This window comes from Pomacea canaliculata, linkage group LG5 (genome assembly GCF_003073045.1).
Source record: "Pomacea canaliculata isolate SZHN2017 linkage group LG5, ASM307304v1, whole genome shotgun sequence".
In the NCBI taxonomy this organism is placed as follows: Eukaryota; Metazoa; Mollusca; class Gastropoda; order Architaenioglossa; family Ampullariidae; genus Pomacea; species Pomacea canaliculata.
The window spans coordinates 1,226,024-1,472,555 of record NC_037594.1 but is presented as its reverse complement, the minus strand read 5'-3'; the positions used below and the strand labels follow the sequence as shown (position 1 = coordinate 1,472,555).

The 246,532-nt window shown below is 39.1% G+C and overlaps 17 protein-coding genes across 38 annotated transcripts; 12 read left to right on the top strand and 5 right to left on the bottom strand.

The window, feature by feature from the left end:
* The first annotated feature begins 17,789 nt into the window (after nucleotides 1-17,789).
* LOC112564210 lies at nucleotides 17,790-25,657 on the top strand. Of its 2 annotated transcripts, none has more exons than XM_025238868.1 (9): nucleotides 17,790-17,902; nucleotides 18,993-19,956; nucleotides 20,204-20,653; nucleotides 21,032-21,114; nucleotides 21,912-21,986; nucleotides 22,506-22,731; nucleotides 23,001-23,237; nucleotides 23,889-24,122; nucleotides 24,711-25,657. In XM_025238868.1, exons 2-9 carry the CDS (start codon nucleotides 19,176-19,178, stop codon nucleotides 25,619-25,621), a joined length of 2,997 nt encoding a protein of 998 aa, XP_025094653.1. In that variant the 5' UTR covers nucleotides 17,790-17,902; nucleotides 18,993-19,175; the 3' UTR covers nucleotides 25,622-25,657. The 2 variants fall into 2 exon arrangements, with proteins under 2 accessions (XP_025094653.1, XP_025094655.1); XM_025238870.1 differs by having other exon boundaries at nucleotides 17,860-17,966.
* Nucleotides 25,658-25,692: 35 nt separating this feature from the next.
* On the top strand, nucleotides 25,693-35,076 carry LOC112564212. Its single transcript, XM_025238873.1, has 5 exons — nucleotides 25,693-26,238; nucleotides 28,103-28,202; nucleotides 29,816-30,018; nucleotides 31,250-32,417; nucleotides 32,864-35,076. The coding sequence occupies exons 1-5, from the start codon at nucleotides 25,729-25,731 to the stop codon at nucleotides 33,124-33,126; spliced, it is 2,244 nt and encodes a 747-aa protein (XP_025094658.1). The 5' UTR covers nucleotides 25,693-25,728; the 3' UTR covers nucleotides 33,127-35,076.
* Nucleotides 35,077-35,386: 310 nt separating this feature from the next.
* Nucleotides 35,387-39,173, bottom strand: LOC112564224 (poly [ADP-ribose] polymerase 14-like). 2 transcript variants are annotated; one of them, XR_003099178.1, is made up of 4 exons: nucleotides 38,957-39,173; nucleotides 37,887-38,508; nucleotides 37,107-37,284; nucleotides 35,387-36,441 (listed from the first exon to the last, which is right to left on the bottom strand). XR_003099178.1 is itself a non-coding variant. In XM_025238899.1 (2 exons), exons 1-2 carry the CDS (start codon nucleotides 37,225-37,227, stop codon nucleotides 36,182-36,184), a joined length of 381 nt encoding a protein of 126 aa, XP_025094684.1. In that variant the 5' UTR covers nucleotides 37,228-37,455; the 3' UTR covers nucleotides 35,387-36,181. The 2 variants fall into 2 exon arrangements, 1 of the variants encoding a protein (XP_025094684.1); XM_025238899.1 differs by lacking the exons at nucleotides 37,887-38,508; nucleotides 38,957-39,173 and having other exon boundaries at nucleotides 37,107-37,455.
* A 2,716-nt stretch (nucleotides 39,174-41,889) lies between these two features.
* On the top strand, nucleotides 41,890-59,478 carry LOC112564204. 2 transcript variants are annotated; one of them, XM_025238857.1, is made up of 17 exons: nucleotides 41,890-41,996; nucleotides 43,082-44,038; nucleotides 46,390-46,839; nucleotides 47,216-47,298; nucleotides 48,081-48,155; nucleotides 48,657-48,891; nucleotides 49,189-49,425; nucleotides 50,025-50,258; nucleotides 50,851-52,379; nucleotides 53,060-53,153; nucleotides 53,610-53,806; nucleotides 54,450-54,638; nucleotides 55,318-55,522; nucleotides 56,310-56,461; nucleotides 57,316-57,490; nucleotides 58,040-58,097; nucleotides 58,681-58,777. In XM_025238857.1, the coding sequence occupies exons 2-16, from the start codon at nucleotides 43,147-43,149 to the stop codon at nucleotides 58,048-58,050; spliced, it is 4,758 nt and encodes a 1,585-aa protein (XP_025094642.1). In that variant the 5' UTR covers nucleotides 41,890-41,996; nucleotides 43,082-43,146; the 3' UTR covers nucleotides 58,051-58,097; nucleotides 58,681-58,777. The 2 variants fall into 2 exon arrangements, with proteins under 2 accessions (XP_025094642.1, XP_025094641.1); XM_025238856.1 differs by lacking the exon at nucleotides 58,040-58,097 and having other exon boundaries at nucleotides 58,681-59,478.
* An 811-nt stretch (nucleotides 59,479-60,289) lies between these two features.
* On the top strand, nucleotides 60,290-70,984 carry LOC112564211. 2 transcript variants are annotated; one of them, XM_025238871.1, is made up of 10 exons: nucleotides 60,290-60,385; nucleotides 61,844-62,807; nucleotides 63,180-63,590; nucleotides 64,061-64,146; nucleotides 64,965-65,099; nucleotides 66,024-66,057; nucleotides 66,548-66,988; nucleotides 67,355-67,591; nucleotides 67,756-68,001; nucleotides 69,152-70,984. In XM_025238871.1, the coding sequence occupies exons 2-10, from the start codon at nucleotides 61,916-61,918 to the stop codon at nucleotides 69,256-69,258; spliced, it is 2,589 nt and encodes an 862-aa protein (XP_025094656.1). In that variant the 5' UTR covers nucleotides 60,290-60,385; nucleotides 61,844-61,915; the 3' UTR covers nucleotides 69,259-70,984. The 2 variants fall into 2 exon arrangements, with proteins under 2 accessions (XP_025094656.1, XP_025094657.1); XM_025238872.1 differs by lacking the exon at nucleotides 60,290-60,385 and adding an exon at nucleotides 60,851-60,981.
* A 940-nt stretch (nucleotides 70,985-71,924) lies between these two features.
* Nucleotides 71,925-78,994, top strand: LOC112564219. Of its 6 annotated transcripts, none has more exons than XM_025238885.1 (7): nucleotides 71,925-72,174; nucleotides 73,814-74,699; nucleotides 75,897-75,999; nucleotides 76,488-76,672; nucleotides 76,834-77,049; nucleotides 77,730-77,934; nucleotides 78,649-78,994. In XM_025238885.1, the coding sequence occupies exons 2-7, from the start codon at nucleotides 74,127-74,129 to the stop codon at nucleotides 78,708-78,710; spliced, it is 1,344 nt and encodes a 447-aa protein (XP_025094670.1). In that variant the 5' UTR covers nucleotides 71,925-72,174; nucleotides 73,814-74,126; the 3' UTR covers nucleotides 78,711-78,994. The 6 variants fall into 6 exon arrangements, with proteins under 6 accessions (XP_025094670.1, XP_025094671.1, XP_025094673.1 ...); XM_025238886.1 differs by having other exon boundaries at nucleotides 71,925-72,263; XM_025238888.1 differs by lacking the exon at nucleotides 71,925-72,174 and adding an exon at nucleotides 72,790-73,347 and having other exon boundaries at nucleotides 78,733-78,994.
* Nucleotides 78,995-79,659: 665 nt separating this feature from the next.
* LOC112564215 (poly [ADP-ribose] polymerase 15-like) lies at nucleotides 79,660-90,284 on the top strand. Its single transcript, XM_025238880.1, has 13 exons — nucleotides 79,660-79,947; nucleotides 80,473-80,561; nucleotides 81,972-82,045; nucleotides 82,534-82,764; nucleotides 83,258-83,479; nucleotides 83,720-83,762; nucleotides 84,700-84,767; nucleotides 85,006-85,236; nucleotides 85,842-86,063; nucleotides 86,512-86,602; nucleotides 87,050-87,174; nucleotides 87,396-87,573; nucleotides 87,814-90,284. Exons 2-13 carry the CDS (start codon nucleotides 80,510-80,512, stop codon nucleotides 88,059-88,061), a joined length of 1,785 nt encoding a protein of 594 aa, XP_025094665.1. The 5' UTR covers nucleotides 79,660-79,947; nucleotides 80,473-80,509; the 3' UTR covers nucleotides 88,062-90,284.
* Nucleotides 90,285-91,104: 820 nt separating this feature from the next.
* LOC112564214 lies at nucleotides 91,105-97,574 on the top strand. 2 transcript variants are annotated; one of them, XM_025238879.1, is made up of 6 exons: nucleotides 91,105-91,351; nucleotides 92,103-92,841; nucleotides 93,585-93,998; nucleotides 94,482-94,564; nucleotides 95,565-95,699; nucleotides 96,277-97,574. In XM_025238879.1, the coding sequence occupies exons 2-6, from the start codon at nucleotides 92,172-92,174 to the stop codon at nucleotides 96,817-96,819; spliced, it is 1,845 nt and encodes a 614-aa protein (XP_025094664.1). In that variant the 5' UTR covers nucleotides 91,105-91,351; nucleotides 92,103-92,171; the 3' UTR covers nucleotides 96,820-97,574. The 2 variants fall into 2 exon arrangements, with proteins under 2 accessions (XP_025094664.1, XP_025094663.1); XM_025238878.1 differs by having other exon boundaries at nucleotides 91,106-91,418.
* Nucleotides 97,575-98,301: 727 nt separating this feature from the next.
* Nucleotides 98,302-113,194, top strand: LOC112564203. Of its 3 annotated transcripts, XM_025238855.1 has the most exons (15): nucleotides 98,310-98,454; nucleotides 98,769-99,017; nucleotides 99,845-101,045; nucleotides 101,306-102,250; nucleotides 102,764-102,849; nucleotides 103,883-104,017; nucleotides 104,428-104,626; nucleotides 105,183-105,398; nucleotides 105,551-105,784; nucleotides 106,361-108,244; nucleotides 108,816-108,994; nucleotides 109,544-109,940; nucleotides 110,367-110,509; nucleotides 111,247-111,424; nucleotides 111,616-113,194. In XM_025238855.1, exons 3-15 carry the CDS (start codon nucleotides 100,163-100,165, stop codon nucleotides 111,858-111,860), a joined length of 5,724 nt encoding a protein of 1,907 aa, XP_025094640.1. In that variant the 5' UTR covers nucleotides 98,310-98,454; nucleotides 98,769-99,017; nucleotides 99,845-100,162; the 3' UTR covers nucleotides 111,861-113,194. The 3 variants fall into 3 exon arrangements, 2 of the variants coding, with proteins under 2 accessions (XP_025094639.1, XP_025094640.1); XM_025238854.1 differs by lacking the exon at nucleotides 98,769-99,017 and having other exon boundaries at nucleotides 98,302-98,454; XR_003099175.1 differs by lacking the exons at nucleotides 98,769-99,017; nucleotides 110,367-110,509 and having other exon boundaries at nucleotides 98,302-98,454; nucleotides 111,616-111,757.
* A 392-nt stretch (nucleotides 113,195-113,586) lies between these two features.
* Nucleotides 113,587-124,233, bottom strand: LOC112564205. 3 transcript variants are annotated; one of them, XM_025238858.1, is made up of 10 exons: nucleotides 124,085-124,233; nucleotides 123,610-123,679; nucleotides 120,251-122,812; nucleotides 118,878-119,312; nucleotides 118,016-118,101; nucleotides 117,675-117,797; nucleotides 116,601-117,438; nucleotides 115,401-116,156; nucleotides 115,155-115,241; nucleotides 113,587-115,003 (listed from the first exon to the last, which is right to left on the bottom strand). In XM_025238858.1, exons 3-10 carry the CDS (start codon nucleotides 122,433-122,435, stop codon nucleotides 114,924-114,926), a joined length of 4,590 nt encoding a protein of 1,529 aa, XP_025094643.1. In that variant the 5' UTR covers nucleotides 122,436-122,812; nucleotides 123,610-123,679; nucleotides 124,085-124,233; the 3' UTR covers nucleotides 113,587-114,923. The 3 variants fall into 3 exon arrangements, with proteins under 3 accessions (XP_025094643.1, XP_025094645.1, XP_025094644.1); XM_025238860.1 differs by having other exon boundaries at nucleotides 113,587-114,316; XM_025238859.1 differs by lacking the exon at nucleotides 123,610-123,679 and having other exon boundaries at nucleotides 124,085-124,222.
* A 451-nt stretch (nucleotides 124,234-124,684) lies between these two features.
* LOC112564209 (DNA polymerase nu-like) lies at nucleotides 124,685-136,680 on the top strand. Of its 4 annotated transcripts, none has more exons than XM_025238866.1 (20): nucleotides 124,685-125,509; nucleotides 125,760-125,906; nucleotides 126,105-126,997; nucleotides 127,195-127,494; nucleotides 127,977-128,065; nucleotides 128,463-128,572; nucleotides 129,019-129,110; nucleotides 129,487-129,732; nucleotides 130,099-130,182; nucleotides 130,445-130,600; nucleotides 130,691-130,874; nucleotides 131,400-131,477; nucleotides 131,704-131,818; nucleotides 132,103-132,185; nucleotides 132,552-132,623; nucleotides 132,782-132,841; nucleotides 133,207-133,317; nucleotides 133,936-134,014; nucleotides 134,372-134,439; nucleotides 134,923-136,680. In XM_025238866.1, exons 2-20 carry the CDS (start codon nucleotides 125,765-125,767, stop codon nucleotides 135,099-135,101), a joined length of 3,141 nt encoding a protein of 1,046 aa, XP_025094651.1. In that variant the 5' UTR covers nucleotides 124,685-125,509; nucleotides 125,760-125,764; the 3' UTR covers nucleotides 135,102-136,680. The 4 variants fall into 4 exon arrangements, with proteins under 4 accessions (XP_025094651.1, XP_025094649.1, XP_025094650.1 ...); XM_025238864.1 differs by having other exon boundaries at nucleotides 125,742-125,906; XM_025238865.1 differs by having other exon boundaries at nucleotides 124,686-125,509; nucleotides 125,745-125,906.
* A 6,415-nt stretch (nucleotides 136,681-143,095) lies between these two features.
* On the bottom strand, nucleotides 143,096-165,644 carry LOC112564201. Of its 2 annotated transcripts, XM_025238850.1 has the most exons (21): nucleotides 165,436-165,643; nucleotides 164,589-164,702; nucleotides 160,502-164,163; nucleotides 159,923-160,159; nucleotides 159,513-159,758; nucleotides 155,095-157,275; nucleotides 154,726-154,875; nucleotides 154,108-154,476; nucleotides 153,384-153,463; nucleotides 152,538-152,768; nucleotides 151,649-151,870; nucleotides 150,404-150,482; nucleotides 149,978-150,103; nucleotides 149,440-149,505; nucleotides 148,687-148,872; nucleotides 148,340-148,534; nucleotides 147,435-147,622; nucleotides 146,233-146,629; nucleotides 145,571-145,707; nucleotides 144,053-144,230; nucleotides 143,096-143,884 (listed from the first exon to the last, which is right to left on the bottom strand). In XM_025238850.1, the coding sequence occupies exons 3-21, from the start codon at nucleotides 164,073-164,075 to the stop codon at nucleotides 143,637-143,639; spliced, it is 9,090 nt and encodes a 3,029-aa protein (XP_025094635.1). In that variant the 5' UTR covers nucleotides 164,076-164,163; nucleotides 164,589-164,702; nucleotides 165,436-165,643; the 3' UTR covers nucleotides 143,096-143,636. The 2 variants fall into 2 exon arrangements, with proteins under 2 accessions (XP_025094635.1, XP_025094636.1); XM_025238851.1 differs by lacking the exon at nucleotides 164,589-164,702 and having other exon boundaries at nucleotides 165,436-165,644.
* Nucleotides 165,645-166,995: 1,351 nt separating this feature from the next.
* LOC112564202 (poly [ADP-ribose] polymerase 14-like) lies at nucleotides 166,996-205,610 on the top strand. The gene is made up of 27 exons (XM_025238853.1): nucleotides 166,996-167,468; nucleotides 170,804-170,931; nucleotides 172,562-173,009; nucleotides 173,387-173,596; nucleotides 173,842-174,099; nucleotides 175,572-175,820; nucleotides 177,106-177,354; nucleotides 177,840-178,136; nucleotides 178,378-178,620; nucleotides 179,091-179,324; nucleotides 180,105-181,642; nucleotides 182,011-182,215; nucleotides 184,905-185,372; nucleotides 187,161-187,258; nucleotides 187,769-187,996; nucleotides 189,810-190,028; nucleotides 190,614-190,731; nucleotides 191,928-192,074; nucleotides 193,190-193,255; nucleotides 194,626-194,805; nucleotides 195,514-195,717; nucleotides 196,541-196,737; nucleotides 197,224-197,433; nucleotides 198,096-198,300; nucleotides 202,852-203,006; nucleotides 203,605-203,779; nucleotides 203,898-205,610. The coding sequence occupies exons 1-27, from the start codon at nucleotides 167,300-167,302 to the stop codon at nucleotides 204,176-204,178; spliced, it is 7,179 nt and encodes a 2,392-aa protein (XP_025094638.1). The 5' UTR covers nucleotides 166,996-167,299; the 3' UTR covers nucleotides 204,179-205,610.
* A 696-nt stretch (nucleotides 205,611-206,306) lies between these two features.
* LOC112564221 (transmembrane emp24 domain-containing protein eca-like) lies at nucleotides 206,307-214,169 on the bottom strand. Of its 3 annotated transcripts, none has more exons than XM_025238894.1 (5): nucleotides 214,001-214,169; nucleotides 213,035-213,150; nucleotides 210,404-210,508; nucleotides 209,568-209,714; nucleotides 206,307-206,658 (listed from the first exon to the last, which is right to left on the bottom strand). In XM_025238894.1, the coding sequence occupies exons 1-5, from the start codon at nucleotides 214,131-214,133 to the stop codon at nucleotides 206,509-206,511; spliced, it is 651 nt and encodes a 216-aa protein (XP_025094679.1). In that variant the 5' UTR covers nucleotides 214,134-214,169; the 3' UTR covers nucleotides 206,307-206,508. The 3 variants fall into 3 exon arrangements, with proteins under 3 accessions (XP_025094679.1, XP_025094677.1, XP_025094678.1); XM_025238892.1 differs by lacking the exon at nucleotides 206,307-206,658 and adding an exon at nucleotides 207,533-208,778 and having other exon boundaries at nucleotides 214,001-214,167; XM_025238893.1 differs by lacking the exons at nucleotides 206,307-206,658; nucleotides 213,035-213,150 and adding exons at nucleotides 207,533-208,778; nucleotides 211,964-212,079 and having other exon boundaries at nucleotides 214,001-214,167.
* A 17-nt stretch (nucleotides 214,170-214,186) lies between these two features.
* Nucleotides 214,187-217,891, top strand: LOC112564222 (COMM domain-containing protein 3-like). Its single transcript, XM_025238895.1, has 8 exons — nucleotides 214,187-214,369; nucleotides 214,507-214,618; nucleotides 214,969-215,032; nucleotides 215,365-215,399; nucleotides 215,801-215,861; nucleotides 216,088-216,144; nucleotides 216,437-216,496; nucleotides 217,615-217,891. The coding sequence occupies exons 1-8, from the start codon at nucleotides 214,231-214,233 to the stop codon at nucleotides 217,672-217,674; spliced, it is 588 nt and encodes a 195-aa protein (XP_025094680.1). The 5' UTR covers nucleotides 214,187-214,230; the 3' UTR covers nucleotides 217,675-217,891.
* A 482-nt stretch (nucleotides 217,892-218,373) lies between these two features.
* Nucleotides 218,374-221,393, bottom strand: LOC112564223 (CDGSH iron-sulfur domain-containing protein 3, mitochondrial-like). Of its 2 annotated transcripts, none has more exons than XM_025238898.1 (3): nucleotides 221,268-221,393; nucleotides 220,067-220,264; nucleotides 218,374-218,824 (listed from the first exon to the last, which is right to left on the bottom strand). In XM_025238898.1, the coding sequence occupies exons 1-3, from the start codon at nucleotides 221,325-221,327 to the stop codon at nucleotides 218,633-218,635; spliced, it is 450 nt and encodes a 149-aa protein (XP_025094683.1). In that variant the 5' UTR covers nucleotides 221,328-221,393; the 3' UTR covers nucleotides 218,374-218,632. The 2 variants fall into 2 exon arrangements, with proteins under 2 accessions (XP_025094683.1, XP_025094682.1); XM_025238897.1 differs by having other exon boundaries at nucleotides 220,067-220,267; nucleotides 221,268-221,377.
* A 95-nt stretch (nucleotides 221,394-221,488) lies between these two features.
* LOC112564217 (sperm-associated antigen 6) lies at nucleotides 221,489-229,978 on the top strand. Its single transcript, XM_025238882.1, has 9 exons — nucleotides 221,489-221,621; nucleotides 222,226-222,488; nucleotides 222,797-222,980; nucleotides 224,734-224,939; nucleotides 225,477-225,650; nucleotides 226,104-226,256; nucleotides 226,588-226,779; nucleotides 227,172-227,434; nucleotides 228,580-229,978. Exons 1-9 carry the CDS (start codon nucleotides 221,600-221,602, stop codon nucleotides 228,644-228,646), a joined length of 1,524 nt encoding a protein of 507 aa, XP_025094667.1. The 5' UTR covers nucleotides 221,489-221,599; the 3' UTR covers nucleotides 228,647-229,978.
* Nucleotides 229,979-246,532: the final 16,554 nt, after the last annotated feature.

Genomic DNA, 246,532 nt, shown 5'->3' with positions numbered 1-246,532 from the left:
GATTGCAAGAGAATTTACAAATAATGATGAATGACAACAACGGCCCTGACGACCCAACAGTCCACAATAATAAACTTGACTAAACAGCAAAATACCAAAGGTCCAGCCTACGGACCATCCAAGTCTACTAAATTATTCAGTCTGAACCCTGCAAAGGACATCGTATTAAAAACACGAAATTCAGTCACTCTAGGAGATTTTTTTTACAGCAACACAACTTTGCATGACGGGAATCATCACGTGCCAAGTCATCTGAGACGGAATAGCGGTATCCGCCTGGTCTGCGCATGTGTGTAAAAGACAAAGTTTATTACCGCACTGTACACAGCTGTATAATAAAAATATTATTGCCAGACACACCTCATCAACGTCATCGCAGTACGCATGTTAATTGTCGTCCACAGCTTGATTTACTGAGCAGATACTAGACAGAGCGGTGATAAAGTTTGTATGGACACGCACGTGCAGAATATTCAAGGACGGTCGTTTCCATCCAGACATGAGGACACACCACACACTGGATGACACAGAGAACAGTCAGTGCCAGGCAGCCTGGGAATTGCAGAAGGGATGACACACCTCCGTGCAATACCTGTCTCACCTGACGGTTTGACCCTCTACGACCCCTCAGTGTGTCTCAGACAACCTCCTGTCTCTCTTTGCACTGCCCTGTCGTCTTTGACCTTTACACCAGCAATTTATTTGTTTGCTAAAAACATTTTATTAGAGGTGGTCAGCTAAGACTGCGCACGCGCATTGTTCGCCATGAGTAAAACCTCAAGGAACACAAGTCAGACCCATACGATGGTTTGGCTGAGTTTTTTTATTGTTTTGTAAGTGGCTCCACTGCTGGCTAGTCTCTGGAGAAGGCGACTTTAAAGTTCATGGTGTTGGCTGCTAGTCTGGGAGGTTTTTTATATTTAACAGCAACAGACGTTTGTACTGCGTGAATCACCGCGTGCCGCGATGTCTGGGACATGGAATGTGAAAATAAATTTTATTGCCGCTGTACACCATCTGCACAATAAAAATTTATTGATAGCAAATAGTTGTCGTTATGAAGTTTGTTCTTATGTGCATATGCAAACCATACTAAGACAGTCGTATCATCTCAAGACATCGGCAATGCGACACCTGCAGTGACTCAGAGGACAATCAGTGCCATGGAGACTGCGAGTGTAGACGTGGCAGGAGGACTAACACCAGGGTTGTCCATGGGACATATTTTTCTATCCCATCCCATCCCGTCCCATGGCAATTTATGCCTGTCCCATCCCGTCCCATCCCACGGGACGTTTCCCATGGGATTCCCATGGTATTAACAATCCTGTGGACAACACTGAAAACCACTTTTCGGCTTTTGTTCTATAATTCCTGCTACTTCACATACAATAGATGATTCAGAGGAAAGATTTAAATCATTGATGAATGAAATAACAGTAAATTTATTTTGCAAGATCAAGTATCGACTACCATGGGAAATACAAGTGTGTGCTGTCCCGTCCCATCCCATCCCATGGGACGTTTCCCATGGGATTCCCATGGGATTCCCATTCCTATGGACAACACTGACTAACACACTTTGACCTGTCTTACCTGTCTCTGACCCTTCAGTGTGGTTTCGAAAAACGTTTTTTTTTCTCCCTTAAGCACTTTTAAGCTTTCATATGGGATGCGTTTGTCAGGTAACAACATTAATGAAATGAAGACGGCTTACAACACTAATTGAAAGAAAAGTATTTTGTTGGATCTGTCGACCCTTGGTTTCCGGTGTCGTATTGCTCACTTGATCGAAAACTTTCCCTCCCTTCACTATTTTCAGGTTCTTACAATAAAAGTTTTATTGCTAGAAAAAGTCATCGCCATTCACATGTTCATTGTCGTCCACAGCTTGATTTATTGAGCAGATACTATACCGAGCGATTATCAACTTGGTCTCTATGCGCATGCGCAGAACATGAGAAGACAGACGGTTCATATCAGACATCATACAGTTTTATACAGTCAACCGTGACCAGAGGTGGATGACAGATAACGGATTCCTCTTCTCTTCCAAATTCTCCTATTAATTACTGCTGTCTGAAGGACCTGGGAAGCAACTGTAACGACTAAGCTGCGGATTTGAACTGCGCTTTGACTTTATAACAATGTAGTATTACTTCGTCTCATTAATTATAATTTTACTTGGTCTCATTAACCAAGCAGCTTACTCTGGGAGAAAAAGCTCAAGGCAGAGTCGTGTCTACCCCCTGCTAGCCCTGCTAGTACCTGTCGTTGGGGAGAGGGGAGGAAGTAAGAAAGAAAGAAGTGACAGCTAGGATTAAAGTCATAGTTTCTAAAATCATGATTGAGTGTAATCATTATCGTCACCATCATACAGCCAACTTTCACCGTCCTGGTGACAGGCGCTGACTATGGCGTCCCCCGGACCACCCTGGGTACTGGGTAAGATGAACGTGCGATTGATGACTTGTACGCTTTCAACATCACTTGGTATTTCGCCTGTGTTTGAGCCGAGTGAAGTGACTTTCTTTCAAGACATTCCAGTTTTGCTTGTAAAAACATTTTGTGATAAAATTTCGGAAAACTTATTCCATCATCATGTTTTATTTATCTCTCTACCTGTAGGCCATTATCTTGAGTCATAGTAGGAAAAGAATCTGTTCTTTGAACCAGATATCTATGGAATATGAAAACATATTGCCCTACGCATCTCAACAGACCTCATACAGACAAGTACCGATGTTATAATGTGAGGTGTATATCTTCCACCTAGAGATTTACCCTACTACGAGGGCACTAATATTTATAATGACATTGCCGTGCTTGAGTAAAGTTTATTCGATATTATTAAAACAAGCAAGTTGGGTGATGTTAGTGCTGAGTTAGTTGTAACAGGACAAGAGTATGACACACAAATACACACCACACATCGTTCGACGAGCCCCCGCAGATGACGATGAGGATGAAGATGAATGTTTCCACATGATGTACCATCACCAGTTTTTTGAAGACTGTTAATCAAGGAATGTGTTGATCCAACGGTAACACATCTTGGGTGACTAGTAGAGAGGATGACAGGAGGGACACTGATGTACCCTGTACTTTGTGTTGCAGTCAACAGCCTCAGGTGCAAGGAGTGTCTTTACACCGATTCCAAATGCGATTCCGTGGAGGTGCCAGAGGTTGAATGTGATTCCGTTGCCCTCTGTGGCACTGCAGTCATTTACCACAATTATGGTAAATAAACATTTGTTTTCCGTTTTATGTGTGCGTCCATTTGTGGGACTCTCTTGCCAACCGTTACAGTTGTGTTACTGCCCTTGTATTCTGTTTGCATTGTTTTCCTCACCACTTATGGGCGAGAACCTCCACTAAAGTCACTCTTATAGACAGGTGATTCTATATACTGTATATACGCTATATACATATACATGGGCTTACGTTTGTTGCATGAAATTGTTTATAGTTGAGTGATATAAAGATGGAATGATAAAGTGAGAACAAGAAAAATGTATAGGTAAACTGAGTCTGATTGACACGTATTTCAATGGATACATGTGTAAATAAGCAGATGATAAAGTAGCAGCATACATTAAAAACACTTGTATGTGTACCATCACATACCAGTCCTAAATCATTGCCCTGTGCCTGGCAGGTTGGATAAAGGTGAAGGCTCGTGGTTGTAGTGATGGAGGAGGATTTACTTGCATCTCTGATAACTCTGTTACGGAGAATCGCATTTCCTTGTGCGTCACGGACAGCTGCAACAACAGGAGCAACGACAGCTTCTCCCGGGACGACAAGACAGGCATCGCATGCACGGTTCAGGAAAGCTTCCCTTCTGAGGAACTCGAGGATGAACCCTCCAGCGAAACCCGATAGTAGAGCACTTCCAAGTTGATGTCCGTGTTGGGTTCGTCAATAAAATAAAAATATAAATGATCGTTGGCTCTGTTGTACACCTGAGTGTACAGTTCAGGCTTGCAAGTATCCAGTAATATCCTTGTATGAACTTTCATAAAAGCAAATGTAATTGTGGTATTTGTGTATTAGGTCAGAACTCCGTCTAAGCTTCCTTGAATACACACAGTATCTAATAACTTATACTGGAAAATAAAGACTAAAACTTCTTGACAGTGAGAAAACCAGAAAGCAAATATGAATTTCCTGAGGTTTGAATGTATTAGTCAAATAACAAGTAAAAATATCCAACAAAGTGTTAGAAATTACAATGTGTTAGAAATTACTCAAATATTACACATACAAATTCTATAAAAATTCATTTCATCCACGATGAGTTCACTAAAGTGTAAAGGTCAAGAAAGTTCAAACTGTTGACTGTTGAGATAAACGGTTTGAGGTAGTGGCCGTTAGAGGGTTAAGGCAAAATAAAAGACGACATCTACACTTGGCCTGAGTGATCTGTGTTCACCACAGAAAAAACACTTACTTCCCGACCTTTATATCTGAACTGTAACGAATCCCAATATCTACAGATGAACTCCAGTCTATGACTTTTCACCTTTCCCGTCGTCTTGCATGACTGACATCGTAACGGCTTCTCTACACACATCTACAATGGACTACTGATGATCTTTTCTGCGTTAGTCATGGAAGAAACAACATCTTTACCACCTGTAGATGTAACATCTTGGACCATATAAAAGATTGTGTGTGTGTGTGAGAGAGAGAGAGAGAGAGTGTGTGTATATAGTGATTAGTGAGTGATAGATAATGAATCAGTGACACAGCAAGATTATATGCAAATAATAAGGACAAGCAGCGTATGTATAATAATGTACGTATACAAACATCTCGATTTTCAGCATTTGAAAACAACTTTTAAATACTTTACACAAACATTTAAAAATCTTTGACTCCAGACGGCCGAAGAAAACGAGGCCACCCAAAGGAAACTTGGAGAAGAACAGTGGAAAGGGAGATGAAAGGAAAGGGCTGGACATGGGGTCACCTAGAGCGGGTTTCAGCCGATCGACATCGACATGGCGGACTCTGGTCGAGGCCTTATGTGCAACCTGATGCACGAAGAGGAAAAGATAGGTAGTCAGGTTTATTATTGTGGACTGTTGGGTCGTCAGGGCCGTTGTTGTCATTCATCATATCTGTTAATTCTCTTACCATCTGTTATTCTAAACGCAACACGCATCTTTCCAAAACAGCGAGTTCATCATCGTCGTCATCGTCTGATACTAAATAAAGAACCGAACAGGCGCGAGCGGACACGCTGACAAACAATTCCGATCGAACTGGTTGGCTCTGTTAACTTTAGACCTTTGGTAAGATGTGTTGTGTAACACTCTGGCGTATATATATCAATATTTCAGTGGCAGCAATATACTATTCTTGGGAATAAGAATTTGAGTAAAAAACATAAAAACATAGCTTAGTTAAAAAATATAAACAATAAAATAACGATCAGAGCAAAGATAATAAATTAGAGGAACATCGATAATAGCGGATGGTGAGTTTAAAAAAGAATGTAGAAAGACGGGAGAAAGAAACAAGGAAATAGACTAATGAACTAAAGGAGAAAGAAGAAGACAGATTAGACAGATGTGGTGAGACTACAATCACATTCATATCTACATTTGTTCGCACGACAAAGGAGTAGCGGCTACGAACTCAGATGTCAAACCTTTATTCAGTTTTCAGGACCACGCAAACAATTTCATGTGAAATATCACAATAAATGTACGACAAGCCGAAATATTTTAAAAGCCTTCAGGAATGTCTACTTGAAACGTTTCCGACGATGCAGAGCAGGAAATAATAGAAGACATTTTGAGTGGAATGAAATGGTTTATCTTGTGTGTAATTTGGCTGAAATTTCATTGAAGAGTACTTGTTGGCATGGTTCTGTATTAATACAAAAGAACTGGAGCCATAGCTTTTGTACCCATGAAGGTTTCTGACAAGTCAGTCCTCTTCTTATGGTACGTAGGAGATACTGTTACAGTTGTCAGTGAGGCAGAAGTACTGACAACTCTTCTCTCCATAAATTTCCATACAAAAGTCCATATTCTCTATACCTTTTCTGCAGTCTCGAAGTGCAGCCCCTTTTAGGCCTGACAGACAAAGGGCAATGATTTAGCAGAGGTATGTAGTGGCATTCATAAAAGTAATTTTATCTGCCCTTCTATCTATCTATGTACCTATTTACTTATGCATCTAATCCACTAACAGTTAATCTTTCATCTTTTAACATCTATAATTTTCTTTTTCTCTGTGTATCCTTCCATCTTTCTGTCTATCGAATTTGAACAATTTGATACAATAAGAGTATGTTCCACATCCCCTACATATCTAACTTCTTTCAGCTCATGTATATATAAGAGAGAGAGAGAGAGAAGGACACGTAGTCGCAGAAGAGAAACAAACTTGTGACTTTAGTGGAAGCTATTGCCCATAACTAATGGGAGGAAAACAATTCAAACAGAATACAAGGGCAGTAACTCAGCTGTAAGAGTTGACAACAAAGCCTCACAGATGGACGCACACATAAAACGTAAAACAAATGTTTATTTACCAGTCGTGCTGTTGTAAAATACTATAGTGCAGGGGTCTCAAACTCGCGGCCCGCGGGCCAACTGCGGCCCGCGAAACAAAAGTTTGCGGCCCCCACCTCAATATCAAAGTTTCATGTTAGTGCGGCCCGAGTTTGATACTGTTACTGTATATCATCTGTCACGGACCAGTCTGTGAGGGGCGGGAGGTTGTTGCCCCTGTCTTTTGTTTTCTTAGTGATTGTTGCCCTTGCCTTGCATTTAAGAGTGTGTTGGATACGTCGCGGTTTCGCGTCAGAACCCGACGTCATTTTGTGACGTAATTTTAGTCTGAGGCAAGTGAAAAAATATTTGGAAGAAAGCAGACGGTCAGTTTAAGTTTGCCATTGCACAACAGTGAGCCCGCAAAGACCTTTACGCACAGCTCCAAACATGTCTTTTTCAAAGCCTGCAGTTAAGAGAAAGGTTGGTGATGAGCACAGACAATTTCAGGAAAAGTGGGAAGAGCAATATTTCTTTGTTGAGCACAGAGGCAGCCCAACGTGTCTTATTTGCACAGAGAAAGTTGCAGTGCACAAAGAATACAATTTGAAACGTCATTACACAACTAGACATGCTGAGGAGTATGCAAAATACCAGGGAGATGAGAGAGTCAACCGGGTTGCTAATCTTAAAACATATCTACTGAGGCAACAAAATTTCTTTAAGAAATCAACCAAAGAGAATGACGCAGCAGTCGAAGCTAGCTACGTGGTTAGTGAGATGATTGCTAAAGCAGGAAAGCCATTCAAAGAAGGCGAATTTATAAAAATGTGCATATTACAGGCTGCATGTATTGTCTGTCCAGAAAAGAAAGGTCAGTTTAGCAACATCAGCCTTTCTGCCAACACCGTAGCAGAGCGCATTTCTGACCTGTCAAGTGACATTTATGATCAACTGTGTGAGAAAGCAAAATGTTTCAGTGTATACTCAGTCGCTCTTGATGAGACCACAGACATCACCGACACTGCCCAACTCGCAGTCTTTGTCCGCGGTGTTGATGACACTTTTGAAGTCATAGAGGAGTTGCTCTCAGTGATTCCAATGCATGGCCAGACCACCGCTCAGGAGATATTTCACCAGCTGTGTGATGCCATTGAGAATGCCGGTTTGCCTTGGAGGAGGTTTGTTGGAATAACAACTGATGGAGCGCCATCAATGACAGGGAGGAAAAATGGACTCGTGGCACTTGTTCAAAAAAAACTGGAAGAGGAAGGTGTGGAGGAGGCCATTGCTCTGCACTGCATTATTCATCAGCAGGCCCTTTGCAGCAAATGCCTGAAGTTTGACAATGTGATGTCTATCGTTGTGAAATGTATCAACCAAATCAGATCCAGGGCTTAAAGCACAGAAGGTTTCGTGCTTTTTTAGAGGAAATGGAGTCAGAATATGGGGATGTGCTCTACTTCACCGAGGTACGTTGGCTCAGCAGGGGAAACATATTGAAGAGATTTTTTGAGTTGAGAGCCGAAGTGAAAGCCTTCATGGAGGAAGATGGGGTTGCTGTTCCTGGGCTAAGTGATCCAAAATGGCTCATGGACTTAGCTTTTTTGGTTGATATGACACATGAGCTTAACGTACTGAACAAGAAGCTACAAGGTCAGGGGCAACTTGTCAGTGCTGCCTATGACAACGTGAGAGCATTCTCTACAAAACTTATGTTATGGAAAGCCCAGCTTTCTCAGACAAACCTTTGCCATTTCCCAGCATGCAAGGCACTCATGGATGCAGGCACACCGTTCAGCGGTGAAGAGTATGTGGATGTCATTTTGAAGCTACAGGAGGAATTCGATCACAGATTTGCAGACTTCAAGACGCACAGAACCACATTTCAAATTTTTGCGGACCCCTTCTCCTTTGATGTGCAAGATGCTCCTCCTGTGCTTCAAATGGAGCTCATTGACCTGCAGTGCAACTCTGAACTCAAAGCCAAGTTCAGGGAGGTGAGTGGAAAAGCAGACAAGCTCGGGCAATTTTTGAGAGAATTGCCCCCTAGCTTCCCTGAGCTTTCCCGAATGTTCAAGCGGACCATGTGTCTTTTTGGGAGCACATACTTGTGCGAAAAGCTCTTCTCTACCTTGAACTTCAATAAGTCCAAGTACAGATCCAGACTTACTGATGAGCATCTTCAAGCCGTACTGAGGGTCTCAACTGCTTCCTCTCTTAAGCCAAATGTGGCTCAGCTATGCGAGAGTAAGCGCTGCCAGACCTCTAGCAGCAAGAAGTAGGCAGAAGAAGCCATGTTCAAAACAGTTTATGTTCAATGTTCCATTCATGTTCAGAAAGTTAAATGTTAAAGAAATGCTAATACAGACATTTGAATCTGAATAATAATAATTACATTTCTCTGGTCAGCAACTATATTTTCTTCAGTCTTCTATATCTGCTGTATTATTATTATATTTTCATTTTCAATTTATTCATTTATTACTAATTGATTTATTTTTTCTTTGAATTTGTTAATTTATTTTTATTTTTTAACACAAAATTAAGATGAAAAAATAAGACATTTGATAACATTGGAATGTTTTTGTAAGAGCTTTTCTTGTGGAAAACCTGATGCGGCCCGGCCTCATCCAGACTCTGCCTCCAGTGGCCCCCGGGTAAATTGAGTTTGAGACCCCTGCTATAGTGCGACAGCTGACGTTTGAACCACAGTCCTCCTCTGGCACATCTCCGGAAAGGCATCCTTCATCCTCGCGACTACACTTCTTGCATACGATGCTGTTGACTGCAACACAAAGCACGGGTACATCAGTCTTCTTCCTGTCATCGTCTCTACTAGTCACCCAAGATGTTGGATCAACACATTCCTTGATTAACAGTTTTTGAAAACTGGTGATGGTACATCAAGTGGTTTAGAAGTATTGTGACCCTTCGCCCACAATCGACAACAGTGCATCACGTGACTACAGGGCAGCTTTCTCAATGACAGACGTCGATACTCAAGTCATCGTCAGGGAACATTTTCTGTTTTACTTGTTAATTAAAATGAAAAGTCAAAAGAAAGAAAAATTATCTAGAATACTAAATGTCGCTTCCTGTGTGTATCTGATGTCCCATCAGTTGGCACATTTGTAATAAGTTAAAAGTAAACAAAGAATACAGCACCTCACATCATAAACTGTTTTATATTTTCTAGAAAAAGTGAACTTGAACTTAAGCTTTGAATTGAGTATGCCTAGGCCCATGTCAAGGATGGCTGTGTGCAACAACAATAGCAAGCATCTTGATTATAAATTCAAAGTTAATAAATCACAACAACATCATCTTTATACAGCTGAGAATTGTTACTGTGACTGTGAGCCCACTTATCAAAGCAAGAGCGAGGGAGGGAGAGGATAAGTCACGTGTCTGTCAGCTGTGCCGAAGGTGAAGACATCAGTCAGTTATTTGAATTCGTTGTAAGTTTTGGCCACATCTGTTGTGTAACACTCTCTGGCATCAGCATACCAATATTTCAGTGACAACAATATACTATTCTTGTGAATAAGTATTTCCTAAAACCCACAAAACTTGTTCTATTGTATTCTTAGAAAAACCCTTTCCCCTGTACTTTGTGAATGTGATTAAGAAAGGTTTCCCCGAGTCACTGCGGCTAAGCTGTGTCTGACACATGATACAAAGGCAGTTTTCTTACTCAAAAGCGACGATACCAGATAACCGTCCTTTACTACACTCTGTTCAAATACACGAGAAAAGCCCGCAATATTTAAGTACTTTCAACAGCCGATCCTGACAGATCGATAGAAAAAAGAAATGAAGTTAGAGGATGAAAAAGAGAAAGGTTTGCGGGAGGGGTGGTGATGTTGAAAACCTACACGTGATCAATCGCACTTTTATTTTCATCATTTTTCTCCCAGCTTGCCAACTTCTACAGCCCGTTGCAGGACAACACAATGGTCTGACTCGTCATCTCGAGAACACAAAACATCAACGATAACAGTAGTGAGGGTGTTCATCGTCAAGATTTCTCGAAAACGAATTTCCTTCTGGAAAACGGTGGCCACCAGATTGGATAAAACAAAATATAAACTTTGCGAGAAACTTTCCTAGCATTCTTAGAAAAAAGTGTTAAGCTAATGATATAATGGAGAGAATTTCGCAATTAAAGAGCACATCGGGGCAGTTATTGTAGTAAAAGAAATATCATTGTGTCTTTTTCTGCGAAGGTCAGACATGTTGAGGCAACAGCCTTTGTCACGCATCAGATTTAGACCTCATTAATGTGAGAAATAAATGAGTAAAACAAAAGAAAGGAAAGAGTCTTATGAAGTAAAGCTACCTGTGACGACGTGAAGAAGAAACAAAAGTCCGCACAGACTAAAGGCGGCGGCGAGCAGGTGATGTGCTGATGCCATGTCTGTCTCGTACAGCGACAACTCGCCCTCCCTTGTCTGTCCTCGGGTGGAAGTGGTCAGTGCCGATGGTCAGGCCCGTGAGGATGTGTTGCAGGCAGTTAGTCGGTGATGTCCAATGTCCTTGCTGCTTGATTGGTAGGGAAAGTGCCTCCTGTAGGTGAGCTCGTAGTCCCTAGTGTGAGGAGGGAGATATTACGGGGAGGGGCTTGGTTGTCTTATTTGTGCAATGGAAAAGGACTTCCACTTAAAGGTATTGAACGAGGTGTGGGGCTTTGGATGGGAGGGAAAATGGAGGAGTGGGGTATAGAAGGGGGCGAGGAAGGGAAGAGGTTTGTGTAGGTGGGGGAAATGTTTGCTGCTGTGTACCGCGACAGGTGTTGTTTAATCTCGCATCTACTACAAGATGTCTCGCTGACTTTGCTTATTGTGAATTTTGTCCTCGCTTACAAGATGGTGCAAAAAAAGCCACGTCTGCGATCATGCTTTGATCAGGTGACTTTTACATTATGTAGCAAAATACAAAAAGATGATGATTAATGGATGATGATGATGATGATGATGATGATGATGATGATGATGATGATGATGATGATGATGATGATGATGATGATTAACGCTATTTAAGTCTTTAACATTAAAGCATCTGTCAATTCTTTCTCTTTGAAGGCGACCAAGATCGTGTTCTGTGGCTTTAAATCCCGCTGTGAATGTGAAGCATGTTTACTAGTTTACTACCGTGATTACTTTTTAATATGCTCCTCAGCCGCTCTTCATTTTCCTTTTGTTTCTAGTTTTTTTTTTTTTTTTAGGCCCTTTCACCCCTCCTGGGGCATAGGCCATCGACTACAGTCTTAACTGTTGTCGATGTTTCGGTAGCATGGATTTGTTTTACGGGGTGGGGGTGCTGGCCCCACGCCCAACCCTCCTCCTTTTTCAGCCGGGCTTGGGACCGTCCTTGGCGGAGGGCGGCCAGCCCTGTAAACAGATGCCACGTGCAGAGAAAGAACAGCATGCCCGAGACGAGAAATGAACTCAGGGCAGCCAACCTTCACTGTATTGGTGACAGGCGCTAACAGCGCTAACCGTTGCGCCACCGGGCCACTTTTGTTTCTAGTTTGCCACCTCAAAAATAAATGTCGGCATCCGTTAGTTCTCAACAACCATCCTTCATTTCCTTCTGATGGACACATGGCTTCTTCTTGTAGAGTTTTTAAATCTTCTCTTTCTTCTTCAGTAAGGTGTAGACTGTAGAGAGTACTTGAGGGACAGTGGGTTACTTTTGCAATTTTCACTTTCTTCTTGTTACCCAGTTTGACTGCTCTGATGACTGTCACTTATATCCGTTTTCTGAGTTTTCCGGAATACGTGTTCTGAACTGTAGCCTCAGAATAATAAGCCAGAGGCCTTAGAAAATTGTACTAACGGAAGTTGGACACTGAAAAGTCATGAAGTTGAGGAGGTCTACACTACAGAGGTCTGACGGAAATGAGGCCGAGGACTAACGAGTCATTTGACATAAGGAGGTTTGCAACACCGGAGACCAAGGGTCGACAGATCCAACAAAATAGTTGTTCAATTAGTGTTGTAAGCTGTCTTCAGATCATTAATGTTGTTACCTGACAAACGCATCCAGTATGAAAGCTTAAAAGTGCTTAAAGGTGGTTAAGGGAGGAAAGAAGATTTTTGAATCTTGACTGAAGGGTCAGAGACAGGTAAGACAGGTCAAAGTGTGTTAGTCCTTCTGCCACGTGTACACTTGAAGTCTGCATGGCACTGATTGTCCCCTGAGTCACTGCAGTTGTCGCATTGCCGATGTCTTGAGATGATACGACTGTCTTAGTATGGTTTGCACATGCACATAAGGACAAACATCATAACCATTCTTAGGACGACAACTACTATTTGCTATCAATGCATTTTATTGTGCAGATGGTGTACAATGGTAATAAAGTTTATTTTCGCATTCCATTCCTATCCGGTCATTTGGTCCCAGACATCGCGGCACGCGGTGATTCACGCAGTACAAATGTCTGTTGCTGTTAAATTAAAAAACCTCCCAGACTAACAGCCAACTCTGTGAACGTTAAGCTCGCCTTCTCTAGAGACTAGCCAGCCAGTGGAAACCACTTGCAAAAATATATATAAATATATATAAATCAGCCAAACCATCGTATGGGTTTTTATTTGTCTTCCTTGAATTGTTTCTCATGCCGCACAAATCCTTCAGAAGGTCTGTAGTCAGACAGACGGCATCATAGCGACTTGCTCCACATCAACATTTCAATGATTGCCACCATGGCTTTGAACCCAAATAAAGACAATGTCTTTGCATGACAAACTAGAGCTGCTTGATGATATTGAGCTGGACTATAAGAGATATTCCAAACGGCAGTAAAGAGTTAGGATAGCGAGACAAAATTTGTTATGAGGTTTTCTACCGAAGAGACTGGTGTCCATGCTATTAAAATGATTTGAAGTCGGACATAGTACATGGAGCGCTCATTAGTAAGACAAGCTAGATATGCTTGTTGCTTCTGACAGGAAAGAGCTGCAGCTGTCCACCAAGTTCACTAAGAAAGACCACAATCCATAAAACTCAGAAAGAACTTTCTGTAGACGTGTCGCCTATCTTAATGTTTGACATTAAGACGAATCTGAGGAAGCAGATATGTCCAAGGAGGACCTTAATGGAGAATGAGAAAGTCTTCTTGTTGAGTATCTGCTCAGGCAGCGTGTGATTAATGCAGTATACGAAGGGTTACTGGTTTGAGCTCTTTGGCACGAATAAGGCACAGGGCAGTACGATGATAATGAGAAACAGCAAGTTAGTTGGAGGGTGAGATTTTAGACAAGCATACGAAAGTACAAGTTTCAGGCGGCAAAAAGAAATCAGGGTTTCCACAGCACCTGCTTAATATTTTAGTTGTTCGAAAGACAGGTGCAGAGCCCATAATGATGATCAGTAATGTCAGGATATTTTAGAAATTATTCCAGAGCAGAGCCATAGATGGTTGAGCTGTACTGTGGCCTGGAGCGAATCAAGGTACAAAATAGAAGAGCTAAGACCTGACATGGCCGACTACTCAAAGAATGTCAAATGTTTTCTCACACGAGCTTTGTGGGAGTGTGATATAGTGAAGGAATGACTAAAGTAAACGATAATCTTTAACATATTTACTGTCTAAATCACTCTAAGTTCCATGCTGTTTACAGACATTGGTTAGAAATGTCTCCCGTTGTACAAAATGTTATGATCACTGACTTGGTGGGAAAGGAGATAAACACACCGCTACTAAAGCTCTGAGGACACGTTTTCGATGAAGAGAGGCAGACAACCCCGAAAGCGGAGGGCGTAAAGGTCAAACAGAATTCTGCTCTGTCAGTTTTGTCGCAAACCGTCTTAGCTGACCACCTCCAATAAAATGTTTTTAGCAGACAAATAAATTACTGGTGTAAAGGTCAAAGCCGACAGAGCAGTGCAAAGAGAGACAGGATGGTGTCTGAGACACACTGAGGGGTCGTAGAGGGTCAAACCGTCAGGTGAGACAGGTATTGCACGGAGGTGTGTCATCCATTCTGCAATTCCCAGTCTACCTGGCATTGACTGTTCTCTGAGTCATCCAGTGTGTGGTGTGTCCTCATGTCTGGATGGAAACGACCGAATTGAATATTCTGCACGTGCGTGTCCATACAAACTTTATCACCGCTCTGTCTAGTATCAGCTCAGTAAATCAAGCTGTGGACGACAATTAACATGCGTACTGCGATGATGTTGATGAGGTGTGTCTGGCAATAACATTTTTATTATACAGCTGGTGTACAGTGCGGTAATAAACTTTGTCTTTTACACACATGCGCAGACCAGGCGGATACCGCTATTCCGTCTCAGATAACTTGGCACGTGATGATTCCCGCCATGCAAAGTTATGTTGCTTTAAAAAAATCTCCTAGAGTGACTGAATTTCGTGTTTTTCCTACGATGTCCTTTGCAGGCTTCAGACGAAATAATTTTGTAGACTTGGATGGTCCGTAGGCTGGACCTTTCGTATTTTGCTTTGTTTAGTCAAGTTTATTATTGTGGACTGTTGGGTCGTCAGGGCCGTTGTTGTCTTTCATCATTCTCTGTTAATTCTCTTACCACCTTTTATTCTAAAAGAAACACACATCTTTCCAAAACAGCGAGTCCATCATCGTCGTCGTCGTCTGATATCAAATAAAGAACCGAACAGGCGTGAGCGGACACGCTGACAAACAATTCCCATCGAACTAGTTGGCTCTGTTAACTTAAACATTTTGGTAAGATATGTTGTGTAACACTCTGGCGTATCTATATCAATATTTCAGTGGCAACAATATACTATTCTTGGGAATAAGAATCTGAGTCATAAACATAAAATCTGTTTACATGCGTTCTTTTAAAAAAAAAACCTTTCCCCTGTACTTTATCTGAATAAAATAGATTTATTTATGTATCGATGCTGTTCAGTTCTATCTATAGCACAGTTAAAATTATAAACAATAAACTAGTCAAGGAATTTGACAACTACAACTTGGACATCCTGGGAGTCAGTGAGGTCAGATGGACCGGCACGGGAAAGAGGAGACTATCGTCAGGACATACCATCTTGTTCTCAGGAAGATCAGACGCTCAGCACTCTGAAGGAGTAGCTCTACTCCTCAACAAGAAAACTGAAAAGGCACTGCTGGAATGGAAGCCTTATGGACCCAGGCTTTTGAGAGCAAGATTCCATTCAAAGTACACCAAGCTGACAGTGCTAGCCTGCTATGCACCAACAGAAGACTCCGAGGCAGAAGACAAGGATGCTTTTTACGATCAGCTCCAGGCAGCCTCAGAGAGCGTTCCAGCCCACGACATGTTGCTCATCATCGGCGATCTCAATGCCAAGGTGGGAAGTGACAACACCTGCAGGGAGCATGTCATGGGCAAACATGGAATTGCAACCATCAATGACAACGGAGAGAGACTGGCAGACTTTTGTGAAGAAAACAACCTACTGATTGGAGGCACACTCTTCCCACACAAAGACATCCACAAGGCAACATGGACATCACCAGATGGGATCACAAAGAACCAGATAGACCATGTCATCATCAACCGAAAATGGATAGCTCACTTCAAGATGTTAGAGCCTACAGAGGAGCAGACATTGCCAGTGACCACACTCTTGTGATAGCCACAGTTTCTCTGAAGCTACGTCGATCACGAGGAAAACAGGCACGTCAGCAGAGAGTGGACTCCGGCAAACTGAAAAATCCAGTCATCGAAAGGGCCTTTGCTATGGAAGTAAAGAACAGGTTCCAGGCACTAGGAGACCAACAAGAGATGACCTTAGACGACTTCAATCGAATCTTACAGGAAACAGGAGAGAAAGTCTTGGGATTCCAACGGAAAAAGAAAGAACAGTGGATCAGAGAAGAGACATGGAAGAAGATAGAAGAGAGAAAGTCAGCCAAACAAAGAATCAACAGCACCAGATCTGAACGCCTGAAGGAACAACACAGACAAAGATATACAAAACTAAACAAAGAGATAAAGAGGATGACAAGAACCGACAAAAGAGACCACATAGAGAAACTGGCAGATGAAGCAGAAAAGGCAGCAAGTAAAAATGACCTAAAGACACTGTACAAGATAAACAAACAGCTAAACAACGGGTTTAAGAACAGTGATGTACCAGTGAAAGACGTGAACGGTAATGTCATCGAGGGAGAGGCAGAAAAACTACAGCGCTGGAGGGAACATTTTGAGTCGGTTCTGAACAGACCAGATCCCCCTCAGCTTGCAGACATCCAGCCAGCAGCTATAGACCTTGACATCTGCACAGACCCACCAAGCCTGGAAGAAGTGACAGCAATCAAGACAATGAAGAGCGGCAAAGCACCAGAGGCAGATGGAATAACAGCAGAGATGTTGAAAGCAGATGTGAATGTGACAGCTCCCATACTGACTGAAATCTTCAAGCAAGTTTGGGAATCAGGGCAGCTCCTTGCTGCGTGCAAGACAGGGCTCATCTTCACGTTACCAAAGAAAAGAGATCTTGGAGACTGCAATAATTGGAGGGGCATAACACTGCTCTCCCTCACCAGCAAGGTCTTTAGCAAGATTGTTTTGTAAAGACTGACGGCAACCTGAGGCATTACGGAGTCCCTGCAAAACTTGTTCAGGTCGTTGCAATGCTGTACAGTGATTTCAAATCCCAGGTTGTCTTTGACACGGAGCTCACAGACCCTTTCAATGTAAATACTGGGGTGAAGCAGGGCTGCATTCTGTCGCCGTTCCTCTTCATCCTGGCCATGGACTGGGTCATGAAGACTTCCACCGACAGTGAGAGGAGAGGGATCAGATGGACTATGACTATGAAAGCAACAGCAACGCTGGAAGACTTGGACTTTGCTGATGACATTGCCCTGCTGTTACACCGCCACCAAGACATGCAGGAAAAAAACAAAGGCCTTCTCGGAAACAGCTGGAAACCTTGGCTTGAAGGTTGAGCTAAGATGCAAACATAGAGGAGAATTCACTGCTGAAAAATCCCGTTATTCAAACTGAACACCCTTGTATCGTAGGCGGACTCTATGGAAAAGATTGTTCACATGATGGACAAAATGTGACAGGACACTTACTCCCAGAAATCTGAAAGTATGCAAACCAACTCATGTAGACAATTGCAAGGGAGACAACTCCTTTAGTGATATCTGTTGACCTCTTGCTTTATCTCCCTTTAGAGTGTATTTTATTTCATATAAATGTGACCAGAAGAGCTAAAGAAACATGTAAACTGCTGACAAACAGTGTCAGTCCTGTGATAATGCCTCAGTCTTCTTATCGCTTGTAACGGGGTGGGGTGGGAGAGTGGTGAGGGAGTAGTTTCTATTTTTAGACACTATACAACAGTAGGAAGTAGCGGGCCCCGCGAGACATGTTCGTGTCTTTACCTTGAGAACACGGCACAGGTAAGGCCCCGTGGGTCTCTTTTCATGTTGTTATCTGTTGATCAGCAAGTACAGGTTGCATCAGGTGTGTTGACATACATTTTATTGTCAAATCGAGTGTCTGGTGTCAGTCATGTAGCTTACACTTTGCCGTCAGAGAATGTAGACTGCTGTAGATACTGTACTGCTCCGCTATTTACTGTACTAAGTTATATACAACTACAATAATTCCATCATATCTGTCACTTTCCAGTTCTTACAAATATGTATATACGTTCCTGTTTCTGTCATTAAGGAAATATTGTGTCATACAACTAGTGAGGTGTATAACATAAACAAAGTAGTAACACCAGTTAGCAGAAAGTTCTACTTTCGATTTCGTTTTGTACCTACTGGGGACATCGAGCACATTCGCCCCAAACCTCACCAGCATGTTTGTGTTCCTTCGGGGAAAAGATTTCTGCTGCACATTTCCGTGAGAAAAATTAAAACAATCATTAGTGCATAAACGATGCTACAAACACCAAGTCACCAAAGAAAGAAGAAATATTAATAAACAAAGTCAGCTGACAGTACACAGACTACCACAATCCAGCAAAGCAAGCAGCAAGCAAAATTTCAAGGAAGAGGACTACTTACTCTGATGCATTGAAACAGCTCTCCGATTTAAAGTTTTATTAAATGCACCCCTCAGTTCTGTCTTACTTTATTGTTTATTTCTTTATTTATTTCCACAGAACACATTTGATAATTTTGTTATAAGTTAGTAAGTATACCACCATTTCAAAGGATCTCATTTGTACTAATTTCTGTACCTTTTGCTCGTAAATGAGCAGTGGATTGTCGTATCTTTTAAATGATATATTAATGTTTATCTCAGACAAGGCAGTCGTGAATCAGTTTTCAGTGAAAGAGGTACACTTGTGTATGTGGTGTATGTATCAGTATTTATTCACACGTCACATACCAAAGCACTAACCACCAATATTCCTGGGGAAAACATTAGATACATCCAGCTTTGATCTTTGAGGGAAAATGTGCGATGTTTTCAGAACTTTTCGTTAATTTAGTATAGCTATATATATATAATAACAGACTTTTATTAATGCAGTTGAGGTCTGTGTGCGGTCAAGTTTGTGCCATCTGTGAAGAACCTCTGTATGTTCCACAAACATCATGGCGTCCACCTGGCCACCAGTCAAATCAAACACTGCAGTTAACGTGTCCAAGCTCGTGGCAAAGCTCCTACATCATGACACAGTTCTGGCTGACTTACTTGGAGAACTAAGAACTGATGGACTGTCACTGCTTGATAGACAGGAGCAGTATAGCCAGTGGTAACATCCTAGTGATCCACGGAGACCCCAGGAAAGTGGCAGACGTCATCCACAAAGTGGTCGACGAAACAGATGTGAAAGCTGATGAAAATGACAAAGAGGTTTTGACCGTTTTGGACTCGTTCAAGGAAAGATTCCACTTTCAGTTTGAAACCGATTTTGAGCAAGACAATTCTACCTTCAAAACAGCTTTTCACAGAAAAATAAGCGATGAAGTTAAGCCTAGTATCTTATCGCTGACTAATAAAGATGGTCGACTACTGTTGTCAAGGCACCAACTGAGCTATCTTCACTGTCATTTGGATCATCTAAGAGAACAAGTTCGTACATCTTGGCCCGAAAGTGCTGTTATCATCAATGTGCAGAACGAAGCCAAAGGACAAGGAGGTTTGGTAGTTTCTTCCAAGCGACACGATTTCCAAGGTGTAATAAATTTCCTTCATCTTTTCATGGCAAACATCAAAACATCTTCAAATGAGCTGGATGCTTCACGGGCACTTTTTCTTAGCGGTGCCAAAGGTCAAAGAGATGTCACGCGATTGCAAAAGGAACATCAGTGTCAGATCTCTGTCATTTTACCTGGACATCAGGTGTTGGTGCGAGCTGAGTCTCCTGCAGGACATCGTCTCTTCCTGTGTGAAGGCAACATGGCCGCCACTGACTGCAACATGTTAGTTCTACCTTTCAGCGAGAATCAAAGAGGTTGGACAGCTACACAGAAACGTGTTCTTGACAGAGGTGAGACCCAGTAAAGTGTTACAATAACAGTAAGTGGTCAGATTGTAGTGCTGGGTTATATATTTATTTATATGTATGCGAGTGTGAGTATGGTTGTGCGTGCGTGAATCTTTGTTTTTGGGTTGGTATGATGGAAATATTTGGATCCATTATGAATGTTCCTTGCTAATAACCCAGAGAGCCCACTTGTCCTTTAACTTTGATGATATTTTTTAATATACATTGAACACATTTCTTGTATTTGAAGGTCTGCTGACAACCAAAACTGAGTTGTATACAAATTGGATTGGCTCTCCTCCCAAGAAGCGCACCTTGATACTCCGGTGTCTGACACCAGAAGCTGGAGAAACAGTGATGCTAGTTCATGTTTCTGACCCTACGGGTGGTCCCTCTTCAGGAGCTGAAGCATTGACTCAAGAACTTGCTCAGGAGTTATCTGAAGGACTGGCTGAAGCTCGAAGGATTTCAGAACCACGTGGTGAATTCATCGCTGTACCCGTTGCCTTGAGTACCCGGCAATCACTGAGTGATAATCTGGAATTCATTCTTCCTGTCATCCAAGATTACTTGGCCAAGGAAGTAATTTCTGCAACTGTTGTTCTTTACCTGGAGAAATTATCTGCGTCTGAAAAGCAGAAGCTCGTTGAAACCCTGGAGAAGAGGATAAATCAGAAGTGGAAAGTTCAGACAGACGGTGGTGAGACCTTATATGCAAAAATGTCTTACAGCAAGAAAATTGTCCTTTTATATAAGGGAGCAATTAATCTGAAAGATATATACAGCCTCTTATGAAATAGTCTAACCTGAAATTTATGGTAGATGACCATGACCTAGGATCTTCTGATGTTTCTCGCATTTATTCTTATCGACGTTTTTATTTTCGTAAAATTTCATCTTATTGTTTCAAAGGAATAATTAGGCTGATAGAGATTTAACCAACACACAATTTGGTGGGAAAAGGAGAACTGACAATGAACAATATCGTAAATATTTGTTAAGAATTTGTTTTTAGAAAGTTCATTGACATACACATTGTCTAGCTAAATAAATCTCATATATCTTTCATGTTTTGCAGTTGCTGTTTATGAAGATAATTTCTCATCGCAAAACCTCGTTGTTGCTGGGAAGATGCAAGATATAGAAACAACATTTAGTAAGGTTTGTGTCATTGAATGTTTAACACATGAGAAGTTAAACTGGAAAGAGCATGCAATAAGACAGAGTGTTTTGTTGGGTCACACGGCCTCTGAAGTCCAGCTTGAACCACTTCAATGTTCGAGAAGGATCCCTGGTGTCCTGTGAGGTGGCGACCGTGGTCACTACAAAGTCGTTGGTTTTGCGACTTCTGTTCGAGTGCACGTCCACAACACACATCATTACAGCAGAATGTGAATAACAAAGAACTTGTACAGTTTGTACTTGGTAGAAAACCTGATAATGCTACTTTGCTCAGTGCTGGTCGTCTGGCCATTGCTACTGTCTCTGGTGTTATTTTGATGTGGATGTCTGTCCTGCATCTCCTATCGTTGGAGAGGGTGACTCACATGTGCTTAAGACTGTTGAACTCGAGCTGTACTCCATCATGTTGATCTCGGCTTTGTCGCTTACTTCGGTTTCAACCATGACTGTGCTCTTGTCAGTGCTGGTGTCTATTCCATTTGCATCCAAACTGTTAGTTTGTTGGTAAGGTGTTCCAGTTCTCAGATGCTGCCTGCTATTGTCTGTAATGCGTAGAATCTGCCTACGATGGAAATGGTGAAAGGATAGTCGTGTGGATTTTATAGTATTTTCCAGAAAAATGTTTAACAGCACGGGGGACAGACGGAACTCTTGACTGATGGCCTCTGTTTTGTGATAAAAGTTCTCATTTAGTTGTCCAGGAATACTACTCTTATTGAGCTCTTGCACAACGCTTCAGTGACTGGAACGAGGCTCTTTAATGTTGAATGTTTCAGTTGCAAAGCCTGCATGTGCCCAGTGACATCCAGAAACGCGCAAGTTTACTGGACTCTATGAACAAACCAAGACAGGTAAGTACAGCTTTAGAGGCCATTCAGAATAAAGTCTTTTGAATTTTAAAATTCGTAAATTCATCATGTAACGAATCACGATTGTTCTGCACAAAAGTAATCGGAGCAAGCTCATTTCATGCGTTACAGGAAACTAGGCGAAAAATGTTCGCGTGGGTGAAATACAGCCCACTGTGTAAACATAAATAAGTAAAGAAGGGACGAAACATTTAGTTTATTCACAAATATTTCGTGATTAACTATGTCAGTCTAGCAAACAAAATGAAGACAACAGGGATGCAATAGTAACTGGGTATAGCTCAGTGTAAAATACTATTTCGCTCAGTCTAAGCAAATACTCCTCTGACCATGAACAGATTGAGGTCAATAACATAGACATCAGGATACATTTGCGTTATCAAGGCAACAGCCAATAGGAAAGCTGGCATCATGTGTTCTACCATTATGGTGACAATACAGTTGAATTAAATGTAAAACATTATCTTGTTGAGATGACAGTGTATTCACTTCAATTTGCAGGTCAGGAGATCACCCACGCAGGAAAGCGAAGCTGATGCTGAGGACAACAAAGACATTGGCAAAGAGGATGATGTGAGAACAGTGTGTGTGGATGGTCTCACTGCTGATGATGGCGAGTTGTGTCAGATGTACTTCCAGAACAACGAGCAAAGTGGTGGCGGACAGTTGGCTCAGAAAACTGTTGTATGGGACGATGATACTCAGTGTGGGTTTGAGCAAAGGAATGGTGAGAGTTAAATATTTTAAAATAAATGTTATTGTATTCAGGGATGCTGGTATAAGGCTCTCTTTAGTTGCTGTTGTTTATGTGAACTAGTCAAAAGCAATGGTCAGATTTTCTTGTTGATCTTATTACACAGCACAGTTACCTAACAAAAACTAACAGGAGTTAGTTATAGTTTATTACTATCCTTAAAGACAATTTTGAAAATGCAGATATACTTGCTTTGTTCCTCCGAACTATAATACTGTTATTTATTCTTTCTGTCTTTACAGTGGCAGCCCGGGTGGCAAGTCGTCAACACACAATCAACGGTCAGCCTGTGGACGTGAAGCTTGTGTATACACCTCAGGTATCATACCCGGATAAGCTGCTGTTCCACAACGTTTCTGAGAGCATATCACGTGACTATCTGACCTTGTACCTGGAGCGCATAACTGGACAGGAAGTAACGGACTTGATGTATGCTGATAAGGCTGGGGATGTCCTTGTGGTACTGGACGAGGAGCCAGGTACACAAATTTCCACATGTTGTCTTAAGAAACTCTGTCAATAAGTCAATCAAAATATTTTTGATATCCTAATTTTGCTAGTGGTCTTTACTGAAATAATAATCGGGCAACAGATTTTACAAAACAAAACCAACTACACAGGTAAATGGTATTTAACAACGATACATCGTAATATTAAAATGCTATATTATGATTACAATTGTGTTACAAGGTAATTAATACCCAGATAATCCATAAAACAAAATAGTCACTGGTGTTCCCGAACGTTAGTAAGTCATCGGCACCTACCTGTAAAATATTTTTACATACTGTAAATAATACATCCCTTTATAAAAGCATGTCTCCTTTTTAAGACAACGTGTAATTTATGTTTAGTATTTCTCATTATTGGTGACTGAAGATTATCTAACAGTAGCTTATACTGGTATTCAGTGTTAAAGTGTGCTATTGTCTGCCGAGAAAGTATTTTTACCACCAAGAAATTAAGACTGTGACATCATGTTGGAAATACCATCCCCCACACCCAAAAAAAGAAATGAACTCCCGCATAGAATTGCTTCATAGAAAAACTAATACACATCATTCAAATGGACAAGACTTCTAAAACACTCAGCAACGTCTGTAATTACAGGAGGTTTTGTCTATTGTTAGACTTTACCCAGGTGCAAGAAATGTGCCGACAAAAGAAGCTGGAGGGACAAGAGCTATGGGTATCGAGGGTACCCGTATCAAACTGCATTCTTCTGGAAAACCTGAGCGAGGCAACGAGCGAGGACACTGTGATGTATTACTTTAGTAACAAGCGGAGTGGAGGTGGTCCTGTGGAAAAAGTTGTCTTTAAACAGGAGCAAAGAAAATGTCTCGTTTTCTTTTATAACCACGAGGGTATGAAGATATTTTGCAATATGAATTATATATATATACTGGTGTAGTTCTTTTATTTTTTTAATTGTATTGTGTGTAGTCTTTCATGTGTGTAGCATTCCTAAGGCACATGTAGGAATGTTTGTCCACCAAAGGAAATTGATGATTATAACTTCACCAAAGTATAACTAGTTTCAATCGCGATGGGTTCAGAGGAAGACGATGAGGCCAATCCGGGTCTTCTCCCACATTTGGCCTCAGCAACTAGGTCTTCTTGGGTGAGGACTGCCTCAGGGTGAGCGATCGAGGACAAGGCAAAATATCGATGGCAAGATGTTTGAAGGTGGTTTTCAGGCTGTCTGTGTCGCTCACCTTTGCCATTCAACTATGTGTTTTCTTTATCTACAGCACATACAGCATAATATCTTGAAAATAGCAAATGGTCTTTGGCGACCAAATGTCTAGGGAGCGAAATAATGTTTGTATTTTTAATTAGAAGGGAGTTACTCTTCATTTTACTAAGTTCTTTTCCTCCATACTTGGGCGTTTAATGTGCCTTGATAGTTTTGCAGGATAAAAAAGTATAAACTATTTTTTTCTTCTTAACAGTGATCGAAAACATCCTAGGAAAAACCCATGCACTGGATGGAAGCCAGCTCCAAGTCAGGCTGTACATTGAATGTCTTGGACCATCTGGGGGTAGACGAGATGTCAGTCCTTTTACTCTGCCCAGTCGTGTAGAATTTAAAAATGTGGATAAATACAAGATGGTCTTTATTCGGCAGTCGGCTGCATTACAGCAAAGACTAGTCGAGCTACTGACGGATTTACATGCAAAGCTAATCTCAGCAGACAACCTTCTGTCTGTGGAATGTACCCTGACAACAGCAGTTCCCCATGCAAGTCAGCTGGCTGCTTCTTGGACCAAAGATGTTCAAGACGCCGTGAATTCAGTTATCGACATGGTTGTCGTTCTTCATCAAGAGGTGATGCAGGATGTGTGGACTGAGACCGAGAAAGCTGTGTCTGCCATCAAGCCCACGAGCCAGGACTCAGCACTCATACTCGTCTTAGCTGAAAATAGGAAGTTCATAGTGGTGGGCGTGAAGAACATGGCTGACGATCTGATAAAGCAAGTGAAACAAATCGTCACCCAGAAGGAGGAAGAAGCTGAGCGTAAAAAGCAGGAAGTCACAGAAACCAGGAAGCTCAAGCCATTCCAGCTTCATCTTCTGACAGATATGTCTTTTCAGAGCGAGGTGGCCAAGCGACACCCAGCACTTAAGGTCAAAATTTGCATAGAGAAAGGGGAGATAAGTTACCAGGGTTTGATCAGAGATGTGAAAGAAGCTCAGGTTGAGATGTACGAACTGCTGATGACTGTCAGGTCAGAAAAACTCACCATGTCCAACCTGCAGAAAACTATTTTGAGTGCAAAGGAAGCGCGAGACTACGTTGTCCACAAATTTCATGTTGACAAACTTGTGGCATTCTGGGATGTAGACAGACAGGGGAGGTGACTGTCTACAGCTGCTCTGACTCTGACCTTGCAAAAGCTATTCAAATAATTCAAAAGTCTGTTGTACAACATCAGAAAATACTTCAACCCGAGACAACTGAACTGCTAATGTCATCACAGTGGACCGAGTTTGTTTCTAAACTATCTGGTGACCATTCTGGTGTCTTGAAAATTTCTCATGTTAAAAATGACCACCAACTGCTTCTAGCAGGGATAGACAGCATAATGAGTGGAGTTATAGAGAAGACAGAGCGATTCCTGAAGGAGAACACCATCTACATGCTGAGCTGCCATTTTTTTCCGAGTCGTCATTTTTTTGTGGCCAATTATTGGTGGGCCAGGGTCGTCAGTATCAGCAATAATTTGAGAGCTTACAAGGTGGAAGTAAGCCTGGCTGAATCTGGGCATAAGTTTTATGTCCGTGGTACACAACCAGGACTAGATACTATGGTAAACAACCTCAAACAGCTGGGTTCAGGGGTCAAATGTCACATAGCGAGATTGGTTAACCAATCACAGGTTAAATTCCTGCTGTCTTCCAAATGTAAGAAGAAACTGGAGAAACTTGGCCGCAGCACCCAGTGTGTCTTTTCCTTGAAAGAGGAGCCTGTGGACTTGGTGAGCTACCATTCTGTGAAACTGTCTTATCAGTACCTTAATGTGCGAATGTCGTTTTGTGTTCTACTAATTTGCATCGTGTCTGAAGGATAAAACATAAAATATATTTAATATTTAATCAAGCCATAGTTCAAGGACTGAGTTTTTCAGAAATTAAACATGCTTAGACCGTATTTCAAATTTAGATGTACGCTACGGCTGACAACAGTAAGCACAATTTATTTTCTTTTGTGGCGACAGGGTTAGATGGCGTTTAGATGAGGGGAGGTAAATCACAGCAATGAGTTACGTGTTTAATAGTAAGTTAGGCTATGGAAGTGTTGAACTTACTTTGAGACGGTTGTTCTCGTTTTCAACTAATCACTGATGTTCTGTGAGCTCATAAAAATACAATACAGTACAACTTGATTGATCCCCAGGGGCAATTCAAAATAGTGCTCGTACAAGAAGCCACTCGGGTAACCTGCCGGTCCCTAGCCCGGATGAAGGAGGAGGGTTGGGCGTGGGGCTAGCAACCCCACCCTGTAAAAAAAATTAAACGCTACAGAAACCGCAAGCACCGCTCGTAAAAGCAATAGTATGTACATACACATGATATAAAAAATATAATTGTACATGCTGAAATGGTGTTTCTCACACATACACGTTCTCTCTTTCTCTCTCTCTCACACACACATTCCTAACAGCAGATACAGTGGGTGACCCAGGTCACCTCAGCCTAGTACAAGATGACGGCCAGTAGAGTTTATCAAGTGAATTGCACGTGGAATGAATGACTTGCGGTGACGATTGGTTCTGTAGACAGACATCGGGTACCTACAGCCAGACTAAAAGAGTGAAAACTCACATGTTAACACACGATGCGAAATAGTAAGAGTGAAAATTCACATGCCAACACATGACCAGAAATATAGAGGATGCGTGATGCCTTCCTGATTTGCTGATGACAAAAGGCTGCCAAGTCCCTCTGCATGGTTCTGGTGATCTTGGAACAGATGTTAACAAGGGAGATAAGACTGTTCTTGTTCCCTAGTGATAGGCTCTTGAACGAAGGGATGAAAGAAAAAGTAATGAGACCTTCAATGAAGGATTGATAGAACCGAGTGAGGAGGACAGAACTGACAGAGAAAGATGTGAGTTTCCGTAGGAGGTACAGACGTTGGCTCTTACGGAGGATCATGTCAGTGTTGATGTCACATTTAAGGTTGTTATAAGAATAGTACCTAGATATTTGGCGCTGAACTCGAGTTAGGAGGTAAGATATCATCTGGAAAGCTGGAAATGTCAAGGTGAAGTGTAGCCGAAAAGTGCGAGAAGGTACTCACGACTGTATCACATAATGGAGGCCCGCCATCTTGTTAGCCAGTTGCACCCGAGGTCCAGGGACATATACAAAAGCATCACAAACAAGCGCACACTGCATGAGGTTTACTTGTATATCATTGTAGAAGTGAACCCTTACAATACTATGAACTAAGCTGAGCAATTGATATAAAAAAAGAGTTGTAAGAAACTAAAATACTAGGGAACTGCGGCAAGTCGCCCTCGTGTTGAGCGTCCTTAGCCTTCACCTTCAACTATCGTTGTGATAGAGATGGGAGAACCAAAAGACTGAGGCTCTCCCATCACAAAGAAAACCAGTAGTTATCAACATTTAAAGCACAGGTGTTCATATGTATTCTTTACGATTTCTTGGATGGTTCACGGCATCTAGGAGCCGAATCATAAGTTTATCTTAATCTCGAGGACAGAAATGTTCTGTGTTCAAATAGGATCAAATATTAGGAAAAATGCGAACCGTCTGCAGCTCTTTAACCAAACGAGCAATCTGACTTAATTTGTTTGGACTTTGTGTTCTGTACAGGTGGTGTCGTTAGAAAGTTCTCAGAGAGCCACCAGTGAAGTGGATACAAAATCTGCTGCTTCAGGGAGCCAAACAGCTCTGAAACGGTCTTCAGTGCCAGGCAATGATGAAAATTTTATGATCTTGTGAAATCTGTCTTATTTCTAATTTCCTAATTTTCCTGTCTTATTTTCTAATTTTTAAATATCATGTTTTCCATGGTCTTATTTTCTTCAGAAAAAAGCCAGAGAAGTCTATCCTTTGGTATTATACAGTCCATGATAAATACAAAGATAGAATTGTTATCTAACTACAGTCATACGCAAGATATTCCCAGTCATGTCATGGACAACATTTGATGTTTGTTTCTTTAGTCATATTAAAAAAATCTTACCTCAGCATTGTATTTTCTAAACAAATGCAGCAAAAATATTTGTTCATAATTTTGCTCTAGCTTTATTTTTTACTGTTGTTGTATAGTTGTGTGAAAATGTGATACAGACCAGCTAACAGGTCTGATGAGACTTCCAACTCCTTCAATAATGTACTTTTTAGGTACTGTGCTAAACTGTTTACTTGCCAGTGGCTTTTTGGTTTTCCTTTCCAGGGGCCGTATTTATGATGCTAGAGTAAGTCTTTTTACCATGGCAAAACAGTAAACTCATGAAACAGAGTTTGTTTCCAAAGTTGTGAACGCGGACATATTACTCACCTCAGGGCAATTCGCCATCGTTTTATAACTAAGGTTTTAGGGTAAAACATCTTCATGGTCTGGACGCAGATTTACAATTTTAAACACGAGACGATTGTCTTAGAGTTCCCCATGTTTCCCTAAGACATACGCTCACTTCATACCTACCGCCACAGATATTGCCTTTCTTGTAGCCGTAAGTCTTCTCTGGCTACCACCATGACAGTTTCTTCATTTTTACAAGTCGCCTCTGCGATAGACTATTCATCGGTGTCAAACGATCATTGGCTTCAGCATTTTACTGTGAATTATGTTGATACTGTCTTCATGCTTTGATGTTTGTTTCTTTTGTTTCTTTTGTTTCTGATTGTTGGTCTATTCTGCTGAAGTCACATGACTTTCTGTACATCTGTCTCACTAATTTGGTTTATGAATGTCAGCCTGCAGAAGAACGAACTGGCATTCTTAGCTTCAGAGAGAGAAAGCATCACAGGAATTGTGTCTGTGTTTTGTTGTTTTATTGTTATTATTGTTGTTGTTTTTGGGTTTGTAGTGGGCGTAGAGTCTGGCTTTAGTTGGGATATCGTGCTGGAAAAGTTTACATCATTTTATTTACAACCGAGAATCTGTGCTTCTTGGAGATGTTTTGTGAGTTGGTCTTGTTTATGTGTTTTGATGTGCTCCTCTCTGTTGACATATATGATCGAACTATGTGTGTTATGGGCTTTTTGTGTCTGACTTACTTTGTGTATTTGCTCTTCTCTTGTAAACAGCATTAAACCTTCTCCTAAGTAAGGAAATGAGCTATATAGCTTGACTTTATCATTATAATTATGATTGCGAAATCCTTAATTACAGTAAAACTAATTATATTAGAAGTAATCAAAATTTTAAGTATCCATGTAAGCAAACAAAAATGAAGACGTATGTCCCCCAACTTCGTATTATTATGAACTATTTTGAGATCCAGGGTTAGCAGAGCACCATCTCTTAGCACAGATCATAATTGAGAATACTGTAATTAACTTTCTCTGCTCTTTTAGCTACAGTGGCTGGTGGGTCTGCTGGTGTCAGTCAAACAACGGTCTCCAGTTCTTCTGTGGCGGAAGTTACAAAACTCTTTGTGTATGGTGAATCCGATGAAAGCATAAGAACAGCTCTCAGACGTTTTGAGGATCTTGTGAAGGATAAGTTCACACGCAAAAAAATAGAAGATAAATGTATACAGAATATGACTGAAGATGAGGTAAATTGCAACTCTTATATTTTAGAATTTCGTGGGGAAAAAGAGGAAACCACTTGTCATATTCTCTGTTTTGAGAAATAGTACACTAACACAGATGATATGTAGAAACTAAAAAAAAGCAATAATTTATTTAAAAGGTATTAAAAAGTGAAAATATAATGAAGACCCAAACAAACAATTTCAGGATTACATATAGTTAAATGCATTCTAGTACCGGCAAAACACCTCCTCCTCAAACCACATACACCCACACATGGAAAAGGTATTGAGAAAGATAATTCAAACTCGAAAAAAATAATACCATATAAATATTTTGAAGATGAAGAATTATAAATTTGTAGATATTCTGCTTATATCTATCAATCTTATTTCAAAATGTTCTAAAGAAATTAAAAAAATAAACCTATTGTTTCCTTGACAAAAAAAAAAAAAAAGATTGGTTAATTCATTAAAAACATTATAATAATTGGAATCTACCGTTGAGAAGGATCTGACGCAAAATTTTCGTTGGAGTCCGAATGTTATATTTAGAGTAAAAAATTACATTCCCATGGATAAAAAAAAAAAAAAGTTGTGCTGCTGGGGGTGGGGGTGGGTGGAGGAACCTTAGAAATACGAGTTCTGTAATTGTAGGCTAGCTGTTTGTCTGTCATGGCTATGCGTTATGTCCACACATACAAATACGTTGTGATATACTTGCACATATGCCATCACATGTGCCACTGTTACATAGACATACTATATATATGTACTATAATCCTTAAGTTTCGATTGTTCAGCATAGCAAAACATCATAAACTGTTCATCACAGTAGAACATCAAAAAATGTTTCATCTAGCAGAATATCTATAACCACACAAAGCTCGCGGGTGAGGCGAAAGAAACTTAAAAACATCTTATTGCCGGGGGAGGGGGCCTTAAAACACAGTGGTGATGCCACCTACCCCCACTCTATACTCTGACCGTGACACAATTTTTATTAAATCCTTTGAGTTTTTTGAAGGACAGAATGAGATGTACAAACATTATGCTCTGTTAGTATAAATAAAATAAGAAGAATCAATTTTACTAATGACAAAAGTGCACGAAGTGACAGTTACCATCTATTAAAGGTGATAAATGAACTATAATTGTTAAACTTGTGTTTGTAAAGGAAATGTAAGGGTTTAGCTTCTACTGTAGAAGGTGTCAATACAGCACTAAGGCAGATTTTTTTCCATTCTTTTTTCAGGCACGCAGTCGTTGCACATTCACTATTCCCACTGCAGATTTGCATAGCTTGGAAAAAAGTGATTTGAATCCTGCAAAAAATCTTATCAAAACTGAAAACGATGGTCAGAAGTGTTCCGTCCCATTGGAAAACCAGATAGCTTCTTTTATTAAAGGTATTAAAGTGATTAGTTCAGTACCTGCTGGTTCAAGGGAAGGAGGCGTTCCTACAGTGCTAGAGAACAAAAACCCTATGGTGAAAAGGGATGTTCCAAAATCAAAAGAGAAACAACAGAGCCCTTTGCTGGAAAAGAATGTTTCTAAACTTAGAGAGAGCAAAGAGAACACTTTGATAGAGAGAGAAATAGATTCTCTGGAATATGAGGCTCTTAAATATCTCCTGGAGGATTCATTCACTTGCTGTGCCACGAAAACGAGTGGAAAAGGTGGGCGGGTCACAGTGTCTGTACCCATGACAGGAGACATTTGCGATAAGATAGATTCCTTATGGCAGGAAACTGTATCTCTTGATGAGAGTGACTTGTCAAAACTTGAAAATCCTATTAATACAAGGTCTGAGGGAGTGGAGGCTTTCGTGAAGGTCTTTCAGAAGGAAAGAAAAGTTGTCATATTCTCCTTTGGCTACAGTAATATGAACAAAGCCAAGCACTTGCTGCAAGTTAAGACCGGAAAAATCACACGTAGGAGCAGAGTAGCCAGAAAGTTTGGAGAGGGATCATCCTCTAGCAGTTCACAGCAGCCATCAACTCATACTCATTCAAAGCCTGTAGATCGTATAGAACTGAACACAGAGTCTGGCATCAAAGTATTTGCGTACAAGACGGACATCACAAAGCTGCCTGTAGATGCCATTGTGAATGCTGCAAACAATAATCTCCAGCATGGTAGTGGGGTAGCAGCTGCTATTGCCAAAGCAGCAGGTCCTAGCCTGGAAGAAGAAGGAGATGACTACATCAACAAATATGGCCCTTTAAAGGTTTCACAGGTCATACCAACAACGTCTGGAGCTTTGCCCTGTAGGGCAGTCCTTCATGCAGTGGGACCACGCTGGTGGGACTACGAAGACAAGATGCAGTGCCAGCAGGACTTGGAGCAAACTGTTTTTAACTGCCTAGAAACAGCACATAACATGAAATTTGGATCTCTTGCCGTCAGCTCTATTGGCTCAGGTGAGGATGGTGTGCTGTGTGTGCACATGTGCGTGCTCCTTGAACTGTATATTTAGTGGTTGTTGCTCTCTTCTTAGAGACTGATGTAGCACAGGAACTTTGCAATCATACACCTGATTCTGATGGTGATCAATTCTGTCATTTATGTGTGCATAAATTTTACTTCCAAATTAAAACACTTTACAGTGTATTAACAACTTTAAGAGACAAAATCTTTTTCTGCTTAAATCACTTGCCTTTCAGGCTTAAGGCTTTCATAAAAGTCTCTCATCTGTTCTTTTGCTCAAATTCTCAGAAGTATACAGTGTATGGACCATACAATTAGTGATTTGCTTTCTCTTTTAGCCAAATGGCTATTTAATATGAAGATTACTCAAAATGTTGCTAACACCGTTTTCGCTCAATGAAGCATTTTATTGTGCAGTTTGAATGTATTTCTGTTCCAGCTATATTTGGAGTGCCTAAGGATGTGTGTGCTGAGATGTACCTACAAGCAGTACAAAGATTTGATAGCCACTATGGAATTACATCTTGTCTGAGACAAATCCACTTTATTGATATAAGTGATGAGATGGTCTCCAAAATCCAGGATGTCTTCTCACAGAAATGGAAAAGTGCTAGATACAATGTGCAGTCGAAACAACACAGCAGAACACAAGCAGCTACTTCTGGAAACAGAGGACAACCGAATAAAAATGAGTACCCATAGTGAAGCACCTTTTTCAACAACAGACTGCAATAATATAACAGCAGACAAGATGACAACAGACTGAAAACAGTCAGGCATTTAGAAACAGCTGTAAACATGGCACAGCAGCTTGTGAAGAACAAGACAGTAAATGCAAGTCCTTGTGGATGAATAAAATTGTATTTATTGTATTGTAATGTAATACCCAGAGAAGCGCTTATCACATCAAGTGTACCAACCTGTCAAATATTGACTGAGTTGCATCTAATAGCGCTACTTAATCTCGCACCGATACACGCGCTTCTCTAAAATCCTCCTTAATAACAGCAATTCTACGAATTACAATATCTATGAAATTTACAGGGAAAAAACTCGTCTAGGCGAGACAGCACATTAAATTGAGGTCGCGGCGCATACAATGACGATCGACCTCTGCACTTTACAGTTTCAGGTAAGTGGGCACCGACACCATCTTCCTACACGACGATCGGAAGCCCACTGCCTTTCTCTCATCAAGGTGACAGTGATGTACTTGTACAATGTTGAAACACCATTTTTTATTTCTTTCATTCTGCATTGTAAAAGGTTTTTACATACTTTATTGGTGTTAAGATTTTTTTGTGATTCAGTCATCAATAAATGACTAGGGACAATGTAATTAGAACCCTTTTGCACACCCAGTCGATTGTGTACATGGACAGCCCTTTCTGAGTATAAACATTCCTACTAGGGAAATTTTCTACTTTTTTCCGTCTTCTTGTCCTTGTATACACAAGCTCTGTTTACCACCCCATCCTGCACCAGCTCCAGGATTTCCTCTATGTGGACTTCATCTTGGCTAACTATGGCAACAAGCAGCAAGGGATCGAGAAGAATATATCTTGTGTTAAAAGTTTACTCCATTACGATCCTGGCTTGTGCGGAGAGTAAATCTGTTTCAGACAACTGTGGTGGATTGTTCCGCGGTTTTATCCATCGACCCATTGCTCCTATTTGGTAAATAGCTGCTGAAGAAAGTTATGCAGTAAGATATATATATGCACATGAATCTTTCAGTTGTATCTAAGTCTGACATGTGAAACAAAACATATATTTTCGAGAATTTCCTCAATAAAAGCCCGTACAGATCCATTTTTTATTTGGGAAAATTTGCAAATGGACTTGAATCATTGTAATTTTAAACGTTGTATCACGTGGCCCAGACAAAAGAGCAAAAAGATATCTTGCACGAGTGTTGTTGTTGTTTGCTGCAGCGAAGAACGGCCGACATCAATGACGAACAAAACATTTTGGTGTTTGACAAGATGAACCGCGTCGTCTAAACTGAAAGAAACTGTAGATAGTGATAAACATTGCCGGCGATGCTAGTGTGCATGGAAGAGACGAGCGACCTCTAACGTGTCTTGCACAAACGTTGACAAGAAGAGTGGCTGATCTTTCCTCGAGATGTTATCTGCTTCATTCATTTAACATCAATAGGCAGTGTCTGAACACAAAAACCAACACTTTTTACAAGACCAAAAACTCTTTGTATTTTGAGGCCTTATCAAAGCACTGTCAGTGTCTGTTGTATACAGTTTATTTTTCTGACTTTCAGCTTGTGACTTCTGGTAACGACGATTGAAGCCAAGTAAAAGTCGAGTTAAAAATGGCGGTAATTCAAGTTAGTGATGCACAGACCTCGTTATAGGAGTTTGTACTGCATTGTTTTTCTCAGATGTACCAGACTTGTGCTCACAATTTACTCACGAAACAGTATAGGAGTCTTGCTTGACTATGTTTTATCCAGGGCTCTGATGCAAAGTAGACTTTGAGCATCTGTACCTTAGTGTCTCCACACCAACACAGTCTTTACACTTAATGCACATTTTTAATGCATGCTTCGTTTTGTTAACACCCACTTATGTACATGTTTGGCCAGCAAAAGTGCAATTTTCACTGTCCATTGTATAAATAAACTATAAACTATAATTATATGTCAGTCCTTGTGGGAGCCGGAATGTGCTGGAACATCTTAACACTCTTTTGTCATTAGAACATATGTTACTAGGAGTCTGAGCTCATGAATACTATTCTCGGTATATTTGCTGGTTCTATGATTGTTGTCGGTTATGTTGATCCCGAACAGAAGATGTAAAAGTTTCGACAGGCCCAAGTGTCCGGTTAATGGTCAAACTGTTATGTGTTTGAATGTTGGACATTGTGATTACTCAAGTTGTCTTCCCAAAGGTGCTTAACAGCAGATTTAAATAACATGTAAAATAATAAAACGTAGACAAAGTCTTTAGAGAAAAAACTTTAATCCACCAGCAAAGTAACAGTAACTGTTTGAAGAATTTCTAAGGCAGATATTTGACAAACTTCAGATCCAAGGGTTAGTTTAAACACACAACTTAGTATTTACTGTAAAATCAGTAATAACATGCTATATTTGATATTCTGCTCTATATACCTACCTGAAGTTCCAGGTTGTAAACTGTATTAGCATATAAATTACAGAGTACACTATAATTACAGAAATCATTGCACTACATGTTAGGCAGATTCAGAAAACAATGTTGCATCATACAAGTTCTTAATGTCCAGTTTTGATAATACAAAGTGTTTCTATACTAAAGCCAGTCACGGTTGTTTGGTCTGAAACATGCGAAAGATCTGTGTGCTCTTTGTGGTGCAGCAATTAAATGCAGAGACTACAGTCACATGATGTTCATATGTATGTTTTCGTCACAGGGAATGTGATTGTAAAGGACAGGCGTCGAACAAAACTAAAGAACCAAATATTTTGCACTTGAATGTTCATTGTCAACAGATTCATCGTGATATGCATCAAAATCACCATGTCCCTCAAGACTTCTTCAGTGGAAATTTCCGTCATCAAAATCACAACCATCATTATCTCCATAATCAGAATCGCCACTGTCAAAGCTCCCACTGTTAGAATTCCCAGAATGCCCACAATACACACAGAATTACCAGAATATCCACAATGCCCACAGTTCCCAGGATTACCACTGCTAAGGTTGGATGGCAGGCTGTAGGGCCCTGCTGCTGCCATTTGGACCATGTGATTAGTCTAAGATCTCGGGGTTTTCAGGGTCAGCAGGTATTGTGGGTAGGCCTGGGCGTCATGGAAGACGACCACCATGTCTGGTCCGGTCACTGAGTCGTACAACCTGTCCGAGCCTGGCTTCTTAGGTGGGACTCTCATCTGCGAGTTACCCGGGGTAGATTCCCCTACCAGCACCAGAGCCAGGAATATAGTACCGCTGTGTGTGTAACTGTTGCTGAAATCCGCGTTAGTCGCGAAGTACACTCCGTGTCCGAACTTCGTGCCTGCAGAGAGAAACCCGAGCGATTATTTCCAAAACTCATTCAACACACACACACACAAACCACACACACACTATCACACACAGACACACAAACCTAACACACACACGCACACAAACCTAACACACTCACTTCCACACCAAATGCTAGCAAAGAGGTCCATCACATTGTTAGCATTTAAAATGCATCACGTGACTTTGTCCTCTTCTGAATTTTCTTGAGCATGAGCTTTGGCTGAAATTTAGTTTCTCATTTGTTCATTTATTCTGGGAAGGATTTTTTAAATCGGTTTTAACGAGTGTCTTCTCAAGTTACTGTTAAATTTTATATACACATTGCCCTACTGATAGAAACGATTTTATCATTATCGGCTCATATGATAATATATTAGAAATTCATAAATACGCATTTCATCACACAAAGACAATGTTGCATCCTATAGACATCAACATACAAGAAATAAGCCTTTATTAGTGACGGTTTAGTTGGTTGTATCGGGCCATCAAAGTATTTAAGTTCTGTCCTTAATGTTTGTAGGTATTATTGATAATGTATTGAATTCAGAACACGACGCTTCTTATCACCTTGACCACTTGATATTAGCTGAAATATTGCATAAAATATAGAACAGCTGCAGTCTCCTAAATACAAGTTGAAATGTTGCTGACCGTTCTGTCCACAGTAGCCACGGTTGAAACCGTTAGTGATGATGCTGCTGATGTTTGCGGCGTTGGTGCCGTGCCACAGTTGCTGCTCGTTGGCTGTGTTGGATGAGTTGTTCATTTTCATATCTCTCTTCTTCGCTCTGTACTGCTGGTACAGGGTTGGGTTCTGCACGCGCTGAATCTGACAACAAAGTACCTCACTGTTGTTTTCCAGTTTTAAACAACCAGAACTGCTCAGCCGAGAATAATGTAGAAATCACTCTTGGTGACACTCCTTACTTCTGACATTAATTTGTGAGATTATGTGTAAGATTGATATTGTCACCTAAAAATTGGGCCAGGACAAGGTTAGTACCTTGGTTTAAAAAAAACCTATATATTTCATCTTTTTTGAGGGTATTTCATCCGCCCTGACCTCTACTGGATTGAATTGACTTACTAAACATATAAAAACTTAGCTGTGATGCTAAGCTAGCTACATTCTGTCCGCAGCTTTATATGGTCAGGCATCGCTTGGTGACAGAAATGTGTTTTGATGATGTACTTACACAAATACAGTTATTATCCTTATCAAATATTATGTATTGTATTTCAATACATAATTTTATGTGATATAACTTTATACAACTGGCAGCTTGATACCACAGGTACGTACCTGAGTAATGTATAGCGTTACCATGGCGATGACGTCCCTGGATTTTTTTCTCCAGTGCCATTATAATCTTATCAGATCATAAGATGTTGTCTGTAGTTATTTGTTTACAATAATTGTTTGTAACTTACACTCTTCAAGCCATTCCTCTAGTGAGACCCACAACTTGCTGATATTCGGTAGAGGAGGGATCCAAGTCGACCAACTTGACGTTGTCTCCGTTCATTGGCTCCCAGTGGCTTGGCTGGGAAAGAACTGTACACACACACACATACACACACACATGCATATACCCAATAGCACATAAGACCAGTCCCATGAACTTTCTGACACGGCAACTTTTATGGTATTGAAACAATGGTCCTATAAACACTTTCCTGAAAGCCACCTCTAACATGCTTACTAAACATATCTCAGTTCTTATTCACTGAGGTCGGTCGTCCTTTTCCTTTGTATGCACACTTCCTGAATGTGACATCCGTGAAGAAAAAAGTGAGCCAATTCAAACACGGTTAAATTTTGTGCTCATGCTTTTCTCAAACATTTAATTCCGTTTGTATGTGTTCTACGAAATTTCTTACAACCACAAAGGAAATGCCCGCATTTCTGCTTCAACAAACCTGTTGCATTGCCACTCGTAGCTTGTGGGGCTTGGGGGTTCGAACTTTGCTTCTGCTTCGAACTCTGGCGACCACTTCCTGTCCTTGTTAGTCCCTTGCTGTCATTAATACTGTCCTGTACCGCCGTGAACACCTGTCAGCAAAGGAATGACGTCTTTCTATTAGCTAATGCCTCGTCACGTGACCTCCTCTATTGTCTTAATGCTTTCAAAGTTAAAACTGATTACTGTTGAACTAATTCCACCTTATTATCAGTGTAGATGTTGACAATTTAGACACAAAACATGTTTGCCCTGATTTCTCGGGAAATAGAAAAACATTTTCTTAAGTTAGAGAAAAAATAAGCTCTCCTTTTTTGATAAGGAAAATACTTGGAAATCGTAAGCTTATCGCTTTATGTTTTGCTTCCAGAAATGTTAAAAAAATATTAGAGGATTGTTGGTCAGATCATAGATGATCTTCTCATTAACACCCGGAACAAGGGAAGACCGAAGGCACTGACAAAAGTTGATGAGATGGCGTACTAACCCCTCCTACAACCATCCCAACCTGTGTCCAGACAGCACCACACAGCGACTCACCTGCAGGCCGGCCGTGTCATTGGTGAAGACAATGATCTGAACTTCTTGCAGGCGATAACCACGGTGTCTGTCGACCCACGAGTATATGGAGTTCAGCAAAATCGTGGCCACTCGATCGAGTGGGTACCCCAGGAAACCTGCACCCAGGGTGGGGAACGCAATGCTTTTTGCTTCATGCTGTTTCGCCGTGTCCAGACATTCCTTTACAGCAGATTTTAGTGTCCCCTGTGGGACCCCGGGGTATGCTTGCCTAGCAAGCATTGTAAGAATAGGGTCCCTGCCATCCAGCCAGGCATGTCGTAAGAGGCGACTAAGGTGGACACCTCACCTAGAGGTAAAATAGGTTGTGGTAGGGCTAACAACCCCGCCATGTAAAAAAAAAGCATGTTACAGAAACTAAAACCAGAGAACTCGTCACAGATGGCGAAGGTAATGAAGCACACCAGGAGACTGGACTAATGACGGACGACAGCCAAACCCGAAAGGGAGCTGGCGCCCCGACAGTGGATTTACTGAAGCCGAGGCAGAAGTTGAGGGTGGGGTGCTGGAACGTCCAGACCTTGTACCAGACTGGCAGGATGCTCCAATTAGTCAAGGAGTTTGACAACTACAACTTGGACATCCTGGGAGTCAGTGGGGTCAGATGGACCGGCACGGGAAAGAGGAGACTAGCGTCAGGACATAGCATCTTGTTCTCAGGAAGATCAGACGCTCAGCACTCTGAAGGAGTAGCTCTACTCCTCAACAAGAAAACGGAAAAGGCACTGCTGGAATGGAAGCCTTATGGACCCAGGCTTTTGAGAGCAAGATTCCATTCTAAGTACACCAAGCTGACAGTGCTAGCTTGCTATGCACCAACAGAAGACTCCGAGGCAGAAGACAAGGATGCTTTTTACGATCAGCTCCAGGCAGCCTCAGAGAGCGTTCCAGCCCACGACATGTTGCTCATCATCGGCGATCTCAATGCCAAGGTGGGAAGTGACAACACCTGCAGGGAGCATGTCATGGGCAAGCATGGAATCGGAACCATCAATGACAACGGAGAGAGACTGGCAGACTTTTGTGAAGAAAACAACCTACTGATTGGTGGCACACTCTTCCAACACAAAGACATCCACAAGGCAACATGGACATCACCAGATGGGAGCACAAAGAACCAGATAGACCATGTCATCATCAACCGAAAATGGAGGAGCTCACTTCAAGATGTTAGAGCCTACAGAGGAGCAGACATTGCCAGTGACCACACTCTTGTGATAGCCACAGTTTCCCTGAAGCTGCGTCGATCACGAGGAAAACAGGCACGTCAGCAGAGAGTGGACTCCGGCAAACTGAAAAATCCAGTCATCGAAAGGGCCTTTGCTATGGAAGTAAAGAACAGGTTCCAGGCACTAGGAGACCAACAAGAGATGACCTTAGACGACTTCAATCGAATCTTACAGGAAACAGGAGAGAAAATCCTGGGATTCCAACGGAAAAAGAAAGAACAGTGGATCAAAGAAGAGACATGGAAGAAGATAGAAGAGAGAAAGTCAGCCAAACAAAGAATCAACAGCACCAGATCTGAACGCCTGAAGGAACAACTCAGACAAAGATATGCAAAACTAAACAAAGAGGTAAAGAGGATGACAAGAACCGACAAAAGAGACCATATAGAGAAACTGGCAGATGAAGCAGAAAAAGCAGCTAGCAAAAATGACCTGAAGACACTGTACAAGATAAACAAACAGCTAAACAACGGGTTTAAGAACAGTGATGTGCCAGTGAAAGACGTGAACGGTAATGTCGTCGAGGGAGAGACAGCAAAACTACAGCGCTGGAAGGAACATTTTGAGTCGGTTCTGAACAGACCAGATCCCCCTCAGCTTGCAGACATCCAGCCAGCAGCTATAGACCTTGACATCTGCACAGACCCACCAAGCCTGGAAGATGTGACAGCAGCAGTCAAGACAATGAAGAGCGGCAAAGCACCAGGGGCAGATGGAATAACAGCAGAGATGTTGAAAGCAGATATAAATGTGACAGCTCCCAAGCTGACTGAAATCTTCAGACAAGTTTGGGAATCAGGGCAGCTCCTTGCTGCGTGCAAGACAGGGCTCATCTTCACGTTACCAACGAAAGGAGATCTTGGAGACTGCAATAATTGGAGGGGCATAACACTTCTCTCCCTCACCAGCAAGGTCTTCAGCAAGATTGTTTTGTCAAGACTGACGCAAACCTAAGGCATTGCGGAGTCCCTGCAAAACTTGTTCAGGTCATTGCAATGCTGTTCAGCGATTTCAAATCCCAGGTTGTCTGTGACACGGAGCTCTCAGACCCCTTCAGCGTCAGTACCGGGGTGAAGCAGGGCTGCATTCTGTCACCGTTCCTCTTCATCCTGGCCATGGACTGGATCATGAAAACTTCCACCGACAGTGAGAGGAGAGGGATCAGATGGACCATGACTATGAAAGCAACAACAACGCTGCAAGACAGACTTTGCTGATGACATTGCCCTGCTGTCACACCGCCACCAAGACATGCAGGAAAAAACAAAGGCCTTCTCGGAAACAGCTGGAAACCTTGGCTTGAAGGTTGAGCTAAGATGCAAACATAGAGGAGAATTCACTGCTGACAAATCCCGTTATTCAAACTGAACACCCTTGTATCGTAGGCGGACTCTATAGAAAAGATTGTTCACATGATGGACAAAATGTGACAAGACACTTACTCCTAGAAATCTGAAAGTATGCAAACCGACTCAAGTAGACAATTGCAAGGGAGACAACTCCTTTAGTGATATCTGTTGACATCCTGCTTTATCTCCCTTTAGAGTGTATTTTATTTTATATAAATGTGACCAGAAGAGCTAAAGAAATATGTAAACTGCTGACAAACAGTGTCAGTCCTGTGATAATGCCTCAGTCTTCATATCGCTTGTAACGGGGTGGGGTGGGAGAGTGGTGAGGGAGTAGTTTCTATTTTTAGACACTATACAACAGTAGGAAGTAGCGGGCCCTGCGAGACATGTTCGTGTCTTTACCTTGAGAACACGGCACAGGTAAGGCTCCGTGCGTCTCTTTTCATGTTGTTGTCTGTTGATCAGCAAGTACAGGTTGCATCAGGTGTGTTGACATACATTTTATTGTCAAATCGAGTGTCTGGTGTCAGTCATGTAGCTCACACTTTGCCGTCAGAGAATGTAGACTGCTGTAGATACTGTACTGCTCCGCTATTTACTGTACTAAGTTATATACAACTACAATAATTCCATCATATCTGTCACTTTCCAGCTCTTACAAATATGTATATACGTTCCTGTTTCTGTCACTAAGGAAATATTGTCTCATACAACTAGTGAGGTGTATAACATAAACAAAGTAGTAACCCCAGTTAGCAGAAAATTCTACTTTCGATTTCGTTTTGTACCTACTGGGGACATCGAGCACATTCGCCCCAGACCTCACCAGCATTTTTGTGTTCCTTCAGAGAAATGATTTCTGCTGCACATTTCCGTGAGAAAAATTAAAACAATCATTAGTGCATAAACGATTCTACAAACACCAAGTCACCAAAGAAAGAAAAAAATATTTATAAACAAAGTAAGCTTACAGTACACAGACTACAACAATTCAGCAAAGCAAGCAGCAGGCAAAATTTCAAGGAAGAGGACTACTTACTCTGATGCATTGAAACAGCTCTCCGATTTAAAGTTTTATTAAATGCACCCCTCAGTTCTGTCTTACTTTATTGTTTATTTCTTTATTTATTTCCACAGAACACATTTGATAATTTTGTTATAAGTTAGTAAGTATACCACCATTGAAAGGATCTCATTTGTACTAATTTCTGTACCTTTTGCTCGTAAATGAGCAGTGGATTGTCGTATCTTTTAAATATATTAATGTTTATCTCAGACAAGGCAGTCGTGAATCAGTTTTCAGTGAAAGAGGTACTTGTGTATGTGGTGTATGTATCAGTATTTATTCACACGTCACATACCAAAGCACTAACCACCAATATTCCTGGGGAAAACATTAGATACATCCAGCTTTGATCTTTGAGGGAAAATGTGCGATGTTTTCAGAACTTTTCGTTAATTTAGTATAGCTATATATATATAATAACAGACTTTTATTAATGCAGTTGAGGTCTGTGTGCGGTCAAGTTTGTGCCATCTGTGAAGAACCTCTGTATGTTCCACAAACATCATGGCGTCCACCTGGCCACCAGTCAAATCAAACACTGGAGTTAACGTGTCCAAGCTCGTGGCAAAACTCCTACATCATGACACAGTTCTGCTTGACTTACTTGGAGAACTGATGGACTGTCACTGCTTGATAGACAGGAGCAGCATAGCCAGTGGTAACATCCTAGTGATCCACGGAGACCCCAGGAAAGTGGCAGACGTCATCCACAAAGTTGTCGACGAAACAGATGTGAAAGCTGATGAAAATGACAAAGAGGTTTTAACCGTTTTGGACTCGTTCAAGGAAAGATTCCGCGCTCAGTTTGAAACCAATTTTGAGCAAGACAATTCCACCTTCAAAACAGCTTTTCACAGAAAAATAAGCGATGAAGTGAAGCCTAGTATCTTATCGCTGACTAATAAAGATGGTAGACTACCGTTGTCAAGGCACCAACTGAGCTATCTTCACTGTCATTTGGATCATCTAAGAGAACAAGTTCGTACATCTTGGCCTGAAAGTGCTGTCATCATCAATGTGCAGAACGAAGCCAAAGGACAAGGAGGTTTGGTAGTTTCTTCCAAGCGACACGATTTCCAAGGTGTAATAAATTTCCTTCATCTTTTCATGGCAAACATCAAAACATCTTCAAAAGAGCTGGATGCTTCACGGGCACTTTTTCTTAGCGGTGTGAAAGGTCAAAGAGATGTCACGCGATTGCAAAAGGAACATCAGTGTCAGATCTCTGTCATTTTACCTGGACATCAGGTGTTGGTGCGAGCTGAGTCTCCTACAGGACATCGTCTCTTCCTGTGTGAAGGCAACATGGCCGCCACTGACTGCAACATTTTAGTTCTACCTTTCAGCGAGAATCAGAGGGGTTGGACAGCTACACAGAAACGTGTTCTTGACAGAGGTGAGACCCAGTAAAGTGTTACAATAACAGTAAGTGGTCATATTGTAGTGCTGGGTTATATATTTATTTATATGTATGCGAGTGTGAGTATGGTTGTGCGTGCGTGAATCTTTGTTTTTGGGTTGGTATGATGGAAATATTTGGATCCATTATGAATGTTCCTTGCTAATAACCCAGAGAGCCCACTTGTCCTTTAACTTTGATGATATTTTATAATATACATTGGGTTCCCAGTCACTTTATCCCCAGACACTTCATCCCCGACACTTCATCCCCGACACTTCATCCCCTAGACTTTTAATCCCCAGACACTTCATCCCCAGACACTTAATCCCTAAACTAAATCCTTAACTATAAAAATTATGAAGTCAGCGAAAAATTTAATTGAAATTCAAATTCAAATCATGCTATTAACTTCAACGTCATTTGAACATCTCAGTGGCGTAGGAAGATGTTCGGCGTTGGGGGGGGCAAACTCCCTGCTGACAGTGAACGGCGTTCGCACTCGCACATTACGTAAAAAAGATGGGGGGGGGGGTACTGCACGCACGCACGTACACAGTGGTAGCATCACAACACGCTGTTATTGTTAAAAGGCAAAGCAGAATTAAATAAGAAAAAACAAATTGAAGAATGACTCCCCGGCTAACGCATTCACAACGCATACTGGCCAGGGTAGCCATCGGGTGGAAAAACAAAGGTAAATATTAATTAAGCCTACTCACCCAACGGCTCGTGACACGCTTTGTTCTATCTCACAACAAACGCGGGGAAAATGGTTGCTGGAACCCTCTTCTAGACACCACGCCAGTTCCAGCGACAGTACACACAGCACGTGGCAATTTAAACCCCCGACTACTCCCAGAGACGGGCACAGGTCTCTCCACCAGCAAAAAATCTCATCTTCCGCCCCGCCGTCTTCCCAGTCCACATATACCTGTGTGGCAGGTTTCTATAGGCTTCGAGAAACCTCCAGAACCTTTCCCTACCCACAGGGCCCAGCGTCCGCGAGATAAAACACGTTACAAAGAGGCACAGCCCTATACCTGAACTTGGTGTCCACACACCCTGGGAAAATAGCCCCATCCACCTCAAAGAGAACCAAAGAGACCAGAGAGGAAGGGACGCAAGGCTACCGTATAATTAAGGGCCATAAACTGGCCAGACCACCGTGGCCAGGGGACGAAACTAGGGTGGGAATGGCCTCAGGGCCACCCCTTCCTCGCTCCGCTACCCGACGGTGCTGAGCCAGCGATGCGACACGTTCTATGGCCATCTACCAAAACACGGACACATATATACAAACCAAACAGTATAACACAGATAACTTATGTTGAGTACCAGCCACAGTCGTTGATGATAAAAGAGTGCCCTTGTGTAGTTTTAGAAATGTTACTTATGCACTTCCCCCTGAGTCGTAGATAGCAATAATACCAGTCTCTCTGTCTCTAAAGAAAACTACCAATATAGGGACTCAGAGTCTTTGCCTTACTTAGGTGAAGTCAAAGCCGTCAATTCGCACTAAACCGTTGGTGTCTAGTAAGATGGAAGTCCTCATGCTTCGCTAGCTTTTCACAAAGTGTAAGGGTTCCTGTCTGATTGGCAAGACTGGGGTATTGCCGTATTGGTATGCAACTAATTCGTTACTGGCTTTCTGTGTTCCCCATGACCAGTGCGGCCCCTATGGTTGTAAGCGATAGCAGATAATTTTAGGGCGACAGCGAGTGGGTGGGGGATGTTTGATGTTGGTCAAACGAAAACCGCCAAAGAAAAGGCGTCGCTTTATGGGGGAGGGGGGAGGGAGACCACACTCGATGTACCGATGTACTGTCCGGCTGCTTTCTTCGCTCAGGCTTCAACACAGCCTGCAATTAGCATGCAAACAATACCAACGGACTGTCCCCGATCTGATCGTCAGAGGTGTTAGAGCCTCCACTTGCCTCAGGGCCCGCTTTTGTGACAGTGATGACCGTCTCCTCTCTACGTTCCCCTACCTTTCTTCAGTTCTTTGCTCTTTGTGAGGAATTACGTCTCAAATATTGGGGGGGCAAAAGGATATTCCTGCCCCCCCTGTATTTTCCTTGGGGGGGCGGCTGCCCCCGATGCCCCCGCTGCCCCCCTGGTTCCTACGCCACTGCTGATCTACAACATTAGTTAAAGTTCATATAAGCTAGTAAATTTAATGTTCTTTAACAATATGATATGAAAATAGTTCTTGAGTGTTGGGGATGAAGTGTCGGGGATGAAGTGTCTGGGGATTAAAAGTCTCGGGGATGAAGTGTCGGGGATGAAGTGTCTGGGGATTAAGTGACCGGACACCTATACATTGAACACATTTCTTGTATTTGAAGGTCTGCTGACAACCAAAACTGAGTTGTATACAAATTGGATTGGCTCTCCTCCCAAGAAGCGCACTTTGATACTTCGGTGTCCGACACCAGAAGCTGGAGAAACAGTGATGCTAGTTCATGTTTCTGACCCTACGGGTGGTCCCTCTTCAGGAGCTGAAGCATTGACTCAAGAACTTGCTCAGGAGTTATCTAAAGGACTGGCTGAAGCTCGAAGGATTTCAGAACCACGTGGTGAATTCATCGCTGTACCCGTTGCCATGAGTACTCGGCAATCACTGAGTGATAATCTGGAATTCATTCTTCCTGTCATCCAAGATTACTTGGCCAAGGAAGTGATTTCTGCAACTGTTGTTCTTTACCTGGAGAAATTATCTGTGTCTGAAAAGCAGAAGCTCGTTGAAACCCTGGAGAAGAGGATAAATCAGAACTGGAAAGTTCAGACAGACGGTGGTGAGATCCTATGTGCAAAAATGATAACTTTTTCTTGCTGGAAGAAAATTGTCCTTTTATATAAGGGAGCTGTTAATCTGAAAGATATATACAGCCTCTTATGAAATAGTCTAACCTGAAATTTATGGTAGATAACATTGACCTAGGATCTTCTGATGTTTCTCACATTTATTCTTATCGACGTTTTTATTTTCGTAAAATTTCATCTTATTGTTTCAAAGGAATAATTAGGCTGATAGAGATTTAACCAAAACACAATTTGGTGGGAAAAGGAGAACTGACAATGAACAATATCGTAAATATTTGTTAAGAATTTGTTTTTAGAAAGTTCATTGACATACACATTGTCTAGCTAAATATCTTTCATGTTTTGCAGCTGCTGTTTATGAAGATAATTTCTCATCGCCAAACCTCGTTGTTGCTGGGAAGATGCAAGATATAGAAACAACATTTAGTAAGGTTTGTGTCATTGAATGCTTAACACATGAGAAGTTAAACGGGAAAGAGCATGCAATAAGATATAGTGATGTGCTGGGTCACACGGTCGTTGAAGTCCAGCTTGCACCACTTCAATGTTCGAGAAGGATCCCTGGTGTCCTGTGAGTGTGGCGACCGTGGTCCCTACAAAGTCGTTGGTTTTGCGACTTCTGTTCGAGTGCACGTCCACAACACACATCATTACAGCAGAATGTGAATAACAAAGAACTTGTACAGTTTGTACTTGGTAGAAAACCTGATAATGTTACTTAGCTCAGTGCTGATCGTCTGGCCATTGCTGCTGTCTCTGGTGTTATTTTGATGTGGATGTCTGTCCTGCATCTCCCATCGCTGGAGAGGGTGGCTCCCATGTGCTTGACTGTTGAACTCGAGTTGTATTCCATCATGTTGATCTCGGCTTTGTCGCTTACTTTGGTTTCAACCATGACTGTGTTCTTGTCAATGCTGGTGTCTATTCCATGTGCGTCCAAACTGTTAGTTTGTTGGTAAGGTGTTGCTGCCTTCTGTTGTCTGCAATGCGTAGGATCTGCCCACGATGGAAAAAGGATAGTCGTGGGGAGTTTCTCGAATAGTATTTTCCAGAAAAATGTTTGACCACACGGGGGAAAGACGGCACTCGTGACCTATGCCCTCTGTTCGGTGATAAAAGTTCTCATTTGGTTGTCCAGGAAGACTACTCTTCTGGAGCTCTTGCACAAAGCTTCGGTGAATTGAACGAGGCTCTTTAATGTTGAATGTTTCAGTTGCAAAGCCTGCATGTGCCCAGTGACATCCAGAAACGCGCATGTTTACTGGAATCTATGAACAAACCAAGACAGGTAAGTACAGTTTTAGAGGTCATTTAAAATAAAGTCTTTTAAATTTTAAATTTTGTAAATTCATCTTGTATCTAAATCACATATAATCGGAGCAAGCTCTTTTCATGCGTTACAGGAAAATTTGCGAAAAATGATTGTGTGTGTGAAATACAGCCCACTGTAGTTAAGTAAAGAAGGGACGAAACCTTTAGTTTATTCACCATTATTTTATAATCAACTGTGTCAATGAAGACAACAGGGATGCAATTAATTGCTAGTAACTGGATATAGTTCAGCGCAAAATACTATTTTTCCCAGTCTAGGCCAATACCTTCCTGACCATGATCAGATGGAGGTCAATAACATAGACGTCAGGATTGTACAGAAATACATTTGCGTTGTCAAGGCAACAGCCAATAGGAAAGCTGGCATCATGTGTTCTACCATTATGGTGACAATGCAGTTGAATTAAATGTAAAACTTATCCTGTTCACCTGACAGTGTATTCATTTCAATGTACAGGTCAGGAGATCACCCACGCAGGAAAGCGAAGCTGATGCTGAGGACAACAAAGACATTGACAAAGAGGATGATGTGAGAACAGTGTGTGTGGATGCTCTCACTGCTGATGATGGCGAGTTGTGTCAGATGTACTTCCAGAACAACGAGCAAAGTGGTGGCGGACAGTTGGCTCAGAAAACCGTTGTATGGGACGATGATACCCAGTGTTGGATGATCACTTTTGAGCAAAGGGCTGGTGAGAAATCAATATTTTAAAATAAATGTTATTGTATTCAGGGATGCTGGTATAAGGCTCTCTTTAGTTTCTGTTGTTTTAGGTGAACTAGTCAAAAGCAATCGTCAGATGTTCTTGTTGATCTTATTACACAGCACAGTTACCTAACAAAAACAAATAGTCAGTTATACTTTATTGCTATCCTTAAAGACAATTTTGAAAATGTTTCCATTATTCTCAACGAACATTCAATCGTCGATATACCTGCTTTGTTGCTCCGAACTATAATACTGTTATTTATTCTTTCTGTCTTTACAGTGGCAGCACGGGTGGCAAGTCGTCAACACACAATCAACGGTCAGCCAGTGGACGTGAAGCTTGTGTATACACCTCAGGTATCATACCCGGATAGACTGCTGTTCCACAACGTTTCTGAGAGCATATCACGTGACTATCTGACCTTGTACCTGGAGCGCATAACTGGACAGGAAGTAACGGACTTGATGTATGCTGATAAGGCTGGGGATGTCCTTGTGGTACTGGACGAGGAGCCAGGTATAACCCTACATGTTGTCTTAAGAAACTCTGTCAATAAGTCAAACAAAAATGTTTTTGATATTCTTATTTTGCAATTGGTCTTTACTGAAATAATAATCGGGTGACTGATTTTATAAAATATTAACATTAAAGTCCTAGCCACAATTTAGTAACGGCAATGAAATAATGAAAAGATACACTATATGTAAAGCACAAAGAAATGACCATACATAAGTGAATTAAGAGAAGGAAGAATGTCAGTATTATTCAAGAAAAAATATCATCATGTCCTTTTTAAGACAACGTGTAATTTATGTTTAGTATTTCTTATTATTGGTGACTGAAGATTATGTAACAGTAGCTTATACTGGTACTCAGTAGCAGTTGCACTTGTTAAAGTTTGCTATTGTCTGCCGAGAAAGTATTTTGTACCACCAAGAAATTAAGACTGCGACATCATGTTGGAAATACCATCCGCCCCCTACCCCAAACAAGAAATAAATAAACTCCCGCATAGAATTGCTTCATAGAAAAACTAATACACATCATTCAAATGGACAAGACTTCTAAAACACTCAGAAACGTCTGTAATTACAGGAGGTTTTGTCTATTGTTAGACTTTACCCAGGTGCAAGAAATGTGCCGACAAAAGAAGCTGGAGGGACAAGAGCTATGGGTATCGAGGGTACCCGTATCAAACTGCATTCTTCTTGAAAACCTGAGCGAGGCAACGAGCGAGGACACTGTGATGTATTACTTTAGTAACAAGCGGAGTGGAGGAGGTCCAGTGGAAAAAGTCGTCTTTCAATCTGAGCAAAGAAAATGTCTCGTTTTCTTTTATAACCACGAAGGTATGAAGATATTTTGCAATATGAATTATATATATATACTGGTGTAGTTCTTTTATTTTTTTTAATTGTATTGTGTGTAGTCTTTCATGTGTGTAGCATTCCTAAGGCACATGTAGGAATGTTTGTCCACCAAAGGAAAATGATGATTATAACTTCACCAAAAATATAAGTAGTTTCAATCGCGATGGGTTCAGATGTAGACGATGAGGCCACTCCGGGTCTTCTCCCACATTTGGCCTCAGCAACTAGGTCTTCTTGGGTGAGGACTGCCTCAGGATGAGTTATCGAGGGCAAATGCAAAATATCGATGGCAAGATGTTTGAAGGTGGTTTTAAGGCTGTCTGTGTCGCTCACCTTTGCCATTCAACTATGTGTTTTCTTTATCTACAGCACATACAGCATAATATCTTGAAAATAGCAAATGGTCTTTGGGGACCAAATGTCTAGGGAGCAAAATAATGTTTGTATTTTTAATTAGAAGGGAGTTACTCTTCATTTTATTAAGTTCTTTTCCTCCATACTTGGGCGTGTAATGTGCCTTGATAGTTTTGCAGGATAAAAAAGTATAAACTATTTTTCTGTTCCTTAACAGTGATCGAAAACATCCTAGGAAAAACCCATGCACTGGATGGAAGCCAGCTCCAAGTCAGGCTGTACATTGAATGTCTTGGACCATCAGGGGGTAGACGAGATGCCAGTCCTTTTACTCTGCCCAGTCGTGTAGAATTTAAAGATGTGGATAAATACAAGATGGTCTTTATTCGGCAGTCGGCTGCATTACAGCAAAGACTAGTCGAGCTACTGACGGCTTTACACGCAAAGTTGATCTCAGCAGACAACCTTTTGTCTGTGGAATGTACCCTGACAACAGCAGTTCCCCATGCAAGTCAGCTGGCTGCTTCTTGGACCAAAGATGTTCAAGACGCCGTGAAATCAGTTATCAGCATGGTCGTCGTTCTTCATCAAGAGGTGATGCAGGATGTGTGGACTGAGACCGAGAAAGCTGTGGCTGCCATCAAGCCCACGAGCCAGGACTCAGCACTCATACTCGTTTTAGCTGAAAATAGGAAGTTCATAGTGGTGGGCGTGAAGAACTTGGCTGACGATCTGATGAAGCAAGTGAAACAAATCGTCACCCAGAAGGAGGAAGAAGCTGAGCGTAAAAAGCAGGAAGTCACAGAAACTAGGAAGCTCAAGCCATTCCAGCTTCATCTTCTGACAGATATGTCATTTCAGAGCGAGGTGGCCAAGCGACACCCAGCACTTAAGGTCGAAATTTGCATAGAGAAAGGGGAGATAAGTTACCAGGGTTTGATCAGAGATGTGAAAGAAGCTCAGGTTGAGATGTACGAACTGCTGATGACTGTCAGGTCAAAAAAACTCACCATGTCCAACCTGCAGAAAACTATTTTGAGTGCAAAGGAAGGGCGAGACTACGTTGTCCACAAATTTCATGTTGACAAACTTGTGGCTGTCTGGGATGTAGACAGACAGGGAGAGGTAACTGTCTACAGCTGCTCTGACTCTGACCTTGCAAAAGCTATTCAAATAATGCAGAAGTCTGTTGTGCAGCATCAGAAAATCCTTGAACCCGAGACAACTGAGCTGCTAATGTCATCACAGTGGACCGAGTTTGTTTCTAAACTAGCTGGGGACCATTCTGGTGTCTTGAAAATTTCTCATGTTAAAAATGACCACCAACTGCTTCTAGCAGGCATAGACAGCATAATGAGTGGAGTGATAGACAAGACTGAGAAATTTCTGAAAGAGAACACCATCTACACGCTTAGCTGCCATTTTTTTCCGAGTCGTCAGTTTTTTGTGGCCAATTATTGGTGGGCCAGGGTCATCAGTATCAGCAATAATTTGAAAGCTTACAAGATCGAAGTAACTCTAGTTGAGTCTGGGCATCAGTTTCATATCCGTGGAACACAAGCAGGGTTAGAAACAATGACAAAGAACCTCGAGCAGCTGGGTTCAGAGGTCAAGTGCCACATACAGACACTGGTTGACCAGTACCAGGTTAAATTCCTGTTGTCCCCCAACTGTAAAAGAGACCTGGAAAAACTTGGCCGCAGCACCAGGTGTGTCTTTTCCTTGAAGGAGGAGCCTGTAGACCTGGTGAGCAACTATTTTGTGAAACTGTCTTATTTGTATCTTAATATGAGAATATCGTTTTGTATTTTACTAATATTTGTATCGTTTTTGAAGGAAGAAAATACAATTATAAGAAACATTCGAGCCAAAAACTTTTTCAAAGATGAAACATGTATGGACCAGATTTCAAATTCAGGTTTATTTAACGTTGAAAACAATAAGTATGAATTTCTTTGTGGTGAGAGAGTTAGGTTGAGTAGTTTAGATGAGAGGAGGTAAATCACAACAATGAGTTACATGTTCTAATGTTAAGTTAACCTATACGACGGTTGGTCTTTTGCTTCATGAAGTCGAAGCTGCTGTTCTCATTTTTTCTAAGTTTTAATGCTCTGGGAGATCATAAAAATATTCTACACTTATGATGAAGATGTGAAAACAGAAAGACTGAGACTTTTTGATCGCCTGGAAAACCCGCTTTGTGAAAATTTTCATCACACATGCGCATGGGCTTTCTTTACGATTTCTTCGGTTCATGGCATCTAAGAAACAAATCACATGTTCAACGCAACCCGAAGGACAAATATGTTCTTTGAGTTCACACATGACCAAAGATTAGGAAAATGTGAACAACCGTCCCTAATACTTTAAGCAGACAACTAAACGAACATTCCGACCAAACTTTGTCTGGACTCTGTTCTCTACAGGTGGTGCAGTCAGACAGTTCTCAGAGACTCACTAATGAAGTGACTTCAAAACCTTCAGTGAACCAAGCAACTCCAAAGCGGTCTTCAAACCAAGGTGAAAAGCAAGTGTGAAAATTTTATCATCACATTAAATTATAATTAACAATTTCCAAATAGTTTAGTCCCACCATCAGTTGCTAAAACTTACCTTGTAGTGGTGTGGGGGCTTGAGGATCCACAGAGCCATGTCGGCGGGAGCCTTGTGGTCCTGGCAGGTGAAACCAAGCCCAACAGGGGAGAGGCCAGACTAAAATGTTGTTCCCTGGCCCTCCAGGTTGGGGGTTTACTTTGGGCTAACAACCCACTCATGTAAAAATAAACTGTTACAGAAACCGCAACAGTATCACAGGGGCCTGGTGGAGGAGATTTTTGCGGCCCTTTGCTCGTGGAGGAGTAACAAGGAATAAACTAAACTTAATGTTCTATGTAGGATGAGCGGAATACCAGGTCTGACAAAAAAGATTATAATGGAAGATACTGTAATATGTTCTGTCTGCTTTGTTAACTACAGCTGCGGGTGTCTCTTTTGGTCAAAGTCGAGTAGAGCTCTCCAGCTCTTCTTTAGCAGAGGTTTCAAAACTCTTCGTGTATGGGGAATCTGATGAAAGCATAAGAAATGCCTTCAAACATTTTGATGATCTTGTGAAGGGAAACTCGACAAGCAAAAAGATCGTCGATGACGTGATACAAGATATGACTGAAGATGAGGTAAACTGCAACTCTTATCTTTTAAGAAACTGTTGAAAATAGAGAAAACTACTTGTCTAACTCTGTTTTGGCGAATAATATATGTACACACTAGAATAAATAAATAAAGTAAATTACTGAATCAGTTTAAAAGCAACACAAAGTGAAAAAACCCAAATAATATCAGGAATACACAAACTTGAACCACACGCGCGCGCGCGCACACACACACACACAATGTAGAGAGTAAGATTTACCAAACACAAAAACATAATACATGTACTGTAAAAATATTTTAATAGAAAGAGGTAGAAGTTTGAAAATATATTTATATGTTTGAACCCTGTTCCTAAATCTTCCAAAGAAATTTGAAAAAAATGTTTGCAAAAATAGTTCCATAGCGTTCTTTTAACAGAAAGAAGAATGGTTTATCATTCAAAATATGCATGATATATAAACTTGTATATATACCAGCACTTGAACGAATATTACATTTCTGCATGTGGATAATAAATTGTTTTGTTTATTGAGAACTACATAAGTATATATATATATAGAAAACGTTATAGTTATAATTAATGCAATGACCATCTATGTTGTTGTTGCTGATGACAAAGTCCAAGTGATAATGTAAATAATGTAAACTGCAATGTATAACTTACAGTTGCGAGGAATCAGGGCTATGGGGCAGTCGTGGAATGTGAAGGTGAAGGTTGAGCCTTTAGTGGGACAGGTCATCGTTGATGGAATGCATGCCGATGTGTTTGGTGCAAGCAATGAAATCATCAAGATCATTCGCGAGACTGCTCATTACAGACAGCAGGCCAACAAGGTTCAATGGTGTTTTCTGGAGGTAAAGAGATCTTAGCATTCATTTCAATGGAACTTTAATAAAAGTGAGAATTCCGGAAAGATGCACACTATCTAGCTGTCGTCAACAACGCTCAGCAACTCATCTTTTTTCTCCGGAAGCTAAAGTCTTTCTCTGTCTCCCATTGATCTCTTCAGCTCTTTGATTGATTGCACATAGAGGGCGTGCTGTCCTTCTCGTTTGCTACCATTCTCAGATCGAGCCATCCAGCCTGTTCCAAATATTTCAAGAGGGCGTTAAAGACTTTCCTATTGCGGAAATACCTCTTGCAGTAACTCCATTCTCACTTTAACCATCTGTTGTCCATGGTTAAGGAGAATGTATGTCACCATTATAAAACCAATAAAAAAAGAACAGGACGCTGGAAACAAGTTTGAATACTTTGGTTCAAAATAAAAAAAATGACACCCGCTTAGCCATTCGCGAACAGTTTTCATATAAACTTGTAGTCACAGTTTAATCTTTTCCTTTGTGATATGAGGGTTTCACCCTCAAGAAATGAATTCAGTGCTTAAAAATATAACTAAGCATGAACGTATTGATTCGACAGAACTACAAGTTTAAATGAATAGTCTGGTCACCGACTACAAGGACAATTATCCCGATCTTGTCATGCACCATTAGGCAAAAGCAATGCCTTTTATACATTTCTGTCCTCAAGGTGACACAAACTGGAACTGAGCAGAAAGAATACGGAATGTTTGAGAATCACATAATGGAATTTGCATACCAGCAAAATAAAAAGACAGCAACACTTGTGGATGCTTGTGGAGTAAAGTATATCGTCGACTTTGATTCTATGAAGGAGTATGTAGCATCTGATCCAGACGACGCAGTTGATGTGATTAGAAAAGAAAAAATTAAAGGTGAGAGAACAGCAGTTAAAATGTTTTTCATTTCATAAGTCCAAGATGATCTGAAACACAAAAGGAATTGCAGCTTGACGGTGCTATAAAATACAAAGAAAGCTCAAGGCACTCATAAGGGCATAACTTGGACATATTATTAATACAACACTGTTCGATTATACAGTGTAGTTGTAACTACTGACCTTAGAATTATGAACTTCAAGTGTTTTCGCTTGTAATTGGGTCATTATATTTATTTACTAAATGTGATCTCATTTTAAAGAAATAGTTTTGTCATTTCAGTAAAAGGTCTGTTAATGTCTGAACATGACTCCCAAACCTAATTTTTACCTTTTGATGCAGAATTAATTTTTGCGTGAATGATTATTGTCTTATATTTCTGTCTGTTAAGACACATTTGCATATTAGTTTGAGGATTTGTTTTATCTGTTTGAATCTGAAAATTTCAAATATATATTTAGATGTTCTTGTTAAATTATTTGTGCAAAGGGGATTGTCTACTATTCAGCACAAAATGTGTTATATAAATCTATCTTTTTATTTTCAGTATTAGTTGGTTTACTTTTACTATATACACTACTTATTTAAGGAAAGTATTTAGCATGAGAAATAAATAAGGCACTGTGAAGAGATTTACTATTTGATATTATACTTTTTCCTAAAAACGAAAGTCAGCACCTTTCCCTTTTGTCTTAGCAAAGTAAATAGTATAAACAAGACAAGTTGTGGTCGCCGTAACACATTAGCAACTATTATTTATTAGCAAAGTTACATTTATTTTCAGAATCTTCCCCAGCTGTCTTGCCAGAGAACTGGAAGATACGGCCAGACAAAGATGTTCTTAACCTAGTGAAGCTCGATCCTCAAAGTCCCGAGCACCAGCAAGTGGAGAAAAACTTTAGGTCCTCACAACTTTTAAAGGAAGCCATCATTTCGGTAAGAACTCTTGGTAGCTAAAGCAGGGTAGGGAAATTTACACAAGCTTTGTTAATAGCAACAGAAATGTATATTAAGTAAATAATAATAATCAGAAAGTAAATTTTGAGGGAAAAAGCAAGGAACATCCAATACGAGATAAACAGAAAACATACGAGTTCGGTACATGGTTTGTGTTAATGAGTTCATTTGTGCATGTCCAAGCGTGCTTGTGTGTGTATCATGTCTGTAGACATTTCGTAAATGCCATGAACTCCTTCATAAGGAGGAGATATGTGTGTACTACTACTACTAATTAATGATGTACTTTCGCTCCACAACCACAAACAGAAAATTGTGCATTAGAAACAATCTGTTACTGTATACTCTGTGTCTAGAAACTGATGAATCTTAACATACGTTTTACGGACTCCAAACAGTTTGAGTAGAGAATATTTTTCTCTCACAAGATTACGAAAAGCCCTCGAATGATGTTATAAATATCAAAATGGCCCTTGGAGGAAAAAACCTTTTCCACCCCTAATATAAAGCAACGATTAGTACATTTAAAAGAATTGGTCTCATTACTCAGTAAAGATGGTGTACAAGAAAGAAAATAGTGTTTTCACTTGTAATTAGGTTATTGTAGTTATTCTGTTTTGCAATTACGATGACACGCAGCTGTACTGCTCTAATTTATCTAAATTCTCATAATGGAATATGGTGGTAGTGGTGATTTTAAACTTTGTTTCCATCTCAGTGTAGTGACTAGCCCAATCAACTGCGTGATTGTATTCCACTTTCTTTGTGTTTATGAATATGTTTGCTTTATTTGCATCTTCAATTTGGTCACACACTAAAAGCATGATTTCCAGATTGAACGGATTGAGAACCCCACAATGTATCGACGGTATATGGCCAAGAAAGCTCAGCTGGATAAACAGAATTCTGGAATTTGCAATGAAAAAGGGCTGTGGCACTGCGCATCACGTGATGCTCTTTTAAAAATCAACCGCCATGGCTTCCACCGCAGCTACTGTAGCAAAAATGGTAAGAATTACTTTACCGATCATACTGGTTGGTGTTTGATTAATAGTATTTTATGTTCTGCTGGTTGTTGCCAGAACAAAAATATAATCTGTTTCATGAACAGTAAATCTACGATTTTTTAAGAGAAAGATTTTCTATAAAGATGTCCTTCACTTCATGTGTTTAACAACTTTCACAGCATCCTGGGTCTAGCAGAACAATGCAGTTTTTTAATATAGGTGTCAACAGTCGTTAATGGAGCAAGGAATACACTTAAGTTCACTCAAGCGTAACTGGAGACTTGTGTGTGTGTGTTGTAGTTACATGAAAGAAAAGACAAGAAACGAAGGGCAGGTCAAATGAGAGAGAGAGAGACTGTATGAGGAAAACAAAAGAGTGAGTGAGGTAGACAGAGAAATCAAACCGTAATTTCAGATTCCTAAATTCATTACGCAATAAGGTGGTTAAATTCTAGAATTTTATTGAGACCAAACTAAGAGTACAACAATTTTTGTAAAACATGACCTTGATAACCACTGTCCCTGTTCTCTTTGTTTGTTTATGTACTAGGCTGTTCCTAGTTTACATTGCGGTAAACCATCCCATGGGACACCTCTAACATTCCTAGGTGATGGCAGTTATAAAATTCAAAGCAGTCATAACACTTACCCTTGGATATCGTAGCACTCGGTCTTAAACTCATCCTAGTTTAGCCATATGATGTGACCGTTACTAAGTAAAATTTGAAGATGACCTTTTCGTTCTTTGTGAAGCATTGGACATATTGATGTCTTGTAAACATATATTTGACTTGGAAAACTATCTTGTACTGTGTGAACGTAGACACGGACTCATTAATAAAATAGTCTGTTATACACGAATAATGACTACACATTCTAATTTGTGACTTTATTGCTAGACATGGAACTGCAAGACGGGAAAATAGAAAGCGGAGAGGGACAATAACAGAAAGATCTAGTTAGTAAAAATGTCTACATGAAAAGAAAAATGACTAATGATAAAATGTATTACAATTATAATATAGATAACAGACAAAAATAACGTTTCAATACAGTATTTTGATTTTCATCGCAGTCTGTTAAATGGATTGCCTGTTGTTACACTGTGTAACACTGAAGCAAGATTTTGATAAAGGTGTGAGTTTCGTTTTGTCGAAAGATTGTCTTATAAGAATTTGTTTTCTTTTACAGACACGGCATGCAGTCAAGGTGTTTGCTTTGGAGTGAACTCCACCTATTGTGCAAATCCTTTTGATTTTCCTCCTGACCCCATCACAGGTCATCGCTACATCTACCAGTGCAGAGTTCTCGTGGGTTACTCAGTAATGGGAAAACACGACATGAGGTTTCTGCCAGCAAGACTACAACATATCCACTATGACTCATCAACTAACAAGCATTCAATTCCTCTTTACTATGTAATTTTTAATGACACCCAAGCCTACCCTGAATATCTAATTACTTTCAAATAAATATATGACAAGATCTGCAGTGCTTCTTCCTAGTGATGATTTCACACCGGGGGAAGGGATGAAAACTTAAAGACTCCGTCCGTCGGCCAAATATTAGCGTTTTATGTACAAAAATTCTTTCTCACACCTAAAAATGTGTTGTCAATGCTTTTATTATTGGTGAATGAGTGCAAGAGTATGTTGAGGGTTTGAAGGCTCTTTTGTATGATATTCTGTGTTTGCCATGTTCCTTTGTAGGAAAAAAAATCCAGTTTCACTGTTCAAAAATACAGCCCTGGAGCATACAAGCAAATTTATGGAGCATATCACTAGTGAGATCATTCGTCTAACATTGCGAGATGTCATCACTGTTTCTATATTAACCGTTTTATCTCAAGGACAAAATACACAATCGACAAAAATCCTTAAAGCAAGATTATGCTCACCACAAAATTAAATATTCCAGTTTTGTCTTGTAGAATTGTGAATGTCTTGCTCACAATATGCATTACAGTTTTTAAAAATAAATGAACAATTTGGGGAACATGTATTTCTTTTGTGAAATTGTGTACGTGCGTGTCTGCATGTGTGTGTGTGTGAGAGAGAGAGAGGGTGTAGAGAATGTTTGATAAATAATTTATAGTAAGTGATCGATAGTTAGTGAATCTGTGACCAACCAAGATGATGATATGTGTGTGTGTGTGTGAGAGAGAGAATAAGTTATAGTGAGTGATGGATAGTGAATCAGTGACCAAGCAAGATGGTATGCGAGTCATATAATATAATGACAAGCAACATGTGTTCAAACATCCCTTAAAATCCTGTTTTGCAGTCTTTAAAAGCAACGTTTAAATGAGTTACACAACCATGTTGAAAGTAAAAAAACGCAAACAAAAACCACAGATCTGTTGAGCTAAGATGTGAAAGTAGATGAGAAACCCAATTCATAGTTGACAAATCCAGTTATTTAAAATTATCACCGTTGCACTCGTGGTCGGACTGTATAAAAAGACTGTTTACATCATGGGACTAACAAAAACGGGACAAGAAACTTAAGGTTTTCTTTTTTAAATTCGGTACTGAAAGTGAACCACTTTTTCTGCAGAAATCTGGTTTGGAAGAGAACTCAAATAGGAAATTTCAGGGAGACAACTCCTATATTGACATTAACACACCACTCCAACACAAATTACCGCCCCTTCAAATTGGATTCTTTTATTTCAGCAAACACAAAATATAAGAATATCTGTGACAAGAGATCGAAAGAAAGCTTATTATTTTAACAATTCTTTGGTTCATTGGTATTTATGTAGTGTAGTGGTGGTGTGGAAACACTTTCTATTTTTAGACAGACTGACTGCGAGAAGCAAGCAGCGAACCTCTCGAGAAAGTCGCCACATCACGGACCTCTTCCTGCCTTTACCTGTACGTTTAGAACGCGACAGGTAAGATATCGAGAGTCTTTTTTCGTCACCTGCTCCCTGTTTATCATTCGGTACAGATTCTGTCGGGTGGGTTGGCAAGAATTTCATTTTCAAAGCGAGTTGCTGGTGTCAGCCATGTTGCTCACACTTTGCAGCAAGGAGAATGTAGACTGCTGTAGACACCTACTGCTCCGCTGTTGACCCTACATGCTCAGTATTATACAGCTACAATGAATCAAGAAAATCTGTCATTTTTCCAGCTCTCAAAAATGTATGTGTTCTTGTTTCTGCCGGAAAGAACACATTATCTTATAAAACTAGTGAGGTGTATAATATAAACACACAACTACAACACCTAGGTGTTCTCAGAGAAAGCTCTACTTTCGATTTCGTTTTCTTAGTTCTCCCTTTCTTGTAATGTTCAGCTCTAATGCGAAGCTTGCCGTTAGTGTACCCTAACTTTTTATTGTTCAATTTAATTGCTTTATGTTTATAGAAATATATACAATTGTAAAGACCTGGAATAAAATTTCTATTTTTAGAATTTGTGTTTTTTTTTTTATTTTGTTATAATGCCGTCCCTAGTTTGCCCTGTATGGAAGGGCAGTGGACTCACAGTAAGTTGTCGATGTTCAGTTCTACTTCTTTCTCTGTTTTTTTTTTAATAATTTAACTAAACAGCTTACAGGTGGAGAATCAGGGTATCAATTAAATCTCTGTTAAGGAAAATAGTTGTAGCTCTGAATGTAATAAGTGTAAAATTGTTTACCTATGTAAAATGATTAACAGCTTTAAAAATTAGGATATTCAGACCCCCCAGATTCTTGAAAAATCTGTATTGAGAACTGTTTGTTGTTTAGTACAAGTATTTCAGTTTGTTTATGTAGTGTGTAGTGTCTGAACCATTGCGCCTGCACGCACTAAGCGTTAATGGCAGGGGATGAGGATGTGTATGGAATTGGAGAGGGATGAAAAGGACAAGTAGGTACATGTATAGGTCTTTGTCTGAAGTCTGTGATGCTCTACACTGTCATACGTTTCAGTGAAGCCTCCTGTTGTCTGCTCAGTGCCTGATGGTCTTATTCTGTGGTAGTGTTTTGTTTTGTTTTTATTGGGGAGTGAGGGAGGGGCAGAACATTGCCTGCTATACAAACCCTCTGTTGTACGTTTCTTAAGCCCTAGATTTGTTCATCGGGTTTGATTCTGTTGGCATTATCAGTTTGTTAATTTTAGCTCTTTCTCTGGACTGGAGTTTGCTTACTTAATTTGACCCAAGGTTGAGTGACGGAAGCATCATATACATGTAGCAGTATAGCCAATAAATTTGATTTATAAAGATTTTAGATAATTAATTCTTTCAAACAGCTTTAATTGTCATTAAATCTTATTACCATTTTTCACACCGTTTGAGAATTTTCAGCAAATTAATAACGCCAAACCTATTGATTTACAAATATAATTTTTCTGAATAAATTACAGGTCCTAGAGGACGAGTTCACAGTCGCACTTGTCTAGTCAGTAAAAAGAAAGCCAGCTCCTCCTCCGAGCATCATGGCGTCAACGAACTCATTCAGCAACCAACAGAACGTTGTCAATGTGGAACGACCTGTTGCAAAACTGTTGCTGAACAGTTCAGTGATGGTTGATTTCTTTGGAGAACTCATAGACGCTTGTTTGTCCATCGACAGGAGCAGTATAGCGAGTGGTCGCATCCTAGTGACCCACGGAGACCCCAAGAAGGTGGTAGACGTTATCAACGAAGTGGTGGTCAAAATGGATGTTCTGGCCATGGAAAACGACGAAGAAGTTTTAAAAGTCTTGAACTCGCTGAAGACAAAATTTACTGGTCAGTTTGAAACCGACTTCGACCAAAACAGCTCGACTTTTAAATCTGTAGTTCACAGAAAGGTGAAGAATGAAATTGAACCTGAGATCATATCTCTGACAACCAAAACTGGTCGTTTTTTGGTGTCCAGGCAACACATGAGCTATCTGCAGTGTCATCTGGATCACATACAAGAAGAAGTGCATACCTCTTGGCCAGACAGTGCTGTGAGCATCACCCTGCAGAAGGAGGTCAGAGGTGAAGGAAGTATGTTAGTTTCTTCAAAAAGATTTGATTTTGAAAGCGTCAAAAAGTTTATAGAGAATTTTACAACAAACATTCAAAAATTTTCGAAAGATCTGGAACCTTCGCGCGCACTTCTTCTCAGCGGACCTAGAGGTCAGAAGGAGGTCAGGCAACTAGAACGAGAACACAACTGCCGGGTGTCTGTCCTTTTACCCGGACATCAGGTATTGGTGCGAGCTGAGCATCCTGGCGGACATGGACTGTTTCTGTGCGAGGGTAACATGGCCGCCACTGACTGTGATGTCCTGGTGCTTCCTTTCAATGAAACTTTCAGAAACTGGACGCCTACTCAGAAATTGATTCTTCAGCAAGGTGAGTTTTGGAGGTTTTGCTATACGAACGTGCCTATGCTTGAAAATGTAGGCGCGTGTAAAGCTGTTTATTTGAGCGGGTGGATGTGTATGTTGTGTGAGGATGTAAATACTACACAGGGAAAGAGTTTGTGCGGACTGACTGGAACACAAATCATTTTTATTGTCAATGCTGTATGTCTTATACAGTGTCCTATGATCATAGTTGCTATGTAACCGTTAAAAGATCTTTAATAGCTTGTATACGGTACTATTTTCTTTCCGCCATTCTTTTCTAACAAATAGGCGAATTTTTAGCCTCGCCCCTTATGATATTACAAGAAGTAAAATCTGACGGAAAAAACCTACAGATTCATATTTCTTTTCCCTCTAGGTCTTCTAACAACAAGAACTGACATGTATGCTAAATTTATCGGGTGCTCTCCCAAACCATGCACCCTGGCACTCAAGTGTCCGAGGCCGGATGATGGACGAACAGTGGTACTGATTCATGTTCCTTCATCGCCAGAAGCTGAGGAAATGGATAAGGGGCTGGCTGAAGCCTTAAGGTTGTCGTGTGCTCGCGGTGCATTCGTAGCTCTGCCTGTTGCCATGAGTACTTCACAGTCGCTTGAAGAGAATCTAAAGAGGATTGTTTGTGTTGTCCAAGAACACTTTAATGAAGAAGAAAAAGCGACGACCATCGTTCTCTACCTGGAGAAGTCGTCTGCTGGTGTCAGACAGAAGCTCATCGAAGGACTGGAGAAGATGATGACTACACGCTGGAAGACAGAGACAGACCTGGGTGAGAATCTGGCAATTGATCAAGGATTTTATAAATTATTAAAATAACATTTTAGATATTGAACTCTAATAGTCTTAAATGATCATTTCTCTTTCTTTCCTCATCAGATATAATAATCAATTATCACCAATAAAAATAATCGCCAATTATTATCAGATTCCTTGTTACTTCTAAACATTTTGCAAGAGTTTTCTTGAAAAAAAAATTGGTAAGCGATCGGGACAGGGAATTGGGTGACAACGATGACTTAGACATGAAAATTATTTTAAACTGCTGCATAGAGACTTTTAGGAAAGATTTCATTTAACGGAAAGGAGTTTAAAAGTATACATATTAATTGTCCAGTTTACTAACTTTAAAAAAACCAGTTAATTTTAAATATCAATGGTAACAAGATTAATCAAAATATGCGACCAGACAAAGGATCACTAATAAGAGAAAATCACTCTTAATATTTTCTGTTGTATCAGCTGCTGTTTACGAAGAAAACTGCACTTCATCACCAACGCTTGTTATTGTTGGCCAGACGAGAGATGTGGAGACAACACATTCTAAGGTTTGAAACATGTAATCTGTAACTATCTAAGGACAAAACGGGTAAAGTACTTTTTATAAGACATAATACATGCACTTAGTGCGCTTGTATTCACAAAGGATAAAAACTGAAGTACGATTTCTTAGATCGAGTTGTAAAAGAAAGAAATTTCGTTTAAAACTTTGCACTAAATATGAGATTTACACACCATTCTTTATATTTTTAACCATTCTTTAATATTGATTGTTGGATTATTACATCTTGTGCTTAGTAAAATGTTCACAAAAAGTTAAAGGCCAGATAGAAAATAACCCAGAAATCATCCGCGTCGCGTAGCTGTTTGTGTAACAAATGTTGCACTCAGCTCAACTCTCTGCTATGGTATTCATAATATCGTTTACTAGCTTCAGCCGAGAGATTTGAACGGGGTTGAACTTGCAAAGATATTTATCCAGTGGTTCTTAACCTTTTTTGAGGTACCGAACCCACAAGTGTCATATGCACGTTCACCGAACAATTCTTTAGTTTCATCTGCACATTCACCGAACAATTCTTTAGTTCCATCACGAATTGCGGGTGTGTCTTGTCCTCCGTGGCGGAGGCTCCGCCGAACCTCTGAGACCGACTCACCGAACCCCTAGGGTTCGATCGAACCCAGGTTAAGAACCACTGTATTTATCAATTGATACTTGACTTCATCAGTAAAATACTTATTTTTATAACCAGAAGGAAAGACAGAAGTAAAAAGATATCACGTTTCATGTTACAGCTAATGGTAAGATGTAGGGTATTGACTGCAGTGCCTGATGAGGATCATTCACCTGTAAAATTGTACTTAGTTGCAGACCATGCATGTACCCAGCGACCTCCAAGAACGCGTGTCGTTATTGGATACTGGAAAGGAATCTGGATCAGACCTGTGTACTGTCTCTAACTCCGTTAATTCAGATTCTGGAGCTGCGAACAAAGCAAAAGTATGATTGTACATATTTACCAAGATCTAGTGTATAAGAGCATGAGCCCCATGATTGTTTGCAGGCTGGGTTGTAAGCTTTCAATCTAAAGAAATATTTCGCGTGGAATTAGCGCTTAGAAGGTTTTAAATAACTGAATGCAACAGAACGTTTCCATTGTACGACATCACAACCTTCTATAATTCGTCACAAGTCATTATAGGGGAAATATTTTAATACGAAATAATATATATGCTAAAAAAATTTATAGTTGGTGATACTGAAGAGGGCAGTTGTTCTGAACCGTCAAATGCGCAAGTCCAGTGTCCTCTCTTCAAAGTCAGGCGCCAGCTTTTGGTGCAGATTCCCAGAAACAGAAAAAGCGATTTTGTACTTTTGTTGTTTATGTTATTATTTTTTATTCGTGTCTCATGGAAGCATTTTGTGAAATTAAAAATAGTCTTCATAGGTTTAATCCGTCCGGTGTGTGTGTAGGAGATAGAGGAGGGGTCAAGGTAGATTCGACCTTTTACCGACTAGACTAAGAACGAGTCGATTTGTCCACAACTCAGAACTGATTCGACCACTGGCCTCAGTTGATTAGACCACCGACATGGGTAGGTCGACCGATGATGATAAAGGGTATTACTGCAAAGTGCACTTATTTTGTTGCCAAATTAATGCATAAGTGATAATGATGTGGTTGAACCGGTCAAATCGATTGACCTACCTCTCTGTGTGTTATGCATCAAATACCATGCACGAGCATACTCTTATTTCTTACTTTTTGTAATCAAGTCATTCAAGATTAGCCTTAACTACTCCATAGTAAGTACCCTAGTTTTGTATACTATTAGAAAAAAAAATTAAGTTAACTAAGATTGGTTGTATAGTCTTCATGTGATGTACATACAGATTATTTATGCATGGTATCTGTATTTTCAGAACAACAGAAGTACAGGTTTATATGATAGAAAAGGTAAGTTGCATATGCTTTAGTATTAGGAACAGTTTCCTGGCTAATGGCGAATTTCTGTGAAAATTTTAGCTACAACAACGAAAAGGAACCTTTCGAGAACTTACAACCACACTCTGTCAAACAGCATTAACATTTATTTTCTTTAAATCTAATTGAAAGTTAAAGTGGCTTTGAAGATGACAAGGGAAATGATATCAGCTGTACTTTAACAGTAAGGAAAAAGTGGTGATGGAAACAGCAGAGCATGGTTGTATGTAGGATGATATGACAAAACACTTTTTGATCACCTTTATTTACGGGGTAAAATTTCAGTTTTAGTAGTATTTTTTAAAAATTCCTAATTTTAGTAATAAAGTTAGTTGAAGTTATAAATCCAGTTTTTTATTATTTCAAATTATTTGTTGGCAATAATAATGAAGGAAGGAAAATATAACTGTAAGAAAAAGTTCATAAATTTTTTTATTCATTAAGTCAATTTAATTTATTACAGATGACTTGCAAGAATATAGCCTGTCATCAAGTGTTTCTGCGCGAAAAGCACCAAAAGCTAGGAGGGCAAAGAAGCTTATGCCAGATAAAGTCCTCTGTGGACAGCCATCATTATCAAGCATTCCACCCTCACAGCCTTTAGGTGTAAAAACTCAGTCTTTGAGGCTACCAACAGTAAACAACCAAACCCTTCTTTCATCAAACATTGTCAGCAAGACAAGACTACCATGTCAGGAGGAGAAGGAGAGAGAAAATAAAGAAAAAGAAGATGGAGAAGCGGACAAAACAGTGTGTGTAACTGGTCTCACAGCTGGCGATGAAGAGGTTTGTCAGCTGTACTTTGAAAACACAAAACTAAGTGGTGGTGGAGACATAGCACAACAGGGCTGTGTGTGGGATGACATGGCAAACCAATTCCTGATCACCTTTGTCGATAGGCAGGGTCAGTATTTATTTATGGCAAATTGTGGTGATAGTGATGTTTAAATACTGTGTCAAGCTAATCCAAGTCGTGCTCAGTATTCATTAATATCTTTATAGTAATATTCTTGATCTTACTTAATATTTCAGACTATTGATCAAATCCAGCATCCGTTTACAATTAATGATTTCTTCATTTATTCTAATTGCTAATTATTTCATCTTTGTTTTCATTATATTACTAATTACTATTATTTTTTCAGTTTCATCTTTGTTCTCATTATCAGTAATTATACATGAAAAATTGTGCACTTTGAAAACTATGTGGAATTGTATTAAATGTTTAAAGTTTTTTTTTATTTTTGATTTTTTTGTGTGCTAATTTCAGCCGCTTATAGAGTTTTAGAAAGAAGCCACACCATAGCAAACAGACACCTGCGAGTGAAGCAGTATATTCCACCTCCTTGTTATAAGGACACCGTATTGGTCACTGGTATACCACGAGGAACATCGGCAGATTGTCTGCAGAATTTTCTGGAGAGTGTGGCTGATATGGCTCTGGATATTGTGCAGATGAATAATGCAGAGGGAAAAGCTATTGTTTCCTTAGCAGATGAAGAAGCTGGTGAGTGGTGAAAATTGTGTGTATGTGTGCATGCAGGTGAACCTAGATGCATGTCAGAGAGCATATCAAATTTCTGATACAGATATGTCAGCAGTATTGTTATAAATAAAACTGTTTTTCACATTTTTCTATTGATCAGTTTTACTTTGCAATCTGTGTTTCAGATCTCAAACATGTGAAACATCTGCAGCAAGCATGTCTGAAGAACCCCTTGTATGGTCATTCTGTGCTGAGTGTACAAAGAATTCCGCTGTGTCACACAGTACTTGTAGACAACCTCAACCCCAAGACTAAAGAGAGCGCTATTCTGTATTTCTTTAGCAACAAAAATAGAAACAGTGGTGGGCCTGTGACTCACATCAAAAGACTCAACAGTACAAGTGCTCTTGTTCACTTTGAGAATTACAAAGGTATGAAGATTTTGTATGTAAAAATAACATGATGGTATTGTAAGTATTATAAAGTAAAAAACAAACAAACAGTTGTTACAAATACTAGAGGCCATTGTACAACCTTGTGCTTCTGCCTTTGATTCTCAAAATTTCCAATGAGCAAACTATGTATATATTATAATACTTACATTTGTAAAAAGCATTTCCCTGTGGGCAAGCTCAATGAGCAGTACACAAAAGATTGCAAATAAACCAACAGTCAGCCATAAAGAAAAACAAACATTAGTAAATATGTAACCAAGTAACCTCCTACATGGCACTGCTTGCACACTCTTTGCGAGTCAGTCAGTCGACCCTTGACTGTCACCTGTCGTTGGGGAGATCACATGGATAGATGTGGCAATTTTTCTCGAATACCTGGATTTTCCTTTCTCTCCAGGCGAAGTCCACCTGTCACATCTGTTGAGAAGGATCGCCACTACCAGGGATTTGTACAGCTTGTACTTGGTAGTAAACCTTATCTGATGGCTGTGCGAGATCATATCCAGTCTAGCCATTGCCGGTGTTGCTGTCTCGATCCTGATGTGGATATCTGGCGTGGAGGTGCCGTCATTGGAGAGGATGGCTCCCAAGTACTTGAAGCTGCTGACCTCTTGGAGCCTGTACCCCGTTCATAGAGATTTCTGCTTTGTGACTTTCATTGACCATAGCTTCGCTCTTTTCAGGGCTAGTCTCCATTCCATATGCATTTGAACTGTCTATTAGTCTGTTGGTGAGGTCTTGCAGTTCTCTGCCTTCTAACAGGTCTATGTCGTCTGCAAAGCGTAGGCTGCATATGAGCCTTCCGCCAATTAAAATGGGAGTGTGGTGAAAGTGGTAGGTTTTGAGCTCGATGTCATTAAGAAGATATTAAACAGCACTGGTGATAGGCGACGTCCTGTCATGCATAAATAAGCTCATATTTGGTCATTCAGCAGTACTACTTTATGTGTTACATTGTTGTTTTCCTGTTCTATAGTGTCCAATCATCACCCTGTTCTGTTCCAAGTATCTTTAATGTCTTTCAGTTCATTCAACACTTTACCAAACGAGGTTAAAGACAGAGTAATTTATAGGCGGTTAGTGCAAGCGTTCACAGCTTCACTGTATAATGCTTTCAATGTTTCAGATGCTCAGGCAGTGGTGGACAAAGGATCACATATCTTGGATGAGTTTCCATTGAAGGTTTCATTGCACCTGGAGTGTTTCCAGCTTACAGCTGAAGTGACGGAGTAAAAAGCAGATTATTGTTGTAGTCTGTTGACTGGAGAAGGAGTTCCAGCTATTCACAAAGAACATGGCTACGAGAACCAGACTCAAGGGGATCAACATCACTTGGCTTCTGATGAAATTCCTCTGTATGACCATGGTGTTGGTTCTTGTGAGGTCACTCAGCAGGTTCAAGGGGTTAGCAGTTTTCATCGTGAGCCATCTCCCATGGAAAGACATAGTCAAGGAAGTAGTGAGTGGAAGAATGATCGTCATGCTTCATACAGACCGGACAGAAGGTGGGAACAGCATTGTGGATCTCACATCTCTCAGCCACATTGGCAACAACCAGATTGCTTTGAAGGACATACGGCCTTCAACTCACCTGGTCCTAGTGCCGTACATGAGAACTCTTCAGCATACAGACCTACCCCGTGTAAATTTGACAGATGGGTAAGAGTGGAAAATAACCGTAATCTCCACTGTCCACAGAGTCAAAAAACTGAATGTCCACATGTCATTAAAAATCTGGGGTCAGATGTTGTTGATAGATTTCGAGAGAATAAAGAAGCACTTCAACACCTTGTAACTGACCTACATCAAATTCATGGTAGATTTCAGTGGAAGCTACCAGAATGCATTGATGTTATTGCCACAACATCTGACATCCCTAAAGACTGGTATGAACAGGTGACCAAAAAATTAGACAAACATAAACATCTTATTGAGGGGAATCTTGGCAAGGGGAGGAACCCATTGCCTGATAAAAGAGAATCACAAAGGCTTAAGCGATTAGCAGAAGGTGAAGTAGATTGTAAGGAGATGCCGACAAGACAAATAAAAGAGCAACATTCAGATGCTGATCTGACACATACATCTGTTACTGAAAGATATAGACCTGATGTGCTGAACAGACTGGAGACAGAAAACATGGAGATCTTGAAAAAACAGCAATACATGTTCTTTGAAGAGCATTACCGAATGTGAAAGCATCCCCGATTAAGGTGATGTCTAAGCCACAGGTTTTAAGAATATTTAAGGAGAAATATTAAAGTGTTATACTTCTGGTGGATGAAGAGAAGAGCCTGGTGAAGGTAAGAGTAAACATCTCACAATATGATGCGATGAAGATGAAGGCACATGTAATGGAGTTTATGACAAACTTATCTGAGACATATCTCAGTCGTGGTTACATGGGAAACAGAGATGATAATGTGGAAGCAAATCTTTCCTGACAAAGAGCTGACATTGCAAATGGAAATAACAACACTAATTTCTGAGCCTGCATAATGTGATGATTTACTAATGGTTACTAAAGATTTCATAGCTATTACACAAAGAAAAGCATTCCCTGCCTAACATAAGTAGTCTCTCAGGTCAACAGCTGCTCACCGTGGCCCTTGACCCTTGGCCTGGGCGAGGATTCACTGTTTAACAACGGGATTGGAGTGGTGTGGACGAGAAGATGAAATCACGGACTTTCCGAGCAGTCCATATAAACTACATTCATAAACACCTTGGACATCTTGCTGAACAATAATCCCGGATTTTTCTTTTCAAAGAACAATCCTCAAAATGCGTATCTTAGTGCTCTAATGTGTTGCTTGTTATTTAATCTTGATGGATGAGCAGTAGAAGGATGGGATTTTTGTCTACAGTGAATAGCTTTTTGGAAGGAAGCGCTCTAAATATTATATTTTATGTAAAACTCCTTGAATCGTTGTTGATGGTCGAGTAAAGCGTGCTGTAAACATTATTGTTATTACTATTATTATAACAATATCTCTACAGGTCATCTCGGTGATGTCACCTGATACGAGGTGTAAGTGAACAAACAGGTACACAGACATGATTCTTCTGTTTCTCTGTCTTCCTGTTTACCTGGCGCGAGCTTACTCATAACCTTGTGGCTGTCGATTATTTAGTATGAAAAAGATGATTAAAAAATGAAGATGTGTCTCTTGGTAAACAGTTCTGTCTGTTGACATCCAGCCAAGAGAAAGAAAAACTTTAAAAAAAATAAAACGCACATTTGCGTCTGTCAGTTCCAATAAAAATATTAAGGTATGTGTATAGCGCCTTTCTTCAGCAACAGCAGGACTGCCAGTGCTTCACATCACTGAGTTCACTTCTAGAGTTCTCTTCCCTGTCAAAAGACAAGTTCAGTCCACTGCAAGGGGAAAAAATAACAGTCCTATAAAGAAGCCAAAAAAAAAAAAAAAACAACAACAACAAAACCGACGATGAAGTTGTGATGTAACACAACAGCACACACTGTGGCCATAGCCGGTTTCTCTTCGGACGAATACTGGGAGAAGATCAAGGCGGGTGGGGATGATTCTGTATGTAGGTAGGTACTACGTAGTACGAACACAGCCAGTAGATTTTGACAGAAAAGCACACTCGCACTGGATGGAAGATAGTTATATTTACGGGTAGACAGCTAAGTTATTTTTAGTAACAATTCAAAAACAATTTACCTCATCAAAATATTTGGAGAATCATCTCGATAATATCGAGATCACCATCCTTCAGTTATCGCAAAGCAACAGGCCAACAGTCTCCATATCATTTAGAACTGTCAATTAGCCTTATCACCCCGCCACACCTCTAACATCTATTGTAATAACAGCTGTCAACCCCAGCATGCACCTGTCATGGTAACACTAGATGGGGGGGGGGGTGGCTGTGTGATCTACTATAGTGGTTCTACTGCTTATAGGCACGTGAGTGGGAGGAGTTCTACAGAATGTACACACCTTGTGCAGAAGGTCTACAAGCAGGTATCTTGAATGTATCAAGGAGGAGGACTGACATTTATTAAATCATCCTGATGTATTGGACACCACCTGTCAACAACATTATCTACAGAATACCTTTGTAATACTCACACTGCAGTATTAGTAAACATTGTAGCAGCCAAGACAAACTTGAAGATCTCAGGTAACAAAACATTTGCTGTTGTGTGTTGTCAGGTACATTGAAGGTTTGACATTTTAGCCCAGAAGTCCCGAGGTCACACCATGTTAAAGGTATGTGGACTGTGTTTATAGAAATGTCGTGTATTCATTGCCCTAGACGGTGTAGCTCCTGACAAGTACCCCTAGCGACTGTTGTATTTTCTCCACTGACAGCATTCTGACTCACCTTGAACTCAATCGTTGTTTTCCTTTCAGACGCTAACCTGCTTTTCTACATTCGTTTCTCGGAGTTGTTTTTGTGTGAATACCCCTGTCATTAACAGCCTACTTTCGATTTCTTTTTTTATACTCTTTCATTGTTTTCTGTTTAATATTTTGATAATCAATGCTGTAAGCACACTAGGCGCAAAAGCACGGCCTTTAGAACCTGCCATGGAGGTGTTTGTGTGGAGGATACATAGTCTGACAACACGTGTGTAGTGTGTAGTGTGTAGTGTGTAGTGTGGTGTCGTCTGAGAGCTGCAGTCCACCACAGCACCCTCCCACCCCAAACTTTGACCTTCTACACCAGGTGGGAGCTGAGGGTGGGGTGGGGTGGGGAGTTGTGACGTAGTATTACCTGGCGGTTAGAGACAATAGCCTTTCGGCAAACAAGTTTAATATTACTCTATCCAGTCACCAGTCCCGAGACGAGTTCTGAACACAGGGCCTCTGTGCTGAGGTGACAAGCGGTGTTTCAATCACTACACTACCGGGTGTCCCCGGACAGCTGACACTGTTTACACTCACACAACATCCTTATCCTATTTATAGACTCCACACAGGTATTTTGTTGTTCAAGTCACTGACTGGTCGCTCGCGTGACTGAATGATGTAAATGAACATGTCATCTTTAGATGTTATTATAAATATCTGGCTGGTCGTACGTGTTCCTGGTACAGAAATCGAAAAGAAAACTAATGTTGGATTATAATTGTGTATTCGTGGAAAATAATTATTTTTGACATCACAACAGCAATATAATTAATAGTGAATGGCTTTTCCTAGAGCTAAACTTGCAGACAAAATTCCCCCACAGGAAAAATTAGAATACACTTTCTGCTCACCCAAACCTCAACTGTTCAAGAGGAGCTCCAGTCACTTGTTCATTGGGGTTCCCGTGAAGAGGCCATACTTGTAAGGACAGTTAATCAAAGTAAGGTAACCTCTAGACATTTGAGTGTTTCTTGGTTGATACTTGACAATATACTTGACACTGATGACTGTAATATGCAATGGTAGTATATTATGGAGAAGGCAATACTTCTCACATTTGTCAGCGTTAGGCAACAAAAATTATCTTACTGATATTCTTTCATTCACTATGTTGCAAGAAGAAGCCAAACGAAGTGTATTGCAGTTGGTACTTTACAAGCTTTTATTTAATCTTCAGTTTTGGAGAAAACACAATTTAATGTTTAAGAATTCTCAGGACTTTACACTTTAGCTTCCAAGTTGACTGCTTTAGATGCCTGCTACAATGGATATGGAATATCAGATCATAACTTTAGAGAACATTTTCTGTGTGATAATGTACAAGACATAAAATGCAGGAAATCACAGACACCACAAGAAACCTTCAGACATTCCATCCACGTGTTTTGATGACCATGTCTTTGCAGACCCAGGCAGCCAAGCGACACCCGGACTTGAAGCAGAGACAAGCGCAGCAAAATTGGAGACACATTACCATGGCTTAGTTAGAGATGTGAAAAGGCTTACATTAAGATGTACGAGCTTCTGACGACTGTCAGATAAAAAAACTCCTTACATTGTTCAGCCTAAAGACAACTTCTGGGAGTCGAAGAAACGCGGGACTACGTTGTCCAGAAATTGCAGGCTGACAGAATTGTGGCCGCATGTGAAGTAGACAGCCAGGGAAAGGCAACTATCAACATTTTAGATGAAAATTACCTTGTGAACACCTGTTACATCATGCAGAAATCTCTCGTGCAATATCAGCGACCTCTTCGATCAGAAGAAGCGGAACTGGTGACCTCATCAAAATGGACGAAGTTCGCTGGTCAAGTAACTAGTGATTATCCTGGTGTCTTGCAAATTGCTGTCTCTCAAAATGGCCAACAGTTGTTTATAGCTGGGACAGAGAACATAATGCGTGTGGTTATAGAAGTTGTCAGGTTTTTAACACAAAACACCATCTACATGTTGAGCTGCCACTTTTTTCCAAGTCGCCAGGCTTTTGTGGCCAATTATTTGCTGGACAAAGTGGTTTGTATCCTCAACCCATTGCAAGATGTCTACGAGGTTGAGGCGAGTCTGGATGAGTCTGGGCAGGAGTTTCATATCCGCGGAACACAAAGAGGATTGAATACAATGATAAAAAGGCTCGAACTGTTAGGTTCAAATGTCAAATGTCACAAAGAAACAATTACTGACCCAGTCAAGGTCCGATTCCTGTCCCTTCGCAACTGTGTGCGGGATCTTAAGAAGCTTGGTCGCAGCATCCACTGTGTCTTCTCCTTGCAAGAGGAGCCTGCCAGGTTGATGGTAAGATACAATTCTCGAGAACTTCCATTGTTTATACATTTCGACCTTATCTGAAAGTGCTAATGTGCTTTTCTGTGTTTATATTGAACACATATTGACACACTTATATTGTTTGTATTTGTGTGCATTATTTGTTGTCTTCTCTTCACTTCTACGTGCACTGATAGATATGGTCACTGTGGTCGGAAGTCAGCCCAACTTTATTCACCAATGAAAGATGATGATGATGATGATGATGATGATGATGATGATGATGATGATGATGATGATGATGATAATAATAATAATGCATATTTATAAAGCTCTTTCTTTATATTAGGCTAAATGATTTACAAAAACATAAATGGTGATTGTAGACGGAGACACAAAATGCACAGAGCACACATTCAGGCAAAAACAAAACATATCAGCGAACAGATGTATAAACATTTACAGCTATAGATACAAGGCAAAAAAGGAGAGATTCACGAGAAAAATCGTGCCACAACAACAAAGCCTCACGAATATAACAGCAATCATGGGAGACATGGCGAGAGGGTAGGGAGGTGAGTTTGCCATCGTGTGTTGAACGCTTGGGACACCTTTCGCCTCATGCTTGGCTGAAGAGACAAATAGTTGGAGTTGGAAGAACTCAAGATTTATTCATGTCCTGCGGGCAACGAGGAACATGGGTGTCCGTTATTTGACACATTTATATGACTAACAATATGGCAGCAGGAAAATGAGGGAAGCAGGACTGAGGGAATGTCTATCAGTTGCCTCACGTGAGATTACAATGGAGTACAGTGAGGAAAGTGGTCAGACAGTATGAGCAGCTGACGGAAAGTGAAGACAAGTAAATCAGTAAACAAATCACTGCAGGAAAGATGGCACAGAGAGGGTTTTAGAGACCGTTAGTCAACCATTAAGGAAATTGTGGATTTTAAGTCTAGATTTATTTACTGCATTAGAATGAAAATTGATAGTTTTTTGAGAATTTTGGAGTATTTTCGTTTTATTTACATCAAACGCTTTTGTTGGGGAAAGAAATCATCTATAAAGATACTAGCTACGTTTTCATTCAATTTGTGATATATATATATGGGGTCATAGACATTAATGTGAGAGAGTATAACAGTTACATGGCAGAAGACTCTTTTTCTAATGTACAATATGTACAGTATGTACACTCTGTCATTTTGTTGTTTACTCTAACAGCTGGAGCACATAGAAAATTCTTGGCAGGTCGTTGATGACCCGGCAATCAACCCTGTGGCTTCAGTGAGGCAAAACACAGAATACTTACCAAAGCGTCGCAATGGTGACAATGTTAACCCTTGTCTTCTATAAGTTTGAAATTCCCTTAACTCAGAATACAAAGATGAGTAAAAGCTGTGTGTGTGTGTGTGTGGAGGGGCGGGTGTTTCACCTAATTATCCTATTTTAATCCTGGCACTAGTCTTAACATTCCAAAGTCTTAGATTTTAAAAACTTAAGGAAAATAACAAAAATTAATTAGTTTCAGGCTGGATTAAAAATTGTCAGATAACATTAAACCACTGCGTGTTTTACTGAAAGAGGTTTGAGTGTGAGAATAAGAGAGAAAACATCAAAATCATACACTGAAGTCGATTTTAAATCATTCTTAACAATCAATGAAAGGTGTTTTCAATGACAATAAAATGTTAAAACGATTTAAAGAACTATTCATAGTTTATAGGTCATTTATATGTTAATTTAATGCTCTTGCCATTATACATCGTATATTTAAGATAATTTCATGTTTAGTCTGTTTTTCCCCTTGTACAGAAAGTTGTCGCAGTCGGCGAGATGTGTTCAACTTCCCAATGGCAAAGACGACACAACTGTTTGTGTACGATAAATCAGACACACACATACGACGAGCCCTCGGTCACTTTGATGATCTCGTGAGAGAAAAGTTCGCACACCAGCGGATTGTGCATTCTGTGATACAGAACATGACTGAAGACGAGGTGATGAGATGATAAACATGTCCTGATCGAACAAAATTGCATAAACACATTTTAACAAATAAATACAAACGCATATTCCCGTGCATAATGAAGGAATATAAATATTTTAAATATTGGACATGTTTAAAATGATGGAAACTGTTGTTTCATGTATTTTTCAGCTGCAGAGTGTCAGGGATGTTGGAGAGACCTACACTGTGGCGGTGCAGGTTGTTGATGAAAGCATCATCGTCGATGGTCTGCCTGCTGACGTGGTGAAGGCATGTGAACAGATTAACAGAATCATCCACGAGGCTGCTCGTTACAGAAAGCTGAGAAAACAAGAGACTCTATGCGGATATATTTCATACTGCACTGTTCAGTGGTGCTACCTTGAGGTAGGGACAAGGGTGTACAAAAACTATACAAAAAGAAAACAAATCTGATCGACAATGTACAATAAAATATTCTTCTGTCTGTAGCTGGAAGGACCAGTCTTGAGATATGAGACTTTACTTTAAGCTGGGTTCCAAAATGTGAAATGTCAACACGACTCCACAGTTAGCCAGTTATAAATGATCTTAGGGAAAACTTGTCGCAAATATTCAGACTAACAAACACCAATTTCAAGTCTGCCATGGCATTATCATTTCACAAGACCTAAGTAGAGCGAAGTGCATCATGCGTATATAGTTGTCATCAAAACTTGTATTGCATCCATTTTGTTTTATATTTTGCTGTTGTTGAAGAAATAAAAGGCGGCAAATAAACATGGTAATAACTTGCATAAAAAATAGACAATTGTCTATTTACCTTAAAATGTCAGATTAAATGCCTGTATAATGCAGACGACGCCACATCTCAAGTTATTTATTATTGTTGTTGTTGGTTTTGTTATCAGGTCTTTAAAAACCAATCAGCTATTTAAGATTCATCAACAATATGTGATTTCAAATAGGAATTGAAACTGTGACCCAATTATCGAAAATATTGACTATTTTAACGACAGTCATCAATCATTTTACGCGATGCGAAATAAAGGTCGGAGATGTTTTAAAAAAGTATTTCTTGTCTTCAGAAGACACGAAGAGGAACCGAAGAGGTGAAATACAGCAAGTACGACAATCTGATCATAGAACTTGCGTACAAGGAGAAGGAAAGGACAGCGATGATCACCGATGCTTATGGCGTGCAATACATCATCGACTTTGTTTCCATGAAGGAGTACCCAGCATCTGATCCACAAGACACAGCTGATGTCATCAGGAGAAACAAGATGAACGGTAGGTGAATACTTGGCCCAGGTGTATTTTCCCTTGGTTGACAATAACAATGATAAGGGCAACGACAAACAGAATAGTCTTTGTTTGAACAGGCTCATGGCCATGACTGAGGTGAAAGGTTAAATGATGATAAAATTCAGGAATAGACACAAACATAAAGGTACAAAACAATAAATAAAAAAGGTATGTACATCAATGTCCATCAACCAATAGCTATTCAATACAAGGAGTAAATACGATTAGAAACATGGAGTTAACTAAACTAGTTCAATGAACAGACAACACATTAATAAGTAATAAACATTGAACTAATGCGACAAAGAAAGAATCAAAAGATAGAAGACTTCTAGTTACAGTATGTTCTTTTGAGTTTTCTTTAAACGGTAAGCATCTTAATAGACCCTGCATATTTGTATTATACTAAAACACGTGTACCACGTGTACAATATAGTTAAAATATTCTCAAAGATGCGTGTTGTTTCGTGCAATTGTGCAAATAATAATAACAACAACAACAACAACAACAACAACAACAACCACCACCGTTTAGGTTTTGGAATAATTGAGCATCAGCAAACCTGTTCTTAATGCATTCACAAACTGGCTGGAAAAAACTGCTTCTAAACGGTATCGTTATTTTAAGTGAAGCTCATTATCTAGATACATATCTGTGTTAATTACTTTTGCATTTCAGATTACTGCTCTGTCTCTTAGTGCAAAGTTCTCCTGGTCACCTTAAAAATCGTGGACGTCTGAGGTTTCTGCCAGCAAGTTAAAGACCTTTTTTCTCACCAACAGACAAACTGAAATCCTTCTCTTCATTTGATCTTCAGCGACAGCAAGGCCTGCCCTGACGAAGAATCTCTGAAGACCTTCTCATAATACATTTGAAAAAAGCTTACTTACTTCTACCTATTGGTGACTCAACACTAGAGGAAGAAGTAGAAGCCAGAGAAAAACAGCCTGTCCACTGAATACAATTTTTTTCTAAAATATATGTTACTGAATTTATATTCACATCTATATGTGATAATGCAATAAATGAATTTGTGAAATAAAACTTGATTTGTGTTGTATATGTCACACTAACCATATCTATTATATAAACTAATATGTCACTTGTACACTCTGATAATGGGGTGCACTTGACATCACCTGACCACATGGCCATGTAGCTTTGCTTGGACTCGACTGTCAACAGAAGGGAAGTGAAGAGTGCGCATGTCATAAAAGACCTCCAGAGCTTGTTTATAAAACATGGGAAACGTGGTTCGCACTCTTTTGAGAGGGCGTAGGTGACGTCAAGGGACATTACTGTACTCAGGGTTATCTTGATACTCTATCTCGGGGATGTTTCTCTCTTATCTGTGAGTGAACACACAGGTACACAGACCGTTGATCTTTCTGTCTCTCCGCCTGCTTGTCTACCTGTCACAAACTCACACATAACCTTGCAACTGTCGATTATCTAGCCAAGGAATAGTACGAGTGAAATAAAAATTTACTAAAAGAAAATTAGCTAGTCAAAACAAATGAAGGAAGTCTGGTGTTTGTGGACTGGTACTTCAATAATACCTTTAAGAAACTGAAAGCTTTTAGTGCAAATCACTCTCGACTCAAATACAAAATACTCATACCCAGCTATTCTTATTCAACCTACAGAAATCTCTGCCCTGCGAGTTTGTTACTGACAAACAACGACTACAAGAGTGTGTTTAGGGACGGGATGAGGGAAGAAGGGACACTCGTACATGAGTTGTATCGAGATAACCCACTTGCTTTATCTGGTTACGACTATCTCAAGGACTGTCTCCTGGACTGTAATTGCACCACACATCCTGTGACAGGTACACACATAGCTGTGCTGCTGTGTAGGAGATACCAGGTTTACGAGAACAGCGATAACTGTATGTTTCCAGGTCACTTTACCCACCTGATGTGTATCTCAGCAATTATACAACAACAGCGACGATGACAAAGCCAGCAGCAACAACTGTCTTTACCATCTATTAGGTAACATTATATAAGTGTAATATGGTTGAAATAATATAGAGAAAGATTTTTATTTGTAAATATCTGAATAATGTCGGTTTAAGTGGCAGAGGGTGGTCTTGTCGACTAACCAACGTCAGTGGAGAAAGAAAACTAGGAAAATGTCTTTACTCTTTAGAATTGTTTTACTTCAGGAAAAGTGCAGACTAGTTTTCCAAGATGTTTAAACTTATCTGCATATTTTTTAAATGCCCTTAAAGGAAAGTAGTAAGTGGAGGACTTTGTTGACACTACTAACCTATCTTTGTTGGTCCTCCATGGTATGATTTCGCGCACCATTTTTATTCCTTTATTCATTGCCGCACTGTTGTTTACTCCCATTTGTAAAACATAATTATGCAAATGGGTTTTCCACGAGGTTAAAGCATAATAATGCTGTAGACAATGTTTGTATGCTTTGCTATTATTCAAAAGTATCTGCTAAATATTTTTAAACTATTCATTGTATTCAATAATTTCAAAAAAAGCTTTTAATTCCATTGACAGGAAGTCCGTTGGAAGTTCGAAGAAAAAAACGAAGTGAATGGATTTACTCCGACAGTTCTTTGAATCCTTAACCAAAGACAGGGAACAAAGTAGGTGCTGTAGTCTGTTGCACTGTCATATGCAAACCAAACACTCAACAAATATAGTTTTTACTGTATAAAATATACAGCACCTGCCCATCATGTCAATTTTAAAATTTAAAAAGAATGTGTGTCATTGTGAATTATTCTTATTAATTCGAATACGAAACAAGGTAGGTGAAGTTTTAGGTTACATTTTGAAGGCCTTAGGCTTTAAACAGTATTCACAGACCTGAGGAACGCTGTCGATGGGGACAGGATCCTGTCCAGACAAGGATACCCACCCAAATAATGCCCTCGTCCATCATGATCAGTGAAACAAAAATGTGACCTCTCTCTCTCTCTCTAATATGCACGTCACACTTCCAAGCACGCACAAGTCTTTGGTATTCACAACAAAATATTGTGAACACACTTTGATCAGCCGATTATTATTATTTTCTGTTATGCCTGTCAATTTCAACTCGTCATCGAATAAGGCTGATGAAGGTAGCTCATGGGAATGCGATCAAAATAAACTTACCGACTGATGTCGCATTCGGTTCTACTTTAATACTCTCTTCGTTAATTCCAAAATAAATATAATCCATATTTGGTCTTTATGCAGACTAGTTAATGAAAGTCGCCACACTCTATTTCTATTTCATGAAACCTGTAGCTAGTGTTCAGAGGCCAGCAATCAAAGCTGTCCTACTAAAACCGAAATTAGACCCACGTGACTTCACCTCTCTAGGCGTCCTTCCTCTAAAAAACAGACTTAAATTTAACAAATGCATTTTCATGTATAAAGTACTGACAGGCAAACTATCGCCAAGACTCTAGCTCCTATTTTCCTCCAACAACTCTAGAACCTTCCCAAAACTTAATATCCCCTTTCCTAGACTAGACCTCTTCAAATCAAGTCTGAAATTCTCAGGAAGCATGCAATGGAACTGCCTCCCTCTCCATCTCAAACAATTGAACTCCCTGAACTGCTTTAGACGCCACCTATCCAAATACTTACAAGACATATAGATGAGGCCTCTAGAGACTCCTCCCAACTCCAGGTGACCTTGTAAATATATATTCTTAATCATCACCTTGTACATATCCACCCATCTTTATGATTACGAATTTTTTTTCTTATATAATGCTTAATTACTTTATTATGTAGCTATTTTCCTTCCCTGTAAAGGGCGAGGGCTAAATGGAAAAAAGCGCCCTGCTGCTTATTTTACCCCTCGTAAATAAAGAATTGTCATTGTCATTGTCATTGTCATTGTCATTGTCATTGTCATTGTCATTGTCATTGTCATGTCATTGTCATTGTCATTGCCATGTAAAGATTCATGTATTGTTTAACACTCAGAGTGTCTGGAGGTATTGCATTTAATAGTGCTTGTAATGACTAAGTAATGCTTTAGTTCTTTCATTTTGTAGAAGCTGCAACATCATGTACAGAAACCCCTAGCCCTAAAATCACCATTATTTCCGGAAACATCGCTTTGGCGAAGGTGAGAAATAAGCGATTAGGATTTATTTTATTATATATTTATTTTAAGCTTTAAAACATCTTCATAACGGAAATGGGTGTAATCTGTATGTAATTTTATTGTTGGCACCCCTTATGAACTAAAGCTACAGCTAATAGGAGTTCACATAGTCACAGCTGTGTCTCAATGTAAGGCAACAGATTTGGGGGTGATTGTGGGCACGAGAAATTATGGACAATTGAAGTCTTGTATTCCATGAGTTATTAACATTCTGAGTTTGAGAAATGTCAATTTATATTAAAAACAATTCGTTCGGGTATATACTAATGTATCTCTATACAAATGATAATATAAGTTAATTGTCCCGTGTATCACTTTCCAGACTACATGTCAGACTGACTTAAACGGTTTTTATATATTAATATGATGATGTATGATTATTCCAGGCTAATGTAGTAAAACTGTGAGTGTACATTGTAAGCTTTTCAAGCTGACTATTCTTGTTGCAGGCAGATGTTATCGTGAGCACTACTCACCCCTGCCTAGACCTTCAAAAGGGTGTGATGTCACGGAGTGTGCTGGAGCATGCAGGTGACTCGATTCAGCAAGAACTACAGGTGTACCTCCAGGCTAACGGTCGTCCTCAGCTGGGGCAGGTGGTGCACACATCAGGCGGTAAACTGCTTTGTCGGTATATCTACTACCTCAGTCTTCCCAGGTGGACAGATGACGAGGGTGAGGTAAGAACCTATATCTAAATTTGCAACAATTTATTGTGCTTTCCAAACTGTGCTGAGAAACATAGTGTGCATATGTTACATTACTTTGAAAGTGTCTTCGGTCTGGAAGTCCCGCTAGTTGTCTCCGATTTTAGGAAACCGTTCAGTGCGTTATAAAATATATTTAACTATGAGTGTCCTTGATCTTCATCTTACTTGAATACCTATACTATATGACACTAGCAAGAAAGAATAAAGGAAGAAGGAACGCAGTGAGCAGGTTGTGGAATTAATCTTCACAGTTGCACCTAAGTTGGGGTTGGGATGATTTCTTATGATTTTAGTAACTAGTGACTTCGAGCTGGACAGAACAAAATCTTATTGGGCCAAGCGAGAAAATTATACAAGTATGGGTTCAGCAAAGGAACCACTTGATGCCTCATTAAAGACAAATATTTCCCTTCCTGCAGAACCTGCTTTGTTCACAATTCTTGCACAGGTTTATTGTCAACAGGTCTTAGCGTGCGGTGTTGAGAAGTGTCTTGACCTGGCGACCACTCACAAAGCCACCAGCATAGCCTTTCCCACCCTTGGTGTTGGTTTTCTGGGATACCCACGGGATAAATCAGCCTCCATTTTATTTAAAACCATTAACTCCTGGTACCTCAGCAACAGAGACACCTGTGTGCAGGACGTGCAGCTTATTGTATTTCTGACTGACAGTGAATCCCTGAAGGTGAGTCAGTGCAATGATGTTATATTCAGACTGTAAAGGCGAAATTGTAACAGTAAGACTTTGTGTTTCATTTTTGATAGAAAGAACCAGGGTTTAAGTATTTTCAATACTGATGTCTCCTCTCCTAAATGTGAAGTTCCTAATGTGGTTTACAAAGCAAGCAAAGACTGAGGATCATAAACATATATTGTACAGTTTTATTACAGTATATTACACAGTCTATACCGTGTTTGTCAACAGGTCTTTAATTTGGAGTCTACCAGACTTAGTCAGCAACAGACAGGTTTGAAATTATTTGCATTTTCACCATTGTTACCGCTGTCTTTATGTCTGTTTTTAATGCCAGAGCTACTTCTAGTGTCTTGAGAAAAATAGTTAGCCATTAAACTAAAAAAATCTCTGAACATTTGTTAAATGTAATATTTTTGTGTGGTACGGATTTGACCATACTTTATGACATAAAGATCGAGAAATTTGTGTCTGCTACATACAGAAAAGACTGTCCATGATATGAAATAGAGAATGCTGATAGCACGTGCACAGAGACCTTAGTATGAAACGAAAACTCCGAGCCGCTGCTCGTACACGCGCTATTCCCTCAAACGAAAGTGAAAATGTCGGGCTGAGATACTTAATGAGTGGAAGTTCCGTATTTCAAAACCAAGGAGAAGGAAGAAGAAAAATAATAATAATAAGATGATTATGATTATGATGATGATGATGATGATGATGATGATGATGATGATGATGATGATGATGATGATGATGATGAGGAGGAGGAGGAGGAGGAGGAGGAGGAGGAGGAGGAGGAGGAGGAGGAGGAGGAGGAGAAAACAGAAGAGTGATAAATTTACAAAAGCCACCTTCCACTTTTACAACAGGTTCTTGAAAAAACAGGACAAAATCTGTCTCCTATCTTCCACTTTTGCATGCATGCACGCGCGCATACACAGAGAGTAAGTACAGGTAGTACAATGCTGTATGCAGTTTTTTTACCTGGTTATCATGACTGGGCTTAGACTGCAAAGAGGGCAATGGATATTCAGAAGTGTCCACTCGACCGGTCTCGGTTTTACTCTTTTCGGTTCAAAATTATCATTCACAGTTTCGCCACAGAACACTTATTTAATTACCATTCCATTATAAAATTTATCAAAGTTGTAAAACTTTCTAAATGTTGAAAAGTGATTGACATGCTGCAGAATTATTTTGTCTCACAGGTTCATCTGTGTCACACCAGTCACGACCGACTATCAAAATCACATCTGGAGATATCTCAAAAACATGTGTAAGAGCCCTGCAGCAAAACATTTTCTCGTTGTTCTGGATCCAAAATCTTCTTCCACTTTTCCCATACTTTCCACACAAGTGACAAAAGTCAAAAAAACTATCCTCACAATAAATCACAGATATGTAACTATTTTTTATCTTCAAAGTGAATGCGCTAGTTAGCTGTGAAAATAAGAAAATGTCCTGTTCTGATAAATGATAAACAACATAAATGCACTGAAGACATGGTGTTGCAGGCAGATGTGATCGTGAGCACAGTGCATCCGTGTCTGGACATGAAGATAGGTACGATGTCGCAGAGTGTGTTGCAAAGTGGAGGTGAGTCGCTACAAAAAGAACTGACCATGTACCTCCAAACAAACGGTCGAGCTCAGATGGGCAAGGTGGTGTGCACCTCGGGTGGAGACCTGCAGTGTCAGCACGTGTACCACCTGAGTCTACCCATGTGGCAAGTTGACAAAGGCCAGGTAGAGCAGAGAATTACATTCAAATGAAATGCGTTTGAACTTATGCTTTCAAAACTCAAACCTTCAGTTGGTCTCTTTGTTTGTTTTCCGGTTTCTTTTCTAAATATACTTGAGTCCCCAGGCCACAACATGCAAAAATCCTCGAATCCTCTAATCAGCACACCCTCTTTTAAATGTATGGATATGTTACAGTTTCTCCTCCTAGTAATCGCTTTCTGCACCCAAACATTTTGTCCGTGCATCCTCTACTGTAACCAACAATTTCTAACTCATCGAACACAACAAACATATCATTTTGTATGCTTGGTATTCACATGAACAGTTTTAAGTTACATACATTATTCAGATCTCTTAGAGGAAAAGCATAGAAATTCCTTTAATATTAAGAATTCTCAGTGTGCCTGTATGTATGTTTGAATGACTATTTCTGTGTGTACAGATTTACATACCCACCTAAATATCTAAAGACTACTTTCGGTGGTTTTAAACAGACTGACATGCGGGTTTTTCCTCGAGAACAGACTGCTGAACATACAATTATTTTATTAAGCATACCATCACAAATTGTTATTCCCTATTTTCATCGTGGATACTTCTTTCTTCAGACGCTGATATCTGCCGTAAAGGACTGTCTGGACTTGGCCAAGCAGCACGAAGCAAAAAGCATCGCCTTCCCCACCCTGGGTGCCGGCTTCTTGAAGTACCCAGTAGGTGATGTGGCCAGGATTCTGCTGAGCACAATATACTCGTGGATGAACAGCAACCCTGGCGTTTGTCTGAAAGAAGCAAACATCGTTGTCTTCTCTAAAGACACAGCAAGCCTGGAGGTCTGGGTGGTTGGAGAGGCAGAATTAGAAGTTATAGAAGAGATTTGTGTTGCCACTTCTTGTTATAACATTTCCAATGACAACTTTTTTTTAAGTCTTTATTTTCTGGCTATTGGTGAAAAGCAGCGATTTGGTCAATGTCTCTGCTAATATTTTTTCAACATTTTCTGGCAAAAAGAAGAAAGAAACAAAACCATGATCTCTATAATTCACAAAAACGTTATGATACATTCTCTAAAGGTGACTGATATTTTTTAAGATAATTGAAAATATTCTTAATCTGTGGTGATCATAGACCATGACAACAGCTAGACTCAGGCATCGAGGGTGATGGGGGAGGGGGTAGTTGAGGGACGAAAATTGTAATTTCTGCTTCATTAAGCTCACAAAGCAGGTCACGTGGTGAAAGATTGCCTTGGCAACCAGCAAGTCACGGTTCTGTTTCCAGGCTTTCAATGCCGTTAAGGATCGTAGCTGTGAAGGCAAGGGGTTAAAACTGACAAAAAGTTCACGCCAAGACCAACAAGCTGTGAAACAAGGTTTGTTAAATCAAATACGGTGTACTTTGTTTGACAGGGGTATTTTAAGAAATGATCATAAAATGTTATTACTTTATTGACTATACATGCTCAAGGCATTTTTGTTACTGTATCACGATGCTCGAATGTCAAATAGTTTATTTCTATTTCTAAAATTACGTTTGACTTCGCAAGGTAAGAGCAAGCTTATTTCCATCAAAGATAATTAAGAAATTTAACATTTTATACGCTTACTGAGTTATACAAATTATATATATATAGACATAAAGAAATAACATATATATCGTATGCAGATGTCGTAGTAGCTCAGTTGCTTCAGAAATTCAAGATGCATCTACCATAGAGCTTTGATACTAGTTCTGACGACAGCGACTGTGTGTATGTGTGTAATTGTGTCGGTGTGCGTGCTTGAATCGTGTCTGCGTGTGTCTGTGAGTGTGTGAACAGATCTTTCACAGCCTCGCCACTGGGAGGCAATGAACAGTGAAAATGTGAAACTGGTCGACTTGGATCCCGCCTCTGCTGAATATCAGCAAGTTGTGAAGCTCTCTGGCGGGATGACCGTGAAAAAGGCAAGAGACAAATAATCTTTAGCAACAAACAACAGACAGCATTTTGTTTTTATTTTTGGTATTCAAAATAATATTAGGTTGGATATTGCTCTCCTTTAGTCTAACGTTCAGGACAAGACAAGAGGTTTGAGTATGACCTCCCATTGACCTTTCTATGGGAATATGGTTTTGGTTGCATCAAATGGAAGGCATCGGGTGATGAGGTATATTTTCTTCTTCAGATTCAACGTGTCCAAAATCCAACCCTGTACCAGCAGTACCAAATGAAGAAGAAAGATCTGAAACGCCACAACGCTTCCGGCTCAGCCAACGAGCAGCAGCTCTGGCATGGCACCAAGGCCGAAAACATCAGCAGCATCATCACCAATGGCTTTAATCGTGGCTTCTGTGGACAGAACGGTAGAACTGAATTAATAGACCCTTCATTAGCTCGTTATCAGATATAATCAGTATTCATGATCAAACCGAGACGAAAGTAAGCAGTGATACATGTTAACATCAAGATACGTGTAATGAATCTCTTGATGGCGTAAGGTAAAGTATTTATTTAGATGTCAGGTAAATGTAAGGTAAAACCTCTGTTTAGCTACATGTCAGTTGGTGCAGCAGATTACTTTTGGTTTACTTTTCTTCTCGCAGGCACGTTGTATGGACACGGGGTGTACTTCGCGAAAAACTTGAATTACAGTAAAAAATTCACCGACAAAGGTACACTATTACTGGCACTGGTGCTCGTTGGTGAATCTACCCCGGGTAACTCAGAGCTGAGAGTCCCACCCAAGAAGCCAGGCTCGGACAGGCTGTACGACTCGTTGAGTGGACCAGACATGGTGGTCCTCTTCCATGACACCCAGGCCTACCCGCAATACCTGGTGACACTGCCATAAAAGGACTGAACTAAATGGCCACCCCAATGTGTCCGTCAATAGAAATGTTTGTAGAAATCGGTTGGGTAAAGGGATGCTTGTTGGCTAGATGAACTTGTGGACGTGCTGCACCCAGTCAGGAATGATCATCCTTATTTCAGGCAACTTATTTATAATTAGACTGTATCCACTTTTGTCCTCTGATGGAAGCTCTATTCACAGAATGTACTGAAAGAAAAAGTGTTTATTTTGAATTGAAAAGTGCTACTTAGTGGTGATTTTGTACAGGGAATGATGAGGGAAGGGGGAAATAATCACAGAAAGGTTTTGGACTCAATATGTATAGTCATCTCTAACTGCTTGCTTTCTTTCCATTTTAATTAGTTTCGTAACACTGAACTGAAATTTCCTGACTGAGCTGATCGAAAACCCTACATTGTATCGACAGCACATGGACAAGAAATATAAAATTAATCAGCAGAATACAGAAATACAAAGAATAACAGAAAAGGGAAAAAGATTGAGGCATTGCCCAGCCCATAATACCATCTCTAACATCAGCAACAATGACTTTAACCGCAGCTGATGCGGCAAACGATGAATTTTATATTAAAAATACATGATATCAGTTACTACACATACAGGATAGAAAAACAGGCCTCATCTATGGCTTTATCACAGTAGCCAAAATCCACATTAAGAGAAAACAAAAATACAACAAAAGAGTTAAACTTGTGTTGATCACTGCATAGTTAGTCTTTTTCTGTGCTTTTCCTCACATATATTTTTATAAGGACAGATGATGCAGCAGACAGATATTGTTTTGGATAAGAACAAGCAAAATAAATCATATCTTTAAGGCATTTACTTGAATCTTTTTGTCACTTACTTTGCAATCTGTTTTACGGTATGTAAGACTACTTCAGAAAGAAGAAAAATGAAAATTATACAGATAATGAATGTTACAAGTCAAACAGAAATCTTTCAGTTAATTATACAAACTGCTTTGCCAGTCAGTGCGTAATGTACCATGCAGAAAAATCAATGTGACAGTGACTTTTCCCCCAAAATGGATCTATGCATGATGAATGACATGGTATTTTATGGCTAGCTTCTCTGTGTGTATTTGGGCAGTTCGCAGTTATGATATAGTCCTTCTTGCTTGCCACATGTGAATAGATTTGTGCTGTGCTGCTATGGGTTACATAAATTATTGTGAAGTCAATTTCGTTAACAACTTAAGAGGTTCAGCTTTTGAGCAAAAAAAAAAAAAACCCCACAAAACTTTTAGATTAAACTGCATTAAAAAAGTGGATTCCTCAGACATAGGTGTCATTCAGCTTTGAGTGCAAATCAATAACAATTCCCTTATTTGATCCATCTTATTTCCACACATATCCCGTGTGGAACTCAAAAATATGCACATTTAGAGATTTTGCCAGAAAATAATTCTGTGTTTATCATGAAATAAAAATTAATTTTATTTGCTTTTGTTCTCTTATCGACTCATAATTTGAATATTGTACACTGCATTATGTGTTTCCATTTATATTTTCTGTAGTATGTACAAATATGTTAGGAACATATACTGCATGCAGAAAGTTTAGAAGTCTGTTTATGAATCAATGCTTTCAGCACTAGCTTTATACCATTAATATGAGTCTTCTCCACATTCCTATAAACTAGAGGCAAGAGCATATCACTGTGGAATATTTTTAAAGTATTAAAATAAAATTAAATATTAGTATGTTTATTAAAATATTATTTTACAGCATTAAAATGGTGAGGAAATGGTGCTTTTAATAGCATTCTTTAAAGGTAGACAATTCGGCGTTTTTAATTTGAGTACACTGAAATGCTTGTGTAATCGAAATAATGCCAAACGTATACGCTTAATTTTTAACCTTTAACGATTTATTTTCAACTTTTGAACTGTTATCTGCTGTCAGCAGCTGGCTGTTGCAATGAAGTTTCAAAAGTCTTCTGCATATAAGAGGGTTTTTAGCTAAGGAGAATCCCCTATGAAAGACCTATATGTTGCAACCCAGTGTCAGTTTGGTTGACACTACATCATCCAGTTACAATATCAAATTAATAGTTACAGGTGTTCAGATTTCTATAGTGAGTTCTGGGAGACTAACAGCACATATGTAGCAACAGCAGAAAAAAATATTAAAAACTCAACAATTTAATGGTTATGCTAGTTGATTTGATTATGCAGTAAAAAGCTCATGTATAGGGAAACTTGTTATAATAGCTGGCATTGTTCTTTGTAAAGTTGACTCAGTCTAAGCTATTTAAAATTTATACTGAAAGTAACGTGATTTTGTTGTCTGCACAGCTGGTTGTGACAAGAGTTTACAGAGATGATGTAAAGATCCTGTAGCCAAAGCACATGTTTTTCCACCTGTTTATTATCCCAATGATTTTAAAAGAAGATGAGGGAGGAAATATTTACTGTGCCTGGAGATCTGGCTAAGCAAAATTGGGTTGAAAAGTGGTAGCAAACATAATGAATTCCTAGCAAACAGTGGGGTGATGACCATGAAAGATTTTGTAAGTTTGTGTGTAACAGTGAAAAAAATTAAAACAAACTAAAACAAATACCTCAGGAACCAGTCTCTGTATTTTGCATATGCATGATATGCTATGATAATGGCAATTCATAATTATGTGTTTCACTTGTCTCATTAAATATGTGTTGGTGTTAGAATAACTCCTAAAAGGAAAATGGGGTTGGAGTACGTGCATTTAGTTTACGCAGTTTAAAACTTAAACATCACAACAGTACTTCTTTAATTTAGATAAATTTACGCGTTACTCTCCTGCACCCTTTGTATTAATCATTTTCTCATTGGAGACTTGGCATTGTGGAAGAAAGCAATATTGATTACAAAGCTATCTATGTATACAAATAGTAATAGTAATAAATAATAGTACAAATAGATTTTTCTAGAAACTGGAAAAAACAATTACTATAGACAGCGATTCTTTGTTTCATAGCAACCATCTTGACATCATCGCACAAACTGTGACGCGAGCTTTCATTGGTTGAAAACCGGACGCCGCCAGCTGCGGGGCAAAAAAATGGGGCCGAGGCGATGTCGTCTGTTGTCCATTTGACTTTTTGTGGCTAAGTCATCTAGATACTCGCTACTTTTCTAGATGTCTCATGAACAATAGCTCTGAATACGCTGAACTTAAGCAAAGTTACAATCAATCGTGAGCTGCACGCCTACTATTCAGCGACACACGTCCATCGTGTACGTGTCACGTTCTATTTTGAGACTTCGCTTCGACTGTGTGCAAAGGTGTGATCGTCGCTCCTGCACTTGTTTACCTTCCATGTGAATGTGCTTGCGAAGTTAGAGGATACATGTAAGATTTTAAACTTGTTGTTGTTCTTGTTCACATAAGAAATATTTATTGCTTTGTTTATCTGTTTATTAGTGCACGTAGATTCCTTCAATTAAGATGGCATTCATTTGTTTATCAGATTTATTCTTCTGGATTGTTGATGAACGTATGCTTTGTTGACTGGTTTTAGATGCCACTTCATTCTGTGTTGCTCATTAAGCCTTTTGTGGTGTCTTCAGAATCTTTGTACTTTTACCCTAGCATATGAAACTGACGATATTAACATAATGAAGCACAGACGTGCACAATAAATTAATCCACTGGAGGAAAGATCTACTTTCGATTTGGTTTGTTAAGTTTCATTTGTTCTCAGTTTCTTTCAGTTTTGTTAATTCTTTCCCTTGTTCCTTTATTTTTCTTTCCTTCTCTCTGGTGTCAGTTCAAACCTCTGCTGACTCTGTTTAACTGGGTTTTCAGTCATTTGTCGACGTACCGAGGTACACCTGTGACAGATAAATTCATGGTATTAAGTAAACTGTTCTGAGCACAGCAGGATGGTCAGCTCGTAAACTTAGTAAGAATTGGGTTGTTGCATACTTTAACCGATATACCATAAGTTGTTTGTTGGAATGGTTTCCGTTAAATTAGTATTGTCAAAACAGTGCATTTTATGTTTTAATTGATTTTTTTTCTAATTTAATTCAGGTGATGACGTATACACAGCAAGTTTGATTCATTTAGTAAGAAACCAATCAGTTTCCCTCTTCGAAGATAATGGCCTTCAAAAGGTTATCAGGTAGTACAGTGAGAGTATCACAGCTCGCTGAAAAACTCTTGCAGAACGAGACAGTTCTGTATGATTTATTTGGAGAACTGATGGACTATCATTGCTCCATCGAGAGAAGCAGTATAGCAAGTGGTAACATCTTAGTGACCCACGGAGACCCCAAGACGGTGGAAGAGGTCATCCACAAAGTGGTCATCGAAACTGAAGTGCTCGATGATAGAAATGACAAAAGTTTCTTAAGAGTCTTGAACTCGCTAAAGGAAAAATACCGTGGACAGTTTGAAGCAGAATTGGAGCGAAGCAGTTTCACGTTAAAAATTGCTTTTCACAGACAGATTAACAACGAAATTGTGCGAAGTATCATGCCTTTCGTAAAGAAAAATCGTCTGCAACGTCATCTTGAACTTTCTCGGGCGCTTTTTCTAAGCGGCACCAGAGGTCAGAAAGAGGTCATTCGAATAGCAGAAGAACATCATTGTCAGATCTCTGTCATTTTACCTGGCTATCAGGTGTTGGTGCGGGCTGAGTATCCTAGAGGACATCAGCTGCTTCTGTGCGAAGGCAACATGGCTGCCACAGATTGCGGTGTTGTATTGCTTCCTTTCAGTGATAATCACAGAAATTGGTCGCCTACCCACAAACAGATTCTCGAAAGAGGTAAACTTTTTCGCTTTTATGACGCTCATGTTTATATTCAAATGTTTAGTTAGTGGTCTAAAAGCATACTGAACGTGCATGCTTATGTTTTAATCTTTGAATTTGTGTGTGCGTGTGTATGTGTGTGGTTTAAAAATAGCTCCATCATCAGCATCATCATCATCATCAACCCATTAATCCTGGTTGGACGTAGAAGCACCTTTGGTATCACCAAATCAATATCTTTCTCCGTTCTTCGCCATTGTTTTTGATGCGTCGAATGAGAGGCCAGTTTATTTTTCGGTGTTGTTTGCTAAAGTCTTATTTTGTCTGTCTTTTTCTGCCTTCCTTTGCTGTTTTTTGTAGAATTATCTTCAAGACCTCATCATACCTCTTCAGCTCGCGTCTTTCAATATGATCTTTAAGGGACACAAACCCTGATCTTAACTATCCCAACCACAAATTTGATGTATAAAGTAACCTTAACTGTACAGTTCTTGATGTAACTAGTTAAAAATATTTTTAAAATGCAGAAAGATGTCTAGAACAAGCTAAAATCAAAACTTAGACCTGTGTTTAAAGAAATGTGATTGTGATGAGCGCTGAACTTTAAGAACAAAAGTAATAGCGTTTCTGGCTGCATCACGACAACTTTAAAAAATCTTAGATACATTTAAACTATGTATTGTGTGTTTATAGTCAAGTCGCCTACCTTGGCAGGAAAACAGAAGCCGGTGTTGATTGCTATTGTTATGTCATTCCAGGTCTTCTCACAGATAAGTACGAGTTGTATTCCAAACATATGTGCGGCTTTTCCAAAGCTCGAACCTTGAAGCTTCAGTCTCAGAGGCCGAATGATAGGCAGGCGATCGTGCTACTTCATGTTCCTGACAAACTGGTCCTTCACTCACTTTTGGCGGAAGGACTGGAGGAGTGTTTAAAGCTGTCATTTACACGTGAAGGATGCATAGCTCTCCCTGTTGCCATGAGGACTTGGCAATCTCTCGAAGAGAATATGAAAACCATTGTTAATGTCGTCCAAGATCGCTTAGACGAAGAAGAAAACGCCACAACCATCGTTCTCTACCTGGAGAAGTCGTCTGCTGATGTGAGGCAGAAGCTCGTGGAAACACTGGAAAAGACACTGAGTGCACGCTGGAAGATAGAGACAGACCGTGGTAAGAATTTGGAATTGACTTTGTGACCGTTAAATGTTTTGTCTTATCCTACCATATCTTATTTGCTTTTTTGTTTTTATTGTGTATTTGTTATATATCTCAGTCCACATTTTCTCTTCTGCTTCTACAAATACTGATTAGTATTGTAGCACTTGGTACTTTAAAATTTTTTATAATTTTAAGCACAGAGACTGACACAGCAGAAATGCTCCTCTGCATTCCATTACCTGTTATCGTTTTCTCTCTATATATGTATATAAAACAAGTTAAGAAACTGACTTTGTCACTTTGACCTGGCTATTATAGTAAATTATAATGTTATGGCAACTGCATGGAGGGATATATAAAAGTCGTTTCATTAACCAGTTATATGATGTGGGAAGACACTTGGAAAAAAATTAGTTTGAAACTGTTATGTTAAGCATGTATCAAAATATAAAACCAAGGATTAGAAAAAAATGTAACTGGGTGTTCTCGTGCCAGTTGCTGTTTACGAAGAGACCATCTCGTCACCAACTCTTGTCATTGTTGGCGAGACGAGAGCTGCGGAGACAACATTCACAAAGGTTTGTATTCTAAAAGGATTAACACGTGAAGAACGAAACATGAAAAGAAAAAATATTTGTTTTATAGAACACATTCATTTTTAATGCCTTTAGTTTTACTGAAGATCAACAATCAAGCAAGGCTCATTAGATGGAAATGTGATATTTCTTTGTACCCTTTGCTCAGATTTATTTTAAATTTTTAAAAATTTTTCACTATATCATAAACTTAATAACAAAATCAGTGTAGATTTCAACATTTTTTACTTTTTTTTTCTTGTAATGAAGTGCTCCCCCGTCTTACTGTCAAATTTACTTAAAGTAAAAAAAAATTTCCAAGCATAAAAGGAACACCAGAGTGCACTTTGTCAAATGTATTGGTGACCTCTACATAAGATAATATTTACAAAATTAATGCCAAAAATTAATTTCCTTCCGTTCATTCTTGAAAGACAAGGGTTCAAAATTCGCTAATCACAGAAAGACGCCGAGAAGCTTAACATCGGTAATAATTATACATTGGTATGCTACTGGAAGAACTGCTGAATTTTTTTCTTAGAATTGCATTGTTTACCTATTTTTTTCTTAAATATTCTTTGAGAGTGAAGAATATGCTTTCTTAGACTTTAGACTATGGCCTTTAGTTAATTTCAGGCTTCCCTAACCCATTGTGGCGTCACAATGAGGAACTATTTTTTTCATAATAATTTGGGGACTTCCTATATCAAGAAGGAAAAGGTGAGCTGAATTATTAAATCCTTGATTGGGAGATACTGCTGACCCCAGTGATTTTTAAAATCAATAGATTACAAGTTTTTTTTATATTAATTGTACACACGCCTTATCTGCACGACGTATTTCAGAAATCACTGTTATTTTATAGGTTTTCATGCACACAAAAAATGAGTTTCCAAAGCAGAATCAAGTTTGTTTGAACTAACGAATAAGAACACTGTAGCCTATGGCTAGACCTACATGGTGTGGCAGATGCTTATTATTTAGCTATAATGTTATGCCTCAGTTGCAGACCATGTATGTACCCAGCGACTTTCAGGAACGCTCATCTTTACTGGGCACTGTGATGAAACCTGGATTGAACCTGTTTACTGTCTCTTCTCCTATGATTTCAAATTTTGGAGCCGAAAGTGATGCAAAGGTATGATCTAACTATCTTTTAGAAAAAGATGACAATTAAAAACGAGTCCACGAGGGAATGTACACTGTCTTAAATAACAGTTTATATATTCAGCAGGTCACGATATAAAGATGAGTGTCTGTCAAGTTAATTACCCTTGGCTACAGAGTGACTTCTTTTTATTTTCATCATATGAAGAAACTTTTTGCAATATACATTTAATATGGTGTTTGTTAAGACCATGCTGATTCTTTACATTTTCTGCTTATCAAATAATAGTTAACATTGAATGCAAAATGTCAAGAGCGAGGAATTTTGCCAAGTCCTTAACATGTTTACAGACAGATTCTATAAATTAAACTTGAACGATTGCTTCTTTGTCTTTGCCACGTCTTTTCACATTCATATATGTAATATATAAGCAGAATTTAAAAGCAAAAAATTGATGCTGTAAGTATAATGCATGGCCGCATGTCACGCGTGTTGTCTCGAACTAGTCAGAATGCAAACAATAAAAACAAATCGTTACAATCAGACTGCTGTGCTTTCCAATGAACGAAAATAATTCTTATGTTGTCAACCTTGGACTATCTTACAGGTTACGGTGCCGAATACTAAGAGCAAGAACCGGAACAGTGAGGACGAGACTCAAGGGAAGCCGGTTAGCTTTACTCCAGCAGAGCCGCCTTGCCGTAACCTTAACACTGGACCTCCTAAAGTCTCCCAGAAGTTCGAGGTTGCTAGAGGTACCCACTTGAGTCTGGAGTCACCTGCTGTGGGCAGAGCTGGTCATGACAATAATGACAGTAAGAAAAACTCAGTAATCGAAAAGCTGGGGTCAGAGGTTGTTAACAGACTTGAGCAGAGCAAAGACGAACTTCGGCGACTGTCAACTGAACTAGGTCAAATTTCTGGAAAATTTAAGTGGAAACGACCAGATAGCATTATTGTTACTGCAACAAAGCCTGATATACCTGAAGACTGGTGTGAACAGGTGATGAAGAAGTTAGACAAGTATAGGCATGTTACCGAAGTGAACCCTGACAAGGTAGTGACCCCAGCGGATGAAAGGGAGTTACCAAAGCGTAAGCGACCAGCAGTAGCTACAGCAACAAATGAAGCGCCTAAAAGAAAGCGATAAACCTAGAATTAAAGATTCTTAATCAGTTTGAACACCTTGGCTCATGCAAACAAAACCGAATCGAAGAGAGAACAACGTCACTCCTAGAGACACAAGACTAGGAACTCCAAAAAAGTCTTAAGTGTAAAGCAGATGAACTTTATGCTGATTTTTAACTGATTTTATAGTTTTTATTATTTTGATAGCTGTGTCAGATATGAGAGGAAAGTTGCCTAGTAGTTGTAGCGATGGCGTGTTCACTACCCTGTGCAATACCCGTGTGATATCTCGGAATGTGTAGCTGATTCGATAGGTTGGGAAAGGTATCATGGGCACCACTCTCGCTACAGCTATCCCTGAGAGTGAGGACTAACACCTAATTTCCCTTACAACCTTAAGGTCACGTGTTTACCTTTCCCTTGTTATAACTACCCTTGACACGCTAAGTACAATTACTTTTGTATTTAACTGTAACCCGCCATCAGTTATTAGACCTTGATCTTGTACTCGTTAGAGATTGGTCTTGTTTATGTTTCACTCTTTTATAACAAAACAGATCCTAACAAATTCATATTAAAGGATCTTTCTATTTTTGCGAATGCTACATTTTGAGAAAAAACATAATGCAAACATTCTTTTTAAAGATAGAATAACAAACGCATTTTTAAAATGCTCGATGTTTATTAAAACGAAAGGACTTGTCCATTAAATACGTTTTGCTGAAAAGAGAACTGTTAAAAACTCGTTTCTACTTAATAAATGAATGAATATAAAAATGTTCTCCATTTTTGGATTTCTTGTGTGAATGTAATTGTACTTTGAATGTGTTTGTGTAAGTTTTGTTATGCATGCGCATTCATTTTTGCTTCTGTTGCCAGCAGGATAACCTTCTACACAAGAACTTTTTAATAGTCTAGATTCTAGAAACATGTATTCACTTTCGAATGCATTTACTTGAAGGGGTGAGTTCATGTCCCAAATAAACAACCGGGTGGTGCGTGCAGTTAGCCCGTGTATTTGTGACCTACCCCCTGTGGCACAATCTACCCCGAGTGCAGTCTGTGCAAGATTGTGACGGCTGCTTCCCACCCGGCCAATGGCCTGTTCTGTCTCATGCCCCCCTGGGGTCAGGTATAGACTTGGGGGGACCAGAGCTTGTCCTTTGAGATATAGTTGATTTTCTTGCTGAAGCGATATCATTCTTATTGTTATTATAAAGTCCTTTAAACTACAGGACCTTTACAGTTCCTACACAATTGTGCCTGCATTCATATGGCATAAATACCTCATACCTGCACGAGGCAGCGCTCCGGCAAGTGGACTACTTTCACTGCCTTCCAACAAAAGAGTCCCCGAGCTATCTGAATGAGATCTTTTAAAGTGCTCTGTAGTTGCAGGTTTGTTGTTATCAAACAACAGCAACACGTACACTAGACACCGGCAAGTTATCTCCCCTGACTAATCATAATCCTTAACGGCTTTGAACTTTCGGTTTCGTTATGAGCTTGCTTGTGATTGCATAATTATCAGCTCAGTGTGGTTGGTATTCTGTTAAAGTGCAGCTCTCAATGTAGTTCGCTGGCATGTCAGTCTGTCGGGCCTGCGCACGTCAGTCGCACTATTATCTCACCTACTCGTGTGCGGCAGTTGAGACAGGTAAGCTGGAATTTTATCATCACTAAATATTATTTATTATATGAGCTTTGATCTGTCAACTTTGATAAGAGCCTTTGAAAATCACAGTTAAAACCGTCTTTGGATGTTTTTGTATTTTTCAGCTTTCGAGACTTTGTTCAGTCGGAAAGTGAGAGTAATTATGTCTGCGCATAATGTCTGTCTGTCTGTCTGTCTTGGCAGATTTTGCCAGGTTGGTAAACGGGTAGATACAATTAGGATGTTAGGCAATCATATTAACAGTTATAAAAGCAGGTATCTAAGTATTTTGTTTGCATGTCCATTTTAAAATAAAGCCAGCGGGATTTCGTCATATCAAAACTCGGTTTTCCCCCATCACGAGACCGCATGACACAACGAGTCTACAGTCGTCACATCCAGTAGACAGACCTTCATTAGAGCTCCTCTAGTCATCAACTTTATACATTAGGAGTCTATCCTCACCACTCCCTCACACATTCCCGGCAAAGTGCAACGGAGCAAAGGCGAAGGAGAGAAGCTGGGAAAGAGGTTTTTCCATTGCATGATGTCAGGATTGCTGAACGGTTGGTGTTTCGATTATAGTCTCATCGATGTAACAGACTGAAATTCTAGACAATAGCTATGGTACTGTTGTGGCATGCAGGAACTTATTTCACTGAGTACACGCGCACGTAGAACCTCTTGAGGTGGTTAACCAGCTCCTGTGCCCCTTTCATGGCTTTGCTGCTTGTTTACTGCTGTTGTCAACAGCGAAAGGGAACCGCTTTCGGTTTCGATTTCTGTGTTCTCCCTTCTTTATTTCTTTTCATTATTATTCATGCGTTCGTTCTGCCATTCGTTTACTTGTTCGCTCTGTCTCTCTTTTTCGTTTGTTTGATTCTTTTGTCTTGTTCCTTCGCTTTCTTTCTTCTAAATAGTTTGGATAGATCGACACTGCATGATGTAAGCATCATGCTAGACATCCATAACCCGAAAACACTCGATCAGTGGGGCAGCAATGGCAGTAAAATTGAAACGAATGGTATTTGGAGTTCGACTGCTTTGGATTCTGCACACATCGCGGACATCTATTACAGATGTCAATATGGTTTCTATTACTAGCACGTTCTCATATATAGTCAGGAACACGGTGACTTGCTGCTGATGATGATGTTGATGATTGACGACGACGACGACGGTGACATTAAAAGTGGATATAATTGTAATATATTACTTCAATAGTTTGAAGTCCACACGCCACTTCAACTCGCTTCCTCCTGCGCTGTATGCAATAAAAAGAAATGAAATCACCTCACGCTGAATATATTGTCCAAAGTACTTTCTATTTTAAACACGAGAAGGCAAGGAAAATGGCGACCTCTAGCGAATGCTCATTTTGTTTTCTTGACAGAGATTCGACTCACACCTAGTCAACCATTTACACCTGCTGGCTCACCGACGTCAGCATCACCTGTTGAATAATTTATAACATCGGCTACAGACATAGATGCTAACCCATGAAGAAGAACAATCTGGAATAAGGATTAATCCAGGTAGACAGTGTTCCGCTGTCTTGCCATTCTTATCCTGTGCGAGGAAGACATGTAAGATTGTAAGGAAACCATGTTTTTGTCGGTAAGGTGTGTGGGTTGAAAGATCGTGTTGGCGAACTACGTGAAAATTCTTGTCGGTAAAGCGAATTCTTCTAGTGGTGAGGCACAGGAGCAGCATGGCCTCCACAGTGCCACCAAACACTGTTAGTGTGACGAAACCTGAGGCGAGGCTCTTACAGAGGGAAAAGGTCATGCTGGACTTTATCGGAGAACTGATGGACAGTCATGTTTCTGTAGACAGGGGCGGCCTGTCCAGTGGGAACATCGTGGTAACCCACGGAGATCCCGAGAAAGTTTCTTCTATCATCCGCAAAATACTATACCGGGTGGACGTGCCAGTCGCAGAGAAAACTGACGAAGACATTTCACAAATCATGAAGTCACTAAGCGAAAAATTCTGTGGTCAGTTCGAGGCTGACTTTGAAGAAGACCGTTCTACTTTCACAGCAGCGTTTCACAAGAGGGTAAAGGCTGACTTAAAGCCCCTCATTGAAAGCATCGCAATGAAACGTGGTTGTCTTCCCCTGTCGCCATACCAGATAAACTACCTGCAGCGCCACCTGGATGAAGTACAAGAGAGATTCAATGGCGGCCAGCACAAAGGTGCGGTCAGTATCAAGATGCAGAAAGAGTTGGGGCAGCAGGGCACACTACTAATTTCCTCCAAATGGTTGGACTTCAAAGCCACAAAACAGTTGGCAGATCAGCTGACTTCCAACCTTCGAAACCAGCGAGAGAAGCTCGAAGTATCGCGTGCTTTGTATCTAAGCAGTGTCAAAGGTCAACAAGAGTTACGACAGCTGGAAGAGAAGGACCGTTGCCATGTCTCGGTCTTGTTGCCTGGTCACCAGTTGCTGGCGAGGGCCGAGTCACCAAAAGGACTTTGTGTCTTTCTGTGTGAAGGCAACATGGCCGCTACAGACTGCAATGTTCTCCTGCTTCCTTTACACGAAGGTCACAAAGACTGGACTCCTGCGCAGAAGATGATCCTGGACAGAGGTCAGTGTTATTTTAATAGGATCTTACGTAATATAACAGTCGAGTATTACATACAATATTCACGTAGAATATCTAAACGGAAATTGTTAGAATAAAAACAGAATTTCTTTACAAAGAAAGGGTTTTAAGTGGTTATGATGATGATTTCGTGTTATCGACATATTCTATTACATAAATAGTCATACTGTTAGTAGTGTTTCGTTAGTGTTAATATTAATGCAATTTTGTTCTCAACTACTGACCCGCGGCTTACTCTTCAGGTCTTCTGACAACCAAACCCGAACTGTACGCAGAGTTGATTGGCTGCTCGCCCAAGCCACGGACCTTGATGCTTAAGTGTCAAAGGCCAGAAGCTGGAAAGACAGTGGTCCTAGTCTATGTTCCTGACCATTCAGACTGTTGCTCAGTGTCGGTGGAAGAAATGGCTAAAGGACTGGACGGAGAACGGGCTGAAAAGCTAACTGAGGGACTGGGTGTAGCACTCGCTGAAGAACAGGCTGACAAACCAATAATAGGATTGGTTGAAGGAGTAGATATAGAACTAGGTCCAGAAGAGACTGAAGAAATAAATGGAGAGAGTAATCTAAAAGAAACTGAGAAACCGATTGAAGGGCTTGATGGAGAACCCTTTAAATGGCTAGATAAAGAACTGGATGGAGGAAAGGATGGGGAATCGGATGCAGGACTAGACCTGGATCCAGAGCAGCCTAAAGAAGAAGAATTGAGTAAAGGAATAAATGGAGAACTGGATGTAGAAATTTCTAAAGGAATGGATGGAGAAGCAACAGCTGGACGAGATGGAGAAACGGTTAAAGATATTGATGGAAAACTCGATGGAGAACTGGCTCAAATACTGGATGGGGAAGTGGATGTAGAACTACTTACAGAAGTGAGTAATGGACCTGCTCAGAAGGTAGCCAAAGACCTGGTTGGGGGAGTGGCAAAAGGACTGGCTGAAGCTTTACGGTTGCCGTGCTCACGTGGGACAAGCGTTGCTGTACCCGCCAGGTTCAGTACCCAGCATTCGGCGGCTGACAATCTGAAAACAACCCTTAGGGTCGTCAGACACATCTTGGAGGAGGACGAAGACAGCCCGACTACCGTGGTGGTTTTTCTGGAGGCATCATCTGACTGCGAGAGGAAGCACGTGACTGAAGCCCTCGAGCAGACGCTGAGTCCACGCTGGAAGGTTGAGACGGACTTTGGTGAGGATGTTAGAGTTACTGCTGTCAGCAACGTAGTTTCTCGATATCTACATAGTAAGCCTTTAGCCTTTCTATTCTCCTCGCTTTCCTTCAGCTGACAGTTTGAACTTGAAGTTTTCTTTCTTGATTTTTTTTTCTTCGAAGAGTATTCATGCAAAATTTTGCAGCAGCGTTTACAATACTTAGAGATTAAAATTTCGGGTTTTTCGGGAGACATGTCTAATGTTCTCGCCGCGTCAGAAAATACAAATTATAATTTTCACAGGAAGCTAAAAAATACAAGATATTACAAATATCACTGCGCCAGTTTGCTCCTCAACAGAACTAAAAAAACAAATTAATTGTTTGTATACTTTTCTGTGAACAACGCCAGAATAGCCTTGCTATATATGGTTTGAAAGAATTATTTGTTCAGCTATTCTGTAAGTTAAAAAGCTTTTTCCCAAAATAAAAATGACATTAAAAGATGAAAATTAAATGTGGATAACACAGTAACCCTTTTATCTTTGGCAGTTGTCCTACAGGAGGAGAATAAAACTGCATCACCAGCAGCCATCATCTGTGCTCAACATCAGGACCTAGAAAAGGCATCTAGCGAGGTGGGTGTAGAGATCGGATGAGGAGAGTTTAAACAAACTTTAGACAGGAAGAGACCACATAAATATAGAGAATACAATATGGAGTCAAGCTTTCTCTACCTTCAGGTGCATCCAGAACACACGGAATTTTCCTTAAAGTTGTCACATTTCCTTTGACCAAATAATAAATTATTCTCTGCAAGTTCATGGGTTCAAGGTTTAATTAACCCAATCCATTAAATGTCGATCCTGAAATCCCTGACAATTACAGATAAATAACATTGTTAAACATCTGTAAAATTTACAGCTTTATACTAAATAAAAGATGAAATGAAAAGACGAGAATGATAAGATTGTCAATTGTGTCCTGCTTTACATTGATATTACTGAAATGTGTATCTTAGCGTTAATCTACGGGACTGTCCATGGTCTTTAGAATAAATTAAATGTCTAAAGAAATGTGCCTAATAATTTAGGTTCGGCAGTTAACCAATTAACCGAAACCATTCATCTTTGCCTTAAAACAATTTCTAAGATTCCCAAGTACAAACTCCAAACATACGGCGAGATCCCTGTTATGTATTCATAAACAAAACAAAATGATGTGGACCTCTTGTGCGTGCTTTCTGTTCTTTAGTTCAAGTTATGGACATGTTTGGTAGAGCCAAGGGGTTGGAGACGGGACTTTGTTTCGGCTTTAAAAAGAGGCTTTAGGATTGTAGTCTAAAAAACTGGCGACCAGAAATAATGTCCAAAGAACGATGTGAAGTCTGTCAATCTTTGAAATCTTCTTTCTCAGTCAGTGAACATCATAATTGCCAGATGCTGGCGTTCGAAGCTCCCTGACTAGGTTTACATTGGGCGTCTTACTTGTAAAACTAAACACCACCTGACAGGTAATTAACTGTGTTGCTGTGGGTCGAAACTTTCCATTCTATCGTGATACAGAAGTCAGAACTGCATTTTAGCTCTGCTTGCCCAACATATTATAGAATTCAAGACAAATTCATACACATGGTCATCTAGTGATTGATTGATTGATTTGCTGTTTCAGCTGCAGAATATTCGCGTTCCTAAAGAATACGAGGGGAGCACGAGTGTACTGAGCGCTGACATAAAACCTGGATCGGACCTCTGTATCGTGTCACAGAGTATCAGTAAAGATCTTGAAACAGGAAAAGTTTCAGAGGTAATTTGTAAAATGCGTTTTTATAAATTATAAAAATCTAAACTTATAAATATTTACTCCCAGATGCCCAGTTAAGACTAAAAATTACCTTTTCTATATATCTCCTAATTTCTTAAAGAAAAAGTTACCGATTTCTGCAAGTGTAGTGTTAACTTCACATTGACTATTGTTATGGCAAATATACAAAAGGCGCTTTTTTGGCTCGAATATTTAGGTTTTTGGTATCTTTTTAATTTATTGTCATCAAAACATAGTGTGTGTAGAAAACTGAAGTTAGAAAGAATAAATACTCCAAATAAATATATACGGAATGTTCTCTGTGCCGTTCCCACTTTATATGAAGGATCCTTTGATGCATTTCGAGATAAACGAAAGACAAACTACACCCTGTTATCGTGTCGTCTGTGCAGGAAAAGAGACTTTCTGGACAACAACAGATCTGTGATAACGACGATAAATCAGCTGAGGACGAGGGCAGAGGCAATGACGAATCAGTGACATGTTTTCGTGATGACACCTCTACTGATGACAGGTTTGACGACAGCAAGCAAGTTGATGGTAGTGCTGAGGACAACGATGCCGAGACGATCACTGTTCCATGGGGTGAAGGTTAGTAGCTGAGTAATCGATGTCAACAGAATCGGTCTGTACTTGACTTTGGAAGTAGAGTCCCTCCATTGACCTCAACTTCGTGAACTTTTGTTTGGATCCAGTGGTGAGGTGGACAGGAGCCGTCATGGAGTCTTGTCACTGGACCCAGACCTTGGATGTCGACTGATAATTTAGATGTCTATATTCGATAATCTAGCGGTTTCTGTTTAGTACATAAAACATAAAAAGAGATAACATAGCGGACATCCATATTTTTTATTGCACAAAATGTACTTTGCTAAGGAAAGAAAATTTATCTTTCAAATGTAGAAGAGGTTGGATTTAAAAATATTTTTTTTCCTTTTTTTTAGTTTTCAATCGGAATGTGCGGGTTCCAATTACTGCTGTAGTGTATATGCTTGTGTTTTGTTGAGAAACGAAGAATGGGATATAAGTGAGTGGATGGGGGAAGGGTATGGGTATGTGGGTGAGTGAGGTTGAAGTTTGAGCCCACGCAACCCCAGTATTACATTTTCATTAGAGAAACAATATCTGACCCTGGCGTATGTTGCAGATGCTCGAGATGAAGACAACAACGCAAAAGACCAAAGCAAACAAAAAGCGCCATCTTTTGGTGGCACCAGGCTGCTTATCTCTGGCATTGTAAAAAGATTATCTGAAAATTTTCTCAAGACTTTTCTGAAGCGTGTTGGAGCTGCTGATGTGCTGTCTTTGCAGATGAATAGGAACAGAGATAAGGCGCTGATTGTCATAGCAAACGAAAATGTCGGTGAGTTTTACACTGTTGCGTGCGTGCGTGTGTGATTGTTTGCTTATGTTCACAGCGTTCCATATATATAATTTTAATTAATCATCTTATGTCGTGTGATTAGTTTTTACGGCTGTTCCACTGTTTCTACCTCTCCTGATTATCTATTTCAGATTTGCAACACCTGAAGCAGGTTTGTACCGAGAAATCAGTGTGTGGTGATGAGGTGATTGTAAAAGCTGCCCCCATTTCGAACTCAGTTCTGATCCAAAACCTGAACCCCACGACGCAAGACGGAGCCATTTTCTACTTTTTTAGCAACAAAAAGAGAAGCGGTGGAGGACCTGTGTGCGATGTCTTCAGACTCGATGACACTCGTGCTCTTGTTCAGTTTGAGCAGCTCGCCGGTATGTGTTCTGTGTCCGTTTGAAAGTTGCTTCGGTGTGTTGTTGTTGTTGTCGTCATCATCATCATTATTATTGTAGTTTTTGTTCTTGGAGAATTTGAAAATGGCTTTGGTGTTTGTCTGGTAAGGGTCAGTACTGAAAAGCAAAAGATATAGACTTACAACTCAAATAGAGACATAGGCTTTTAAATAAAGTTTCCATGCCATCTAGAGGATTTCGCTGAAACAGTATCAGGATAAAAGGCGAGAAGATTGAGGAGGCAGGTAAAAAAGCGAAGATCTTTATAGTGTCTCAGCTTCTTTTGCGAATTTGAAGGGACATTTGAGTGGAAATGTCATCAGAAACAATTTTGTCATGTTCTTTTAATAAATTTTGCTGCTTTGTTTGCATGTTTTGTATTTAAATTATAAAATTTATTGGTTGAATGCTAAGATTGTTACATCTGTCATATACAATAATTTAAATTAATGAAGGATAAGTCCTGTTCACATAGTTCAAGCAAAGTTTCATTACGAAAGAAAATTTAAATAAAGCTTTTCCTTCATAAATATTTTGACTGCTTTGTGGTTGTCTTAGATACCCAGGCGGTTGTGGACAAAAAAGCTCAAGTCTTGGATAGCTTCCCTTTGGAGGTCTGTATGTCTCCTTGGAATGAACTTACACCTCGGCAAGAACAATCGTTAGCTACTACCTATTCTGGATCACCTACACTTTCGAATGTTGACCAAAAACGAAAAGGTTCTAGAGGCAAGCAGTATGAGCGACAACATGAAAGACCGACAGAAGGAAGATCTGGTCCTGACCTACTGTCTGAACCTTGCGAAGTCCCACAATATTCAAATGTAGTCACAGATTCAGGACCCAATGGTGAGCCGTCTCTCTGGGGAAGAGGGAGAGGTAGGGGCAGCAGAAGGGGAGGCAGACGAGGAAATAAAAGTACTTCCGAGAGGTGGGACGGAAGACCGAGAGAGTCTTCACAACCTTTCGGACACCAAGCATTCTATCCACCATATCCTTTGCAAGCATGTTACTACGGATCAGCTGAAATTAATGCTAGAGGGAAATTTAAACCACCTGACTCTATTATAGTTACTTCCACAAGGCCAGGTGTACCAGAAAACTGGAAAGAACAGGTGTTGAAGAAAATCGACAAATATGAGCACTTTTTTCCAGACAGGGTTTTGGGAGAAATGAACCAAGCGCAGCTGAACAGAGATTTAGCATCAGAACTGCCACAAACAGAGCAAATGATGGAAACTGCTGCAAGATTCAGGGAAGGGAATTCTACTGTCACACTAAGAGGTGCGCAGGAGATGAGGGCTAAAAATGGCGAGGAACCGGTCGACAGAAGAGCAGAACAGGACACAAACTCAGTTCCACGATTAGAAGTCATCCGAGGCCTGAAGCCATGCCAGATCAAGGTCATGTCCTTGCCACAGGTCGAGAGCAGGTTCGAGGAGAAATATAAAGGTCTTTCTCTTCATATGGATCGAGAGAACAAGAAGCTGGCCCTAAGGATAGAGGCCACAGAGAAAGAAGCGAAAAAGATGATGGCCGACATCATGGAATACGTGACACAGATCTCAGAGAGAACACTGCCAGCCACAGAGGCCATGGCCCGTCTGCTCGCCGACCAGCGCTCCCTCAGCTGCACAGAAGCCATGCTAAAGAAGAAAGGCGTTCTCTGTCGTCTGGAACTGAAGTCCAATGCCATTTCAGTCAGTGCCCCAACATCCGGTCTGGCAGAGCAGGCAGAAGATATTTTCAGGCGTTCGTTCAACGAACATAGCCGTGATCTCGAGGAAGATGAAGTTGCAGCAGCAAAGTCCTCATCCTGGAAAAACTTATCAGAAAAACTTCAGCGAAGAGACAAAGAAGAAGTACCCAACCCTGTCCTGCTCCTCAACACGGAGAAGAAGATCGTAACCCTTCTAGATGTGGCTGAGAATTTCCCTAAGACATGGGCCGATGTGAAAACATTTTTCAGCATTAAAAAAGTGACGAAACTAGAGCGAAAAATATATCTGAATCATTGCAAATTTCTGACAAAGTGTTGTAAAGAAAAGATAAAGCTGCTGAAGGAGAAGGCCGCCCAAGTAGGTGTGCTCGTAAACATCGGCAAGAACGGCCATGTGGACTTCACGGGCCTCACGGACGATATTTCAGTCATCAATGGGGAGATGGTCAATCTTCTTAAATCCATTCAGATGAAGAAGAAGGTATTTTCTGGTCCAGGTATAGACACTTATCTCAACAGCTCTGCAGGGCAACTGTTTATAGAGCACACAGGGCAGGCAAACCTTTGCCTAGTAACGACATCCGGTGATAACACTTTCTTAACTTACCCTAATGGTTTCATGGTGGATAGAGACAAATCAAAGCAGTCTGAAGAACCACATGATGCCTTCTCGGAAGTAATTCAGCCTAATGAGGGATCAAGTTCGGCAGCTCTTGAAGCAGGTAAGCTTGTCTTGTCGGATGTCACAGACTGATATACGGGAGTAGCATCCCTCAATAAGAATATGAGAATCAGATATGTGAAAATATTAAATTCTCAAATTCCTTTGATAAATACTGTTTCACAGTCCCTCTATATGTTATTAGACAATTTGAATTTTTCGTTTACATTATTAAACAATGCATGCTTTAATATAATTAGCGCAGTGTAAAAATTAAATACTATTTACATCTTCAACAGTTAGTAAAAGATGAAACATAGCATGCAAAGTTAACAGAAAATTTGTTTTGCTACCTGACATTAACTGTACGTATAAGACCTGTAGATATATACTACATGTCTTATAAAGAAAATTTTATTGAACCCAGAATCATCAGGTTCACTTTTGTATTTACAGTTTGTGTTTTTTGCTAGCTCAGCAGTAAAAGAACGATTCATTCGACATACTTCTACAACTTTTATGCATCTTTTCTTCTTTTTCTCTATTTCCTTTCTGTCTTGTTTTTTCTGTAAATTAGCATCTACAGTTAAATACAAGGATGTGCTCAGAATTGACCATGCGTGATGTAACAGGTGACGTTGGCTCAAACTCCGTTGAAAAGACCATGTGGAAATCTATTGCTGTATTAGTATACTCCTGCGATCAAGAGGCGATTCAAAAAGTGCTCAAAGAAATAAGAGAACACATCAAGCAGAACCAGGCCACCAAGGAGGAACAGGACGAAATCATCTGCAACTTTTCTCCTCAGCAGGTTGACATAATTTCCTAAAGCCCAGCGAAAACAACTCAGTCTGAAGCTAAAGTTAAATTATTCTCACTTATTTCACGAGTTATTTACATATCAGTCGCAGGCTGCTTCATATTTTTGATAAATATTGTTAACCTTTAAAGTGTCGCATATTTTTGTAGGTACTCGCCAAGTAGATGCTAAACGTGTATTACTGGACTTCTTGCAGATGATTTTCTTCCAATTAGCTACTAAAACGAGATTGGTGTACAAAAGCTTCCAGTTTAGTCACATTTCGGCTTATCTTCTAAAACGAGGCTGGTGTATACAAAGCTTCCGGTTTAGTCACATTCATTGTTTACGCTCGCCGAGACTAACAGCGGAGAACTTCGCAAGAGGCTAAGCGTTGGTCTCGGCAGACAGACAGCAGTCCACCTCTACACATCCGTTCTAATACTGCATTGAGTTAATGTAATGTAAATGTTTACGTTGGGTGTTCACCATTCCCACTGGAACACGTGATTATACTTTGAATATTTTGCATGACACTGTATTATTTTCACTTTCCTACAGCTGTCAGCAGTAACAGCCCTACAAAAGAAATACGAGGTCGTCATTAACATGGATGCAAAAAGGGGCACCGTTAAAATTACTGGATTCCAATCCAATGTCCTGGAAGCTTACGCAGCCCTTAAAGACATCAAATCCGAGGCGAGCATGCGTGACCCCATCACTGGCACGATGCCAATTCTCTGGCAGCATGAGGTCAGCGAGGGCAAGTTCAGAAACTTTGACCCAGAGGACATTCGCGACATCGAGGCAGCCTACAACAGGAGAGATTCTTCTGTTACTCTGACGAACAAGCAGGGAGGGAACTATAAAGTTGTATTTGAGGAAAAGAAGGTCTTAGACTTGTTCGCCCAGCCTGTTTCCGTCCGACGGATAGACGTTTTGCAGGGAAACATTGCAGGTAATGTTTAGGGGGATACTACATGAAAATAAGATGATAATAAGGCTAGATGTTTCAATCATTTAGATGTAAATTTGTGGACAAGACAGCAGTAAGGTCACTGTCAGGTCAGTTCACAGACCAGTTAGAAAAGACCTATAGAAAAATGATTTACATATAACTCCCAAAAGTATCTTATCTATGTTTAATATGTCTCCCCCTACGTTGTTACATAGTGTTTTAATGCCATCCACTGTATTATTTATTATTGTTGGTTAGCACAGAGATTGTAGCCTGTTTTAATTGTAATCATATGTGATATGCATTCAGTTAAAGTAAGTAAATAGAACCTCTGTGCGCATTCTTGTTTATATTGGGGTTTTTTTTCTTAATATTTTTGTTGTTTCTCTTTTTGCGCATATGCGTGGATATGCTATGGGTATGTAGGAACAGAAAATCCAGAAGAGATCCCGCTGCCTAGCAACTGGGAACCCATGGACGGAACTAAAGTGAAACTAGTTGATTTGGACCCTTTTTCCAATGAATACAAAGATGTATTGATGCTATTTGGAAATGAGACTGTCAAGAAGGTTTGTAGTGCCCTAAACCAATACACGAATACAATATTTTGAAAACTGGCTGAACTCAGTACATACTTGTAATTCCTAAAATATGATCAGATTAGTAAATCCCATCTCTCTTAGAGAGATACATTTTTTTAACATGAATACATATAGGCTGCCCTGTTGTCCTGGCTGCAACCAACAAGAGAACCGATGGTGTTGAATAGTTCTATCCATGATCCACCATTAGAATTTATTCACTTATTTCTGTGAACAAACAAGACTGTTGATCATTGAAGACAAACGGAGAACGGAAAAGTGGGAAGAATGCAGATACCTGTAGTATCGGGTACTAAACTAGAACGAGCCATTTTAATTGAGTCGTTAGAGTATACCCAGGATTTTCTCAGAATCTCTGTACACAGACAGGAGGGTAAAACTTCAAACACTTGATTAGGTCGCTTTTCTTAGGCATTTACTCTAGTAATAAAATAAATTATTTCTTTACAAAATATTTAGTTGTACTTTATTATTTATGACTTCCCTTGGCATTGTTTCTTCTTTGATCAATGAAGCCTTTCAACCTAATATAGAAATCGACAAAACTATGAAGAGTTTTCATGTGATCTTTCATGTAGTCATGGAGCAGATGATGCTGTTACTTCACTTTCAGATGAGGTATCCTTTCTTCTGTTTAATGACAAGAGAAATGTAACTGTAGTTTATTTTTGATATAAATAAGACTAAAGGACTGTATTTTTCAGATCCAGCGCGTGCAGAACCCAACTTTGTTCCAGCAGTACAAGGTGAAGAAGAAGGAGCTGGAGATGCACAACCCACCTGGCACTGAAAACGAGAAGAGGCTCTGGCATGGCACTGACTCCAAAAACATTGACAGTATAACTACTAACGGCTTTAATCGGAGCTACTGTGGGCAGCATGGTAAGCACCTATATGACACATTGGTTTTTTAAGAGAGTTAAGACAGTTTTGTTTGTTTGCTTTGTAAATTTAATCCTTCGTCAGAACTTTCCATGTAATAAGGCTACCATTACTGAGTTACTTGTGAGCGTCAAATGACATTTTTTTTTTTTTGAAAGGAGGATGTATTTTAACGTTTTATTGTTTTCTAGGAACAGCATTTGGTCAGGGTGTCTACTTTGCTACAGACTCTGCCCTTGCCAGACGCTATACCAAGGACAGTCACATACTTCAGGCGCGTGTGCTGGTAGGCCAGTCCACGCCAGGTCACAAAAGCTTGAGAATGCCCCCCAATAAGCCAGGATCAGCCAGACCCTATGATTCTCTCTATGGACCGAGAATGTTTGTCATCTTCCATGACACCCAGGCTTACCCCGAGTATCTGCTGACCCTATGATGTGAGCCACATGGGTGAAGACGTGGTTGAGAAGAAATCAGTGTCGATGTTACAATGAAAGTAGGCAATATATCTTGATGCTAGATGGTGACGAAGCATAAGTCCTGTGCGCCTATTTCGTCGTCAGTGGCTCTTTCGTTGGGTCCAAAGCTACGGTGCCAACCTCTCCAAGAAACTGAAGCTAAACCTAGCTGCGACTCTTAGTAATTAAATAGTGACACACACCTCACAACTCTTGCTTTAGTGACACACGCCGAACACAAGTCAATGGCGACACACGCTGGCTAAAGGCGACACACACCTGACGATGCTTCCACATCTACTCCTCGCTTCCTCCTAACTTCTTTGCTGCTATTAGTCCCTTACTATCAGGTCTTAAATACAGTATACAAAAGCATCTAGAAGCATTGTCACGCGCGAGCTCTCTCGCACCGAAGATGTTAGTTTACAAGGCTTACATCAGCTACACTCGCACACCTGTTAGAATGGTCTAGGGTTCTAGGCGGACACGATCAAAGCCCTGGGAGGCACCCCTACAAAGGGTTATGACATTTCATTCGTAACAGGAAATCATACCTAAAAATACAGATCCTCTCGATGGCAGCCTTACATTCAGACTCTGTATAATAGGAAGACATGTTCAAAAGCGTCTGTAGTTTCTACAGGATGACAGCCATGTCCTATCGGGAAAGTTCCGGGGGCAACAAATTCTGTGTCTACATGCTGGACCAACAGACAGGCTGTCTTTTATTGCTTCCGAGGTGCGGCCTCTGAACGCTAGCGAGTGTGAATGAACTGTTATCATATGCAAATCTGAACTGGGATTTTATGAGTGTTCTGTCTGGTGTGTCGGGTATGAATGTGTTATGTATTGTTGATTGTTGATGCTGTGCTGTATGGTTCTAAACCCTTCTTCTTTATAGAGGTGCTACAAACTTTATCTAAGTCGTATCTTATGTTTCAGGTGTTAACTTTAGATTAAGGATTCTGTTTCTACTTTTTGAAATATAGACAAACAAATAAAAGTAAATAATCGTAAAACAAACAAAAGACTAGGAGTTTGGTGCCAAGTCTCTTGGTGTTATAAAGCGTTCACTTAATAGCAGACTTTATTGGCGTATAACTTGTTCGTGTCAATTCGGGATATACTGTCTTTCGTGGGGGACTGCGTCGCCGGTCGTGACTGAACATTTGGATTTTTGACTGTGTTAGTGTGATCGGACTAGGTGTTATTTAAGGAATTTAGACTTTGGGGTTTTTTTTTCAATATAAATGAATAATATTTTCATTGCTTGGTTGTAAGTTTTTTCAAATTATATTTATTTTAAACTGAACTGCTGTTGTATTTTATTATTATCTCGTCTGAAAGTCACTGTAAAGTGCAGGAGACAGTTATATTCGGCACACAAAAATTGTATTACAACCATATAGTAAACCAAAATTCTTTATCACAAAACAACTTGCATTGTTGTCATAGCTTTAAAAAATTATGAAACGAAAGACAAAATTAACTAAACATGATATATATATATGTTTTGTTCGTGGTTTCAACGCGCCACGAGCAAGAACTTCGCATACTGCGCATATCCGAGAAAAGCAGGAAATCTAGGACTTGCACTATCTCTACTTTTATCAAAATGTCTGCCTTTGTAAATAAACAATACATGCTAAGTTTTTGATGTGCTAGAGAAATAATCACAGTTCAAAGAATCACACTCAATTTGGGTTTTTTTCTAATAATTTTTAATATTTTATTAGAAATTTTCAAACCAAAACCAAGCAACAAGCATTAAAAATACTCTTCAAACTATTTTACAATAACGAACTGAACTTGCAATCAAGCTAGAATTTTTTGGGTGATTCGCGCAAGTGTTATAGTAGCAACATTTTTTTCATCACAATTATGACCACAAAATGTCGCAGATATGTTAACTTCTCGAGCTGAGAGAATCTGACATTTCTATTGCTAAGTGAATGTAATTTAGCTTTCTGCGCTCATTACAATGCGTTGTACCTCTTACAAAAAGATATTGTTCTCTAATGCATACAGTTCAAAGTACATTCAAGATTAAACGAAAAAGACTTGAGATATTGTATGCATCTTTAAATGTCATTGGGTTTATTTATGGTACAGACTGAACATACATTTGTCGCACCTACTTTTGTTACAGGAGACAGGGGAATTTAATTAAACCTCTGGCTCAATGCAGATAAATTGATATGCATTCCTAATGAAACGTAGAACACAATATGAAACAATTTCTGGTACTAAAGCCCACACGCGATACACTACTGATGTTGAATAAGTCAGCCCCGTATAGCAACAGAGAAGAAGTAATAGAAGTAGATACAGTAAAAATCAAGTTTCTCAGCTGCTCACAATGAAACTTGAGGTCAGTCTGATTTATTCTTGGTAGTGTGACTTGTTTACATTTGCGTACAGCTCCCAGATTGTCCTGAAAAAATACAGTGTTCTCTGGTACAAGCTTTTTAAAATAAAGACAGCGCACGTAAAAAGGTTTCTCATGAAAATGACACTCTAGACAAGACATGGGAAGTAACTTTGGTTCAGTACAGACAACTCTGTGCAGGAACTTCGAGAAGCGCGGAAATGAACCTGCGACATTATCAGGCGCTCGCACAAAGTGTAGATTAAATATATTTTATTCCAAGTTATCTTTGAAATGAATAGTATACATGTTAGACACTAAAACTCTGCGCTTACTAACACAGGGCTCTATTTTTAATAAATGCAAAAAACACTGTAAGAAAACACCTAGTCACATCACCTGCTATTACCACAAATTAACGCATACTTTAGTTCAGCTTTTTAAAATAATTAAAAATAAATGATAAACACGATTTTAAAAAAACTTTGAGACACTGGAGTTTACAAAACCCACACAGTTTACGCTGAGTAATGTCTCATACATAGACAAAAACAATAAGTGCTCTTATTACACAAGCCACTAAAATAGTGAACGAAATGTTTAAAATAATTGTCGACTTTTTTGCGATTTGAGGCTTCTGGCGATGTTTCAGATGGTGGTCACTTCTGCATGATCACTTCTTCTTTTTCTTGCTCTTTTGATGCTTGTGAGGATTGCCCTTTAGATCTTGACCTGTGCCACCTCCGCCACCACCTTGGGATAAATTTCCAAAGATATATTCAGGTTCTCCGAAGTGTCGTGCACAATCCACTGATGTACTACCAGCAGTAAGACGAGACTCTCGAGCTTTTAAATATACTTAATACATGCATGATAGTTTTAGCTCTCTATTTGATTTCCTCACCTCTTTGATGATATATTTGCTGGTCGTTTCCTCCACTTTCTCTGTCCTGAGCTCCCTTTGGATCGTGCCTTGCACTTCCACGAGGATCTTGAAATAAATTTGGAAAGAGATGTTCGTCAAACAGTCGCATGCATCTGCTGTTTTATTACTCTCAGTACATTATAGCATAACATCTTTTTATATCACGCAGGCATTAACTGCTGTGCTGTTATGAACTGTCAGAAACGAGTGTATTTATGCTCTCACCTGTTGATTGTTGTGTGTTTGTCTCCCAGTTGCTACTTTCATGGGCATCTGTTTGGCTTTCCTGTCCGTAGGGTCCTTCATCCTGGAAGCCCCTGCGATTTTCATGACTGCCCCTTCTATAACATTGACTGACCCCACCATGCTCCTGGAAGCTCTTTCCATGCTCCTGACTGCTCCTGCCATAGTCCTGACTGCTCCTGCCATACCCTTCCTGCATAACCCTACCATGTTCGTGACTGTCCTTATGCTTCTGATTGCTGTACCCCATGTTTCCTCTATTATGCTCCATGTTGTTTCTACTATACTCCTGACTACCGGTGTTACTCTCTTGTTTGCTTGTCGTCTGATAGTCATTATTGTACTCCTGTCTGCCGGAATCCTGGATACTTTTGTAACTCTTCCCTCGGTCTTGAACATCATCATGGTCTCGTCTGCTAGGGACTTGTGAATCTTCGTAATGCTTTTGTCTGCCTGGGTCTTGGTTATTGCTAAATCCCTTTCTGCGAGGATCTTGGGTAGCTTCATCATGCTCACTTCTGCTGGGGTTATGGGTGTGTCCCTCGGCGCGTGAAGGAGACAGTGCATCCGAGTTCCACTGGCGGGTAAATATGTCTCGGATAACGCTCACCATCACATCTCTGACATCAACAAAGTGGATGTGCTGTAACTTTGTCTTCCCGCCATACTGATGCTCAAACTGCTGCACTGCTCTCAGGTACATCTGTGCACACACTTTTTCCGGCACACCAAAGATGGCTAAACAATCAGAAATAGGATTTTGACATTAGTATTGGATGAACACAAAATACAGCCTGGGATTAACCTTGCGAATAAAACGTATTACCAGCAAAAACCCATAAGGTTTGCCTATAAGAAAAATAAGATGCTGACTGTAGGCTGTTGAAGTTTTACGGGAATCAGCAACTAAAGTATATCACTAGCCCAACCCTAGAGGTTCTACTGTGGGGAGTCTAGCCCAGGACAGGCAAAAGTGGAGGACCTTTGTCGCTGCCCTACGTGCCGACCGGCATAACGGGAACTAACTAACTAACTAACCCTAGAGGTACTATAGTGAAAAATTATATGTGCTGAAAATGACATCTAAATCAGCGACCCCTATCATAAATCACTGTTAGGCCGCATCTTTGATCCCCAAGATACTTCACACAAACAGCCGTATCATCAAAGAATTCTACTTACCTGAACTGATTGAGCTGACAGCAATAGAAGTAAACTTCAGGCTGTGAGCCTTCGTCAGGCAGTTAAAGACCGTCCGTTGCAGGTCCACCGCACACTTGTCCTTGTTCTGGTAATCGTACCAGCAGGGCCCCACGGCGTGAAACACGGTCTTGCAAGGCAGGTTCCCGGATGTTGTCGGCAGCACCTCCGATACCTCCAGTTGACCGAACCTATCGACGAAGATGTCCCCCTCCTCGTCCAGCGCGCGGCCGGCTGCCCGGGATATGGCTGCCGCCACACCTCCGCCATGCATCAGACGACCGTTGGCAGCGTTCACGATGACGTCCACCACCAGCTTGGTGATGTCTGTCTTGTACACGGACACTCTGATGCCCGATTTAGTGATGAAATCCGCTCCACAGCTTGCTTCAGCAACAGGCTTGACCGGGCTGTTTGTCTGGTCGCCTGCTTCTCCTGACCGGAAGCTCGTGCCTCTTGACTTCTCAGTTCCGAAGGTGATCAGCCGCTTGGCTTTCATCATGGCGTCCTCGTCGAGCGCAAAAATAGCTAATTTGTCTTGGAAAAGCAAAGGTTTGACGAAAGCTTTTATTCCTTCTGACTGGATTTTTCTTCCAGCGTTCAAGACATCGCCCCACTGAATATCATTTATCGGCATGTCTTCTCGCATGAGTTTGTCACTCTGAGAAGATATTTGTATTTTCACAGACTTTCCTTCTCTGTCTAGGATGGTGATATCCGCAAAATCCTCTCCCAGCAGATACTGCAATGCTTCAAGCTTCAAGAGGTAGTCTGTGTTTTGTATTCTCTTCTTCTGTTGTGCTGGTAAATTCTCCTCCACCTGTGTATTACATGTGGCACTGAATAAACAGCAGATTGTCACAAGCAAAGTGCTGCATCAGTTGGTAGTTTTGCCAAAACTCTTTATCTTTAAAGTTGTCCTACCATCAACCGACTAGTTTTAATTAAACAAATAGTATAAAAATTTCGTTATGGGGAATGGTTAACACAATTATTAACTCGCGTGTCCTTTATATCAAAATGCAATTGAGGGAAGGGAGAAACTGAGAATGTTACCTTGTTGATGGCCTCTGTTGCTGATGTCAGATGTTTGCCTGCCTGTGGCCTGGCCATGATTGAGTCAGCGGCGATCGTATCAGCATGAACCTTGTATTTATCTGACACCCGCATGCTCTTCAGCTGAAAACAGAACTGTATGTCAAGTGAAGGTATCCTTTCGATGTGGGACTACAACTCATCCCTTCCATTATACATAGTATATTTAACCATGTTATGATTGGTCTTAGATTTCTTCACTCTTTGTAGTTATTTATTATTATTATTTATTTATAGAAAAGATGACTTCCATCTAGGAAACAGGATAAAATGTAAAAGCTGCAATAAAGCAGTGACCATACCTCAGAGAATGCTTTCTTCACATCCTCCTGTAAGCCGCTAATAGTGACGGATGGAAGTGATTTGTCGGTTTCTCCATAAACAGCAACTGCCACAAATTGCATAAATAATGCGTGTATAAATATCCTTCCCTAATTTTGAGGGGATCAAATCCGCAAAACGAATACAGTGAGACCATTACTGGTATCCATAACCCAACACTCGATGTTGCTAGATGAGTGCTCGAATCAAAACGATTTTACTTGCCACTTCGACAGCGGCAGACGTATTTGTTCTTAGCAAGCTAACATAGACGACTGAGAGACACCATGATGGCTTCCTATGGTTTGACATTCACTGTTTGTACACAACTTGTACACAACTTGTACACAACTTCCTTGTTCACTGGAGTGTGCTATATAAAGCAAGTGTGATACCTACAAGTAGCTCCATGATTTAACTGCCTTTCAAATTATGTCAACCCTCTGTGCTGAGGGAAAATGAAACATAATACTTGTTTGTTAGCAACAAGTTGGACCTCAGCCAACGACTACTGCACTTAACACCAACAAGAGAGGCGTTGTGACTGACTGGCAGCATAATATAGTGGGCCAATGTTCCTAGCTTAGGTTTGGTTTGCAAAACCAAAAAGAAGAAGAAAGAAAATGAACGAATGAAATATTTTGTGAGCACACACGCTAACAAATCTGTTTGTGTACGCGTACGTACGCGCGTGTGTATAAAGGGAAGGCATAATAGTCTACAGCTAGCGGGTAACCGGTGCACCAGCATTTCACAATCTGACCTTTGAAATAGAAATCCAGAAAGGAAGCAAAGAAAGAAATACACAAAAGAGCTTAAATTTGTGTAAGCTATCAAACTCACCAACATCTGTCTGCACATCCCACCTCAGCTGCTTCAGGACATTTTCCGCAGTCTTTGCAGCTTCCCGCCGCTCAGCGTCAGAGATATTCTCCAGGTACAGAACGACAGTTGCGTTGCTGACCTCTCGACCTTTGGCCTCACGGTCAAGCTGGCCGATGGTTTGAAGAAGTATAGTCAGGTTGTAGGCGGGCGTCACATCAGCGTCCTGGCGGACAGGCAGCGCCATGCTGGCCCCTGACCCTAGAGAGGACGTCAGTACTTCACGCAGGGCGTCTCCTACGGTAGAGTCTCCTACTGCAGTGAGATCGTGCTGCCCGCTGACCATGACCACCTGCTGGCCAGCCCCATTCCCCTGACACTGAACCCTTAGAATTGATGTCTTTGTTGACGCACTACAAAGGAGTTTGTACGGTTCTGTACTAGACGCCAACAGACCTGGAACATTCGGTAAAATTGATGTTGAAGATGCGAAGTTGATCACTCAGTGTGACGTGTGTAACGTACTCAAACTTCCCAGCAGGACTAAACGTCTCAGTTCAAACTTTCGATGGATTAGTAAACACTTTCTTGGGTTTATTTATCAAAACAAGCCCAAAGCATATTGTAAGTTGCATAATTTTGCTTTTGCCATGTTATAATGTTTCGTCCTTTACTTTTATTTCAAGTAAACTGCCAATCGAAGATTCACATGACCGATAAGCTTTATTTTTCTTCGCTTCAAGACGAGACGTTTGGTTTCGCTGCTGTGCCTTCGAATAGTTTGCTGATATTTTCAAAATATCATCGGTCGTGGTATAGAATAGCGTACTATTCGAAGGCACAGCAGCGAAACCAAACGTCTCGTCTTGAAGCGAAGAAAAATAAAGCTTATCGGTCATGTGAATCTTCGATTGGCATTTTACTGCTTTACGCTCATAAAACCCGGATGAGCTTTGCATACGGAAGATAACTGCTGCTAATTTTTCCTAATTAAATCTCCTTAAAAACTGCCTCCCTTCCCAGCCTTTTGGGTAAGATGATGGTTATCTTTATATCAACTTAAAGAATATCCCGAACTGTTGTTACCTGAGTATTTGAATGTTAACGAGTTGTTTATCTCATCAGAAAAGGAACAGAAGTAAGACTAGAAAGCAAAAATAGGTCACAGTGAAGCTAATGTACAACGAAAAGAAACTCTATTTTTTTCCCCCATCTGGAGTTGTCGAGGCTATCTGCCTTATTGAACTGGTCCTGGGGATTATTGTTTTAGTAAAATAAAAACCAGCGAAAGACACTATAATACATAAGTTGCAAATAAGTTAACCTAGACAACAATAGAGCACACAGACGCGCGCACGGAGAGGGACGTGACAATTTGTAGGAAGATAACTCACCTTTTTCCAGAATTAATCTCTGTGAAAGAGGCCATTCTTTCTGGTTCTCGGTGAGTGGGAAGACCACCACGTCGCAGTCACTGGCCGCCATGTTGCCCTCGCACAGAAGCAGACGACATCCGCCAGTCGACTCGGCTCGAGTCAGAACTTGGTGACCAGGGGAGATGACAGAAATCCGGCAACTGTTCTTCGTCTCCAGTTCCTTTACCTCAATTTGACCTTTGACCCCACTTAAGTATAGCACTTCTGAGGGCTCCATATTTTCTTTTTTGTGATGAATGTTGGCTGTCATTTCCTCTACCATGCTTTTAACTGCCCTGATATTTGCTGGTGGGGGGGAAATCACCAAAACTCCCTTCATTCCATCGCCTTCTTGTAGGAGGACGTCACTGCTGCCTGCTGACTGCCGTATAGAACTCAGGTGATACTGAATATAATTCATCTGCTCCAGTGACAGCGGAATAGAGACAGGTTTGCTAACCGCAATTTCAACCGCTGCTTTTACCTCCGCTTCTACCTTTCTGTGAAATGTTATAACACTTTTGTCAAGTTCCACCTGATCGGGAAACTGTTTGCGTAGTGAGCAGAGGGCTTGCAAGACGTCTTCGTCCTTCATCCTGTCGGCCAGGTCCAGTGTGTCAATTACCCTTTGGAGAGCTTTGATGACCTCTTCGCGGTCACCGTGGGTGACGACAATATGTCCACTGGCTACGCTGTCTTCGTCGATCTTGACTCTGCTCTTCTCTAGCTCACTAAAAAAGTCCTGCCGCACTCTTTGTCCCTGGAGAAGCTTAAAAAACTGTTCTGGCACTTCTATTGTTCTTTTCGTGGTAATGGGTGGTTGGGCATCTGTAGGGGCTGTTACCGTGGGTTTCAAATCTTTGTCAACCGATTGAACGAAGGAAGATTCTAAAGACCTCTCTTGACGAGAAGTATGATCCAGACTTCCACCAGAAGTGAATGGTTCCGCTGATGTCCGCTTGTGACTAGCTTGTGCTGCGATTCCACTCGAGATATCTCGATTTGTGTCACTAATAGTAACTGGATGTACATCTTTGGATGCAGACGCAGCAAGTGTATTTCCTTGAGAATCTAGTTCTGCATCGAAACGTGCAGAAGTTTGTCCATCAGCGGTCGCCACAGAGACCTGTGTATGTGGCTGCAGTGAGGGATGAACTTCGCCTGAGGGACTACTGACTTCTTGGCTGCTGACTGGTAATTTATATTCCGACTTTATTTCAGCATTGGAAGACGTCAGTATGTCAGGTGGTGCGATGTCCGACGACTTTTCCCTAGACATATCTTCAACTTCAGTTGAGCCACTAAGTGCTACTTTTTCCGTCTTTGGCAATTTCTTCTCGTGCTCGTGGTCGCTCTTGAAACAGCTGCTACCAGTTGTTTTATTTACTGGTGACTTTGTTCCATATTCGTTTTGTGCCATTGGTGACCTGTCCATATCTGCTGTCGCCATGGAAGGCGATTTTTTGTCTGCTTTGTCCTTTCTCTGGGAGCAGGCACTATCACCTGACGTTTTGGAAACTGGAGACCTTTCATCAGATTCCTCTTTACTCTCAGAGGACATGCTAATGGTTGTCTTGTTAGTGACTGGAGATTTCTTTCCTGACACCTTGACAGGCTGGGCGGACGGTTGTTTCGTCTGTGATATGTCAGTTCCCGGTATCCTGGATTCCACAAAACTTTTGATTTTCTGCATCTCATCATCATCGCTGGATGTGACCAGCAAACTTTGCTTGTCATTGCTGAGATAACAAGACGCCTTCCCTTCAGGGTACGTCGACGTCAACTCCTGTATAATCTTCTCTGACAACTGGCCGGTTTGAAAAACTTGTGAGTGGACTTTATTTTTAGTGTACACCACATGTCTCACATCCTCCATCCATTTCTTGCTGTCTTTGGGGTTGGTTGGTACTTTAAATTTCGCAGTCACAATACCCATGTCAACATCACTAAATGACAGCTGTGTAGTTTTGCTCAAATCAGTTTTCATTTGTTTAAGCCTATTTTCTTTTTCAAGCTGCTCGACGAAAACATATTCTGGGTCTGTTTCAGTGTGTCCCCCTTTTAAGGAAAATTCGTAACGCAGCTTGCATATTTTTATTTTAGGAAACAGGGTTGCTAAATTCCCTTTGTGTTTAACGCCCGATTCTTGACCGGCTCCCGCCATTTGTGTACTCTTTCTTGAGAACCAGACGACAGACAATCACAAAACACGAAGCTTAAACTCCGTTGTCTGCTTGCTCTATCTTGATTAGTCAAATATATTTTTGTAGATTGGTCCTGGCCTTGAGATTTAACTGTTTACAATAATTTCTTTAAATTGTCATCACCGGTTTGATCAGTGTGATGACAGAAGACAAATGTAGAATGCCTTATTAATGTAATCGGTGATTTTTAACTCCACAATGCAAGTCACCTGTGAGTAAAGCTTTTAATAGTATGATCATCCTGGGCCCTACACGTGCAACAGGTGAAGGCAGCTGACTTTCAACTCAACTTTTGAGGGATTAGTTTGGTGTTAGTCAGTCTGGAGCACTTTACTGTCTGGAAAGGAAAATTTGGAGGTAAAGTTCAGAAGTGGAAGGTTGTTGAAATCTTAAACTTGTTTAACAAACTTGTTACAAAGCAAATGTCATCAACACATAGAGAAGTGCCTTATATTTTCGCTAGAAAGACAGACTGAAAGACAAGCTATCATCTGTATCCATGCTTACTGTATCGGCACTACATACAACTTTTTCATTCTTTCTCTTCAGACTTACAAAGGTAAATCATGATTTATACATATGCTTTCCAGATACAGCAAGGTATTGTAACCGATAAAAATGCACCATCATTACTGATACCCTGCCGAATGCAACTACCTATTATATCTACTATCTGCAATGTTCTACAAACCTCTCGAATCATCTGTATTCTACACGCACTGACTCCGTGGACAAGAAAGCTAAAAATCGAAAGTAGAGAACAGTTTTCTTTCTGAGAAAAGATCTCATTCTTTTCAGCGAGATATTTTATACGCCAGCTCGAGTCACTGCATTGAGATAAACACTTCAATATACGAGTATAGACTTCGTCAGTTCCTATCACAACGAAAGAATATTGAAAAAAAAATACGATGCACGTTTCTAAAAAGTCAACAATAATCCCGATCCTTTGACTGCCAGACGTCTACTAAACATGTATTCAGCTATTAAGTGGTAATCGTTGGTATGACTACATCGTGAATGTGCAGGAAGATAAATAACACAGGGTGGCAAACACGAAGCACGAGGAACCAGTAGTTTGTGCTTTGTGCTGCTGCCATTCTTAGACATAAAACCAGTTTAAATTGTCCTCACCTGGTCAGTCTGAATTAAACAGCAGATAGAACAATGTCGGGATTCACAAATGCAATGGCTGTCACACTGTCTACCTCAAAAGAAAGCAATGCGAAAATGATTAAGATAAAGAAAGAAAACCGAAAGTAGAAATTAAATAACCCGCTTTCTAAGAAATGTATCTCGCTTTGTATGAACAGGTTTGTTCATGTTCTCACCGACTTTACCTTTACCGTGCCACGTATGCCCTTTACACAACAATCAGTTATAGCTGGGATAGAAAGACGATTGCAAAACATAAAAGCTATGATTGAGGAACAACTACAAGCTCTGACTGAGGAACTACTACAGGCCCAGTAACATGTCTGTCGTGTAAGTCAGCAGGGTTCTAAGTGAACAGTTCACTTCTTGTAACGAAGAAGTTCAGACAAAGATGACAAGACATATGAGCTTTACATCAAGCGACTGTGTGACAGAGTAGTACAGTATACAATACCTCGCTACATCTTGTTCACCAGTGTCAGTATGGCCACTTCTGCTCCCTTCGACATTGCAGACGACACCCCGATTGCGTCTGTTCGTCTGCGCAGCTGTGCTTCCTGCTTCGTGCTGCATGCGTCGAGTCTAATAATAGACCGATGTGCAGAGGGCGAGTAGTGACTAAAGTCGACCCCATTATTAGTCGTAAGTTGTTCGTTCTGCGAGCTGCTCATCGCGAAGGAAATTACATGTAAAAGAAGGAATGAAGTGCATAGTATTTTGTTCTGTAATTAGCTTTGATCGATGGACTCAGAAATTAATGCGCCTAAACATATATATATATACGTTCTTGCACGTCTCTATCCAAGTGTATACAACCCCACGCCGGTTAATGCACACACAAGCACACACAGGGCCGTGCTTAGGGGCAGGCGGACGAGGCATCTGCCTAGGGCCCCGCGCTTCAAGGGGCCCCGCGCTTTTGATTGATATGTGACTTTAGATCCCAACTGAAACCGTGTGATCGTGGCGTGAGGGCCCCGCACATGCCCTTTGCCTCGGGCCCCGCGGGGGCTAAGAACTGGCCTGAGCACACACACTCAAATACAAAATCATGCGCGCGAGTAGGCAACAAACACATGTAGATGAGAGGCCACAAAGTCTAAAAACCTGAGCTAATGAAACTTGAGTGACACTTCTCATCAGGAAAAAGATATGTGTGACATGTCTCTGGCATAGTGTGCAGCTGAGCTCAACTGTGGCAGCTGTATGCCTGTATCGATGGTGGGAAAAGGCGGTCTATAAAAATTATAATTATTTCTACATTCGCGTGTTTGTGTGTGCGTGCGTCTGTGTAGAATACAGGCACATCAGTATCGCCTGCTTCTCGCAAAGTGCACACAGCGCTTGCTGTCTTTTTTTTCATCATATCAAAATCTGATATTGCTGTGAAACCGGGTCACCTACTACACGGCACACGCAGTACACTTTGCGCAGATATAGTCGTATGTTTGTTGGTCTCATGGCGACAGTTTGCTGATGGAGATAACCATCCACTGGCGGTGCTGAGACACGTCTTCCTCTCTCTGACATCTGCGTCCGACGCCGATGGTTGGTTGATTTAATAGTGCTTTCACCTTCTGGTGAGTAATTCTCACTATGTGGGGGTGGGGGGAAGGAGGAAACCGCGGAAACCCTGAAAAAACTCCCTACGCCCAGTCAACTGGTGTCACATACAGCGTCCCGAAACAAGATATGAACCCACAGCATCTGACTGACGTGGTGACAAACCTCTCAGAGTAGATATCGAAGGCGTTTTCCAGTCTCCAGGATCAGCCAATCAAATCACGCGATACACTTTCGGCGGTAACCTTACAGTGACTTTGAAGTCGGCAAGCTGCAGCAGATCTCACCTGCCGCTACAAGATTATTTGTAAATAAGGTAAAACTGACCATCCTGTCAATACGATTCCATTAAAAATGATAATTAAATACATCATCTGCAAGCGGCTTAACGAATTAGATCCCTAACTGTAGAATTTAAGGAATTCGAATTAAATAAGATTTACTTTGAAGTGCGACGACTTTGGAATTCTAGAAAAATGTTGTCAGCTGTAGATCTAACTGAAAATACATGTGTATATAGTTACCTCCTGCTGCATAACTTTCTTCGGCAGTTATTACCCGAATAGGAGCAATGGGTCGATGGATAAAACCGCTGAACAATCCACCACGGTTGTCTGAAACAGATTTACTCTCCGCGCAAGCCAGGATCGTGCTGATGAGCCTCGAGCGTAGATATGGCGTCAAGGATTCATTATGGAGCTTCAATAATTCTGGTACTTCCTCGCGATCTGTTGTGCGTGCTTATCGCCCCATCCTTGTGTGTGTGACAGCATATCTTTTTGTGATATCTGTCTTTTGGTCTAATCATAATACAGCAAATCAGAAAATAAACAATTAGTTTTAGACACAAATACTAGTTGTCTCCACATTTAAGATTATATAATTATGTGTAGTCCTTTCAAAAATTTCAGAAATCTGTGCCTATAATGCTGGGAACTGTGAACTGCAAGAAAGTCAGTGTTCACTGTTAGGTAGTAGCACAAAGGTGAAGCAGGAGCCAATTACTCCTATTAGATCTTCAGAGTGTATAAATAACCAGAAGGTGATACTCCCAAGACAAAATGTAAACACTGGAGAGCATGCCTGTTCATTCTCTGATGACAAATATATAGCTATGCAGTCTGAGAATAGATCAAATAAAGTCAGTAGAAAGCATGCATGGGCCTCAGAGACGGAGCCAGTTCCTATAAAGGTTGTAAAGACAGCACCCAGTTGTGACCCAATTCTACCAAATTTCTTGGTAGGTGTGCCACAGATAAACAAAGTACAAAATAAAGATGGGCATCAAGATTATAACATAATATCTTTAGCTTTTCCAAGCATAGATTGCACTCACACCTATGATTATTCCCAGTCTACTGAACTAAACATGACAACATATGCAATAACAAGTTGTTCTCCTGCATTGGCAGTGCAACAAAGATCTCTTACTTGCTTAGATAACAATGCTGACATTGTAAACAGAGAAAGGTTGAAGTCTATTAGCATAACTTCTACACCAAAGACTGTGAAGCCTTATTACAGAACACGCAATTTATCTAACCATGGCCACACTACAAATAACCAGTTAATGGGAGCAAACTTACTGAGAAGTTGCATACAGATCAGCACAGACAACCATGATTCTTACTCCACAAATGCATACTTCAAGGAAAATAAAGATTATCATAAAAGCCAGAAACAAGTCATGGATCTGCCTGTACTAGCACCCACACCTTTGGTCAGTGTCACAAAACATCCAACATCTGCAGCCTATAGCAGTGAAGCCCACATACAACAGTTCCTGCACCAACATGTTGACCAGGTAAGCAGCTAATGGTGTTCACTCTCAGCCTTTTAATTGTACTATACTTATATTTATATGATACTAGAATACAAATCATATTTCCAAAGACAATTCAGTGTTTAAATTAGATAGGCTGCTGTATTTAACTCATGCCTAATCTCAACAATCAATAGAAAAATATACAGAATTTTAAAACTGTTTAATCAAATGTCCAGTATGAGAAAAGAAGACAGCTTGCAGCAAGTGATGTAAGCTGTATGAAGAACCTGAGTAGAGCCACTAATGAGAAGTCTGAAGATAAACTCAAGGCAAAAATTCCCAGCAGTTCCCATAATGCCAAAACAACAAGAGATGATCAGTTGCTGATAGACATCACATCACTGAGTCCACAAGAAAGAGAGATTATATCATTTCAGCTAGAAACTGTTGGAGAGGTTTGTCTGATGGTAGTTTATCATGACAACAGTACCAGCGCTAATGTTTCCTTCTATCAGTTAAATGACAGGTTTGGTCAGGTGAGTCTAACAATGGTAAATACCATTTAATTACCCTATAAACTGTGCATGTACTAAATAATAATAATAATAAAGCACTTTATACTTTCCTGACAGGGATTAATAAAGATTTATTTGTATTTTGTACTTTATCCCACCATTAAAAGTTAGCTCAAAGCACTTGATTAACAAATATAAAAGCACATATATTAATAATAGCACCAACATGAACACTAAAGCTTGCATCCAAACATGCAAATGTTATATGTATAGAATGCCATGTGGCACGATGAAAGATGAAGAATAAAATTGCAAAGTATTTTCTTCTTTAAAAAAATACTTGACCAGAAGATATAAAGAGTATACTAAAAATCTTACCATTGTTAATATTGTTTTAAGTTAAAAATACAGTAAATTGAGTAAAATTAGTATTAAAGTAAAAGCTGGGTGATGAAAGTATCACTGATGCTATCTGTGTATTGTTTGGTGATATGTCCATGAAGTCTGCAAAGGGTGTTTTAGTCTATGCTGAGAACAGAATGATGCTGTTTCCCCTAGTTGTTTCTGACCCATCTTTGATCAAATGGTGCAGGTAAGGTGTTATCTACCTTCATATTTACATTTTAACACAAGACTCATCATGAATAGCTGGCCCACTCTCTATCTTCATGTGAGCTTAGCTCTCATTTCAAAATGCTGTCAGTACAATTTTTTGTCTAATGTGTCAGACAGTAGTACCTGTTAGACAAGAAAATGTTAGGAACTTGTGTACCAGGATTGCTGTCTGAATGCTAAGATATAAAGATAGTTTCTTTGTACATGCTGGAAGTCAATGAAATTTTTTTAAGTGTTAAGAAATGTCTTGGACATGATGTAATGAATCTTCATTTTTACCAAAATGAATCTGCTATTTACTTGTACATTACTGCATTAAGATGCATATATTATGTGAGCATGACAGTGTGAAGAGTTGCCTGTTGCCGGTACAGGTACGTGCTGAATGCTCTGTTATGTAAAGAGACCACAAGGAAAGTGGTAGTCAACAGCAAACTGCTTGTGAAAGTGCTGTTGCAGAAATTAAACTTTACTCGGCAGTCAGGTTAGCAGTCTCACAATTCTTAATCTTTTCCTTTATATTGAAGTGCATATTTCTAACTTTTTTTTCCTTTATTTGTTTTCACACACACATGAACACATATACGTATGAAACTATATCCTTCATTTAAAAACTTTGATATTTCTGACAACAAACCAAAGATACAGATTCTTTAGCATAACATTTACTCAATGCTTAACAAAACACTTGATTATATAAAGGCAAAAAGTAGTTTATGTTGTGTAGCCCACCATTATTTCCTAATGTCAAGCTTTGATCAAAGTTATTGAGATGGTTTTATAAGATCAGTACTTAACACGCAGTAGAATCCTCAGTTGATGATGATTGGACCATTAAATTAATTTCATGTTATGAAGTCAGCACTTAATGAAACCATAGATTTATCAAGTGGGATGAAGAGGTTCAGACCTAACTGTGAATTCTATCAGAGGTTATCTTGTGGCACCTGGAGGACCCAGCAGTGGCTGGGTGGTTATTGAAGCCTGATGACCCACCCTGCAGCCTGAAGAATCTCAGAAAGGTTACTGGATCATCTTGCAAATTCATGAGAAACATTAATAAAACACAGTCACAGCAGATTTATCTCATTTTATGCATATGTTAACCATAGCCATGGCTATAAAATAATTCTAAAAAATTCAGATTGAGCTTAAACATGTACAGAAAGAAGTCTTCATTAGCAAAACAGCATACTTTGCAAAGTAAAACTGTTACAAAAATACGGCATCTGCTGTTAAAAAGGACCAAAAAATATTGCTTTCTTTTATAGGATTACACTTGTATAGGTATGTGCAGGTTTGATGTCGTTATTTTTTCCCCTTATTAATTCTTTCTTATTTTCAATTTAAATGGAAGCGTGATGACTGTGATGTTTTCATTTCTTATTTTTGCTGCAGACGCACACAACATTCTGTGGAGACAACTATAATTATGACAGAACCAAGTCAGACTCTAAGTTTTACTTTCTAGCCAAGGAATCATTAGCCATTATGGAAGGTCAACGTATTCTGTTAAAGTCATATAGTCTGTGGCAGCTGTTTCTGCATGTGGAAATGCCACTGGTGCCAGTTTTAGCTTTGATGGAGTTGCAGCCTATCAGGGTAGACATGCCAATGCTCCTACGTTACTCTGATATGTTGAAGGTGAATCATGTTCTTGTGGTTACCAGAGTTTTGTGTCAACGAGTAGCTGGGCATCAATAAATTAAAACATGAAATCAACACTGAACTAATTAGCGCATCTGGCGATTTAAACATCAATTTGCTGACATATGATGACTGTCAGCCGCGGACCACCTGACATGCGTGCGGCCCACAAGTGGTCTGCGGACGACACTTTGACAACCACTGTTTTAATGTATTCTTATTCTATGTCCTGTAGTCATAATAGGAGAGATGAATGAGTTTTATGAACCCCCATACCTTAAAAAAAGTATGCACAGTTTGCCATGAATTACATCGATAAGTCTGCTTCATATTGAAGATTCAGATGAGGAAGGTCTATTTCAGAAAAACCTGCAAAAACTTGAGAATCAGGCTCATGAAATGGCTGCTCATCCCTTCTCCATCAACAGCACATCCCAGATTAGACAGGTAAGTGCAGCTTTCAGTGGAAGAAGAGGAGAGGGATGAGATGGGTTATCTAAGGCTTCATGTAGCAGCTGTCAGTGTGCGTTCATAGGTGCGGGAAAGATGTTCTATGTCTAGCCGTATCCTTCAAATGCTAAAGCTTGTACCTGATGAGGGGAGCTGTCTTTTTTGCATGGATTTTTGTGTCTTTCATTAATGGACTTGTTTAATCATCATGTAAGGGCATATTTCCTGGATAAAAGCTATTGCGATCCTGTATTGGCAGGTGCTGTATGAGAAGCTTGGTCTTGACAAACATCTGTCTGGTGGAAATGGGATGATACTAACCACCTCAAATAACCTCAAGTCCACATCAGAAGCTGTGCTAGTTCAGATGTCTGCTTATCACCCTTTGCCTTCAGTAATTCTTCAGTACAGACAGGTCTTGTGTTTCTAGTACTTTGCCATATGTGTGTGTGAGAGAGAGAGCGAGAGATTGTCATAAGATGCATTCTCCTACCTTTTTTCATAGTTAGCCAAGATGAAGTCCACGTACATAGAGGGAATCCTGGAACTGGTGCAGGATGGGGTGGTGTATACTCACTGGGACCAAACAGCTGCTGCCACTGGTCGTCTCACATCTTGCAGCCCTAATCTGCAGGCTGTGCCCAAAACATCTATTGTTATCAAAGATTTTGACAACAGCATCATAATCGGTCAGGAGAGTTGTTGACATTTTTTGTTTTCTAAGATGATGGGAATGGATCTTAGATATCTGAGAGATATGTGGGATACCTATGGTGGCATGTGACGCACCAAGAGCAATAAAAAGAAAGGAGTAATGAGAGATTCTTTATATTTAGAAATAGCCATCATCACACAGAACGGCAGTTACAAAGGAAAGATAAACTTTGTGATTTACTTCAATAATATATGCATGGAAAGGAAATTATAAAGGAGATTTATTGTAAGTGCCTTTCCTCATTAGTTTCTTAGCTTTTCAGTTTCTGAAATTGTGTTTATTTTACCAACAAGCAGTAAAATTCCTTTATTATATGAAGTGAACTGTATAAAATAAATGACCAGTAACATCTATTTTGCTTGCCCAGAATACAGAGCGTAAGAGAACAGTAAAAATGTAAAAATGAGTAAAAGAAGATATTAAGAACTAAACAGCTCATCAACCTGAGAGTGAAAATTATTTTCTTCTTTTGCTTTGTCTGCTGACTCCATACAATAAGGTTCTGAACCTAAAACAGTGAAGATCTGCGCAAGAGAACCATACATATGTGGAGAAAATAACATATTCTTGGCAGCTGGTATGTTTAATTCATTTTTTTTAATTTATGGGTGGATAGCTTTGTACTCATATATTCCATTAATCCTGTGTGTGCATGCCTGCATTCGTGTATGTGCATGTACTTAAGTGCTTATGGATGTATGCGTAAGATAATGAATAGAGATGATAGACTGTGAAAAGAAATACTTATACTTGGACAGTCCAAACAGCTAAATATTTGTAGTTGTCAAATGCATTTTCCACAGACTTTCAGCAAATAGAACTACGTTTACTAGCACACCTGACGGATGACATCACGCTCAGAACTATTTTCAACAGTCTCTCACATTTTGATGTCTTCATTCAGCTTGCAGCCAAATGGTATGCTTGTGCCTGCCATATTTGTCAAAAAGCTTAGATTTCCATGCAGCAGTTGAAAATACATATTTTTCTCATTTTTCCAAGAAAATGGAAGGAATTTCCATCAGGCTTTTGCATTATAACAAAAATCTGTATGTATATTTACCACTAAGTTTGGAAATATGCGACAGAAATATTCTACGTATTTAACATTCTTTGGTTATAGTTAACAGAAGCAGGGTCGGTTTTTCTCTCTTACAGCGTAATTTTATTCATTGAAATATATATGAATTTGCATGCACCAGGTTGTCAAAAGCAGAAAGCGAAATAACTAATCTGGAGCGGGAACAGACCAAGCGCGTGGTATACTCGATCATGTATGGAGTGGGTGAGGTTATCCTTTTGTCTTTGTCTCTTCCTGCTCCCTTAATCTCTGTCATTGTCTAAAAGTGACATTGCTGTCGCTCACTCGTAGTATCTCCCCTGCTTGTCTTATATGTCACACCTGTGATATTCGAGATATTACTGATTCTTGTGACAACTAATTAGATTTTGCTGAATGCCTAATGCAGCAATTGTATGTAAGACTGGCTTGCCAACACCTTTAGGTATCATTACCACATTCAGCACTGTTCAATATAGACTGCTTGTGGATGTAAGATGCCATTGTTTTAGATTCTTTGAGGTCTACTCACCTGATTGTGTGTGTGTGTGCACGTTCACCTGCACATGGTGTGGTGTGTGTGTGCGTTAGGCAAGGAGCGGTTGGCTAAGTACCTGAAAGCAACACCTTCCACAGCCAAGGAGATCATCAACAGCTTTTTAGGTATAATTGAAACCTTCTAAAATTTCATTTATAGATAAATTAATTCTTTTAAGTTTTATTTCACCTCGACCTTCTAAAGAATTGCTTATTTGTAGAAGGATAACGTGTGTTAGACAGTCTGAACTGCAGCATATATTATAATGTTATTTTTGTTTCAGTATCTTTTCCAGCAATTCAGCATTTCACTCAGTGGTGTGTCACATTTGCAAGGCAGCATGGTAATTCTTGCATTTATATTTTTGCTGTTAAATGTCAAGTAGCATCAATGGTTGTCGTAAAATCTCATCATGTTTCAGATGCAATGGCAGCCCATGTAAATCTGAATCCCTGATAATCATTTTAATTTTCATCTCTACATTTCTTGTTAGTCTCTGTTGTCTTTGGTACACCTTTAACACTTGTTGTATGCATAAATAGCTGCAGTTTTAATTGCAAATTTTGGCCGAATGGAAACAATTTTGACATCATGTTTGATTCTGCCCCAAATCGTAAAAATTCGTGTTAATATGGATATCTTAGTGGCATGAATACTGTTTCAGACAAAAACTTTTCATTTCCATAACAAATGCTATAATTTTTGCAGGTTATGTAGAGACATTGATGGGGCGGAAACGCTGGTTGCCAAACATCACTCACAGTGCAGCACAACTGCGTTCCCAGGCTGAACGTCAGGCAGTCAATTTTTGCTTACAGGGTTAGTTTTTTGGTGGGGAGTATTTTGCTCATGGTGTTTTCTGCATTAGCATTCCTTATTGTACTGAGTAGAAGGCAAATGTCCTGTAGCTAACTGGTGTAAGAAGAGGTGAACCGTCAAGTTGTTCATTTTGTCTACCGAATGTCATGTGGAAGGCAGACTCCGTTTTTTGTTGCATTTTATTAACCAATCCACTGTTTTCTAGTCCCTGGCCCAGATAAGCCTAATGCCTGTGAATTGTAGCTTCAAAGTCAGGTATATACACAACATTGCTATGTCTCAAAATAGCTGAAGTAGATATGAATGAAAAGTGGAAGAGATAAAAAGGCTACTATTTCAACTTGACAGACAAAATGCCATATAGCCTCAATCTTTAGAAAGGCATTATGAATGCCACAAACTGATGGCAAATTTCTCTCAATAGTCATAAAAATCCATTACATTTCCTAATGTAAGCCTTTTCACCTGTCTATAAACAACCAGCTTACATGTCTGTGGGGTTTTTTTTTCATTGTTTCAAACTCATAACTCATTAGATGGATATCTCTGTTGCCTGCCCAGATCACTAGCAATTTAATCACTGTCCAGGGCAACTGGTCTTGGCTTTTTTTCTGAAAGGTTCTGCTGCTGACCTTTGTAAATGTACCATGCTGAGAGTTGAAGAGGCTTTGTATAACAAGAGTCACCTGAGGGCTAGGTGAGATGATACAGTAAAAGGAAAGAAATACTGATCTGATGACGACTTTCTGAGCACCTCTCATTACCTGCTTCTTCTCTGTTATAATCAGGTCTTTCAGGCTGTATGCTTCATAAACCAGTGTTGATAGTTGTATGCACGAACCTACAAACCACATAAGAAAGATGAAGAACAGCAGCTAAGACTGAGAAAATGTAAATAATACCTAAAATATTTGACTTTTATTTGTAACTCTAGCTTGACAAAATCAGCATACTGTTTTTCTTCCATTTTGATTGAATGTGAGATCTATGTGTGGTGTTTTTTTCCTTTATGTATTTCCCTTATTGAAATACATGTAATCTGTTCGTGTGTAAGACTGTTGCTGCAAATACATGATGAGCTTGTATGGGAAATGCCAAGTGACCAGCTGCAGGAAACGTGTGGTGAGGATATTTTAATATTTGCTGGATATGTGAAGATGATAATGAAGTAATTCATAGTAAATTAGTATATAGCTTTTGAACAAGATTAGTTGGCAGTAAGTCTCAATGTTATCTTCTAGTCACTAGGCATAGTGACAGAAGTGGTCAAAAATAGAAATTGGCAATGGTTTTGGTATAAAATGATTTAGCGTTTGTAAAAGATTTTATTAGGCATCCACTATTTTGCATCCACTATTTTGCATACTTTGATGATGAAAACAAGTTTTTATGCATAAAGGTTGATTAAGAAATAATAGCTAACATTAAAATACCTTGGTTTCTTTACTTCCTTGCATCATGTGTGGCAATTTCTTCTTGAGCCTTCGTTTAAATACCCTAGTTTCATCCTGTTCTTGTTTTATGTACAATTGAGTAGTGAGCATTATAGGAATGTCCTGAACTCCGTGCATGTCACATGTGCATGAATATCGAATCCTCATACAGAAGTGATCAAAACGGTGATGGAAGATGCCAAGCTGCTATGCTGCCCATTTCTTCCTGGCCTGAAGGTGCCGCTGTCAGTGCATCTAACTCACGGTACCTCCTGGGCCAGACTCAGCCCTCAGATGCTTCGCCCACCAGATGTTGCTGCCTTTAGTGTGTCCAGACCATGCAGCACCTAAACTCTTCTAAGCCAAACAGTCAACAAGTATTTCGTTGTACCAATGTCAGGATATGTGGAGAGAGTTGGCGGGTTCCTTCCAAAATTGATAAATGTCTGTGGGTTTTGTCTGATGCATATCATTAAGGGCTGTTGTATTTGTTAATGCGTTATTTACATTTTGTTCAACAATGCCATTTCTAAAACAATAAATTCTTGTAGATATATAATCACATTCACTGTTTATTACTGGTGCTGAATATTATCTTCTGCATTTTATGGTCAGTAGGCAACAATCACCCTGACAGCCTGGCCTCCAAAGTGCTGCAGCACTCGTTTATATTCATTGGAGGAGGGATCCAAGTCCACCAGCTTCACCTTGTCCCCCTTTGACATGTGCTGCCAGTGGTCTGGGAGTGGGATCTCTCGGGATTTTTCTGTTCACACAAATACTTGCATTTGATGTATCATTCACACTATTTTGCACATTATTTTACATCAGTTTCATGTCTTTTTAACATACAGGCGTTAGCTCTTTATAGTTCTGTACCTGGACTGAGTATGCTCCTCGCTAAGGGTAACAGTGCGGCCCCTAGCGCCAAGTCAGTCCGTTCCTCATTTGCTGTTCCAAGGAAGAGGTCGGAAGTTCCTAAGGAGAATTGTCTAAAATTCTAGCTCTCTTTCGTCGGGTGCGTTGTCTAGTCTATACCTCGCGTTCTGTTCTTTTCCACATCCACTACACACTCGCACTCAGCTGACTTTGGAATCCACAAAAGACCCTGCTTTTTCCCAGACAAAAGTGACTTTTCTTCATGTGTGCTCTCTGCTGTTGTGTCACAACTACGGACAATACTAACGTCTTTCTCTCTAGTGATACACGTTTATCTATTTCACATGACGAAGACACACGTCCGACACGCTAGCATTCGCTCTTACTGACACGCTCACACAGGTAAAAAAGTTCAAAGATTTATTTACACATAAACAACTATATCTGTTCTAACCTACGTATAATACTAAAACCTAGCACCCTGGGGTGGGGAAAGAGGGGGTTGAGTGAAGCAATCAAAGCACCTTGCGGCAAATTGGTACTTCTTTCGTACTCATAACCAAAGTTTTACTAATTTTTTAAGCAAGACCAGCCGCCTTTCGGTAAACAGGTGCAAACACTGACTTCTGCCTGCTATTTCTGCCAGTTTCCTTTGTCCTCTTTTGTCTTCCGTCTCCAGTTGCCGCTCGCGCGATCAAGTATAGGGTAGAAGGGGGAGCGGGGTGGAGGGAACAAGCATCATCAATCAAAAAGCAACATTGATATAGTGGGTGATTATAAGCTCTAAACTGTAAAGAGATAAGATTTAAAAGGTTTTCTATGTTTATACGTGTAAAAGTGTTGATTCTGGTCCTAGTTATTGTTGATATACCACTACTGTTTCCAGAAGAATTATAAAAACCTGCTTAATAATGTTGCCTTATTTTTAAAAAGTACAAAGAATCACCACAAAATGTATAGATATTCTCTTCACTCTTCAATAACATTCTCATCCAGAAAATAAAACCTGAAGAGAACAGTTTTTAATCTTCACATTTCCCATTCTTACAAATCTTCCCCAGCAGCAAAGGAATATTGGCTACAGGTGGGACACATGTCTTGAGTATCCGGGGGCCATGTGGCAAAATGGCGTCCGACCCATAGCGAAAGTGAAACCGGGCCGTAACAACGGGGTCATGTCGGTTTACCTGTCAAACAAGCGTGGGACGCTTCTCTCCCCCTTGTGACCGCTAGTCAACCCTGATGGCTCATGGGTACGTCCATTTTTTTTTTTTTATATATATCCCACTATTTATATCTTCAGATTATTGGTATTTTTAGGGATTTCGGCATATCCTGATTTACATATTTCTAAATCAAGACATGCCAAAATTCTAAAAAATACCAATATCAAATGGATTAATAATTTGTGTATTTTGCAATAATTATATATATATAACAAGCAGCAAAAGAGTGCACAAAAGTGCAAAATGTTATAAAAAAAAAAACAAACATGATTTGTCATTTATTGGCGTTTATTGAGGTAAAATAAGGATAAAAAGCAAACTAAAAAAATTTTTTTTAATATAAAAATTTTTTTAAAGCATTGCCTCATTTGTATACATAAACAATTATCATTTATCAAGGTAAAAATATTATCACAAATAAGGATAAAAGCAAACTAATAAAAAAATAATGTTAAAAATATACAATTTTTTTTAAAGCATTGTCTCATTTGTATACATAAACAATTTATCATTTATCAAGGTAAAAATGTTATCATAAATAAGGATAAAAAGCAAACTGATAAAAAAAAATAATTTTTAAAAATATATAAAATTTTTTAAAGCATTGTCTGTTTGCATACATAAAAGATGTTTCCTCTTGATATTAATGCAACATTCGTTATTTAATTATAAGTTGTAGAACGATGCAAAACCATGTATCCATTGACAAACAATTAAAATTAAATTGCAGTTTCCTTAACACTAATTACATTTTTCCCAAAGAAAAGGTTCAAAGATCTATGACAATATATCAAATGATAAGTATGAACTGAATTGCTGTCAAAAAAGAGTGATGCTTTAATAGACATTTCTAAAAATAAATCAAAGTCATGAAATTAACTATAAAAGGTTCTAGGTTGGATTGCAGCTTATGGTATTAACTACAATCTTTTAAAACAGATTAAAATTTTAAATTGCACCTTTATCACTAAGAAGAGGAAACCATCAAACACATGTTTGAAACACAATTATGTTCAAGAATTTTAGAAGGTATTAGAAAAGAACTGTAAACATATAAATGATTCTGAATTTACCACAACACATCTCTTATTGGATCGGGTGAAAATATCCTCATTGATAAATTAATGGGTTAGAGTAAATAATAATCACAGCACAGTTTTATATAATTATATAAATCCAGATTTAGTATATGCAGGTTTATGTACAAGAATTTTACAACTGTAGGTAGAAAGTTGCACAGCTTACTTGTCCACCACCCCAGAACAATTAACTGACGTATAGGCTGTGCTCAGCCCTTTCCCTTCTGCCATTTCTCTTGATCCCTAGCACCAGCTAACCAAGTTGATGCATGCAAGTCAGCATCCGTAGCTTCAGGATAACTTTTTCTTGCAGCATCTAAAAATAGAACAAATATAAGAATATGAGCGTCTGCATAAAAAAGTAATCACTTAATTGTAGGTTACTGACCCTAAAATCCAGAATATAATGTGAAACAAAAAGAGTACAAGCAAATTATACTGATATGTAAAGTGGCATAAAAATTTAAAGTGTTATAAACAGAAAGGAACTACAAGTGGAACTGCATTTGAATTTCAGTTAGAATTTCTATAGGCAGAAAAACTCTGGAAATTCTAATTTCAAAAACAATCCCAATACATGGGAACTGTAAAGATGTCTATAAACTGTCATTTTAATTCCTTTCTACACAGTGTTAACCAGCTGATTAAAGGACTACAGTCACTAGAAATTGCGTAAACATGTGTCCATATTTTATTTTGGCATGTAATTCAATCACAAAAATGAGGTAGGGACAGTTCTCCAGGCCTGATTTATCTTCCTGTCATGTTTTTTTTTTTATGACTCATGAAAATTCTTGTCTGCACCTAGCAGAGTCAAAGGTTAAGGTTCATAACTAAAAGATAAAGAAACAATCCAAACAGTCCTATTTTATGACAGGCATGTATTAATGTACCGTAATACACACACACACACAGAGTCAAATATTTAAATCCTTACCCTGAACTGTTTGTAAAATGAAGGGGTGGTTCTTGAGTCCCATTGAAGTTGTAAGATCAGGCCAACTCAGTTGAAAATAGCACAGATAGAATGCCCCTCACTACATGCTTTAATGTGAAGCCCGACGCATCACCGAATGGCATTCCTGAAAACAGACAAAATAAATACACATCATTTAAAAAAAAATTGCAGTGGCAACATTATAATACCTGTTATGACAACTAGTATTTAAAGACACCCCCCCCCAAAAAAAAAAGACAGCAACAATTCAGGAAGTTTCATACAACCAAGCAAAAGTGGGTACAGAAAATTTACTATCTGCTCTAATCAATGCCACATAACAATGCCTTTATTACTTTTTAGTACTGCAAACATGTCATTAGTTTTATACAATGAATGGTATGGTATGGAAACCTTTAAAGGGAATCAGATAAAAAGATTTGACTCCTCCTACTAACAAATCAGAATAAAGCACATACCAAGCATGTCCTTTTTTATGGGTCTGTCTTCATATCTCCCTCAAGACTCTCTACATCTTCTGCTGATTGTTAAGGGAGACTGGAACCCCTCTGGCAGATTTCCCGTGTCATTTGCCTTTCCTGTTCTTGTTCCTCCATCCATGTAAACATCCTTTTAAGGTTGTTTGTATCATTCTTCATCTCTTCCAGAAGAGACAGTTGTTGCATCCCAACTTTCTCTAGTTTAGTTCTAACCTAAGAACACAATAGCAGAAAAACATGTAAAATACTGATCTTTGCTAGCTTTGCTATAGTTCACAATGCCTGGAAAATACCATTTATTTTGGTTACTCTTTACCTTTTGTCATATCTATTTGATATGTGATCCATATTTGTTTCAAATTTTTTTCACTATGGCAAAAGGCTGGGATTTTCCACTTAAAGTTTTAACTCATAAAAGCACTGTTCATAACTCTTGGCCAAGGGTAGAAGAAAAAAAAGCTAAAATGATTATAAATAAAATGGCTTTAAATTACCTTCCAAGGGTTATGGGTCTTTATGCTGGCAGCTGAAAACCAGACAATGGAATCGGAAGGCGCTGGGGGTGTGAAGGCAAAGGTGAAACAGTCCTTTTTTGAAAGCTGCTACTTGGGGACACCCTTGAGATGGTGCCAACCACTAGTGGCAAAGAGTATGGCAATGGTGGTGGACATTGCTGCATAACTGAATGGTCAGCATATAGTGATTCCTCGGCATCCTTCTCTCCTTCGCTGTTAGCTGTGCATCCCTGTGTCAAAATGAATACATTTGCATAAACTTTTTTCAGCTTAGTACATTTAAAACTGTCAGCTGCTGATAGGTTGTTAAAATTTTTTTAAAGAACATTTTTATTGTTATTGTACAAAACTTGTTTATCACTGTATGCTATTTTACCAGAAAGAGGACACAGCCTTGTGTCCCTACATGATGTCACCAAAAAAAATTCCCTAAAATTAAGCAGAGGAAATGAAAACAGAGCCGAAATCTAATCGGAGTTATCCGTATCCTTTTTGGTTGAGTGGGAGCATTTTGTCATCACTCTCCACCTCCGACATTTTTGTCCCTTGCAGATTCAGCTAGATTCTTGGTAGTTACCTGCATGGAAATAAATATAGAAGGCAAATAAGATTTCACAAATCAAGATCAAAAGTATAATAATAACACACTCTTATAGTGCAGCATCACAACAAAAGCTACACTATCTGTGGTGTAATGACTGTGTTCAAACAGTTCAGGTATTATCTTTTTTCTCCTTCCTTAAATCTGCAGCACACAATAACATAGAAGTCATTTTGACCATTAATGGTCACATGCTTCATAAATTTTCTTTCTGCACAAGGATTATGAATATTATGAATCAAAAAGTAAATTGCACTTACTTAATGACTTGTGCAGGAGAACTGGAAGCATAGGACATGAGGAATCAGCTTTATAGCTCTAATTAATGAAGCTTGCATCTGGTTCAATAGATTGTGGTGGGAAGTTGCACACCCTGTGACCACTTTCATCTTAAAATGCAGCAGCCAGCTATCTAGAATAACAGTAAAATAAATTATTGACCATTATGCAGTTATTATGATTTGTTGTTGAAAAAGACCATTAAAGTTGTCTGAAATGATACTTCCAGTCACAATCAGTTGTCAATGGGCTATCTATATAAGTTTTTTTTTTTGGTTCACCACTGGGAACACAATCCTTATGCTGCTCTTTGACAAATATTCTTAATTAGCTGCTGCAGTGGAAAGTTTGGTGTTTGAAAAAGTCGTTTAAGCTAGCCTAAAAAGTTATAAAATTGAGAGGCAGAGTTAAGAGTCCAAAGGACCAAATCTGTCAACATTATCAGCAATATGTGACAAAGCAAGTACATTTTACACCAAAAATCCTTTACCATACAAACACTGCTTCTTGAACAAATAAACATGAAAGGTTATGAGCCTAATAATCAGCATAGTTCACACACAGCCAGGACTTGCAAGACAAAAAAAACAAACCCACAATAAATAAGAGAAAAAAATATTATACTGCCCGAAGAAACCTGGCATTTTAACGCTATCGTACCAGTAAACAGACGGAACTGCCGAAGCTCTGTTACGTTCCACTTTCGTAATCGCAATTTGAGGAAATTCTGACAGCTCCAAATTCTCTCCATTGCTAACGGCTAAAGAATTATCAAATACAAGCGTTCAGAACTGCTGAGCACGAATTCTACCTCTGTCTGGAAAACTTGTGCATTTATTGCGTTAATGTGTACTCTTATTCTTTCTTCTGTTAGAATGATATTCTGCATTAAATTTGGACATTTCTGTAGTTAAAATCTCAATAACTATGTTAATATAGAGTATAAAAATTATACGTACTGTTATCGAAGCGTCGAACACATGTATCAGTATAGAAATTGACCGCTTGAGAAGCTTTTCTGTTGGGAAAAGTGTAGACTCACAAATTTGAAAATGGCGGCCGGTCGTATGTAGCACGCCATGGCAAAAAGGTCATTGCCATTGTTAGGGGTCACGACCCTATATGTGGGGTTGATCTCCCGCACTCTGGTTTCGCCTCGGCGAGCGTGGAGCTTGGCTTATGTGCGCAGCAGCGCCATGCCCCATGAGTCAAGCATTGCGATAGATTGACCCCCTGTATCACAGTCGGATCAAGACAAACTTGGTGGACCCCTTGAGCTTATGGTTTCCGATGCTGCTAGGGTTCCTCTCATGAAATTTCAACAGTCTGTGGCATGTCTAAGGGTTTACTCTTTCTCCAGACTACTGTTTTAAATGTACGCTCTCTGTGTGCACGTCTTAGAAGCTATCTTGAACAACATCTCTTCGACGAACTGCAATGGGCCAAAGATTCTTGCTATCCAAGGAATATTCTCTTTTGTCTATGAAATTATGTATTTTCGTCCCTGCGTGTCTGTCAGATTTACACCTGCCCCATCCAACAAACACCACCACTACATACGATAACAAAGGCTCCGAGATGTGAAAGCGCTGACACACAGTACGTTTGAAAGTTTTGTTCCCAATCTCTTATCTCCCGATCCCTGCACTTCTGGTAACCATTAAAATGAAATAAAGGGACGGTATCGAAGATAGCAGTGCACTGATGTTATTACACGAGTTGTCTTCTTGAAATTTTACATTTGAATTGTGGCTTGCATACTTCAGACTTCTGTGGAAAGGCCGTGTGCCTCAAATTTAAAAAAAAGCAAAAGTTTCCTGTCACTTTGTGAGGTCAATGATGTCCACTCAGTGTGTGTAACTGATCTTGATTTTTAATAACTTGATATGTCAGTGGTGAGTTTTCCTTCTCTGCTACTTCTCCAGCTTTTGTAGAACAGATCAAAAGTGGGTCTTATTGTTTTTAGGTTTTGTTGGTGTAAATTATTTAAATGTAATTTTAAAAGGTAGTGAAACTGGATGGTGAAGGATGTTTAAATACACATGCTTTATATGTTGCTTCTCCTGACATTATGACTTGTATATCATCTGTTTGGTCACTGATTTACTCATTATCAATTATTCACTATAACTCTTCCACCCCCCACCCCACACACACATACATACACGCACACACAAATATGCAAACACAAATTAGCATGTCATACACATACATTTACAGACATACATATCTCTCTCTCACATCCACACATACAAATGCACAAACACAAATTAGTACACACATTCACATGCACATATCTCTTCCTCTCCAGCATAAATACCAGGAAAAATTCTGTGCTTGCACCACAGTTTATATAATTAGAGCACACCTCATTTCACAACTGTACACAAGTCCAAAACATTATACATATGCCACGTCACAATGAGTAAAAGTGAAAGACGTCATCCGTTAACAGGGAACCTGTAGAATCTAGGTGACTACACAATAAATTTGAGTTAAATTATCTTCATTTTCAATACCTATTCTTCAGTTTTAATTTTTATAATTTCACGAAAACAATCCCAAAACATGATAATACAACATCTTATTATGAGTACAAGTAAAAGACATAATCAACTAACAAAAACCTTAGAATCCAGGTCTCAACCAGCTCAGTGACTATACAATAACTTTACACAAGAAGTTCATAAATCTTCACTAAATTATCATCATCTTCAATGCCAATCCTTCAGTTTTAATTTTCACAACCAAAAGTTTATCAGTTTTATCTCTGACTTTTTTAGGGGGAACCCATGCTAATTACACTGATTAAGACCACTATATTACGCTGAAAAAAAGGGTTATAGAGTCTACCTTGACAAATGTCCAATTTACTGGTACGTGATCAGATACTCTGGGTAGGCCTGACTGTCATGAAAGATGATGAACATTCCTGGGCCACTCAATGAATCGTAAGGGCGGTTTTGCCCTGGCTTATTAGGTGGTATTCTCATGCCTGAGTTTCCTTGTGTTGACTCGCCTACCAAGACCCGAACCTGGAACATTTTCCCACCGCTGGCAAATCCTCTGGAAGTGCTCGAGTTTGTTGCAAAGTAGACACCCTGTCCATAAGCTGTGCCTGGCAATAGGTGAATGATTAGTGAGATTCACAAGCACATCTGAGCAAAAATGTATTTCAAACATTTTGTACAAAGCCTACAGAGAGTTACACAAACCAATGCACACAATTTTCTGCTTCTTTTAGTTTACTCTCTAAGGCAAATTTTCGTTTTTATTCATACTGTACCATGTTGCCCACAATAGCTCCGGTTGAATCCATTAGTAATGATGCTGTCAATGTTTTTGGAGTCAGTGCCATGCCAGAGTCTCTGTTCGTTTTCAGTGCCAGGTGGGTTGTGTATCTCTAGCTCCTTCTTTTTCACCTTGTACTGCTGGAACAGAGTTGGGTTCTGTACACGCTGGATCTGAAAAACAATTGCAGCTTTCTTATACTTTTGGCAGCAACATATTACAGTCCACACTCAGCATCCTGCATCCATCTAGCAAAGGTGGTGACATAATGGGGATATGAACCACAACATAAGAGGCATGTTATATGTGTAGTGTATTGTCTGAGTCTGCAATAAACACAGCTTCTCTACAAATTTTGCCAGTTTAAATGGTCTCTTGAATCTCACCCATTTATTTTAAAGAATAATAATTCTCCTTCTCTTTAAAGCACAAAGAACTTCTGTTTAACCAACAGTATCAAATGACACACTTTATTAATCCCAGTGGCCAATTATAACAACAGAGAGAAAAAATGTTACAAGACTAGGAAAAGGTAAGTGGTGCATCATAGCAAAACACAACATGAAAGCTTACATCCGAAGACATCAGTAAAGCACACCTACATCATCATACATGCTCACACAATCAACAATTCATCTAAGGTTGAGCAGGTGAATTGCAGAGGGTACAAATGATTTAAAATGCCTATGACTTCTGCATATGGGCATAGCATAACATTCGCCTGAAATCAATAAAACAAATTCTCCTGTAGTTCATGTTCTGGTATGGACAAAAATGTTGGTAATTTTTCTGACAATTTGCTGATTACAAAACGAAACCAAATACAGATGCCTCTGCCTGACACCAATTACCTGATAACAGGTATGTACAATACTGTTCCTATCATGGACAGAGCCAGAATACAAAGGAAAAAGATGTAAAAAAAAAAAAATTCAATAAACGACTGATAAAAATAGTTCAAGACTGCTATGCTGATGGAGAAACTTTTCAGTTATTGAAAAGGGGGCACTCTTTGTCGACCACTCTGTCTACTAACAACACAACAAGTAGAACAGCACAGGCAATGATTAACTTCAGGGGGTAGTGAGGGCGAAGAGAGTGTCATGGTCTTTTGGGGTGAAATAGTATATGTAGGCAGTCTGCCACAACTGGCAACAATTTATTATGTCTAGACTGTACTTTAAGGATTCCATGTTTCCTCAGTTTTTCTTCCAGTAAATTTTTGTGTGGATCCAAGCATTACAAAGTCTAGAAAGTCATGTAACATTTTATTCTTGTGCTGAACTTTCTATTTCTTGAGCCCTTGCTTTTTTTGGCCTCAATCTTATATCCTGACCTATGCCTTAACAGAACAGCCAACATTAGTTTAGCTTACATAAAAATGAAATGGCATCTCTGGCATTTTCTGCTGGTAAATTTGTGGGCATTGTATATGTTCCTGCATACTGCATTCATACATTGTTGATGCAATGCAAGAATTAACCTGACAGTCTCAATACAGGACAACAATCACCTTGACAGCCTGGCCTCCAAAGTGCTGCAGCACTCGTTTATATTCATTGGAGGAGGGATTTAAGTCCACCAGCTTCACCTTGTCTCCCTTTGACATGTGCTGCCAGTGGTCTGGGAGTGGGATCTCTCGCGATTTTTCTGTTCACACAGATACTTGCATGGGATGATTCTATCATTCACATTATTTTGCATATTATTTTACATCAGTTTCATGTCTTTTTTCATATAGGCATTAACTCTTTATCATTCTGTTATTATCAATCAAAAAATGTAACATCGATTTAGTTGGTGATTAAAGGAAGCTCTGAACTGAAAAAGAGTTAAGATTTAAATGGTTTTCTTTAATGAAAACCGTTGATTCTGTTTGTAGTTATTTTTGATGTACCAAAAATTTCTCAGGCAGAATTATGAAAACCTGCTTAATAATGTTGCCTTATTTTAAAAAACTACAAAGAATGTATAAATATCCTCTTCACTCTTTAACATTCTCATCCAGAAAATAAACCTGAAAACAAAAGTTTTTAATCTTCACATTGCCCACTCTTAAAAATCTTTCTATCGTGAAATTTCAACAGTCTTTGACATGTCTAAGGGTTTATTATTTCTCCAGTGTACTGCTGTGCTTTAAATGTATGCTCTCGGTCTGCACATCTTAAATGCTACCTTGAACGACATCTCTTCGACGAACTGTAATGGGCCGAAGATTCTTGTTATCCAAGGAATGTTCTTTTTGGTCTTTGAAATCAATTTGGTATTTTCGTCCTTTCTTGTCTGTCAGATTTACAGTAGAAGCCTTCTTCTTGTAAGCTGCCTCTATCTCCATGATGTGCTCTGGATCAAAGCTTCTGAACTTGCCCTTGTCTACTTCATACTCCCAGCGAATGGCCATCATGCTTGTAGTGATGGGCTGGTGTTTGTTGGACTCAGATTTAATGTCTTTAACAGCTGCCAAAGCTTTCAGCACATTTGTCTCAAGTCCAGCAATTTTAATGACACCTTGCTCAGTGTCAAGGTCGATTGCCACCTCATATTTCTCTTGTAGGTCCATTACGGCTGACCTCTGTAACACACACATATCTATATAAAAACACCTTTGTAGTCATACATATAAAGGCATTAGATACTTCTTGTTACTAACAATTTACAGCTTTTAAAAACTGAACATCAAAAAGACTATCTACTATTTATGATATGCCTGAAACATAGCCACAGCAGAAATCAGATCAGTACCTAATATAACATACCTAGTCATGATATTTATATCTGAATGACAATACTTCCATATTGACACAGCTGACAAACTGGTTTGCAAACGTTCTAATTAACAAAAAAGCAAAAAATAAATATAAATGATGTGAATTCCAGATGGTAGAAAATGAATCTTATTTCCATGTAGCAATCCTCAAATGCTGGACCAAAACTATGACTTCCTGCTATTTTCTACTCAAACCATTAAGTCAGTTCCATGTTTTAAATGGGCACTAAAGACTATCCTGTTCCAGAAAGAGCTCTTGCAGTAACACTTCTCTGAATGTATACAAAGTAGACAAAGTCACTCTGGGTAAGTGTAATTTGTGTGTGTATCTGTGTGCACATGAGCTGTGAGTACTAAATTTTCCATAAACCTTCTCCCATCATTTTCTATTTTATATTCTTATGCTTTGCCTGGTATACAAGCATCCTAATTATTATTATTGGCCGCTTTTCATGATAACATGACATTGCCATGACCAGCTGCCCCTAAAGCATTTCAACTGTTGAAAGATTCTAAGATAGATATCACATATTCGATTTGGCATGTTAAATGTATTCCAGTTAACTATTTAATACAAGGCAGCCATGTCAGGAATGAAAATAAGGTCCACCTGCTTGGGTGAGAATCTGCAGATGATTCTGTCTTCCTCTTGTTTTGTTGCTTGGTTTTGCTTGATATGTTTGTCTATTTTCTCCAGAACTTTTTCAGCTGCTCCAATTTTGTTTGAATACACAAGCACCTGTACTGACTTCCATGCTGGAAGAGGTACTTGTGATGATGACCTTGGACTGCTGTCGCCTGTAACAAACAAGAGGCTTTTATGCATTAGATAAACTAAAATGAATCTTTATTCCATCTCTCTTAGTGTACTTATAACCAAGATAGTATTTCAAAATCTGTTAATTTCTCCGTTTTTGAAGAGCAGCATTTCAACTGAAAATTATTTGGGCCACAGTAAAGAAATAAGAAGTGTCCCATAGCCTATGGGAACTCCACCTGGAAACTACTCAGGTAACCTGCAGGTCCCAAGCCGGGATGAAGGCGGAGAGTTGAGCTTGGGGCTAGCAACCCCACCCTGTAAAAAAAATAAAACGCTACAGAAACCGCAAACACATTAACTGCACAACAAGAGCCTGGACGGGAAGATCCCTCTTCGGAAGGGCCTATGATGCATAAGTGGTTCACCATGTCTACAGCAGAGCATGAGGAAGGCAAAGCTTAACCCTTTGCTTCCACTGACTGAAGCCCTAGTTACTTTCAAAGTTCATTCTCTAGCAGTTTATTCCCCAATGACTAAAAGTTGTGGAACTGTCTTAATCCTTTTTTTCTGAGGTATGTTTGGCAACAATTTGAAAAGATAAAATTAAATAAACAGTTTAAAAAAACAAAGAAAAACTTTCAAAGCTGTATGCATTTGTACATTTGAAACTGAAACATTAGAATTTTAATCTCTCTCATTATTTTATAGGTTTTATGAAACTAAAAGGCTCTGGCAAAACAATAGCATATATATACCTCTTGGCATCCTCTCTTTGTCCTGAGCATGACCAGAAGCTGTGTCTCTCTTGAAGGCATTCACATAGTGCAACAGCATATCCTGCTGAAAGATGACTAGTCGTATCTCCCTCACTGACTTTGCTTGCTTTATAAATACTTCTATTGCCTGTTGCATGTTTTGAGCCAGATTCTGTGGTGCTCCACTCAAACCCCCTGGAGTTAGGAAAAGACTATATTTAGATAAAAAAAAACACTTCATTGGGTAAAACACACACATTTACACCCATGTAATTTGTCAAACTATAACAGCTGACCAAATTTACCCAGTGGATACACATATGACATGAGGTGCCAAGAAAGCTAACCTGTTCCAAGTGCCGGCAGTGCAAGAGATCGAAAATTCATTTTATCTGCCAGTTTGAGTACTTTCAACACCCCCTGATGCCAGTCCTGTTTAAAGCGGTCAGCACTAACGTGGATGATGTAACTGCAGTCAAGGCAATCTGAAGGTACTCGTGTGGCTGCAACCCCTTCCTGCTCCATCTCATGCCCTGCAAAAATTTAAGAAATCACTTAAAATTAAAATATCCATCCACTTTCATGCTTCCACACTGTTGTTTTCCATTGTGTATGCCTTCAGTCATGTACGTATTAGGTAATTTCTTTTTGCTGGGCTGCAGAATGTAACTGTACATGTTTTACCAGCACTGCATTTTAAGAACCTGCCCATTGTTTGGAAGAGACATGTTTGACTATTGTGTGCTGTTCCTATTGTTTACCTCCCTTTATTTGACTACATACTTAGCTAGGTTAGTGACTTCTTTTATAAAATTATAAGATAGTTTTGCATTATTTTCAGGGTAGAAATCTGCACAGGAAAAGGCATAGAAATAATTTCTATGAACCAGATTGAAAATCGCTAAATTTCATATATCCTCCATCCCCAGTAATGAGTTCCCTATCACAATCTTGAGGAGAAACATGCACATACAAATATATTAAACCCTTGGATCAATCAATAAACCATCCTGTCCACTTCCCCTTGACCTTTCTAGACTCTCTTACAAACAGGTACACTAAATTGTAGTTTGCAAAAATTTATAATCACACAGACTCACGTTTCTTTATGACTTCTTCAAATATTTCATTCCCACAAGCCTCCAGGAGCTTTCTGGACAAAGCACCTATTCATTTAAACCAGAAAGAAACACAGGAAAATGAACTATTAAAACATTTTCTGGTGGATGGAAGCCAATCGTTGGTTTTTTCACCAAAGCTGGTTAGGTTAGGCTGAACGCAGAAGCAAGAAACAGAGAAGCAGAAAAGCGTTTTTTTTCTTTTCTTATTTTAATCATATGCAAAAATTTCAGTTAATATACATGTAGAGATGCTGTATAATTAAATTTTTAAAATATTTATTGAAAATATTTATGAACAAATAAGTAATAATAAATAATAAAATATACCTGAGAAATATTGTAAAAATGTCTCATGATTTGAATATAAATGCAAACACTGAATTTCTTAAAGTTTTATACAAAATGCAACAAAAGAATTAAATGATATGAAGAGGAACGCAGAAGATAGCATCAAAAAAACAGACTGATAATATGTCTGCAAGATAGCATTGCTGTTACAATATGTGAAAACCATTACCTCTAGTTAGATCCATAGAGTTGTTGCTGCTGTTTATAATGGCATCACAGCGCTCTTTCAGAATATTGCCTTCTTTTACAATGATTGTCATTTCCCCAACTTTCATCTTTAAATTATCTGGTGTATCTGGATTTTCAAGGAAAATGAAGGGATGGATAGTTAAGCCATGAAAGATGTGGTAACACACAAGAAGAATGATAATGCATTTTTTCATGCTACTAGTTTCATAAACTGGTGAAAATTTGCTCTGATTTCTAACTTCCTAAACTACATCTTACATGAAAGTGATGGTAAAATATATTAAATATTCTTCTGTAAAGCTAATTGTAACTGGTTGTTTCAATAAGCATTGTCATCTGATGTGACCACAGTTTTCTGATTTTGTTACGATAATGCATTAATAATCTTGCTTCTCCCAAACCTCACCCATGTCTCTGTATCCAGCTACATGTCCATGGCGTTCACTATCACCATGGTGATGGCTACCCTCCAATTTCTGGAAAGCCTATGGAACATACATAAATCATTTTGAACATACATTTTCCATACTTTGGAGCTTTTTTCAAAGAAATGAACCATGTACAACATGAAAATCAGATGGTCTGGTTTAATATCACTGAGGGTCCTTCAAGTGAAGGACTATAGTTTTTGTGCTGAAGTTACACAGGAATGGCATAATTATGAAATCTTTCACGATAACCACGATAACAGATTTTTTTCCAAAGAAGACTTAAATTGCTAATTGTGACCTGAGTACTATTTTAAACTTTTATGTTAAATAATACAAAAGTTTAAAATAACACAAACTGAAAAAATTACAGTATTTATATCTGGACAAGAAAGTGAAAGTACTCTACAGATACTTAGAAATACCTAAGTTAATAAATAAAATTTCTTTCTTCAAGTACTTACAAGATGACATGACTATGTGGAGATCACCCTCTAGCTACCTCAAATCTAGCTGTCCAAACCTTTTCTGGTACCTCTTACTAAAAGAATAAAGTATCGGTGTTGTTGTAACCGCATTGTCACCAAGTGTCCCGAGGGAGATGGAGTGGATATCTAGCCTTACCTTACACCGATATAAAGAAAAGAGCATTAGACAGGCTGATGCTTATACTTTCCTGCTGTGGTTCGTCTCTTACTAGCTGCATGCAACCTTCAGTGGTCTAGAAGCGGGAAACTTCGCGAAGAAGAGAAGACAGGACAGGCATGACAGGCAGTCGGTACTGTGAAGATTTTAGCATGTGGCCTTCACCGTACTTCACAGGCCATACTGGTATTTCCAAGAGAACAAAGAAATAAGGTAGCTCCCACATGTCTTAAGCCAGGCAAAAAACTGGAGTCGAGTGCTCACTAGAGTGACAGGTGGGGATAAGAGGGGTGAATTCAGATCCTACAGTTCTGTGGTCATTTGACGGGAACAGGTTTGCACAGCTGGATTTAAGGTATCTAGACATATGATATATAGTATATGATCTCCACATGGTCATGTCATCTGGTATGGCATGAAAAAACGAAACAAATTGACAGGGCATCTATATGACTGAATGTTGGTTTTTGACATGCTCAACGAGCAGATAAAAGATAAATAGTGAAGATGACTTTATACAGTTACAGTTAAATATTTTACAGAAGTTAGTTAATGAAGAAAAATTTTTAAAGACTCACTTCCAGAGAGTCTCTGTCTTTGGAGAAGACCACAACTTGCACTTCCTGTAAATTGGTGTCGCGGTTGTTATACTGCCACTTGCCTATCACTTCGTGCATGATGCTTGCTACAGCATCACTGGGGTACCCCAGTTTACCTGTGCCAAGGGTGGGGAAGGCTATGCTTTTTGCTTTGAGTTTCTTGGCAGTTTCCAGGCACTCTTTGATGGCTGACTTAAGAACCTGACACAAGAATGGGACACTAGAAAGCTTTAAATAAAATATAAGCTGATCCCAAATGCAAAATGCTGCAAGGCATGTGATAACCTAGCATCTTAATAATTATAATAAATTAATAATAAAAAGAGAATTTTTTCAATTTTCTATACACCCCTAAATTTCTTTTAAGGAAAGAAGAAAACCTGACACCTAAGTAATTATAATAAGTTAATACTAAAAAGAATTTATTAAAAATGTTTATGTACATGATAAAAATCTTTTAAGGAAATAAGAAAAAAATCACAGCTCTGTACACAATGTCAAAAGTCTATAAAAAATGAAAATTCTGTAAATATTGTAAATTTTGGTCACTACTGCATAGTATTCGTCTTAAGGTTTCTTTAAATACACATTAATTTGTAGGAAAAATGTTAAACAACATTTAAACATCTTAAATTTATTATTTTAATCTCTTGCTTCTTATTTTATGTAATTTCAGCAATTAATAATAAGTTCAACAATTGATATTAATTTTGTTTTAGTCATATTTTCATGCCAGCACTAGTTAACTCATCTTTTAATAATGTTAGTCTATTAATTAAGCTTTGTATACAGTTGAAAATAACTATATCTCATAGATAAGTAATCACAGAAACTGCAAAAACTTCAAAGAATCATTAAGGCACATTACCTGCCCCTTGTCATCTCGCCACATTGGGAGACTTAGGTGGAACATATGTTTGCATCTGAGATCCCCCCCAGATGACTGAACCACCTTTCCCATCTGAGCTAGGCCACGTTTCTTGGAAATTTCCTGCAGCTCCTTCTGTATCTTGTGACCACCATGTTCCAGCACACTGCGGGACAGCACACCTTTCTGCAAGTCCAGACTTGGATGGACTGTGCTCACAATTATTTCTGCCTGAAATGTAAACAGAAATGGTAAGCGCACTTAACTCATGCTAGCTTGATCTGGACTACTAGCTCTGCAATATATATTTGCCCCTGTAATTTGTATGATAGAATGTTTATCTGTTTATCTTATTCTGTGTCGACTGTATTTGGACTTGCATCTGCTTCAAGTATCAGATCATATCAGTTAATATCCTATGTTAACCCCATAATATAACAATGACCCTGTGAGAGATGGTGTGAGCTGAGGGACTGCAGATGCCATTGAAATGATCAGCAAATGTAAAATCTTTAAATGTCCAAAAGCCACTTCATATAAAAAAATAGCTTTAATAAAATAAATAAAAGCTTTTTCCCTATAATAGTTTTTGTCTCCTTTTCTTTTTATCAGTAGCCTTAAATTCTATACATAATGTTTAAAGTTTTCTGATTTTTCTGATTCTGATAGTGGCTGGGTTTGTGAGGATTTTTATCTTTTTATGGGAATGAGACTTAAATATGTGGCATCCAATGATAAAAAAAGGAGAGTGCAAAGACACCACATCACCTTGATGATCCGGTAAATAATGGAGGTATACAAAAGAAAGAAAAAAAATTCCAACAAAGCATACAGTATCTGCATTACCTGTGACTTAGTTAACTCCCCTGAGATTATTCTGAATGGAAGTCTTGATTTCTTGTCTTTTGATGGGTCACTGCGTCTGTCTGTTTTGAAACAGAAGCATGTGATAACATGAGTTAAGCTCTGTTGTCACAGATTACAGCTGGTGACAAAAATCATGCCATAAATATGGCCTTATATGTCACTAAAAAGAATTTATCACATATTTATTATCTCAAAGGTTTCCTGATGTCTCATTAAAGTCACTCGATCAGTCATCATCACTCAGGAAATAAGCAATGCTCTGTAGTGGAAGCACTTTTCCCTCTAAATATACGCCAATGCTCTGTAAGTTATTAAAGATGCAATAAATATATTTAATCACTCAAACTTCATTAGTACAAGCAACCTACTAATTGTGTTAATCTATGTGCATGACATGAATGACAACAAATTTAATTATGGAAATAATTATTAGTAATTTATAAAGTACATTTGCTTAAGTAGTCAAATGAATCAACAGTTTGACATGTAATGAAGCACACAATTAAAAAACGTATGTAGCAGCACACAAGTTACACAATGGCAACATAGGACAGAGCTTTGATAAAGGAAGAAAAGTGAGCAGTGAGGCGAACAGAAGAGTTTCCTAGTTACACAAAGTATTGAAAAACTTAAAAAAAATTTAAAGCTCAAAGAAAAACATTGGAACCGGAGAGAAAAGTGTGTTAGCCTAGTGGCAACTAACCTTCCCATGCTCTCTCTGAAGACTTCCTTGGGGACTCTTCCTTGTATTTGGAAGTCTGGGGTGTCATGTGACTTGACTCTCGAATCTCACCTGTCACTGTCATGCTCTTTTCAAGATAACGTTTTGCGGCACTCAACAGTCCACTCAGTGATTTTTTATTCAGGTCAATCAAAATGATTTTCTGAAGGCACATGTCCTCATGTTCAGCTGAGTATTTTACAATGGAACGGACAATGATGTCTGTAGCCCTGTCCACAGGAAAGCCAAAGATGCCACAGCTGACTGAAGGAATGGCAACAGATGACAACTGCTTTTCTGTTGCCATTTTCAGGATGTTCATAATTGTCTTGTGCAGGCATGCAGTTTCATCTTTAAAAAAAAAAAAAAATCACAATACGAATGAGGTTTATGTGTGAAAGTGCTTATGTCTGTTAGAACATTTATGTGTGCAAAAAGAAAGTGCATGTGGGCACTTTTTCTTGTATCTGCACATCCATGCATATCTTGATGTAGAATTATGAATATTATGAAAGTGAATGAATAAGATATGACTGCATATGTGCTGTAATCCTTAGGGAAAGAGGACACAGTGACCGAGAACACAGTGTGTGCTCTTACCTTTCTGCCCATCTTTCCACATCGGTCCCACTGCATGCAAGACATAGGAACAAGGCAACTGTCCAGCTCCAGTGACAACAACTTCTCCATCTGACAAGGGGCCATACTTTGAAACCAGTTTTCGGCTTTCCTCTTCAATTGTTTTACCTCCTGGCACATCACACACACGAGTGAAATGGAGACATAGTTTTTAAACAGAGATGGCTAAAAGAAACTACAGGTAACCCTTATCTTAACAAAGACTTACACAAAATAACTGATGCCTTCAAAGATGAATAGATGACTACTGATGATTGCTTAACGGCACCATCAAAAGTACAGAGAAAGCAAATGGAGAGGATACAATGGAAGGAAAAAATGTTCACTTGCCTGCCTTAGCTATTGCCAGAGCCACACCTCCAGCATGATGAAGATCACCATTGGCTGCATTAACTATTGCATCAACTTGACACTTTGTTATGTCCCCTTGTATGATAAGGAGTTCTGCACCCTGTTCCAATCTGCATCTGGCTAGAACGTTATCAGAAGATTCACTTGTCTCATGGACACGACCTGTAGACATGGTTACTAGGCAACCATTTGCATGTCCTGTCTGTTGTAGGAACTCTTGACCTCGAGTGCTGGTGAGATAAGCAGCAACTCCTGGACCAGAGAAGGTCTTCTGCTGACTCTGAATGGTTTTTAAGAAGTCCTTCATCTCCTTATCAATGACAGATATACTATCATGAAAACCCTTGAAAGTAATAGTGCCATCCTTGCTGATCCTAAAAGACACACCTCTTTCTTTGGCTTGTTCCTGCAGCTGTTTCATCTCTTCAGTACAAAACTCATGCAGGAACTTGCAACGATTCTGGTCTATCTTCTCAACCTTCTCCTGCATCTTGTTGGTACTAAAAAATGTCTTGACAGCAGAAAGTGTCCTTGCTATATTCTCATGAACATCTACTATTGCTACAACATTCTTCTGAACATCTAGCATCACAACAGGAGGAGGTAACATTTCACTGTCTCTCTGCTGCAGTTTGTCTACCAGCTCCTGCCATGCTGAAGACTTTGTTGATGCCAGCTTATCCTCATCAAGATTAATGATTTCTTCTTTGAACAAAGATGTAAGAATGTGCTCTACCTGCTCATGATGAAGTGCATGGGCACTGACAGAAAAAGAATTAAACTCCCGATGCAGGCAACAAGCCACTCCCTTATTGTCAAGTGCAGCCTGAAAATAACCATGAGCCTGAACATTGGTGAACATTTTAGCCATTGCTGCTGAGAGAGGAATTTTTCTCTCAGATATTTTTGTCATAAACTCCATTACATCTGCCATCATCTTCTTTGCTTCAAATGCTGATGTGCTTACTCTTACCTTCACCAGGCTCTTCTCTTCATCCACCAGAAGTGTAACATTTTTACATTTCTCCTTAAAGATGCTTAAAACCTGTGGCTTAGACATCACCTTAATCTGGCATGCTTTCACATTCGGTATAATCTCTTCATAGAACATAGACCGATGTTCTTTCGAGATTTCCTTGTTTTCTTTCTCCAGTCTGTTCTGTATATGAGGTCTACATCTTTCAGTAACAGATGTATGTGTCAGATCAGCATCTGAATGTTGCTCTTTTATTTGTCTTTTCGGCATCTCCTTACAATCTACTCCACCTTCTGCTAATCGCTTTAGCCTTTGTGTTTCTCTTTTATCAGGCAATGGGTTCATCCCCTTGCCAAGATTCACCTCAATAAGATGTTTATGTTTGTCTAATTTTTTGGTCACCTGTTCATACCAGTCTTTAGGGATGTCAGATGTTAGGGCAATAACATCAATGCATTCTGGTAGCTTCCACTGAAATCTACCATGAATTTGACTTAGGTCAGTTGCAAGATTTCGAAGTGCTTCTTTATTCTCTCGAAATCGATCAACAACATCTGACCCCAGATTTTTAATGACATGTGGACATTCAGTTTGTTGACTCTGTGGACAGTGGAGATTACGGTTATTTTCCACTCTTACCACTTTGTCAAATTTACAAGGGGTAGGTCTGTATGCTGAAGAGTGCTCATGTACGGCACTAGGACCAGGTGAGTTGAAGGCCGTGTGTCCTTCAAAGCGAGCTGCTTGTTGACAACATGGCTGAGAGATGTGAGATCCACAATGCCATTCCGCTCTTCTGTCTGGTCTGTTTGAAGCATGACGATCATTCTTCCACTCACTAATTCCTTGACTATGTCTTTCCATGGGAGAAAACTCATGACGAAAACTGCTACCTCTGCCTTCTGCTACATGGTCCTGCTGAGTGACCTCACAAGGACCAGAGTCATGATCATCCTGCTGAATTTCTTCAGAAGCTGAATGATGTTGTTCTCCTTGAGTCTGGTCCTCATGGTCATGCTCTTTGTGAATAGCTGGAACTCCTTCTCCAGTCAACAGACTCGAACAATAATCACCTTCTTCTTCCGTAACTTCAGCTGTAAGCGGGAAACAGTCCAGGTGCAATGAAACCTTCAGCGGAAACTCATCTAAGATATGCGATTCTTTGTCCACCACTGCCTGAGCATCTGAAACATTTACAGCATGGTACAGTGTAGCTGCAAACACTTTTACTAACCTCCTGTAAATTGTTCTGTCTTTAACTTTGTTTAGTAACATGTTGAATAAACAAAGATACTTGGAACAGAACAGGGTGATGATTGGACACTATAGAACAGTAAAACAAAAATATAACACAGAAAGTATCGAGGAAGAAAGTAATCAAATGAAAGATAAAATCCGATGCATCTGAGACAAGATTGGGTATTTCAATGCATGTTAAACAAAAAAAATCTGAAAACAATTATATGAACTTCCAATGGTATCTATTTGTGGTAGAGGCTGGCTTAGATGCCAGCTGAAAGCTGATTAGCTGGCAGCACTGGTCAGCACCACTGACTGGCATGCAAGTTTATGTAGTCCAGAGGGAGCCTTGGGGAGGAGGGAGCCCCCACCCAACTCCTGCTAGGCAGACCCCAACTGCACTCCCAGCGCTGTTCTTCCAACACATGCCACACATGGCACACTAACCCTCTGGGTTAGCAAAAAAGGGGAGACATGTAGCAAGACAGAAGTCAGAGAAAAGCCCTGCGATAGGAGATCCTGGTGGTACCGTATATAACCTACACTTATGGCACTTGTGTGTGTGAGAGAGAGATTATATATATCGGGATATAAATGTGTGTGTGCATTTATGACCTACATGCTGGTAGGAAAGAGAGAATGGCAAAAACATCTTATGATAAAAATTCATCCTTTGTTTACATATGTTTATAAGCTTGATTTATTTGATTACTTATGTAGGCATACATGAAAACGCCTGAAGAAGGGAAGAATGAGTGATACAGAAAATTAGGATTTTTAAAAAACATATCAGCTGTCATAAACCCTGCGTGTGCGTATGTAAGCAAGAGATACTGTAGATAGGAATGTGTGTGAATATGTATGTATACATTTTGAATATCTCAATGCCCATCAGAGGGTGACACATTAATAAAGAAACTTGAATCTTGGAACTGCTAGTAGAAGAACAGGCTGGTTTCAGACCACGTTAAAGCACAATCTTCAACTGTTGCATTCTCATAGAAAAGCATCTTCAGCATCAGCTGGACCTCTACCACTTCACTGACTTTAAAGAGACTTTCAACAGAGTCTGGCACAAGGGCTATGGCATGTTATGCAAAGATTCAACATCGAAGAAGGCCTTGTTCAAGTGTAGCACTCTAGTAGGGTACTGACTTATGTCTTTGCTTGTAGAGGGTAGGGGTCGAACAGCTCCCAGGACTGTCCCTTTCTCATACCAGCTGTGTGAGTAATAGCCAGCCTTGGGCTGTTCACCCATAGCTACTGGCTACTGGACCTATTGTTATACCAGAAGATATGCAGTTGCCTGAGCCACTTGGGGAGACAATGACCAGACAGGGCGGTGTCAGTGTGTCCACTGGCGCCATGGAGGGGCTGGGAAAAGTCAGGACAAGACCGTGGGAAAAGTGGGTGGATGGTTCTAAGACATTCGACAGGGAGAGAATAAGAAGCGTAGCTTGAGAGTTGAGATTTTTTTGATTTTGGAAGTGAGAGTGGAGAAATGGCAGGCCAGCCAACGAGTGAGACTCTGAATAAATTCTACGGTTATGCGGCATTTTCCATCTTTGTTGTGTTCTTCTACAACTAGCCCACCCCTACCTAGCCATCAGGGACTGACATTTTGGTTACACAAGTCACTGAAGTGCTATATAATAGCTCAACAAGTGCAGTACTGCTGAACAACCAAATAGGAGTTTACTTCCACACACAGTAGATGTATGTGAAGGATGTCCCTTATCACTGGTGCTGTTTAATATCTTCTTGGAAAACATTATGCTCAAAACCCTCCACGACTATCACAGTTCCATTTCCATTGGCCGATCTGTAACCTACGCTTTGCAGATGACATATAGATTTGTTAGCAAGCACTAACCAAAACAACAACAAAAGAACAACAAAAAACAACAACAACAAAAACAACAACAAAAAAACTGCAAGACCTTACCAACATACTGACAGACAGAATGCACATCGGATGGAGACCAGCATTGAAAACAGCAAAGTTATGATCAATGGCAGTGGCAAAGCAGAGATCTCTGAATGGGGTACAGCTTGAAGAGGTAATTAGGCAGCCACCACATAGATTGGCCTCTAGCATTTGTAATAACTGTTTGTTACTTTTTTTTTACTTTATAATACCTAGAATACCATCATGTTATTTTTACATATAAGATCTTCATACCTCTGTGATTCTCAAAGTGAACAAGAGCACTTGTACTGTTGAGTCTTTTGATGTGAGTCACAGGCCCACCACTGTTTCTATTTTTGTTGCTAAAGAAATACAGAATAGCGCTCTCTTTAGTCTTGGGGTTGAGGTTGTCTACAAGTACTGTGTGAGACAGTGGAATTCTTTGTACACTCAGTACAGAATGACCATACAAGGGGTTCTTCTGGCATACTTGCTGCAGATGTTTCACATGATTGAGATCTGAAACACAGATTGCAAAGTAAAACTGATCAATAGAAAAATGTGAAAAACAGTTTTATTTATACCAATCCTGCTGACATATCTGTATCAGAAATTTGAAATGCTCTCTGACATGCATCTAGGTTCACCTGCATGCACACATACACACAATTTTCACCACTCACCAGCTTCTTCATCTGCTAAGGAAACAATAGCTTTTCCCTCTGCATTATTCATCTGCACAATATCCAGAGCCATATCAGCCACACTCTCCAGAAAATTCTGCAGACAATCTGCCGATGTTCCTTGTGGTATCCCAGTGACCAATACGGTGTCCTTAAAACAAGGAGGTGGAACATACTGCTTTACTTGCAGGTCTCTGTTTACTATGGTGTGGCTTCTTTCTAAAACTCTATGAGCAGCTGAAATGAAATTACAAAATAATCAAAAGATTTTAAAATTTATTTTTGAACACTATAAACACCTTTCATATAGTTTTCACAGTGAACAATTTTTTATGAATAATTACTGATTATGAGAACAAAGATGAAACTGAAATAATATAAGTAATTACTAAGACAAAGAAGATATCATAAATTCTATACTGATGCTGGACTTGATCAATAGTATGAAATACCAAGCATGACCAAGAATATTACTATAAACATTTTAAGGACTAATGAACATGACTAGAATTAACTGGACACAGTACTTAAACCGACAAACATCACTATCACCACAATTTGCCATAAATAAATACTGACCCTGCCTATCGACAAAGGTGATCAGGAATTGGTTTGCCATATCATCCCACACACAGCCTTGCTCTGCTATGTCTCCGCCACCACTTCGTTTTGTGTTTTCAAAGTACAGCTGACAAACCTCTTCATCGCCAGCTGTGAGACCAGTTACACACACTGTTTTGTCCTCTTCTCCATCTCCTATTTCTTCTTTATTTTCTTTCTCCTCACCTTGACTGTTGTGATCCTCTCTCACTTCCCTTTGTCGCACATACCTATCTTTATCATCTGTATATTGATTATCTCTGGCTTTTGTTAGGCATTCTTTCTCCATCTCACCATCTGAGTTTTCATCATCATCTAGTTCTTTCTGCTCATTTTCTTCATCCCTCTCATCATCTGAGTTTTGTTTATCTCCTGATTCTTTCTCATTTTCTTCATCCCTCTCATCATCTGAGTTTTGTTTATCTCCTGATTCTTTCTGCTCTTCTTCTTCATCTCTCTCATCATTATCTGTGTCCTGATGATTTCTAAGTTTTCTCATGTTCTTCTCATTGTCAAATCCTTTTTCTTTATAAATGTTGTTCTTATTTATGTCTCCTATCTCTTTGCCATTTGAGCACAGTTTCTTCTCTTTCTCCACTTTATCAAAACAATTATCCATATTCATGCTTTCTACATCCTCATCATCATTATCTCCCCTACAGTTCCTCTTCTCTTGCTGTGCCTTCACCGACTCTCCTACATTCCATTTGTTTTCTTTCTTCCTCACATTCAATACCTGTCCTTTCTGACTATAGTTCTCTCTATTGTCCTCATGGGCTTTTCCAATATTTTGTTCTTGTCTCTTCTCAGACTGTTCTTCAGCTTGTCTATAACATGGTGATCTTGTCTTGTTGACAACAGTTGATGAAAGAAGGGTTTGGGTGCTGCCAGTTGATAACTTCAAAGACTGAGTTTTTATAGGTAAAGGCTGTGAGGGAGGAATGACTGATGATACTGACTGTCCACAGTTAAGGACTTTAACAGGGATGAGCTGCTCTGCCCTCGTGGTAATAGCTTTTTGTGAGTTCTGCTCACCAGCAAATGATGACTGGCTGTGTTCTTGCAAGTCATCTGTAGCTGTGTGCCTGGAAACTACAGCATTCTCACTACCTGTGTCTTTTTCTTCATACTGTTCTTCTGGTGACCAATTTTGATCTCTCAACAGCAGTCCATTTTTTGTTCTTTTATTCACCATGTTTTCAGAGGCACAAGACATTCCCTTAAGATGGAGTTTTAGTTTGAGCGTTGGTTTACACCTGGCCCTACCCTTGTGTCTTTGCACTAGAGAGTCTTCAGTGAGACCAGTGCTGTTTTGCAAGTGGTAATCAAAGTCTTCATCATTTGTTTTAGAACCGCTGCTGTTTTCAATGTCAGCCATTCTTCCTTCACAAGAATGCTTTAAACTGGCCACGTTGCTGCTTTCAGTCACTGAAAAGGAGCTCACTGGCACTGTGGATTTGGGGGGGCAAACATCAGTATGCATCTCGTCATCATCATAGCCAAAAAAGTAATTCAGCTGATCCTCGGAAGCTGTATCAGCTGTTGATTCTTGCAATGGCTCTGTGTTGTTATCCTCTTCAGAACTGTAATCATCGTGTTCACTTTGCATGCTACCATTGTCATCAGAACTCCAGTCATAATCCTCAGACTTTCTTTCATGAATTTTAAACTGCTCCCAGTCCAACTGTGTAGCTGTCGTCTGACTTGCACGGTCACAGCTCTGTGTGCTGCCATTGCTTCCCTCAACTTCATCCTCTATTCTTGGTTGCCTTTCATCCATCTTCAGCAAACTGTCATCTTTTGGTTTGCTTATGGTGCCAACATTCTCCTCCTCTTTAAGGTTCAACATAAACTGTTGATCACTTGTTTGTTTACAAATACTTATCTGTGTGCAACAGTCCCCACTCTGACTGCTGCTGTTGATTCTTCTCATTCTGTCTTCATCCTCGTGTCTTTCCTTTCTATCATCACTCACTAACTCCATGTCACTGACATCAATCTTCTGAGTTCTGTCATCATTCTGTTTTCTGCACTCCCTTGCACTTGCATGTTCTCTATCAGCACTCAGTTCTGCTACTTCCTGACTTTTAATCTTACTCTTATAACACAGACTACTCTGTGGATTGGCCAAAATGTCTTCTATTTGGGCTGATGGCAACAGCTCCTCCCCTGCTTCGACTGATGATTTCTCCGCTTCTTGGACTAATGAAAAAGATGATTCTTCCTCTTCCTCATTGATATTTGGGTAGATTTCATTCTGCATGCCTTGCTGTGGAGGGATTTTCATTGCAGATTCTGTCCAAATGGGTTCTGCTACTGACACCAGAAATTCCTGTGGACAACTTTCATCCTCTTGCACTTCTGTGTTGATAACATTGGAGAAAGGATGAACAGGAACAGGGGAACTGAAATAATGATGTTCTGAAGTGCTGGATTTGTGTGTGCTGATTACATCTGGAACAATCATACCTTGAATATGGGGAACCTGCTCCTGTGGGAGTTCAGGAAGACGTGTGATTGGAGTCATTCCAAGTCTAGGATTCTCCGAGTTGAGAATACAGTCCTCAGGATGTGAAAGGCTTAAACTTCCTGTTTCCTGATAGCTTGGGACATCTGTGTCAAGAAGACTAGGACTCTGCATCATGCTACTGCTAGACCTCTGTAGCCAGCAATCAGGCTGAGGGTTCTCTAATTTTCCAATCACCTTGTCGATGTAATCTTCATCTATCATGTCAAACTCTGAACTACCAGTTGTCAATGATTCTGATTCAATTCCTGAATTCATAAGCTTTTCTTCAAGGCACATATCTTTCTCTTGCAGTCCTAATCCCTCTCCTCTGCTGTCATGATGGGGGTGAAGGTTAGCTTGAGATGCCCCGAAAATATTCCTGTTCAGATTCATCCAAGGTTGCTGCTCAGAGAAGTCAATCAAGAGGTCGGTAGGGCAAGGGTCATGAGGAATGACAACATCCTGCCAATGATCTTTCCTCTGTTCAGCACCTGCCTGCATCTGAAGCTGCTTATCAGAAAATGTCAAAGAATTCAATGATGTGTGTTCCTCCAGCAGGAATACTTTTGAAGTCTGCTGATCTAGGTTGTTAAGAACAAAGTCCGAACTGATGCAATGTTTCATCTCCAGTTTTTCAGGAGGCAAATTCCTTGCTTCTGACAGCTGGGATGTGTGCTTATGTCTACAGCCATGATCTCTGCAGCACCATGCATCTTGCTCTCCATCCACTGTGTAATCTCCCCTGCCAGCTGCATGCTTTCCTATGTCAGCTGCATTCTCTCCCCTGCCAGCTGCGCACTCTCCATCACTAGCTACTTGGCTTCTTTGACTCTGTTCAGGGACACCAGCTGAACTGGTGGGGTTTTCACTTCTTGATGGCATTGCTTTATAATCATCATTAAGCATGCCTTCTCCTGCTTCTAACTGCTGAGCCTGTTTGGTTTTAAACTTTTCAGACTCACAGTCACAGAACTGCGTAGTCTCCACACTGCCAGCTTCTTTTGCAGAAAGAGTCATTCCAACAGACTTACACAGTTGTGCCATAGTTGGAAATTAGATAATCCAGTCTAAAATTCAGTCATCTCTGCCCATTTCACCTTCACGTTCTCTGCAAATTTTCTTCTTCTATTCCCTGCACAGGAGTTAAAAAGTAAGCACTTTACAAAAGTGATGGACAGACCTATCCACATAAGCAAAATCTCTTACACCAAGCACTCACATTCAACAAACATGCTCATTCCAACAACAGACACAGGTACTAATACTCAAGGTAAATACAACATGTTATGCATGCTCATGGTCACTACAGTGAAGTCTCTGTTCTGATAAAATGCGACTTACATTTGGTCGCAAAGGTGGCAAGAGAATCAAAATGTACTAAGACATCAAATATTATTTGAGGAAAGGAACCCAAATGGAAAGAAATATGTATTTACTTCATCTATTTAGAGGGGCAAATAATATAAAATAAGAGAAAAGTGTACACTTCTAAGCCATTTTCAAAATGTATTTGATATGTGTGCCTTATGCATACATTTACTACACCTGAGTGTTTACCTGGTAAATCAGCCTGTGACTTTCACTGTACTTTAAGAAAGTGAGTTGTTTTCACTCTTGTCTGTAAGAACGAGTTTCTTCATTTGCTTAAGGTTTTGATAGAATTGTGCTGCTCTGCCTCACGTAAAAACAAGAAAAAACAAAAAACAAAAGAAAATGTAATTTCAGCAGTAAATTATATATTTTACGTTACTAATCGTGACAATTGACAACTGAAGGGAGACAAAACTGGATAAACGCACAACAGCACATCAGAGTTTAAAGTGTATCTTGAGATATGACTGTACATTTAATTGTTATCTCCTGTAGCATACAGCTGACTTAATACAGCCTACGTAATCTAATAGGTCAATTAATTAGACCATTGGACTTGGCCACTGCATGAGTCGATAAAGGAACTGAAGCCGTAGTCGGACTTTATTTGTTTACATTTACGACATAAGAGAGCATATTTTCATGCACCTCTGGTAACTGCATGTTGTAATTTCTTAAAGACTGTAACCCGAGGTTGACATGCTTGTCCATCGTCTCTCAGTCCTTCAGTGTATGTGTACTGGTAAAGATTAACCTGACTAGCAACAATTCTGGCATATGTAATCATGGAATTCTGTCAAAATGTAATTTGGCTGTAGTCAAATCTACTCGTTCGTGCTCGAATCGTTAAATGGTCACATCAATCTCTTCACTTTTCATTCCGTAGATACTTTCAGTTGTACACAGCAAGTTTCCCATTGCAAACAATTCACATAAATGTACAAACTGAAAGTGCTGGGGGAAGGAAACTGTTATCACTACAGCCTGCTTGATTATAAAATGCTATCAGTGTTTAAGCTGTACTTCTGCCTACCTTAGACGCCGAGAAGCCTACGACACCATCGCCGCTCTGAAGTGTACTGCACGTATACGTAGGATTACAGCCCAGATTGGTGTTGTCTCCGTCGTCTAAAATACACAAATGATAGTGTTTCTTCTTCTTTTTCTTATGATGAATCACAGTGTTCAATCTACGTATCGTGACGTTTCAACCAAAATAGAAATGACATAATTTTAGCAGGGAAAATCCTGTACTTTCGATTTCCATTTGTGGCTGCAGGTTGCAGTTAATGGTTAATGTTGATTCCCTAATGTTTCTGCTGGATTTTTTAAATCTAAGTGACACCAGAAAGTAGTTTATAATGAGTATTATCTAATGACAAGATGAGTAAAAACTGAATACAGAGAGATAGGCAATTGTGATCATTGTACAACAGTTCACACAGCCAAGTCTATTTCGTCAGTTCAACAGCAAAGAGGTTAACACACACACCTACACAGTATTAATACAAAACAATATTGTTTATACAAGGGCCGGTCATTTCGCCCCCACAGCCTAAGTTGTCCCAAGACTGAAAAGTTAAATCGTCTCCGGCTCGGTCAGCGACATCTCTGCATAAAATAATAATAGGCAGAAAAAGTCGAAGTACAAGTTCACAATAAACTAATGAAAAAATCTTCTTAAATTTTAAAGTTTAACGAGAAAAATGACGTTTATTCGCCATTGTAGGATATGTTCTCTCTATATGCTTATTGTCAGGTGGCTGAAGGTGGTTAACTTACTCGCATGGCTATATATATATAGCTGAGCTTGCTTATCTATCTATAATCTATATTGTTTGGACAACGTACGGCTCTTTTTGTTAATATTTGACGTTAATAGCTGTTTTTGTCATCGGTAATCGATTCGTCTTCTGGGCCAGGGACGATGTGAATTTTCGGTTTTGGGAGGATTACATGACTTAATTAACTGTGGGGCGAATTTTAATGGTCGTGGGGCGAAATGATCGGCGACCGAATAAACTGAACTTGTATTATGTTCAAACGTTGCATCTTTGTTTAAATCAACGGGGTCAAAAAGCTACAACCAATATTCCCGATGAATGACAGACCTATCCAGCAATGAACATAAGTGGCGAAACCAGCGCAATTCACGAAGTCATATCAGTAATGTGTTTCCCTGTACAGGTCCGTCACGCCCTGAGATAATTTAGCAGGAACTAACTACACTTTCGTTTTCCAAACTTGGGTCAGACGATGATATAGTGGATAATATGGCTTTATTAAAGTGTTTCTTCTGGATTTTGTTAAAATTTAGACAATCACAAGCATTTTAAAGCGGGTCTTGTTTAATTATTGGTAAGACAAATAAAAACATGAAAGTGAGTCGATCATTCGTAGTCATGGCTGAAAGACATTTATTTAGTTGCAGCGAAGAAAGATATCGACATAATAACATATATTTATAGAAAAATACACAATGGATTAAGAAGTTAAGCACTTTTAAATAGGCGCATAACATTAATGATAAATAATATGTTACATTACAACAAGCATAGCGAGAAACTTTATATTGTTTGAATTCTAATAACGTTTGTAAACATGGAGCCTCTTCTACTCAGTCGGGAATGTACGATTCTAGTCATGGAGACGATTAAGTGATATAATCAACATTACATCCTGACATCCTGTTGTCAAGATAGCATTTTAAAAAGAAACGTGTGATAGATGTAGCTTGCACCAAGTTGTTTTTCCCTGGATGACATACGTTATCATTAAATACATTATCGAGTCCAAGAGTTCGAAACCGAAAGTACGTTTTCTAGGGAGCACCTGGCGGTGAGACAGAAACCGGTGGTCAAAAACAGTCGATTCACTGAACAAACTTTATTGTGACAATGGCTACATCCCAGCTATTGTTAGAGTGTTTAATAGCCGATGGGTTTCCCAAGAATCAGAATACCAGCGATGTGGCCAACTATTTTAGGGCTACAACGGGAGTCCCAGCTGTAAGGTTGGCTCTTTTGCCTTCAGGACGGTGGGTTTTTCAAGTTTGTTCCCACTCTGGTAAGTTTGCTACTTTTGATTGTTTTAAACAGTGCCCGAAAATCTAGAATCAAAAGTACCAAACAGTTAAAATTACTCAAGCATTTTTAGAAATGACAAGTAAGGATCGACAGACATTAATTATAGTATTTTTCATTCTGCAAGGCAATCTTTTCAAAGATGCCAGTCTATTTGACCATTTGGCATTTCGACCATCAGTCGATTCGACCATGGCACAAGTGGACTCGACCAAATCATCATCTATGCAATAATTCGGCCACAAAATAAGTAAATTTTCATGAAGTCTCCTTTCTCGTCCTTAATTGTCTGACACACTAGATCTTGTGTGTGTGTGTGAGAGAGAGAAAGATCTTGAAGTCAATACAAATCAGTTTTCAGTATAGTCTTTAAAAAAGAGGTTTGTATCATGTCTTTCCTTGGTTGAGTCTGAAAGTGCCTTCGAGGTGAACAGGATATTTTTCTTATGGTAGCTAGGTTTATCTGGCTACCTGTAACATATCTATTTTATTAATTCAGATATCAACCCCCATGTTTGTACTTATAATTTCTCTTTTATGATTTTAATGCCTAGCTAGTTTTGAAGTGATGCAGTGTTTCAATTTCTTCTACTTAGATTGAGAGCTATATGTAAAAAAGCATAACCTTTGATTATCCTGTTACCCTTGTAAATAAAAATTTGACATTTGTCAAAATGGGGCCACTCGATCTGCTTTAGCCAGTGTTCAAACTTGTCCTCTGGCAGTAAGTGCTTGACTGCTTTCTAAGGCCACAATCTCTCTAAAACTTGTATACAGATAAGGCCTTTTTAATTACTCATGTGCTTTCAGCCTGCAGATGCGTTGAATCTTTAGATTTTGATTGTGGGAGATTTCCATATCTCACTTTAAGTTACCACATGACATTAATTAAGTTATACCCAAAACCCACAACAGCATCAGTGCTAAAAACATTCTTTTGAAGTGGGTTAATACAATAGCCCATGAGAGAGAGATGGGTAGTCCAAATGTTTGTTAATTTCCAAGGAGAGTGTGTTTCTATTGAAAGGTGATTTTGCATTGGGGAAGGATCAAGATCTGAATATGAGTTAGGAGGATGGACAGATGCAGGTATCCATTCACCACATTTCTTCAAGCACTGTTTATTTTTCATTTGATAACAGCTGACCCATGTATATCACATGACTAATTTGTGTATAAAAATACTTTATTTTGTTTGCATACACTGAGCAATGAATACTGAATAATAACTTCTGTACTCGATGGTTGAATTGACTAAGGCCAATGGTTGAATTGACTATTGGTGCAGCTTAATTGACTGAGGGTCATGGTCAAATTGACTCGTGCATGCTCGAATAGACTTGGTCAAATTGGTAAATGGTTGAATTGACCGGTAGCACTTGTCAAGGTCTAACAATATCTTCATCAGTATCACACATAAGTTTTCTCCATGCAAAACTTATGTAATAAACAACTGACAATTTTTTATTATGGAAAAATGGGGTGAAGAAGAGAAGGAGTTAAGGTAGATGCGAATGGAAGGGGGCTGCTGTTTCATGATGCCCCAGGTGAAGGTTACTGTTGTTAGTACTCTCTTGCAGTATTTATTCCTTGCTTTGTGGTCTGGGAGACCTACCAGGTCTGCAGTGGTGATGAAATATACCACTTGATGGATTCCTTTTTTGCACTTTATCCTGTATTTAGATTGTGTTTTTTCTTTGTATTATTTTATATATTTTTATTGGTTGAAATGTGGATGAACTTCTCATTATATAGTAGCTGTCTATTTGTTCACTCTACTTTAACAATAATGCTTTGTATATTTATAATTTTTGCTGTAAATGTTAAAAGGCTATAGTGGGGTGTGCCATTGGTGAACTGTTCAAGATCAATAAAATTGCCCAAATCTGGTTGAATACATCCCTTTTGTTCTCAAGATACAAATCTACAAACACCATCATGTATAGAAGGAAGTCAATAACACACATCAGGATTGGGAGAGCTGAAAGCATGTGTTAAATGTATCTGTGTACAAACATGAAATAAATTATGATAATCAATATTTATAAGGTACCTATTCAACAGGTACTAGGAACACTCAGTTATGTATACCATTCAGAAAAGACAATAAACAAATTCACCATTCAGACATGAAAAATAGTACTTAGGCATATGCAGTCAAACAAGATGAGAGAAGCAAAGACACATTACAAGTAGTGTTTTGTGAGCAAATATATTTTCAAGGGAGATTTAAAAGGCTTAAAAAGTAAAGGAATGTCTAATATTGAAGGGCAGAGAATTCCAAAGTCAAGGTGATGGAGTGGAATCCATGGGAGTGACACTTGAAGTGGCCTAGACAAACAGAAGTGATAATGGTATTGTATCTGGGAATGTGTTTTAACTTCTTTCTGTACATGGTACTTTGAGCTTGACCCAATGATAAGAAAAAAAATTGCACCCTACTATAGTCTTTTAAGGAACACATATTTATTACAACTTTTTATCTTTGCAAAATTAATGGATAGACTAATTGTACCACAACATAGCACACAGTTGACTCATAAAAGCCTAGATGTCTGTCAATAAATTGAAAACAAGGTCCCTCCAACAGCCTTTGCAAAATAAGCTGTAATGTGTGAGATCCTCTACTACCTTTACTTTATCTGGTGTTGAGATTGCATTCACACAGGGAAGCTTACACTACATATTTCATCATCATCATCATCATCATCATCATCATCATCATCATCATCATCATCATCATCATTATTATTTTGTTTATTGCAAGTCTTCAATTGAGATGAATAATTATCACCATCATTATGAGTTACAATAGTAAATACAGTAGGCTGACAATGACAATTCTTTATTAACGAGAGGTAAAATAAGCATGAAAATGCTTTTTCCGTTTAGCCCTTGTCCTTTATGGGGAAAAAATAAACTAAGTAAATGAAGTAATTAAGTACTATGAGAATAATTAGTAGCAAACATAAGGTAAGGTATCAAAGGAGAGTGGAGGGTAAATATGTACAAAAGTTGGTACACCAGGCTGTAGTTCTTTAGATGCATTGAGATAACTGTTTATGTTTAATGTCTTTAGATGGCCTTCAGTATTTATTTCTACTTTTTTGGAATTTAGAATATTCAGTTTAAATATATATACCATTCTGTTTGTTAGGAAGAACTTATAGCAGTAGGATTGACATCACTTATATATTATTAGAAAAATATATCAGAAACATTCAAAAATCAGGTAACAATGATGCTATCTCATTATTTCTTACAATGCAAGCAGAATATGCTTCTATGCCTGAAAATGTTTTGATTTTCTTTTCATAGATAGAAAGAAATGCCTATATAAAAGGACATCATGTTTGAAGTTTGAGGGCCAGAACTATCTTATAACACTTAATCCACCACAAGTAGAGGATATCCCAGACAAGTGGTGGAGCGCTCCAGAACCTGAGGTAAGTTGGTTGATATTAGTTCACTGTAAAAAGATGAAGGTAAAGGTTCTAAATCCTGGTGGCTATATTAATTAATTCCCCAGAGCATGATCTGCAGGAAACAAGTCAAACTCCTTTCACTACTTTATATCTTCGTTGAGAAGTTAGTTACAATTTTTGTTCTAAGGACAGCAGAAGCTCTTCAGCCACATTCTTGAGCATGACTTAGACAAACGATCTGCTTTAGTTGCTCTAGCTCACAGACCACCAAAACCAACTTTGTTTGGACCAGGGACTGCATATAAAGTGGACTGCTCGCAGATAAATTTTCCTGTGTTAACTTCTGAAACAAGTCGTTAGTGAATGACCTTTTGATTTTGCTATCAATATTGTACTTTGCAGTAAACTTGATGTTATGACTGTGCCATATCCAGCCTAGCCTTTGCCCCTGTTGTTGTCATGATTCTGATAGTTGACTGTCAGCCTACTCTATCTCTATGCACAGTTTTTTGGCACAATTCACCTATGGAAAAGTCACACAGTTGGTGTCATCTGCTTTATCATCTCTGCTTCAATGTCATGTTGATCCTAGTGAACTACAGTCGATGATGTCTACAGACAAGACCATTTCCAAGTCAGAATTGATCTGCTGTTATCACAGATTATGCACTATAATATCTGCAAACAGATGCTACACCCTTCCATTTACCATTTTTAGCCATTGTTGATTTGATGCTCTCTCCATAATCTTGTTCTTTTCTGTGGAGACTTCTAGCAGTGTTTCGACAATTCATTAAGCACCAGATCAAATGATATATAAACACTTCTAGATGTGTGGCTCATGATGTGAATTTGAATATTTTGTAAATATTATATCACTGGATTTGTACAGCTTCCTTTCCATGGCTTGTGAACTCATTCGATATTATGGTTTTCGGAGAAACAGCAAAGCAAACTAATCTGTACTTATTAGTTCTGTTCTATGGCTGGAACTGTGGTATGGATAGGAGGATTTCCAGCCTTGCTTACAGTTTTTCAACTTGATTGAGCAAGCTGGGAACAACTATGGGCTTCTTATCTTTCATCCTCCCATTTTTCATTCTATAGACATAGCGTTTGCATGTTTTGTTGCTTGTCTCTGTATTTGTGTTTTTATTATTCAGTCTGAATGTTCATAGTTATTGTCAAGTGCTTTGATCTCGCACTTTATGGTAGGATAAAGCAATGAATAAAATTAGCATAATTATTCTTATTAAACATGTGTAAATCACTTGAGAGCTGCTAATTGCATAAAGAAGAATGACCTAGGGGCTCTGAAAAAGTAAGAGAATTTCATTGTCTAAGACATTTTATAATAAATTGGATATAAAAAGTGATATTTCATGATTATTTGTTATCAAACGTCATTACATACTTTTATATGCATGAAAAGATGGGTTCAGAGATCAAGGTCATGGTAATATTAACAATTGATCATTACTGTGTGCTTTTTTAGTTTTTCTACCTTTCGCTGACATCTTAAGTTTTTTATTTGGAGGAGGCAAGATAGTTGGGGTTCTACCCCAACAATTTCATTTGGGAGTCTGAGAACCCCTAAAATTTTGTGAATGGGAAAGAAAGAAGTTTAAATAACTTTTCGTCACATCTGCAGGTGCCAGACTCTGGAAACCTGAAATCTGTCTCATCAGATGAACTCTTTGAAAGTAGAAATCCAAATAAACAATTTGTTCAAGTGGAAACTTCTGAAGCTACTGATGGCTCTGTGATGGAGCCTTACTCTACATCTGGAGTGCAGTCCCAGATGTTTCCAGAGTTAAATCCAGAGTTAAGCGAATCTCTGCAACAAGTCCACCCTGGGAAAACTTATCAGTATGGGATGTATCCAGATTTAACACACCTCCAGCCTCAGCATGTATCCTACATGTTGCAAATGACTTCAACTTCAGGAGACATCAGGAAGAGTGCAGGTGAAGATGGATATGACTTCAGACATGCAGGAGAATTACCTGAACATGAGGAAGGTGACCAAAAAGTAGCATTTGCTGATGCCAGCTTCCAAGGGCAAGACTTAATCTCTTTTGACAACAATCTTCACTCAGGTATACTGTATTTTATTGGTTGTGATGTGTACTTACGGTGCTTTTGATGATTGTGTGTGCTTTTATATATATGTAGTTGCGCTTCAGGGATGGTGTTAAGGGGCATGATTTGTGGTACATTAACAATCTGTCTAGCGAGTCTGCTTCCAATTGGATAAAATCTTTGATATGTGCTTTCTCTTGTGAATCCAGCTGGTTGATTAAGTCCGTCAGTCATCCCTTGACCAGCACCTGTCTTTGGGGGAGCATAGGGATAGATGCAGCAGGTGACTGGGTCTGCCACTCTTGCCTGTATTGGAAAGAGGCTATATAAATGCTGTGCATTATTATAACTAGCTCTTGATGTACTTTATTTTACTAATTACTCTTTTCTACAGACTTTGATGTGCTGAGCTTACCATTAGATTCTCTAAGCTCTGAACCACGTCGACAGTATTTCCTGCGAGTAACAGAACTACCAATTACAGCAAATGAGCTGGACTTGCGAACATATTTTGAAGATAGAAAAAATGGCGGAGGTCCTGTTCTCAAAATTGACCTCAGGGGTGGTGCAGGAGAAGCAGACATCTATTTTGATGATGAGAATAGTAAGTTTTGTTCAGTTATTACAAGAAACATAAGCACTAAAAAATCTAAAAGTAAAAGTTAAAATGCAATAGAATGTAAAATTCTTACATGGCATACTTCTTATTGATTGATTTTAATACAGATTGTTAAATAAGCTGAAAGAAGAATAAGAAAAGTATATTTGAATGTGTGGTCTTGAGTTTCTTTTTCTCTATGCTGCCTCTAAAAACCGTTGCTAAAAGGGATGTATTTTTCTGTCATCCAGTAATCCAGCGTGTGATGAATAAAGCGCCACACCTGCTGATGAACAAGAAAATAAAGGTAGAGTTGGTATCAGAGAGCAAGGAACATGACAAGGCTCAAGAGTGTTGCATTGTTGAGGTCCGAAGTGTTCCAGATGAAGTGATGAAAGAAATGTGTCTCTTGTACTTTGAAAACCCTTCAAAAGGGGGTGGAGACATAGAAGACTCAAACTGGAATGAAGAGGAAAAAGTTTTGTACATCACTTTTGTGGATGCAGCAGGTGAGTACAGCTTCTTTCTTTCTTTGGGATGCTAGTCAAGCAAAGGAAAATGAAGCTTTGAGACGTGCACATTTTTTATATAAAATAGTTATACATCCAAACCTAGCATACAAATTTTAGAAATTGTTGTATAGAATACTTTGAGAGATGGCGAAAGTTCTGTTACTACAACTTTTGCAGATAAAATATTATGGTCATGGCACAATATACATGTGTGTGTGAGATAATAATTTCTTTATTCGGTTTTTGAAAGGCCATATGAACACAAAGTACTGTTTGGTTACATACATATGAACATTGGGTGGCTTTACATAAGCATCGTTTCTTTTGTATTAAGGATCTACAGCATAGTACATACAGATTTAGGCATTCTACACTGTGTAACCTTATGTGATGTTCATAGTCATGGATATCCCAATCTCACACATTCTGTTATATACTGGGAAACTTTAATGGCTACACTACCCTCTAGGTAGGGGTAGAGTAGTGGACTCTTTTGCAGAAAAGTGGGATACATCGGTTAATTAAGATGAGTATTATCTACAGAAATATCAACAGAATGTGGTACAAGTCTTCTAGGCTTCTATGATCACATTCTTCACATTCAGGATTAGTACTTGTTGGGTTGAAACGAGTGGTTCCATTAAGGGGTAGAAAGGTTTTATCCTTAAAGACACAAGACATGCTGGTGTTTGTATATGGTGCTGTAATTGCTAGGGTGATAATCACAATATTCAGGAAGAGACAAATGGTGAATCATTTCATTTTTGCTGGAAACACTTAAATTTTCTTTTACAGTGGGAAAAATTGACAACCACCTGAATTGTCCATATTTATTTAAAACCATTACCACACTGTAAAGTTCTAATCTGACAGGCCCAGTTAGATCTACCAGCCCTATCTTGCAAATGCAGCATGTTGTAACATTGCTTTTGGTATCTGAGTTTTGATAACATTAATACTCTGCACCAGTTTTTGATAATTCGTATGAATAATTTAAATCTATTACAAGAGGGAATCTGCTAATGCCATTTTAACATCCTGAAATCTGTGCATCCTTTCCAATATTTAGAAATCACTTACAAAACTGTATGTGCCCTTCTCTATATCCTAATATTGCTTCCATCCCCAAATCTCTCTTACCCATAAAGTAGAATTTGTTTTATTTTCAACTATTTTAAAGATTATGTCTGCTGGGAGGTTCTTTAATCTAGAATATAGTTTCCTGATTCCTGCAAAGGTTTTTAGTGCCTTTCCAGATAAATTGTCTATACACTTAGCCCACTTTAATGTTGATATGAAGATAACACCTAACACAATTAGGTTTTGCAGTAATTTGCTTTTCATAGTGTGAACATGTGGGTACACTTTATATAGATGTGTAGTAGTTAGAAAAATGCATATATCTAAGTGTTTGTTTAACTATTTTTATCTTTTATGAAATGTTTGACATACCTTTTTGTTTTCATCAGTTGCCAAGCAGGTGACCACAAGGGGACACACAGTTGGCGGGAAGGTGCTCGAAGTCACACTTTACACCCCACCACCTGTTGTGGAGGACAAGGGGCAGTGCACTTTAGAAGTGAGGGGATTTGATCCCCAGAAACTTGAGCTATACCAGCTGTACTTTGAGAATCCCAGAAAAGTTGCTGGCACAGTAACCAACTTTCAAGTTAGTGAGGACAATGATGTGATTTATATCACCTTCCAAACACCAGAAGGTAAACATGCATTAGTTCTTCTTCCAATGTCATCATCTGTGCCTTTGTTTTATCATAACTACTGATATTAACTTCTGTATTAACTACTTTATGTAATCAACATGTTGAAGCTTGGTCATGTAAAATGCCACTAGAAATGATAGAATCACCCGAATATTCCCTGAAAACATGTTTGTTTGAAAAAAATCGCTGGCATTTTAGGCCCCAAGTTTCAGTCTGGCTATGTAACTTTCACTATTTTTTATTTTTTTTCCAATTTCTATCATTCATATTATTCGTGCAATTGATTTCTTCTTGGAACATGACAATTATAAGGTGACCAGACGTTTCGGGAGCGAAAGCGGGACACGTGCCGAAGATGGTGTCGTCACCGACAAAAAACGCCGAAAAAAGTAGGGGGGGGGGCGTATCAGTGTACGGTATTCCGATTTTTAAAGACAACCGGGACATTTGATGGACTTCCAGAAAGCCAGAAAGCGGGACATTGGGCGTCCCGCCCGATATTCAGGCGGGACACGAGGTCAAAAGCGGGACTGTCCCGCCTAATGCGGGACGTCTGGTCACCTTACAATTATGTTGTGGTAGAGTGCTGAGCAAATGTACATTAATTATTATTATTCTTACTGTCTTTTTCCTGCTGTCATCTTTATAGGATTCAAAGAGCTCAGAACGACCATGTTGGACTGTTTGTAGATGAGCTGGCATTGACTGTTAATAATAACTGTTACCATTGCCTTCATGACATTGCTGTGAACTGCCTAACCAAAGACTTGAAACATGACCAGCTCCTAATGCTCTGTATATGCTGATATCCTTTCTGTCCTTCATCTTGGAAAGTCAGGACAATATTTATTTTCTTGTTCAGGTTTCAGCTTTTAAAATCCTCCATTCTTCCTCCAGCAGTTGCTTTCTCTGTCTAGACTGCTTCAAGCATCATTCCAACAGATTATATTTCTTCTCATACTACAGACCTCACCTTTGGACTTTGCTATCATGGAACATTACTCTGTTTTCTCAGCCTTCAAATGTCTCTTGGAAACATATTTATTAGAAAGTAGTACTTGTAATGTGCCTTTATTCAGTCTCATCTTGTTTGACTGGATATGCCTTGAGTACTGCTTTTTATGCCTTAAAGGTGGGTTCTTCATTGTGGTTTCTAAATGATGTACATGACTGAATGAATGCGCTTAGTAAGTGTTGAATAGGCAGGTGCTTTGTAAATAATAATAATGATAATGATTATTCATGCGGGTGTTAGCATTGTATTTGATCATCACTTTTTCAGAAGCTGAACAGGTTGCTAAGGGAACACACAAAGTAGGAGGTAAAGAACTTCAAGTGAGCCTTGCTCCCAAAGAAGATCCCTTGACTTCTCAACCTTGCACAATCAAGATCACAAAAGGTGATCTTCAGCAGCTTGAACTATACTCTCTGTATTTTGAAAACCCAAAGAAGAGTGGCGGTGGTATCATCAAAGAGACACGAGTGGATGAAAAGGATCATGCAGTCTACATCACATTTGAGGATCCAGAAAGTGGGTGGCTGAGAGATTCCTGTTCTTGCACATGTCTTAGAGCTTAAGTGACTTATTTATATATATTGATCTGTTTGCTGATGCTGTGATTCCTGTATTCATTTAACTGATTCATTTGCTGTCTTTTGTATGCAGTGCATTGAGCTTTCATCCACACAGAGAAATGTTTTGCAAAACCAATTATGATGATTATTATGTGAGTTAGTGTACATCATTTTTCTCTCAGATTTCCATCAGCACCATTATTGGTAGCATTGGGTATGCCTGCTGTGTAATCTAATGTAATTTGCTGTTTCTATCAGCGGTAAAACGACACTAAAATTGGTGTTGAACTGAAGTATATAGATTTTTATTGTAAAGAAAACCCTTTTTTCTACACCTACAAGATATTTTTTTTAGTTGCAGTTTCTTTTGTGACTCTAATGCTGTTACATACCTCTTCAATGTAATTTAATGAATTTCTTCTAATGCTGGTCTTATTGCAGCTGCTAGCATGGTTTGCAACAGAACACATCATGTTGGTAACCGTGATCTTGAAGTCACTCTGTATGTTCCTGAAAAAACAATGAGACCGAAGTCAGTAGAAGAAAAGACTGTCAAAAAGCAGGAATGTCAAGAAGAACCTCTGAGAACAGTTGAAGTTAATGTTGGTGACAACATACAAAGTGAAGACACCTACATATTTTACTTTGAGGCAAAGAGGCATGGAGGAGGTGATGTGGAAAAAGTGGAGATCGATCGAGAGAAAGGACTTGTCTGTGTCACCTTTGTGAAGCCAGAAGGTCAGTAGAGTTATGGAATTATATGTTACATGACTGCTATAAAAGTGACATTTGTGACTGAACCAATAGCAAGTAATCCATAATTGGCCTAAGAGATATGTTCTGTTATCTGCTTTAAATGTCATATTTAAATATGATGATTATAAAGTATATATGTTCTGTTGGAATTCAGTTTTACTGGTTTTCCACAAAAAAATATGCCTCGAAAATGTTTGGTTATTATCTACTTCCGGATTGACAGTGGCAGAACGCGTGGCAAGTCAACAACATAAAATTGCTGGTCAACCTGTGGAAGTGACCCTGTATGTACCCCCAATACCCAAACCTCCATACCCAGACAAGCTGCTGTTCCACAATGTGGCAGAGAGCACAACACGTGACTGTCTGGCCATGTACCTGGAGCGGATAACTGGACAGGAACCAACTGACCTGATTTATGCTGATGAGGTTGGAAATGTCCTTGCTGTATTTGATGAAGACCCAGGTGCATTCATGGTTTTCTACAAAGATGATTGTTTCCATGTTACAATTTTTTCTTTATACTAAGAATATTTCACAGACTCAGACATGGGATGGACTATTCACAGTAGTAGCTGACGACGCATTATACTACAAATACATTCTAAGAATATTGTGAATAATCTTATAAGCATCAAATAATAGCAAAACCACATACAGTAGAACGACTATGCAGATTTGTATGTGACTTGTGCAGTGCAGGCAAGGAGATATTTATAAGTAACTTCTAAACAAAAATTACTAATAACAGGGAGTTTAATTTTTCTTTCTACAAGTGGGAGCATTGTGTGAAGATCTTATTTATCATGGGAGTCTGTTAAAGATGTTCTTTTATTTTGGTCTTAATGCTACAATAATTATAACAAATTTGCACTTCACTAGATTGTTCCGCATCACTAATGACCCCAAATTAACAGTCATACTTTTTCTCATCAGACTTCTCAAAGGTGCAAGAAATGTGTCGACAAAAAAAACTGGAAGGGAGACAGATCTCAGTGTCAAAGGTTCCCATCTCAAACTGCGTGCTTGTGGAGAACTTAAACAAAAATACAACAGAGGACACCCTTTTATTTTACTTTGAGGGCAAGCGAAGTGGTGGTGGTCCCGTGGAGAAAGTGACCATTGACCATGAAAATGGCAGGTGTCTGGTTTTCTTTGAGAACTATGAAGGTATGAAAAAAAATTTTCTGTCTGTGGAATGTATCTTTCACCAACTTTTGTCCTTCAGAAATTTGTTAACTTGAGCTGTTTCCAAGTCCTAGTTCTTTATTTGTAGCTCTGTGTTTCATTTGAGCAGATCGACTGCTGTCAAGGTCTCTATTCTGACTCTAGTCTGACATTGCATAAAGTGTCAAGATGAGGAAATTGATGGGGCTAGACTGATTTGCCTCAATTAACTGGGTGCCTTGATCAGCTCAAGTCATGGGATTCACAATGCCAATTTGAGAAAGGCATTTACTGCCCCAGAGTAGCTGTACTTAAGATTGTCTTGGGTTTTTTTCCTTTTTTTTTTGGAGGACCATTTATTGTTCAATTAAATTTTATATCGATTAGATTCTTTAAAATCTATTTCCTGTTGAATGAAAAACAGTGAAAATGAAGAAACAGCATTTGTCTCTAGATCTATTTCCTTTAGATGATGCCACAAATTTTCTATTGCATTGAAATTAGTTAAAATTTCAACAAATCGTGACCACATCTTTTTATCCTGAAATTATTGATTACAATTATGTTTTAATGGTAAATTTACTAGCTTAGTTATCTTTTTATTTGTTTCTAATTTTTTTTTTAAAGTTGTAAAATTCCATATCTTTTGAGGATAGATATGACATGATTGTGTTAACTAATGACCTGTAAACAAATATGGTTAAACAAATATTAACTTTATTTAGATTTCGTTTGTTTTCATTTATGTGTTGTAAAAGTGTAAACATTTTATGCTTTTAACAGTGATTGAGAGTATCCTAGCTAAGTCCCACACACTGGATGGAAGTAAGCTCACAGTTAAGCGTTACATGGAGTGTCTTGGACCATCTGGGGGCAGTAGGGATGCCACTACCTTTACGCTGCCCAAACCTGTGGAATTTAAAGATGTGGATAAATACAAAGTAGCATTCATTCGGCAGTCAGCTACATTACAAGCAGGACTGACCCTGAAGCTGAAAGATTTGCATGCTAACCCAAAGTTTTCAGACAACATGTTGTCTGCAGAATGTACCTTGACAACATCAGTTCAGCATGCACGTGTGCTGGCTCGTACCTGGACCAATGATGTTCAACAGGCTGTTGAATCCATGTACAGCATGATTGTCGTTCTTCGTCAAGAGGTGATGCAGGAGATTTGGGATGAGACAGAAAAATCTGTAACTACCATCAAGCCAGCCAGCCGGGATTCAGCAGTCATATTTACATTGTCTGAAGAAAAGGCATTTATTGTAGTGGGCATGAAGAGCATGGCTGATGATCTTATGAAGCAAGTGAAACACATTGTCACCCAGAAGGAAGAAGAAGCTGAGCGTAAAAAGCAGGAAATCACAGAGACCAACAAAAATCTTAAACTCTTCCAGCTTCGTCTTTTGGCAGCCTTTTCTTTCCCGAGTGAAGCAGCCAAACGACATCCAGGACTTAAGGTAGATATTCGCACAGCAAAAGGGGAGATCAGCTACCATGGCTTGCTCAGAGATGTGAAAGAGGCTCAGGTTGAGATGTATGAGCTCCTGCAGTCAGTCAAGTCTGATAAACTCACCAACATGAGCAACCTGCAGAAAAGTCTTTTGGGCACCAAAGAAACACGGGATTATGTTATTCACAAGTTTAAGACTGAGAAAATTGTGGCAGTTTGGGATGTGGACAGTCAGGGAGAGGTAGCTGTCTACTGTTTCTCTGACAAGTACCTTGTGAATGCTATTCACATCATGCAGAAGTCTGTTGTACAACACCAGCGCCCTCTTGAACCTGAGACAGCTGATCTACTGATGTCATCTGAATGGAACCAGTTTGTGGGTAAAATAACTGGTGACCATACTGGTGTCTTGAAAATTGTTCCCATGCATAATGGCCATCAGCTGTTTATAGCTGGCACAGACAACATAATGCATGCAGTAATAGAGGAGACAGAGCGATTCCTAAAAGAGAACACCATCTACATGCTGAGCTGCCACTTTTTTCCAAGTCTCCAGTTTTTTGTTGTCAATTATTGGCGGGCCAGGGTAATCGGTCTAAGCAACAATTTACGAGCTTACAAAGTGGAATTGACTGTAGATGAATCTGGGCAGGAGTTTCAGATCCGTGGAACTCAAATGGGATTAGATTTAATGACAAAAAATCTGGAACAAGTAGGTTCAGAGGTCAAGTGTCACAGAGAAACTCTGACAGAACAAGCCAAGGTTAAATTTCTGTCATCTCCAGACTGTGAGAAGGAGTTGGAGAAACTTGGCCGCAGCGTTCAGTGTGTCTTTTCTTTGAGAGAGGAACCTTCCACTTTGACGGTACGCTAATATTTTTTTTAGGGTAGGGAGATATTGTTTCTATATACATTTTAGTATCTTGTTTATACATTAAGATATCTTGTTTGCATGTTGTAAAATACCTTAATTATTAGTGATGTGTTCATTAATACATTCTTGAGTTAAAAGACTTCCATAAAGTAGGTTGTTTTTGATTTATTCCACCCACTGCATTCCCATTAACTGCATATATCTTGTGTCATGAACTTTCTGTTTCCTGCTTTTACCAATATCTGTGCTTCTACTATTTTGTCAGTGAACTCTTACTTTAAAGCTGGTGTAGAAAAATTGCTTTATGTTGTATAATAAATATCTAGTTAGTGTATGTTCGTTGTTGCTATAATCAATAGATAAAGGTGTCCAGAAGTACTCCCAGGATTGGCGATGAAGCTCCCTCAGAAGAAAAATCAGCAATCACTGTGCAGCTGCCAGGTGGTGTTACTATAATGGCTGTACATGGAGACATAACTAAGTTGCCTGTGGAAGTTATTGTTAATGCAGCTAACAGTCGTCTGGACCATATTGGAGGCTTGGCAAAGGATATAGCTAACAAAGGTTATTATTACATAAATCAGAGTAATAGATTATTTAGTAGTCTAAATAACAAGAAATTTATCTGGCAAATTAACCTTCAAATCCATTGAGAGAAATTTTCTTTAATTAACTGATGTCAGTTTGGGGTTTTTTTGTTAGCAGTGCGCACATTTAAAGATGCGCATGGAAGAGGCTAGATTTAAAGGCATATTCATATAATGCAAAAGAGGAATGGGTCAGGTTGAAACTAGAGCTTGAAACTTATAAAAGCTATCGATTTCTGATGGGATGCAGCCGGACTACTGAGGCTTCAATCTTAACATGACCATGATTATCTACAAATAGGAAACGAAGGTAGGATGGATTAGTAAAGACAGGTTAAGTCTTATTGGTCAGCAGCTCTGTCCTGCTAAGGAAATCCTGATTTAAAGAAAGAATGATAAACATCTTGCTTGTGTTTTAGGATTTTAGAGATTATAGGATTTAAAACAGGAAGTTCTAAAGTGAAGTGACAAGAAGTTAGATGTTAGTTTTAGAGTTAGGGGATGCAAGCACATTTCCATTCAGCTCATCCCAAAACTGGTGGCAGGCATTTTTTATGCACCATTCATATGGGAACTCTGATGAAGTGCAGCAGAGGTGAATTTGGGAAGAAGCTGGCACTTCAACTGTCCCAAATTTTGTTAAGTCTGTTCATTGCCACTGTTCCACTATGATTCTGAGATGAATGTCCTCCGCACAGCTATTGTCTTTAGAAATGGTCGCATCCAGGTACTTAAAGGACTCCACCTCCAGCTGTACTCCATTCTTTCAGTTCTCTGCCATGCTAGATTTAATGGTGTTTACCATGACCTTTTCTCAATGATCCATGAGGGTCTGTAACTCACTGTTGCTGCCCACCATGAGACCTATGCCATCAGCAAAGCGTAGGTTACTAAGTGACCTTCACTCGATCAACTGGGATTTGGTGGTCCTTTGTCCTGGAGTGTATCGCAAATTATTTTCTCCAAGCAGATGGCGTACACTCACCTTTGGGAGGAAAAAGCTTGCTCACTTGGTTATTGCAGAATACCAAGTTCCTGAATCCATCATACAGTGCCTTGATGGTACGAACCAGACCTTCCTCCAGATTGAACAAGCACAGGACATTCGCTACCCACTCTTGCCTTACTCTGTCAAATGTCTATCACGGTATGGTACTGATTTTTACCATGCTGAAGGTGCTTTTTGATTTTTCATCTATTGAAGATCTGCTCAATAGTGCTACTGCCATCCCCAAAATCTGGGCTTTTCCTCAGTGAGCGTCTCCTCTGCCACCATTTAGGCAGCATAACTTTACTTGGGTGATTGTGTGACAGCTCTGACACTGCCTCGTGTTACCCTTCTTAGGCAATGGTACAACCAGTGACTGCACCCATTCTTGTGGCCACTGCTTGGTTGCTCAGATCTTCCAGAACAGTGTGGTAATAGCCTTAAGTATCTGTTCACCACCTACTCTGCATCAACTCTGCTGCGAATAGCCTGTTTGAGCTTTGCGTGTAGGGCTTGCAGATCCTGTGGGTCACGTGTGCGGACGTTCAGCCGATGGACGTTTTGCCGCCGGACGTTTCGCAGTCGGACGTTTTGCCGACCGGATGTTTAGCCAACATACTTTTCGACGCATTCTGTCACAGAGAGAGAGAGCTTACTTACTTCTCAAAGAATGAAAGTATCTACTAGATTACACAATAATTCTTTATTTCAAACAAATTTTACACACAGACTTCACAGACAGTTCACTTTGATTGTCACAGATTATGCGCAACAGCTTTGAGAAAAAACATTGATACAATGGCGAGAGAAATGTGTGAGCTAACGGTTCACATGAGGAGGGATAGTGAGAGAGAGAGTCCACTGATACATTGATACAATGGCGAGAGAAATGAGTGAGCTAAGGGGCGTCACACACTTGACTTCGGCTAAAGGTCTCGCGTGAAATGCCGAAATGAAGTGCCGAAATGTTCGTCGACAAAACGTCCGTCGGCTAAGTGCCCCGCGCCGAAACCTCCGTCGACGAAACATACGTTGGCTAAACGTCCGGTCGGCAAAACGTCCGACTCCGAAACGTCCGGCAGCGAAACGTCCGGCGGCGAAAAGTCCGTGTACCGTGGTTCAATGTTTGTCTCCTGGGTGATTTCCGGACTGTCGTCACCAGCACATTTACCAACACATTATTTTCTGTTGCTATTTTTTGCATCATCTTTTAATATTTTCATATATATCTTTGATGTTTTCTGATGACTGAGGTGAACAGTTCATAGAAGTGGTCATCATGCAGTTTGACGGCGTGGCCTGTGTCTATCAGCTATATACAGGAATAGACAAAAGTCACAAAGATACAACGATGGTCCATCTAGCAACAGGGCTGCAGGTGGCTGTTAAACAGATGTAGAAAACTTAGATCACGAGTTCTCTTATATACAGAAAGAAGTTGTATTAACCAAGTAGTTACAACATGACACTATTCTCCCACATTACTGTAGCTTTGTCCATCACCGTGAACTGTGGACAGTCATGCCTAGCGCTTTGAGCGCCTTTGGTGGTGGGGAAAGACGCTATACAGATCAACATATTAATAAGCATGTAAGCTACATAAATGAAGGCAGCATTTCATAATTCCATGCTGTTTGTGAAGTGAAAACATACATTAAAAGCCTCTGTATCTTTCCAGGTGGCAAGGATATACAAGATGAATGCAATCGTTATATGAGAGCACGTGGAACAGACCTCCGAGAGGGAGATACCTTCAGGTCTGGACCAGGAACGCTGTCATGTAAAGCGATTATACACGCTGTGGGGCCCATGTACAGAGGTGGCAAAAGTGGAGAGGAGGAATGTCTCCACGATCTGGTGGTCAAATGCTTGGAGGGTGCAAACGCTACTGGCTTCAGCTCCATTGCAATCCCTGCTCTGAGTGCAGGAATTTTTGGTTATCCAGCAGATGAAGCTACACGTGTCATCACAGAGGGTGTCAGGACCTACTTGAATGGACACATGCGAAACAATAATTTGCAGCAAGTGTACCTGTGCGGCTTTACTGCAGACATTGTTGACCACTTTGTGAGAGCCATAAAGAAGCATTTTCCGTCATCTGCTACAATCAAGCAAAAGCCAACGCCTTTTCCAAAGTCTAGAAACGGTGAAATATTTTACATGCTTTTATTAATATACTTTTAAAGTAATTTTATGATTATATCTATGTAAAATTACCTGTTTTGTATTGTTTCCTACCTGCTGGAAGTTGAGATGAACTTTAAAATTTCTTGAAATGTTACGGCACGGGTAGTGCAACCCACACACTCGCAGCTTCTTTCAACACACAATGAAACAATTGCCTGAGGCTGCCCAAAACATGTTCCTTTCGTTATCGAGTGGCTCAGGACTTTAAAGACTACAACACAAATACTTATTCATAACAGTTCACCTCAACACAGCGTTCTAAAGGCGACGAAATTCTAAACGATACATGCAATGTTTACATCCGGGACACCCCCCCCCCCTCAACGATCAGTCTCAGTATAGTCACATCTTACAATCAAAGCATGAAGATTATACACTCCTCGCACTCTCTCCTACTGTTTGGCAGTTCCTGTTCAAATGTTCCAGTTCAATTATCTGTTTTATAACCACTCTAGCAATCATTCTGTACGTTACTCAACGTTCATCGTCCCACTACCTTAGGGTGTCGCCCTCCACATCTCCAGCCAACTAGAATCCACATAACATAAATATACTTCTCATAGAAACGGTTGATCTGTCCCCGAGAACTCTTTGTCACTCCACGTAACTCGGCGACTGATTACACTAGCAAGTCTTACACACTGGCCGCGATGGTGAGGTGGTTTCCGGGGTCACAGGTGACGTCACGGGGTCAACGGTGCTCCACTGGCCTAGTCACAAATCCTCAATAGGACGTTGGTCGATCTCGTACAGTTAGCCCAAGTGCTGCTGGGTGTTGGACCAAAGGCGATCAAGGAATGGTCGTGGGAGGCGTTTCTTCAACTCGAGTTTACACTATACTACTATTCTAAACCATATTCTCCAATCCACACATCTTTCTCTCATATGTTAGTTTTGCCAACTTTGAAACACGTGTGAGTTCTATTACAATTCCATAAGCAATAAGAGAAAATGATGTCACACCTCGTCTAGGCGAGGTTAATCCACAAGGGGTCAGTACCGCGTTGCATCCAGCGTCGATGGCCACTCCCCTGCTCTACTATGTGTAATCTCAACTCGGGGCATTTACATGTCGTGACTCACGCACGTCTTCTTCCTTCAGTATCCCAGGCCTGAGTAAATTTTCTACTCGTTCCTGCCAAATCAGGTTCACCAAATATTTCATATCTCGGTTAACCCTTTCCCCTCTGACGTCTCATTCATTCTCCCGTACATTCTGTCTACATTTGCAGTCCATACGTCATGAGGGAGTTAAAATAATCAGGAAAACACAGAGGCACAGACTGGTCCGTAACAAAATAACATTTTCAACATGAAAAGTAATATGGATTGGACAATCATTTAAGAAAAATATTATCATTATTATTAAGAAGGCAAATAATTTTTTGTTTCATGAAAATTGTTAGTATTCTATATTTGTATCATTAGGAAATAAACCCCAATAGTATTATCATCCTCCACATGGTGTTTTCATCTTGTATTTTTGGAAGATTCTTTCCATGTCTACTTTGTGAGCTTCGTAAACCCAAAACTAGGCACTTCAAATGAACTGGCATTTAATTGAGAGCATATATGCTGCTGTTAAGGATATAAAATTAAGACTAAGAAAAACTGAAGAGATGTTGCTTGTTTTTTTCATTAATACTCCTAAAATAATTGTCTGTGAAATGTCACAATGATGCTGAAGAGTTAAAATATTAAGAGTTTGGTTTGATCTTCTGGTCTTTGGGGGTATTTTTTACTGTAGCTCACCAGCCTAGGCCGGTGCAGAATGCAGGATTACAGTCAGCTGGCCAGAGAGTCATAAGGATATCTGTTGTCGAAGGAGAAATAGCCCAGCAGAATGTATGTGCATTAGCAGCTTGAGTGCATGTAGAGAAGTATTAGTGGATATGAAGTACATGTGCATGCATGAATGTGTGTGTATGAATGAATGAGAGCAATACTTATCTAAATTTCTAAAAGAAATTTTCAAATTTAGAAGAGAATTAGAAAATTTTTTAACACAAAAAGAATATAGTGGATCGCAACATTATGGCATTGTAAAAGTAGAGAATGTCACAGTGGAAGTGTCACTCATATGCCCTCTATGTTTGCTAACATGCATGCATATGCTCATATGCACACATATATATTCTGATCAAAAGTCATCATTTGATAATACTTCTGCTGGTAATGAATTGGAGACTGGACCTTTAATAAATTGGTCTCATGTAGCATGTTACATAAATTACTCTTATGTAATCCATATATAAATGTTCTTTTTGACATCCTAATTCTCAAATATCAAATTTCTTTGTAATTGTTACACACTTGTTAGTTGTCAGTAATGTATAGTTGTATAAACTTTTTCAGACTGATGTCATTGTGAATTCAACATCTAATGGCCTTGACTTGAAAAATGGTGCTGTGTCAAGCTCCATCTTGAGGGCTGCAGGCCATGGTTTGCAGGATGAATGTAAACAAAAATACCCAAAAGGTATTGAAACTACAGAGATAGCCTTTACCACAAGCCACAATCTGAACTGTAAAGGGGTGCTGCATCTGGCATTGTGTAACTACAACAACTCCAACGCTGAACAGGTTGGTGTTCTGTGCAGTTTTCACAGTGGTGAAACAAATATTTGAGCATTCTAAAAATAGATTTGATATCGTGTAAAGATCTCAACTCCTACTTTATACAAACTACCAAACTGTGCCTGTGTAAATGGGTCATCTACCACACAGCGCACATTTGAGTACACTTTATAAAATGACGCTTAACACATAATAGCCATAGATTGGTTGTATCTTTAGTATAGCGACCACTCGCTGGCTGCCTGCAGCAGCTGCTGCTTCCACCACCTAGCAGGGCAAACTGTAGACAAAAGAAACGCGGCCGGGCTGCTGGTCTAGACTGCAGTTTGTTGGTAGTTCTGTGATGTGTCTTGCACTCCACAAGCATATGTGACTTGTTTTTGACATCTAGCTTCCCTTTTATACTCATCAGAAGGGTTAATGTGTGAAGGGTGTCTGGCCATATTGGAGGAAATGCTGAATGTGCTCCTGGGGTCTACCTACTGGGAGGTAGGGTGTGGCCCCTTCCTTCACCCCATGGCCTCCTCCATCCCCTCTGGACAACAGAAACTGACTGGCCCTGCCAACCAGCTAGGCTTCAGCTGTCCTCAGTCACCCTCTACCACCTGTAATGTCAAAATTTAAAAATAGCAGGCACCTAATAAGTTTTTAAAATTTTTTTGATAAAAATCTTCCTCAGCATCGCCTACCCGAACAGAAACAGGCAGTGAAGGGTGAATTCTGGCTGTCCTCTGAAAAAAATAAAAGCTTCTGATTTTCCATCATTTAGTTTTATTTTGTTATGGGTCATCCATAGTCTGATATCAGAAATATAATCTTGGATGCTCTGGATAACACTGTGTGCCTGAGAAGGAGAACAGCTGGTATACGGCTGTCATCAGCAAAGGACTGATGAGATATATAGTGAGATTGAATGAGAGTAGTAAGTGGCTTCATGTACATGATAAAGAGGATGGGACCAAGTACAGAACCTTTGGGGACTTCTGAGCGAATAGAGACTAGTGAAGACACACAGCCATCCACTATAACTGACAGTCTTATCTGAGAAATATGACTGAAACCAGTTGAGTGGGGAGCCTGAGATGCCATAGAGAGTAATGAGTCTGTGAGTGAGAGTAGTGTGGTTTATAGTATCAAAGGCAGCAGGCAGGTCTACTTAACATGATGAGAAATGAGATGTCACCTCTGTCCACACCAGACAAAATGTTTGTCATCTTAAGCAGGGCAGTCTCTGTGCTATGAAAAGGGCAATAAGCAGACTGTTATGGAGAATTCAAATTTTCAGAGTTAAGATAGGATAAAAGTTGTTTGAGAACGACTTTCTCAAGAATTTTGGAAGAAAATGGCAAATTTGAGACTGGGTGATAATTGTTTAATATTTTTATGTTGAGAGTAGGCTTTTTTAACAGCAGTGTCACTAATGCTATTTTGAACATAGGTGGGAAAATCACAGAAGACAAGCTATCATTTACTATTATCTGACGGCAGGGAGCAGTTTTTACTGTATCATGAATCATGAATCTGTTTTTTTTTTTTATTTTTTAGTAAGTCATAGCATATGAACAACTCCAGGAATCATAAGCTCAAAGACTTTTGAAGTATTGTCACCTCTTGTAAATTCTTGCTAATTACTGATGCTTGAGAACTACCTGGTGTACAGAAGAAAACACACCCGCAAGCATTCATTTTGGAAAATATTTTTTCTCTATCTTGTATAAAATTTCCCTAAAAAATTATTTTCTGAGGAAGACTGTGCTTTATGGCTGTCTTGCATACAGCTTCAAAATACAGTGTGTGCGTGTTTGTGTGTCTGCAACAGATCCTGGGTCAGATGGTAATAAAGTGTCTGAAGGAGGTCACCAAGCATAATTACACATCTATTGCTTTTCCACCCTTGGGTTCTGGAAACCTTGGGTACCCTCTGGATGTAGTTGCTGACACCATGATTGGAGCTATAGAACAGTTTGAGAAGGAGACCCATGGTTTCTCTGTAAGGGAAGTCAAAATTATTGTCTACAACAGCCCAGATACTGTAAAGGTAGGTGTTAAAGGACACAAATACTGCCATGAATCCTTGGGCACTTGAAAAATTCAGATAATTCTTATGACTTAAGGAAAAGTGAAATGTTTCATTTATTTCCTGAGGTAACTGTTGCAGAGAGGATGTGCATAGCTATACTTTGATGAGATAGTTTTTGAGACTAAATATTTATGCATATTGAAAATTTTGAAGATTTTGAAATCATATCCAACCTTCATATATAATATTAGAGATGATTGCAAAGATTTGATAAATAATATGTACATTTTAAATGTACAGTACTTGATTTATTTATATCAGAAATTGACTAGCATTTAGTTTGTGGATACAGACTGTTTCAAAAAGATCTGTTATGCAGAGATTTAGTTTCGGTATCAAATCTTTTCTGTGAGTTACCTGTTGTCATAAAAAATGAATAGCCAAAATCTTTGATTAGCTTAAACATGTTTGATTTGTGATCAGCAAAACTACTATTAGGGCATGTTCCAGCATAGTTTTCTCTTGGTTTATAATTGGTGGAAGTGTTAAGGAATAAAAACTCAGTCCATTTTAGGGCTTAAGACTGTTCTTAATCTTTTTCAGGCTTTCGCATCCAGGGTTGGCACATTTCAAGCAGGTGGTCGACAACAAAGTTCTCCCAAGGGACCCACTGGGCGTAGAGAGAATCGTAAATTTTCTGACACACCTTTTTCACAGCAATGTAATTATATTATCTGTATGCAGCATTAGTTTCTTCTTTGACTGTAGCAGATGACGTGACAGCTCTTTAACCATCAAAACATTATCACTCTGACCGTGAGTACGCACACGCCAGGCATGCAGAGCACTCCACCGGTGAGGTGAGCAACTGCCCTCTATCCGCTAAAAGGGCAAAAGCAAGGTCAATACACCAGCGTTTTCGATGATTATCGTGGGGTTTACTAGCCTTTGCTCTTTGCTGAAAAACCGATATATTTGTACCAAGCTACAGTTTTGTTCTATGCTTTTATCGTCTACCAAATTTGTCTTACTGAAAGACTTGTGAGCCTCTGGCTCTGTTTCAAAGAGTCACAGAAAAGACTGCCTTCCTGGTGGCTATAGCAGCTGCAGTAAGGGTCTCTAGAGCTTCATACACTGTCAGCTGATTCAAATTGTCTACATCCGTTTCTTTGCTGACTAACCCAGCCTTCTTGGCAAAGAATCATTTACCTTTGGTTCCTCAGCAGTATTTAGTAATTAGGGCCTTGCCAGTCATAGGGAATGACGATCCAGCTTGCCTGCAGGACCCAGTTAGAGCTCTCCACATTTACCTGAGACAGTTTTGGTCTATTCGGAAGAACAGAGTGCAACTCTTTCTACCTCTCAGGGACGACCAAGTAAAGGTCTCATCTCAAACATGTCACCAAGAATTAAAATGGTTATAAGAGGCATAGGCCGATCTTTTGCTGCAGGGCTTCGCGTTTGCTGGCATTCGAATTGTAATTTTGGACGGTTCTTAAGAGACCTTTCAGTGCACACTGTTGCTCTGGCACTGTTGGGATTGATGTGTGCGGCACAGCAGGTCACCCTATGACTACTGAAGGTAGATTGGTGCTTTCTGCTTCATCTTTATTCTCCTATGATCATGTCATCTGGTACAGTAAAAGAAGAAATAAAAACGAAATGCATTTGTAATTATGATAGCCTATACGATTGTTTAGCATGTTGAACTTATTTAGTAACTTTTTTCACAAGACTAAAATTAATATCGCCAAAACCATTTTAAAAAAAGTTCATTTGACAGAAGAATAGCAAAAACATCCAAAATAAAGTTGACCATTACAATAAAATTAATAAATTAACAACTGTAAATTTAAATGTTGATGATTATTTCTTAAATCTGCTCCTGTTTATTTTGTTCATTTATTCATTACTCAGCTGCCTCCTCAGCCTCTCATCTACCAAATGTAAATGCAGAGTTTGACTTAGGAGACCTGCGTCTCATAGTCAAGCAAGGCGACATAACTGAAGAAAACGTAGATGCCATTATCAACAGCACTAATGATTCACTAGATCTCAGCAGAGGTAAGAGGGTATTTCACTACATTTTTGACTGAGCCTGCTAAGTACATTATTAGACTGGCACTGGCTTCTCTGTGTGTGTGTGTGTGATGGTGGGAAATGAGTGGGTGGCCATGTGGAAGAGTCTGTCCCTCTATGATTTTGTGATATTACAATGCATGTTATTCTGTATGATTCTTGACATGGCGCTGCACTTAAATACTCCAGACTTGGCAAGGGGTGGGGGAGGGGCTAAGATAGTTAAATGTAAGATGTGAAGTGTAAGACTCCTAAAATTTGGTAGATGATCACATCTCTCAACATGTTACCTGCATGAACAGTACTTCAGTAGTAATGTTGTTAATAAAAAAGTAAACAACACAACGTTTATCAATTGCCTTTCGAGAACAGGCAAGAGTTTCTCTTATTTTATGCAATCTTACTCCCTACTCTAGTTCACTAAGAGATAAAAAAGTTCTGTAGCCAGTCTAATTGTTTATATAGTAGCATGCGATTGGATGAGGCTCATACATATGTGCGTTCCTACACACACAGGAAGAAACACATGTACACACTGGAGCTTTCAAGAAGATTCAGGGAATAAGGGGTGAGGGTCAGGAGGCAACAGGTGACAATCAGAGAGCGCATAGAAGTGGGAACTTCCCTTGGTGTAGTGTACATGTTTCGATATTGCTAGAACTGATACATGATGAAACAGATTAAACTTGTGATGAGGAGTGGGAGACTGGTCATCTACTAATCCCCCATCACCCATGTTATAAAATAGAACTTTAAAAACAAAATCATAGGATACAAATTTTCTTTTTCAATGTGTAGATTTATTTTATTTATACCTGTTTACCTTTATTGGTTAGCTGGAATGTTTCCAGGAAATGTTCACAAAGGTGCCATGTTACAAAATACAACTGTAATATGTGGGGACTGCTAATCAAAAATTACCACAGTAGTTTGAACTACTAATTAAAACACAGTAAAGCCATGTTAATTAGCAATGAAAAATATCAGCTATAGCAGATTTTTCGCAGTCTTCAGTTTTCTTATTCTGTTTTTACAAACATGTTTGATGTCAAAATGTGGAGACAGATGACTTTTTCACTAAGACTTATTTCTGCACTCAGGAGCTGTTTCCAGTGCACTGAGGCAAAAGTGTGGACCTGAGTTAGAAGCTGCATGTAGGAAGGAAGGTAAGGGTTTTCTCTTTTATTTGAATACCCATTTACAAGAAGTGCTCAATGGGGTATTAGGTATTAAGTTCTTAAAAGAACTACACAGAATGTCTAGAATTTTTTCCCCTCTAGTTTCTTCTTCTTCTTTTTTTTTTTTTTTTTTTTTTTTGATGTAGTTGCTAAAATCTCTTACAGAAAGGGCTGTCTCAAGCACCATGCACTCATAAAAATAAAAGTGTCACCTATCTGTCCCAGCTTACCAGCTTACCAATCATAATTACTGATACAAACTCTTTTTGTGCTTGTCGTGGTTACTTCACACACTATATAATCCCACCCTAGAGACTTTCATTTAAGAGACAGTTGTTAATGGCTAAGCAAAGTCACTATACCTTGAAAACTGTTTTGTGAACTTATTTTGCATAAAAGCTAAACAAGCACGATGGACCAATCTAAAACATTAGAGGTTTTAATTAATGCACAGCTGTGGAAGAATAGTGTCGATAGAATCTTTTTGTGGCAGATTCTTTGTTTTACCTGTTTAGAATAATCCCATTGGCAGCTATTTTTCCATTTTTAAAGAGGATAGGGCTTTACTATAAAATTTAACATTTTTATATCCTTTTAGATTCTGGTCTCAGGTTCTGGTTTGTTGGTGACCTTTTAGGCCACAGCACTACTCTTTTACATATTACCTACCTTTTTATAATTCTGTTCCTTGTGTTGGCTTTTGTTGTTGTTAAGGGTATTACCTTGGGTTTTTGTATCTCAACCACTTTTACGTAATATTACCTTTTCTCTAATGCTGATACCCTGATGCTGGCACGGTGTAAAACACAAATATCTTTGTGCATTTGCCTAAATCATGCTCCCCCTCCCTCATTGTTTTGTATGACCTTCAGAGTTTTTGTAATGCTTCCATTAGTTTGTAGGTGTCTCCGTTTTTCCATTCTTCTCACCCCCCACCTATTTTGTGTTTATGTAACTTGCAAACTGTGCGACTGTATTTGTTGTGCTGTTAAGTACATTGAGCTCACTGGAAAATGTTCTGTTTCAGTTCTTTTTATTATTAGGATTTTATGTTTAAATTGAGCAATGTTAAATACCTTATGAGAGATGTTAAACACACTGTGATTGATTAGTATAGTGAAAGTACGATTTCAAAAAAGTGCATCTGTCTTTGACTTTTTAATGCTATTTTGGCATAGTTACATTTTTCTGATCTTTTTTTAATGTATGCTTATGGTGTTATTTCTTTGATGTTATTTAACTACAGTTTTGATACAGAATACACTATTTGGCCTGCCTGCTAAGGTTGTTCTGGGGTGTGTTTGATCATGTGCTAATTGTATGCAACTTCACATAATGTTTGTTCTTTATTCTTAAAGTTGCAGAAATGAAGAGGACTGGAATAGTGTACACAAAAGTTAGACGTCAGCCTTTCAAAGCTGTCCTGCATATCGATGCTAATAGATTTTCAAATGACTGGAAAACTGGCATACAGAACTTGCTGAAAACTGCAGACGGTCTTGGTATGACCTCAATTTCCACGCCTGCTCTAGGAACAGGTCAGTTGACGTTTGCTGCACTGCTTATTATCTTTGGTGAACTTTCACTTTCAGTTTACCTCTTGAGCTGTCATTATTTTACCTATCTATTTACTTTTGGATAAGTTCAAGTTGATGTACAACTCTTTAAGAATTAAGTTTTTTTTTTTTGTTTTTGTTTTATGAAAACAAATATTCATGTTATTTAATTGTCACTTGACAAACTGTTAGGTCACAGAAATTCAAATTCATTCATTCATTCCTTTGTAATATTTCAGGTTATTTCTCCTAACAATTTCAATGAACATATTTCATAAAAGACTTAACACATTCATTTCTCCCTTTGCCTTTCTTGATACAGCTTGCTGACATGCTGTCAGAATTTTTTTTATCAAATCTCTTTTATTCTTCACTTGAAGCTTCCACTCTGAGGTGTAGGCATGTTTCAAATCTGTATTATTAACTCATTTTATGCTTTTGTCAGTTTGCTTGTCCTCTTCAAAGTAACTGTTATGCATATGTTTACAATGTGCCACTTTTATGCCTTCTTAATCTATTTTTTCAAATACTCATATGTTCAAAAATCACATGAATATTTGATGTCACTTTTATGCAGATTTTAGCAAGATTTAATCTTTGAATGAATTTTATCTCCAATTTGTATTTTTTCTTTCATCAGAAATTTAATTGTATTTTTTGTCAGCAAATCATTCTTTGTTGTTTCTTCAGGTGCAGGTGGTTTAACACCATCAAAATCAGCTCGCGATCTGATGAAAGCACTCTGTGACTTTTGCAGTAGGAAACCACAAAATTTGAATGAAGTACGAATAGTAATGTTTGAGAAATCAATGATACCTCAAACTATTCAGGTTATACAGGATGTTGGTGAAAAACTGAGCAAGTCCAAAGAAGGGGTTCTTGGATTTTTCAAAGGTATATGTTTACATCTACTTTGTTACATGTAGTGTGGTTTTGTTGAGGGTCTTCCTTGAAACGTTTTGAATTGTTACTGTCATATGTGGCAAGCTTGATGTCCTTTTGAGGGGTGGGAATATGTAACTGTAAAACTTTATATCATGGTTACTTGAGTATAAAGCATGTGTACTTTGCCACTTTTATGTGTGTTGAAATATAGAGTTCTTAGTATTTAGATTTTTATCCTTTTGTTTTAAGATGACATTTAGTTATTTGTTGTTGATGCTGATGAAGCTTTGTAGTATTTATATAAAATGTCCATATTGAAGCCCCAGTTGTATAACGGAGAGTCTGAAACCTCTCAACTGTTTTGACTGGGCATCTGAAAACCTTGAGTATTTTATGGGTGGGAAACAACAAACTGTGAATAATACCTACAATATTTGCCAAGTTTATCTTGGGAATGTTACCGTTTTGTCCCTTTTTTCTAACATCACCAACAAATTCCATTCCACATGTGATTTAAAGTTTGCGAAATATATTACAGTATTGCTGAGAAAAATAAGTTCTTTAATATGTTCCAAAGATCACTATTTTCACCTTTAGAGCATATAGTATGTTACTTTTTTTAAAAAGCTTTAGAAGTACACGACAAATTCATTTGATGTGTCAGTACCACTTTTGCAGACAGCCAGTTCATCAGTGTTAAGTGTTCAGACAACAACAGGTGTTTCTAACTGAAATTTGATTTCAAAATTACCTGTCTGGTTAGGTTTTAACATAGGATTATTATAACCTATACATTGGTATGGTGAGCAAAATGATTGAACTTTTTCTGCAGCTCTCGCTGGATTTGGTGGCCCCAGTCTCACACAGACCTACAACAGCCCTGTGGTGGAGGAGGCAAAGCTCTTTGTGTATGGCGAATCTGCTGAAAGCATACGACAGGCTATCAGACATTTTGGTGATCTTGTAAAGGATAAGTTTACACGCAAGGAGATTGTGGATGAAATAATACCGAATATGAATGAAGATGAGGTGAAGTAATGCATTGCTATTAATTACTCAGTTAGATAAATCGTATTTAAACAATGAATGGCTACAAATTCTGGAAATCTTGTTCTCTGGAAATGTGATCTTGACACGCAAGAAATCACCAAGGTTTACAATAGAACTTCACCTATTAAAAAATATTTTCAAATAATTTATAAATGACAAGACAAAATTGCAATTAAAGTTCCAACTTTGAAGAAGTCTACTTTTCTCCTACTGTTGTACACATTGTTCACGGACTGCCAAATGCTGTTGGCAGTAAGTACTGAAGATTTTTTGCACCTATTACTCTTCAAGATCAGTTTTATACAGTCCAAAACATCATCTGTAATTTATTTTATTGTTAGCTTTAAGTTCAACAGCAGGATGACCAGGATTCTCATAAAATTTGATCTCATTCTTTCTCATCTTCATTTGCCATGTACTTTCACTTCTTATTTCTACTAATATGTGAGGTGTTGTACATTGCAGCTGCAAAAGATCAAGACTGCAGGGCAGTCACACAATGTGGAAGTGAAGATTCAACCCTTTGCAGGACGCATCGTCATTGATGGGATGCATGCTGATGTGTTTGATGCAGCTAGTGAAATCAACAAGCTCATTCGTGAGGCTGATCGCTACAGACAGCAGGCTCAACAAGCATCCATGCTGGCCAACATGGTTCAGTGGTGTTATCTGGAGGTAAGGACAGAGCAGAACTTTTAAAAGTGATATTAAGAGGATTTTTGTGTTTTTTTTAAACAAAGAATTCAGACAATATGCTATCACAAGAAATTTGCATTTCTGGGGGTTATTACTTACCCGGCTAGTAATGACCAAAAACTCCTTGGCTGTCCAGGATTTATGTGTATTAAATTTTTAACGTGTATTAATATGGTAGTAATAGCACACATGCAAGCACGGAGAGGGAGGCAGCCTATATGGGTGGTAGGGGGAGACTGGCCGGGGGGCAACCTCGTGAGGAGACCTGGAGGGGGTTGCTTAGTAACAGGATGAGAGGTGTGAGAAGAATTTTTGAGAAAAGTTGAGGAGGGTTAGGGGGATAAGAGAGGGAGAGAGAGAAAGGACACTGAAGTAGGAAGGGACAGCGTATAGGTGGTAGCTTCACCCCACCAAGCATTTGCTGGGTATACGCTTTGCCTTAGCCGGAACCATCAACCGGCGTTAGAATAAAAGCACCTGAACCCACGACAGTGTTGACCTGTGTTCGTTATTGTGAGACCAGGCAATCAGCCCCCGTCAACCCTGCTATATTAATAACTTTTAATTGCATTCAAAATTATGAAGGAGATAAAAATTGAAGACATTCATTTAAAAAAAGAAATTGTGCATGTGCTTCTTAGGTGACACCGACAGGAACTGAGCAGAAAGAATACAAAGAGCATGAAAATCAGATAATAGAGATGGCATACCAACAAAAGAAGAAGATAGCAACAATCAAAGATTCAAGTGACGTAGAGTACATCATTGATTTTGATTCCATGAAAGAGTATCCAAAACAAGATCCAAATGACTCAGTTGCTGTGATTAGGAAAGACAAGATGAAAGGTATGTGAACATTAATGACTGAAAATGTTAATAGAAGCACATGACAGTCTCAAAGAGGCAAAAGGAGAATCCCATTATCACTTAATGAATGTTAGAATATTTTAAGAATTTTTTTTTTATTCTTTTTTTGCTTTAAGCTACATCCTGACTGGCCCTCTTTCACCACAGTTTCTCTCTTACATGCATAATCATCCACTATGTGCCATCACCAGTCTGATGGCTTGTAATCTGGCATCAACTGTCTTGCATACCCTGTAATTATGATGAATTTAACATTTAATTGTTATTACTTTAGAAACACAGCATTAATGTCTATTGGAAATGAGTTGGTATAAAACAATGTTAAGCATAAACAGCAAAATAGTTGTCATTAGTGACTGAGTGTACAATGCACATGATAAATAACGAATAACTTGGAGATGGTATCGTGTGAAAAATCAAATGGCGATGATAGCGTGCAAAAACAATTACTCTGCCTCAGGAAATCAGTTAAAATATGTTGCTGTTGAAGGAACTGAGCCAACCTTGCGCCTGTCTATCTACAAGAACTCATTCGCCGTTACCAACCTTAGCGGAACCTTCGTTCAGCAGCACACTTCAGACTTGAACGACCGAGTGTTCAGTCAGGGAATACTAACAAGAAGACTGCAGGTTTTAGATCCTTCTCCAATGTAGCCCCGCTTTTGTGGAACTCGCTTCCCCTCTCGACCAAGGAGTCTGTTAGTCTTGCATCTTTCAAGAAAAATCTTAAGACTCACTTGTTTAAACTTATTCGAAGTTATCATTCGACCTGCAGTTTGGTGGCTGCTGGGATCACCGCGCATTGAGCGCATCTTTGTGATGCGGATACTAGCGCGTTATAAAACTACATCATCATCATCATCATCATCATCATCAACTTTGATGCCTAGCATCTCACCTGACATCATAGCTCTTCAGAAGACTTTTCTCCTACCTTCTACCTCCTTTTTCTTTAAAGACTTTCATGTTTTACATCAGGACTTAAAGACTGACATTCTTTCAGGTGGGGCTGCACTTCTTCGATCACTCGCACCTTTTGTTTAGCCCAATAACACTTTCTACTCCTCTTCAAATTGTTGCTGCCCAGGTTACTCTGAGCAAGACAGTCACTATATGCTGTGTCTATCTCCCTCTGCTCGGATATCCCAACAAGTCCTTGAATGCTTTCTGACCCAACTTCCTTTTCCCATCCTTCTGATTGGGGACTTCAACGGGCATCACCACCTGTAGGGCGAGGCTTCATATGACCCTAGGGGAGAGTTGTTGGGATCACAAAGACTTGTGCAGCAGTGATCACTTTCCTATAATTTAGAAATTTTTGAGTACTCTGGAGCAGGACCATAATTTTTATAACAGCAGGTGGAACTTGACTAAAGCAGATTAGCCTGCTTTTCAGGTCCTCGGTACCACCCGCCTCTGTCCAACTTAAGGTTTTAACTTAGAAATGCGTACCAGTGAGAGGGTGCTCTTGATAGCTGGTTTTTTTCTGAGTTTTTGCATATATGCTAGCTGATGTTGCTTCGGCAAAGAAAGGGACACAGAAACACCATCTATGTGTCCCGTGGTTCACAGAGGAGTGTAGGATGGCACAACATACGCAAAAGAAGGCTCAGCGCCTTGCTTTCCACCATCCTACTCAAAAAATGTTCTCTTTTAAATGCAGTTGGGCACGGGCTCACTTTATTTTTAAGCAGCACAGAAAGATTCCTTGGCAGAGGTTTGTGTCCTCGTCTTCCTGCACTACCTCCCATGTGGTATGGGAAATGAGAAAGATAATGGAAAAGTTTCAGGCAGGTTCAATAGGCCACCTGCAGGTTGGAGATTATGTTCTTACATGGCATGAGATGTCACAAATTCCTTGGCAGTCACCGTTGCTCAAAGTTCTTCCTGTTCCCACTATTCTCTGGAATTTTAGTGCCTGAAATCCGCTCTTGCTGTGACTTTTCTTCTGATAACTTTGAGCAGTATAACCTACTTTTTTCTGTTAAGGAACTGTGGCAGGCCCTTCAGAAGTGCAAGGACTCTGCACCTGGGCTAGACAACATTTCTTATCAGCTGCTGACTCATCTTCCACAGGTCTCTCTTCTCCTCCTTCAAGACATCTTTAACTTTATTTGGGTGTCCGGCTGTTCCCCTCCCTCATGCAGAAAGCAGTTGTGGTGTCCATTCCAGAACCTGGAAAGGATCCTTCTGATCCAAACTCTTACCTTCCTATTGCCCTCGCTAGTTGTCTATGCAAAACTCTAGAACCCATGATAAATGCCCGGCTCACCTGGCATCTCAAGTCTTGGGGTCTCCTCTCCAACCGGCGATATGGCTTGAGACAATATCAAAGCGCGGTGGACCATTGGGTCCATTTTGAAACTTTCATTGGGATGCGCTTGTGAACAAAAGCGTGTGTTAGGGGTCTTTTTCGACTTGGAGAAGGCGTACAGCACTACATAGAAGCAAGGTATTCTGTTAGACCTTCATGCCCTTGGCTTCCAGGGTCGTATGCCTCTCTTCATAGAGAACTTTCTCACCTCCTCATTCAAGCTTGTGTAGGCTCTATCTTGTCTAATCCTCAGGAACAAGAAATGAGTGTCTTCCAAGGCAGCATTCTTTCACCAACCCTTTTCAACAACAAAATAGATTCCACCTTAAAATCTGTCAGTCCAGCTTTGGAGACCTCATTGTAGATGACTTAGTTCTCTGTATCAATTCCCTGCATCTTCCTCCAATGCTTTCAGGAACTTCTTTCTGACTATCCTGGATTCTGTTCTATCTTTACAGATGGCTTCAAATTCCCAAGTGTTGGCTCTGTTTGCTGCGGCAGCAGTTCTGTCATGCCAACTGCATTGGGCTGCTTCATCCCAACTGGCAGATGGCTGCTCTATTTTCACTTTGGAACTTCATGCCATTTTGCTAGCCTTGCAGTATTTTCACCACTCTTTGGAGCACAACCTTTTGATTTTTTCGGACTCTTTTTCTGCCATCCAAGCTCTCCTTTCCAATGATTTTGACCACCTTCTCATGGTCCAACCACAAAATTCATGTGGCTTTCATTCGTCAAAATAAGGACATTATTTTCATCTGGGCCCCCTGACCATACTGGTATTACAGGCAGTATCAAAGCGGACCAAGACACCAAGGTCGCTTGCTAATTCCTGGTCAGTTGAAATTCCTAGCATCATCTGACTGCAAGTCTATCTTCACTGCCTATGTTCAAATGGTAACGCCACTGGAACACTCTGGGCCAAAACAAGCTTTATGCCACCCTTCCCTGTCTTTCTGACGACCTACCTTCATGCCATCCTGTGTGACAGGAGGAGGTGGTCCTTACTAGACTAAGGTTAGGACACACTTGTGCCATGCAAGAACACCTCTTATAAGATGAACAACCACCAGTTCGTCTGTGATGTAAAGGAGTTTTTAATGTGGGATATATGTTTTAATTACTTGTCCTAGACTCCAGAATATCCACCAGCAGTTTTTGCAGCAGGCTCTTTGTTTTCCTTGTTTAAGTCCATCCCTTCGGCAACAGTCTTTACATTTTTAAGGAGGATAAGACCATCAGGCTTAAGATTTTTGTCCTGATAATTGCTGTCTCTTGGTTTTTTTTGCTTTGTTGGTGGCCTTTTTGAGCCACAACACTCCTTTTCACACTTTACCCACTCTTTTACATTATTGTTTGCTTATTGTGTTGGCTTTTATTTGTTTAAGATGTTATGGTCATATCCCTTGGTGGTTTTTGTCCCTAGACATTTTCAGGTATGATAACATTTTGTCACCGCAATATAGCCTTAGTTGCTGGCACGGCGTTAAGCAATAACAAATATGTTTGCATTGGGGGGAGGCCTCTGTAAGTAATCAAAGGTTTTGATATATTGTAGGTCCTACTTTGAACTGGTATAAACTGGATTTTGTTTGCTGGAGGTGTTAAGAAAGGCTGTTCCATAGAATACTACCAGCATATTTCAGGCTTGTCTGCAATAAAGACATTTTTCGTCAAGGGAGTATTGAGTTTGAGGGACCCTCTTATTATTTTGGTAGAGAATAGTGTAGAAAGTCTAGGGAATGTGTCCTAAGGAGTGCCGAAGTGGCTACTGAGAAGTCTCAAACCATTTTCTCCAACGAAATGGTCATGATGAAAGGAGTGAAGGTCAGCAGGATGGGTGTCAAGGGGGGAGAGATGGATGATGACCCCATGACAGGGATTGGGATTGTTTCTAGAAAATTTAGGAGTTAAGGAAATATGAGGCCTGGATGACCGAAAAACAGGGTAGTCGCAGAGAGAGAATAGAGGTGGAAGCAAAGTCCAGTCATGTGAGCCAAGATCAGAGAAAGGCAGTGTGTTTCATCCTTGCTCAGACTATTGACTGGCACAGGAATAAAATATCTCCCCCTATGATTTGTGCTGAGAAGAGACTGTCCATGCACTTTCCACCTCTCCTACTACACTAGCATACAGCAAAATAACCTAACATTAATGTGTTTTCTTAAAATGATAATACATGTATGAAAACAATGTCCCATTTTGAATGTTTTCAGAGTCTTCCTCAGGTGTCTTACCAGAGAACTGGACAATACAGCCAGACAAAGAGAACCTGAAGCTGGTGAAGCTCAGTCCTCAAAATTCTGAATACCAGGATGTGGAGAATAATTTTAGATCAACACTGGGCGGGGCTGCAGTAACTGTTTTATCTGTAAGACATCGTTATGCTCATTCATGCCAATTGCATGAATATGGCACGCATGCATGTGTGTGTATACTGTGCAGATTCATGTTCATTTACACATTGGGATGATTACTTTTTTTTTTTTAAATTTATAAGCTAGAAAGTTAATGAAAATGGTCAATTATTTGTAGTAAATGTTTGGTAACCCAACTACAGAGTAAGGTTATTAGAAGCTCAAATGTATCAAACTGCCCTACAGGTTTTCCCATTTTTCAAAATGGCATTGCCCAACCTTTCAGAGACATTAAAAAAAGTAAAATGAAAAAAAAATCAATAACTAAATTAAAAAAGACTGAAAAGTTTCAGTACAAAAATATTTTTAGAAATATTTTTATTTGAAATTTACATATAACTTTAAATATAAAAGGCATTCGTGTTTCTAAGAGTGCCCCTAACACTGTTTTAAAGGAAATCCCGATACCTAAGGACAAAAATAGTTTAACTTTTTTAGTACATTTGAAATAAAAGTGTATTTAAAAACGTTTTTTACTTATTTTATTCTTACACATATATTTCTGCTTGCTGCAAGGTAATTTTGTACAGAAGTCACATTGAACATTTTCAGATTGAGCGGATTGAAAATCCCACACAATATCGACAGTACATGGCCAAAAAGGCTCACCTGGAGAAGCAGAACACAGGAATCCAGAATGAAAAAATGCTGTGGCACGGCACAGCCTCTGATGCTCTCTCTAACATCAACCACTATGGCTTTAATCGCAGCTACTGCGGGAAGAATGGTTAGAACTATTTTATATTTCAACACCTCACCGCTCATTAGCATTAATAATATGTTCAAATTAAAAATGGTATTGAGATCTGTCATGCTGTAAGAAATGTTTACTTTCATTCACACAGCCACAGTCTATGGTCAAGGTGTCTACTTTGCAGTCAACTCTCAATATTCTGCACATCCTACTTATTCTCCACCTGACCCCAGTACAGGTCAGCGCTACATGTACCAGTGCAAAGTTCTTGTGGGTCACCCAGTAGCAGGAAACAATGCCATGAGGTTTCTGCCAGCAAGATCAGGACCTATTCAGTATGACTCATCAACTGACAATCTACGAAACCCTACTCTTTATGCCATTTTCAATGACACTCAGGCCTACCCTGAATATCTGATTACTTTCAGATAAGTGTCTTTTAAAGGAAGAGGGATGATACCATACGCTTGTTGAATAATAATGCTTTGAGTTAGAACATGATGTGGGTTTCTCAAAAGTCATGTATATTCAGGACGTGGTGCAATGACCCTCTAATTTTCATAGATGTGAACAGACTTGCTGTATGATTAGGATCAGTTAATTATAATTAAGATGTGATTTGCGTTTTTAATATTTATCCTTGACTTGAAATGTTTATTAGGCTTGAGTAAGCCTATTTCGCCAGTACTGATTTTGTCCTGCCAGAATCAAATGCATATCATTGCATTAACTTTTACCAAGAATAAGATTTTAGTCAAATTATCCATTCTACCCTTTCTGAACATGCAAAGAAAGAAAACCTGCTGTTAATTATTGATAACTTGTGATGTCAATAACCATTTTGTCATCTTTGAATAATCTTTTGTGGACATTGTCCAGTCTGGATAGGAAATAAGTAAATTTAACCTACCAGTAAAAAACCCAGACCTGTAACAGCGTAGTCTTCTAGACATTCTACAGATACCATGGTTACTTGCTCCTCCCCTTGAGTCACCCTATGACTAAGAGTGAAATGCTTATTCTCATGTAAAACAAGAGAAAATGTAACTGGAAATGGTCTCTCAGTAGTGCAGACTATTTGTTATTCAGATTTTTGCTTGTTTTGTCATAAGTAATTTTTCTTGCAATTGCTGCTGTACTATCAGTTTTGGTAATCCAAAAATTAATCAACTCATTTTAATCAACCTCGCATTCCAAGCAAATGTTCCAGTCTTCCGATTTTGTGTGTGTATATATACACACATATACTATATACATTATGATTACAATACACATTTGTTATATAATCATAATTTTTTAAAATTTAATGATTTTAAGTTTTCCTATTTCTGTTACATGAAACAATTTATGATAATCAGTACTTCAGTAGTTTTTTTGTTTTTGGTTGCACTCAATTTTATTTGTATTTAATGGGTGGTGCATATGCCCCCTTAAGATTAATCAAGTGTAATCCAGCTTATTCAACTCTTGGACATTCTGCTTCTCCATATCCCTTATAAAATGTTTTTACTTCTAAGGTTGTCGTGTCCTCGCCACTTTCACAAAGAACCAAACCAAGATGCAGGAACCAAAATTTTAGTAACGCACTTCTTTTCCTTCACATTTTTGAACAAAACAGAATTCACTTATCCTCTTCACTGATATCTTCTATTGAACTAAATTATCTCGAATACCATCCCATTTTTGTACCGTTGACAAGATGATAACCAAACTGGAGACTCCTGTGCAGTTCAATCATTTATTTAGCCAGAGGACATTAAAAAAATTTAATCTACCATTGTGATGACTGATCTCCAAATACAATCTTGGTTAAGAGCATTGCTTTACATGTATGTTTGCTGAAATAAACATAATACAAACTTAATTTTTCTAAAAACAGATTCTCCAAAATATGATAATATACAGGTAGTCCTCGGGTTACGACGGTCTCGAGTTACGTCGTTTCGTGGTTACGACACTCATTCCCACTTACAGCGACAGTGATAACAAAGCAACGTAGTGGGCTTATTATTGACATGGAAAGATTATTGGCACTTTGGTTGGAAGACCAAAATCAACGCCGTATCCCTGTGAGTTTTATGGTTATTCAGGAGAAGGCTAGATGACTGTTTGAGGCGTTGAAAAGAGAAAAGAGGGAAGGAAGTGAAAGTGAAGAATTTGTGGCAAGTAGGGGTTGGTTTATGAGGTTTAAGGATCGTGCCAACTTCCATAACATTAAAGTGCAAGGTGAAGCTGCTAGTGCTGATGAGAAAGCAGCAACTTGGTTTCCTAATGCATTGGCTAAGATAATTGAGGAGGGTGGTTACTGTGCTCAACAAGTGTTCAACGTGGATGAGACAGGCTTGATGTGGAAACGTCTGCCTAACCTAACACTGTTTATTACTGTTACAGCACTTACAGTACAGTATTACATTATTAAACGTACTGTACTACAATATTTTACTGTACTTATGTTTATTGATAATTATGTAGGGTACTGTGTTAGGATAGGTGTTAGGATAGGCTAAGTGTTTGTAGTACTGTACTGTTATTGTGGTACAGTACTGTATGAACGTATGATCCGATTTACGTCGAAATTCGGTTTACGACGCCGCGTTAAGAACGGATCCCCGTCGTAAGTCGAGGACTACCTGTAAAGTGAAAGTGAAAAAGTTGACTGGTAATGCTCTTTTTAATTGTTTATGTTCTGCATGAAATTGGAGATTGTTTATCTTTGTGGATTATTCATCCCCATCCCACACATTGTGGGATGCTCTAATTCTCTACACCAGCTTTTTTTGAATGAAGAAATTCTTGAGATGAAGACTTTGCCATATCCCTACCACTACAAGGGCTGACACTTGTGTTACTGACCACCAGAAGACACGCAGGTTGATACTGTCACTGGTGTAGCGGAACCTCTCTTCTCGTGTCTGCAATTGATGCCAGTATTTTTGTCAACCAAACTTTTTAAACAGGATAAGGAAAAAAAACCCACAAAAAACATGACTAAACATTAAAGAAGTTAATCAGTAATGAACAAACCAAGATTTGTAATGAAATAATTGAGTATTAAAACTCAATACAAAATGCAGTACATCTATGACAAGGCAAAAGTAGTAACACATTTTTACTTTTGATTGGAATTTACAGCAAATGCTTTTTGCACATATGCATTCCACACATAAACGTATGTCTTTAAAAAGGAAAAGGTTAGGGAGGTTTCAGTCTATGTAGCATGCATTTAAAGAGGATCATCAATAGCTAATGCGGCTGCTTGATGTTGAGATGCAAGGAACTTCAGATGCAAGGAACTGGGGTGGGATTACAGTGCAGAGTGCACCTGTGTCTAAGTATCAGGTTGTGTAGGGAGGGTAGTGGAACATAGGTTTAAATGTAGAAATATTAGATGGTGTGAACAAAATAAGGTCAGTGAGAAATCTTAGTATCTTGAATCTCCAAAACTGCCCATCGTGTTCTTAGCCACAGAGCATGCACTGAAATATGCCATGCATAAACAGTTTTGTTAACAGATAAAATATGATTTTGCTTATCACTAAATTCCATTTTTCTTTTTCCTTGTTTCAGTCAGGCAATTGTTCTAGAAGTACTTAATTTAACTCACATTGACATGCTTGCGATGGGATTAGTTTCCGTGATTGTGATAATTATTTCACTGGTTTCTACAACATTGCAGACACCCACCTCATGAGAAAGACATTGTTTAAGCTATCAAAATGTAAATTAAACAAATATATGGCATGGACAAAAAGCTGCATGGATTCACACATAGTTAAATAAACCATCTTGGACAATAAGATACTTTAATACATCTTTTTATGGCAAAACATTCCACAAATTCCAACATCTGTAAAGATGAAAAACATGTCGCACAAATACACACTCTCATTCTTATTCACACATACAAAACACATCCACATCCCACAAAAGAGATGCTTTTTGAAATCCTATTGTAAAGAATGAAACTGTGTTGCATAAGACTGGGCTTTGAACCCTTTTCCTGTGTGCATGTACACCAGTTGCTTCAACCAAGTTTGACTTACACTCTTAATTTAGAAAGAAGAAACTACAAATTCAGAAAACACCTAAAAGTGAAACATAAACATACACAAAATGCACTGTACACGTTCTGTTACTATTCAGACAGACCTCACATATACTTCTATTTCTGATCATGGAGACAAGTCAGCCTTAGACATGTTTATGGAAAAGTGCATTAGCCTCAAGGGGGATTACTTTGAATGGGAAACTGTGGTGTTTGTTGTTTGGAATTGACATAAAATTGTTTGCAACACCAGTCCTGTTACTATTCAGACAGACCTCACATATATTTCTATTTCTGATCATGGAGACAAGTCAGCCTTAGACTTATGTTTATAATCTAGGATGAAAGCAAAGTATTCTACAGTTGAAGAAAAACAACTATTGTAAAAATAAACACAATTACGGGGGGGAAAAATGGCCCTAGATTTAAAGGAAAAAACACAATAAAGGTAATGTACTAGGGAGAAAATATTATGTTAAACATTTTGTAAGCAAAGCCTGAACCTCCATATAAATAAGGTAAGATTTCTTTTTATAAGGCTACTACCTAATGTTGAAGCACACTTTATTCATTTGATACAAACACTACTAACATTCATGTCCATTATTTGCACAATAAAAATGATAATAAAATGTGTCTTTGTTTTAAATGATGTTTTGAAACTCTCTAGAACAAAACCCTGAAGGAGATCATGCTCACTAAAACCACAATGTACCATCCCATTTTGAGTGACAAAACTTGAAGTGAGGTTGACTGTGTGTGTGTGTGGGGGGGGGGGGGGGGGGGGGGCAAAGGGGCAAAGTTGGAAGGGAGTTGTGGGGTGCAAATGCCATGCACTCAAACTAATTTCTTGGCCTCAAAGAAGCTCTTGAGATGCTGCATTTGCCAGAAGCCAGTCAGGAGAAGGATCAAGGTCTGGGCAATGGACCACCACAGGACACGTTGGTTGGTGCTCTCGCTGGTCTGTCGGAAACGCTCTTCTCGATACTGCAACAGGGTATCCACCACAGCGGGAAAGTGACATTTGGTGCAAGAAAGGTTGTGGCATACACACATACACACTGCTCACACAACATGACTGTATGAACATAACCCCACTTTCTATTTATGCTTTCTTCTCCTTCATAAGTGCATGGATCTGCAGCCCAAGAAAACCCCACACTAACAAAGTACAGAGGTCATTACCACTTGATACCTATGCATGAATGTTTTCTTAAGCAAACCTAACCTGTCAGCAAAACAAAGATTTGGGATTACAAGATTATTAACCTTCACACAAAGTAGTGCTTCTGCAAGCCAGATCTGTAAAAACCTGTAGAAAACAGGTTCTGAAAGATTTTAGAAAGCGCTTAATCCAAACTCTGAAAAGACTATAAATCTTTCTACTGTGCTTTTTATTTTAATCCTATGCAGCTTGCTAGTTTACAATGTGGCTACTCATTATCACCAAGCTCACAAATGGGGATTTTGTCAATCATTTATTGATTAGCTCTTTAAAATGGATATTAATGCAATAAGTTTGCAACAGGAACTGTACTCTGTCATCTTAATAGGGAACTTTAATTGCACTGTCTAAAATTTTGTTTCCCCTACTTTTGAGAGAACTGTAAAATTGGCTGATACAATTTTGTCACGAATGGTTTTCCTGAAATACCAGTTATATTTTATGGCTTAGTAGTGAGTGGGTACAAGGGTCACAGTGATTAAGGATAACCTGGTGAGAGGAGGGTGAGGGGTTAGGGTGAGTGGCAGGCAAGAAGGAAAAGGACCAATTACCCGCTGGTAATTCTGCTCCTTTGTGATCTGCTCCACCTGATCCAGCAACTGCCGTATTCTTAGCTGCAGTTCACTAAGCTTGTCCTTGGCCTGCACCTGCTGGTAGTCTACAGCATGCTCCCCAACAGAAATGTCCAAATGGACCCGCTAAACATTAAAGATGGATAATGCTTTCAGAGAGTGAGAGAGAGAAAAAAGCCAGTTCTTAGCCACATACTAAGTATGGCATACTTTTCTTCTAGCTGGATATCCAAAGCTCACATACAACTCAGGGACAGTAATAATAAATCTTTTTCATGGCATAAAATAGACTACAGTGACCTACAGATAATTAACACTTTACTTATACAGCGCCCTATCTCAGCCTTAAGGGCAAACTTTACAATAATGACACATACACTAAATAAGTTGATGAAATACCACCAGGGCTGTTGTTTAGAAAAGATGACATTCTATTTTTGGACCAAAATGTTGATGGATTCCAGTTTGAATCTACAGAATATAGATTTGTCAAAGCAGAACAGATCAACCAATGTCAAGAATGTCAGTAAGATCATTAGAAGACTTCTGGTATTCACAAGATCACCAAGCACTGCATTACAATCGGAACAACACAACTGTTTCAGTGTCTGGTGATGACCGAGAGTACTTACACAAACGAAGAAACTGTCACCATCAAGAGCTTGTTACCATTTTCATTGCTCTGCCAATGACAGACAAGCTGATTCTATCCAAGATTATTACTTACTTTGTTAATATGGTAATCTGACATACAGTGTATTGAAGGGGGAATAGAACTGGAGAAAAAGCACCACCAAAAGCTACAGTCTACTGACCAGTTGTCCAGCATACAGCCATGCTGTTGAGTTGGAATTCAAACAAATTATGTGCTCGCCTGCTGAATGGGATGTAAAAGTAAAGCGACCCTCAGCTGCATATGTCTGCAAAATAATACCCTCTGATTAATGACAGCATTAATTTGAAACTAATCTAACAAAAATGTTTAAAAACTCTATTAACAGTAAATATACAATCTTTCTAGCACATTTTACACTCACAGTTGCTAACAGACACCAATGAAAGAAATCCTTTTCTCAACAGTGAATCAAATTTAAGTATGTACATGTTATCTAAATAGCTGTATTTTTAATGTTCCAATCTACATGTTTATATAGCACTGTGTAATGTGACCTGCATGCATGAAGTTAGCCTGCATTTACATATGTTGTGCATAATCATTTCTACATGCTTGCAGTTGAACATAGTTGGCATGACAATCAGATGATGATGGCAGAATTTGTCCTTTATTCATCCTTAAATCAAGTGTTACAACACAGTCACCCTATTACTAGTAAGCATAACAGTGTGCAGAAAAAATGCTTTAAGGGTGCAAATACCAAAATACTATAACAATGCTCTCTGTAAGAATGCTTCTGCAGCTACATCTTTTCAAAGAATAATAAGGGAAAACTTAATTTTTCCAAGAAATTTTGTCTGTTTTATAGTTTATTTGCATTCTGAACCAATAATAAAAAAAGGTTTTAGATAACCTGACTTAACCATAAGATATATCAACACAATTTTGAGTTTGTGAGACTGTTTGAACACACCACGTATCTCTTATGCATATAATAGCAGCATTATATATAATATACACATACACACACATCAGTTAAAACAACTAAGTTTAAGCTTGCTATTAACACCGAAATATATGATCTATACCACATCACCAAAAAGCCTGAGAATGTTTTCGCCAAGCAGACAACAACGCTTAAAAATGCCGTGCTTGCAACTGTCACACACACACATGCATACATAGCCTATAGACATGCAATGACAAGGGACATCAGCATGAACAGTGCAGAAAATCAAACCAGCCACCTAACTGCATATGCATGTAAATTGCTTAGGCACATTTATAGTCATGCAGTTAACTTTTCTGATTGCATGTATTTGTTGGAATGAAAGTGTAGACTTTAAAGCATAACCAGACTCAGCAGTAGTACTTAAATCTTAAACTGTAGTTGCCAAATAAAGATGCTCTATTCCAAGTCTGACTAGTATATAATACTAGTATATAATATTTTACTTCTCCCCTCCCTGCCCAGGTGCATCAGCCATCCTACCAAGTGTGAGCAGTAGAGTCTGTGTATACAAATTGAATGTGTTTCTCTTGAAAGTACATGCTTGTGCCTGAATGAATAAACATAAACTAGACATGCTACTGAAGGTGATGTTATGTTGTCTGAGTATCCTAGTGTACACATACTGGTATTTTGATCTAGCCTCAAATCATCTACTGTCTGTACAGGCTGCTGCATCCTAAGAACACTAAAGAGGAGCTCTGCATTGATGCCATTAAGGCAAGGCTACGAAGTGTGAGCACAACTCACCCTAGACATGACCACTTTATCAGCCGGGTCTTTCACCTCTACATGCATGCCTATCCCTGGGGACACGGGCATGTAATCTTTGACATTTTGGTCATAAGCCTGCACCTTATAATTGCCTGAAATCAATCCAACACACCCGTTGCATAAGTCATTGCTCCGCTGGCTTGATTAATAAGACAAAAATATGACAAAATGTTAGTAGGGGCAAGCGCCTGTACAAATCAATGCATGCAGAAGTGGCATTAAGGAATACATTATTAGCATTAAAATAATATATAATACATCCGCAAAGACAAAAATTAGGAATAAATGTGTTGTGCATTCAGTGCTATTCTTCATCATGTTTTATGTCCATGCCAGCTCTTGTCTATGCTATCATTACTTCAGCTTTCTTTCTTTGGTTTTCAAAGCCATTACTGCATTGAAATGGAAGCAGTAATCTATTTTCTTTTTTTGTTGTTGTTGTGTATGGTCTGCTCAGTTTATTCTCATAAATGAGGAACTTCAACAGTCATTAAATTAAATTTCAATGCTTCTTGGGACTTTCTTAAAAGCAATCAATTTAGGGTCCAAAACAGCTGACTGGTAATACTCAAGCATTTAAGTATTGCAGAATAGTATTCTGCCTGGTATTTCCTTTTTTGCAAGATGATAATAGCAGTTAAACAAGATAAAGAGCAGATACTGAATACAGTGGTCAAAAGACAAGTATGAAGCAAAACATTGACACCAGCCACTGAGGTAATATCTTCTTCACAGGCTCGATGTTTATGTTACTGCCACATATTATACTGAGTCATCTGACCATTTTGTTCTACACATCACACAAAAAACAAATATTAATAATAAAAAGCCCCAGATATTGTATTCTAAAGTTTATACATGCACTGATAATTTAGCAAAATAGTGTGCATATATACAATGAGTTAATTCAAAACAATTAGTACTGCCCCATCCGGTTTGTGTCCAATGCACAGTGTGCTTCTATGCAGGACATCATTAACATCCAGCAAGCAAAAGGGAGGCTGACATTGTAAAACATGCTGTGAGTGGGTCTGCCACTCATCTTACCCTGGAGAGAATAATCTTGTCATCAGGATCTCTAATTTCAACATGCATGCCCAGCCCATATACAGTGGGCACAAAATCATTTATGTTTTTATCAAAGATCTCCACCTTGTAATTTCCTGAAAAAACAGTCATAATAATTATCAAGACCTCTGGCTATAAACAATATTACTGGGTAATATCTGTCATAGCCCTGGACTAATGCCCTGGTTGTTTTCTTGCTGTTTAATGAAAGGTGTTTTTTGACTTGACAACAAAGGATTTGAACTAACTTTCATAGTCAAATATATAATTTCACTGTAATGTTTGGTTCTGTTTGAATAGATTAATGTTTATATATTCAATCTCTGTTTAAAAATACTTCACCTATTTCAAATTCTAATTAGTATCACTATTAATGTTATATAAAATAGACCATTATTCTTGTCTAGTACTGACTTTAAAAATGCTCTTTCTCAAATAGACTAAGAACTAATGGTAGTTAAGACGTTTCAAACTTTCTCCCTAACACATCACAAAAATTATTTAAAATAGGTCAAAACACGCAATATACAATTTTCTAAACAAATGACATATTACATGCAAACTAAGCTAATCAGTTCTTTCTGGTTCACACCCACTCCTTTTTTCCCTATATTTATACGATCATATTTTACTGAAAAGGGAATTTAATGCACTAATAAACTTTATCATGATCTACCAACATTATCTGTAGCCTAAACATAAATGAAGACAACGTTTTTTTAATCCCTGTAGATTGGCTACATTTTATGCGATATGTTGAAGTAGTACAAAAAGTAGTCATTTCCATGGTAACATACCTGATACAGTTTCAGACATTAATTTACCTGCTTTTATCTTCTTTTCCTTAGCCTCAGTATGTGTCTGTAGCAACGTCTCTCAAAATACCAGACGTGTTCATTCGCTAAGCATGAAAACTAAAAGAAAGGAGAAAACTATGAAACTTACCTACAACCATAGTTTCATCTGGAATTTCTTCAATGAAACATTTACGTTCTGTTTCACCTATGTGAAAATAAAGACCAGAAACTGAGAAAAATAAATAAGAAGCAAGGAGCAGGAAACACTGCGTATGCGCCATGTTGCCACACGTACCGGAAGGGGAAGGTAACTGCCACGTCATTGGTCTACCAGCGTTACAGGGGAGACGACTCTAGAGAGAATCATGTGAGCGCAGAATGGAGTTCGGAAGTACAGTGCTAGACAATTTGTCAGTTGCTGGAGATGCTGCGCATATTCCAGATAAATGTTTTGATCAGCTGGTAAAGAGAGCATGCAGAGGAGTCTTATCAGAACAAGAGAGAAATTCCATCGCAGGTGCATGTCACAAACACGATTCATAGTTTAGCTAGAGGAAAACGCCCATTTTATCTTCATCTCCAGCGTAGCATTTTCTTTCAACATCTCTCTTTCTCTCTGTGACTGTGATATTTAATAGTGCGCTATTGTTTCAGATGATGCAGTTTTTAAAGGGGTCGACAAAGCGATACTTAAGTCTGCATACAGTGGAATTGTAAGTCTGGTGCTGGAAGCAGCCAAACAAGATGCGGATGCAGATGGCATAAGGTTAAATTTTATTCCTCTACAGGTTTAAAGAGTCAAATATAGACTTTTATTATCACAATTTTAACCATGTCCAGACATATTCAGCAATCACTGAAACAGAATCTGACATCAATAAACACAATATAAGCATATTACTATATCAGTGTTACATGTGGCGAAGGAGTAGCAGAACAGAGAAATCTAACACAGTAATTAATAAGATGGTTATTGTAAGCTACAATATTATTTGTTGTCAAAAAAGGGCATATGAAGCAAATATTGTAGTAATGTGATTATTAGTAGGGATTTATTTTAAACTAGGATACCATCAGAATGTTACTTGATGACTCAGTGTTTGGTTTACACTACAGTCCAGTTCTTGAAGAATGCAAGTTCACAGCTGACAGAATCAAGACCTTCAATGATATTTTTCTTGTGAGTTATTTTAAACTGTGCCATAGTTTGAGATATGTAGCCTGAGGGCTGAATAAAAACAGGTGGTTGTTACATTTTGGTGATTTCATATCAGATTGCACATGTTTGTTATTCTTCTTTAGCTACTGAAACAGAAGAGTGAATATTGGTTTGAATGTGAGCAAAACTGTTTGCCTGCTAACTGTTGTTTACAGTACAGTCATGCTGTATTGCTCTGTTATTGTAGTCTTCCCTAATAATACAAATGAATATTTTAAACCAACAGAACATGTATACAAGACTAAAATATGTGCTGAATATGCTATAGAATTTTTCAGAATTTTTTTTTTCAGTCCCAAAAGACTGCATTACAGATTTTGCTTGGCAGGTATTGTCAATTACATTTATACTTGAATGAACAGGCTCTAAAATGTCTTTGATTTTTAAAACTTTAATAATTATTAAGTTATTCTTCTGCTTACCTCACGTAGAATAAATACATTGAATAAAAAAATTAATCATTCTGGACAGTGGTGCTATTTGCTTTGGACACTATATTTTTTTTTAAAAATTTCATGTATGTGTGTATAGAATATGCATTACATGAGTGAAATAATAGTTTTGATGAAGACCTATGTGACAGTAGTCAGCACTAAAAACTAGCACTTTGAAATTCTCATCCTGTAATCCTACTAAGGAGAGAAAAGCATAGTTGCATAGTGTCAAATAAAGGCAAACAGAAGTTCCTGTTAGCTTAGAATATTGAAGGTTATGTTCTCAATATTGCAGCATTGGTACCAGTCATCCACACATCGTAGATGTTGACTGGAGGCTAGACTACTATATTAAGGTAAAATTCTGAGTTTATCTCTAAAACATTTCTCATGTTTGCTATATTGTCATCCATTGCATATTTTAATAACAAGCCATCCTTATAGAAAGCTTGTTGCATTTAATATTATTGTCTGGAAGAAAGGAATATTTTAGTTACAGATGGTTGCATGCATTCAGCAAGGGAGGCTTTCTTGTGCTCATTTTATTTGTCTGTCTTATCAGTTGCTTGTACATGTGTGCAGAGCAGTCAGATGGAACGCATCAACGAAGCAGTCTATCTTATCTCCTTGAAAACAGAGGTATAAACAGCTTGCTGCTTTCAGTAAATACTATACTCTGAGCTATTAAAATAAAACAGTAGAACTGCCATTGGCATGCAGATTTATTGTACAAATAGTAAAGGGAAACCTTGAATGTCCTTTTAGAAATGTTTTAATCCATGCAGACCACAGGCTGTTGCTTTACATGTAGGAGACATGATGTTTTAGCCATGTAATTAAATCAAAATTCCAGATAAATCTGAAATCTAAAGCAGTTGCTTGATGGAAATTTTATGCACACAATCTGTAGCAGTTCTTACCTTAACAACAGGTGCCAGGTGTTTCAGAACTACAGGAGGTGCAGTTTTCCTGTTCTTTAGAACAGCTTCAGGTAGGCCATTATAATCAAAATTTATCAGGCTTTGGTATATTGTACAGAGTACAACCCACTGAATCAACTAAGCAGCTTACACAAAATATCTTACAGATAAAGCAGAGTGTGAGAGCTTTGTATATCCACACCTTTCTTCCTTTTGCTCTTCCAAGAACTTGACCGTCAAACTGCTATGCATTCAGTCATTATTAAGATGGCCATCCTCTCGATTTTTGCTTTAGTGCCTCAGAGTTTTTCTGCCAGTGTGGCTCCCTAAGGCCACAGATTTGCCTTTGCTTGCTTGTGTAGTGGGCAGAACTGCAGGACATGCTCATGGGTCTGTGAGCCCATCTTGCATGGGCAACTGTCTGTTTGTGACAGCTCTAGGTGGTACATATGTGAGAAATCCACACCATTTGCTCAAATTTAAAAAAATTTATATACTAACTGGTTCATGTATTTTTCTTTGGATCACCTTCATTTTAAGTGTTATGTCATCTATTATGAGATGTTAATGTTTACTCCAAATGAAAATCAACACTGCAAATTTTGTTAAAGATTATTGCATTATTATTACATCAGTAACATCAATGTCATTTCATCGAGTACTTCTGGAGAAGTGGGAAGGGGAGAGTATACAAGGTGAATTTTTCAGTCCGAGTCCTCCTTTTGTCTAGAAGATCATAAATTATGTTTGGTCAGTGGTATGTGTCTAAAGCATCAAAAAAAAACCACAAAAAGAATTACCTGTGAACCTCAGCAAGTTTGTGAAGGGACATCAGTAGTACACTATAAATCTAAACAAAAATAATTATTTTGAGGCATCTTAAATCGGCAGCAGTAATTTATCATGTGCATTACATTTCTGGTACAAAGAATTTCCCACCATTTCACAATGCTGATGTACTTTGCTGAATTAAGCTTGACAAAGGAATGGAGATCCAAGCTTGACATTAGGTCCAAGAACATCTGTCCTTGTGATCTCCTTTAAAACAGTTTGTAGGAAAGCAAGTTTGTTAATGGGATCACCAACTCAAAACATTTTTTAAATGTGTCTGGAAATGTTAGGTACTTCCGCTATTGTGTGTTTATGATGTGTTGTAGAATAAATGTCAAGAGTGATCTTTATGTTTCAGGACCTGGTTGGTAAACTAAAAGATGCTTCAAAGTGTATGGAAAAGCTAGCACAGATATAACAACTTTGATTTACGCCAACTTATTAGATGCAAAGTGCACTGAAGTATTTTATTTTAGAGTGGCCGAGGGAAGAAGAGTAAGCGTGTAATAGAGTATTTTGTTTGAAGAAAGGTTGAAAATAAGTGGAAGTACTTGACCAGAATATACTGTTTATGCACTTCTGGTGCTTCCTGATTGTGAGTGTAAGGCTTTAATATTAAAGATATAGCCTACTGACTTGTTCTTGCTTTAACCTTATAATGGTGCATTGCTGTCAAGGGATAAAGCAGATTGAGACAATGTGTGTGTGTTAAAATATGCATGCATGTGCACACAAGCATTTTCAAATTTCCATGGAACCACTTCTGTTTTCATAAACTCAGGATTCGCAGGGTCCTTACAAGTCCTAAGTAGAGAATTTTCGCCGTAAGACCTTGCAAGTCCTTATAGTTGCCATGCGGTCCTTACAATTCCTCGCACAGGTCCTTTTCTCTGTGACCCTTACAAGTCCTAATATCGATAAAATATTACCACAGATTTATTTTTCATGCCTCTTATAAATCCACAAATGCAGTGCATTTCACGACAATACTTAACAGGCACTGAGTACTGATGAGACATGAACGCTTATGCCTACTTCTGCATGGCAGCAGATGCTGTTTTCTTTCAGGAAGTTTGTGCAAACATTTCATGCAGATGGTTCATTTATGAGGCAAAAGAACGAACACAGGACTTTTATTGTTTCTGCTTTTTTGCTTTAATCATTATATGCTTCTGACTACAAGACAAATAACTAATGTGTCAACAAGTGTCCATATGCTGTAGTCTAAAAAAACTGTTCCATAAACATTACTACAAGATGAGGTGAAGATTCAGATGTTGTCAACATCTCCATTATGTGTCCAACACTTGCATCAACATATGAAATGAAGATCATGAGCTATTTGACAAGTTAAAAATACTAAACAAGGGTAGTCATCACTTTACGGCAGCCTGAATATGAGGCTGTTTATGTGTGCCATCACAAAATGGCTGCTTGTCCGTCTGTTTGCAGTTGCACAACCAGTATTCCTTGGTTTCCTCCACCTTAAAGCGCAAGGGCTGCCATTTAGGCATATTTTTTTTCTGAGATGTTCCCCACAGCTTTTTGTGAGAGCCATCACACAGAGGCTGAAAATAAAAATACCAAACGTTGCGTAAAAGATGTAAAAAATACAAAAATATGCTTTCATGATATATTTTTGATGAGAATATATGAATACACACATACAAAGGAAATAAAAAAAGTAAAGGCTAAGTATATTTAAAAGCTTTAATAGAAGAAAACCGTGAGCAATGGAAAATATCACTTTTCCACATAGTCCCAATACAAGACATCGCATTTGTTGTATTGTTCAACTAGCTGCTGTATTTCCTACAGAGAAGTTTTTCCTCTGCTCCCAAAGTCAGGTGAACATTGCTTCCTTTACTTTATTATCAAAACTGAATCTGCAGCACCTCCTTCAATGGACCGAAATGACTTTCCTGTCTTCCAAATAATCATGCGTTACAGTGAATGCAATCTTGCAATGGAGGGTCCATTTTTCTGCCACCATGGCTGCCACTAAACTAAAGGCCAAGTACTGCACTGTGAGGCTGATTTATCCAATGGGCACCGTACATGTTGCATTTCGCTAGTTTCTCTTTGTTCTGGTTACTGAATACTTTAAAAAATTTGCTTTATGATTTTCCTTTATATGCACACACACAGAGTCATGCATTGCTTAATGATGGAGATAAGTTCTGATAAATGCATAGTCGTAATTGTATTTGCTATCCATAGTAGGTCTGTTTACACCAGCATCCCCACAAACATGAGAATAATGTGTTGCAATTTAAAGCTGCAATGGCTATAATATCACTAGGCAGCTGGAAGTTTTCAGCTTCATTCTAGCATTATGGGATCACTGTCATATATGAAGACCATCACTGACTGAAATATCGTTATGCAAATTATGTCATGATATATATGATTCAGCTACCAGACAGCCAACACTTAAAAAATGTATGCAAGGAAATATTGCTTTAACCCTCTGAGCATGATGGGTCATGATCGTGGGATCATGGCTTTGCCAGCAAAGCATGATGAGCCACGAACATGGCTCTGCTCATATGACCTAAGAATAGCAAACTGTACATTATTTTTTTTAATTTATTCTGTCATCAAAGTGAAAATAGGCAATTTTCATTACTTTTATTGCAAAGTTCAAGTTTTCTCCTTAAAGGTTTTTGGTCTAATGTTTACCTGAGAGCAACAATTAAAAACAAACATTACCCACTGACATCTTTACCATCTTAAGTTATATGCCATTGTTTTAAAATGTAATTATACTTTCATGCCCTGCTAAGAAAGTTAAAACATATGGTGATTACCTGGGATTTGCTAGTTCCACACACACACCAGAAGTAGTTTTTATTAGCCATCAGTTCCAAACGAAATGGCTTCTTATCATAGATCTTGCCCTTTAGTGGCTCAGTAGAGTATTCATCTGGAAACTGTGGAGTCTCTGGATGAGGTCTTTGATTTTTTTTGCTTTCTGGAATAGAGTCATCTGAGCTCAGATTGCGCGTCTGCTGAAAATACAAAAGGACAAGTGCTGTCGATTTTTTTTTTTTTTTTCACCAATATTATCATTTCTATAAATTCACACATTGACAGCGACTGTCAAGTACTCTGCCTATTGAAACAGAGAAGGCCTATTTTAATTTTTTTAATTCTTCATAGTATCTTACATTAGACTGTAGTACTGACACTTTTTTTAGAAGTCACAAATTTTATAATATCACGATAAACTTAATGTAATTTTCCACAAATTTTTATGACACACCGAGGACTACAAGTACCAAAGCTGGGTTTTTTAAAGCCCTGTGTAGCATGAACGTACATCCTCTGAGAATGAAGAGAAAGGCTACTTAATAATTATGCAAACTTATTATAAGCAGCATGTATTTAAATGCAAAAGCGTTTGTATTTTGCAGGTTGTTATTAAAAAAAAGGTAATTAAAAACATTTTAAAAAGTTTGATCACTGGGGAGTGAAATTTTAAATGCCACACCTATCTTGGGGTCAGTTTTTGTGAGAGTGATGCTAATTTATTCTTCCTTCCTACTTTTTATTCAGCAGGTGCATAAACGTTGAGCCGTCAATCAATATGAAGTATGCTGCGCCATCTGGGTTTCATGAACCGTTTAGAATAAGCAAGTAAAGTAATGACTACCCATTTGGTTTGTTCGTGCTGCTGATACAATTTTGTCCCAGAAGGCAATTAAATAGCTCCCACAGTTGTAAACTACTCTCACACAACACCAACTACATCATCATACATCTACCAGAAAGAGATCATCATCCAAACCCACATACAATATCAATACTTCACACATTCACAAGCATTCATAACTCGTATGGTCAAACAACGGATAACCTTAAAGCGTTATAATAATACGTGCATCTGTTAAGCCTGCATGTTGATGTTAGAGACAACATTCAACTGCATGTTGATGTTAGAGACAACATTCAACTTTTATCTTATGTTATTCAGCACATTTTGAGGGCCTCGAAAGAAATATCACGTACACAAAAGTAAAAACGTAAAGATCGAACTTGACGTCTAACGGCACACAAGGACATCGCCATGTTGTAACTTCGGTAATGTCGTATCCGCTTTCAATTAGAGGAAAGATTCTATCATGAAATCGGGTCTGAGTTTAGTAGGGAAACAAATATGGGATGGAGATAATAAGATCATTACTTTAAAATATCTATTTAAAAATATAGCAATTTTCGCGTTGGAAGTATTATGTGCGGTACTATCAATAAAAGTCGGTTGGCCCTGGCAACGCATGTGTTGATGTGAAAGCACATTGAGATTTAGTCGATCGTACGTCGTGGGCTGTGAGTATTTCAAGATGAATCGACAAGTAATACAAAGTAAGTATTACAATTTTGCAGAAACAGTTAACGTGAAGATTTTGAGGCAACATAACACTGCTGCACTACATAAAACAGCAGAAAATTTATCAACATCCGCTTTCTATGGTTGGCTCTGTGGCAGCTTTGTCGTAGATCTCTCACATTTGGATGATACGTAGCATGATGAAGAGACGCAATCAACTGCTGCTCAAAGTGTATTAGTATCATTTTTGTATTTGTGATGGTCAAAAGATTCACATAATAAATTATAACTACTTATAACAGCGGCGATCGAAACAAATAATGAAAGGGGTCGAGCTAAAAAAAAAAAAGCAGATCAACGTAGAATAACAATGCATTTGTTATAATTTCCCTGTGGAAAAAGATAAACAGGGAATGGTGGTGAACAGAACAGCAGGAAAAACAAATGCCAATTGAAAAAATTTTCGCAGTAGCATATTTTCAGTTTTTAATTTTTAACGCCCTTAATTGCAAACAGAAATTTTTTTTCGGGGGTTGGGATGTTAAATCCCCTGCACTAACATTATCTAGTTTACTTTTACATTCTTAACATTTAGGTGTTGACTATTCTGTGTGCTAAAGGTTTTGGATTTTATTTCAGCTTTTGAGCAGTATCAGAAGGCTCGCACTCAATTTGTGCAGACAGTGGCAGAGCTCGCCTCACGACCACAAAACATAGAAACATTGCAGAATGCAGGGGTTATGTCTCTTCTGAGACCTCTGCTGTTAGATGTTGTGCCAACCATTCAGCAAACAGCAGCTCTTGCTCTTGGGCGACTAGCAAACTACAATGATGATCTTGCAGAAGCAGTAGTGCATGGAGATATCTTACCACAACTTGTGTACAGTCTTGCAGAACAAAACGTGAGGAACATCAATAAGACAAAAAGAGTTTTCTTTTAAGAATCATGTTCTCAGATTAGATTCTAAGTAACTTGGTTTAATAGGTATTTTTCAGATCTTTAGAAAAACTGATCAACTCTGAAAAATTAGGACCCTGAAACAATGCATTACAGATGTGTTTTCATTTGTTTCTATTTTTCAACACTCGAAATTGTTCAATATACTTGTGGCCAATAATCATGTAGTTATATTATTAACACATATGCATAGCATCAGAGATGTGAGATATTTGGACCTTTGTTTACACATTTTACTTTTCTCATTTATAGCGCTTCTATAAAAAAGCAGCAGCCTTTGTTCTGCGAGCAGTTGCCAAACATTCACCTCAGCTTGCCCAATCTGTGGTGGACTGTGGAGCACTGGATGCTCTGGTAATCTGTCTAGAAGAATTTGACCCTGGGGTCAAGGAATCTGCTGCTTGGGCACTGGGTTACATCGCTCGGCATAATGCGGGTACAGTGCTTTACTATACAATGTTTTTTTCAAAAGAGTGTTTTTTTTACCAAGAATGTACAACACACTCCCTTCAAGTATTATAGCTTGTAAGTATGCTCTGTTTACGATTCTATATGTCTACTTCTATTTAAATTCATTGAGATGGTTCAAGCTTCAGCTATCAGGATGCCTTAGATATAATCATATTGCATTTTGGATCATAATGTCTGAAAAGACTACTGAAATCTTAGCTATTCGGTTAAGACAAGGTGACTGTGGCCAAAAATACAAGACAAGCTTAACTCCAAACCAAATTACTTTTTCTAAAAAAGAATGAAACTACAATGTTAGATTTGCTATTTCTTTAAGATCATTTTATTATCTCCCTCTTGTGAGTTATTGCTTGTGTAGAGCACAAAGAGCCAGGCCCTTACCTGAGAATCTGCACTATTTAAGCCTTCTATATTGTTAGCTTACAATACTGAGGGTGGTCCTGTAACACATTTGCTGTCATTGCAGTGTAAATCGTAAAGTCCATAGTTTTTAGAGTTTGTCTCAGGTCACACATGCTTGTCTTAAAATGTGAACCTGTTCGCAGGTTTGATTCTTGGACGAGAGAGGTACGTGTGACTTTCTCTGAGTACAGTTTCCTAATCTTTTTCCCGTCCCTCCCCCCCCAGCCCCCGCTCTCCTCCACCACCAGTGTGCAGAATCAAGAGGTGGCATTGTTTTTGATCTCATAAGCCTTTTCTGTGTTCACTCATTCAGAACATTATTGTTCTTCTTTTTAAAGGTTGAAATCAAAGTGGTGATCATTCCTGATCATGTTAAGCAGTGTTAAAGATTTCATTTTTTTAATTTTTTGAAATGCTGCTTTTAATCACTTTTGTGTTCATCATTGGAAACTCAAATTGTGAAGGAGCTTGTTTAGGGCAGTGTGTACTGCTGACATGCAGCGCTTGTTCCCTCCCCGCATCCCCTTCCACCCCATCACTCAGTCGTGCGAATCGAGCGACGCAGCGCGAGACGGACGGCAACAAGTGGTGACGTAGCACCCAAAGTGTCCACTGTAAATAATAGGCAAAACTCAGGGCTTGCACCTGTTTACAGAAAGGGGGCTGGTTATGCTTGGAAAAACAGTAAAACTTTGTTTCTGAGTACTGTAGAGTAGTACCAACTAGCCTTAACTTGCATCAGCGTTCATTGTTGTTGCACGAAGGAGCCTTTTTCAAGTGATTTTTTTTTCTCTTATCTTAGATTAATTTTCAAGTTACTTCCTAGATAGATGTGGAGTACAATTATCTGGTGGTTGCTAACACTTTAATTGGTATCTGGATGTAAAATAAAGAAAAGTGCATGCAGAGTACATCTGATTTGAAGTGCATGCAAGCTTTAGTACACGCGAATAAGATGGTCTTCTCCTAACATTATATAGGGTTATTCATGTTTATTTAGAAAATCAAACTGCATTGGTGGTGGTCTACAATGGTACATTAAAATATAGACATTAATTGATGATAAAATCCTTAATGGACATTTTAAAGACATTTTAAAAACATTTTGAGTTAAAGACACTTTTTTTATTTTTTGGCACTCTCAGGAACTCGATCCCGGTCAATGTATATCAAACTAAAATTTCGTGTAGGGTATAAATCCTTAACCTTAGCAAAATTGTCTTGTGCTGCAGATTCAAACTGATAACACAATTAAATTAGATATGCTCAATTTAATGTGTGCATCTGTGTGTGTGTGCACATACACATCTGTGCAGAGTTGGCCCAGGCAGTGATTGATGCTGGTGCTGTGCCCCTGCTGGTGCTTTGTATCCAGGAGCCAGAGTTGTCCCTGAAACGCATAGCAGCTTCAGCACTTAGTGATATTAGCAAACATTCACCAGAGCTTGCACAGACAGTGGTGGATGCTGGAGCTATTGCACATCTTGCTCAGATGATCCTAAATCCAGATGCCAAGCTGAAGGTGAGATCTATAAACATGTTTGTATCATCTAAGTGCTGTACAAGCTGAAGGTGAGATATATAAACAACTTTGAATCTTTGAGATGCTGTCAAGCTGTAAAAAAGCAGCACATATGGTCTTGCATCTTTCATGTTGCCATTCACGGACTTTGTTCTCTGGATATTGCTCAGTTCAGAGCTGCTGAATATCCCAAACTGTTTCAAATCTGTTATATATATATACTCTGAGTATGTTTTGGTGGTATCTGCATTTTATTTTTGTATCTTTTTATGAATATCTCAGATGTTTAGTAGTGAAAATTATGCAATGACATGTCTGTCTGTGTTAGTAATTAAGAATTAGTATTTAATATCCAAAGTTCAATTGATGGCACTGTTGTGATGTAGGTGATGCATACCACAAAATTTCAAGACTTGTAGAGAAAAGGGATTCATTAGAAAATAGAAAGGAATAAGACACCACTGTTAAATGTTAATGGTCATAATATAGGTTTAATGCAGTTTTATTGTTTATTGCACATGTTACTTTTTTTTCCAGAGGCAGGTGTTTTCTGCCCTCAGCCAGATTGCCAAGCACTCTGTAGACCTTGCTGAGATGGTTGTAGAAGCTGAGATTTTCCCAGCTGTGCTAACTTCTCTGAAGGACCCCGATGAATATGTAAAAAAAAATGTTGCCACACTTATCAGGGAGATTGCAAAGCATACTCCTGAGGTAAGCAGTTGCATAAACATATGAAGGCATATTTATGTCCGTACAAACATTATAGTGTAACCGGACTGACCGATGCCTCTCGCTAACACACTATGATTTGGCGCTAAGGTGTAAGATAGTGTGTTAGCGAGAGGCGTCGGTCAGTCCGGTTACAGTAGTGTAGTATACAGATGTATGTGAGACTGTGATTAGCAGGTGATACTGGAACACCCTTAAAGTAGCCAATTTGATTATGTGTAGACATTGTGTTGAATCTGAATATTCTTGAAATACAACAATGAACAGTTAAAGAGAACAACGAATAATTAAATTGCTTTGGTAAGAATGCAAAGACCTCTAAAAGTTTTTAGAAAAATTTTGTCTTTCTTTTAAAGAACTGATTGCATAAATGATGTTTATGGTTTAAACATTGTACACAAGCGGGATCATGAGTTCTTTTTATTCTTGCTGCAGCTAGCACAGCTGATAGTGAATGCTGGGGGCATTGCTGCAGTGGTGGACTATGTCGGAGAGTGCAAAGGCAATGTACGACTTCCTGGAATCATGTTGCTGGGTTACGTGGCTGCACATTCTGAAAACCTTGCCATGGCTGTCATTGTCTCTAAGGTATATTAAAAGATATCCTCTTCCTTTTTTTCTTTCATACAAATGCTATTGGTTTTATAGAAATGTTTTCAGAGGGAGATGAGTGCATCTTCACATGGAAAATTGTCTTTGTGAATGAATGCATGTGGATGCAGTGATAGGGTATGCGGGTGAGAAAGTGGTGAAAGTGGTAAAGGGCAGGGATAAAAAAGACGCCTAAGTGAGAGGAAAAGAGAGATATCTGAGCGCAGATCTCTGATGCAGTTTTGCGTATTCCAGAAAGCAAAAGTCATCCTGCCAAAATCATGTGACATGCAGTAATAAATGTGCTCTTCATGTCTTACCATTTAAGGGTGTAGTGCAGTTGGCCATTGCACTGTCTGAAGAACAAGAGGATCACATCCAGGCTGCTACGGCCTGGGCACTGGGTCAGATAGGACGCCACACTCCAGAACATGCTAAAGCCGTGGCTGTGGCCAATGTTTTGCCAAAGTTGCTTCAGTGTTATCTTCGTGCTGATGCTTCAGAAGACCTGCAAACAAAGGTCTGTTTTAGTTTTATGCAGAAACAATTATTGTTTTAGAGAATATTTAGGTCTGTAGACATTCCTGCTCTTACATGTATTGATAAATAAAAAACTTTATTATCTCCTTCAGCTGTTAATTTGTTATGGTAAAATTCAAGTGATTTTTCACAAGACAGTGATTTTTAAATGTTAGTCACTGACAACATTGCTTTCTTTTAAATACACTCTTATTTTTAACAGAAGGAATATCGACTGTCCTCCTTTAACAGTTCTCATCTAGGCTTACTGAATCATAGAGACTTTTGTCACGTTTAGTCATTCAGCATCAACATATTATCTATACCATTATCTGGTGAATCTGAAGAATACGCTGTTTTGACTAATGCTTTTGTTGTGCTGTTGATCTTTAGAGCAAGAAAGCCCTGAAGAATATCCTACAGAAATGCGTCCACTTGCCAGCGCTTGAGCCCCTACTGCACGATGCTCCACCCAATATCCTGAAGCATGTTGTTGGCCAGTTTAGCAAAGTGCTGCCCCATGACTCAAAAGCCCGCAGGCTGTTTGTCACCAGTGGAGGGCTGAAGAAGGTCCAGGAGATTAAATCAGAACCAGGATCAGCTCTGGCTGAATACATCAATGGCATTAACAGCTGTTATCCAGAGGAAATTGTCAAGTGAGTAAAACAGCGGTTCTCAACCTGTGGGGCGCGCCCCCCCAGGGGGGGGGGGCGCGACGTGCTTACAAGGAGTGACGCGAAGGTGGTATTTTTTAAAAGTTTCTTATACCGGTATCAGTGAAATTAGCTTACATTGCTGGCTAAGGGGGGCGCGCGGACGTTCATCAGGGGGGCGTCACAAGTAAAAGGTTGAGAACCGCTGGAGTAAAACTTTACAGTCATGATAAAAGTTGTTTTCCCACTATATTTCATATTGCAAAAAATAAATTGCCGCTGTTTAACAGTTTTTAAAATGTGACCAGCAAAACAAATAATATCGTTCTTAAAGTGAATGATAATTATAATCATCCTCCTATTTGTCCATTTAACATATGGTGTCTCCCTTGCATTGCATATACATCACATTCTCTCCCTTACATCAGCTGAGGGAGATGAGTTTCAAATGGCAATTTTTGTTGTTTTATCTTTTCATAAAAAATGGTTAGGAGTGGGAGATGTGGGGATGGGTGGGAGATGGGAATTAAAAAAGAAGAAAATCTAAAAAGGCCACAATTAATATGTGCATGCAGTAGATTTTTAGATGAAGAAGACGTGTCTTCAGATCACAAGTAGAAAAATTTTATTTTGTTTAGCAATTGATTTCATCATTGCAAATATATCATGACATATTTTGTTTGCTTCAAATGCAACACAAATTGCTTAGAAATGACAATCGAAAAAGATTTTTCTTACCTCAGTTTGTTAAAAAAAGCAAGAAACTGCATGATTCAATTTAGAAAATATCTTAATCAAAAGATAATTAGTTTCAAATATTTTAGATTTTTTTTTTAGAAAGATTTCAACTGGCATGAGATGTCTGTATGTATGCTTATCTTGCTTGTGGATAAGTGTGCATGTGTATGCTGGTGCATGCTCGCGCATATGTAGGCATGCACACGTGCATGCATGTGACATATTTACAGAGGAAAAAAGTGAGTTAAGCTATACCCAGATTCAAGTACATATGTCATATTGGTTGATAAAATATCTTTTTGTTACATAATATTGATGTCTAAAAACCTCATAGAAATAATGCCAATGTCAGTCATTTTGTCTTAGCAGTACAAGTTGAGCATCTTGACATTTCTGTCATTCTGTTGCAGGTACTACTCCCCTGGTTACTCAGAAACCCTCCTTGAACGTGTGGAACAGTATAACCCCAAAGCATGAGAAACCTGCTTACCTTCATTCCCTCTCACTTGTTACACTAAAAAAATGGACATATAATTTAAGGATGAACTTCTGAGAAATTCTTTCCTTTTTAATCTTCTACAAAAATAACTAAACAAATTGAAAACATAACATAGAGCTCATGGCCTAGAAATCAAAAACACCTTTGTACACCTTTCCATCCTTGTTGTCTGTAGCAACTTGTCATACTTTTACTAGCGCAAACTGAGCACAAGCATGGATAAAAATCTTTTCTACAATGCAAAAACAGAATGCCAGTATATGTGCAAAATATTTTCTGTTATGGATCTTGACATTCTGATCTTATCAGAAAGAAACTGTGTAACAGTCCAAGGCTTTAGTCAGGCACTTTTGTTGTTTTTGAAGAGATTGAAGCAGAATGATTATTCCCATTGAACTTCATCAGTCAACTTCTTTCCTGCACCCTGCCCACTTCTCTCTTTTAAGACATAGAGGGGGTGATAGCATATATGTGATATTACAAATATTAAAATTTTTTCTTGATACATGGAGTTATACAACAAGCATGAATACCTGCATACATCAGTCAAGGGCTTTTTTCCATAATCAGCCTTTTGCTGATATAAATCACTAAGATAAATAACTGTGGTTGATTACAGAAAAGTGTGTATATATCCCTACGAGTAGATATTCAAAAGGAATTACACTTTTGAAAATTTTTAACCTGGATTTTGCTGTGCATAGAATTATATTTATAATGCCAACAAAACAAAGTATTTCTTTCTGGCATTTTGTATTCTTTTTATGGCACTCTCTTACTATCTAATTTACTTTTCAATATCAGATACCAAACCACAAAGATTGACTTTTAATAGATATGCTTACAATTAACCTATGCAGAGTATGACACAGATTGCTTTGTGTGTTTTCTTCGTCCCTTTTTGTTTCTGATCAAATTTTTAAATTATTATTATGTTAAGTTTGGCTTAGATTAATGTTTAGCTGTGATTGTAAACTAATGTGGTTTATGTATTACATTCCACCCAGGAGTTTTTTTTTAATTTTAAGAGCAATGCTACCATCACAATTGTTGGATTGGTTGTGACATTTTGTCCACTTTAATTAGCATTGGGCCCTACATATTCATTTATTACTCATCACATTTTCATCTAGACAAAAATGGGATGAGTAATGCATGTCTGCTTTTATCAAACTGACATCTAATTGCCTACAGGTTTTTATTATTATATTTCATTGTGACAGATAAATAAGAAAATGTAGCACATTTACAAGCTTTACAAATTACAGTGAAAGTTTCATAGTCATGAATAAATATTTTATTTTATTGGAGATTTTTTGTAGTATTGTGAAAGATCTATGAGATAGTTCGATCTATACTAGCATCTTTAACCCCTTTGAAAGCATGAGGTTGATAGAACTACTTTCAGTTAAATGATGACATGAAATATTGAGAGAACAAAATATACAGATATAGTTGAGGGTAATATCGTTTTATTGCAGGGGGGATAGCAAGTCTTTTATAGATGTTGACAATAACACTGTGATGTTCAGTACTTTAAGCAACTCAATGTAATGCTGAATTATAGGCCAGAAATGGCAGATGACATTTTTTTCTTTTACGTAATCACGAAAGTAAGAGGCTTGGCCATCTGTCACCCCCTGCTGTTAATGTGGCTGTTCAGTTAATAAACATTCGCGCCCTGCTATTGACCGGATGCGGGGAGGAAGATGAGAACTGTTTTGCCAGTTGCACTTAATATTTCGGCGGTAGATTTGCGACGTGCGGTTTGGTGGCTGGAGGTCCAGGGGTTGTGGTTGGGTCAGGGGAGTAGCAGGAAAAAATGGGATTGCTTTTTACACAGAGCATTGGATGTTAACCCTCTCATTTTCCCACTGACGATGCCGAGATTTGTCGCCGGTTTTTGGCAAGTGGCATGAGAAATGAAAACGTCAACACATGTTCATGCAAGACGACGATATACCTAACATCAAGACTGGTCAAACAGGCATAAGTGGCAAAAATTGGCCAGCTGGGCAATTTGAAACACACCAAATCACAAGAAATGAAATAAAAAAGTATTTGCTACTCTGGACTTTCATGAAGTGCATTTGCTTAAACTGGTATGCATTTTCTAGAATTGCGTATCTACAGATTCTGTAAGAAAAACTACAGAAAATATGAAATAATGCGAAAAAGCCCAAATGAAGAGGAAATAAACATATAGACATTAGAACATTTAAGCCTCGTTTGTGCGTTGATCTGTCTGGTAGTGAGGAGAAATGTAGAGGGTGGTAGAAGAAATACAGTGATATACGAGTAGACATATATCATTGACAATTGAACCTCAGGATTGTGTGAGCGCTGAGGTTGACGCAGTGATTCCAGTTTCAACCCTATTCTTTGACCAGAAACCTCGGCATTTAAATTTTCCACGATGTACTACAGAAATCATTTGGACATGCTGTTATAAGAGCATCCACTATAGCTCTGGAAGCACGCGTATGATTTCCAATGGCAGGCAGTGAAAAATTTGATTGAGGAAGACCTAGAAAATAGTTTGGAGAGAGGTTGCACACTTTCCTCAATCATGGCATCTGGATTCTTGCTAATGATGGCGGGCACAAACTCGGTGTTTTCGACTAGGCACGTGACGTAAATGAGAGCCAGTCGTCGCAGGAGGGTCATTTAGCAGCGGGAGGGACACGTCTGCTGGTGTGGGCTGTTAGAGGATTATGTAGGGGGCTCGCACACCACTGCAAGTCCTCATAAAAGTCACAAGCTAAGGCGCCCGCGCACACACACACATGCTATCCGTTTTCTTTGTAGCCAGCTTGAAGTGGTCAACGAACAAGAATATACGCGCAAGCACATTTATTCATACCTGCTCAGATACATTTACTTACAAAAACATTTACTTGTATACTCGCGTCAAGTCTGTCACCCATTAATGGAGTGCAATTAAATGCAAGCAGTTTGGCAACGATCTTCCCATTTGTGTATGGTCTTACTCCTGAGTAGGATCTTACCTCGGCCTCGGTCCGGTGATGCAACGGTTAGCGCTTGTTACCAGTACAGTGAGGGTTGGCTGTCCTGGGTTCAGATCTTGTCTTGGGCATGCTGTTCTTTCTCTGCATGTGGCACCTTTTTATAGGGCTGGCTGCTTTACTGTGATGTAGCCTTAGCGGCTGACTCCACGTAAAGTACCAATTTCATCCTCCCTCTGACCGGCTTCAATGACATGACTTACAATAATTTGGTTGAGATTAGAGAAAAAAAAAATGTTTAATCTATTTTTAAACCACAGTGTACGAACTTTGCGCTCTCCTGGGTGTTTCAATTATTGTCAAAACAGAGCAGCAAGGGTTGTGGGTGTATGGCCCTCGCATGTACACTAAGTTACAAAATCTGTCCAAAAGTGTTTCTGGCGGGTTCTTCCTAACGCACAGGTTCAGATGGAATGAGGGAAGGAAAGACAGAAAAACGAATGAATGAAACAATGCAATAGGCTGTACTGTTGTGGATTTGTACTCTCCCTCTCCTCACACACACACACACAGAGTACAAACGAACTGACTACCATTTACTGGTTGAAGCATTGTGTAAGGTGTTCTGCAAGAAAAACATGCAAAAGAATCAAGGGGTCAATATTGATCTCTCGCCAAAAGATTTTCACCGCGTTCAGCTGTTTGAATTGACCTGGACAGAAAGAAAAATATGGGAAATGCTAAAAAAATAAATAAAGTAATATCGTTAGAAGGCGAGAAAATGAAAATGGTCTCTTTGATCAGCCATTTGAGGAGGGTATTATTTTTCACAGAAAGTCTATCATGTGATGGGTGTGGCTATTATTGTCATACTTTGAGACTACTCTTCTGTAAGCTGTTTGAATTTGTAATATACAGCAGGTGAAGATATATTTTTTCAGATTTGTACCTGTACCCACTGTACTGTGTCAACATTTACTGTAGGACATTGTTTTAGTACACGCTGGGTGCTATAATTCTCAGTTTACTTTGCATTAACTTTTGTTTAATCTTCTTGTGTTTACATAAAATCATTCGTATATGATAACCTCAGTGTTATTTTCCATGTATGGCAAGTAAATATACAAGTGTTTCTACTTATGAGATGGACGTGAATTTGTAAAAAAAAAAGTTTTTTTTACAATGATTTCTCCCAAGAGAATGTCACTTAAAGGCAGATAATGCGACTGATATGAATCAACACTCGGATGAAATGCCAACCATTTTTTAAATATAAATGTGTTTACCTAACACAATTTTCATGATTATCCGAAACCAACGTATTGTTTCCAAAAACAGTGCTGCCTTCAACGAGAGTTTGCACTGGAAATTATAGATCCATCGTACTTAATTAAAAATAATGACGGTTAGACATTATAATGCCAGCACACCTCTGTAAGATGGTCACAGGAAAGAGCTGGGGGTAAAGACTGGGGGCAGATACTTGATCTCAAACAGTAAACACCTGTCGCAAAAATCACTGTATATCCGAATATTGGACTTGTTCACTTTTTGCATTGTGGAGCCGAGGGTCAGATTAGTCCCGAGGACCTCGTGCTTCCCTGTGTGCTGACTTGTGATAAACACCAAATTCTGGAAAAACCCAAAGAAAGCAAAATATACGCGTGGTTCGAAATCATAGGATGGACTAAGGTTTGTCATGCTATACTGATTCAGTTTAGAGTTTGAAATAATTAACGACTTCAAGACTCAAAAGACTGAAAAAATATCTTAGTGGTGTTTCGACAAGTTCTAAAGGACTGAAGCGTATGCATGCTCCAGCAGACTACCAAGGTCGTTATAAGCAAACAGTTTTTAAATTTCTTTACAAAAGAAAACGATTGGCGTGCAATGCCTGTTCGCACCTTCTGTGCATATTGCTAAGTAAAGTTGATATCGACCTTGTTGTCTGTAATAGGTAAGTTACGTGAGAAGGTGTTACTTGTAAACCATCTGTAACACTGAGAATGAGCTGCTCTGCTGAAAAAAAAAATAGTACATGTTTGAATTCATGTCTCCACAGAGGGAAATGCTGTCCTTTAAAGCCGTTTCTGAACGTTCATACAACGCATGTACCACTTATTCTGTCCTTGGGCAAAGGTTGGATCTGTGTTGCTATGGCATTCTTTGCCACTAACTTTTAAGGTTGTTCTCAACTGGGCGCGACTTTTCTTTGTGCATCGAGAGCTTTGGTAAACATATTCATGTCACATATATATTCTGCCGCAGTTGAAAACGTTCACACAATGACGTCAGTCTATCTGGAAAACGCCAGCAGCGTTCAAGGGACGTCACCCTCACCTCAAGTAACGCTAAACGGAAGTTACGTGCTCGGTAATGGCTGCGTGGTGTTGAAGGTGACAGCTTTCACGCCGTGGGACAGTCCTGACAACCTGGTCAGTGCTGCCACGGAACGACTGGTGGACCGAGTCAAGGCTGCAGTGGTGGTGCCTCTGTGTTTCTTCATTGGCGGCGCCGGCAACTGTCTCAACATGGCCGTCTTCCTCAAACAGGGCTTACGTGAAAGAATTAACATGTGCCTCTTCACTCTGGCTTTACTCGACTTTGTTTACCTTTCATTCGCTTTCTTCATCTATGGCGAAAGAATAACTGCTTTGTTTAAATCTCTTCCCAGGTCAGTCTATTATTTCTATTGTTTATACTTGACCTTCTACTGAAAGGCTCACCCACAAAAGAGGTTAGACAACACTGTAGATATTTCACAAAGAGAAAAAAAAAAATATATACAGAATGAAAATGCTCTTATTTGAAAATGGTATACATACAAATTCAGAGATGGTTGTGATAGCTAATTTAGGAAATACAGCAATTAACATGCTTCACGCTTAGTAAAATAATCAAAGATTTGTTTTACATTTATCTTTCATGTTTTCAATTGAAATCATAATTTATCGAATTTCGATGCATATTCTTATAAAAGTAAAAAGTTTTTGAAATTACAAAGTAACATCTGTTTTTGTTTTGTTTTTTTAATTTTCGTTTTTATTTTTCTGGTCTGCTTAAAACAATGCAGAGTAGGTCCAGTCCATCAGTTCGCAATCACCAATCACCTGCTGTTTATGTATGGTATTGCCTGGGCAACCTTCTTCATGGCCGCTGTCATAGCTAGCGAAAGATGCTTCTGTATCATCAGTCCAATTCTGTCTAAAACTGCACTGAAGACCAGAACCCTAGCAATTATCATCAGCATCAGCAGTTTGCTAATTATCATCGGCTACACAGTCGTATCGGAAAAATGGACAACGATTTGCATCTACAACCCTGACAGCAACTCAGCCTTGACCCAGATGACCATGAGTTCCTACTACCATCGTAACAAACAGATCGTGGACATCTTCGATGGTGTTATCTATGGTTTGCTTCTGCCCGGAATTTGCGACATCGTCTTGGCCATTTGCACCGTGGTCATGGCGGTGCACTTGAAGAGAGTTGTAGCCTGGCGGGACAAGACATCGTCAGCTGTGTCCACCAAAGAAGTTCTCCTGACAAAGATGCTTATCTGCTTATGTATAGAGTTCAACTCCTTTACTACGGCAAATGTTCCGTTTCGGGTAGTGTCCATGATGGCGGATGACGTCAGCGGAAGCGGAAGGTTCTACAACATGTTCTTCTTGACAAGGAGTATCCTGGAGATGCTGTCGTTAACGCACTCGTCACTTCACTTCTTCATATATTTTTCTTTTGGATCGAGGTACAGAAAAACGTTAAAACAACTGTGCAGCTGTATCGAAAGACAATAAAGTAGATGAAGCTGTTCATCTAAAACATTATAGTCATAAAGGGAGCTGTAGAAGCCTTTTTTCTATGATAATGTTGGTAGTTATTGACAAGATCACGTGTCTATAATATTACATGTAAAACAATATCGGTTGTTACTTATAGGTTTAGTTACTCTGTTGTTTGAAGCATAAGAAGCTTTACACAATATGGACATTTGGCTGTAAACATGAAAACATGTCGCAGTGCTAGTGTAGCATCATTCTCCTGGTCGCTTAACTGTCTTTTATCCAACAGCTTTGTAAGAAAATCAGAACAAAGATAACAGTGACGATGAAGTGACAATGATAGATACTTCAAATATAAAAGAGAAGTAATTTGATTTATAAAGATCTCTCAAGGTGCTTCAGTCTGCGCTAGGAACATTGCTTGTCAGATTCTGGTGGCCACCTGTTGTTGACGGCATTTTTTTCAGTTAAAAAAAAACCCCAAAGGGGCCATAATCGGTGATGCACCTACTATGTGGACATCTTGATGGAAACGTGTTTTCTTATAGTTATTATGTGCTTCACTGACAGGTCGGTGGTTAGATAGCTGCCTTTGAAGTGCAGAATTATAAGTAAGAGTAATACATATATGCTTGTAATTTTGCATTTAAAATTATACTTAATCATACATACATACATATTAGCCGGAGTACCTGGGTATGCCGGGATCGACTTCTGCCGCTAACTCTTATATCTGTGATATTCCTGTAAATCTTCGCTCCATCGCTTCCTTTGAGTCCAGCGTATTCATTCATGAACAAAGTGAAACACTTGTACTCTCCATACCTCTTCTCTAATATAACAGTTCCTGTTCGGCAACGGGTGCACGTTTCAAATTAATCTTTCTCTCTCTCTTTCGCTGCCTTTCATCGCCAAATTATACTTTATTTTATTTATGTGAGTTTATATACAGTATATATATATATATATGCGCTCAAATCTACATATATATCATGTGCACGCGAGCTGGAGGAGGACGGGACAACAATTCGAAAAACTTTATATTTAACTTTATGCTTAACTTAGATGCCTTTCTATTTAACTAAAAAATTCTTCACATATACACGACATAACAGGTGCTAGTTACACAACATTTTCTGATATTTGCTGGGTCTACAGACCTGTTGTTAAAGTTATACATGTCGCTGCTTTTGCAACTGTAAGAAGATATGACGACAAAGTGTATTACAATATTGCATGAAAGTCTCAAATTGCACTTTTCTCGAGCTTTTCCTAAGAACCCTTTTAACACTTCAGGCTGAAACCAAAGAATGTACACATAGTCTCCGCAGAGGTGTAGGAGGAGTATATACATAGTTATATATATATACACACACACACTAACGATCACACGTACCGTTACATGTGTTCATAATAAAGAGAACATGTAAATGTTGGTCTATTTTGAACGATATGTATTATCAGACAGTGAACTAAACTATTTTGAAATTTATATATTTTATCTCTCTCTATATATATGTAACATATACTTACAAACGACTTTATCTATTATTATTTGCTTTCCTTGGACACATTTAAACAAAAAATCTATGCCTTACAAAACTAAATATTCACATGTACATGAGTGATTACATTAAATTAAAAAAGACCCACTAAGTCAGAGAGAAGTTTTAAATAGATTTTTATGAGATGTTTGTTCACACTTTGATTGGCTTCAAATATTGTCATTTTCCCCGACAGACGGCGTTTGTCGACAGACGACTACCGGCATCACACACACGAGAAAGTGAATTGCTACTCACAGAAGTGGACTTTTAATTTGTGGGTGAAAGCAACAAAGGAAGCAATAATTAGGTTAAATTCCGTTTAACAGTTTTAAGTCACATTAAATCTGATATATGGAAGTTTAAAAAAAAGGTAGCGAGTAATTTATTCTACCTGTAGAATGTCCACAGATATTTATCGGCATGACCCCTGCACTTGTGTTTAACATCAATAATGGAAGGGGGATCTCAAGAAAAGAGAATTTTGATGAGACCTTTGCATCTTATTTTTTCTGCTTTAGTTCTGTCCTATCGTCCAGTTGTCGGTCGATGGTACACGACAGCATCGGTTCACATTGCAAGCCGGCTTGCAACTTTTCTATCTCAAAGATCTGTTCATCGGACAGTTTCCATTTTTTTCAGAAGGTCCTCTCCTTCAATTTACTTTGCCAGCACCCACTGACAGGTTATCAAGTCTAAAATCCCGGAACATTAAGGCTTCAAAGAAACAAATTTGTTGTAATTAGTTCTTTGTTATGTTTTAATTCATCTAAGACAAGCTTTGGTAATACTCTGGATCCCTCTAGCACTGCTTAATTACAGCTCCAGTGGTAACGCAACATCTTCGGGGCGTGGACATTGATAACTTTATAAACAAGAAGTTTGTTCTTGAGTTATCCATGTTGTCCCAGGGCAACGACTTATCTCTATTCAGGGCACGTAGTTAGGAAGAGAGGAGAAACGTTGCCCCCGTGGCAAGGAGGGGGGATCCAAGAGCAAGTGCAAGAGCAACAACAACACCACAATGACCAGATGGAAAAGAAGTCGAAAATAAACGGACAAAAATACAACGACTATGGCGTTCAATAATAAGCGAGAGAGCTGGAGTATGAAAGAGTGTGTGAATACATGCGTGCGTGAGTGTGTGTTCGTGCGGCTGTTTACGTATGGTGTGAAAGTATGCGCGTGTATGCCTGTGTGTGTTTGTGTTTGTCAGTCCACAGAGATTGAACTAAAATGAAAAGGCTAAAAACAACGCAATTATTCAGAAAAAGGCAGAGGAAAAAAGGAAATAAGAAGAACGAGAAAAAATAACTAAACTCAATTATATGAAAAAAAGATTTCTTGAAAATGATGGAAAATAATTTTCTTAAACATATCAGAAACTGGACACAGTACCTATTATCTTCCAAAGTTAAATATTGCTGGAAGATTTGCTGCCCGGATGCAGTAAACCGTTTTAATGTGAGCGTGTTTGTGGTGGGTGGAGAAAATAGAATATTGATATTTCCCATAAAATACATGACCATTTCCAAGCAATGTGATATAAGTAGTAATTAGAAAAAAAAATCTGAAGCATCTACTGTATTCAAAAGACTATAATAATTAAAAACCGATCGATTACCCGTTGTGAAGTAGTCACGAAATATTTGCTGAGAAAGATTGGAAGCTATTTTTCAATGAGTCTACAATATTTACTTTTGTATTATGCTATAAAATGTCAAACATTCATGCGTCAATGATCCATAGTTAGTGCTTGTAAAATTAGTGTGATTTGTCGTCTGGGCTCCGTTATCCCGAGTTATTCGATGTAGTATAAGAAAGCAGTCACAGGAGCAGGTATTCCTTCAATTCACATCCACATTTCCGGACACCTTACAGGTGGAAAGAAAACACAAACAGATGCAAATCCATGACAACTAGCTAGAGAGAGAGAAGAAGAGAGAAAGACGGCATCACTTTACATACTGTCAATTTGTTGACCGATGATTCCAGCATCGATGTAAACATAATTTTGAGACATCACACGCATATAGAGTAGAGGGTCAATGTTTTCTGACAGTGAACCTTGACTGAACACTTGGAGACACCCCCAGGACTCAGAGATGTCGGTATCCAGGGAAAGCTATGTGCCATTAGTGACTCCCTCATTGCCCGACATCAACGTATGGTCAAGTTACGTCCCACAAAACTACGTGACGACAGGTGTCGCTAGCTCCATTCAGTGGGAGAGTCCTGATGACGTAGTCAGCGCCGCCACCAAGGATCTGGTGCAACGTATCAAGACATTTGCGGTTGTCCCGCTGTGTGTTTTCATTGGTGGAACCACAAACTGTCTCAACATGGCTGTTTTCTTCAAGCAAGGTGTTCATGAAAGAATTAACATGTGTCTCTTCACTTTGTCTTTTATTGACTTCCTGTATCTCATGTTTATTTTTTTCCTCTACGGGGAGAGAACTGTTGGCTTCTCGGAGCAGCCGCCACGGTCAGTAGATCATTTGTAATTAATTATCTGTCGTATATATTTCTTTGCCGAGCATATGGGAAAACTAGATCCGCTTCTTTCTTTTAATAATTTACATTTTAATTACTTTTAAGCATCAATTTTATTTTATATGTTACTTTTATAAAAAAAAATCACTTGTTTATTTTTCCTGCCAACTTTTCAGAATAGGTCCTGTCTACACGTTTGCAACGAATAACCATTTGCTGGGTCTGTATGGCCTGGCATGGACGTCGGCTTTCCTGTCGGCAGTGGTGGCCGTGGAGCGATGCTTTTGCATCATTAACCCTCTCCTTTCTAAGACTGTCTTACAAACTTCCACGTTGGCAGTTTTCATTTGTATTAGCTGTGCTGTTATCATGGCTGGATACTTCGTGGTATCGGAAAAATGGATAACAATAAGTATGTACAATCCTGAAAACAACTCGACCTTCACCCTGCTGACCACTAGCTCCTACTACCGCCATAACAAAAAAATCGTGGACATCTTCGATGGTCTGGTCTATGGCCTCCTCCTGCCTGGAGTGAACAACCTCGCTGTGGCCTTCAGTACCGGGGTCATGGCCGTGCACCTGAAGAGAGCCGCGAGCTGGAGGGACAAGGCTTCGTCAGGTGTGTCCACCAAAGAGCTCCTCCTGACCAAGATGCTCGTCTGCTTGTCCATTCAGTACAACACATTTTGCATTCCCAATTTTGTTTTTCGCATCACGTGTATGTTTGTGGACGATCTCAGTGCAGCAGGTAAATACTTCAATACCTTTCTCTTGATATATAGCATCAATGAAATGGTGTCCTTTCTTAACTCTTCTCTCCATTTCTTCATTTATGTTTCTTTCGGATCAAGGTACAGAGAAACATTGAAAGATTTGTGTTCGCTTAATTATTGGTGAGGGTGTTCTGTTCTTCTTGACCACTTATTTTCAAGGTAAAATCAAACATTTTCCTTCTTATAAAAGATTATACAAAGTTTAAAAAGTCAATCGTTCTTTTTGTAACTTTACGCTTCAAAGGTTTCAAGAGACATAAGGCTAGCTTATTCTTTTTGATATTGCTGTATGTAGTCATCCATAGGAAGATTCCCTTAGGGTTTTTTTAACTGATTCGGAATAATTAGTATCAATATAACTTCTAGTTCGCTACGTGACCGGGTGTTTAATGTGGGTATATAATGATAAATAACAATCAATAGAAATAATAAAAGAAATGTACATTTCTATAGCGCTCTACCACAACACTAGGGTCATGCAGTGAGTGCTCAAGGAGCTCAAAGGAACACAGAAAATGATGTTTATAATGGTTGGCAAATATACTGCTGTTAACAATTTCCAGTCGATGCGATGTTTATTTGCCAAATAATGGGGATCTGGGGTAGAACGACAGTTCGATGAGGCAAAGCTCGCAGCCGTTGTTAGCATCTTAATATTTGATCAACTTGTCGTCTTATGTAAGGGACGGGAGCTAATGAGGGTCTTTTGTTTAGATTGGGTCCCATGGCAACAGCCAATCAACATTTCACAGTTTTCTTAGAGCCGTGTGGAAACCAGAAAATGGGGGTGAAAATTCTGTTTTTCCTTTTTCCTGTATGTGTGTGCCAGCGCGTGTGTAGGAGGACCATTTGTAAAAACTGTAACGAAAGTATTAGTTCTTATTTATTGCTCTCTCTCTATATATATATATGGGGTGTGGCATATCCCGGTGAAATGTAAAGACAATAAGAAAAACATCACTTTGCTCATTTCTCTGTTTCTCCAACGAGTCGTTCCTGTAACAAAGGAGATTTTTGTGTGATGGCTTTGTGTACAGTTATTAACGAATATCTTGCATCACTACTAATCTTCACACTTTTAATGTTCTCTCCGCCAGCTGTTATTTCAGAATGGATGGCTGGCGCTGCAGGGTACACCCTGTACACTACTTGTCTCCATGTGTGACAAACAAGTTGGGGCGGACATTGCAGGCAGTTGTTTGCTCGTCGCGGATATTCTCGTGTCTCACTTTTATACCCACGATGTAAGATTGGAAGGTAGCTGATTAACACGGGTCTTTCATGTGAAAATCCTAATACGAAATGCAGACATGCGGTTGAGTTTGCGATCAGAAGTTCTCTCTTCCTATCGCTTACAACATAAGCATAATTGTTCTTTTTGAGTTTTTAGATATTTATCATCTGGAAAGCAAATAATGCTAACTTTTCTTCTGCCTTTCTTGATTTACTTAAGTGGCTATATAATACAAATATGATCTTTATCATCCATCTCTTTGCGTTCATATATCTCGTTAAAAGCAACTGAATGTCTAAGACTGACCCTCATCCGGTTTAACTGCCGACCAGCGCGTGTTGCGCATGCGCTGAAAAATTGAGGAAATACCTTCATTCGAAAAGTTTTGCATGAGAACTGGAATAAACCGATTATCACACACATACAATTGCACTGTGATAAATATATTGCTAAATGTGAGATAAAAAAACCTACCTCGCAGAATATCAAGGCGTTCACTTGGTACAAAAGATTTCATTTCATAGAAGTAGTAGAGACTGTTGGTGTTTGTTTCTCAAAGAGTGTCAGCAGGTGTATCGGATGCAAGATTCAAACCCTCACCCCATGAATATCAGGATCTTTACTGTCTTGGACTCAAGCAGTTCGTTACTACTGCGCCTCGTCACAACTGTCGGAGTCCAGACGCGCCACGAAGTAGTCCCACCAGTTCCCAGTAACAGCAGGCAGTAGAAAAACCACTTCTAGCTTTTCTGAGGAGTTTAGACGCACCAACGATTCGTGTCGACTACAGTTGTTTACATATTTTAGTAACATTTTAGACACGAATTAAATATAAAAACTAGCTTTCAGTCGAGTACTGAAACAACAGGGTGCTTTACCATGACAACGTGAATGGCGTGAGCATTTGAGTTTCATTTCAAAAGTATTTTTCTAAATTAGCGTTTTAATCAGAGCCATCAACAAAGTCTGTGTTGCAGAAAAGCAGGAATAGTTTAGTTTCTTGTGTTCACCTGTTATGATGTCAATAACAATATGATTTAATTAAAATACTTCATTCCCGATAAATTTGAGTTGCTGGGGCCTGACGGCTCAAGTTCTCAGAATGACAAACCTCTTCAAGCTGATCACCTGAAGGGAAGCAGTCACTGTGATGCAGTTTGTGTTTAGCTGTCTACATTATGGGTTCATATTTCCTGTAATCAGTGTTTTATTATTAACTGGAAAGAAAACGAACAGAAATATTTCACGTGAAAGAAGTCTAAGTATAGCTAAAATTTAATGATAGGCCCGGTGTAGTCATTCGTGAATAAAGTGTCCGAGAGAGCTCTTCTATCAGGGTTAGTATTTTTGTGCGGGCGGTTCTGTTCCATCGCTGATACCTTCCCCAGCCATTTGAGGATCCAGGTACTGTACTGTACCTACTTGACAACAGCGGGAAACACGATGGGTCACACGGTAGCGAACCGCCTACCTTGGGTTGGGACGTCCTGGTCTCTGGATGCAGTATTTCAGCACGCGCTGCCCCAAATGTCTTGCTACATTTAAAAACTGCATAAAATAATATTTTATTTATACTTAATTTGGAATTTTTTAAAGTCTAATTATGAATGGTGATGTAACAGAAATGACCATTTGCGGGTGTCTGAATGAATGGCTCGTGTATGGTCTTCGTGTGCTCACAGTGGGCCGTCCATTTTCTAAATAGCATTCTATATGTTTGGTTTGTTGGGTCTTGCTAAATTTATACATAAAAATTCAAAAGTATTAAATTTTGGGTTAAATATTTGAAACACAAGTATTATTATGAAAATTTTTCTTCAAATGGTAGCGGAAGTTTTGGGCCACTCTGTATTCGAAGAAATGCAGACTACACTGACCAGCTGTAAATATTCCATTCAACAGATAGCTTTAATCATGGGATGCTCACTTCTCCTACAGCTCGGCATCTGTATCATCCCAATGTTAGGATGTAATATCACAGTATGTGTTAAAATGCAAAGCAAACTGATCAATTGTAATTACTATTATGGATATAAGATTTTATAGCCTTCAATATTAGACCTTTTATAAAATTTTATAGGAAATTTATAGCAACTACAACAATTGTGGGAGACAACTAACCTATTGATAGCTGACTTGCGTCTTTGGCAATAAATGTTCCCACGAAGTTGGACTCTTGCCCAACCCGTGAACAGAATGAGATAGAAACGAATGGATTCAATTCACAAAAAAATACACTAGTTCCCAAAATATAGGTTTATGAGTTGATAGCCTCTGAATATTACAATTCTCACCTACACTTTGGAGAGTCATCCTGACCTCACTATCAGCGATGAAGTTAACGAGACAACAGAGTGGTTGAATGTTTCTCTTATCTTTTCTCGCAAGATTTTTATTGCTTTTTGTTTCTAATTCTCTATTTCGAGTGTCAGGTGTCATTTATCTAAATTGTTGTCCCCTACCCAGCCCCATCCTGGTGATGGTTGTGTTTGGTCACAGCTTTAGTTCGGTTGCTGGGAAGCGATGTCAGAGAGTTTTGTTCTGCGGGTAGCGCCATCTTCTTGGTCATACTGCCTGTCCTCGTCCACCCGTTTAATACAGTGATCAGGCAGGAGAAGTAACTGTGACACACGGGTATTTAATCAGCGAGTGTGTGTACTTGTGGTTAAGGATTCCGGTGGTTTAACCACTTGGTTATCTTGCTCCTGGTCTGGGTTTGTGCAGATGCTTTTGAGTGATTCAAAGAGTCGTTGCCTTGAATATCGCGGAGTTCAAGAGTCTGGATGCAGGTGTCCCTCAAGAAGAAAGAGTGCTGTGCAAGAAATGCTTACATGTTCACTTATGGCGGTAACATGTGATTCTCAAGTAGTTGTGGTAGTTATTATTACTTCTGACGATAGACTACATTTACACATTCCCAGACTTTGTACTCAATAAGAAAATATGGAATAAGAAAGTGTGATGCTGCGGGAATGTGTCCTGTTAAGGCCTGTATAAAGTATGCCAGATAAGGTTCGTAACTCCTTTAACACCCCTTGTTGATGATATTACTTTTATTAACATCCTGCCCACGCAGTTACTTTTTGTTCTGAGCGCGAAATACAATTTCCACCCGAATCAAGGTGTCTACCGCAACTTAATGTATGTCTTGAGGCCCAAGAGCAGCTCATTGCAAGAAGTAAAAATGACCTCCTTGCAAGAAGATGCTTTGTTTTAAGCATTGACAAAACTGTAAAGAAGATAAACGGCATTTCTTTGCACAGCAAAGACCTTAAACTACAAATTTCTACCCGAACGAACGAAATAAAAGAAAAAACAAAACTGTAAAAAAATTCCCGTAATTTCGTTATGGCTTTGATTGTAATTTTCGTCATTACAATAATACTGAGGCTTTTCGGTAAAACGGTAAAAAAAACTGTTTTCCTTGCCTACGAATGTTGTTCAAACAGTTATTTGAAAGCCACTTACCACACAGACCACCATTTCGCTCGCCATCTTTCCCCTGTTTTAGGAGGCCGGGTAAAGATGCTCGTCGTCCGGCGATGAATGGTCGATGATGCGCGCGACAAACACCGATAATGAACTCTCTTGGTACTCTCGTGCTTCCGCTGTCATTACTCGCCTTTCTTTAATCACCGGTGATTAGCAACCACGCGCGGCGTGTCACGTGACCGGCGTGAACAAATCACGTGAAAGGAGTTTATTACTTTTCTGCTTTTCCTTAGCAAGAGAGTAGCAGCGGAACTCACTCTGGGTGTCGAAGCAAAACGAACATAACTTGAGAAACGGAATCGCGGAGGATTTACAAGATACTGGAAATAGAAGATCTTTGAATTAAAAAAGTCTTGTTTGTTTTTATTAAAAATAGTCTTTTGAATTTTTGTTATCTTCGTGTGTTATCTTGGTCTGGATGGAGAAATCAGCTCAGCGTGGCTGTGGTCGGTAAGAACAGAGTGCATCAACAATCTGTTGATGTCGTCAACATCCATTCCTTATACTTGTGAAAGATTAGGGCCCCTACAACACAAACTCCTCGCAAACTTTGTTTGAGAGAGTGGTCAAAGGTCACCACATAGTCAAGAAAAGTGTGAGAATGACAGTCTTTCTCTATAATACACACTTAGGCTGATCAGAAGAGTGTTGCGTGTTTCCGTCAACACAGACACTACTCCTTCTTTTATAGAAGAGTTTATTATTTTATTACACTTCCTTTAATTTGATACCTTCATCTCTTATGAAGTCTTTTTTCTTTTGGAGAGAAACGTAAGGGTTATATGAAAAGGTTGAAATGATCTAGAATCTACATCACAGCTTTCAGGGTAGGAGTACAGCAGAGGCTAGCAACTCTATTTTATTTACAGAATTTAAATAGAACAGAGGGGAAGAAAAGGAGAAGGAAGAAAAAAAACTAGAAAAAAGCCTAGGACAACATCAAATATATACTGAGTGCGTGCGTGTGTGTGTGTGTGTGTGTGCGCGCGGGGTGGGGGGTATGTAAAAATGTATGTAGAAATGAGTGTGTATTATTGTGTGTACGTGTGTCTGTGCTTGAATATATGTGTGTACGTGTATGTCTATAGGTCTGTGTGCGTGGTCAAAATATTTGCACATGAGCGCGTCTGCTGAACGCAAAATATTTGACTGCAAAAAACACTTTTGTAAACTAAACAGGCAAAAGTACCTAAAGAGCAATTTACACACTAATTAGAATATTTACAGACTGCAATGTACACACTAATTGGAATATTGACAGACTGCAATCTCAGCCACGCCCTCCACCATCATTATCTTTGCACAAATATGTCCTGCTAGTGTGCTGCCACCTGTAAGACTTTAAAAGATGAGAAGGTTGTCATTAGTTGTACTTTATTGTAGCGACCATAAAAGCCTTAACAAATCACATATCTTTGAAAATATTTTTAAACGGTTCTGACAGTTACAAGTAGTGAGCTGCTTTCAGTAACTGGGTTTTCATTTCCTTCTCTTCTGCACTTCTCTCATTACAGTAGAGTACTCAAGCCTGTCTTCTTTGTTTGTTCAAATAAGTGCCACACTCACTGTTCATT

What these genes read in the sequence shown, in the direction of transcription:
- LOC112564210 (XM_025238868.1), top strand. Translation starts at nt 19,176, where the DNA reads ATGGACTGTCACTGCTTGATAGACAGGAGCAGTATAGCCAGTGGTAAC. An exon ending in CTATGAACAAACCAAGACAG is followed by an intron (nt 21,987 to 22,505) that starts GTAAGTACAGCT and finishes TTCAATTTGCAG; the next exon opens with GTCAGGAGATCACCCACGCA. An exon ending in TTTCTTTTATAACCACGAGG is followed by an intron (nt 24,123 to 24,710) that starts GTATGAAGATAT and finishes TCTTCTTAACAG; the next exon opens with TGATCGAAAACATCCTAGGA.
- LOC112564212 (XM_025238873.1), top strand. Translation starts at nt 25,729, where the DNA reads ATGTCATCACAGTGGACCGAGTTTGTTTCTAAACTATCTGGTGACCAT. An exon ending in AGAATATGACTGAAGATGAG is followed by an intron (nt 30,019 to 31,249) that starts GTAAATTGCAAC and finishes TTCTTTTTTCAG; the next exon opens with GCACGCAGTCGTTGCACATT. An exon ending in CGTCAGCTCTATTGGCTCAG is followed by an intron (nt 32,418 to 32,863) that starts GTGAGGATGGTG and finishes TTTCTGTTCCAG; the next exon opens with CTATATTTGGAGTGCCTAAG.
- LOC112564224 (XM_025238899.1), bottom strand. Translation starts at nt 37,227, where the DNA reads ATGAAAATGAACAACTCATCCAACACAGCCAACGAGCAGCAACTGTGG. An exon ending in TGGCTACTGTGGACAGAACG is followed by an intron (nt 36,442 to 37,106) that starts GTCAGCAACATT and finishes TTCTCTCTGCAG; the next exon opens with GCACGAAGTTCGGACACGGA.
- LOC112564204 (XM_025238856.1), top strand. Translation starts at nt 43,147, where the DNA reads ATGGCGTCCACCTGGCCACCAGTCAAATCAAACACTGGAGTTAACGTG. An exon ending in GAAACGTGTTCTTGACAGAG is followed by an intron (nt 44,039 to 46,389) that starts GTGAGACCCAGT and finishes TTGTATTTGAAG; the next exon opens with GTCTGCTGACAACCAAAACT. An exon ending in CAGCTACTGTAGCAAAAATG is followed by an intron (nt 57,491 to 58,680) that starts GTAAGAATTACT and finishes TTTCTTTTACAG; the next exon opens with ACACGGCATGCAGTCAAGGT.
- LOC112564211 (XM_025238871.1), top strand. Translation starts at nt 61,916, where the DNA reads ATGGCGTCAACGAACTCATTCAGCAACCAACAGAACGTTGTCAATGTG. An exon ending in GAGCTGCGAACAAAGCAAAA is followed by an intron (nt 65,100 to 66,023) that starts GTATGATTGTAC and finishes CTGTATTTTCAG; the next exon opens with AACAACAGAAGTACAGGTTT. An exon ending in AGGTTTATATGATAGAAAAG is followed by an intron (nt 66,058 to 66,547) that starts GTAAGTTGCATA and finishes AATTTATTACAG; the next exon opens with ATGACTTGCAAGAATATAGC.
- LOC112564219 (XM_025238885.1), top strand. Translation starts at nt 74,127, where the DNA reads ATGCAGAAATCTCTCGTGCAATATCAGCGACCTCTTCGATCAGAAGAA. An exon ending in AGGAGCCTGCCAGGTTGATG is followed by an intron (nt 74,700 to 75,896) that starts GTAAGATACAAT and finishes TTACTCTAACAG; the next exon opens with CTGGAGCACATAGAAAATTC. An exon ending in CAGGAGAAACAAGATGAACG is followed by an intron (nt 77,935 to 78,648) that starts GTAGGTGAATAC and finishes TCTGTCTCTTAG; the next exon opens with TGCAAAGTTCTCCTGGTCAC.
- LOC112564215 (XM_025238880.1), top strand. Translation starts at nt 80,510, where the DNA reads ATGGATTTACTCCGACAGTTCTTTGAATCCTTAACCAAAGACAGGGAA. An exon ending in GAGATATCTCAAAAACATGT is followed by an intron (nt 84,768 to 85,005) that starts GTAAGAGCCCTG and finishes ATGGTGTTGCAG; the next exon opens with GCAGATGTGATCGTGAGCAC. An exon ending in GCGGGATGACCGTGAAAAAG is followed by an intron (nt 87,175 to 87,395) that starts GCAAGAGACAAA and finishes TTTCTTCTTCAG; the next exon opens with ATTCAACGTGTCCAAAATCC.
- LOC112564214 (XM_025238879.1), top strand. Translation starts at nt 92,172, where the DNA reads ATGGCCTTCAAAAGGTTATCAGGTAGTACAGTGAGAGTATCACAGCTC. An exon ending in CAAACAGATTCTCGAAAGAG is followed by an intron (nt 92,842 to 93,584) that starts GTAAACTTTTTC and finishes ATGTCATTCCAG; the next exon opens with GTCTTCTCACAGATAAGTAC. An exon ending in CGGAGACAACATTCACAAAG is followed by an intron (nt 94,565 to 95,564) that starts GTTTGTATTCTA and finishes GTTATGCCTCAG; the next exon opens with TTGCAGACCATGTATGTACC.
- LOC112564203 (XM_025238854.1), top strand. Translation starts at nt 100,163, where the DNA reads ATGGCCTCCACAGTGCCACCAAACACTGTTAGTGTGACGAAACCTGAG. An exon ending in GAAGATGATCCTGGACAGAG is followed by an intron (nt 101,046 to 101,305) that starts GTCAGTGTTATT and finishes CTTACTCTTCAG; the next exon opens with GTCTTCTGACAACCAAACCC. An exon ending in TCAGTTTGAGCAGCTCGCCG is followed by an intron (nt 105,785 to 106,360) that starts GTATGTGTTCTG and finishes TGGTTGTCTTAG; the next exon opens with ATACCCAGGCGGTTGTGGAC.
- LOC112564205 (XM_025238858.1), bottom strand. Translation starts at nt 122,435, where the DNA reads ATGGCGGGAGCCGGTCAAGAATCGGGCGTTAAACACAAAGGGAATTTA. An exon ending in TGAAGAAAGCATTCTCTGAG is followed by an intron (nt 117,798 to 118,015) that starts GTATGGTCACTG and finishes TTCTGTTTTCAG; the next exon opens with CTGAAGAGCATGCGGGTGTC. An exon ending in TGTCAGCTCAATCAGTTCAG is followed by an intron (nt 116,157 to 116,600) that starts GTAAGTAGAATT and finishes CTGATTGTTTAG; the next exon opens with CCATCTTTGGTGTGCCGGAA.
- LOC112564209 (XM_025238866.1), top strand. Translation starts at nt 125,765, where the DNA reads ATGGGTCGATGGATAAAACCGCTGAACAATCCACCACGGTTGTCTGAA. An exon ending in TAAATGACAGGTTTGGTCAG is followed by an intron (nt 127,495 to 127,976) that starts GTGAGTCTAACA and finishes ATGTCCATGAAG; the next exon opens with TCTGCAAAGGGTGTTTTAGT. An exon ending in TAACATATTCTTGGCAGCTG is followed by an intron (nt 131,478 to 131,703) that starts GTATGTTTAATT and finishes CATTTTCCACAG; the next exon opens with ACTTTCAGCAAATAGAACTA.
- LOC112564201 (XM_025238851.1), bottom strand. Translation starts at nt 164,075, where the DNA reads ATGGCACAACTGTGTAAGTCTGTTGGAATGACTCTTTCTGCAAAAGAA. An exon ending in GGCGAGATGACAAGGGGCAG is followed by an intron (nt 151,871 to 152,537) that starts GTAATGTGCCTT and finishes TTCTTGTGTCAG; the next exon opens with GTTCTTAAGTCAGCCATCAA. An exon ending in CTCTATGGATCTAACTAGAG is followed by an intron (nt 149,506 to 149,977) that starts GTAATGGTTTTC and finishes TTAAATGAATAG; the next exon opens with GTGCTTTGTCCAGAAAGCTC.
- LOC112564202 (XM_025238853.1), top strand. Translation starts at nt 167,300, where the DNA reads ATGGCTACATCCCAGCTATTGTTAGAGTGTTTAATAGCCGATGGGTTT. An exon ending in TCAAGTTTGTTCCCACTCTG is followed by an intron (nt 167,469 to 170,803) that starts GTAAGTTTGCTA and finishes TTCTTTTCATAG; the next exon opens with ATAGAAAGAAATGCCTATAT. An exon ending in CACGCCTGCTCTAGGAACAG is followed by an intron (nt 194,806 to 195,513) that starts GTCAGTTGACGT and finishes TTGTTTCTTCAG; the next exon opens with GTGCAGGTGGTTTAACACCA.
- LOC112564221 (XM_025238894.1), bottom strand. Translation starts at nt 214,133, where the DNA reads ATGGCGCATACGCAGTGTTTCCTGCTCCTTGCTTCTTATTTATTTTTC. An exon ending in GGCTGTATGCTGGACAACTG is followed by an intron (nt 209,715 to 210,403) that starts GTCAGTAGACTG and finishes TTTAATGTTTAG; the next exon opens with CGGGTCCATTTGGACATTTC. An exon ending in AGGAGCAGAATTACCAGCGG is followed by an intron (nt 206,659 to 209,567) that starts GTAATTGGTCCT and finishes CATCAATTGCAG; the next exon opens with ACACGAGAAGAGAGGTTCCG.
- LOC112564222 (XM_025238895.1), top strand. Translation starts at nt 214,231, where the DNA reads ATGGAGTTCGGAAGTACAGTGCTAGACAATTTGTCAGTTGCTGGAGAT. An exon ending in GCGGATGCAGATGGCATAAG is followed by an intron (nt 214,619 to 214,968) that starts GTTAAATTTTAT and finishes TTTACACTACAG; the next exon opens with TCCAGTTCTTGAAGAATGCA. An exon ending in GGCTAGACTACTATATTAAG is followed by an intron (nt 215,862 to 216,087) that starts GTAAAATTCTGA and finishes ACATGTGTGCAG; the next exon opens with AGCAGTCAGATGGAACGCAT.
- LOC112564223 (XM_025238897.1), bottom strand. Translation starts at nt 221,327, where the DNA reads ATGGCGATGTCCTTGTGTGCCGTTAGACGTCAAGTTCGATCTTTACGT. An exon ending in CTTTACGTTTTTACTTTTGT is followed by an intron (nt 220,268 to 221,267) that starts GTACGTGATATT and finishes TTGTATTTTCAG; the next exon opens with CAGACGCGCAATCTGAGCTC. An exon ending in GTGGAACTAGCAAATCCCAG is followed by an intron (nt 218,825 to 220,066) that starts GTAATCACCATA and finishes TTTTATTTTCAG; the next exon opens with CCTCTGTGTGATGGCTCTCA.
- LOC112564217 (XM_025238882.1), top strand. Translation starts at nt 221,600, where the DNA reads ATGAATCGACAAGTAATACAAA. An exon ending in GAATCGACAAGTAATACAAA is followed by an intron (nt 221,622 to 222,225) that starts GTAAGTATTACA and finishes ATTTTATTTCAG; the next exon opens with CTTTTGAGCAGTATCAGAAG. An exon ending in CAGAAGACCTGCAAACAAAG is followed by an intron (nt 226,780 to 227,171) that starts GTCTGTTTTAGT and finishes GTTGATCTTTAG; the next exon opens with AGCAAGAAAGCCCTGAAGAA.